This window comes from Saccoglossus kowalevskii, chromosome 12 (genome assembly GCF_978046115.1).
Source record: "Saccoglossus kowalevskii chromosome 12, keSacKowa6.1, whole genome shotgun sequence".
Taxonomy (NCBI): domain Eukaryota; kingdom Metazoa; phylum Hemichordata; class Enteropneusta; family Harrimaniidae; genus Saccoglossus; species Saccoglossus kowalevskii.
In genome coordinates, this window is record NC_140652.1 from 35,649,472 (window position 1) to 35,937,829 (window position 288,358).

At 36.4% G+C, this 288,358-nt stretch overlaps 6 protein-coding genes across 21 annotated transcripts in view; 2 read left to right on the top strand and 4 right to left on the bottom strand.

The window, feature by feature from the left end:
• Positions 1-33,274: 33,274 nt before the first annotated feature.
• Positions 33,275-38,960, bottom strand: LOC100369984 (uncharacterized). The gene is made up of 5 exons (XM_002739673.4): positions 38,902-38,960; positions 36,564-36,647; positions 36,144-36,286; positions 33,686-33,773; positions 33,275-33,575 (listed from the first exon to the last, which is right to left on the bottom strand). Exons 2-5 carry the CDS (start codon positions 36,592-36,594, stop codon positions 33,445-33,447), a joined length of 393 nt encoding a protein of 130 aa, XP_002739719.2. The 5' UTR covers positions 36,595-36,647; positions 38,902-38,960; the 3' UTR covers positions 33,275-33,444.
• Positions 38,961-64,327: 25,367 nt separating this feature from the next.
• On the top strand, positions 64,328-175,744 carry LOC100370432 (acetyl-CoA carboxylase-like). 4 transcript variants are annotated; one of them, XM_085506621.1, is made up of 53 exons: positions 64,328-64,610; positions 67,598-67,854; positions 84,505-84,576; positions 86,966-87,107; positions 88,307-88,445; positions 89,280-89,471; positions 90,123-90,331; positions 90,981-91,144; positions 91,837-91,993; positions 92,997-93,167; positions 96,166-96,257; positions 97,783-97,852; positions 98,454-98,617; positions 98,994-99,144; positions 99,361-99,464; positions 99,812-99,973; positions 100,580-100,654; positions 101,150-101,344; positions 101,614-101,704; positions 102,196-102,345; positions 103,555-103,743; positions 104,538-104,638; positions 105,138-105,351; positions 105,958-106,071; positions 106,939-107,142; positions 107,490-107,608; positions 113,436-113,459; positions 115,524-115,664; positions 115,964-116,063; positions 116,353-116,466; positions 117,158-117,256; positions 122,672-122,809; positions 123,540-123,707; positions 125,198-125,358; positions 128,404-128,515; positions 142,130-142,285; positions 142,817-142,882; positions 149,734-149,940; positions 150,292-150,429; positions 150,773-150,893; positions 151,439-151,536; positions 152,220-152,330; positions 154,601-154,744; positions 155,797-155,917; positions 156,305-156,398; positions 156,712-156,944; positions 165,839-166,016; positions 166,774-166,919; positions 168,103-168,224; positions 168,402-168,502; positions 173,119-173,188; positions 174,078-174,217; positions 174,716-175,744. In XM_085506621.1, exons 2-53 carry the CDS (start codon positions 67,619-67,621, stop codon positions 174,840-174,842), a joined length of 7,107 nt encoding a protein of 2,368 aa, XP_085362747.1. In that variant the 5' UTR covers positions 64,328-64,610; positions 67,598-67,618; the 3' UTR covers positions 174,843-175,744. The 4 variants fall into 4 exon arrangements, with proteins under 4 accessions (XP_085362747.1, XP_085362744.1, XP_085362746.1 ...); XM_085506618.1 differs by lacking the exons at positions 165,839-166,016; positions 166,774-166,919; positions 168,103-168,224; ... (2 more) ...; positions 174,078-174,217; positions 174,716-175,744 and adding exons at positions 119,458-119,523; positions 157,187-157,314; XM_085506620.1 differs by lacking the exons at positions 165,839-166,016; positions 166,774-166,919; positions 168,103-168,224; ... (2 more) ...; positions 174,078-174,217; positions 174,716-175,744 and adding an exon at positions 157,187-157,314.
• An 11,056-nt stretch (positions 175,745-186,800) lies between these two features.
• On the bottom strand, positions 186,801-195,962 carry LOC100372421 (SIN3-HDAC complex-associated factor-like). Its single transcript, XM_002734512.3, has 6 exons — positions 195,876-195,962; positions 191,579-191,688; positions 189,380-189,522; positions 188,372-188,519; positions 188,031-188,244; positions 186,801-187,239 (listed from the first exon to the last, which is right to left on the bottom strand). Exons 2-6 carry the CDS (start codon positions 191,664-191,666, stop codon positions 186,918-186,920), a joined length of 915 nt encoding a protein of 304 aa, XP_002734558.1. The 5' UTR covers positions 191,667-191,688; positions 195,876-195,962; the 3' UTR covers positions 186,801-186,917.
• A 2,710-nt stretch (positions 195,963-198,672) lies between these two features.
• Positions 198,673-242,971, top strand: LOC100372571 (serine/threonine-protein phosphatase 6 regulatory subunit 3-like). Of its 13 annotated transcripts, none has more exons than XM_085506622.1 (23): positions 198,673-199,014; positions 206,754-206,829; positions 206,985-207,064; positions 208,931-209,090; positions 209,247-209,498; positions 211,919-212,097; positions 213,202-213,315; positions 213,920-214,067; positions 216,525-216,677; positions 217,317-217,445; positions 217,950-218,133; positions 218,398-218,486; positions 218,957-219,046; positions 227,175-227,272; positions 228,696-228,759; positions 229,707-229,831; positions 230,506-230,711; positions 230,998-231,154; positions 236,189-236,277; positions 236,483-236,591; positions 237,109-237,471; positions 238,265-238,432; positions 238,963-242,971. In XM_085506622.1, exons 2-23 carry the CDS (start codon positions 206,770-206,772, stop codon positions 239,024-239,026), a joined length of 3,081 nt encoding a protein of 1,026 aa, XP_085362748.1. In that variant the 5' UTR covers positions 198,673-199,014; positions 206,754-206,769; the 3' UTR covers positions 239,027-242,971. The 13 variants fall into 13 exon arrangements, with proteins under 13 accessions (XP_085362748.1, XP_085362750.1, XP_085362755.1 ...); XM_085506624.1 differs by having other exon boundaries at positions 238,280-238,432; XM_085506629.1 differs by having other exon boundaries at positions 230,998-231,106.
• Positions 242,972-245,112: 2,141 nt separating this feature from the next.
• Positions 245,113-279,205, bottom strand: LOC102802305 (EF-hand calcium-binding domain-containing protein 6-like). The gene is made up of 25 exons (XM_006816174.3): positions 279,058-279,205; positions 276,984-277,174; positions 268,705-268,817; positions 267,761-267,987; positions 265,825-266,147; positions 265,166-265,293; positions 263,813-263,961; positions 262,974-263,084; positions 262,728-262,848; positions 262,155-262,325; positions 261,641-261,876; positions 260,928-261,095; positions 260,325-260,496; positions 259,429-259,677; positions 257,397-257,632; positions 255,789-256,004; positions 255,081-255,473; positions 254,226-254,421; positions 253,560-253,751; positions 252,531-252,758; positions 251,330-251,503; positions 250,787-250,949; positions 250,220-250,304; positions 248,772-248,895; positions 245,113-248,332 (listed from the first exon to the last, which is right to left on the bottom strand). Exons 2-25 carry the CDS (start codon positions 277,147-277,149, stop codon positions 248,057-248,059), a joined length of 4,617 nt encoding a protein of 1,538 aa, XP_006816237.1. The 5' UTR covers positions 277,150-277,174; positions 279,058-279,205; the 3' UTR covers positions 245,113-248,056.
• A 2,012-nt stretch (positions 279,206-281,217) lies between these two features.
• LOC102802423 (sulfotransferase 4A1-like) overlaps positions 281,218-288,358 on the bottom strand; it is a 39,938-nt gene continuing 32,797 nt past the window's right edge. Inside the window, exon 6 of the mRNA XM_006816175.3 lies at positions 281,218-284,348. Within this exon, the coding sequence (XP_006816238.1) occupies positions 284,227-284,348 (122 nt within the window). The 3' untranslated portion in view covers positions 281,218-284,226. The remainder of the gene's footprint in view (positions 284,349-288,358) is intronic.

Here is a 288,358-nt window from a genome sequence, read left to right on the forward strand (position 1 = left end):
GAACTATATTCAAATTTATATTCTAGGATAATAACGTATATATGTGTGTGTAATTTTTGTTAAGTTACGACAAGGCTGTTTATACAGTGTACCAATTACACATGTCGTCTGTTTCTAGACTTCCTAGAAATAAATCTAGTTTATATTCATTAATTAATAAACCCAGACGTATCGCGAGGTTTTGACATATCACCAGAGAGACACGTGCTTACATTAAGAAGTCAGTTTATTCTATAGCACTAAGTATAAAGTCTTTATCAATTTCTTGGCGTAGCAGGCATCGATACACATTCACTGCTACTAGTACCACCTGTTGGTAGTTTGTATACACCACTGCCCTGGTCGTTTTTCAACACTCATTTCTCACCAAACCCCTTCGACTTACTTTTCAATGTTCATTGGCTCCAGTGTTTTTCTAATCTATGGTTTATGGTTGCTTGTCTTGTTGTTCACATGACTTTCTATTGCTGATTTTACCAGGCACTGTGATACAGACACCACTTCACGTCTGTGTGCCTCTATATCAATATATATTTCTCTCGCTGATTTAATTTTATATTGGTTTGTAATTGTTCTGACAATTATTGTCATTTGTGTTGTGTTTTTCGGGTAGTAAATTTCCTTATAACAATTTCGAATGCATGCCGTTTTGTCCATATATTTAGCCCTTATTGATTTCCCAATGTATTATAATTTATTGTTTGTCTGCATTAAATGTTTATATAATTTTATCTTCTCCTCATTGATTAAGGACTATAAATGCAATTGTCGAATTTACAAGATTTCAAGCCAAACATTTTTTTTATCCTGTCAGCGATTGGTCACTAATTTAATATATATTTAATATAAATATTTCAATTGAATATAATACGATTGCATATATAAATAATGACAATATTATTTTCAAATAATGCTGATACGTTGCATACATGAATTGTAAATTAATTGTATTTACAAATGATCATGTTCTTAAATCGTAGTAAAAATTATGACAACATCTTCCAATTTAAAAAAAAACCTAACATTCAGGGCACCTCAACCCAGCAGCAAATACACAGATAAACACATTAACAAATGTGAGAATTAAAACTGTCAGTCCTGCACAATCTGTCATTTTATGACAAGTTAATCGTTGCTCCTCGTCCGTAATGTCCAGCCTCGTTTTCAGAAACATGAGGGTGCCTTCAATAAGCTGAAGCACAATCGATATGGTGAGCAGAACGATCAAAGTAATGTATTGAGCCGAGTTCGGCTCCGCCCCGAACAAGACAAATCGTAGAACTACCACATTGGAAAGCATCAGAGACACGTCCAGGAAGCCTTGCGTTACAGTTTTCTTAGTCATGTACGTACTTACGCTAACTATCGTCTTGCGTTTCGGTACTTTGACTTTCATCTTATTTGTTGCTTCTGCTTCTATCTGTGAAGTGTTTTTTTCTTGGATTATCGGGACTTCAACGATTTCAGAAGAACTCTGGTCTTCTTTTATGGACGGATCCGCCAAAATATGTTCCTGTGATTGACAGAACATTTAAACTTAAAACAATCGATAAACGTAAAACCACCCAAAAGTACCATTCTCGACTATGATGATAGGTCAACATCAATAGATCCTTCTCATGACCCCTAACGGCACACAATCTTGTTGCTATGACAGTATCACAACATAGACATATTAAAGTGTCTTTTCGTTTTTAACAGAACAATTATCTAAGTAGCTAAAATATATAGCCACGCCCAGAAAATTGTGCTGAAATATCAACAAAATAAAATCAGTAAATACCGTATCTGCTTTCCCTGGTATTGTCATTTCTACCACTTCAGTGTCAGGGCCAGGGTTTGAAACTGATGGTGTCACTATCGGCTGTGGTGCTAGCTCCTCCGGTTCGGATACCAGGTGTTCCTTGTCCATTTCAACCTATTAAACAATCAAAGAAGAAAGAAATAGACATTGGGTTTGAATAAGACGAGATGTGAATTTAAATGTTACACTTTTGAAACTGAATATTTTGAAAGGATTGTTAATGTTCTATATATATCGTCAGTATTGCTGGTCGTCCTTCATTATTATACTACATTATTAATTAAAATCACAAAATCAAAATAAACGTGACATCGTTGAACTGACGTCAATATGAGTTACACATGTCAAAATCAAATCTCACTCACTTCACTTACCGTAGACTTCTTAGTGTCGGCCTATACACTATAGCGTTAAACTACCATATACACCTATTTTAACAAACAACTATACTGTATTATGAGTGCCACTTCTTTCTCGGTGAATATAAAACGTGATCTTTGTACCCTTACACGCAAATAGACTACGCAATTAACATGGTAGAGCTTGTTAATAGCATGTACGCGCAGAATAAATTACCCAAGATTCCAAGTGTTTATGGTGACATTGCAGAAATTAATTGTAAAAAGCAGTTTTCCAGCATTGAGTATACAACAAAAGAGATATGTTACCAAATATCTACACATTCTTCAGAATATATTCTGTACAACCAACACAGTTAACATACACCACTAACGGTTTGTTGTTTTTACGACTATTTCAAAAGATAGTGCGGTGCTCTATCACGGAAAATATTCAATATTTTTCTTCCATGAATAAAAATCGAGTTAAAAATCATGCAATAAAAGCTATATATTTAATGTTATAATAGTTTGCCTAAACTATTATCAAATGTTGTGAATCCAACATATTAGCGAAAGCTTAAATTTCGTTTATACATACAAATGTTTCTACATTGTATCGTAGATTCCCCACGTGTGGCGTCAGACTGTACAATAACAAAGACTAGTTTAAGCCGTACTGCAAACCATCTTCGAAAAAATATTGCTCATTTGCATAATAAAAAAATAACTTACATCTGTACACCGATGATTATTATGGTAACATTACCTGTATGGGCACTCCAAGGAATCCATCACTGGATCACGACTAATTTTTTTACGCATTCTTCGGGGTCACGTCACAATATTGCAAAATTGGACATGCAATCTGTAGAGTTGAATGACTGTTCTAAAACTCAATCTCTAACGGCATGTAATCTTGAAGCTTGGTTTCACAATTCCATGAGCTTGTGTGGTCAGGTTAACAACGTTATTTGCAAATGTGCTAATTTTCACATCAGAAATACATTTATTACAGGTCATTTAGGGAATATTTTACTAAAGACACAACTAAACAACCTATCCGTGCCCTTGTTACATCTAAAACAGCCTATCCGTGCCCTTGTTACATCTAAAACAGCCTATCCGTGCCCTTGTTACATCTAAAACAACCTATCCGTGCCCTTGTTACATCTAAAACAGCCTATCTGTGCCCTTGTTACATCTAAAACAGCCTACTCTATGGCATCATTAATATCAACATAAATAAACTGCAATTCGCATGGGATTATGTAAGATAATGACGTTGTCACACGCAACGTAATATTACCGTAATTGGTATAGTACAGGTGTGATGGTTCAAATACCAAAATGGCAACAGTAACATAAAGACTTCCCTGGCGGCGATGATAACATACGAACACGGAGCCAACAGATGAGGTTTCAACTGGTACTGGTATTATTATACTCTGCAAACATCAAGCACAATAACGCGGTAAAACTCCACTACTCCAATAACTAGATACTTAAACTCCAACACAATTCAACGAGATCTCCGATCTGAACTCAGTGCTGAACAACTCCCCTATATATACCCCCACTGTCTATAAATAGACCATTACATCAGCATACATAACGAGTCTGGAACTTACTACAAATTTCTTCTATTGCCTCCTACAGTGTTCTATTACCTATTCAACTATTTCCTAAAAAATATAGAATATTCCACCCAGACACAGTACGGTTCTAGAACATTCTCAGTGACACGGAAGTGGTAAATAAGTCGTATGCGACAGACGTTTGATTAACAATATTTGTTATGAATGAATGAATGAACGTAACACGTTCTATTCGGCCTACTAAATAACTAAAGTAAATATGGTCACGGCTAAAAGGTAGTATATTTTTCGAAATTTCACTTTTAGGTTAGTTATGCTTTAGGCCACGTAGAGGTCAATTTAGTAAACCCATGGAATGATATCTGATTGTTCAGCCAAAATAAATGTGATTATAATTTTCACACAAGAATAAATTTACAACATGTATCGGGTATTGAAACAAACATAACGTACTGACATATTCAAAATATACGGGTTCTCGAGCTTTTATTATTCATATTAGACGAGACAGATTCGATTTTATTAATGTTGTATAACTTATAAAATATAATAATATATAACTATAGCATAATGATCATAGTGAATTCAACAACGTCTTCAAAATTCAATGTGAAACGTTAAAAAAATCTAATTACCATAATTAAAATGAACATATAGATAATGACACACTGCTATTCATTGGTAGAGACGAACAAGTTATACTAACCAATAATCAAACATATTCAGTAATATAGCTGTACAACACCATGGAATGATTTGTTGTAAGAATTATAATCTAGACATTTTGATAGACTTGCTAAAACGGTTATGAAATTTCCACAAAACTTCTTATACAGGATCTTTTTTTTTTATTTCATTTGAAAAAAACAAACATATAAACAATCAGGTTAGACTGAGAATTGTCATTAGCAGGATAATATAACTGCGAGTTCAATCTAAAAAGATGCAAGCATCCTTTCAATACACAGTGCGCCCTCGCCGACGAAACTCTGGTTACTTATACATTGTATGATAAATTACGTTGAGTTGATCTTCGCTGTGTTTTGTGACTCGTAAGACGCCTTCTCTCGTGCAGGCTTACACATGAATTAGTATGACACATTTGATGGTGGTGAACAGAACTAGCAGACTTTGCTTCAGCTTGTTGCTCTGGTTACCATCGTTACATAAGTCATAATCACAACATATTGTACAAACTTCGTTCTCTAATGAGAATTTAATAAAGAAGATATTTAGAATAAGTAATCATTTGAAAACGCGTAAATCAAATCTTCATTCGTATGGCAGATTCGTTCCATGGGAATTCGGCAAATGGAAATCGAATTTCGATTTTCTTGACTACAAAATTGCAGAATTTAAGATCCGATGAAATACAATAAACTAATGCCTTCTATGTGCAGCTCTCGGTTGTCCTAAAAAATATCAGTATATATAGGCAGCATCATTGTTTTATAACCCACGGATATCTGGTCTTGGAAAATGTGACATCAAAAAAACAACAACAGATTAACTCAAATGTTTCAAGAATGAGAATATTTAACCCCTATGAACATACTTACCCCCGATTGTTATACATCCGCCCTCACAGGTGACTCTAGAGGTACATCCACGAAGAAATGATTCATAGCTACCATCAGTTCGTATCTCCTAAAATTTAAATATTAGAATTTGTCATGAATATTACTATGACAACAAACTACATCGGGCAGCAGGACAATGGCAGAAGTAGTAGTATACTTTGATATAATGGAAAAGTACATCGATGTATACATGGTGGCTTTGTCTAATCAGTATTTGCGCCTCTAAACGTGGCCCCAATCAATAACTATCGTTTGCAAATGACTTCCGGTTAACTGAAGAATTGTTAGTGTTCGTGTGCCTGGTCGTGCCTAATCACCACCGATTTATCTGACACTGGTTTTAGTAATCACCACCAACTTACCTAGCACCATGGTTGTAGTAATCACCACCAACTTACCTGACACCATGGTTGTAGTAATCACCACCAACTTACCTGGCACCATGGTTGTAGTAATCACCACCAACTTACCTAGCATCATGGTTGTAGTAATCACCACCAACTTACCTGACACCATGGTTGTAGTAATCACCACCAACTTACCTAGCATCATGGTTGTAATAATCACCACCAACTTACCTGGCACCATGGTTGTAGTAATCACCACCAACTAACCTGGCAACATGGTTATAGTAATCACCACCAACTAACCTGGCAACATGGTTGTAGTAACCACCACCGACTTACCTAGCACCATAGTTGTAGTAATCACCACCAACTTATCTGGCAACATGGTTGTAGTAATCACCACCGACTTACCTAGCAACATGGTTGTAGTAATCACCAACAACTTACCTGGCACCATGGTTGTAGTAATCACCACCGACTTACCTGACCCCATGGTTGTAGTAATCACCACCAACTAACCTGGCAACATGGTTGTATTAATCAGAACCGACTTACCTGGCACCATGGTTGTAGTAATCACCACCAACTAACCTGAAACCATGGTTGTAGTGATAACCACCGACTTACCTAGCACCATGGTTGTAGTAATCACCACCAACTTACCTGACACCATGGTTGTAGTAATCACCACCAACTTACCTGGCACCATGGTTATAGTTGTCACCACCGACTTACCTGCTGGCACCGTGGTTATAGTAATCATCACCAACTTACTTGGCAACATGGTTGTAGTAATCACCACCAACTTACCTGGCACCATGGTTGTAGTAATCACCAGCAACTTACCTGGCACCATGGTTGTAGTAATCACTACCAAATTACCTGGCAACATGGTTGTAGTAATCACCACCAACTTACCTGGTACCATGGTTGTAGTAATTACCACCAACTAACCTGGCAACATGGTTGTAGTAATCACTACCAGTTTACCTGACACCATAGTTGTAGTAATCACCACCAACTTACCTGGCACCATGGTTGTAGTAATCACCACCAACTTACCTGGCACCATGATTGTAGTAATCACCACCAACTTACCTGGCACCATGGTTGTAGTAATCACTACTAAATTACCTGGCAACATGGTTGTAGTAATCACCACCAACTTACCTGGTACCATGGTTGTAGTAATCACCACCAACTAACCTGGCAACATGGTTGTAGTAATCACTACCAGTTTACCTGACACCATAGTTGTAGTAATCACCACCGACTTACCTGGCACCATGGTTGTAGTAATCACCACCAACTTACCTGGCACCATGATTGTAGTAATCACCACCAACTCACCTGGCACCATGGTTGTAGTAATCACCACCAACTTACCTGGCACCATGGATGTAGTAATCACAACCAACTTACCTGGCACCATGGTTGTAGTAATCACCACCAACTTACCTGACACCATGGTTGTAGTGATAACCACCAACTTACGTGACACCATGGTTGTAGTGATAACCACCAACTTACGTGACACCATGGTTGTAGTAATCACCACCAACTTACCTGGCACCATGGTTCGTCGAGAAGAGCATTGCATGTTTCTGCTGTGTCATTATAGCTATCCCGGCATGCACCTGAACCAGTGTCACTGCAAGTGTAACAATCCAGTGCTTGCGTGAAACAGACAACTTGAAAACAAACCAGAGCTGTGAAAATATAATCACGATGACCATAGAGAGAACATAATGTTATTTTATAACCGTGTGATGAGGTCCCGTTGAAATCACACGGCGAGCTTGTGTAAGTTTTGCGCTAGTGTGAATTGAGCGAACAGGCATCTGCATCCCACACACGAGAACGCCACAAACGGCAACTTGACCACAGCTCAGTTGATGTCCATGCCACAAAGTTCTAAGGGTTTTTGTTTGTACTCGATTGAGGGAATTCGATGTGGACACACGGTGTCTTGGACACAACGTGACATATATGTAGTTGTGCTCAATTGAGGGAATTCGATGTGGACACACGGTGTCCTGGACACAACGTGGCATATATGTAGTTGTGCTCGATTGAGGGAATTCGATGTGGACACACGGTGTCCTGGACACAACGTGGCATATATGTAGTTGTGCTCGATTGAGGGAATTCGATGTGGACACACGGTGTCCTGGACACAACGTGGCATATATGTAGTTGTGCTCGATTGAGGGAATTCGATGTGGACACACGGTGTCCTGGACACAACGTGGCATATATGTAGTTGTGCTCGATTGAGGGAATTCGATGTGGACACACGGTGTCCTGGACACAACGTGGCATATATGTAGTTGTGCTCGATTGAGGGAATTCGATGTGGACACACGGTGTCCTGGACACAACGTGGCATATATGTAGTTGTGCTCGATTGAGGGAATTCGATGTGGACACACGGTGTCCTGGACACAACGTAGCATATATGTAGTTGTGCTCGATTGAGGGAATTCGATGTGGACACACGGTGTCCTGGACACAACGTGACATATATGTAGTTGTGCTCGATTGAGGGAATTCGATGTGGACACACGGTTTCCTGGACACAACGTGGCATATATGTAGTTGTGCTCAATTGAGGGAATTCGATGTGGACACACGGTGTCCTGGACACAACGTGGCATATATGTAGTTGTGCTCAATTGAGGGAATTCGATGTGGACACACAGTGTCCTGGACACAACGTGGCATATATGTAGTTGTGCTCGATTGAGGGAATTCGATGTGGACACACGGTGTCCTGGACACAACGTGGCATATATGTAGTTGTGCTCGATTGAGGGAATTCGATGTGGACACACGGTGTCCTGGACACAACGTGGCATATATGTAGTTGTGCTCGATTGAGGGAATTCGATGTGGACACACGGTGTCCTGGACACAACGTGGCATATATGTAGTTGTGCTCGATTGAGGGAATTCGATGTGGACACACGGTGTCCTGGACACAACGTAGCATATATGTAGTTGTGCTCGATTGAGGGAATTCGATGTGGACACACGGTGTCCTGGACACAACGTGACATATATGTAGTTGTGCTCGATTGAGGGAATTCGATGTGGACACACGGTTTCCTGGACACAACGTGGCATATATGTAGTTGTGCTCAATTGAGGGAATTCGATGTGGACACACGGTGTCCTGGACACAACGTGGCATATATGTAGTTGTGCTCAATTGAGGGAATTCGATGTGGACACACAGTGTCCTGGACACAACGTGGCATATATGTAGTTGTGCTCGATTGAGGGAATTCGATGTGGACACACGGTGTCCTGGACACAACGTGGCATATATGTAGTTGTGCTCGATTGAGGGAATTCGATGTGGACACACGGTGTCCTGGACACAACGTGGCATATATGTAGTTGTGCTCGATTGAGGGAATTCGATGTGGACACACGGTGTCCTGGACACAACGTGGCATATATGTAGTTGTGCTCGATTGAGGGAATTCGATGTGGACACACGGTGTCCTGGACACAACGTGGCATATATGTAGTTGTGCTCGATTGAGGGAATTCGATGTGGACACACGGTGTCTTGGACACAACGTAGCATATATGTAGTTGTGCTCGATTGAGGGAATTCGATGTGGACACACGGTGTCCTGGACACAACGTGACATATATGTAGTTGTGCTCGATTGAGGGAATTCGATGTGGACACACGGTTTCCTGGACACAACGTGGCATATATGTAGTTGTGCTCAATTGAGGGAATTCGATGTGGACACACGGTGTCCTGGACACAACGTGGCATATATGTAGTTGTGCTCAATTGAGGGAATTCGATGTGGACACACGGTGTCCTGGACACAACGTGACATATATGTAGTTGTGCTCGATTGAGGGAATTCGATGTGGACACACGGTTTCCTGGACACAACGTGGCATATATGTAGTTGTGCTCAATTGAGGGAATTCGATGTGGACACACGGTGTCCTGGACACAACGTGGCATATATGTAGTTGTGCTCAATTGAGGGAATTCGATGTGGACACACAGTGTCCTGGACACAACGTGGCATATATGTAGTTGTGCTCGATTGAGGGAATTCGATGTGGACACACGGTGTCCTGGACACAACGTGGCATATATGTAGTTGTGCTCGATTGAGGGAATTCGATGTGGACACACGGTGTCCTGGACACAACGTGGCATATATGTAGTTGTGCTCGATTGAGGGAATTCGATGTGGACACACGGTGTCCTGGACACAACGTGGCATATATGTAGTTGTGCTCGATTGAGGGAATTCGATGTGGACACACGGTGTCCTGGACACAACGTGGCATATATGTAGTTGTGCTCGATTGAGGGAATTCGATGTGGACACACGGTGTCTTGGACACAACGTAGCATATATGTAGTTGTGCTCGATTGAGGGAATTCGATGTGGACACACGGTGTCCTGGACACAACGTGACATATATGTAGTTGTGCTCGATTGAGGGAATTCGATGTGGACACACGGTTTCCTGGACACAACGTGGCATATATGTAGTTGTGCTCAATTGAGGGAATTCGATGTGGACACACGGTGTCCTGGACACAACGTGGCATATATGTAGTTGTGCTCAATTGAGGGAATTCGATGTGGACACACGGTGTCCTGGACACAACGTGGCATATATGTAGTTGTGCTCGATTGAGGGAATTCGATGTGGACACACGGTGTCCTGGACACAACGTGGCATATATGTAGTTGTGCTCGATTGAGGGAATTCGATGTGGACACACGGTGTCTTGGACACAACGTAGCATATATGTAGTTGTGCTCGATTGAGGGAATTCGATGTGGACACACGGTGTCCTGGACACAACGTGACATATATGTAGTTGTGCTCGATTGAGGGAATTCGATGTGGACACACGGTTTCCTGGACACAACGTGGCATATATGTAGTTGTGCTCAATTGAGGGAATTCGATGTGGACACACAGTGTCCTGGACACAACGTGGCATATATGTAAGCAAATAACACCGAATAAACGGCAAGGTAAAGACTATGTCTAATTATAGTAAATACGTACTGCGTGCGTGACTCGAACCGGCGCTCGCGTACGGCACCTAATCGCCTAGCTACACGCCACTACACGTCTTCCCCTCGGCCACCGGGCATCCCCAAAAAAGGATGCTTAATAACCGAGCTTATTACGTGCAGAGAACGTGAAACCCGTCCACGCGATACGCGCCACACAGCATGGCCAGAATGCGGCAAAGGCCTTCAGATCTGGCTGTAGTAGGATGGTGAAAGTAATGGTACAGCATTTTAACAGTGAATAAGTACTGAGAAATAATTTTTAAACTCATAGTTGCTGTACCATTACTTTCACCATCCTACTACAGCCAGATCTGAAGGCCTTTGCCGCATTCTGGCCATGCTGTGTGGCGCGTATCGCGTGGACGGGTTTCACGTTCTCTGCACGTAATAAGCTCGGTTATTAAGCATCCTTTTTTGGGGATGCCCGGTGGCCGAGGGGAAGACGTGTAGTGGCGTGTAGCTAGGCGATTAGGTGCCGTACGCGAGCGCCGGTTCGAGTCACGCACGCAGTACGTATTTACTATAATTAGACATAGTCTTTACCTTGCCGTTTATTCGGTGTTATTTGCTTACTTTACTTCCTATGTCGACAGCAACTATGAGTTTAAAAATTATTTCTCAGTACTTATTCACTGTTAAAATGCTGTACCATTACTTTCACCATCCTACTACAGCCAGATCTGAAGGCCTTTGCCGCATTCTGGCCATGCTGTGTGGCGCGTATCGCGTGGACGGGTTTCACGTTCTCTGCACGTAATAAGCTCGGTTATTAAGCATCCTTTTTTGGGGATGCCCGGTGGCCGAGGGGAAGACGTGTAGTGGCGTGTAGCTAGGCGATTAGGTGCCGTACGCGAGCGCCGGTTCGAGTCACGCACGCAGTACGTATTTACTATAATTAGACATAGTCTTTACCTTGCCGTTTATTCGGTGTTATTTGCTTACATATATGCCACGTTGTGTCCAGGACACTGTGTGTCCACATCGAATTCCCTCAATTGAGCACAACTACATATATGCCACGTTGTGTCCAGGACACCGTGTGTCCACATCGAATTCCCTCAATTGAGCACAACTACATATATGCCACGTTGTGTCCAGGAAACCGTGTGTCCACATCGAATTCCCTCAATCGAGCACAACTACATATATGTCACGTTGTGTCCAGGACACCGTGTGTCCACATCGAATTCCCTCAATCGAGCACAACTACATATATGCCACGTTGTGCTCGATTGAGGGAATTCGATGTGGACACACGGTGTCCTGGACACAACGTGGCATATATATAGTTGTGCTCAATTGAGGGAATTCGATGTGGACACACGGTGTCCTGGACACAACGTGGCATATATGTAGTTGTGCTCGATTGAGGGAATTCGATGTGGACACACGGTGTCCTGGACACAACGTGACATATATGTAGTTGAGCTCGATTGAGGGAATTCGATGTGGACACACGGTGTCCTGGACACAACGTGGCATATATGTAGTTGTGCTCGATTGAGGGAATTCGATGTGGACACACGGTGTCCTGGACACAACGTGGCATATATGTAGTTGTGCTCGATTGAGAGAATTCGATGTGGACACACGGTGTCCTGGACACAACGTGGCATATATGTAGTTGTGCTCGATTGAGGGAATTCGATGTGGACACACGGTTTCCTGGACACAACGTGGCATATATGTAGTTGTGCTCGATTGAGGGAATTTGATGTGGACACACGGTGTCCTGGACACAACGTGGCATATATGTAGTTGTGCTCGATTGAGGGAATTCGATGTGGACACACGGTGTCCTGGACACAACGTGGCATATATGTAGTTGTGCTCGATTGAGGGAATTCGATGTGGACACACGGTGTCCTGGACACAACGTGGCATATATGTAGTTGTGCTCGATTGAGGGAATTCGATGTGGACACACGGTGTCCTGGACACAACGTGGCATATATGTAGTTGTGCTCGATTGAGGGAATTCCATGTGGACACACGGTGTCCTGGACACAACGTGGCATATATGTAGTTGTGCTCGATTGAGGGAATTCGATGTGGACACACGGTGTCCTGGACACAACGTGGCATATATGTAGTTGTGCTCGATTGAGGGAATTCGATGTGGACACACGGTGTCCTGGACACAACGTGGCATATATGTAGTTGTGCTCGATTGAGGGAATTCCATGTGGACACACGGTGTCCTGGACACAACGTGGCATATATGTAGTTGTGCTCGATTGAGGGAATTCGATGTGGACACACGGTGTCCTGGACACAACGTGGCATATATGTAGTTGTGCTCGATTGAGGGAATTCGATGTGGACACACGGTGTCCTGGACACAACGTGGCATATATGTAGTTGTGCTCGATTGAGGGAATTTGATGTGGACACACGGTGTCCTGGACACAACGTGGCATATATGTAGTTGTGCTCGATTGAGGGAATTCGATGTGGACACACGGTGTCCTGGACACAACGTGGCATATATGTAGTTGTGCTCGATTGAGGGAATTCGATGTGGACACATGGTGTCCTGGACACAACGTGGCATACATGTAGTTGTGCTCGATTGAGGGAATTTGATGTGGACACACGGTGACCTGGACACAACGTGGCATATATGTAGTTGTGCTCGATTGAGGGAATTCGATGTGGACACACGGTGTCCTGGACACAACGTGGCATATATGTAGTTGTGCTCGATTGAGGGAATTCGATGTGGACACACGGTGTCCTGGACACAACGTGGCATATATGTAGTTGTGCTCGATTGAGGGAATTCGATGTGGCCACACGGTGTCCTGGACACAACGTGGCATATATGTAGTTGTGCTCGATTGAGGGAATTCGATGTGGACACACGGTGTCCTGGACACAACGTGGCATATATGTAGTTGTGCTCGATTGAGGGAATTCGATGTGGACACACGGTGTCCTGGACACAACGTGGCATATATGTAGTTGTGCTCGATTGAGGGAATTCGATGTGGACACACGGTGTCCTGGACACAACGTGGCATATATGTAGTTGTGCTCGATTGAGGGAATTCGATGTGGACACACGGTGTCCTGGACACAACGTGGCATATATGTAGTTGTGCTCGATTGAGGGAATTCGATGTGGACACACGGTGTCCTGGACACAACGTGGCATATATGTAGTTGTGCTCGATTGAGGGAATTCGATGTGGACACACGGTGTCCTGGACACAACGTGGCATATATGTAGTTGTGCTCGATTGAGGGAATTCGATGTGGACACACGGTGTCCTGGACACAACATGGCATATATGTAGTTGTGCTCGATTGAGGGAATTCCATGTGGACACACGGTGTCCTGGACACAACGTGGCATATATGTAGTTGTGCTCGATTGAGGGAATTCGATGTGGACACACGGTGTCCTGGACACAACGTGGCATATATGTAGTTGTGCTCGATTGAGGGAATTCGATGTGGACACACGGTGTCCTGGACACAACGTGGCATATATGTAGTTGTGCTCGATTGAGGGAATTCCATGTGGACACACGGTGTCCTGGACACAACGTGGCATATATGTAGTTGTGCTCGATTGAGGGAATTCGATGTGGACACACGGTGTCCTGGACACAACGTGGCATATATGTAGTTGTGCTCGATTGAGGGAATTCGATGTGGACACACGGTGTCCTGGACACAACGTGGCATATATGTAGTTGTGCTCGATTGAGGGAATTTGATGTGGACACACGGTGTCCTGGACACAACGTGGCATATATGTAGTTGTGCTCGATTGAGGGAATTCGATGTGGACACACGGTGTCCTGGACACAACGTGGCATATATGTAGTTGTGCTCGATTGAGGGAATTCGATGTGGACACATGGTGTCCTGGACACAACGTGGCATACATGTAGTTGTGCTCGATTGAGGGAATTTGATGTGGACACACGGTGACCTGGACACAACGTGGCATATATGTAGTTGTGCTCGATTGAGGGAATTCGATGTGGACACACGGTGTCCTGGACACAACGTGGCATATATGTAGTTGTGCTCGATTGAGGGAATTCGATGTGGACACACAGTGTCCTGGACACAACGTGGCATATATGTAGTTGTGCTCGATTGAGGGAATTCGATGTGGCCACACGGTGTCCTGGACACAACGTGGCATATATGTAGTTGTGCTCGATTGAGGGAATTCGATGTGGACACACGGTGTCCTGGACACAACGTGGCATATATGTAGTTGTGCTCGATTGAGGGAATTCGATGTGGACACACGGTGTCCTGGACACAACGTGGCATATATGTAGTTGTGCTCGATTGAGGGAATTCGATGTGGACACACGGTGTCCTGGACACAACGTGGCATATATGTAGTTGTGCTCGATTGAGGGAATTCGATGTGGACACACGGTGTCCTGGACACAACGTGGCATATATGTAGTTGTGCTCGATTGAGGGAATTCGATGTGGACACACGGTGTCCTGGACACAACGTGGCATATATGTAGTTGTGCTCGATTGAGGGAATTCGATGTGGACACACGGTGTCCTGGACACAACGTGGCATATATGTAGTTGTGCTCGATTGAGGGAATTCGATGTGGACACACGGTTTCCTGGACACAACGTGGCATATATGTAGTTGTGCTCGATTGAGGGAATTCGATGTGGACACACGGTGTCCTGGACACAACGTGGCATATATGTAGTTGTGCTCGATTGAGGGAATTCGATGTGGACACACGGTGTCCTGGACACAACGTGGCATATATGTAGTTGTGCTCGATTCAGGGAATTCGATGTGGACACACGGTGTCCTGAACACAACGTGGCATATATGTAGTGCTCGATTGAGGGAATTCGATGTGGACACACGGTGTCCTGGACACAACGTGGCATATATGTAGTTGTGCTCGATTGAGGGAATTCGATGTGGACACACGGTGTCCTGGACACAACGTGGCATATATGTAGTTGTGCTCGATTGAGGAAATTCGATGTGGACACACGGTGTCCTGGACACAACGTGGCATATATGTAGTTGTGTTCGATTGAGAGAATTCGATGTGGACACACGGTCTCCTGGACACAACGTGGCATATATGTAGTTGTGCTCGATTGAGGGAATTCGATGTGGACACACGGTGTCCTGGACACAACGTGGCATATATGTAGTTGTGCTCGATTGAGGGAATTCGATGTGGACACACGGTGTCCTGGACACAACGTGGCATATATGTAGTTGTGCTCGATTGAGGGAATTCGATGTGGACACACGGTGTCCTGGACACAACATGGCATATATGTAGTTGTGCTCAATTGAGGGAATTCGATGTGGACACACGGTGTCCTGGACACAACGTGGCATATATGTAGTTGTGCTCGATTGAGGGAATTCGATGTGGACACACGGTGTCCTGGACACAACGTGGCATATATGTAGTTGTGTTCGATTGAGGGAATTCGATGTGGACACATGGTGTCCTGGACACAACGTGGCATATATGTAGTTGTGCTCGATTGAGGGAATTCGATGTGGACACACGGTGTCCTGGACACAACGTGGCATATATGTAGTTGTGCTCGATTGAGGGAATTCGATGTGGACACACGGTGTCCTGGACACAACGTGACATATATGTAGTTGTGCTCGATTGAGGGAATTCGATGTGGACACACGGTGTCCTGGACACAACATAGCATATATGTAGTTGTGCTCGATTGAGGGAATTCGATGTGGACACACGGTGTCCTGGACACAACGTGACATATATGTAGTTGTGCTCGATTGAGGGAATTCCATGTGGACACACGGTGTCCTGGACACAACGTGGCATATATGTAGTTGTGCTCGATTGAGGGAATTCGATGTGGACACACGGTGTCCTGGACACAACGTGGCATATATGTAGTTGTGCTCGATTGAGGGAATTCGATGTGGACACACGGTGTCCTGGACACAACGTGGCATATATGTAGTTGTGCTCGATTGAGGGAATTCGATGTGGACACACGGTGTCCTGGACACAACGTGGCATATATGTAGTTGTGCTCGATTGAGGGAATTCGATGTGGACACACGGTGTCCTGGACACAACGTGGCATATATGTAGTTGTGCTCGATTGAGGGAATTCGATGTGGACACACGGTGTCCTGGACACAACGTGGCATATATGTAGTTGTGCTCGATTGAGGGAATTCCATGTGGACACACGGTGTCCTGGACACAACGTGGCATATATGTAGTTGTGCTCGATTGAGGGAATTCGATGTGGACACACGGTGTCCTGGACACAACATGGCATATATGTAGTTGTGCTCGATTGAGGGAATTCGATGTGGACACACGGTGTCCTGGACACAACGTGGCATATATGTAGTTGTGCTCGATTGAGGGAATTCGATGTGGACACACGGTGTCCTGGACACAACGTGGCATATATGTAGTTGTGCTCGATTGAGGGAATTCGATGTGGACACACGGTGTCCTGGACACAACGTGGCATATATGTAGTTGTGCTCGATTGAGGGAATTCGATGTGGACACACGGTGTCCTGGACACAACGTGGCATATATGTAGTTGTGCTCGATTGAGGGAATTTGATGTGGACACACGGTGTCCTGGACACAACGTGGCATATATGTAGTTGTGCTCGATTGAGGGAATTCGATGTGGACACACGGTGTTCTGGACACAACGTGGCATATATGTAGTTGTGCTCGATTGAGGGAATTCGATGTGGACACACGGTGTCCTGGACACAACGTGGCATATATGTAGTTGTGCTCGATTGAGGGAATTCGATGTGGACACACGGTGACCTGGACACAACGTGGCATATATGTAGTTGTGCTCGATTGAGGGAATTCGATGTGGACACACGGTGTCCTGGACACAACGTGGCATATATGTAGTTGTGCTCGATTGAGAGAATTCGATGTGGACACACGGTGTCCTGGACACAACGTGGCATATATGTAGTTGTGCTCGATTGAGGGAATTCGATGTGGACACACGGTGTCCTGGACACAACGTGGCATATATGTAGTTGTGCTCGATTGAGGGAATTCGATGTGGACACACGGTGTCCTGGACACTACGTGGCATATATGTAGTTGTGCTCAATTGAGGGAATTCGATGTGGACACACGGTGTCCTGGACACAACGTGGCATATATGTAGTTGTGCTCGATTGAGGGAATTCGATGTGGACACACGGTGTCCTGGACACAACGTGGCATATATGTAGTTGTGCTCGATTGAGGGAATTCGATGTGGACACACGGTGTCCTGGACACAACGTGGCATATATGTAGTTGTGCTCGATTGAGGGAATTCGATGTGGACACACGGTGTCCTGGACACAACGTGGCATATATGTAGTTGTGCTCGATTGAGGGAATTCGATGTGGACACACGGTGTCCTGGACACAACGTGGCATATATGTAGTTGTGCTCGATTGAGGGAATTCGATGTGGACACACGGTGTCCTGGACACAACGTGGCATATATGTAGTTGTGCTCGATTGAGGGAATTCGATGTGGACACACGGTGTCCTGGACACAACGTGGCATATATGTAGTTGTGCTCGATTGAGGGAATTCGATGTGGACACACGGTGTCCTGGACACAACGTGGCATATATGTAGTTGTGCTCGATTGAGGGAATTCGATGTGGACACACGGTGTCCTGGACACAACGTGGCATATATGTAGTTGTGCTCGATTGAGGGAATTCGATGTGGACACACGGTGTCCTGGACACAACGTGGCATATATGTAGTTGTGCTCGATTGAGGGAATTCGATGAGGACACACGGTGTCCTGGACACAACGTGGCATATATGTAGTTGTGCTCGATTGAGGGAATTCGATGTGGACACACGGTGTCCTGGACACAACGTGGCATATATGTAGTTGTGCTCGATTGAGGGAATTCGATGTGGACACACGGTGTCCTGGACACAACGTGGCATATATGTAGTTGTGCTCGATTGAGGGAATTCGATGTGGACACACGGTGTCCTGGACACAACGTGGCATATATGTAGTTGTGCTCGATTGAGGGAATTCGATGTGGACACACGGTGTCCTGGACACAACGTGGCATATATGTAGTTGTGCTCGATTGAGGGAATTCGATGTGGACACACGGTGTCCTGGACACAACGTGGCATATATGTAGTTGTGCTCGATTGAGGGAATTCGATGTGGACACACGGTGTCCTGGACACAACGTGGCATATATGTAGTTGTGCTCGATTGAGGGAATTCCATGTGGACACACGGTGTCCTGGACACAACGTGGCATATATGTAGTTGTGCTCGATTGAGGGAATTCGATGTGGACACACGGTGTGCTGGACACAACGTGGCATATATGTAGTTGTGCTCGATTGAGGGAATTCGATGTGGACACACGGTGTCCTGGACACAACGTGGCATATATGTAGTTGTGCTCGATTGAGGGAATTCGATGTGGACACACGGTGTCCTGGACACAACGTGGCATATATGTAGTTGTGCTCGATTGAGGGAATTCGATGTGGACACACGGTGTCCTGGACACAACGTGGCATATATGTAGTTGTGCTCGATTGAGGGAATTCGATGTGGACACACGGTGTCCTGGACACAACGTGGCATATATGTAGTTGTGCTCGATTGAGGGAATTCGATGTGGACACACGGTGTCCTGGACACAACGTGGCATATATGTAGTTGTGCTCGATTGAGGGAATTTGATGTGGACACACGGTGTCCTGGACACAACGTGGCATATATGTAGTTGTGCTCGATTGAGGGAATTCGATGTGGACACACGGTGTTCTGGACACAACGTGGCATATATGTAGTTGTGCTCGATTGAGGGAATTCGATGTGGACACATGGTGTCCTGGACACAACGTGGCATATATGTAGTTGTGCTCGATTGAGGGAATTTGATGTGGACACACGGTGACCTGGACACAACGTGGCATATATGTAGTTGTGCTCGATTGAGGGAATTCGATATGGACACACGGTGTCCTGGACACAACGTGGCATATATGTAGTTGTGCTCGATTAAGGGAATTCGATGTGGACACACGGTGTCCTGGACACAACGTGGCATATATGTAGTTGTGCTCGATTGAGGGAATTCGATGTGGACACACGGTGTCCTGGACACAACGTGGCATATATGTAGTTGTGCTCGATTGAGGGAATTCGATGTGGACACACGGTGTCCTGGACACAACGTGGCATATATGTAGTTGTGCTCGATTGAGGGAATTCGATGTGGACACACGGTGTGCTGGACACAACGTGGCATATATGTAGTTGTGCTCGATTGAGGGAATTCGATGTGGACACACGGTGTCCTGGACACAACGTGGCATATATGTAGTTGTGCTCGATTGAGGGAATTCGATGTGGACACACGGTGTCCTGGACACAACGTGGCATATATGTAGTTGTGCTCGATTGAGGGAATTCGATGTGGACACACGGTGTCCTGGACACAACGTGGCATATATGTAGTTGTGCTCGATTGAGGGAATTCGATGTGGACACACGGTGTCCTGGACACAACGTGGCATATATGTAGTTGTGCTCGATTGAGGGAATTCGATGTGGACACACGGTGTCCTGGACACAACGTGGCATATATGTAGTTGTGCTCGATTGAGGGAATTCGATGTGGACACACGGTGTCCTGGACACAACGTGGCATATATGTAGTTGTGCTCGATTCAGGGAATTCGATGTGGACACACGGTGTCCTGGACACAACGTGGCATATATGTAGTTGTGCTCGATTCAGGGAATTCGATGTGGACACACGGTGTCCTGGACACAACGTGGCATATATGTAGTTGTGCTCGATTGAGGGAATTCGATGTGGACACACGGTGTCCTGGACACAACGTGGCATATATGTAGTTGTGCTCGATTGAGGAAATTCGATGTGGACACACGGTGTCCTGGACACAACGTGGCATATATGTAGTTGTGTTCGATTGAGAGAATTCGATGTGGACACACGGTCTCCTGGACACAACGTGGCATATATGTAGTTGTGCTCGATTGAGGGAATTCGATGTGGACACACGGTGTCCTGGACACAACGTGGCATATATGTAGTTGTGCTCGATTGAGGGAATTCGATGTGGACATACGGTGTCCTGGACACAACGTGGCATATATGTAGTTGTGCTCGATTGAGGGAATTCGATGTGGACACACGGTGTCCTGGACACAACATGGCATATATGTAGTTGTGCTCGATTGAGGGAATTCGATGTGGACACACGGTGTCCTGGACACAACGTGGCATATATGTAGTTGTGCTAGATTGAGGGAATTCGATGTGGACACACGGTGTCCTGGACACAACGTGGCATATATGTAGTTGTGTTCGATTGAGGGAATTCGATGTGGACACATGGTGTCCTGGACACAACGTGGCATATATGTAGTTGTGCTCGATTGAGGGAATTCGATGTGGACACACGGTGTCCTGGACACAACGTGGCATATATGTAGTTGTGCTCGATTGAGGGAATTCGATGTGGACACACGGTGTCCTGGACACAACGTGACATATATGTAGTTGTGCTCGATTGAGGGAATTCGATGTGGACACACGGTGTCCTGGACACAACGTAGCATATATGTAGTTGTGCTCGATTGAGGGAATTCGATGTGGACACACGGTGTCCTGGACACAACGTGACATATATGTAGTTGTGCTCGATTGAGGGAATTCCATGTGGACACACGGTGTCCTGGACACAACGTGGCATATATGTAGTTGTGCTCGATTGAGGGAATTCGATGTGGACACACGGTGTCCTGGACACAACGTGGCATATATGTAGTTGTGCTCGATTGAGGGAATTCGATGTGGACACACGGTGTCCTGGACACAACGTGGCATATATGTAGTTGTGCTCGATTGAGGGAATTCGATGTGGACACACGGTGTCCTGGACACAACGTGGCATATATGTAGTTGTGCTCGATTGAGGAAATTCGATGTGGACACACGGTGTCCTGGACACAACGTGGCATATATGTAGTTGTGTTCGATTGAGGGAATTCGATGTGGACACACGGTGTCCTGGACACAACGTGGCATATATGTAGTTGTGCTCGATTGAGGGAATTCGATGTGGACACACGGTGTCCTGGACACAACGTGGCATATATGTAGTTGTGCTCGATTGAGGGAATTCGATGTGGACACACGGTGTCCTGGACACAACGTGGCATATATGTAGTTGTGCTCGATTGAGGGAATTCAATGTGGACACACGGTGTCCTGGACACAACGTGGCATATATGTAGTTGTGCTCGATTGAGGGAATTCGATGTGGACACACGGTGTCCTGGACACAACGTGGCATATATGTAGTTGTGCTCGATTGAGGGAATTCGATGTGGACACACGGTGTCCTGGACACAACGTGGCATATATGTAGTTGTGCTCGATTGAGGGAATTCGATGTGGACACACGGTGTCCTGGACACAACGTGACATATATGTAGTTGTGCTCGATTGAGGGAATTCGATGTGGACACACGGTGTCCTGGACACAACGTGGCATATATGTAGTTGTGCTCGATTGAGGGAATTCGATGTGGACACACGGTGTCCTGGACAACGTGGCATATATGTAGTTGTAATATGCTCTATTTATTGTGGAGGTTTCAATCGGTAGATACAGTATAATATGTTGACATAATTTGGTGACATAGATGTGGTTCAACAACAACAACTAACCAAGACGACCGACCGACGCCGAAGACAATATCTCCCGTCTTTTTCAAAAGGCAGGGTTTGTGAGTCACGTAGTAGTAGAGCTACTCGCAATCAATACCAAATAAAGCATCAATACACTTGAATGTTAGGTAACTTTTAGTAACCCTGTCAAAATAAACGAGAATGGCTGGGATTCAGGCCGTGGTCTGACACATAGAGGCTTTGTCAACTGACGATGAATCCATTGTGTTCAAATCCCCTAGTGGTTTGATATTATGTAACAATCAGATAATGGCTAATAGCATCACAGTGACAGCACTATTTGTTCATTGGTAACATGGAATAGTCTACTTGTGAAAGCTTGTATGAGCAAGGTGTACGATTACACTCAATATAGTCAATTATACGTACCCAGTGAAATAATAAGGACACGTGTTCCCATAGTTGGTGGCGACAATCTGAAAAATACGGAAATAATACTAATGTTCAACTGACGGAAATAATTAGACAGCATGGGTATATGTGAGCGCAAAAGTTGTATGTGTACTCAATTGTAGTAGCTATGTGTATAATTGATGTAAGGTAACTATGGTTACAGATTCATTCAGATGAGAGAATATTTGGTAGTCTAACTTGAATTCGTTGACCTGTTAATCGTTGGTCGTTATTGAACAGTCTAAATCTCAGATTGCCAACCAAGACTCGGTCGTGCGTCTCTAGCCCCATATAACCATAACCTATATATATTATGATTAAACCGTTGTTTGTAGTTTTGACCATGAACGTATTGCTTTGTTTTTTTATGATATATAGAAGATAATATTTGGTAATCGTAGTCCTAAATAACTATTAAAACTATTATAACGTACCGCCAACACTTCCTTCTATGCTATCGATAAAGAGCCATTGCTCGAAACGTCTAGCTATTTTTAATAGTTATTTAGGACTACAATTACCAAATATTATCTTCTATATATCATATTTATCAGTCCGAGCAGCGTTTATTTATTTATAAACTACTATTATGCTTTGTTTTTTAGACGTATAGCGTAGCGAAGTTGATGCCAATCCATATAAGTCACAAACATTGTTGAGGGAATCAAAAAACTTAATGGTGGTCGCGTACGTGTGATGTCATTATCACAGTACAATACAGAAACTGTATAAAGTTCATAAATGTGAATTGAGTGAAACCCAGCTGTTTTTTAAATGGAATATTAACACTTCGATACCAGTATTGTTGATTAGATCTCATTTTAAGAATAATCGCCGACCACGTTGTTATGCTGTGATCTGCATGTATATATTTTTGTTAATGTTTTTTGTTTGACGTAAGTGCAATAATTTAAATGAATTCATCCGATTAATAGGATGTGTATACTAAATTATATGACGTCATATGGCATTTACGTAACTCACATCGATCAGGTAAAATATTGCACTACCCCTTTCTCAGCCAACTCACGCCATCACATATCACTTTTAGGACAACACACGATCACAGCCCATTTGAAGTTATAGTGCGACAACACTGTATGTAATGTTAATACTACGAAATCACCACAAAATATATACGAATATAACACGAGTATCGAAAAACGCCAGCGTCTCTGAGTCAGTGTATACATACAATCAATTACATATTCCCGGGCCAAGGTGGTTCTCATTGCATAAAAGAATATAATACAGATATCCTTCATCTGAAGACATAGAGATAATATTGATATCAATCACACTCACCTTTCAGGTGGTGGCAAATTTTGTTCGTCTCTGTTTACAATATAACACTGCAACAAATCGTAAAATGTTGTCTACTCATGTGCGACTGGCAAGTGTGAGCTTGAACCTGGTCACATGACATACGACGTCAAGAATTACAGCAATGACTTACTGCTTTTCAAAACTAGGCACCAAATAAGTTTACGACGGAATCTTGACAGTTTGGTTTCAGTTTGAGTCACTGTAATCTCACTCACGAATCAAATAAATGAGAAGCCCTATTTAACCATACATGTAGAGCTATGACCTGCTCACAACACATTCCTGTATATCATTATCTTTACATATTGGTAAATTGTCAACAAATTACATAAATTTTATTTTGTATAACATCCCTGAATTGACTAACATCGCGGAACAAATCGTATAACATAGTCAATAATCGTATATTATTGTCGGTTGAATTTGTTGTTATGGCAACTGCACTGGCCATATACTGGATGTCTAAATAGTGGCGTGTTAACTCAGTATGCAAATCACGTTCGCACGCTTCACATACAGTCCTAATCTAATGAATAAATAAATAAATAAATAAATAGAAACCTTAACTTCCATAATATAATTCGTGAAACACGTCACTATATGTAGTCAAAGTGTTCAGTGTTTATCTCAGGTAAAAATACCAGTAGATAATCGTGATTAAAGCGGGGGAGTCGTTACCTGCGCATGCGTCAGATGGCCATAGCGTGTAATTGTTTACAAACTAGCGTTTTTGCGTTTTTAGCGTGTGTTGTTGTCGTCGCCTGGGACTCGATTCACGCGCGTGCGCAGGTGACGACCCTCCCGTTTTAATTATAACAACGTCTTAATACACGTAACACAAGGTACAGACTCTGTTAGTTCAAAGAGGCCCAAGAGACTTGCTTGCTTTGTTGTTCGTTCTAAGAAAAACGTTCGACAGCGTCTATCGTGAAGGGTTATTTCTATTTTTAAGCCTGGCATACTGGCAACGTGTATAAACTACTCAAAAACAAATGCCAGTGAATGGTGGGCTAACATTCTTAACAAACAAAGATGTTAAAAAAGGTTGTACCGTGCTCTTCATGTTATACCTGAATTATTTACCAAGAATATTTAACCCAAATCAATGTAGTTTACTCACTGTACAAGAAAGTAAAGTTAGCTGTCTACTATGTGAGGAAACACCGAGAGTCTAAATAGAAACGAACAAAAATGAAATCTGAACTTGAATATAATGCTTCCACTCTTCGAAAAATTAATTAATCCAGTAATATGGCTGCAATGTCTGGGATTACAAAACGCTATACAAATCTGAGGTGGACGAGATACAATTGTAAATATTATTATATAATAATTTCGACCAATAATACGAATATGAATCGCGAGAAAACATTACTTGCTTTCGTTTGAGCGATCACGTCATAAAAGTAGGGAGATGTACACGGCTCACAACACCAGTGGATAATAAATTGTGTGAGCACTGTAATACGAACGAGGTTGAAAATAATATCCATTTTTAGTAACATGTCCCTTCTATAAAGATCGAAGAAAACTATTATTGGAAAAATCAATTAATATCATTCCCAGTAGCAACATTTTCATCCCTATTCGAGCCAATAATAAAAACAGTACAGCATGCGCACTAGACAGCAACACTCTCAGTCAATTTGAAATTCCTCAAATACTTCCCACAGATATATTTTTGGTATCCTTAAATTGATTTATAACTAGTTTTCATTGTGTACCCTTTATTATTTCTTGTCTATTTTCTGTTGAATATGATTTTTTGTAGTATTTCGTTTTTTATTTTGCTATTTGTTATTTGACCAGTTCAATTCCTCCCTGAAATGTTATGTGTTTCAATAAAGTGATATCACAACCAGGCTGCTACAGCTCCAATTCCTATAATGGCCACTTTTACTGATCATTAATCCTCATGTCAAATAATTTATCGCTTCTAATTCTTCATTGGATATTCAACTAGTTGCTGTCACACGCAACGTAATATTGGCGTAATTGGTATAGTACAGGTGTGATGGTTCAAATACCAAAATGGCAACAAGTAACAAAAAGACTTCCCTGGCGGCAATGATAAAATACGAACACGGAGCCAACAGATGAGGTTTCAACTGGTACTGGTATTATTATACTCTGCAAACATCAAGTACAATAACGCGGTAAAACTCCACTACTCCAATAACTAGATACTTAAGGTAGCGAGACTATTATTTGTGTTGAAAATTACGATTTTCACATTTATTTATTAATTGATGAAATGCACTATACACTTTCATATGATAAAGTCAACATAACATAGAATGTCATGTAAGTTGGTTAAAATGTAGATTTTCTGAAGGAAAGCAAGGCAGCCTCAGTAGTGTTTTCCAAAATCAACAACACAGGTTTAATCTGTGTGCCTATAAGTTTCAAAGATAAACTCAAGACAAAGCAATGTTAGGATGTGTTATCAGTAGCTATCTGACACACAATGAGTGTTTCCAAACATTTGAGTGGTTTGTCTCCGCCCCTGTTTGTTTCACAGATTAGTCATTTGCATATGAATGTGTCAGACACAAGGTCACACAGCCACTGAAAAAAATCATTGATTTTGGTGTTTTCATATGCCGAATTTATCCAAATATAGCTATCCCATTCCTTTATTTTTTGGTTTCCAATAGCCTTACACATTTGGATGTCCCTACACATGTTAAAACAGACCTTGATAGGAAAACAAATTGATTGTGCCGATAAACAAGCTTGAAAATCTTTGCTGTGACTTCATGGACGTTTTCTAGGAGTTTATGTTTTTCAAAATACAAGGTCTTTAACAAAAAATAACGTATACTTATTGTCGTCGGATTAACACCAAATTTTCACCGCTTTAAGGTGACAATGAGAGGAACTTGAATGTGTCCAGACAAACTATTTCATCGATTATTTACCAACGAGTTGTGGTTTGAGTTGGGGGCAATGCGACTAAAACAGTAATTGAAATTCAGCACACTATTTTTTAAAACGCGTTGCTTGAATAAAACTGACCAGACACATTCAATTTACCAGACTATTGAACAACTAGGAAAAGTGAAAAAAATACTTCTTACCGCCAGCATAAATGCGTAATTATTTTTTTTACAGAAAAAGTAATTTTTCACCTTTGATTGAGTAACGCGTCGTAGAATGCAGATACGGGCATGCAAAATACACTTGTGAAAAGCTTGAAGTCTGGCGATTCTAAAAATATAAACTTTCCTGGGTCTATTTGTAGTCATTTAGGCACAATTAGAAGATGAAAACAAGTATGCAAATAATAGTCCCGCTACCTTAAACTTAAACTCCAATACAATTCAACGAGATCTCCGATCTGATCTCAGTGCTGAACAACTCCCCTACATATACCCACACTGTCTATAAATAGACCATTACATCAGCATACATAATGAGTCTGGAACTTACTACAAATTTCTAGAATGTTCCATTACCTTCTATTGCTTTCTACAGTGTCCTATTACCTATTCAATCAACTTCTAAAAATTCCACCCAGACACAGTACGGTTCTAGAACATTCTCAGTCACACGGAAGGGGTGAACAAGTCGTATGCGACAGTTGCATATAACGAAATCATGCCAAGTTATATCGTAATAAAACTATTATGTTTGGTAAAGACCTATATAAAATTTACATAACCAGCAGATGACTGTAATTATTTAGTTATTTAACCCATGATTGATCTCGAACAAACACCATCGCTTATTAATAAATTACAACTGACTAAATTAAATTATCAGGTGCTCGGTAATGTTCATTGGCATGGTAACTCGAACTGTGCGTGTTTGTTTAATCAAGTATAAATAACAAATTGATTAGTTTATATTGTGTATTTATGCTATGTGACCGCCATTGCTTTGAGCTGTTTAAAAAGTATAGACGTGTAAATATGTTATTAACAAATGTGACATTTTGAGAGGGCATAACATGGTGCCACATTAAGGTAGCAACAGGTGTAACACGTGTTGAATGTTGATTTGCGATTCAGACATACTCTGAAATGTACTAAACAATAATATGTGTTCGTAGCATACCTGTAGCTATTTGGTCGTAGCAAAACAAAGACAGAGACGCGATGGTCTAGCCTACATTGTGTACTTCACATGTCAATCACGTGAATTTAAGTGTTAAAAACAGTGCTTTCGAAGTTCACGGATATTTTTAACACGTTTTAAAAGTTTTCAATGCGCCATTTTAGTCATTCCAATACAAAAGCCAGATAATTGTCTTATTATTTATTGTTGTATTCACATTTCATTTTTCATTGATCGACACTAGCTCACGATCTGTTGTGACAACATTTCCCGTTGTTATTGTACTAACAGGAACACATTCATGTATGTTTAATAACAACGATGGAGATAATTAACACTATGACTTAGAACCTAAATAGTATAAGTAATTATAGCCCAAATCAAGGGGAATGGTTCAGTTTCATACTTAAACTAGGTCGATGATTACAATTATTGTTACGCTGTTTGACGACGTTTGAAACACAGTTTCGAAAGTAGATAATATTAATAAATAGGCATATACCGCCATACATCCATAAATTAATAAATGCCCAAAGGTGCTCAACAAAACACATAAATAGTTCTCAATAACAATAGGCCTGTTTAAAGAAAGATAAGAAAAATCTATAACTGCATGGTTGTAGCATAATAACAAGGATCTTTGCTGTCTTCCTCAAAACAAAAATGCTAATGTTCTGTACAATTATATACCATGATTATTATTACCAAACGCTTCAGCGTGGTATTAAGAGTTTGTTTTCAGGGGTGGGTGATACCAAGGTGGGAAATGGATGCACATATGGGGTTAATTCCTTGAATTGCAATATAGAGGGTTCAGGCTGAAATACAATATATAGTGTTTTCATGTTTCGTCTGATATTTCTGTGGTATTCTGCTGCTGTAAGTAATGCACGATTTGTTCCGAAATTCAGTATATTGTGTGTATTCCAGGGTTATTCGTTTTTTGCTGAAAACACCCCTATTTTTTAGTGGCAGAGTCAAATAGTCTCACTCCCACTGGGAAATCTGCATTGTTGCTTGAATGTGAGTTAATTAAACACATTTTCCAGACCGGCGAAAGAGTATGCAACAGCCAATTTTAACAGCCTGTCACGTGATTTTAGTCTGAATGTCAACATGAAGAGGCTAGTCCATTTTACGCAGGAGTAATTGGGAGTAGAATATGTGAGGGATAGTATCAACAGAGATGTGTATAGTGAAAAGTAATATCTATCCTTCATTTGCATCTCTGAGCATTTCTGTTTTAGTATATTGGTTTGAAAATGTTGAACTTGCATGATTTGCAATGTGTTTTTTTAATGGGACTCCCCTATTGATCGAATCCCGGGTTTGAACGAGAACGGCACACCACGTGATTCGTTTGAATACAATGCTGATGGCAAACATGCCGTGTTACTGCGGTACTCCTCTGACGGGATGACTTACTGCATGCTACAACTTCGCTTGTGATGTTGCTTGTTAGCCATGGATTACATGAATCTTGATTACCAGTCAAATGTTGTTCATTTGACGTTGGTAATCTTTATTTGGAACTGAGTAACTTCCTGGTACTTCGTACTATGATAAAAATCAGTCAACATACATCAAGTTCTCTCAATCGTAACATGCCAAAAATGTTGCTGAACGATTTGAACTGAATAAAAATAGCAGACGAAAATTTGTTACAAAATAAAAATACTTCGGTTGTCAATGAAAACCGGTAAAAAACAAGCAATATGTTTTCGGCTGTTATCATGGAAGGGACATGAACGTGAAGCTAACGTCTGTTTATAACTAAAACCGGGCACCTTATACGAGGTTTGCAAAATAACATGGCAGTCATTAGAAGTCACTTTATTTTATTGTTAGGACGTATTCAGCCGTTAAATGTATAATTTCCAATCGTTTTGCGATAGTATTTTCTAGATTGGAAGCAGCATTTACATTTTATTCAAAGTTCAAAGCTGCGTTTACCCCAGACCATTCGTCCCGGTAAGCTGCGTTGGGATTCCGTTGACAGTGGTAACAATGTCGGCGCCGGTGATCTCTTACCAGTGCGCAACGTAGCCACAATAAAAGGCATGATCATTTGGGCACTGCTATTACAAGACTTTGGCTGTTGCCATGGTAGCGGTGGGTCAGGATTGTTTTTCCAATTAGTGATGGTACGACCTGCCTGTCAAGTATGAACCGTGACAAAATCAGCCAAGCCAAAAAAAAATCACAGAAGAGTTTAAAAGCCATTCCTGCTCAACAGTTACTCTAACTTCGGGGTCAACTTTCTCATTAATGAAAAAAGATATCAAAAATTCAAATAGTAACTTTTTGCCCACACTCCAGCCGAGTACAATGAGCTATGTCTGAGGTGTTGTATCACAGGGAGTTGGACAAACTTGTGTATTTTAATAAATTATTGAATAATAAAATGTTATATAACTTTTCTTTTACCCCCCTCCCCTTCCTGGTATCTATTTCAAGTATTTTTGTCAGGTTCAAATCGTTCACCAGCATTTTTGGCATGTTAGATGTACATCACATAGAATACTAGGATTGGGAGAACTTAATGTTTGTTGACCACCTGGAATCTGAGTTTTATAAATCTTGAAGGGCTCTCGGAAGATCCACCCGCTGCCTGGACCCGCATTAAAATCTCCGATTAATATGGAGCCGCAACCATCAACATCGATATACCATGAGGTTTCTGCTGGCGACGTTGCGGCGTTACTCAGTTCCAAATAAAGATTATCAACGCCAAATTAGCAAAATTTAACCGGTAACCAAGACTCAGTCTATCCACGACAAGCAAGCAACATCACAAACGAGGTTGTAGTGTGCAGCTCACGAGTCAGCGACGACCGATTTCAACGAAAGTCATTCCGTCAGTGGAGTACCGCAGTTGCACGGCATGTTTGCCAATGTACAGATCTATGGAGGAACTTTTAACTTCAACATCAACCGTGTATCGTAGTCGCCCAGTTTAAGTTCTGGTTCTGTCGTGGTCCCAACTAAAGGGCGACAGTCGTCGTGTCGCGTCCTGTTCGATATGGGACTCACAGCGACGTATACAACGCGTGTAAAATACATTGTTTATTTACATGAAATTCGAACACGCGCTGTGCTACGACCACCGCGCTTAAACATCCACGAGTTATTTATTCGGTGGACGTCTGATTATTTTATTTTCACACGTACAGCGACACGCGTTCTACACTGACAAGCGTTGCTAGGTCGCAGCACTGTCTTGGAGCATATTAATGGGCAATTGGGTTCCCCGATCTAAATTTCTATCCCGGTTTGTTGCACGTTCTTTTTTTAATATGAAATAATCAAATATGGGACATGTGTATAATAACAGAACCCCACACCCTCCCCGTGGCTTCGCTCGTGAAAGTACGGCAGCAGGATACACCGCATCACTCGTGAAAATAACTTCCATACGCAATGAAAGCCACGGGGAGGGTATCTGTCATAATACTTCATTATCACTGAAAACATTTTCCCCCTGAAATAAATTCCAGTGAATATGCCATTTCCCTCATACTATATTGAGACACAGCGCAGTGAAAATTAGATTCACATGTAATGCTTGAAAACATGTCAGCAAAAATAAATTAAGTGAAATTCTACGTGACATCATATAATAGTTGGAAATGAACACATTACACCCGACCCTACCACTCCATATACAATGTAAACTACACCCCAAAACATCCTTTCACCCACAGTTACTACCGTGTTTCACCAGTGTATTCTATTTGACGTCAGGAGAAATTGAAATAAACAAATTAATTATAATTTCAGCCTCTAGTTGACCACTGATTAAATAAACTACCTCGTCTTTATGTCAACTTGCAGTTATTCGTTGCCTACATCAGTGACTTCAAAATATATGTTTCAATCCCAGGAATTTCACTCGCTGTTAATTGCATGGGAGTGGCAGTCTTTAATGAATTTCTATTGTCATGTCAATTTCTTGCGATTACTCGAACATTAAGCTGTAACCACATACCGCCTAGGTGCTGTAATTAAATCCTGGTGTAAGCACCATATGAACTATGAACTATGCATGTGAAGCCAGCTGTGGGGTATATTCAATCCTATAGATTTCTCATTGTTTGGTAACTATTTGCTGCAAATGCAACAAAAATCAATATAAAAAATATTACCCACACAGTATTCTACATGTTACTTGTTGTACCCAAGTGTTCCTTTCATATCACGACCATGGTAGTTTATTCAGTTGTTGCCATGGCAATTACAATTGTTATCATAGTATTACAAATCTGATAGAGGTCAACCCATGGACCACACATACTAAGTATAAAAGCAATTGATCTGGTAGTTTTCAAGAAAAAAGAGAAAATGTAGTTATTGACGGATGGACAACGACGGACAATCACCTATATGAACGATGACACGTTGTCCTAATACTGTTGTGGGCGCTGAGGGCAGACTACGGGCTGGTTTATGAAGTGTTACTAATATACCGGGGGGGCTGTGTCTTGAACGACAAGAATGTTTAAAGCGCGGTAGTCGTCGCGCAGCGCGTGTTCGAATTTCATGTAATTAAACAATGTACACGCGTTGTATACGTCGCTATGAGTCCCATATCGAACAAGACGCGACACGACGACCACCGCCCTTTAACAGTAACATTTTGAAATAAATACGTTGTTTTATATGCCAGTAGTGTAATTTATGTAGAATATCCGTTTTGTGTTCTGGGTTTGTTGAAGATTTTGTGTGTTGGCTTTTGTTAATTATAACACTGTGCACATTACTAGTACAAGTGATGGCAATGAATCTGAACATAAACACACTTTATTAGAATACTGAATAGAAGTCCTCAGATGCGAATGGACGCCGGGATCTCGATGAGAGCGAACGTTCCACGAGACTATCTGTTGGACATTATAAGTCACGTGGCTCGCTCGCTCAAGGCGGTCATTTACATATATTGTCAAGATGCAAGAATGTTAATGAAAGAATGTCACTGTTTATTCATATTACATGTAGATAGCGCCCGACAGTGGAGATGACTTCGGAAGTTTTTTTATAACACATTTTCTAGCGATACATGCAATTAAAAATACATATTGTTTACGTGCGGCATAGTCCAGGATTCAAGTCGTTTGTGCCAGTAGCTCTATTTCGCTGTTGTCGCAAAGGTATACAAAATGGCGGCGATCAGTAGTATGAAACTTTGTTGCAGTGTGTTTCCATAGTTTCCTGTGTTGCACAGGTCGGAGGAACAACATTCCAGACAAACTTCGTTGTCTGTGAAAAAAAAATTAGATATTAAATTGTCGAATGTAATTATGCTTCGAAAAATTAAAAATTAGCTCAAAACATATATAATGTAATAATAAGTGGGACTCATAACTCACCGCCTTCACTCGCGCATCCTTCGACACACAGAGCACTGGAGGTGCACCCACGCACAAACGATTTTGCCACACCATCAGTTCGCACTTCCTAAAATAAAAAAGATTTGGTGTCATACAATCGTAGAACTTAATATGTGGGAAATATGGATTGCAAAAATGTTTGGGATTTTGTTTAGGTTGTGTAGTCCATTCATCTAAAAACGCCGGGTGCCCACCATCATGGTTTTCAGGTGTAGTCCATTCATCTAAAAACGCCGGGTGCCCACCATCATGGTTTTCAGGTTGTGTAGTCCATTCATCTAAAAACGCCGGGTGCCCACCATCATGGTTTTCAGGTTGTGTAGTCCATTCATCTAAAAACGCCGGGTGCCCACCATCATGGTTTTCAGGTTGTGTAGTCCATTCATCTAAAAACGCCGGGTGCCCACCATCATGGTTTTCAGGTTGTGTAGTCCATTCATCTAAAAACGCCGGGTGCCCACCATCATGGTTTTCAGGTTGTGTAGTCCATTCATCTAAAAACGCCGGGTGCCCACCATCATGGTTTTCAGGTTGTGTAGTCCATTCATCTAAAAACGACGGGTGCCCACCATCATGGTTTTCAGGTTGTGTAGTCCATTCATCTAAAAACGACGGGTGCCCACCATCATGGTTTTCAGGTTGTGTAGTCCATTCATCTAAAAACGCCGGGTGCCCACCATCATGGTTTTCAGGTTGTGTAGTCCATTCATCTAAAAACGCCGGGTGCCCACCATCATGGTTTTCAGGTTGTGTAGTCCATTCATCTAAAAACGACGGGTGCCCACCATCATGGTTTTCAGGTTGTGTAGTCCATTCATCTAAAAACGCCGGGTGCCCACCATCATGGTTTTCAGGTTGTGTAGTCCATTCATCTAAAAACGCCGGGTGCCCACCATCATGGTTTTCAGGTTGTGTAGTCCATTCATCTAAAAACGACGGGTGCCCACCATCATGGTTTTCAGGTTGTGTAGTCCATTCATCTAAAAACGCCGGGTGCCCACCATCATGGTTTTCAGGTTGTGTAGTCCATTCATCTAAAAACGCCGGGTGCCCACCATCATGGTTTTCAGGTTGTGTAGTCCATTCATCTAAAAACGCCGGGTGCCCACCATCATGGTTTCAGGTTGTGTAGTCCATTCATCTAAAAACGCCGGGTGCCCACCATCATGGTTTTTAGGTTGTGTAGTCCATTCATCTAAAAACGCCGGGTGCCCACCATCATGGTTTTGAGGTTGTGTAGTCCATTCATCTAAAAACGCCGGGTGCCCACCATCATGGTTTTTAGGTTGTGTAGTCCATTCATCTAAAAACGACGGGTGCCCACCATCATGGTTTTCAGGTGTAGTCTTTTCTTCTTCTTTTTTTTTCTTTTCTTTTTTTTTTTCAATAAATACTTTTATTGAAATAAACCAGTATAAATTAAAGGACTGTCGGTAGTCTACAAATGCTAAATGGTAGTACATCGCAAGTTATGCTGTCAGAACCTGACTGATTTATTATTTATTTGGAATTCTGTTTCTTAGGTAGTACGAAATGTTCCATGTTCGCTTGGACACAATGGCAATGGATACTATGGAATCTCGTATAATACGTATACATTTAACAAGAAGGGACAACTTGTCAGTTTGATGGACATGTTAATGCTCGAGACTGCTGAATAATCGATCACCGCCGAATCTACCTGAATGTTCGGCGATGTTCGGCTATTTGCTATCTATTCCTAACCAAGATATCTTGGGAATACCGTGTTAGTTGCAAAATATATCCGATAATACACCCTTAAATTTTGGATTTTGTGGAGATGGCAGATGTTTGATTATTCGATTCGTAAAATGTAGCAAAGTAACAGCCTTTAAAATTTATAAATATTTAACCGTATATTGTTCTCTAAGAATGTACAAGACTTATGTCACTACGAAAAAGTAATGCCTATTTTGACAGGTGATTATATTACAAAAGTAACTGAATTAAATAGAAAATAAATTACTATTCGACAAACTATTTGGTTATGAACATTCAATGTAGAATGATACAGGTCTGTCAAAGGTCTGTTATTTAAGTTCCTCTCTGTCGCATCGCATGCGTACAAGTAAACCGGAAATATAGCGGAAACCGACCGCGAGCGCCCGCTTACGGTGAAAATGAAATAAACTTTCTTCTTGACAAAGAACATAGAATTCAATATGGTACAGTTTTAGATCATTCTAGAAAATTGAATACATGTACTTACACAAATTTGTAAATAGTTAAATCTAAGAGCATTTTTGCTAATTCGTCGAATGAATACTTCACTGTTTCTTGAAAAAACAATGTTTTTATTTTACAATAAATCACACTACGTTGTTTACCCATGATTCACAACGCCAATAAAAACAAATGAAAATAAATTGAATACAAGTTAAAACAAGGATTTAGTGTTTCCCTATTTAATAATTACCTGACAACGTGCATCAACATAAAACAATCCACAAGTTTCTACGCTAGCTGAAGTAGGGTCATCCCGACATGACGTAGAAGAGCCTGCGTCACTACAAGTATAGCAGTCCAACGCCTGTGCCGTATACAAAAAGCCAAGCACAACTAAACATAACAAAAACATACGTAAATAAGAGATTATTATTTTGATGATGATAATGATGATGATGACGATCATAGTTTTACAAATTATGTTGAAATATTTGGTCACTGAGGGCGTCAAACGTAAGTACTGTATCATATTGTCTCGCATGGCGACAAAGTTACACCATCAAAAAAGATGAAGATTGTGGGTGAAATATGAACATCAAAAATGGTTGTGTACAATTACATATATATATTGTACAAAATGACATCATTAGTGTAGGTTATGTACACGTACCAATACACATGGTGACGAGTAGCTTTCCCATAGTAGAGCTTAGTTTAGTCCTGTATTAACGGTGACCTGTAAAAAATATACACTCTGCAAAACAAAGCAGATTTTACTAATTATTAACTGAGCAACGTTAACTGTTAAAACATTGAGAAATCAATGTCTCTTACTGTTTATATAACAAACATAAATTGTGTATGTGAAATGAAAACACCATGAAAAAGCACAATACGTACGCGCGCCTCAGATTGACGTGTTTAAATAATCAACACAATTGTTATTCTGTTGTCTTTTTGAACAAAATATTTGTTTATTGTTTGTGATTATATATTACGATAGCGAACATGAAATGCTACATGAAATTACAATATATTGGAATTGGAGATTTGATATACATATATTTAATATTAAATCTTGCAATTACGCAATATTACGGTATATTACAATTTTATTTATCGTTTGCTGAATCTACTGTTTATGATGTATATTGTGAGTAAATTCAGTTTATTTTCGAAAACTTGAACCAAACATTCCACCGTCTACTCCCCTAACAGTCTGTCACTTTCTCACAGAATAGCAGTCGTCGTAGATCAGATACTTTTATATTTAGAAATTTATACATTTGACAATTTATTAATTGTTTATCGAATTACACTCCTGACAGATGTCAACAGCGAGACTTGGCTGGAAAAAAGCCACTAAGGCCACCGTTGCTACGCGCTATATACCAATGGAGGGTGCGATTTCAAGTTAGCGCTGTCCGGGCGTTCTATGTGGCGGCACATGGTATTACGTAAACTTTTGATATTTTCTCAAAAAAAAAGTCGATCAGAAACGTGAATCAATTGAATTTCTTTTCTGGGAACTTGAATTTATTATTTTTAATGTGCCTTTTATTTATTCCACGAGTAACACTTATGGAAACCAAGTGAAATACTGTGTATTTGCCATTCATGGCGAAAATCGATCTGTCAATATTTTTGAGATACGGTATATATCTCACACATGATGTTTTATGTTTATATGCGTGTTCTAATATCATAACAGATTTATAAGAAAAGATATCACTCTCTCAATTTCCATCATGTGACGGAACCAAAGTATATCATTGATAAGTCTGTTTTGGTGGTCCAAATTTTTATGTCAAAACTATAGCTATGCTATGGTAATATAAAATAGAAACTGTGGTATTATGTATAATGCATTTAAAGGGCGGTGGTCGTCGCGCCACGCATGCGCGAGACTGGGTCTCATATAAACAAAGATGGCGACTTTGACTGTTGCGCAACGAGTACAAGCTAAGAGGTTAGCAAGCTATAATTAGATATTTTGTTTGGTGTTTGGAAGGTATCGAAGTAGTCACCAGAGGTAATTAGTGCAAGTTTCGCCCAGGTCAAAACTCCTACTCGGGATTTCATTAAAAGAACGTATTGGATTTTGGGAAACGTCAACGTTTATCAACACAAATGTCGGATATGCGCGGTGCGACGACCACCGCCTTTAATCTTTAGTATTTCCAGCCGAATAGCATGGGGGAAAAATCTTGTATTACTGCCATCACCTGTAGGCGAATAGAATTTGTGTTTATTTGTTTCAAAGTGAACAACATTTGGACGGGAAGAATTATTCAATGACTACCTTAATTGAGAATGCTGCCATTCTATTCGAATAAAGTTGATATATGGTTGTGGGGGTCTATCCATAGAGCTTGGAGGTGTCCATTGTCTATTACAATACTATTAAGTACTGAATAGGAATCCTTTGATAGGCACACCCCAAGTGTGAGTTGTAAATCCATGACAACAAGCATAAGGCTGGGTAAACTGTAGTAAACAAACAAAAACAGAGGAATCTCTCGTTTTTGTTTTTATACTCAACAATTTGTGCCTCAAACAACTTCAAACTCTTCACGCTCTATATGATGAATAAAAGTTCCCGAGTTCAAATCATTGTTGGAAACACCAACTAGTTGAACTTGTACCGATATGCAATTGTGTTACAACTTCAATGGGAAGGCTAAATATACACAAAACATTGATTAACACTTGGTGTTGTACGGCTCTTCAAAGTTTGGTGTGATCTACAGGGTCTATATGATGCTGCTATAGCGAATAAAATGGTCTCACAACGGCAATGGCACGTAGCTCAAAACTTGCAATATAAACACAAGAACTATATGCGTAGTTTGTACTTGAAATCTTCACATATATCAGGCAAGAGAGACGCCCCATATAAAAATACACCGAAACTCATCTTGCCGTCGCGTGGGTTGAGGTATTGATTAGTAAATTCGATCAAGTTTCTCAATGTAACGACAAATAAGTCATTCGTTAGTTGAACTCACCTGTGTTCACTCAATGTGCGGCAACTATAATACTTTAGCTATAGAATTAGGAGGAAGTAAATTACTACGTCACTGTTAATAAAACCACGTCACGTGACACATTTAGTGTTTACATGCCAATGCGTTCCATAAAATTGATTTTGAGTTGGATAAACATAAGACTTTTAATTCGTATCCATGGCAACGACGACAATAACTGTATATGAATGCCACGTGAATGAAAGATAACTATGATTGGCGTCGATTTGTTTTACACACAGGGCTTGTAATACAAATACAATCTCAAAAGACTACATTGAAAACAGTTGAAGGCTGGTAAGACTTATACATATAGAGAGTCTGAAAAAATGGCACAGATAGGAAAACCATGTTTTGCTTTAGCTATTAAGAAATTATTAATTAAACACAATATGCATACTGTTTGGGAGAATAGGTTTATCTCCCAAATTATCGATGAAACAACGTTGTTAATTGGAAAGAAAGAGAGAGATTTTTATTTCAAAAGTTGAAAAGATGCTTTATTTGACGATGTTCGTAGATCCCCAAACAGTAGAAATAAGTTACGAACGTTTCGTCAATTTAAAACAAATATTTTTTATGAGAATTACTTGGATATCGTTCGTGTTCCCCTGTACAGACAAGCTTTAACTAAACTCCGGTGCTCTAATCATAAGTTACACATTGAGACCGGTAGATATTATGGAACTCCGGTGGAAAATAGAACCTGCCAAATATGTATAGATGCTGTTGAAGATAAAACTCATTTTCTGGTAGTATGTCCAGCATATAACCATATTCGAAAACCGCTTTTTGATCAAATTAACCGCATTGAACCACAATTCGAGTTCCTTTTGCCTATCCGTAAACTTACATATATTTTTTCTCAGGATAACCATGAAATCATCCAAAGTATTGCTAGATTTGTATACACAGCTTTTCAGATTAGATATAATTTGTTAGTGTGAGTTCTCCAAATAGATGAGTTGTATATGTGTGTGTATGTGTATATATATAACACTTTATTTTATTGAGGCGATTAAAGTCACGCCTGTAACTTTCGCATTGTAACATGTTCCCCCAGGTTAGTTGGGTATATTTCTTTAGAGAAATGGAAATAAAATAATAAATAAATAAATAAATAAATAAATAAATAAATAAATATAAACTACTACATGTACAAGGAAATGGTAGTCACAAGATCCAGCTGCGTAATCACTGTGGAACTGTTAGTCTGACATTCCAAAAGTCTGTTTCACCGACCGTCAAAAATCACATGTTTCGTTATTCTGGTATCGAAATGAATACAATATTTTGTGAGACCGGAATTGTTATAATGACTCGGCGTGTATCACCTTTTTAACACAAACACCATCCCATTGAATAAGCACATTTTTTGAAAGATATTTTAAAAGGTTAACCAGTCTAGTTCTCGAGTATGTTTGCTTAACTAGCTTTACAGCTAAACAGGTGCAGCCAACGAGCAATAAATTGAAATAGTCAATTCTCTGGGACAACATTTATTTCATGGGCCTTTTGTATGAAAGGAATATAAAGGAAAGAGGGGAAATTAAAAGCTGTTTATAAGCTACCCTCCACCTGAAAACAAAATTGTCTTCCCCTCCTGATGACCAATTCATCTTTCCCCTCTCCTCATTAAAAAAACATTTTTTTTATCTACATTAACCATTCAGCAGATCAGTGGGTGACTCATATTTTTAGTTATTGATAGCACACGGCTGCCCACATTTAGCAGATGTTATTTCCCCCAATGCGTATTTTTATTATACCCTGCCCTAAAGGCTGTTTTGCCCACCCTGCGATATTTGTTTATGTAAGTACCCTACCCACTAAGAAAAGATTCCCTGTCCTTGCATTTTTTTAAGAAATCTACCCTGCCCATTGGGGGTACTGATATTTCCCACCCCCTACAAAAAATAGAAAAAATGAACAGCTCTATAGGCTGCACCTTGCTGAAAAACCATGTCTTACTCGTAAATCGTCACATTACCTACATACCATAAAGTACTCAGTAGAGGTCAACTATGTACACGAATGCACGACGTGAGTGCTCGTATCTGACTTACACTACGTGTATTATATCTGCAGTTTGTACTGCGTTGAGTGGAAACCCCGGAAAACACTAAACCTGTCGAAAAACACTAAACCTGTCGAAAAACACTAAACCTGACAATAAAAACACTAAACCCGAGGTAAAGGGTGTATTATGGGTGTACCATAATCGTCCAGTGAATATTTGATTAAAAGAAAGCGAAAACATGAAACAGAACTCACGACGGTTTAGTCTTTTTCAACAGGTTTAGTCTTTTTCAATAGGTTTAGTGTTTTTCAACTGGTTTAGTGTTTTCCGGGGTTTCCACTCAACGGTTTGTACTGGCCAATGATATAAATGTGAACACGTGTTTCGGGCGTTGTTCCTATAACATTTACAATGTCACAGACGGAGGACGTACTCTGCATATTCAACTTATGAATATTTATAACCACGGTTCGAAAACCTTCTACTGTAATTGAATTCTGATAGATCAATAGACAAGATGCTCATCTTTGTGCTTGTAGTTGCGAGTTTGAAGCCAATCAGTGGCGTTGTATCTAGTACCATAGCTTAATAATGTCTATATTTGATTTCATAAATTTTTGAGATCTTTTTAACATGGTCCACATAAATAATGAAATATGAACTGGTATTCTGTACAAACAGGTCGATGCATTTACATTCTATGTTTCTGGTTTGATGTTGACTCATTTACAGCTCTCTTATTGGTGATATCAGGATTTTACTTCCTATAGCATGTGTGTGGGCTGTCATATGCAAACCAACAATGCTGTCTTTGCACATGGTCAATTAATTCACTCCGGTTATATGTCAGATGGTACATTGCCATTGCCATGCAATAAATTCATTAATTTTACGGGTTCCATCAGTCTGATGGAATTGATATCATTCATATAAGGCAGTGATATTCCTATGAAGTACAATTACATTTCATATAGTCTCTTTGCACCTATTTTATTTTCTATTCATTCTGAAAGGACACTTGGATGAACATAAAATAGCCTAAAAGTAAAGGGGTATATTTGTACGACACCCTGTAACTTTACATGATATGGGTCTATAATATTGTCTTGTACAATGTTGTAAACAGTTAACTACTGGTTGTGTACAATTTATTGTTGCTGCACATATAATTATTGAAAACAGCAAGGTATCGTATTTTTGGCAATATGACTACTACCAAATTGGTTGTCGGTGGTGTTTTTGCACCATGATTACTTCCTTGTTTATTAGAGATGTTTATTTTATTCACATTATTTTTACATGGTTTGTCTTCCAACTAGTCATGCTAGTGATGTATAATAGCAGCTGGCCTAATTACACTCGAGTGGTGGGTGGGTCACAGTCAAGTACAAATAAGCCATTCACTTCCAAAGAATAAATATAATTATTCTTTCCGATCAAGTACTTTAACCTCCCCCTCTTGATTCAAATGACATAACCAGAGACTTGAGACATCACCTACTTCCTATAACACACAACACCATATTCACATAATTGTTCATACATGTATACATTGTCACAGCAAAATCAATTCCAAATTTACCAATGGCTCAAGCAAATCATTTGCCCATATTAACTACTATTAACTACTTGTAATCCATCTAATACTTTTATCTTGTGTTTAAATTACATAACGTTAGTCAAAAAATGTCAGCTTCTATTATTTGAACACACTGGAAAAAACAATCCCATTATCAAGGTCACGTTTATATTGCGCTGGTCCCGCTAACTCTGGATAATTTGACAATCGATCAGAATGTCTTGCCACAACAAAAAGTTAGATCACCTGCAGCTTTATAATGACAAATCAACAATAATAGCATGAACTAATTGTTTATAATAAAAATGAGATGTACTGCAATTATATATACTTATAGGGATAGACAATATTCTGTCCTGAATATCCAGTCTTTCAAAGTCACAGGCTTGAAAAGACGAATATTGACAATGTCCAGAATGATAAAAGAAAATCGATATTTCGATGAGTGAGGATTAGTGATTAGCGATACTGGCAGAAAAGTAAGAACACGTGATATTACACCCAGTCTTAATCTATGAGGGGGTCTTTTAATGATCAATATTCAATTCACCATTCAATTTTCAGTAAACAATACATTGCAACTAACTCATTTCACCTTCAGTATTAATTGTATTGACAATTTACATGTCTAAAATTGTATCATTTATTAAAAAAATGACTAATGACCTAAAAATTACTAATAATTGTTAACTCGCGTTAACTCACTACTGTGACCAGATAGAATTACAGGTTATGTTTCTGTTCAGCATCAGAGTAATATCACAGGTCAGTAGCTTGTGTCTATTATCACTGGGTAGAAGAATTGGTGATTTTCCGAACAATTGCGAGATCTCGCGAGATGCATGAAAGACGCGCGTCGAACGTCTGCTGCAAAAATCGAACGATTTGATTTTGAACTAGAATTCTTTATTTCGCAGCTTACATTGACCGGCCGATCTTCGACAGAGGAATATTGCTTCCGAATACCCTCACTTAATCGAAATTGCCTATCATCAAATGTGGACAGCACATTATTAAGCATGGAAGTGTCCCCGAAATACTTTCGCGTTTGTCGAATCCCACGCGATGTTTGACGCGACTACGGCGCTATGACCTTTGTTTGTCCTGTTTTTAGTTCGATTTCACGCATAACGCGTGATTCTCGCAGTGTACGGAAAATGGTCAATTGGACTGTCAATACAGATGAATGTATTTTGCAGTATGATGAATGTATTTTGCAGTATGACTCGACTCTTAAAACAATAACATGAACATTTCAAATTATGCGTCACTAAACTAGTAAACTCACAGTGTTCAACGATAAATGTTTATGAGCATATTTCATAGCAAACATCATTTTTTGAAACTCTGAAAATTACATGTATAAAATAGCGAGCTCTATAGGTAACATGTGTATAGAAGAGTATGGAAGAAGTACCCTAAGATGCACCCTAAGAGTTTGAAAAACGTGCACTTCTGGTCAATGGGCGGCGCCATTTTGTTTGTTAAGCGAAGCGAGACAACTCATGATGAAGCATCTTCAATATTGTTCAATGATAAAGCAATCGTCTTCTGGCAACAGACTGGAAATAATGCAGCTTTGAATAGATCATTGAACTGGAATGTCATGCTTTTGTTATTTGTTGTTTGTTATTGTTACTATGTCTGTCACCATGGCTTCTTTGTTGTCATGTATGTGACTGGAGCAAACCCATGGCATTCATATCACTTCCTCTAGGACTGGAATTACATGCACAGAAGATTACATCATCACATCCTTACGTCATTGCTGTTCCTAGTTCAACTTTCACCAAACTTCTGCCAAGCTATAAGGCTTGGACACCAACATTAGGGGAGGGCTTGTACAAATGTGACTTTGATGGCATTTTTAGTCATGCTCTTGTACATGAGTTGGAAATACATACCCATATGTAGGAGAGAATGGAATATTTCTGTGAAGGTGTGGACAATTTATATTAGTGAAATTAAAAACATTCCTCTTGTCATCATCGTCGTACGCCACGGCCTCTTTTACGGCAAGCCTACACAGCGAGACCGTGGTAAAATACGCGTCTATTTCTGTATTTAAAAGCTCTGTGAAAGAACCAATCAGCGCCTTCCCTTTCATTTTTGATGAAAATGGAAGGAACCAATTAAATCAATCGTCTCAAAACGTGTTTCAACATGGCGGACGAACTTCTTGATGCAGAAATGAAACACATTGGTGAACTTTTTGGCATCGATGCGCTTTACGAACATCAAATAAAAGTGATCAAACACCTGTTAAAGGGCGAAGATGTGTTTCTTTCAACAAGAACAAGCAGTGGAAAGTCGCTATGCTACCAAGCAATGCCGACAATTTTACGAGAGCGGCAGCGTTGTACGGAACCCATTGTTCTGATCATTTCACCACTGATTTCAATCATGAGGGAGCAAGTGGAAATGTTACAGGCGCTTGGGTTCAGTGCCACGTTTATCGGCATGGATGTGTCTCAGAATCAAGATATATTGGAAGGAAAATATTCTTTTATCTACACTAACCCTGAATCAATACTGGGCAATGACAGATGGCGTGAAATGTTGAAGTCAAAGGTTTACAGTGACAACTTAAAACTGATCGTAGTTGATGAGGCTCACACTGTAATGCAGTGGTACGGTAACACTTTTAATTATTGTTAAAATGTATATAGTATGGTCCCTTCTTGAATTGTGTCCCTTCGTTTCGTGAACTGCATTAGAATTATGTTGTAGACACATCAAATGAATAATATTTTCTATGGTTTTCAGGGGCGTCTCAACTGGAGGACAGGAACCTTTTAGACAATGGTTTGGAAATCTTGGTGAAATAAGATCATTGGTGCCAGGAATACCACTTTTTGCATTAACTGCAACAGCTACGCCAAAGAATCGGCATAAAATAAAAGAGAAGCTGTGCATGTTGAAATGTGTTGAATTCTCAGAGTCCCCGGACCGAGATAACATATCTTTGTATGTGCGACAAATAATCAGCACTCAACTACTCTCGGAGGTGTTTGCTTGGTTGATTACTGAAGCTAAATCTCAGAGAAAAAAGTGTACGCGTACAATTATTTTCTGTAAGTCCATCATGGATACAGCCAAACTTTACAGTGTTTTTAAAAGTGAACTTTCAATGTATCATGCTTCAAATGGAGATCCTTTATTCAATATGTACCACTCCTGTACTGTTGAACGTGTTAAAGAAAAGATTCGATTGAACATGAATGACAGAAATGGAACATTACGGATTCTAATCTGTACAAATGCTGCTGGTATGGGCGTTGATTTCAAAGGTGTCAGTAGTGTTGTCAATTATGGACCACCTCAAGAACTGGATACTTTTATTCAACAGCTTGGCCGTGCTGGTAGAGATGGTTCACAGTCACTCCACATACTGATATATAGTAAACAACAACTACGAAATGTTGATCCTGACATGCTTGTCTATGTTCGTAACAGTGAAAAATGTCGGCGAACTGTTTTATGTGGATTTTATTCAGATGTACCTACTTTATACACTAAACCATTACACCTTTGTTGTGATGAGTGTATAGCACTGTGCGATTGTGAAGTTCCACAGTGCAAAACCTTTAAGCATCCAGCACGTTCTGTAAACACAGATTCTGATGATGAAAGCTTGGGTGATATAGTCAATAAACGGACAGTTAGTATCAGTCAGGTTACATCTTTGCACGCTGCATTAGAGCAATATAAAGAATCACTTGGTGATACTGAAAATATATTCATATTAGCTGAGCTCACTCATGGCTTTACTAAATCTTTGATTAATCAAATCATTGACAATTGTGACAAAATATTTACAACTGATGATTTGATGTCAATGTGTAATGTGTGGACCTTTCAGCAGGCAACCCATGTTATTGAAATATTTGACATAATATTTTCAGATTTATGTCATGATGATGATGAAATGTATATTGATCAAGATGACTGATATTTCTGCTATTGACACTGTGCAAAGGCTCACATTGTGCTTTGCACATGAAAGCCAAAAATATAAGGCCACGGGACCAATGATTTCTGTAAAAGGCAACACAGCAGGGGTGAATATTTTAGAGAAAAAGCCGATGAAAGAACAAAAACATACAAAATTTGATAGAGCAGCAAAGTGCAAAATCTATGCAATACCATATTTGCTCAATAACCAGTGTGCACTTGTGTAATGCTAAGTGTCAGGGTACCGTATTTGCTCTATTAGTAGCACATGTTATTATGGTCAAAATAAATGCATTTTTTGGTTTATATGCGTTTTAATAGAGTAAATACAGTATGAAAAAATAATACTTTAATAATTCATCACAATAAATGCTATATTTTTTGTTTATGTGCACTTCTATTGGAGGAAATAAGGCATTTCTCTGACCTAGTTCTCTCCCAGATGAAATAACACACATTTTTACAAAAATGAGAATAACGTACCTGGTATACACTTTATTTCTATACATATCCACAGTGTACATGTCTGTATCCAGAAAAGGTGTATTTTGAAGGAGCATATCATAATGCATACTTGGGTAAAAAGCTATGCTTAAAATTTTGGAATTAACAAATTACAGCGAGTTTGGGGAATTTTAAATCCTGTAAAAATAAGGAAGGTTTGTTTTCATGAACCTTTTTTTAAAGATACATTTCAAATATGGCAACGTACACAGAATACTAATAAAGCAAATACAATATGTTCACATGATTAAGCATATTTTTGTATGAAGATTGAAGTTGTGCACTAGACGCAATGATGTGCTATTCTTATTTTAAGCATTCCAGATAGAAAACCAAAAATGTATCTGTAACATTTTGAAGGACTGTATTTAGTAACTGCCATAACACACATGTAATAGTGTTGACTTCATTAATGCTGCAAGGTTTCAGTTTATGTGTGCAGATTATTACAGAACAATATCTTTGTTATCATTACTATTACTACTGCCACACGTAGCTTTCGGACACCAATGTAGCACGTTGACAAGCAAATTTGCTTGTCAGGTAGCAATGTAGCTTTCAAAACAGTATGCAAAGACGTGGCTGTTGTGAAAGCTACATTGTTTACTGAGAAGCTATTTTGCTTGTCAACACGTTACAATGGTGTCCGAAAGCTATGTGCGGCGGAAGTAACCCCCATCCTTCCCATGTGCACTGTGGTCTTCTTAAGATGCATCTCAAATGAGCAGTACATGGCAGTATTTGCTCTATTAATAACACATGTGCTTATGTAATTAGCAGACATGTGTCTACGGTTAAAACGAGTTGTATTTTATTAATCCGGTATATAATAAATGCAAATGTTGGTTTACATGCACTTCTATTGGAGATACACATATAATAGGATGAATACGGTAGTATGGTTCACTCCATGCTTCAAATGACATTCCTTCAGTGCAAGTTAACAAATTGCTTTAAAATTTTGTAGTGTGAAAATTTAGCAGCTTGCATTTCCATCAGCGAAAATAAGCGATGGCGATGAGAATGTTTTACATACATGCGAGGTGCATCACAGGAATACCACCATAAGAGTGAGGACTGTTGTTTAAAATAATTCTCCACACAATATAAATAATAGTATTTGCTATATTATGCAACTAAATGACAGGTGTTAGTCTATTCTAATTTGTTCCTATGCAAATTAGTTAATTACATTGTTGTACATCACCCCACCCCCTTTTATGAAACCTGTATGGATACTATGCAATATGACAGACAATAACAACCCTTTGAATACAACAGTTCAATCTTTCACCTTATATGATAAGTGCTTAGCAACATTGCATGTAGTATACAGTCTATGTACCCCGTTTTGTTGAGCTTTGTCTTCATTTGACTAGCTAACTTAGTAGACAAGCTCCTTCGCTGCCCTAATTTTTTGCTCACATACCCACTTATGATATTTCAAAAAGTCAATTTTATCAATGGGATCTTTGAAATTTGGGAAAGCATCAAGTTGTCTCCCCGGACAAAATGTGAACATCTTTGCATCTCTCAATTCAACTACCATTTTCATGATATCACTTTCTTTATTAGCATCAGGTCTTTTCCGCGATGATGTTTTTGCCTTAGACTGTTTAACAAAGTTAGCTCTGATACCATCTACAACTTGCACAGATTTAGCAGCAAGTTGAGCAGACTGAAAAGTCACATTAGCTCCTTGTGACCTAAGCAGTGACTTTATAGTATGGACTTGGATTTCCACAACATTGTCATTGGGAATATTTTTGCAAAGACCACCAGATAAATTACTAGATACATTCCATTTATACTCAAATGCTTGCCTCGGTGTTAAAATGGCATGCTCATATGCGAGCATTCTCCAAAGCCATAAATGATACTTAGTGTGACCAGTTACATCGTCCAATAAAATGTCAAACTTAGCGTTTCGAAAAACACTTTCACCATCACACATTTTGTAAGCATCATACGTGTCACGAACAAGTAAAGCACATTTCATAAAGGAACCTTTCATTAAATATCCCTCATCTTGCTCTGCAGCTTGATGTGAAACATTAGTTTGCATGAATAGCCAGCCATGACATGACTTTAAATGATTTCTAAATCGTCCAATTTGTTTGTAGACTTTGCCACATAGCTCTCTCCCAACAGTACATTTGTATCGGCCATCATTTAATTTCATGTTTGAAATTAGCTGCTCAAGCACATCTAAGTGTGAAACGGAGTTTCGGATATCACCCACTGTATTGTTGTCAAGTATCACATAACGTTTCAGTATCATGCCAGCATGCTCATTAATCCAGTCTACTTGTTGCTGTTTTGTCATTGTAGACACATCGTGTGGAGGAATGTTCTGCTTGGGTATGTCATCTAACACTGATAAACCAAAATGTTCCATTGTTGCAGCCAAGATGTGAGCATCAAGACTGTCCTCGATAAATGCATGATGTGACCTACAAAAGATATTATGCATTACAATTACATGTATAAAATTTATTATTTTTTCATTAGTCCCTGTTTGTACATAGGCCGAAAGCGAGGACTTTGTGCATCCATCTGAACGCACCTGGACATGCCTGAGCCGAAAAGATTCAAAATTTACACACACAATGACATCATATCATACGTATGCACATGCACATGCATTTGTTTCATGATCCAATTCATTCAAGATGGCCGAACAAGGGCCATTAGCACTAGTTTTTAGATGAACTGCAATACAAACCTGAATGCCTTGGTAACACCATCGGCTCCACTGACGTCTCTTCTATTGATTGAGCTTCTCAGCTGGTACAATGTACCCCTATCATTGGCACTCTTTTCTTTGTAAAATATTTGGTAAATCAGCTGGAGAAATAGAAAAAATACTTTTTTAAATTCATTGTAAAACACTATAGTTCCAATATTCTATGCTCACATCACTGTATTTGCTCTATTAGTAACATGCGCTAATGCAAATGACAAGTGAGCATCTATGGTCAAAATAAGTAATTTTTTAATCTGTTCTACATGTTAAATAAAATCTTTGGTTTATGCGCACTTCCATTGGTTATGCGCTTCTAACAGAGAAAATATGTTATGTTTTAAGACAAATTTCACAATGACATGGATTGCAATAACACGGGAAATACATCTTTTCAACACAATGATAGTCTAAGATTATGTATGCATGCCTGTATAATTTACAAAGGAACAAACTTTTACAGGCTTCCACCCCCAAATAAGAGCCATTGAATATCAATTTGTGTTATATTTGTGTTTCTCTGCTAAGAGTCAAAATATATTAATTTTATCCAAAATAAGTACCATCAAGGATTAAAAATGTGACAAAATGGTTCTTATTTGTGGGTTATAACAGAAACCAACTGCTAAAATAGTAATTACAAAAAATACGCTTTGTGTGAGAAATTAACAAAGTCTGTCATGTACAGTTGGGTACCGAATCAGCGATGCATTAATATGTATGGATTTCAACCCCAAACTAAGTACTCTATGAATAATCAAAGAGCTATCATATGTAACAAGTTTCATTGAAGTCCGATGAGTGGTTCTTTAGATATCAGTGGGAGGGTCAGACTGACAGGGTAGTTGCTTCACACATAGTCAACAAGTCAGAAGTAAAACACTATGGACATTGTTTAGTATTAAAACTGAATAAATGAAAAGAAAAAACAAAACATTCAAGGAATATTATTAAACAAGTGATTTACTAAATATATTTGCTTAGCTGTGTTAAGTCTAAACCTTTACTTTCTTAGCTGCATGCATAAAACTGAACTATAAAATTACTATGGGTACCCTAGTTGAGTTCATTATCCTGTGTAACCCCTCAGGTCGGTGAATAATCCCTCCAAGGCTCTCAAAATCAGTTTCACCATTTAACATGGCACTCTGTGCTTTGTAAGCTCTTTCATTAGTTAAAACATCTCCCCCAAACACCAACTTGCTGATGGTTTGGGGATTATTACCCTTGGTATGTGGTACATACTTATCATGTACTTGTTGCAATATATGTATTATCCCATCACTGTCATTTTCACTTTTATCAATTAAATCACAAATCAAAAAATCAGACTTCCTCGACGTTTCTCTCAGATACGGATGCGGAATACAGTTGGGTACAGAATCAGCTATGCATTTAAGAAAACCAGTATACTTCACCATTATTTTTACAATGTGATATACAAAACTTTGATGTAATCCATTAACTTCATCAATAGTTGGCAAGAAATAAGAGCATGGCACTTTCAATATATCATTTTTTGCCTTGTCATCACGAAGGTGGTTTCCCAAGACTCTCTTTTTGATTCCAACATTTAAGAACCAGTGTATGCTTTTACGTTGATTAATGGATGTCATATAAGTAGGATTAATTGTTAAATCAAGATTATCACCAATTATTTCAAAGGGTGTAATTTCATTTTGGGATGCATGCTCAACAAATTTAGAGAGATACTGTGATGTTTTATGATTATTTGCTGTTGCATAAAATGATTTGCAATCACTAACTGCATTGAACTGCTGTTCAAGAAAATATCCCTCATGTACAACTCCAACTGAACAACATGAATTATTGTTCAATATCTCAAAATGTTCATTAGTACTAACTGCAGTATAATCACTTGAAATTACAGTTGACGTACATGAATTATTATTATTGTTGGCAGTAGTGTACTGGTTAGGAGATTGATAATAATTAATAACACTCCCAACAACAGGCTGCACTATGTTGACATCAGGCTGTACCATATAGACATTATTAGAAGGAGCAGTGCACTGACTAACTGTTCCTACATCAGGTTGTACCATGTTGACATTAGAAGGAATAGTGGACTGACTAACTGTTCCTACATCAGGTTGTACCATGTTGACATTAGAAGGAATAGTGGACTGGCTAACTGGTCCTACCTCAGGTTGTACCATGTAGACATTAGAAGGAATAGTGGACTGGCTAACTGGTCCTACATCAGGTTGTACCATGTAGACATTAGAAGGACTAGTGGACTGGCTAACTGGTCCTACATCATGTTGTACCATGTTGACATTAGAAGGAATAGTGGACTGGCTAACTGGTCCTACATCAGGCTGTACTATGTAGACATTAGAAGGAAAAGTGGACTGGCTAACTGGTCCTACATCAGGCTGTACTATGCTGACATTATTGGAAGGAGCAGTGGACTGGCTAACTGGTCCTACATCAGGCTGTACCATGTTGCTATTACTGGCAATACAAAGAGAACAAATTTCACCAAATGGTCCTGCAGCAGCTGAAGGTTGAACTAACAAGGTGACATTACAAGGAGCATGCAGTTGAGCATTAGCATTAGGTCCTACAGCAGTGAGTGCATTCTTATAAGAACAAAGAACTAATTCGCTACCTTTCTTCTCTTCAACTTGAATAACTTGCTTTGAGAACATTTCCCCATGTATATCAGCATGTTTTAAAACAAGTTGTTTTTTCTTGTTGTGAATACTAGTGGTGGTTACACTGCAACCAATTTTGTGCATAATAGATATGGTCTGCAAGATAAAGGAAACAAGTCATTGTCAATGACACGTCCCCGTTCCGTTCATATTTGAGTGACATATACATTCAAAGCAGATCATGACCGAAATGCACCTGCATATGTACAACACATTGTGCTAAATCTGAACAAAATCCATCCATGCATGACTGAGATCCGGTTCTGGAATTGTGAAAATACGTGATTTTGATGCATTTTCGGCCTTAAAATGGCTATCATTTCGCTATTGTTAAGCAGATCATGAAACAAAGGCACATATCTATTTGTGACATGATGTACCATGTGTGTGTGAAGTTTGAACTTGATCAATCCAGACATGTCTTGGATACGGATCCAGAACTGAATTCTTTAACAAAATGGCCGCCAGTCGGCCATTTCGAACTTGATCCGAAAAAAAAAAGACGTGCATCAAGGTCCTATTATGTTTAATGTATGTACCAAATTTGAACAAAATCCATCCATGCATAACTGAGATACGGGTCCGGAATGGTGAAAATGTGCGATTTCAATGCATTTTCGGCCTTAAAGCGGCCGCCATTTGGCTATCGTTAATGAGATCATGATACAAATGCACATACATATTTGTGACATGATGTACCTTGTGTGTGTGAAGTTTGAACTCGATCAATCCAAGCATGTCTCGGATACGGATCCAGAACTGAATTCTTTAAAACAAAATGGCCGCCAGTCGGCTATTTCGAACTTGATCCGAAAAAAAAAATGACGTGCATCAAGGTCCTATTATGTTTAATGTATGTACCAAGTTTGAATGAAATCCGTCCATGCATAACTGAGATCCGGGTCCGGAATGGTGAAAATGTGCGATTTCAATGCAGTTTCGGCCTTAAAGCGGCCGCCATTTGGCTATCGTTAATGAGATCATGAAACAAATACACATACATATTTGTGACATGATGTACCTTGTGTGTGTGAAGTTTGAACTTGATCAATCCAGACATGTCTCGGATACGGATCCAGAACTGAATTCTTTAAAACAAAATGGCCGCCAGTCGGCTATTTCGAACTTGATCCGAAAAAAAAAATGACGTGCATCAAGGTCCTATTATGTTTAATGTATGTACCAAATTTGAATGAAATCCGTCCATGCATAACTGAGATCCGGGTCCGGAATGGTGAAAATGTGCGATTTCAATGCATTTTCGGCCTTAAAGCGGCCGCCATTTGGCTATCGTTAATGAGATCATGAAACAAATGCACATACATATTTGTGACATGATGTACCTTGTGTGTGTGAAGTTTGAACTCGATCAATCCAAGCATGTCTCAGATACGGATCCAGAACTGAATTCTTTAAAACAAAATGGCCGCCAGTCGGCCATTTCGAACCCGATCCAAAAAAAAAATGACGTGCATCAAGGTCCTATTATGTTTAATGTATGTACCAAATTTGAACAAAATCCGTCCATGCATAACTGAGATCCGGGTCCGGAATGGTGAAAATGTGCGATTTTGATGCATTTTCGGCCTTAAAATGGCCGCTATTCGGCTATCGTTAATCGGATCATGAAAAAAATGCATGTGCATATGTCCCATATAATGTGTGATGTATGAGTGAAGTTTGAACTCAATCGGTCCATGCATGTTCGAGATACAGGTGATCACGGACGCACGGACGCACGGAAGCACGGACGCACGGACGCACGGACGCACACAGGGCAAAACATAAGTCCCCGTTTTCGGACTGCGTCCGAACGGGGACTAACAAACTTACACATCCCCTGTACACACAATAACAACCTTGGAATACAAAATAATATCCCTGGATTACATAATATTTGCACACAAAAATATAATAATGTATCATTAGGAATTCATGTTGCTACTGTAAACCGTTTAATTTTTGCTACTAGACAATTTCTATAGATTATATGGTACAGCCTGATGTAGGACTTTATAATTTTATAGCATTCATCATGACAAAATTATGCGAAAGTCACTGACACTCCATGTCATAGCACATAGGAGAAATTGTCACAGATACAAAATTTCACTGACTGGTGAAAATGTGTCTCTCCTGAAATTAAAGTGGTTTACATTATATAATATACCATACAAGACAGTTTGGAACATGAACTGAATGTTCTATACATTCATATAAGAGTGGTGTTGACCTACATAGAAAGTTGACCACGGTATATTATATTACAATACTGTAAAATAACTAATTTTCACTGGGTTTAAATTTCGCTGATTTACCATTTCAGGCATATTTAGTGGGTTTTAAATTCACGGTTTTATCATTTAGATAATGTGTTCTGTACTAAATTTTACATATTCACTGGGTTTTAATTTAGCGCATTTTCCAGTCAGCGAAATAAGCAAAATTAAAACCCTTTACAGTACCTTGTTGGATAACATGTTTCAAATTTAGATTACAGTCACTTAATTCTCTGTAAATAGAGAATGCTATAAATGGACATCTGGCATATACCAATCTTGTCAACATAGCTTATTTCTGCTTTGGGATTGCGCTAAACTTGAAGAGTGCTGTAAAGAGGCTGTGGCTTACAGAAAGGACATGAACCCACCTCTAATTAATCCGGTGGTATCACATGTTGATTGAGAAGTTCCCTCAATCAGAGTGCAACAGACATACACAAGAAATAAAACACATTATTTGATACATCTTTGCAGTAATACTCTTCACTATAATATTTAAAACTTACTTCATTTTTTGTTCCACCATGATCCAACAGCATGCCTATTGCATAGTGTACTCGTGACATGTTTTGATTTCTTTCGTGGAGTAATCCAGCCCCATGAAACCCAATTACTGCATGGTGTACTTCAGGATCATATTTTGTTTGTGCATAGTCTTTTGCCGCAATTGCCTCCAGGACATCATACAATAAAGGAGTTCTACAGAAAAACATTTTAATGAAAAAAATTGGAAAATTGGTACTAGTGTATAATACATGTAGTGCGGAAAATTACATACAAGTTTAAGGATAATGTACATAGTACAGCAGTCTCACCACCACATACAGTGTAGGAGATTGTTGTGTTCAAATAAGCATTGCCCGAGCTATACTTATACCCTCCCAATCCAGTGTTTGCGTTGACTTTGCATTCGATTCTTGGATGTTCAAACAACAACTATATTTGATGGGGTGTTCAAATTTAAAATTAAATTGTAAAAACAATCTTCGCAGAGAAACATCGCCCACAAAATCAATCATTCACACAGGCATCATCTTGCATCGTGATTCAAAACAGGGATAGTCAACAGTTATAATTTTAATATAGATGACAGCGTCTAAGGAATATTCAGCCACATTTAGAAAAATAATTTGAATTTTCATGCTCAACCTAACATGTGGGTTTATTGGGTAAAATGAAGAAGTGTATACTGTATATGATTTTTAACCACCATGCACCCCTGGTGACAATGGTGTGTCACGGCTGTTAGGATTAAAAGTGCCAAAGTCAGATCAAACACAGCTAGGAATGTTTCAATAGATCTTGCAATATTTCAAGGGAAACTGATATAAGTTTTTGTCGTCAGTTTTATTTAGCACCCGCTGTGAGGTATAGTGTTTCTTTGATAATTTACCTTTGTTTCCATTCACTGATCAAATTCTTCCAATTTATATGTAATAAATCCTCTGGAGTTGTTTTTCTAAGCAATGACGGTGCTTTTTTACTACAGAGCTGCTGACACTGTGTTGCCAAGTCCTTAACAACAAGTTTCTGTAGTTTACATTTCATTGTAGTATTTTTATAGAGCTTCTTGACCACAGATTCCAGGTTACGGTTACCAACTACTGCCTTACACATACTTTGCATGTCTTCATTGCTGACAATCTTTGTTTTGATCTGACTGTCATACTTAACCACAATCTAAATAAGAAATATTAATAATGAATTAAAACCACCCAAATTGCTACATGTCTGTCTTTTAATATTTAACTATTAATCAATAATTAACTAATAGAAGTGAAATACTGTAACTACTACAAAATGAAATGTGCCAGTCTAAAACTAAATAAATAATAGTTATAGCAGTAGTCAAAATAGCCATAGGCTTAAAACAAAACCAGAAATAAAATAACATCTGAAATTCGTGAAACAATATTACAACGAGTCATTGTCAATGACACGTCCCCGTTCCGTTCATATTTAAGTGACATATACATTCAAAGCAGATCATGACCGAAATGCACCTGCATATGTACAACACATTGTACTAAATCTGAACTAAATCCATCCATGCATGACTGAGATCTGGTTCCGGAATTGTGAAAATATGTGATTTTGATGCATTTTCGGCCTTAAAATGGCCATCATTCAGATATTGTTAAGCGGATCATGAAACAAATGCACATATCTATTTGTGACATGATGTACCATGTGTGTGTGAAGTTTGAACTTGATCAATCCAGACATGTCTTGGATACGGATCCAGAACTGAATTTATTTAAACAAAATGGCCGCCAGTCGGCCATTTCAAACCCGATCCAAAAAAAAAATGACGTGCATCAAGGTCCTATTATGTTTCATGTATGTACCAAATTTGAACGAAATCCGTCCATGCATAACTGAGATCCGGGTCCGGACTGGTGAAAATGTGTGATTTTGATGCATTTTCGGCCTAAAAATGGCCGCTGTTCGGCTATCGTTAATCGGATAATGAAAAAAATGCACGTGCATATGTCCCATATAATGTGTGATGTATGAGTGAAGTTTGAACTTAATCGGTCCATGCATGTTCGAGATACAGGTGACCACGGACGGACGGACGCATGCACGCACGCACGCACGCACACAGGGCAAAACATAAGTCCCCGTTTTCGGACTACGTCCGAACGGGGACTAACAAATGCTCCATCAAGAACTACAGTGGGTGAATTTCCTTTGATAACAGATACATTGAATAACACTAAAAATGATAAAATACTACCGCTAAATAATGATACAAAACAGGTATTTTGGAACAGTCAGTACAGTATTATTACCAAACGCTTCAGCGTGGTATTAAGAGTTTGTTTTCAGGGGTGGGTGATACCAAGGTGGGAAATGGATGCACATATGGGGTTAATTCCTTGAATTGCAATATAGAGGGTTCAGGCCGAAATACAATATATAGTGTTTTCATGTTTCGTCTGATATTTCTGTGGTATTCTGCTGCTGTAAGTAATGCACGATTTGTTCCGAAATTCAGTATATTGTGTGTATTCCAGGGTTATTCGTTTTTTGCTGAAAACACCCCTATTTTTTAGTGGCAGAGTTTGAATAGTCTCACTCCCACTGGGAAATCTGCATTGTTGCTTGAATGTGAGTTAATTAAACACATTTTCCAGACCGGCGAAAGAGTATGCAACAGCCAATTTTAACAGCCTGTCACGTGATTTTAGTCTGAATGTCAACATGAAGAGGCTAGTCCATTTTACGCAGGAGTAATTGGGAGTAGAATATGTGAGGGATAGTATCAACAGAGATGTGTATAGTGAAAAGTAATATCTATCCTTCATTTACATCTCTGAGCATTTCTGTTTTAGTATATTGGTTTGAAAATGTTGAACTTGCATGATTTGCAATGTGTTTTTTTAATGGGACTCCCCTATTGATCGAATCCCGGGTTTGAACGAGAACGGCACACCACGTGATTCGTTTGAATACAATGCTGATGGCAAACATGCCGTGTTACTGCGGTACTCCACTGACGGGATGACTTACTGCATGCTACAACTTCGCTTGTGATGTTGCTTGTTAGCCATGGATTACATGAATCTTGATTACCAGTCAAATGTTGCTCATTTGACGTTGGTAATCTTTATTTGGAACTGAGTAACTTCCTGGTACTTCGTACTATGATAAAACTCAGTCAACATACATCAAGTTCTCTCAATCGTAGTATTCCATGTGATGTACACCTAATATGCCAAAAATGTTGCTGAACGATTTGAACTGAATAAAAATAGCAGACGAAAATTTGTTTACAAAATAAAAATACTTCGGTTGCCAATGAAAACCGGTAAAAAACAAGCAATATGATTTTGGCTGTTATCATAGAAGGGTCATGAACGTGAAGCTAACGTCTGTTTATAACTAAAACCGGGCACCTTATACGAGGTTTGCAAAATAACATGGCAGTCATTAGAAGTCACTTTATTTTATTGTTAGGACGTATTCAACCGTTAAATGTATAATTTCCAATCGTTTTGCGATAGTATTTTCTAGATTGGAAGCAGCATTTACATTTTATTCAAAGTTCAAAGCTGCGTTGGGATTCCGTTGACAGTGGTAACAATGTCGGCGCCGGTGATCTCTTACCAGTGCGCAATGTAGCCAAAATAAAAGGCATGATCATTTGGGCACTGCTATTACAAGACTTTGGCTGTTGCCATGGTAGCGGTGGGTCAGGATTGTTTTTCCAATTAGTGATGGTACGACCTGCCTGTCAAGTATGAACCGTGACAAAATCAGCCAAGCCAAAAAAAAAATCACAGGAGAGTTAAAAAGCCATTCCTGCTGAACAGTTACTCTAACTTCGGGGTCAACTTTCTCATTAATGAAAAAATATATCAAAAATTCAAATAGTAACTTTTTGCCCACACTCCAGCCGAGTACAATGAGCTATGTCTGAGGTGTTGTATCACAGGGAGTTGGACAAACTTGTGTATTTTAATAAATTATTGAATAATAAAATGTTATATAACTTTTCTTTTACCCCCCTCCCCTTCCAGGTATCTATTTCAAGTATTTTTGTCAGGTTCAAATCGTTCACCAGCATTTTTGGCATGTTAGATGTACATCACATAGAATACTAGGATTGGGAGAACTTAATGTTTGTTGACCACCTGGAATCTGAGTTTTATAAATCTTGAAGGGCTCTCGGAAGATCCACCCGCTGCCTGGACCCGCAGTAAAATCTCCGATTAATATGGAGCCGCAACCATCAACATCGATATACCATGAGGTTTCTGCTGGCGACGTTGCGGCGTTACTCAGTTCCAAATAAAGATTACCAACGCCAAATTAGCAAAATTTAATCGGTAACCAAGACTCAGTCTATCCACGACAAGCAAGCAACATCACAAACGAGGTTGTAGTGTGCAGCTCACGAGTCAGCGACGACCGATTTCAACGAAAGTCATTCCGTCAGTGGAGTACTGCAGTTGCACGGCATGTTTGCCAATGTACAGATCTGTGGAGGAACTTTTAACTTCAACATCAACCGTGTATCGTAGTCGCCCAGTTTAAGTTCTGGTTCTGTCGTGGTCCCAACTAAAGGGCGACAGTCGTCGTGTCGCGTCCTGTTCGATATGGGACTCACAGCGACGTATACAACGCGTGTAAAATACATTGTTTATTTACATGAAATTCGAACACGCGCTGTGCTACGACCACCGCGCTTAAACATCCACGAGTTATTTATTCGGACAATGACTTAAATTAGACGTCTGATTATTTTATTTTCACACGTACAGCGACACGCGTTCTACACTGACAAGCGTTGCTAGGTCGCAGCACTGTCTTGGAGCATATTAATGGGCAATTGGGTTCCCCGATCTAAATTTCTATCCCGGTTTGTTGCACGTTCTTTTTTTAATATGAAATAATCAAATATGGGACATGTGTATAATAACAGAACCCCACACCCTCCCCGTGGCTTCGCTCGTGAAAGTACGGCAGCAGGATACACCGCATCACTCGTGAAAATAACTTCCATACGCAATGAAAGCCACGGGGAGGGTATCTGTCATAATACTTCATTATCACTGAAAACATTTTCCCCTGAAATAAATTCCAGTGAATATGCCATTTCCCTCATATTATATTGAGACACAGCGCAGTGAAAATTAGATTCACATGTAATGCTTGAAAACATGTCAGCAAAAATAAATTAAGTGAAATTCTACGTGACTTCATAATAGTTGGAAATGAACACATTACACCCGACCCTACCACTCCATATACAATGTAAACTACACCCCAAAACATCCTTTCACCCACAGTTACTACCGTGTTTCAGTTGACCACTGATTAAATAAACTACCTCGTCTTTATGTCAACTTGCAGTTATTCGTTGCCTACATCAGTGACTTCTGGTGTAAGCATCATATGAACTATGAACAATGCATGTGAAGCCAGCTGTGGTGTATATTCAATCCTGTAGATTTCTCATTGTTTGGTAACTATTTGCTGCAAATGCAACAAAAATCAATATAAAAAATATTACCCACACAGTATTCTACAGGTTACTTGTTATATATAGAAGTGGGTATAGTTTCAGTGGTACTGGCTACAAATAATTAATACAAGGGAAGCCTAATGTGTCAACAGCAAATGAATGATCATAAACAACATACTCCAAAATACTAGTAGATAAAACCATATCATGGTAAAACGCTGTGATTTGGATGACATACCTTAACATGAAACTCCCTTTCACGGATTTTCGTGGTCTGCGTTGTTGCATTGCAATTCCTTTGGAAAAGTCTGCTCCTACCGCGGTGGTTGTGGTCGTTTCTCTCGCCGCGACGGGGCTATTATTCTCAAGAAACCGTTTTGACATTGGCGTACGGATTCTTGGAGTATGTGCCAGTTTCCTCTTATTTGCTTTCACTGGGGTGCTAGTTACGTTTGGTTTCGGAGCGAGATTTTGAAGTTCCAACAACAGACGGTCAGCCTCCTCTTGCATGGGCCTCATTTTAGATTTTGTTTTTCCTAAACGTCGTACTTTGTTGAGGCATTGATTACATACACGTTCCGAAAAACCATCATTTTCTGAATAATTGCCAACGACCAGTTCAATATATTCCCGATACTCGTGGATACTGTCATGAAATAGTGATCTATAGTTTTTATCCAACAGATTCGAGCAAATTCTACAACTCTTCCGCGAAGACATGATCATGACGGCCATGACTGAAACCGGAAGTGATAGGCTTGACGATCATTTTGTAAAACAATCGCTGATTGGACAAATGTTTTGATGACGATTTCTCATGAATAATTCATGATAGCATTCAAAATACGGAGTGTGTAGGCGTATTTTGCCAGAGTCTTATTTCCGTTGAGTCTCGAAGCGAAAATAAACTCTGGCGGCGAGAATGCTTGTCATGTAATCAGGTGGAAGTCGTGGGAGTTCTTCTTATAAGTCATTTGAAACTTCATGTAGGTCAACCATCCAGTCTGTCTCAGGGAAATTGCAAATGGGTTGCTGACACCGTAGATGACTTTCTCACAGATGTCTTTAGTGTCCTACACAGGAAGAATGCAAAATAGAACCGTCCATTGACATAAATGCTCCCTTGAGATGCCAAGAACTAACCAAGTTACATAGGATTATATACTGCGGTGAGGGATGATTTATAGAGATGACCGTACTTTTACAAGATTGAACACAATTTAGCTAATTTAAATTATCTTGTCTTGCTTATTCCATTTTCCATTATTTATCTAGTGTAAACCGTCGTCAGATTTTAGTACAGGCTAATATTCTTCTGTGTTTACATTGTGTTCATGTGATGTGAAAAGTTAATACTCCAAACTTATTGTGTTCTTATGTATACTGTAAAATATTATTGGAATTTTAAAAAGTCTTCCATCAACAGACTTTAAATTTCTATCCTCGGGGGCGGACATCCGGGCATTTTCTACCGCCTGGCAACCCTCGCGGTGAAAACAAAGACCAAAAACTCGCAGAAAACGGTACTTTGCGATGGTTGTTGAGACTCTCCTGAACAGTGTAACAATATTAGCCCTACGTGTGTAACATACATGAATTTGGTTGTTCAGGATTACTTCAAATTTGAGTTTGTGTTGTTTTCTCGAGTTTTCACCGGCTCCACCGGCGTTCCACAGCAGCGCGCACAAAGCCCCATAGAAATACGTGGTACAGTGGTGCGCGTCTTAGCAACGTAGAACGTCCGTGACGTAGCTCCGCCCCCGAGAATAATAATATCCTCAACATGTTTCTTGGGCCATCCATATACGTGAATACTAGCATGTTGTGTGCATTTGTTGATGTTGACAGTCACAATCCTTAGAACTATTAACTAAATGTAAAAAAACATGTTACATATCATGTGACAAATAATGACCCATAGTGCCTATGGCAGAATAAACAAATAATGACCCATAGTGCCTATGGCAGAATATACAAATAATGACCCATAGTTCCTATGGCAGAATATACAAATAATGACCCATAGTGCCTATGGCAGAATATACAAATAATGACCCATAGTACCTATGGCAGAATATACAAATAATGACCCGTAGTGCCTGAGGCAGAATATACAAATAATGACCCATAGTGCCTATGGCAGAATATACAAATAATGACCCATAGTGCCTATGGCAGAATATACAAATAATGACCCATAGTGCCTATGGCAGAAAATACAAATAATGACCCATAGTGCCTATGGCAGAATATACAAATAATGACCCATAGTGCCTATGGCAGAATATAAAATAATGACCCGTAGTGCCTATGGCAGAATATACAAATAATGACCCATAGTGCCTATGGCAGAATATACAAATATTGACCCATAGTGCTTATGGCAGAATATACTAATTATGTATTACAGACTTTAACTGAATAATTAGAGCACACAAACGTGTACAAATCCGCAAAATATTCAGACATAATGCCTTTAAATTTAGAATTATTAATAAATGTGCAAATGCTCAGGCATCTGTATTCTTAATTACACATTAGAAGGTGCTACTGGTTACCCAATAGCAATAACAAATACTCAATCTGATGTTTCCACGGTCTAAGCCAATTAACATTTCTTGAACAAGGGCGCACATAAATTTCATCGATGATAGAATCTTTCGTATATACGTACTCTCGTGGTACACACTGAGCTATGATTCAAACAAAAGTACAAGTTACGTTGGGCACAGATGGCGCTGTAAATGACAAACAAATTTCACTGAAATACTTGTTTTCACACAGAATTTCACCTGGATATTGGGGATATGATTATTTGTTGCTTGTTGTTGATTTGTTGGTATGTATGTTGGTTAGTTGTTTCTTTATAATGATTCGATGTTATAGTTTGCCACTATGTGTAAGATGGGTTGTTTTTTTTAAATTTCTTTTCGAAAATTTCGAAACATCAAATTTAACAATTTTAATCTTATTTAATTAACAGAATAATTCTCTGTCTGGAATTACTAACATACCATTGCACTACCTGATAAAGGCAATCCACCATTTGAATACGTTCGAATGTTATTCCATCGGCCAATAGAATCGCTCGTTTTAATTTGAATTGTAAGCTTGATTGTATGAGTTCGTTGGGTTGACAGTAACAGAATGATTAACATGTAGAACTGGTCAATAAATGGTGGTAGTTTGCTGTAATAATAGAACACACCATTCATTTATGTTTTCTCGACTTTGAATAATGAAAGTAAATATCTGACTGGGACCCCGTCTTAGCGCCACGTGATGTCAATTTACAGTGACGATTCACAGGACAATTAGAGAGATGAATTTGTCTGTGTTTTGAAATACAATATTAGTTTTTCACGTGAATATTATGCAAAGATACAAACTTAAGTTTTCTAGAAATCTCAGACCACTTTTAGTTGTCTGGGTAGAAATAAATGTACCACAACTGCCTCAGACGGGTTTCTTCGTTTCGCTTCAGAAATAGAGCAAAGCAAGGAAAGCGAAAGAAGGCAGCTGGGGTAAAATAAAGGTTTTTAAACGAGATAACTAACATAGAATTCTCTTTGACTGCACTCGCCGAGGCGAAAGAACTTCTCAGAATAATAGCGCCCTCAATAGAGTGCCACCTACGGTTACTAACCACCTTGCTAAGGGGTACGAAGGTTACGGGGTCAATGGATCAGGTGATGGAACGCCTGATATTGAATTATTCCGGCATTTTGGCATACTAGTCTTCTTTGAGTTATTTATTAATGGTGCAGGCACCCAACAATAGCGTGGTTGGCTCGTGTCGATAGTGAGGATCGATTCATAGTGTGCTGATGCTGTAACGACCGACCCACTCCGCTGTGCAGTTAATCGCGAGATCACCAACACAAGGTAACCTGGCCGCCGATTTGACATGATCTGAGCTTGTACCGATTTCTCGATTCTTCTGCCCCAGTATTGGTAAGTTTATGACTTTAAATAATCACATTTTGTAAACCTCTGTTTAATTGACTTCAGCTGTGTCAGATTGTTCTGATGCAACAATTAATTTAAAATTTTGACCCTACAATTCACACGCAATTCACTAAAATTCATTCATTCATTTTCATTAAAACATAGTCCCTGATATGAAACACATTAACCTAAAGTCAATACGCCACGAAACGACGCGTAGATAATTCACATTCGATTAGTCATAATTCACATTCGTCCCAATACACTTTCGTCCCATTACCTTTGTCCATCCTAACGATCTTGTGCAGGGATTTGTCAATTTCTATGTACAGTAGTGTGCTAGGCCTTGTGCTATTTTTTTTTTTTTATATTTATTTACAAACTAGAAGGAATAATGTCTGCATGTAACTGCCTTTATGTATTGGTAACAAGACAATCTAACTTGATGCATATAAAATACAATTGGAATCCTTTACAAGAATATTTACTGTATTTCTTGATATGCAGAAATAAACATCTTTTACCATGTTTACCAAAACTTTGATACATTAATTAATTATACTATAAACATGAAATATGAATGACTTTATTTGACCATGGAGCTATCATTATAGCTACACCATTTGACAATTGATGGATTAATGTATTTAAAGTGTGATAAAATAAACAACCCGGTTCATTCTTTGATTTTCTGACTTATGCAAGATGAGTATGTGACTATGATTTATGAAGTTTGCTGTTCAGATCTTGTGGTATCTTATGCATGCATTGTCAGTTTTTCTTGAACATACATTATATCAATACATATTAGAATACATGTTTTTGACGATTTGTTTCGCTATTGGATCAAAGATGGCTGACTGGCAGCCATCTTGTGTTTTGGAAATGTTGTATCATGGACATATATTGTCATTTTCAAATTTAAATTTTGCAGTTATACTATTATTTTTGTGTTCTATTGACAAACATTGTGTTAATTGTAGCAATGCCCCCTCCTGTAATTGTAAATAATGTGACTGCAGCTGTAGCCCATATGGCTTGTTGTTGGCACATACATACATGTGAATTGTTGAGAGAATAGCAATTTTAGCTTTCATTAAAAAATAACCCAAGTATCTAACCTTTTCCTGTCATTTTCCCTGGCCAATATTTGATTTAGATTTTGTCTTCAAAATGAAACTCACACCACGCAACTTGATCTTTTTCTTGTACATTGTAATTGTTTGTTAGTTATTTTCTTCAGTGAGTACATCGTTAGTAAATAGTGATCATATGTTAGTAATCACAAATTGGGATACTGACAGGGTTTTACACATTAAATATTGTACAGGGTCAAGTGATTGTCCAATGAGAAAATGTGCATTCACGTATTTGGTCATTGAGTGCCTCTAAATGTGGTACCAATGACTTGTAGTATCAGCTTTTAAAACGTTAGCTGTGTTCTTTAAAAGTCTATCAATCTTGTACATGTTTGCATGTTAACAGAATCAAGGTTTCAATCAAAGCATTGCCTCAAAGCAAATTCAATAATTTTTATTTCTGCTACACTTCTGTAGTTGCATTTATGCCATGGGTAAATATTTTGGTTGAATCATTACTTGACAAATGCATTGCACTGTTACCGGTAGTACTTACATGGTGGTACATGTGAGTGATCGTAATGCAACAAAAATAAATCAAACATTTAAATGTAGGACACTTTTTGTTTGTGTTCTATTTGATATTTATGTATCAAACAGAAACTAACTTTAAAATATGCCATTGTGAGCCCAGACACTGTCCCTCAATGTTGAGGGACGGTGGCCCAGATGACATGTGTGTGTGTGCAGACCCCTCCCCCGAAAAACTACCGGTACTTGTATTTTACTGCTTGAATGTAGCGATAGTCTTTGCATTCACAATAGTATATTCACCATATCATAGGGGGATTGTGACCAAATCTATCACATGTGTGTATTTACATTTTGATTGTTACATTCCATTGATATTCGTTGATATTTAAACACATTATGTCGATAGAATAGAATAGAATAGAATAGAAGTAGGCTTTTTTCTCTAATTTTATTTCATTTGAATTTTACGGGTAGTTTTTTTTTTTTAATTAAACTATAGTTAAAAAAAAGAAGCTCAAACCAGGATCTAATTTTAATCAGATTGGACCAAGTTACAGTTTAACACAGGTGGTTTAGATAGTTGGATGAGAATAATTTGCCAATCTCTTACTCATCTCATTTTCAAAGTCAAAAACATTATGAAAACATAGCTATTTACCACCAGGCTTTCTCGCCCAAATTTTTTGGCACTTTTGTCTATATTCTTCAATATTCTGGAAATGAATCCTAACAGACAAAATTTGAGTAAATTTACTCAAAAAATGTTGCTATTTTTGTCCCAATCTTCTGCAGAAAAGTGCAGACTTTATAAACAGGACTATTTTATGATGAAAAGAGAGAACTGATGGTGAAAAGGTTAAAAATAATTTATAGGACTACGTTAATACTCCCAGAAAATGCCAGTATGTAAAACACTACAAAATAAACAATCAAAACTGAAAATAGCAAACCTTGGTTGATGGTTAATGCCGTCTTGTGTTCAACAACAAAAATTACTGAACAACATTGTGTCTTCTTAAATCGCTTTTCCTAAAATGTATAATTATATACAAGAAAGAAAATCAAATCGGTCACTGGTAGCATAGCGGTTGTTGCATCATACTCAATAGAATAAATCCTACATAATTATGATTGGAAGATGATTTACTGCTCTATCACGCAATTCTGAACATTGAGTATGATTTCTGTGGCAAAAATGCGCCATATTTCAGCACTCTGATTTGTAATTTGCACATTAAAAAAAAATCGGGAAAGACAACAGTGATATTCAATGTCCGGAACTGTCGCCTGGCACAATAATCTCAAAAAAATTAAATTGGGATAAACAAATAAATAAAACTGAAAAATTAAAATTACTAATATTTTTTGTTTGTTCCACAGTTGTTCCTCGGCAACAAAAGAATGGCATCTGCTGACAAAGAGATGGAGAAAGGCACAACCGTTGATGATGATGTTTCCAAGACACCAGTAGAGAAGAAAGTGAAATTCACAGTATCACCACTTGTCTCTCCTTTGGTGTCACCATCCACATCCTTTGAAACTTTAAATATTAATGCAACTGAAGCAGTCAATGTAAAGATTCCAAGAACAGAAGATGCTACCATGGTAACCAGTAAACCATTCTCAGCCAAAATTCGGTGAGCTCAAGGATGTTTATTATTTAATACATTTAGTTTTATTTGAAAAAAAATAATAAGTTTCTGTTAATTACCGGTACACATATCAGTTGAAAAGCTGCCCATCCTAGTTTTTTTCAAATATTCAAACACAAAATCTAAATTTGTTTTATAAATCATATTATCATGTGTTATATAAGTAATATCACCATTATTAAGATAACACCCCAACCCAACCACTTTCCACCTCTCACCATCTTACCATGAGTTGGCTTTACTGGATTTACTTTAACTGAAAATGGCTGTCACACATATTGTGGTTTACTTGATATTACATATTTATTGTTTTACAAAATATTAAGCATTTATACCATGGTGCTTAGTTAGTGGCTAAGTACATGACCCTGAACTGTTTATCAGCCGTGTCCTTTGTCCTACAGTTTATACTACTAGTAGTACAGGTATGATAGTCCTCTATACAGACTGTCACACTCTGAAGTCATTTGTTTACATTTGTACAAAACACATGCAAATGTCACTCACTGATCAGTACTGGCTGACCATCTGTAGTGATAATGATGCTCACATATATTTAATAATAACATCTGCAGTGAACAATGCTGCAAATGATAACAAGTCACTAATGCAGTTGTGATAAGGTATAGATGCAGGTTCGTGGGCTCTCAGAGTGAATTTTTTTTTTTGCTTTTTCTTACCCAGACAGTCGTGGCTAGATAGTGTTATAATTTCAAAGCATTGTCAATGCTAAAACATACTCAAAAATCAATTTTAAAATATAGGGGACCGAGGCACGTGTATAAGATTAAAAATCCCAAAAGGTTGTTTACCTTGCTCTTTGATTGACAAATTACTGTGGATGTTATATGCAAAGTGTGACAACCTTTAGTACAAGCCGGTAGGCTGGTTGGCGATCCGCTCCGCTCAAAAACAAGCACCATGTTTTTGGCTGTTTCCATGGTGTGACATAAACGTGAAGCTAACGTCGGTTTATAACTAATACGAAGTTCGCAAACACCATTCAGTTTTTGGAAGTCACTTAGTTTATTACTAGGACCACAATCACTCTCCTAGTCCAGTGACTGTGCTAGGACGTATTCTGCTGTTACATTTATTATTTCCAACTGTTTTGCAATAGCATTTTCTAGAATGAAGCGTTTCCTGTAAATGCTGGAAAGCGAAATAATGAAATAACGAGATGGTAAATATTTACCTAAAGTACGGTGTGTTGACCTTCATAATAATATACTTCATAATGCAAAACATTAGTCACGGTGAGTTATTTAAATATACGACTCCTAATCGAAAAATATGACCACAGTCCAGAATTTCAGACGGATATTAAGAAACCTAAGAGCATATCAAAAGTATTTACTCTGAAATATAAAAAAGAACTGCAGTCAAAAGTCAAGAATGCCAGCAAATAAAGGACTCTGCCCCACAATCCTTTGTGCGCGTTATTACGGACACGCGCAAAAAACTGTACCACGCTTGTCAAATCTGGGTCAAATATACAGTATGCTACTATCTTGCCACAGTGGAGTGTTCGGTGACCATTGAATTAGCCCGTGATTCATATTTTATGTGTATTAATTTATTCATCAATTTTCGTGACTGACAGTACTGCCCAAATTTTAGTCAAAAAAACGCAACTGGTGAAACGGGGCTCTTTGGCGACGATCGCATAGAGGTCATAATACGCGTTAAATATGGCTCTTCCATTTCGCCCCCTCTGGAATGTTCTACTTTCATAGCCTAATCGCAGGTTTTTCGAAAAACGTCGAAAAAACACAAGAATTAGTAGAAATGTTCCTGTTTTGGGCGGATTATTGATGGAGAATAATGTCTTTATTACAAAAATGCTGAAAAACCGTGAGTTGTTGCCTTAGTTATTTTTTTATTGGCGAAAAACTGCGAACTCGGCAAATTTGGTTGCACAACTTCCCTTTATCATATACACCCAGCGACACCGATAAAACTGGTAGGAGGTAATACATTTGGGGCGAAAGTATTCAAAAATCAGTTTTTGGATGTTGCAATGGCAATGGTGGGCCAGGATTGTTTTCCAATTAGTGACGGCACGACCTACCTGTGAAGTATGAACAAAACCGGCGGAGCCGAAACAATCACAGAGGAGTTAAAAGCCGTTGCTGGTGAAAAGTTACCCCAACTTTAAAAATTGATTTTGCATGGAAACAGTAGAACAGAACAGATTTTCAAATTTGTTCACCTTTCTATAGTGTAGGCGTAACTTGCCTGCCAAGTATGAACAAAATCAGCCGAACCAAAAAAACACACAGAGGAGTTAAAAGCCGTTGCTGGTGAAAAGTTACCCCAACTTTGGGGGTCAAATTTCTCGGTAATGAAAAAAGATATCAAAAATTCAAATAGTAACTTTGTACCCACACTCAAGCTGAGTAGAATGAGCTATGTCTGAAGTGTTTTATCCCAAATTTGTAGGAGGAGATAAATTTGGTGTCAAAAGTCAAGAATGCCAGCAAATAAAAGACTCCGTCCCAAATCTTTTGTGCGCGTTATTACGGACACGCGCAAAAAACTGTACCACGCTTGTCAAATCTGGGTCAAATATACAGTACGCTACTATCTTGCCACAGATTGTTTAGTAGTGGAGTGTTCGGTGACCATTGAATTAGCCCGTGATTCATATTTTATGTGTATTCATTTATTCATCAATTTTCGTGACTGACAGTACTGCGATGGACGCGGGGCTCTTTGGCAACGACCGCATAAATACGCGTTCTATTTTTACGCGTTAAATTTGGCTCTTCCGTTTCGCCCCCTCCGGAATGTTCTACTTTCGCAGCCTAATTGCAGGTTTTTCGAAAAACGTGGAAAAAACACAAGAATTAGTAGAAATGTTCCTGTTTTGGGCGGACTATTGATAGAGAATAATGTCTTTATTACAAAAATGCTGAAAAACCGTGAGTTGTTGCCTTAGTTATTTTTTTATTGGCGAAAAACTGCGAACTCTGCAAATTTGGTTGCACAACTTCCCTTTATCATATACACCCAGCGACACCGATGCCAGCTGACTGTGTACAAAACTGGTAGGAGGTAATACATTTGGGCGAAAATATTCAAAAATCAGTTTTTGGATGTTGCAATGGCAGTGGTGGGCCAGGATTTTTTTCCAATTAGTGACGACACGACCTACCTGTGAAGTATGAACAAAACGAGCCGAGCCGTTGCTGGTGAAAAGTTACCCCAACTTTGGGGTCAAATTTCTCGGTAATGAAAACAGATATCAAAAATTCAAATGGTAACTTTGTGCCCACACTCAAGCTGAGTAGAATGAGCTATGTCTGAAGTGTTTTATCCCAAATTTGTAGGAGGAGATACATTTGGCGCGAAGCTATCCAAAAATCAGTTTTTTGGCTGTTGCTATGGCAACGGTGGGCCAAAATTTTTTTACAGATTTTTCCTTATAACTAGGGTGGAGGTGTGACCTACCTGCCAAGTTTGAAAGAAATCGGCCAAGCCAAAAAAATCACAGAAGAAATCATACGTGAAAACACTGGAAATGTACACACACAGACACACACACACACACACACACACACACACACACACACACACACACAAACCCACAAAAGTGATTATAAGGGCAATCCTAGCGAAGCGGATCGCCAATTATCATATCTATTGCTTGTAATGAATCTTACTCTTGGTTGGAATAAAATTAGTAATTCGTGTAATCTCATTGACATTAATTAATTATTAATTTATTTATTTCCAGATTCAAGCCATACACTGTATTCTTAGATTTCTATAATAATATACATTTGTTCTTTCTGTATCTAGTTTATGTTCATCTGTATTATCCGTTTTAGCAGTCTCCAAATGTGGATATTAATCCAGGAACATGTTAATGACCCCTTCTGCAATTGTTTAAAAAAGAACATTTGATAATATGTCATGGTAGTCATGACTACATACAATGATGATTTTTGTTGTTTTTCACTTTCAGAAAAAGACATTGTTGTTGTTCAAAGAGGTGTACATTTTCCTGGTATCATTTCAATTCTTATTATTTTCTATTCTATTTTTATTTTTTCCCTGTCTTTTCATTCCTTGTGTCATGTTTACCAATGCTTATGTTAATTAAATGTGAAGACGAATAACTGAATTACTGATTGGTTAACAAATTACGCAACCATTTACTACCGCTGCACGTATCGTTTGAACACCAATGCAGTGCATTAGAGAACCAATTGGTTAACAAATTACGCAACCAGTGACTACCGCTGCACATAACGTTAAAATACCAATGCAGTGCGTTAGGGAACCAATTAACTAGTCAGTTTGCAATGTTGCTTTCCGAGTGTGGAACCAACAATATTTTTGTCTGGTTGCAAATGCCAACAATAGACCAGTGAATCAATACCATATGTCCAATAAAAATAGTAAAAATATTGTGTATCTGGCCTCTTAAGTTGTTTTTCACACTGAAATTTATTTAAAATATTTAATTTGACATGTCCTGTATGTATAGGAAAAACAGTTTTTAGAAATTTCAAAATGAAATTGTAATAGCGAGAATAAAGACAGGAACTGTTTGTTTTTCTTATTGTATATGTATAAAAAAACACAGATATGACACTGTCCATAACAAACAATTTATAAAAGGCTGTAGTGATTCACATCTCAAAATAATGGTATCTTTCACAACACACCTGTCTATTTATAGGTAGAAACCACATAGAGCTGTTCCTAATTTAAAAGCAGACGCCAAACACTTGTCTAAAAGTAACATTGCTATAACTGAAGGGTAAACATACTGCATTGGTTTTTGAACAATACATGCAGAGGTAGTAAAAATTCTCATACAAAAATGTATTTTGTTATTTAAAAGCACTTGACAAATAAAATACTTTGTCATATACAATGCATGACAACATTTTATGTTATTATGTCAGTAAGCAGCAAGAATGGTAACACTTAGGCCAGGAAAAAATTCTCTGTTTCTCATTTCATGGAAATTTTAAAATGAGGCAGCAAGGCGATTTTTTTTTTTTTTCTGAATACTGAGCTAAAATAGGTGAAATTTGAGACAAGTGCGAATACAAGCGCATTTTGGAATGCTTTAGAAAGAAAAAAACGTTCAAGGCGCATACTGTGAAATACTTTATTTTCGCTGGAATTAATTTTGGCTGAAAAGGCTGTTTGGGCGCTTTGCTTGGAATTTATTTTCACTGATTTTTCATGAGTTTAATGTGAAATATAGGAAAAAAAGTATATTCGCTGGATTTTATTTTCACGGAATCATCCCTTCAGCGAAAATAGCGAAAATAAATTCCAAGCGAAAATAAAGTATTCTACAGTAGTTCAAAATGATGCGCACAGAAACGAGAAACTAGCTATTTGTGTTGTTGTCTTGTGTATAATAGACATATTTTCATATTCTGACATGTCCTTCATAAGTTACTGTTACTATTTTGAACACGTGTCATAAGGAACACCAAAATAAGCAATGTTAGACTTGACACATTGAAAAATTGCTTGGCATGTTTCTCTTTTTCACCACTAGAGGGTGTCCTGGTAGAGCAAGATAACCAACCTTCCAAGAAAAAGTACCTGTACCAATTAATTGTAATGATTAAATTTGTTAATTTCTCTAGAGTATAAGGGTTGTTTGGTATGTCCATCCCTGGTGCAGTTTTAAAAGCATGATTTTGTGAGATTGACGCATTTTTCACGAACGTACATTTTTACCTATATGTGTTTTCTGACTTTCCTGACCATGAAATTGTGAAAATTATTCTGTTGTGAAATTAAAGGGGTTTACTGATATTAATTGACATTGAGAGAATGATTAACTTCATGAAATATACAGTGGCCCCTCGCTAAGTCGCGCCTCGGTAAGTCGCGATTCGGCTAAGTCGCGGGTACTTGGATGGCTCCCAAAATTTCTATTGTGTTTTGACAGCAAAGTACAAAGACTAATGTTTCGTGGCATAGTGTTTTTAACTAACCATTAAAGAGACAACTTAACACCCACTGTCCGTCAATTGCTGAGATGCAATGGGTGACGGCGGCCTTACTCAAGGTGTCAACAGGGGTGTCGAGTAGTGACCGTACGTACTTCTTGGCCGGTCACATTTTGGTATACCTCTACAAAAACTCGCTACAATGAGTTGAATTCATAGAATTCTGATCTCTATTTCTCAATTCAGCAGCATGTCAAAGCAAAAGCTATACAGCCTGTTCTCAATCCAAGGCGAAGCTCGATCTGGGAACATTGACGCTGTCGGAACTTTTCCCGAAAAACTGAGAAAAATTATCTATGAAGGTGGTTATTTTGACGAACATGTTTATAATTGCGATGAAACTGGTTTATTTTGGAAGCTGTTACCGTCGAAGTCGCAAGCAACAGCAAGCGGCCCACATAATATCAGACACAAACAAAATAATCAACGCAATGTTTACAGCAAACATAATCATGATTTTATTCGAATACTGCCTGACACATGTGATGATACATCAATTAACTAAACCGAGGGTTTATATGTGCTTTTTATATGTTTTTCAATGCACGACCTCCCTCTTTCACGACGTCCCTCGGTAAGTCGCGGCCCTCGATAAGTCGCGGTTTTTGCTTGGATCCCAACACCCGCGACTTAGCGAGGGGCCACTGTATTTAGTCTATAGTTTACATTACTTGTCTGCGTATGCCATGTTGAAATGTGACGTTCATACACACATATATTAGACACAATGTAATATACCAGTACTAAGACAATGTATTGTTGTTTAAATACTGTAAAACATGTTGAAATGTGACGTTCATACACACATATATTAGACACAATGTAATATACCAGTACTAAGACAATGTATTGTTGTTTAAATACTGTAAAACATGTTGAAATGTGACGTTCATATACACATATATTAGACACAATGTAATATACCAGTACTAAGACAATGTATTGTTGTTTAAATACTGTAAAACATGTTGAAATGTGACGTTCATACACACATATATTAGACACAATGTAATATACCAGTACTAAGACAATGTATTGTTGTTTAAATACTGTAAAACATGTTGAAATGTGACGTTCATACACACATATATTAGACACAATGTAATATACCAGTACTAAGACAATGTATTGTTGTTTAAATACTGTAAAACATGTTGAAATGTGACGTTCATACACACATATATTAGACACAATGTAATATACCAGTACTAAGACAATGTATTGTTGTTTAAATACTGTAAAACATGTTGAAATGTGACGTTCATACACACGTATATTAGACACAATGTAATATACCAGTACTAAGACAATGTATTGTTGTTTAAATACTGTAAAACATGTTGAAATGTGACGTTCATACACACATATATTAGACACAATGTAATATACCAGTACTAAGACAATGTATTGTTGTTTAAATACTGTAAAACATGTTGAAATGTGACGTTCATACACACATATATTAGACACAATGTAATATACCAGTACTAAGACAATGTATTGTTGTTTAAATACTGTAAAACATGTTGAAATGTGACGTTCATACACACATATATTAGACACAATGTAATATACCAGTACTAAGACAATGTATTGTTGTTTAAATACTGTAAAACATGTTGAAATGTGACGTTCATACACACATATATTAGACACAATGTAATATACCAGTACTAAGACAATGTATTGTTGTTTAAATACTGTAAAACATGTTGAAATGTGACGTTCATACACACATATATAAGACACAATGTAATATACCAGTACTAAGACAATGTATTGTTGTTTAAATACTGTAAAACATGTTGAAATGTGACGTTCATACACACATATATTAGACACAATGTAATATACCAGTACTAAGACAATGTATTGTTGTTTAAATACTGTAAAACATGTTGAAATGTGACGTTCATACACACATATATTAGACACAATGTAATATACCAGTACTAAGACAATGTATTGTTGTTTAAATACTGTAAAACATGTTGAAATGTGACGTTCATACACACATATATTAGACACAATGTAATATACCAGTACTAAGACAATGTATTGTTGTTTAAATACTATAAAACATGTTGAAATGTGACGTTCATACACACATATATTAGACACAATGTAATATACCAGTACTAAGACAATGTATTGTTGTTTAAATACTGTAAAACATGTTGAAATGTGACGTTCATACACACATATATTAGACACAATGTAATATACCAGTACTAAGACAATGTATTGTTGTTTAAATACTGTAAAACATGTTGAAATGTGACGTTCATACACACATATATTAGACACAATGTAATATACCAGTACTAAAACAATGTATTGTTGTTTAAATACTGTATGCCATGTTGAAATGTGACGTTCATACACACATATATTAGACACAATGTAATATACCAGTACTAAGACAATGTATTGTTGTTTAAATACTGTAAAACATGTTGAAATGTGACGTTCATACACACATATATTAGACACAATGTAATATACCAGTACTAAGACAATGTATTGTTGTTTAAATACTGTAAAACATGTTGAAATGTGACGTTCATATACACATATATTAGACACAATGTAATATACCAGTACTAAGACAATGTATTGTTGTTTAAATACTGTAAAACATGTTGAAATGTGACGTTCATACACACATATATTAGACACAATGTAATATACCAGTACTAAGACAATGTATTGTTGTTTAAATACTGTAAAACATGTTGAAATGTGACGTTCATACACACATATATTAGACACAATGTAATATACCAGTACTAAGACAATGTATTGTTGTTTAAATACTGTATGCCATGTTGAAATGTGACGTTCATACACACATATATTAGACACAATGTAATATACCAGTACTAAGACAATGTATTGTTGTTTAAATACTGTAAAACATGTTGAAATGTGACGTTCATACACACATATATTAGACACAATGTAATATACCAGTACTAAGACAATGTATTGTTGTTTAAATACTGTAAAACATGTTGAAATGTGACGTTCATACACACATATATTAGACACAATGTAATATACCAGTACTAAGACAATGTATTGTTGTTTAAATACTGTAAAACATGTTGAAATGTGACGTTCATACACACATATATAAGACACAATGTAATATACCAGTACTAAGACAATGTATTGTTGTTTAAATACTGTAAAACATGTTGAAATGTGACGTTCATACACACATATATTAGACACAATGTAATATACCAGTACTAAGACAATGTATTGTTGTTTAAATACTGTAAAACATGTTGAAATGTGACGTTCATACACACATATATTAGACACAATGTAATATACCAGTACTAAGACAATGTATTGTTGTTTAAATACTGTAAAACATGTTGAAATGTGACGTTCATACACACATATATTAGACACAATGTAATATACCAGTACTAAGACAATGTATTGTTGTTTAAATACTATAAAACATGTTGAAATGTGACGTTCATACACACATATATTAGACACAATGTAATATACCAGTACTAAGACAATGTATTGTTGTTTAAATACTGTAAAACATGTTGAAATGTGACGTTCATACACACATATATTAGACACAATGTAATATACCAGTACTAAGACAATGTATTGTTGTTTAAATACTTTAAAACATGTTGAAATGTGACGTTCATACACACATATATTAGACACAATGTAATATACCAGTACTAAAACAATGTATTGTTGTTTAAATACTGTATGCCATGTTGAAATGTGACGTTCATACACACATATATTAGACACAATGTAATATACCAGTACTAAGACAATGTATTGTTGTTTAAATACTATAAAACATGTTGAAATGTGACGTTCATACACACATATATTAGACACAATGTAATATACCAGTACTAAGACAATGTATTGTTGTTTAAATACTGTAAAACATGTTGAAATGTGACGTTCATACACACATATATTAGACACAATGTAATATACCAGTACTAAGACAATGTATTGTTGTTTAAATACTGTAAAACATGTTGAAATGTGACGTTCATACACACATATATTAGACACAATGTAATATACCAGTACTAAAACAATGTATTGTTGTTTAAATACTGTATGCCATGTTGAAATGTGACGTTCATACACACATATATTAGACACAATGTAATATACCAGTACTAAGACAATGTATTGTTGTTTAAATACTGTAAAACATGTTGAAATGTGACGTTCATACACACATATATTAGACACAATGTAATATACCAGTACTAAGACAATGTATTGTTGTTTAAATACTGTAAAACATGTTGAAATGTGACGTTCATATACACATATATTAGACACAATGTAATATACCAGTACTAAGACAATGTATTGTTGTTTAAATACTGTAAAACATGTTGAAATGTGACGTTCATACACACATATATTAGACACAATGTAATATACCAGTACTAAGACAATGTATTGTTGTTTAAATACTGTAAAACATGTTGAAATGTGACGTTCATACACACATATATTAGACACAATGTAATATACCAGTACTAAGACAATGTATTGTTGTTTAAATACTGTATGCCATGTTGAAATGTGACGTTCATACACACATATATTAGACACAATGTAATATACCAGTACTAAGACAATGTATTGTTGTTTAAATACTGTAAAACATGTTGAAATGTGACGTTCATACACACATATATTAGACACAATGTAATATACCAGTACTAAGACAATGTATTGTTGTTTAAATACTGTAAAACATGTTGAAATGTGACGTTCATATACACATATATTAGACACAATGTAATATACCAGTACTAAGACAATGTATTGTTGTTTAAATACTGTAAAACATGTTGAAATGTGACGTTCATACACACATATATTAGACACAATGTAATATACCAGTACTAAGACAATGTATTGTTGTTTAAATACTGTAAAACATGTTGAAATGTGACGTTCATACACACATATATTAGACACAATGTAATATACCAGTACTAAGACAATGTATTGTTGTTTAAATACTGTATGCCATGTTGAAATGTGACGTTCATACACACATATATTAGACACAATGTAATATACCAGTACTAAGACAATGTATTGTTGTTTAAATACTGTAAAACATGTTGAAATGTGACGTTCATACACACATATATTAGACACAATGTAATATACCAGTACTAAGACAATGTATTGTTGTTTAAATACTGTATGCCATGTTGAAATATGACGTTCATACACACATATATTAGACACAATGTAATATACCAGTACTAAGACAATGTATTGTTGTTTAAATACTGTAAAACATGTTGAAAAAGCGAATTGTGGCAAAATGACGTAATAGCGTAATGTTGATTTAGCGAATCTCTGTTGTCTTTGTTGATTTCCTGTTTTCACAATACTTGTCTGTGGCATGCCAAAACATATGCACAGTTATCACCTCCATAAAAACAAAGAAAAACTGTCAAGTGTAATAAGGCCGAAGCGCTCCAGATTATTACGTTTTTTGTGTTGTTTACGAAGTGTGTGTGTGGAGAAAAAGACGTTGTTTGGCCACCATTTTGAATTTATAATGAAGTCATTAGCGACATCTTAAATTAGCGAATTAGTTCTCTTGCTAAATTCGCTAAAAAGACATGCTCGTGAAAAAGACATGTTTTATAGTAGACTCTGTGCAGTGACATCCTTTATTTAAATTCACTTGTCTGTATTCATACATTGGTTTTTACTGGTAGTTTAAATAATTTATATATGCAGTGACCTTTCTTAATTCCCAGCAAAACCATCCATGAGATTGCAGTCCTACTGATTAATGCGCGGACACGCATGGGACTGTCCGGGCAAGCTCAGGGGCGAACAAGGGGAAATACCTAACGCGCGGGGCAGCGGCAGCAATCTTTGTACTGTATAATATTTGTTTATGCTCAAAATTTGAAACAGAATGGCGAATTCTAGCAGCTATCCTCACTTTTTATGATCGACACCCGGGCACTTCGGCAAGTCAAGTCTGTCTTTACCTTGCCGTTTATTCGGTGTTATTTGCTTACTTTATGTTGTTTAGTAATGTTGGTTAGCTTTCTATTGAGATTGCTTCATATTTTTCATCCATATATGTTCATGAAGCCAGTATACCGGTATTTGCTCATTTATTTCCTCAAAACTATCAGCCAAAATATTATTATGAATGTATTTCATTGACAGTTACATTTACCTTAAATACTTTTCTCTGATTTAGTTTGACAAAATTTTGCTTAGTTGGTAATTGTTATGATGAACAAGATAAATGAGAGATACACTTTAAAAGAAGTAAATCTGTCAGATTTAAATATTTATTCCATGTGTTTCTATGACAACAATACATTATATAATTGACAATTGTAAATAGTAGCAGAGTTTATATGGGTATCTTTCAATGGCAAATATGTTTGTGCTTATTAGTCCCCGTTCGGACAAAGTCCGAAAACGGGGACTTATAATTCGGTCTCTGTCCGTCCGGAGTCGTATCTCAGAATCCTTTGGATCGATTCCGTTCATTCTTTGCATGTGCCTAGTACTTTATGTGGGACATATGCACATGAAGTGGTTTAGCGATTCGATTCAAAATGGCCAACTGGCAGCCATCTTGTTTTTTGAAAATGTTGTATTTTGGACATGCTTTGTCAGTTTTCATTCAAACTTAGTACATAGATTATACATGTTAGGATACATGTTCATGATGATTTATTTCACAATTGGATCAAAGATGGCTGACTGGCAGCCATCTTGTTTTTTGAAAATGTCGTATTTTGGACATGCTTTGTCAGTTTTCATTCAAATTTAGTACATAGATCATACATGTTAGGATACATGTCCCCGACCGTCTGTGAGTTCCTGAGTCTGTCCGTTCGACCGTCTGTGTGTCAGTCTATCCAACGTTATATTTCAGAATCCTGTGGACCGATTCTGTTCATTCTTTGCATGTGCCTAGTACCTTATGTGGGACATATGCACATGCAGTGGTTTAGCGATTCGATTCAAAATGGACGACTGCCAGCCATCTTGTTTTTTTAAAATGTTGTATTTTGGACATGCTTTGTCAGTTTTCATTCAAACTTAGTACATAGATTATTCATGTTAGGATACATGTCCATGATGATTTATTTCACAATTGGATCAAAGATGGCCGACTGGCAGCCATCTTGCTTTTTGAAAATGTCGTATTTTGGACATGCTTTGTCAGTTTTCATTCAAATTTAGTACATAGATCATACATGTTAGGATACATGTCCCCGACCGTCCGTGAGTTCCTGAGTCTGTTCGTCCGACCGTCCGTGTGTCCGTCTGTCCGTGCGTCAGTCTATCCAACGTCATATTTCAGAATCCTGTGGACCGATTCTGTTCATTCTTTGCATGTGCCTAGTACCTTATGTGGGACATATGCACATGCAGTGGTTTAGCGATTCGATTCAAAATGGCCAACTGGCAGCCGTCTTGTTTTTTGAAAATGTTGTATTTTGGACATGCTTTGTCAGTTGCATTCAAACTTGGTACATAGATTATACATGTTAGGATACATGTCCATGACGATTTATTTTGCAATTGGATCAAAGATGGTCGACTGGCAGGCATCTTGTTTTTGTTTTTTTATGCGGTATCTTGGACGTGCTCTGTCAGTTTTCATTCAAATTTGGCACATACATGTACTTTATACATGTTAGGATGCATGTCCATGACAATTTGTTTCAAAATCTGGTCAAGGATGGCTGATTGACAGCCATCTGACTTTTTGGTCTACTATATTTCCACAATTTATGTACCATTTGCATTCGTATTTGGCACATACATCATACATATCAGTGTGTTTCATAATCAGATCAAAGATGGCTGAATAACGGCTGTTTTTATTTTGGCCATATTACTATGACACGAAACATGTTTTGATGTAAATAAACAATCTGTTGTATACGCCACTTGGAACTCAATCAAGGACACACTTGCGACAACCCCTCCGCTTTAATATGACGAGCACAATAAGAACTTAACGGGGACTGTGTCGTTTTCAATGACTTGTTTTTATTATTTTTTTTTTCACTTCAATAAGAAAATCCTATACTTCAGTAAATTAATTATAATTTGGTGTTGGTATTAATTAACTTTCCTCACCATGCACACTGATTGTGCTTCATTGAATGCATTGTAGAAGCCTTCAGGACTCCATACACCCATGGAAATGGTTTATACACAGTCCCTCAATCTGATACACCTAATTAGTGATTATGTAATGTACTAGTAATCTTCCAAGGTTGAATTCAAGTAATCACAATAGATACCTCATGCAATGAAATGCATTGTGTGTGTGTGTGTCATTGTTTTACTATTGAAAAGTCTGCATTGCTGCTAACTACACATGTAGCTGATGCTACTATGCCTACATGTCAAGCTAACATACCGGTACATAGTGACAAGTGATTTTAATGTAAGACATGTATGTAATAGTCTTGAAATGCAAGCACAAGTAAAATTCAGTCTATTTATATAACAGGTATGGCTTTAATTTAGGTTATTTTATTTATGTTAGAATGTTAGTTTGCAACTAGAATGTTGATTGTTGACAAAATGACACGATAGCTGGTACTTTCAGTGTTTTTGGCACATACAGTGAATGTACAGTTAATTCATGCATTGAGTCATAATATAATGGCATCTACTGGGGTATTTATTTCAAGGTATTTATATTAGCTCCGCTGTCGTCTTCATTGAGTGAATAAGCTAACCATATTAATCATTGTCCATAGTCATTCACATTTTATGTTTTCAACTTCTTCTTGATAACCACAAGTCTGATTGCTTTGATACTTAGTGTATATGTACCTTGCGTAGACCTCTTAGATTTGTTCATTTTGTGGTGATATCTTTAATTCACTAATTTTAATGAATATTTTTGTGATTTTTGAAAAAAAGTTATATTTTTTAACTGCAAGTCCCATTTCTTTGATATTATACATACACATGTAGGTACTTCAGGTGAACCTTTCCCTGATCATTAATTCTCTAATGGAAATGTGCATTGCTAACAGCAAAGCTATCTCAGCTACACACAAAGGAATAAATCAATTAGGAACAAAATACATATCTGAAAGTACAAATAATTACAAAATGTTGGTCATTTTATTATTATCTGAAATATTTGAAGATATGCATTTTTATATTTAAAAACATTCAAATTTCAATGATTTTAAGTACGTTTTAATGTTGTTTATTTCAGCTTTTATTGTGTGTACTTGAATTTAATTTGCTCAGATTTTTCTTGCATTTAATTTGCACATACATGTATGTATGTATCGTCATAGTACCAATAAAGCTGTGGAAATTAACTCAGGTGCAACCAATCTAAGGGTTACAACCATTTATATTGTGGTGTAACACAAAAATCTCACTTTATAGAAGTCTTGTACCATGTGACTGATACACAGATTTCTCAATTTTCAATTTCTGCTTTAGTTAAGTAGTAGAATTTGTAAATCTCAAATTAGTGAATAAATGCTTTTATAATTTGTATCAAATATTAATAATGCCAACTTACATGTAGCCTGACGAGTCGTGCGAGTTGCGCCCTCCGCGATGCTCCAAACCCAACACAGGTCAGATGCCGTTTTGTCGACGAGGGCGCTACTATACCTACAAATTAGGCTAATATACATGGTGACAAGTTATATTTTCATAACCCCCCCTATACTGGTATGTCAAGCACCCTCTATAGTCCTGTATTAGTGATTTGTTTGCACCTGACTACATGTATGTACTTGTGGGAATACTGAAATACTGTAAAATACTTTATTTCAACTGGAATAAATTTTCGCTGAAAAACTTTTTGGGTGTTTTGTATGGAATTTATTTTCACTGATTTTTAACGAGTTGAATGTAAAATATAAGCAAAAAGGTATATAGCGAAATAGCAAAAATAAAGTATTTTACAGTAGTTCACTGAGTTAATATGTGATGAGGCATGGAGAGATAAGTCAATATTACCTACTAGCTTGAATTGTACCTAAACACTATGGTCACTTTCATTACATGTTGAAGGATCAATGTTTGTATTGTCTCCATGGTAATACAGGGTTTACATTGTATTATACATGTATATTAAGTCTGTAATATGTCTAAATGTTATCTGCATCCATAGTAACATGTTAAATGGGAAGCCAGTGATGTCATGGTGTTAGTTTTATAATTACAATGTATAATGGAACAGAAAATTATATCAAGATCACTACTGTCACTGAAACCCTTCAACTAGTGCCGTGATGTAGCTCACTTTATGTGACAAACTATTTTCACATAAACAAGATGCATCATGGGAGTACCACAATGCAGAACAAATATTTATAGTGACAATAGCCTGAGATGTAATGTTTACTTCCATTATATTTGGGGGTATATTTAAAGAGTGGTGGTCGTTGCGCAGCATGTGTTCGAATTTCATGTAAACAAACATTGTATTTTACACGCGTTGTATACGTCGCTACCCTATCGAACAGGACGCGGCACGACGACTGTCGCCCTTTAATACAGCATTGACTTTCATTGTAAATCAGTAATTGCTAAAGTAACGTAATATTTCTGTTTCATTTAACAGTGTCAATCCTATGGCAGCCTCATATCATCACCACCATCACCATACAAAGCAAAGTACTAAGAAAACCGAAAGGTTAATAAATGCACAAATACTGCTTATATTATTATCGTCAGCACTAATGTTGTCCATTGTTATGTTGGTGCATCTGGGTAAATGTTTGTCTATGTTCACATCTGTCCATGTGTCTATGTTTTCATGTTTCTACTTGTCCATGTTTCTATAAATCCATATTTCCATGTGTTCATATTTCCATGTGTCCATATTTCCATGTGTTCATATTTCTATGTTCATATTTCCATGTGTTCATATTTCTATGTTCATATTTCCATGTGTCCATATTTCCATGTGTTCATATATCTGTATCCATATTTCCATGTGTTCAGATTTCCATGTGTCCATATTTTCATGTGTTCATGTGTCCATATTTCCATGTTTTTATGTTGCTATATGTCCATGCTTTCATGTGTCCATGTTTTCATGTGTCCATGTATACATGTGTGTGTACATAATTCTAAGACAGGTAAGAGACATGCAGGGCTTCTATGCATCAAAACCAGAAGTATTAAATTCTGACATGACATTGTATTATTTTTATTCCATTTGTGAGTAAAAAAAAAAAAACATTGTAATGTTGTCAAATAGTGTCTGTTTATGATAGTAGCATGCAAATAACTGAAAAATAAATTGTTGATCAAAAAAATTACTTACTTACTTTGCTAACTGTCTAGGTTATGTTTACATCCTAACATTTACCATGTGTGTTTATTAGATATGACAAAGGTTAAATTGCCATAAATATAGTGCATGCCATAATTCCATATATTAATAATAATAATAATAATAATAATAGTTTATTACGCAACTGTAATCTGCTGTGGATACAGTAAGGTAAAAATAGTGCAAAATAAAGCAACTAAAAATACCGGTAACTACAAAAATAGTGTAAAATAAAGCAACTAAAAATAACTACAAATTTAAAAGTTCTATTAACTACAAAAAATCAGAAAGTAATAAAAATACAGTAAGTAAATCAAAGTAAAGGTTTATTGCATCCTTACTTTTTATGTATAGCAACAAAATATATATATGTATGTATGTAAAAAGTGAAAACTTCAAAACAAATCATACGAGATTTTAGCTGGACCGTGTAACAAATCAAATATTTATAATATTATGTCAACCTGACTACATTTTCAATGACATGTGTGTGAAGAATAGAAATGAGACAACAAGCACTGTCTTTTAATGATTTATTGGGGTTAAAGGTTAAAGTTGTCTTCCTGGAGAGATTACAGTGGATTTGTCAGTGTGTGTATCCCAGTACACTAGTATGTGAGGTATTTAATAATGTCAGTGTACTCACATTGCGTGGTTCAAGACCATTAATATTTTCACTCTAAATATAAACGATGAATCACTGATGATTTCGTTGCTGTTTAGACTGCAGAAGATAGCTTAGAGTATTATTAATGGTAAGATGATTTTTTGTCTCTGCAATATTTAAATGCACTGAACCATTATAAAGTGTAATTTTTTACAGTACGATACCTAGCAATATGTGAAATGATAACATATAATTATCTTGGAGTATGACTTGATGTGACTATTTGATAGCAAAGTTTACTAACTGGTTACATGCTAATTATCACTTTGTCAATCCAAACTATTTTGAAAATATTTTAATATCATAGTGTGTTCTATAGCACCATCTGATTTGATGCTTTCATAATGATACAATGTAACTAAATAAAACCCCATATTTCACACACATGGAGTTATATATTGAATATTACTAATTTATTCATTTCATCTTTTGAAATACAATTTATATTGGTTGACAACAATAAAATGTTATTAATAAAATACTAATTTCAAAGTAAAATTATTATTATAATTGTGAAATGTAAGACTTAATAACAGAAAGTGCAGATGTCTACTAGAATATTTTCTAAATGTGCTAAGAACACATGTAAAATCTCAGTATAGTGAATATGAAAGTGTGCGGTTTTGGAATGTTTTCATTCACATTGCATCATGGGAAAAGGGTGTCAAAGAGGTCATTTGCATGTAGAATAAACCATAACTAATAACCTTAAAGTGCGGTGGTCGTCGCGCAGCGCGTGTTCGAATTTCATGTAAATAAACAATGTATTTTACACGCGTTGTATACGTTGCTATAAGTCCCATATCGAACGGGACGTGGCTTGGCGACTGCCGCTCTTTAAAGCTAACTATCTCATTCATGCCATATTTCAGTGACTCTAAATAACAAGGCACAGATTGGCAGAAATAACTCTGCTATTAGATTATTTCCATGCACTTCAAAACCCCTAAAAACTTTGAATTCTGCAATTTTTAATGTTGCACTATCATTGTATTCAAGTTACTGGGAATTCAATTTTGTTCTCTTGTATGTTACAAAATAAATCTTGATGGTGTTGTTTTGTGCATGTTTACATAGACACTCGATGTCTGGCATGAGTCTTGTGCGAACTGATGGTTGTCCTAAACACCTTAAACGCAAAGATTCATTGAAAGATTTTATCATCGCTACACCTGAGGAATTTGTACGAAAGTTTGGTGGTGATACTGTCATCAACAAGGTATGTATCGTTTATCCAATATAAACACAAACATAGATGTGTATGCAATATTTTTTTTTAATGTATAACTTGTACATGGTTACAAAGTTAAGATATGCTATTGATATATGCTATATGCTATTGGTACATATATGTTTGTTTCATCTCTAAAGTCTCACCAAGTTAGCAAACTTACTCATTGACTATTTTACTTAGAAGATGACATCCCACACTTGATAATGTGATATTATATATAATCTTTGATGGGCTAGATTTAGTTGTCAAAAAGTATTTTGGCTAGATTTAGTGGTCAAACTAAATCTAGCCCATCAAAGATCGATTTGTAGCGTCAGAAGGAAGTTGCTTGTCTCAGAATGCAGCTAGCTATATACAATAGCTATATACAAAGACTTATGGGTGATAATCTTATGTAGCAGTTAGGTCAATTGTAAACCAAGTGAAATCAGCAATGTTACCCTAGGTCAATCCTGGAAAGCTTGCATCTCAGGCTGTCACATAGGAATCTCATAGTGTCAAATATTCCAACAACAAAATAGGGTTCAAAACAGGGATTCTGTCTTGATACTCCACATAAATGACTTGATAGTCAGAAATTTAAATTCAATATTTGAACTGACATCTCTCTGTTTGTGATACTCCTGTTGAAATACCTATAATTCATATGAATGTTGATATATAGGAATTTCAGCCAATTTTACAGGACATTTATGTGGAAAAATAGGAATCAATTTAGTATTTTCCATGGAAATCAAGGATATAAATACTTTCATAGTATAAAAGCATCGTCCTTGTTTCAAAGATTTTTTGCTTTAAAGAGTGGTGATAATTTGAGACTACCGGTATATATTTTATTATATGTTCTTTTAAATATATTTATGCGTTTCTATAGCTATTAACATTTGTTTGAGTCAATGTGTCTTCCAATGTGAGCAAGACTGGGACTATTTATAACTATGAAAATAGGTTGACCCCTATTGTCATACACAAAAATTCCTATATACATTGTATAAACATTTGTGTAAAAGTATTTCAATTGTAAGTCAATTGTACGCCAATCGTACATCAAACGTACCTGATCAACTGTACGCTGTCTCCCATTCGTGTTTTCGATGATTTATAAACTTGTATACTAACGAGGTACATGTATGAAATCTATTGTTTTGTTAAAAATAAAACTGAGATTCATTTCTATATTCTAGATTCTAATTGCTAATAATGGCATTGCTGCTGTCAAGTGTATGCGTTCAATTCGTAGATGGGCTTACGAAATATTCCGGAATGAGCGAGCAATCCAGTTTGTTGCCATGGTGACTCCTGAGGATCTCAACGCCAATGCAGGTAAATTATTACTATCTGGAGGGGGGGGGTAATAATGTTTTTGAGGAAACCACAAAGTGCACAGACAGGTCGATGTAACTGTTAAAGAATACAATATTTTTTTTTACAGTTGTAAATGGTCAGACGACATGAGCACTTTTTTAAGTACCGTCAATGTTTCATCAACATTAAGATTGCTTAGTTCTAATGTGATTATTTGTGTGATTTGTTTACGTGATTAAAATAAAATCAATATTTGAAATTTGGCTTTTCTCAAGATTGTTTGACCAAATTTTGAAATAAATTATGAAACCAATCTTTTGCCAATCTGTGTGCTATAATGCAGTCCACATAGCCACCTGGCACTGATTTCTCTTTCAAACACAGCTGTCTTGAGGGTTATGGTAGAATTCTCAAATTTTTGGATTTTGTTAATGACACTTTGCAATATTGGTACAGTTATAATATAAAGCACAGTTTTATTCAAAAGGATCTTCATACAAACGAAAAATGTACATGTACATTTTAAGGATTATAACATGCAGAATCCACTCTCACTTGTATCTTCACAACAGCGCCATCAACGATAAACTGCTGAAATTGTTTTGTTTTTTATTGTGACTCAAATATGCCGTAATATTTGGTCGAAATAGTCTTTCTATACATCCAAGTTTTATTTATTGCCATTAAGTGAAGTTGATAAGTTGGTGTAGTGTTTTACATGTCAGTCCTGTATACTAGTTTTCCATGTCATTGCTTTCACAGTATGACTAGTTTTCTCTTCATTAATTCAGTCTGTACAAAACCAAATCCAAAAAAAGACTTCTTGTAAAACTTTTTTTTCTTCTTCCACAGAATATATTCGAATGGCTGATCAGTATGTGCCTGTACCGGGTGGTACAAATAATAACAACTATGCTAACGTAGATCTGATTGTTGACGTTGCTAAGAGACTAAGTGTGGAGGCGGTCTGGGCAGGATGGGGACATGCATCCGAGTTCCCAAAATTACCAGAACTGTTACACAGAAATAATATTGTCTTTATTGGTAAAACTTAATTTTATTTACTCTATAGTTTACTTATTTTTTATTTTCTTTATACTTTGATACAAACAACTAAAAATAAAATGGCACAATATAATTATACTAATGTACATGAAAAACATATATAGAAAATAAAATAATTTAATTCAAGTCTTTGATATAATAGATGAACAGTGGCATATTATATACTATTATTATACATCTGTCACCGTAACGTCATAAGTGACAGTGTGCCGTACTTTTGCAGTATTTTACAGGGTATTTTCATCCTAACATGTAAGGAAATGCAAATTCCAAACATGGAATGATTACGCGCGTAAGCGTCCTCCAATAATAAAAACAAACATGGATGCCACCAGGATTTGACAGAACTCCACACAAGGAAGTTCGTTGATTCTGTTCTAAACTTTTTGGATTTTGACATTCCCATGATGTATCCTTGGAAAGAAAAGATGTATAATAATACCTCAAAGTATGCACTCAGATAATACACCATTGTCATCGTTCGATAATCTTTCTCTACTGTCTTCATACATACTTTGAGGTATCCTCGTAATAACCTCCTAGTATGACCATATATACATGGCATACTCATAATGTGTTTTATGATTATACCATACATAGAGAATAACGTAGTGTATTTTTAAAATAAAGGTCCACCAGAGAAGGCCATGTGGGCGCTAGGAGACAAGATAGCCTCATCCATAGTGGCACAGAGTGCGGGTATTCCAACGTTACCATGGAGTGGAAGTGATTTGAAAATTAAATGGGATGAAAACGACATTGAAAATAAAGAGATAGTGACAGTGCCAGATGATCTCTATAAAAAGGGGTGTGTTAACAGCATAGAAGAAGGACTTCAGGTATCTATGTGTACTATGTCAAAATATATTTTTTCATTCATTTATCGGTGTAATTATGGTAACCTCATGAATTTGCATAACAAATGAACCAAAAATTAAATAGGATTCATATTTATTTGTATATCAACATTGATTTGACAATCAATCATGTTCAAAAGTGGATTAGCAAATAATATTATACATCTAACAGGGAAAATGATACAATTCATTCTTCTTTTGTACAACAGTGTTATGAATGTGTTTAAATGGGATATGGACATCTTCCTTTTTGCAAATGTGCATCGTACATGAATTTACATTACTTTTGAACATTTTCCTTTGTTTTATATCGAACACAGCAAAAGTGTTCACGTGACAGAAATTGAATCCCATTCCTGAACACAAGCAATGGTTGCAAGCACAAATCTCATGAAATTAAATGTAACTTGTTAGGCAGCACTGGACTGCATTATGTGTCAGTTGATAAGATCACTGCACTGCCTTTATGTCTTAAACCAATAAAATTTGGAATAAGATACACATCATTTGCATAAATTTGCATATCATTATTTCTTTGAGATCTGTTAGATGCACGTCATTTTATAAATTTTTATATCATCATGCATATCATTCACACTTTGACTAATTTATATTGTTATGGTTTTTTCAGTCGGCTCAACAAATCGGTTTTCCGGTGATGATCAAAGCATCTGAGGGTGGTGGTGGTAAAGGAATACGTAAAGTGGAAAACCAAGAGGATTTCGCTAATGCTTTCAGACAAGTGCAATCAGAAATTCCAGGATCACCAATATTCATTATGAAATTAGCAAAAAGGTATAAAATGACTCAATTTTAACTTTCATGCATTATTAATACATAATTAAAAACTGATTTTGAAGAGTAATTTTCATATATAGCATCTGAGAGGTTGATAGGTATGTTTGTTGACAATGTTTAAGCAATATTTGCAATGTTAAACTCATTGAGAGGGAGGGGGGGGGGGTAACTGCCTGCTATTAGTGTACAAATAACTACCTACATTTCAAACTAACCCTGTTGCTTAAATTTAAATCATAACCTACACATACATGTGAATTGCTCACAACTTTTGAGTTGTATTATATGTAAGACACTATGTTTGTATTGGCAGAACAGATAAAACAGTTATTGAATGCAATTTCAGTTTGTGTATATAGCTTTCAAGCATCAAGCATCAACAATTGATTGTCCTTTGTGATTATAATTTACTTAGTTTTTATTGTACTTTTGCTTGGTTTCACTTTGTTTATGGGACAGAGGTCTTGTAATAAATGGAAATAGTGAACTATATAGTATCAGAAGTAAAATATTTTAGTTTTATTGTGTGTAATTTAGTGACCATGAATCCTCTTTGTGTTTACGCTTTTTGAATGTCTTGTTAACCAAACACATGTAAGAGCACTATGACGTAGACATTTAGAATCTCAATTTCCAAAACTTGTTTTCAGCTTGCACCATGCTTTAATTCAAGTTTTCTTATTTTTCAGTGCTCGTCATCTTGAGGTACAGGTATTAGCTGACAAATATGGCAATGCTGTTTCCTTATTTGGTCGTGATTGCTCAATACAAAGACGACATCAAAAAATTATGGAAGAAGCGCCAGTGACAGTGGCAGATGCTGAAATATTCCGAGAAATGGAACAGGTGAGTATTACAATAATAGAAACCTATTCTTAGGCTGCACTGACATGCAGTCTGATAAAATAAGCTTGTATCTGGTATTTTATGAGTCACACATGAGTGCTGTGTTCTTTCTTCCAAAATGATTGTCAGTTTGTTTTGTTTCCATGGTAATATTCTGCAACCAAACTCAAATCATACATTGATACATACTGTTTATCTTTAAAATTAATCTTTAATCAACCTTTATATAACCTATATATTGAGGCTATTACTCAGTAATTATTATAGTAACACACAAAAAATAAATTGGATTGTTATCAAAAGGAAAATGCACAATGTGATACGATATCCGCCATGTTTTTTCCATACACAATTTGACACAAAACAGTGTTCTTTGACCCTAATAGGTCAAGTTGCTAATTAACCAATCAGAATGTTGGATGGAGTTCAAATTATCATATCTCATTTGAATATGTTAGTGACAATTCAGCAACACTGAAAAAATTTACCAATGTTGTAGTATGATCTTTTGGCATTGATTTTGGTGGGAAAACTGTAGTAGTTTTCTAAAGATAAGCTGACAATTGGAGAAGAATTTAACATATTTTACAATGTTGATGGCTTATTGTCAAAATGAAGTTTACCTATTCACACTAGCCACAATAATAAATATTGTATTCTTGAATAGGCATCAGTGACTATGAAAAACCTGAATTAGACTCTAATTTAGGTGTCAGGAAATGATGCGAAAAATAGAGATTTTTTGTGATTGACCTTTATACTAATAGAATTTATTTGTATGTGGATTAATTTGTTAAAAGAAAAATTTGACAAAAAAGGCAGTTTATATTTAAATATTTAAAGATGAGAATAATATTAATATTCCTATCTTCAAATTTAATACTTAATGTGAATTACATTAAAATTGTGCAATGATGTATTATGGGTATATATAAAGATGGTCACTAATGTTTGGCTATATTTGTTTTGGGTAAGGTTACAATAGTTTGACTATGTTTTGTAGGCTGCAGTAAAACTGGCAAAGATGGTTGGATACATTAGTGCAGGAACGGTAGAATACCTGTACAGTGAAGCTGAAGGATTCTACTTTTTGGAACTCAACCCTCGTCTTCAAGTTGAACACCCCTGTACAGAAATGGTTGCGGATGTGAATTTGCCAGCATGTCAAGTACAGGTGAGAACATACTATAAGTACTGTAGGGGGGATAGGTCCCAAGTCAGTGCAGGGTATTAACTCAATAACTACATGCACCATGATAGTATTGTCACTGTACTATTTACATCCCGCAAATGGTACAGTACAGTTCTCGCGGAAGCTTTGGCTTTTGTGGCATCATTGTCGCCTACGCATGGCTTCATTGTCGCCTCAGCATCGCATCATTGTGGCATCAGCTTCGCGTCATTGAAAATTGAAGCTGTGTTCGCCTCGCTATTTTGTGGCATCATCGTGGCCTCAGCTTCGCAGTCTCATGGCATCAACATGGCATCAGCTTCAAAGTATTGTGACATGAGTATGACCTCATTATTTGCACGCAGAAGGGCAGTAGACAAAAACATGTACAGAAGTTCGATATGTAATCGATTTGAAATTCAAGGCGAATAAAATAATATGATCAAGAGTAAAATGACATTTTAAAAAGATATCTTGTTTAATTATTTTAGTGTTTCGAGTATTGGGCACCAAAAACTTTGCGAAGTACATTACAATCGGCAAGGTGACGAGTTTCATATTGACTGGAAGGAAAATCGTGATAAATTCAAATCACACGATGCAATCGTCGTTCTGATACAACACAATTTGCTGTATACGAAGTGAAACTGTTCTTGTTATAAAATTTACCTTTTTTCGCTCATTTTATTTGCTGCTAGAAGAGCAGATTCAGATTCCTCATTTCGGTGGTATTTTTCTGTGTTTCGTTTAGTTTTAGCCGAGTCCGACCCCATGCCCGGACTACTAAAACATGCAACACACACGTACGCCGCCGGGTGCGTCGGCGTCGTCGCCAGTCATCTTGATACAAAGTTCCAAAACAAGTGCGTACATTTCCAACATATGATTGGATGGTTGTGGTGGCGTCGGTCTGGTAAAATTTGACAACCAATTCTCAAAATTAAGTCACGATCAGTGATCTGAGCTCGATCTATACGTACTTTAAAATTATTCTCACAAACATATTTTCGAATGAAAACGAGCCATGCCCTGTAAAAAATCGAATAGCGCTTGACATGCAGGAATAATTTATTGGGCTTCAGAAAAAAAAAACGTGTCCATTTAGTGTGGCCGTAAATATTTGGTCACCAGCCGATGAACAATTTGAAAATCATGATTCAAACGGAAGTCTTTCGATACTGAAAATCATCGACCCCAGTCTGGTTTACCTTATTTCCCAACTTGCAAAACTGATTTGTATCTCAGCCCTGTTTGTTTTGTTTTTTCTTTTTTTTGAACTGAGGTAAAATCCCACCCGTTTGTCAAAATATACCGATGTTTTCCAGTGAATAATTGCAAAGCCTGTCACAGCACACAAAAAAACTTTGTGAATCGACGATGGAGATTGGATGGTACGACGACCCTTCAATTTGCGTTAAATATGTTTTGTTACAACATCATTGATTGGCTGAGAGTCACCTGATCGGAGCACGACCTGGGTCACAGAACCATATTAGTCCGTATTATCAACAGGACTTTGCGAGAAAACCACACCCACATTTTCAACCATTTTAGCGCGGAAGTTGCCAACAAATGTCAAAAACTCGTGAATTGTATAAATTCGAATAAAATAAAGCTAGCGATTCGTAAGACTGGTTAATAATATATCCCCCGATGCTCTTCGATTTTTTTATTTCAAGGTGAGAAATGGATACTAGTAGTTGAAGTTCCATCGATTTCAAGGCGACTATTTAACCGCGACAACTCTACGCTCTGTTGTAGTTTCGCGAGGTAAAACAAAAATACAATAAATAGTACTTGTTTAATTATTTGGTTTTACAGCCCGCAAATTACGGGACATGATCCCCATGAATTGCGATAAATAAATGCTGATTGTGTTGAATGACGGACGTCGGGACCGTTTGGGGAAACAAATTACGGTCGGTAGACATTTCAAACAAATGAAATTATTAACGAAAGACGAGATTATTCTAGGTATTTACGATCATTCAGTCATACCAAATATATACAAAATTGACAAATACACAAAGATGTGTAATAGTAGGCCATTTTTATTTTAGCCTTAGAAATATTTTCTTTCACTCAGTCCACGTCCATGCGTGGGAATTCTATTTAGCTTCATGGTCCTTCGGCTTGTCTTCTGCTTGGGGGGAAACAACAATAATTATACAAATCGTAAACTCAACACAATCAGGAAAAGAAACCCAGACAACCATGTTGTACTTCTGTTGAATACATTTTGTAGCAGTGAGTCACGTTGGAATATTGTCTAAAATAAAATATTCAATCCCATCCAAATCTAGGTCAAAAGGTCAGATTGCGTGCATATAATTATAGATAGTTAAAACAAAAAGTATTTGAACTTTTGACGGTTGTTCAACATCTATGCACGGTTACTAAACTAGTAACCGTGATCTATGAAAACCAGAAAATTTTTAGTAGTCCGAATTGTTGCACGGTCGAAAATGAAACGGAAATTGATCGGTCAAAAGCGGAAGCGGTCAAGAGGTTTGGGGGAAATGAGTACAGTACTTCTTTGTTTGATGAAGCGATGCTGATGCCACATTGTCGCCATAATGAGGCCACAATGAAGCGAAGCGATATTCGCCTAACTTTTTAATGTCGCGACATTGAAGCGATGCTGAAGCCATAACAATGCCATAATGATGCGATGCTGAAGCGAAGGTGAAGCTGAAGTGAAGCCAAAGCTTCCGCGAGAACTGTACTGTATGTGAAAGCTGTTTAAACTAAAATTCCTAATTATTAGGTGTCAAACATGCACAGGTCATGTGATTAGCGCAGGTCATGTGATTAGTACAGGTCATGTGATTAGCACAGGTCATGTGATTCGCTCAGGTCATGTGATTAGCTCAGGTCATGTGATTAGCTCAGGTCATGTGATCAGTTCAGTTCATGTGAACAGTTCAGGTCATGTGATCAGTTCATGACTTTTGATTCAGGTTCAATTCAGGTTTAACTGTAGTCAACTTTTGTTTTATAGATTGCGATGGGCATTCCATTACATCGTATAAAGGATATACGTATTCTGTATGGAGAACATTCTTATGAAGATTCACCCATTAATTTTAATGAGTAAGTAGAGTTTTTATAAGATTATATGTTATCTTGTCATACTTACATTATTATGGGTTCATGTCAGCAGGCTACCGAAAAATAAAAACAAAATGAGGTAGTTTCTAGATAATTTAAACTTGTTTTCACACTCAAAATATACTTGGTGATATGGGATGAATAAGTTATGTATTAATTATTATTATACACTCTCACAGTAATGCCATAAGTTACAGCGTGCCGTAATTTTGCGATATTGCACTAGGTATTTTCATCCTACCATATTAGGAAACATGAATTCCGAATATAGAATGATTACACGCACAAGTGTCCTCTAATAAAAAACAAACATGGCTGCCACAAGGGTTTTACTGGACTCCACACAAAGAAGTACGCTGATTCTGTTCTAAACTTTTTGGATTTCAACATTTCCATGCGATGTATCCATGAGAGGAAAAGATGTATAATAATAAGGTTATTACAAGGGTCCTTTGCAGTATCCTTGTAATAACCTCATATTATTGTTAAAACATAAAAAAAAAAATTGTGTTATCACCATTACATACCTTAGTGATGCATGTAGTGTTTTGTGATTGGTTTACATACCTTAGTGATGCATGTAGTGTTTTGTGATTGGTTTACATACCTTAGTGATGCATGTAGTGTTTTGTGATTGGTTTACATACCTTAGTGATGCATGTAGTGTTTTGTGATTGGTTTACATACCTTAGTGATGCATGTAGTGTTTTGTGATTGGTTTACATACCTTAGTGATGCATGTAGTGTTTTGTGATTGGTTTACATACCTTAGTGATGCATGTAGTGTTTTGTGATTGGTTTACATACCTTAGTGATGCATGTAGTGTTTTGTGATTGGTTTACATACCTTAGTGATGCATGTAGTGTTTTGTGATTGGTTTACATACCTTAGTGATGCATGTAGTGTTTTGTGATTGGTTTACATACCTTAGTGATGCATGTAGTGTTTTGTGATTGGTTTACATACCTTAGTGATGCATGTAGTGTTTTGTGATTGGTTTACATACCTTAGTGATGCATGTAGTGTTTTGTGATTGGTTTACATACCTTAGTGATGCATGTAGTGTTTTGTGATTGGTTTACATACCTTAGTGATGCATGTAGTGTTTTGTGATTGGTTTACATACCTTAGTGATGCATGTAGTGTTTTGTGATTGGTTTACATACCTTAGTGATGCATGTAGTGTTTTGTGATTGGTTTACATACCTTAGTGATGCATGTAGTGTTTTGTGATTGGTTTACATACCTTAGTGATGCATGTAGTGTTTTGTGATTGGTTTACATACCTTAGTGATGCATGTAGTGTTTTGTGATTGGTTTACATACCTTAGTGATGCATGTAGTGTTTTGTGATTGGTTTACATACCTTAGTGATGCATGTAGTGTTTTGTGATTGGTTTACATACCTTAGTGATGCATGTAGTGTTTTGTGATTGGTTTACATACCTTAGTGATGCATGTAGTGTTTCGTGATTGGTTTACATACCTAATCATTATTTCTTGCAGTCCAAATTTACAACCACAGCCACGAGGTCATGTTATAGCTTGTAGGATTACCAGTGAAAATCCTGATGAGGTAGGTTTCTTTTATTGATCATGTCTTCAGTTACAGCAACTGTAAAACTAAAGTGGTATGCTGCAAAGTTGCTGGGAATTATCTATCTGTATAAATATCTTGTGGTTGTGTTTCATGTGTACTGTATTATTACATGTTTCACAAAATTGGAGAGTATAATTAATGTTTAGTTACATTGTAATATTAACATTAACTTTTTTTTTCAAAACTTTTGCTCTGTTATCCTCCACTTACCAATAAGTATGTGTAGCATAATTATTTGCTAGAGTCCTCAACATTCTTTTTTTTTCATAAATAGTCAAGATCTGTTCTTCCCTGATCATCTCAACACTACTGCACAGCCACTAGCTATACAGTGATATTGATGAGAAATGAAAACAACAAATTTTCAAAATGTAATTTTGGTGGATATATACATGCATCTATAATAGGAACCTACTCCCTATATATGGTACCATAAATTATATCCTAAATTTTAGTGCATTGTGGGATAGTTAGTTCAGGTTGGATAAGTGGGGACATTTTGTGATTCAAAACTATCCCACAATTCCAACCAAAAACATGAAAATAGTAACTAACATACGTGTCTTTCTGCTTGCAGGGTTTCAAACCAAGTTCAGGCACTGTGCAGGAATTGAACTTCCGTAGTAGTCGCAATGTTTGGGGTTATTTTAGCGTAGCTGCCTCAGGTGGTTTGCATGAATATGCAGATTCACAGTTTGGACATTGTTTCTCTTGGGGTGAAGACAGAGAGGATGCTAGAGAGTAAGTTACCATGGAAACCTATCCATTTATTGAATTTGATTTCTGATCTGTCATTCTGATAGCTGCATCGGAGGAAAAATTGTCTTTATTGTTTGAAATAAAAACATTTATCATTGGTTCCTTTTGTGAAAAGGTCTTGTATCTCATAAAATGGTTTCTTACTAAATATTATGATGATTTATTTTTGTTATTTATATAGAATAATTCAATGCCTATACCTTTAAGTGTTTACATAAAACATGACTGTAGGCTTGTGTTGCTGCTGTATTAAAAATGCATTAATAATAATAGATCCATGTAATATATTATATTTTTGACACACCTGTCACTTTCAAACTATGCATCAATTACATGTATACCATCTGTATCCACACAGGAATATGGTGGTTGCTTTGAAAGAACTCTCAATTGTTGGCGATTTCAGAACAACTGTGGAGTACCTGATAAAGATATTAGAGACAGAGATATTTCAAAATAATGAAATCGACACAGGTTGGCTAGATCAGATGATTACTGAGAAAGTCCAGGTAAAATGAAAATAAATAATAAATAAATAAAAAAAAAAAATTATTATACAAATTAAACATTGTATCTTCATATTTTATAGCTGGCAAGACTTTTGCATTAATGCACAAACTATATGCATCTATAATGATATGATTATGCAGTAATTCAAAGATTACTCCAAGGCATACTGCTTCTACAGTCAGACTTCATACTATCTGACGTGTTTGTTATTACAGGCAGAAAGACCAGACCTTATACTTGGTGTGATATGTGGTTCCGTACACATTGCCGATAATACCATAACTAACAGCTATAATAATATATTTAATAGTCTGGAAAGGTGAGTGTCAGTCAGCAACCATTTAGTATTTATTTTTAAATTATGTTTTCAATAAAGTTTCAAAACCAAAATAAACACATGATCATCAAATTAAACTACAATTGCTGTTTGCATGAAAACAATTTCCACAAAAAAAATGTTAAATTGTGGATGGTCTCATCATTTTGTGGTTAACTTGATTCACAAATTATGTGTTTTAGAAAATTCTGAGAAATGCTTTTTATTTTCTTTTATGAAATTGTATGTTTTATTCCAAACTTATTCAATTTTGGTTAAAAAAACATTTAATAGATTGAATTTCTATGAACAACTGATCTTAATACTTATTTCTGTCTACAAACTTGCAGGGGTCAACCTATTTCACCTTCTGAATCAAAGACACTCCATAACACATGTGATGTTGAATTAATTTATGAGTCCACTAAATACTGTGTACAAGTCTCAAAGCAAGGACCAAATAGTTATTTTCTTGTATTAAATAATTCTTCTATGGAAGTTGACGTCTATAGGTAAGTATCTCATCATGTATAAACGTGGTGATTCTTAAACCTTGGTTACTGTCATTAGGTGTCTGAGCCTGCTTAATGATGATCAACATTGAAACTAACGTGTCAGTATTATGATAGGAAAATGCAGGGGCTGATCCGGACACCCAGCCTATTACGGCTGTGCAATATTCAGATTCACCAGAATTTGAATGGCATGACAAATATTTCAGTCTTCGACAGTACTCGGATTCAAAACCTGGATCTGCCACTGAGATGATCACGATGGTCACACAGCTGTGTTTTGTAGTTTCAAACTTGGAATAATAATGTTTTATTGCATCTTTAGAAATAACTTTTCTATCCGTGTACAGCAATAAAGTAATTTATAAAATAAAGTATATGATATTTTATATGAATATGATATCTGTGGCAAAATATATGCACTGTTTGCACTTGCATGTGACACATAAAATGAAAACTTCTGTGTATATTTGGACATACGATGACGTCATCATCATTTATTATTGTAATACAGAGATTTTTTAATGTTCTAAATATTTCACTTTAAGCATGTTTTCAATTCAGCTACCATTAACTGTTACGAATGTTTTCGTTCTCTTTTTCTAGACATAGAGATGGTAGTTTGTTGGTTTCCTGTGATGGTCATAGTTATACAACTTACATGAAAGAAGAAGTAGACAGGTACCTTTAGTTTTCTTCATCGTCTTAAAATTGTCACATTTATTGGAAGCCATTAAACTACATTCTTTTATGATTGCTAAAAAAATTAAAAATTACATGCAAGATTTTTTAAATGATAATCTGAAGATTACCCATCACATTATCAGAATTCAGCATAAATTTTTAGTTCCCATTAACGTAGGTCCTTTAATTTCCATTAATATAGGTCTGCTATGTACTCTTAGTTTGTTACTTGTACATGTGTAGATAAAATATTTAGATATATTATTGCATTGTTTCAAAACTTTTGTACTCACTCTTACCTTGCCAAGAAAAGATCTTTACTGTCTGCTTATTCATCCATCCATTTGTTATTTAATCTAGATTCTCATTAAATATGGTACCGGTAGTAATAGTTATACTATGTTTATTATCACATCATCTTCTGACGTTTTTTTTTATTCAATTTTGCATTCCATGAATACAGGTGATATGTTAACACAAATCTCATTTTAGGTATCGAGTTGTGATTGGAAATAAAACTTGCATCTTTGAAAAGGAGAACGATCCATCTATTTTACGTAGTCCATCAGCTGGTAAGCTTATCAAGTATTTAGTTGATGACGGTGATCATGTCTTCGCTGGTCAGTCCTACGCTGAGATAGAAGTTATGAAAATGTGCATGTCACTCACTATCAATGAAAATGGATGGTAAGTTCAAGTTCAAGGAGTTTAATTAATATAATAAAATAAAATAAAATAATTAATTATTTCCCTTTCTATGTAAATTACGTATGTATTTAAAAGCTTATAAGCCTAACAGAGAGGGTAATACTTGGAAATCAATTAAACTTTGGATTTCTGACACACATGGTCATTCATTGGAGATGCCTATTCTTGTGTTGTATATGTCTGAATGTGATGGTCTTTATTTACTGTTTATGCATTTTTAATACAAACTGTGTTTTTGTTTTTTTCAGTTTAATGTATGTGAAGCGTCCTGGTGCTGTATTTGAACAAGGCAGTATTATAGCTAATCTAAATTTAGATGATCCAACACGTGTCAACAAGGTTTGTATCATATGCAACTACCGTACCCTGTATGTGTACCCTTACATACCTCCATACTCAAAGCAAAGCACAAACTATAAACAATCAGTTAAATTGCACTCAGTTATATTCTCAATTATTTCACATAATTGTCCCAATAAAGCTAGAGGATATCTCTAAATGGAATTCAAGTCAAGAGACACACTCGTAAAAATTTGATTTGGCTTTGCATCTACAGCTAAAATACACTTTTTACAAAACAACACAATAAAAAATTGATACTACTTTGGTGAGATTACTTTTATCATTTGTTTAATCCCAACACTACATGTATTTTCAAATTCAACCATTATAGGTGCACCCCATCCAGTCTTGTCTTGGTGGGATTACAAACTGAATTGCTAAATGTTGTTTGCATTTCATTTTACATAAGAGTATGCACTTCTAATGGAACAAATATGGTCAATTTGTTTTTTTCATTTTTATTATTATATTCTTAATATCATTTTTAGGCACAGCCATATGCAGGGGTTTTCCCTGAACCCAAAGCAAAGCATCAAACACATGGAATCAAACTACATCAGATATTTACAAAAAGTAAGGAGTCTTTGGCAAATATTATGAATGGATACTGCTTACCAGATGAGTATTTCCTGGCAAAGGTAAGAAGTTACATGTTGGTTGTATCTTGTTTTCACTGGTATACACTAGTGTAAAAAGTGAAGGTAAGAAGTTACATGTTGGTTGTATCTTGTTTTCACTGGTATACACTAGTGTAAAAAGTGAAGGTAAGAAGTTACATGTTGGTTGTATCTTGTTTTCACTGGTATACACTAGTGTAAAAAGTGAAGGTAAGAAGTTACATGTTGGTTGTATCTTGTTTTCACTGGTATACACTAGTGTAAAAAGTGAAGGTAAGAAGTTACATGTTGGTTGTATCTTGTTTTCACTGGTATACACTAGTGTAAAAAGTGAAGGTAAGAAGTTACATGTTGGTTGTATCTTGTTTTCACTGGTATACACTAGTGTAAAAAGTGAAGGTAAGAAGTTACATGTTGGTTGTATCTTGTTTTCACTGGTATACACTAGTGTAAAAAGTGAAGGTAAGAAGTTACATGTTGGTTGTATCTTGTTTTCACTGGTATACACTAGTGTAAAAAGTGAAGGTAAGAAGTTACATGTTGGTTGTATCTTGTTTTCACTGGTATACACTAGTGTAAAAAGTGAAGAATAGTTGATAGTGGTAACATTTTTAGTGTTAAAGTTTAGTTGAAAATAGTAACACTAGTAAGTACTAGCATTGATGATTTAAATCTGGTTGATAGTGTAACACTAGTTAAGGTTAGTATTGAATGAAATATAGTTAATGGAGGTAACACTAGTTAAGGTTAGTATTGAATGAAATATAGTTAATGGAGGTAACACTGGAGGCACTTTACCTTGTTATTGTTTTATAACTGAAGAACTAACATATCCTGTGTAGATGAGTGAAATATTGTTGATATTGGCAACACTGATACAAACTTCTTTTGATAAGGTAAATCAAGCTGATTGGCAACACTGGTGAAAACTGGTATACACTATTGGTATTGGAATCTAATTTAATCAAGTAAAGTGTAATTGAAAAATGTAGTGCAAGTTAGTCAAATCTAGCTTTAGGTGTTAACACAAGAACAATGAATGCGAAATGTGAGAAAAAGTGAAAGAAAAAAAAATTAAAACTTTTATGGCAAGTTAAAGAGAAGTACAGTCAGCCATTACTTATCATAACTAGTATACGCTGGTTATTTGATGACATCATGAACGGTTTTCATTACAAATTACATTATTTGACTAGATTAACTATCTATAATAACATTTGTTCCTATTAGTGTCGTCAGACTGTAGAGACATTGATGAAGTGTTTACGAGATCCAGCATTGCCATTATTGGAAATGCAAGAAATGATATCCAGTATATCAGGAAGAATCCCTGTTCCTGTTGAGAAAGGGATTAAGAAATTACTTGCATCGTATAGTAGCAACATTACATCAGTGCTGTGTCAATTTCCAAGTCAACAGGTGAGAACCAGTCCAAACCAGTTTAATCTGGTTTTGAACAGGCTTACTGAGAGGCATCCAGTTTAGCATGGGAAAGGAGGTCAACAGTCAAGTGCCAGTCTGAACCATTTTTTCTGCTAATGTCATTAAGTTTAGTATTATATTTTATGTTTTCAATGTTTGCAATTATAATAAGTAAAAGGCTGGAACACATTGAAGTTAGGACCAATAAAGTAAGACAAACATGGGTGGGTTTGAAGTGTATGCACAGGAGTTGTGTGTAAAAGCATATTCTATTACTAATGTATTAGCGTATAGCAATCTTGTATTCACAAAGTATCAACAATTTCTAAAAATTTTTAGGGAACACGGTTTATCAATCTTGACCTGACCCAGTATACTATTATGCTAATACGAGAATATCGCAAAGTATGCACAAAAGTATACCTTGTGGTATTCATGTCACAGTGAGAACCTTATTATTATACATCTTTTGAAACTTGTTTGTGTTCTGTGATGGGGTTGTATTTCCATCACACACGTCTGCATCTGAACTGTAAAACGTGACATGAATTCAAACCTGTTCTTAAAACTTTCTACTGTTTCTAGTGTCAGATGTATAACAAAAGCACTACATATATGAACAAGCATCAGAAAGTTTTTGTTTTAGTCATTGTTATCACAACATAGAAGAATGCTTTATTGCTATTTTATTTTGCTGAAAACATTTCTGCAGCATTTGTGTATTGTTTAGCGCTGTGTTTGGAACATGTGATGTCATGGTTTGATAATTATGTTAATTATTTTGTTTGCAGATTGCTAATGTTATTGATAGATTGGCAGCAACTCTTAATAAACGAGCAGATAGGGAAGCCTTCTTCATGCACACACAGGGAATTGTACAGTTAGTACAAAGGTAAGCAACTCTCAATAAACGAGCAGATAGGGAAGCCTTCTTTATGCACACACAGGGAATTGTACAGTTAGTAAAAAAGTAAGCGACTCTGAATAAACAAGCAGATAGGGATGCTTTTTTCATGAACACACAAAATCGTACAGTTAGTACAAAGGTAAGCAAATCTCAATAAACGAGCAGATAGGGATGCTTTCTTCATGCACACACAGGGAATCGTACAGTTAGTACAAAGGTAAGCAAATCTCAATAAACGAGCAGATAGGGATGCTTTCTTCATGCACACACAGGGAATCGTACAGTTAGTACAAAAGTAAGCAACTCTCAATAAACGAGCAGATAGGGAAACATTGACTGATCATATAAATCATGTTGTACATATGCAAATGCATTTGTTTGACAGTCAGATTCAGTATGGCTAAATTGCCATTTTAACATTTTTTGCTCTTGATCATATTTGGCAAAATATCATGACTACATTAATGCCACTTTTTGATTGCAGATATCGTAATGGTATTCGTGGTCATATGCGTTCTGTAGTACAAGAATTACTTCGTATGTACATACAAGTGGAATCTCAGTTTCAACAGGTTCCCTACGATAAATGTATACTGGCATTGCGTGACAAGCATAAAGGTCGAATGTCAGAGGTTGTGACCTACATTTATTCACATTCCATGGTTGCTAAGAAGAATACGCTGATTATATTACTTATTGTGAGTATACTATATGAGGGCGCACTTATTTTCATTTTAGCTGGTGGGCAATAACTGGTTAGCAGTAACAACCAGTCATTTGCAGCTGCAGATAACATTGTCATTAATAATGTTGTTGTACATCTATGTGTCCTGGCTAATTAAACAACTTGTGTGCAATATTGTCACAGTAGATTATCCACTAGTAGGCATCATTTCATGTTTGACTTACCAATATATTTTGGCATAACTGTTATATAATAGTGTATTACATAATGTACATGTCACCATCCAAACAATATGTTTTGACATTATTCATATAGTAATAATACTTGGTCATTGACATTGACCTTACCATAACATTTTGAGTTATACAGATACACAAACAAATGCTGGCAAAAACATAACTTTCTTGGCAGAGATGAATAACAAATTCATTTAAAAGAAGAAATATATTAAATACATTGTATAATGTCTGGAAAAATGTTGGGAATTCAGAAGGTGCATGGAAAAGTGTTAAAATTTGGAAAAAATCTAGAGTAGCAACATACGTGTAGAGTAACATTCTGTGAATTTCTGTGAAATGGAGAGAACACTACTGTATGTACAGTTTTTATTTATTCATAGGACCATCTATGTGGAAAAGAGTCAGGACTGACAGATGATCTTAGTTCCATCCTCAATGAGCTGACTACACTGAATAAAGTAGAGAATGCTAAAGTAGCTCTTAGAGCTCGACAGGTCAGTGTTCTATTCGAAAGTAGCTCTCAGATCTAGACAGGTCAGTGTTCTATTCTAAAGTAGCACTCAGATCTAGATAAGTCAGTGTTCTATTCTATTCTAAAGTAGCGCGCAGATCTAGACAGGTCAGTGTTCTATTGTAAAGTAGCTCTCAGATCTAGACAGGTCAGTGTTCTATTGTAAAGTAGCTCTCAGATCTAGACAGGTCAGTGTTCTATTGTAAAGTAGCTCTCAGATCTAGACAGGTCTGTATTCTATTCTAAAGTAGCTCTCAGATCTAGACAGGTCAGTGTTCTATTCTAAAGTAGCTCTCAGATCTAGACAGGTCAGTGTTCTATTCTAAAGTAGCTATCAGAGCTAGGTAGGTCAGTGTTCTATTCTAAAGTAGCACCCAGATCTAGACAGGTCAGTGTTCTATTCTAAAGTAGCACCCAGATCTAGACAGGTCAGTGTTCTATTCTAAAGTAGCTCTCAGATCTAGACAGGTCAGTGTTCTATTCTAAAGTAGCTCTCAGATCTAGACAGGTCAGTGTTCTATTCTAAAGTAGCACTCAGATCTAGATAGGTCAGTGTTCTATTCTATTCTAAAGTAGCGCGCAGATCTAGACAGGTCAGTGTTCTATTATTGTAAAGTAGCTCTCAGATCTAGACAGGTCAGTGTTCTATTCTAAAGTAGCTCTCAGATCTAGACAGGTCAGTGTTCTATTCTAAAGTAGCTCTCAGATCTAGACAGGTCAGTGTTCTATTCTAAAGTAGCTCTCAGATCTAAACTGTCGCATATACAGTCTGGTCTGTGAAACTGTCAACTACAGTAGTTGTCAACATTATCTGTTGCATGCATATACACACATTCCAACTTTATTTCAGGTTCTTATCGCTGCTCATCAACCATCATATGAATTACGACGCAATCAAGTGGAGTCCATCTTTCTATCTGCCATTGACATGTATGGGCATCAGTTTTGTCCTGATAATCTTAAGAAGCTCATCATGTCAGAGACAGCCATCTTTGATGTTTTGCCAGATTTCTTTTTCCATAGTAACCTGGTTGTTAGGATGGCGGCCATTGAGGTGAGAATTTCTTACTTAGACAGAAATTATTACAAAAGTTTTTGTGATACTGTGAACTAAATATTTGTCTTTTCAGTAGTGCTTAATTGTGCTTCTTCAAATTAATTAATACACCTCAAAAACGAATTGTGATTTTTGATATTAATAGTATCAGATGTTAAATTCGTAGATCTGAAAATATGTTGTATCTTTCTGTATTTGTCAGGTCAGCATATATACTCCATTTCCATTTTTACTCAAGTGTGGCATTTTTGTTTTGTCCTTTTCTTTGATTTCTGTTCTCAAGTTTACCTGTGCTGCATTGAGTGTATATTGTTTGATTGAATTGTCTTGATTTCTGTTTTTAGGTTTATGTGCGCCGTGCATATATAGCATATGAGTTGAATTGTTTGCAGCATCACCAGTTGAAAAATGGTCTCTGTGTCGTGGAGTTTCAGTTTATGTTGCCAACATCACATCCAAACAGGTCAGTAGCTGAAACATAAGTTTATAGTAAACATGTCTTTGTGCAGAATATGTTGAATGAAATTAGGTCAGGAATCCCTAGGTCAGATGAGATTAATTATGCACTCCCTAGGTCAGATGAAATGAATTATGCACTCCCTAGGTCAGATGAAATGAATTATGTACCTCCTAGGTCAGATGAAATGAATTATGTACTTCCTAGGTCAGATGAAATGAATTATGTACTCCCTAGGTCAGATGAAATGAATTATGTACCTCCTAGGTCAGATGAAATGAATTATGTACTTCCTAGGTCAGATGAAATGAATTATGTACTCCCTAGGTCAGATGAAATGAATTATGTACCCCCTAGGTCAGATGAAGTGAGTTATGTACTCCCTAGGTCAGATGAAATGAATTATGTACTCCCTAGGTCAGATGAAATGAATTATGTACTTCCTAGGTCAGATGAAATGAATTATGTACTCCCTAGGTCAGATGAAATGAATTATGTACCTCCTAGGTCAGATGAAATGAATTATGTACCTCCTAGGTCAGATGAAATGAATTATGTACCCCTAGGTCAGATAAAATTAATTATGTACCTCCTAGGTCAGATGAAATGAATTATGTACCTCCTAGGTCAGATGAAATGAATTATGTACCTCCTAGGTCAGATGAAATGAATTATGTACTTCCTAGGTCAGATGAAATGAATTATGTACCTCCTAGGTCAGATGAAATGAATTATGTACCTCCTAGGTCAGATGAAATGAATTATGTACTTCCTAGGTCAGATGAAATGAATTATGTACCTCCTAGGTCAGATGAAATGAATTATGTACCTCCTAGGTCAGATGAAATGAATTATGTACTTCCTAGGTCAGATGAAATGAATTATGTACTTCCTAGGTCAGATGAAATGAATTATGTACCTCCTAGGTCAGATGAAATGAATTATGTACCCCTAGGTCAGATAAAATGAATTATGTACCTCCTAGGTCAGATGAAATGAATTATGTACCCCTAGGTCAGATAAAATTAATTATGTACCTCCTAGGTCAGATGAAATGAATTATGTACTTCCTAGGTCAGATGAAATGAATTATGTACCTCCTAGGTCAGATGAAATGAATTATGTACCTCCTAGGTCAGATGAAATGAATTATGTACTTCCTAGGTCAGATGAAATGAATTATGTACCTCCTAGGTCAGATGAAATGAATTATGTACCCCTAGGTCAGATAAAATGAATTATGTACCTCCTAGGTCAGATGAAATGAATTATGTACCCCTAGGTCAGATAAAATTAATTATGTACCTCCTAGGTCAGATGAAATGAATTATGTACCTCCTAGGTCAGATGAAATGAATTATGTACCCCTAGGTCAGATAAAATTAATTATGTACCTCCTAGGTCAGATAAAATGAATTATGTACCTCCTAGGTCAGATGAAATGAATTATGTACCCCTAGGTCAGATAAAATTAATTATGTACCTCCTAGGTCAGATGAAATGAATTATGTACCCCTAGGTCAGATAAAATTAATTATGTACCTCCTAGGTCAGATGAAATGAATTATGTACCTCCTAGGTCAGATGAAATGAATTATGTACCCCTAGGTCAGATAAAATTAATTATGTACCTCCTAGGTCAGATAAAATGAATTATGTACCTCCTAGGTCAGATGAAATGAATTATGTACCTCCTAGGTCAGATGAAATGAATTATGTACCTCCTAGGTCAGATAAAATGAATTATGTACCCCTAGGTCAGATAAAATTAATTATGTACCTCCTAGGTCAGATGAAATGAATTATGTACCTCCTAGGTCAGATGAAATGAATTATGTACCTCCTAGGTCAGATGAAATGAATTATGTACCTCCTAGGTCAGATAAAATGAATTATGTACCCCTAGGTCAGATAAAATTAATTATGTACCTCCTAGGTCAGATGAAATGAATTATGTACCTCCTAGGTCAGATGAAATGAATTATATACCCCTAGGTCAGATGAAATGAATTATGTACCTCCTAGGTCAGATGAAATGAATTATGTACCCCTAGGTCAGATGAAATGAATTATGTACCTCCTAGGTCAGATGAAATGAATTATGTACCCCTAGGTCAGATAAAATTAATTATGTACCCCCTAGATCAGGTGAAATGGATTGTGTACTCTCTAGGTCAGATGAAATGAATTATGTACCTCCTAGGTCAGATGAAATGAATTATGTACTTCCTAGGTCAGATGAAATGAATTATGTACCTCCTAGGTCAGATGAAATGAATTATGTACCCCTAGGTCAGATAAAATTAATTATGTACCCCCTAGATCAGGTGAAATGGATTGTGTACTCTCTAGGTCAGATGAAATGAATTATGTACCTCCTAGGTCAGATGAAATGAATTATGTACCCCTAGGTCAGATAAAATTAATTATGTACCCCCTAGATCAGGTGAAATGGATTGTGTACTCCCTAGGTCAGATAAAATGAATTATGTACTCCCTAGGTCTAATAAAATGAATTATGTACTTCCTAGGTCAGATGAAGTAAATTATATACTCCCTAGATCAGATGAAATGAATTATGTACTCCCTAGTTCAGATGAAATGAATTATGTACTCCCTAGGTCAGATGAAGTGAGTTATGTACTCCCTAGGTCAGATAAGATTAACAATATACTCTATATGTCATTTAATGATGTTCTCCCCAGGTCAAATAAGATAAACTTTGTACTCTGTAGGTCAGATAAAATGAATTATGTACTCCGTAGGTCAGATAAAATGAATTATGTACTCCCTAGGTCAGATGAAATGAATTATGTACTCCCTAGGTCAGATGAAATGAATTATGTACTCCCTAGGTCAGATGAAATGAATTATGTACTCCCTAGGTCAGATGAAATGAATTATGTACTCCCTAGGTCAGATGAAATGAATTATGTACTCCCTAGGTCAGATGAAGTAAATTGTGTACTCCCTATTATATTAATCATGTACTTCCTTGGTCAGATAAGATTGGCAGTATACTCTATATGTCATTTAATGATGTTCTGCCTGAGTGAAATAAGATAAACTTTGTACTTTGTAGGTTGATTGAGATTAACCCTGTACTCCCTATGACAGTTGAAATTAACACTGTATATCCTGTGTCAACTTGTATTCATTGATGCATCATTGGCTGATGAACCATTCATATCAATAATGTTGTATATATTTATATTTAATTATGTGCATTGCATTCACTATGATCATCCTCATTCACTTTAAGGGTTTGTTATCCCATAATTACTCAAAATTTGTATGACAGAAACCCAAAATTAACAAATCAAATTTAACCCCAAAAAATTCTAAGAAACAGTAGTATTTGTCTGTCACATGTGAGAGCGCTATATAATCAAACTTTGGTTTGAGGTTCATCTCATGAGAGCAGACTTTTCAATGGCAATAAACTGGAAGCATGGAAGTTATTATTGGAGGAGAGAGAATATTATTGCTCTGCCACCCACAATGATCACCGTTATTTAATTTTATATAATTTTTAGCTCCGCTGTCGACTTTGTCGAGCGGAGCTTATCATATGAGTGATTGTCCGTCGTCGCCGTCGTCCGTGTCAATGTTTTACTTTGTCGACTTCTTCTTGAAAACTACAAGCCTAAATGCTTTGATACTTGGTGTCTATGTACCTTGGGTAGACCTCTCTTAGGTTTGTTCATTTCATGTTGATATCTTTAATTCTCTAATTTTGGTGAATATGTTTGTCATTTTTGGTAAAAACTGATATTTTCGACTTCTTGTTAAAAACCGCAAGTGCAATTGCTTTGATATTACATCTATAGGTACTACATGTGGACCTCTCTCAGATTTGTTAATTTTGTAATGATATCTTTAATTCTTTAATTTTGGTGAATATTTTTGTCATTTTTGGTAAAAACTGATATTTTCGACTTCTTGTTAAAAACCGCAAGTCCAATTGCTTTGATACTACATATATAGGTACTACATGTGGACCTCTCTCAGATTTGTTCATTTCGTGATGATATCTTCAATTCTCTAATTTTGGTGAATAATTTTGTCATTTTTGGTAAAAACTGATATTTTCGACTTCTTGTTAAAAACCGCAAGTGCAATTGCTTTGATATTACATATATAGGTACTACATGTGGACCTCTCTCAGATTTGTTCATTTTGTAATGATATCTTTAATTCTCTAATTTTGGTGAATATTTTTGTCATTTTTGGTAAAAACTGATATTTTCGACTTCTTGTTAAAAACCAAAAGTCCAATTGCTTTGATATTACATATATAGGTACTACATGTGGACCTCTCTCAGATTTGTTCATTTTGTAATGATATCTTTAATTCTCTAATTTTGGTGAATATTTTTGTCATTTTTGGTAAAAACTGATATTTTCGACTTCTTGTTAAAAACCGCAAGTGCAAATGCTTTGATATTACATATATAGGTACTACATGTGGATCTCTCTCAGATTTGTCCATTTTGTAATGATATCTTTAATTCTCTAATTTTGGTGAATATTTTTGTCATTTTTTGGTGAAAAGTGATATTTTCGACTTCTTGTTAAAAACCGCAAGTCCAATTGCTTTGATACTTACATATATAGGTACTACATGTGGACCTCTCTCAGATTTGTTTATTTCGTGATGATATCTTCAATTCTCTAATTTTGGTGAATATTTTTGTCATTTTTGGTAAAAAGTGATATTTTTGACTTCTTGTTGAAAACTGTATTAAAGTCCGATTGCTTTGATATTACATATATAGGTACTACATGTGGACCTCTCTCAGATTTGTTCGTTTTGTGATGATATCTTCAATTCTCTAATTAATTTATTTTGGTGAATATTTTTGTAATTTTTGGTAAAAAGTGATATTTTCGACTTCTAAGTTCTTGTTAAAAACTGTAAGTCCGATTGCTTTGATACTATTTATATTGTTCATTTTCTAATGATGTCTTCAGTTCTTTAATTGAAATGTGCATTGCTAACAGCGGAGCTATCTTAGCCGATAGGCTGCTTGTTTATTATTTTTTTTAAATTTAAATAAAGGCTTACAACCAATAGAAAGTTATGTTCATTTGTACCAAAGTTATCAAAACAAAAGTGGTCAAAGTGAAAATCATGTTTATTTCACCAGCACACATCAGCACACATAAAAAGGATCAGAGTTTCCAGGACATGTTTTTCTAGATTTAGAAGTCGGGTTATTTTGAGTATGTCAGCAAAGCCATCAACCATCTTTTGTAGAATAGTTATTTCAACCATACTACAGATATATACTGTTTTTTTTTGCACAATTAGAATTATGTTTTATCACAGAAATTATGAGTTCACCATGTTTTGTTGAGTAAATAACACTGCTGATCTTTATCTCAAAAACAAAAATCAGGGCACTCATGTTGATAAGAAAATACTGCTTTAATCACAAATTTTGAGAGTTGTTGCTGTGAACATTTTGTTGCTGTCTTACAACATGAAGTGTCAATGGCTTTCAGGAAAATGTGTTATTACGAATGTCATAAAGTCTTTTTCCTTTCTAGCACCTAAAACAAGTGGTTTACAGTGGATTGAGTTTGAAACAATGCAATTAAATCAGATTAAAAGTCATCTTTCTCCTCTAAACCTTCCATGCTGGGAGTAAATATGTCAAAGAAATGAGTTATTTAACAATATGTGATGGTGTGAGATCCCAGGGATTACAGACAAGGCCTTTATATGATGTGAATGAGGAAGATGCATGTCACATATGTGTGACATTTAACATTTTGTATCATTTAACAAATTGTAATGTTATTCCATCTTGTTCTCTTTGCACTCAAGTCATGTGACATTTCCACGTCAAAGGTAATAGTATTATAATATTATCTATAACTTTGAACCTGGTTTGTTGGAAGAGTTATTATTCCTTTCACATCAATATATCTCTTCTCACAAGTCATAGTAAATGTGTGTGTATTTTGTGGCATGTGGATCTTCTCATTATATATTTCACCTTATTTAATATTATTAAGCCAAATTGTTTTTAGTATAAGTAAATTGTAGATTGAATTGAATTGCTGTCTATTGTTGATGTTACTGCTACCAGTAATACATGATTTAGTAATTTAATTATATATACAGTGAGTATATGTTGAGATTTCACAATATTTGCTGATTCGTGAAAATATTTTCTCATGAATTGAGGATTAATTTTGATTTTGTAGAAGCTTCTGAAGGAATAAACTTTAAAATATTGTAGTACCTGATTCTCTTTGTTTTTATACTTATTTATACTTATTTATACTTGTATACATTTTTTATATTTGTCGTCTGGAGAAATGAAATCCAGTTATTCATCACAACCCATAGAAACACAATCTAAATCATAATGAATGTGTTTAGAAATGTGAATACATCAAACTGTACAAACTAGGTATTTTATTTTTTTGAAGAACTTGTCATGGGTTGTGAACTTTGAAGACAAATCTGCACATAAATAAAAATCTATAGGGATTTCGATAGAGGAAAAAAACTAAATAAATCTCACAAATATTTGATGAAAGACAATTATAGGAAGACAAATGTAACTCATAACTGAATGAAAGGAAAACCTAGTCTAAAGTATGGTGCTAGTTTAGATGTGTAGTTATGTTGAAAGGTAGACATGATTAAATCATGCGAGATATGTTTTACAGAAAACCATTATTTAAATTATTATCACAATCACTAGATAAGATTTAAGTGTACTTTGAACTACTATCATCTGAATAGCAATTATTATTTGCAAACTATTGTTACTGATCTATGCACGATGTTTGTTTTGTAAGCATTGATTGATTGTTTATTTCAACGCATGAGATGCTATAACTCCAAACTTTATTTTCTAGTCAGTATAATTGCATGTTTTGTAATTTATTTATTTTTTAATTAGTTTTTAATAACTTTTTTCACTGTATGTGTGCAATAGAATTAATTGTATGAATAAAACACATTCTGATTGGTTTGGCCGTGTAATGATGTAAATGAACAGTTGTACTCTGTGATTGCATTCAGGTTTGATAAACTCAAAATAAAAACAGGAACATATTGTCACTTTGCATGGCACTGCAAATTAACATAGAACAATATCATTTGTTTGTTGTCTTAGATTTCTAATGAAAAATGGTACCTAATGAATACATGGGGGGGGGGGGGGGGCTAATGCTCTTAGCATGCAGAACTGCTGGAGATTAATTTTTGTTTTTATTATCATAAATATAGGCCATGTGACATTAACACGTGCTTTACAGGGCCACTACCAGTCACATTATTGATTCTTAACACACTAATTCCACTATTGCTTGCATAGCAGTTATACACTGTATATAACGACCATCAATGGGACTTCATTGAAATGGTCTTTATACACAGGTGGTCTTTATATAGAGGTTGAATTATGTTTTTATGCCAACTCATACACATGACATAATGAGATGATACTATTTGTACAAAACATTTATTTAAGTTTATCAAAATCAAATAAATTTGATTGATAAAATTTGAAATTGTTTCATAAACAGAGTGCTAATTATTATTTTTATCTCTGAGCAAAGGTGAATTTACAAAAATATTGCTGAAATGGTCACATCAGACAGGTTGTCTTTATACACAGATTACTTATGTTATGTATTGAGACTGCCTGAAAGTGGTCACTATGGCCAGGTGGTCACTATGGCCAGGTGGTCACTGTGGGCAGGTGGTCACTGTGGGCAGGTGGTCACTATGGCCAGGAGGTCACTGTGGCCAGGTGCTCACTGTGGGCAGGTCACTGTGGCCAGGTGCTCACTACGGACAGGTGTTCACTACGGACAGGTGCTCACTATTTGAATATTACAAATATTGTAAGTTTTTGTAAGAAAATATTTATTTCCTGAGTTGTTCTTTATTCAGGATGATTCAACAAAAACATATTGACAGTCCACCTCGTGTAGCCAGTCTAAGTGAAGATATGGTTGACTTGGATAATCAGCCACCCCCTTGTCAGAGAATGGGTGTGATGTGTGCCTTTGACAGTGAAGATGACTTTCAAAAGTAAGACATTATGAAGAATTACTTTATTATCAAACACAAATTTAAAGTTTACTTTATTATGAAATGTTTAAAATAAAATGCCGCTCATTTTTGTTGTCAACATATCATAGGTTAATCTTGAACATTGATAACATTGTAGTAGTTTTGCTCTGGTCACATGCATGGAATATCTGAGTTCAAGTCTTTACTAATTTGGTGAAATGCGATGTCTGTCAATCCTACAACACTGTTTACAAGAACAAACATTTTGACATCTAGTATAGATTACTTAATTTGAGTGACATTGTTGTGTTTTGCAGCCATTTTGATGGAATACTTGAGATGTTTTCACATAGTCCACCTGAGAGTCCAGGTTATATGGAAACATCTAGCACAGAAAAACTATACGACAGTGCTCAGGTAACTTGTACAATTCCAGTTCATTGTACTCTTTCAATACTCTTTTAATAAATACCATGTACCCACTACAGCACACCGAATCCACTTTGGCATACACCCTATACAGTCCATATGCAATATGCTTTCCAATTCAATTGGCCCCTCAATAATACTGAATGTTACATGCCCTCAATCCCAAAAGTGACTTTAGAATTTAAACTCAATTTAGCTGTTAATCAGTATGCAGTTCTTTGTTTCATAACTGCTAAACCGATTATCATCGTCATGGTTACTGTTTCCTCTCTAATAGACTGATGCAGACTCTATGGATGAACCAATTCACATTATCAATGTTGCCTTGAAGTCTGATAAAGTTGATGATAATGAACTATCAGAGACTTTTCTCAGATATGCTCAGAGCAAGGTGAGTTGTCATAGCAACAGGTTACAGGATGGAAATGTTATCATCATAGACATGTCTTAAAGTGATTTGACTAACATCTGAAATTAGTCGCTAATTACTCTGTTTGTTTGTTTTCCAAGAAGCCATTTATTGGTGTCAAACATTTTTTTATCTGTCATTTCTTCATCTTTACCACCATTGGATCGATGGCAGTATGACAATATTAACAGTCTATTTTATGACATTTATCCTGTGCAACTTAGAATGTATGCATTTATACTGAGGGACTTTTATTCTTTTTCAATAAACACTTGTGGTGTTTTCTCTCAGAATAAAAGTGCCAAAGTGAGTAGAAAATATATTTCCCTGGTATGACCTATGGCATGAAGATTAGTGTTTGAGTCTGTCTGTGAATCTGTCTGTCTGCATTGTTGTTGTTCTCATCTGTAGTGTACTTGAATAATCTTTCATTAGTGTACAATGTCTCTTTATTGTGTGCAATGAGGTACACTCATCCCAAAAATGTGTCATATCACATTTATCAATTCAACTGAAAAAACGATAAATCAGAATTAAAAAAATGCTTCAGAATTCTTCAGATGACAGTGTAATATTGACTTGTTTAAGTTGTACCCAGTTAACAACCCAATCACCAATTATGAAATCCAAACAACATTGTCAACAATATAGTTTGTTTCTTCTATTTTTACAGAAAGAACTTTTGTTCCAAAATGGAATAAGAAGACTTACCTTTTTAGTACTGCAGCCAAGAGAATTCCCAAAGTTCTTTACGTACAGAGCAAGGTTTGATGTAAGTTACTGATTGTCATTTTATTCATTTTACTATTATCGTTGACGTGTTTTGAGCAGTACACAATCGAAAAAACAAATCAAGTTTACAGTACGCTATCTAATCCTTTGTTGGCTGATACTATATTGTTTTTTTTAATTAGTTATCAACTTTTTTATTCGCTTAATAGGCAGAAGATTTATATTCTTGCCTTTAATCTGGGTAACCAACAAAAAACAAATAAACAACGAAATGTTATTCAAAATGGTATTTTCAGCAAAAATTACCATAGAGTGAAAAAAATAGCCACTTGTGATTCACCGATGGGTTTCACTGCACTTTCCTCAATGTGTGAACCCCCCCCATGGACTTCCACTGCAAAGTTGAAAAGTGTGATGTCAGTCCGTGATCGAAAATAGTACTTTAGTAATGTGATATATATTTCAGGTTTTTCTGTGTAATGAATCTTAGCCATTGATGACACAAATGACATTATTCCAATTGTCTTGCTTTAATGGTCATCAAGATCTTATTGAGAATGAAATAGCCATAAGATTTTTTCTATCCCCCACATAGTGTTACATTCTCCACTGTTATTACCTCCACTATTTCCCTGACCTCTGTAACCATGGTATTTGTTACCATGGTATTTACGACAGAGTCACAATGATGGTAGAGAATAAAACACTATTTGGGTGTGAAAACAAGTTGCATGGTTTTTTTCTCAACAAATCTCTGAGACAGTTCTGTGTACCCAACATGTTAGCATCATATTTTGAGGATTGATAGTTTAGTTCCCCCTCCACTATTTTACTATAAAATAAGAAATGGTCCAAAACATGACAGTTCATTTGAATGTTATTACGTGTTTTCCTGATATTTGCCAATTTTACCATTGTTTGTCCAATCATCCACTTATGCACACACATCTATTTTATGACATTTATCCTGTTCAACTTAGAATGTATGCATTTATACTGAGGGACTATTACTCTTTTTCAATAATCACTTGTGGTGTTTTCTCTCAGAATAAAAGTGCCAAAGTGAGTAGAAAATATATTTCCCTGGTATGACCTATGGCATGAAGATTTAGTGTTTGCGTCTGTCTGTGAATCTGTCTGTCTGCATTGTTGTTGTTCTCATCTGTAGTGTACTTGAATAATCTTTCATTAGTGTACAATGTCTCTTTATTGTGTGCAATGAGGTACACTCATCCCAAAAATGTGTCATATCACATTTATCAATTCAACTGAAAAAACGATAAAATCAGAATTAAGAAAATGCTTCAGAATTCTTCAGATGACAGTATAATATTGACTTGTTCAAGTTGTGCCCAGTTAACAACCCAATCACCAATTATGCAGTTCTGTCAATACAAGATAGAAGATCTCACACCAAGATGACTGCCACCAGATGATCCTTGTTAAGGATGGACATTTAAAATCTTGCTGGCTGATTGGAAATCACAAAGTTGCATATAACTCTGGGATATATAACATTACATGACAGCTTCACACATTGAAAGCAAACATAGTGTAGTCATATATAACATTACATGACAGCTTCACACATTGAAAGCAAACATAGTGTAGTCATATATATCATTACATGACAGCTTCACACATTGAAAGCAAACATAGTGTAGTCATATATATCATTACATGACAGCTTCACACATTGAAAGCAAACATAGTGTAGTCATATATAACATTACATGACAGCTTCACACATTGAAAGCAAACATAGTGTAGTCATATATATCATTACATGACAGCTTCATACATTGAAAGCAAACAGTATAGTCATATATAACATTACATGACAGCTTCACACATTGAAAGCAAACATAGTGTAGTCATATATATCATTACATGACAGCTTCACACATTGAAAGCAAACATAGTGTAGTCATATACAACATTACATGACAGCTTCACACAATGAAAGCAAACATAGTGTAGTCATATATAACATTACATGACAGCTTCACACATTGAAAGCAAACATAGTGTAGTCATATATAACATTACATGACAGCTTCACACAATGAAAGCAAACATAGTGTAGTCATATATAACATTACATGACAGCTTCACACATTGAAAGCAAACATAGTGTAGTCATATAGGTAGCCCTGATCCTCAAAATTATATTGACAGTTTAGACTTAGAATTTGTTTTAGTTGTTTATTTATTTGGTTATTTCTTTCATTTATTTTATAGACACCTGTCAAAGATTATTTTTATTTTTCTGATGCCGATGTAAAAGACTCCGACTCAGTGTTAGAGGTATCTCTAAACACCATTTACAAAAGACTGCATGAAAGCTGTATGCATGTTTTTTGCACATAAAATGGCACCCCTCTAATAATGTGCAGACAATTCCAACATTACCATCATTTCTCTAGGTCCTGGCTGATTAATAAAGTGAATGATTTATTACCCATAGTAAAAGAATTGTTTAGGCTTTACAGAGCAGCTAAAAATGTCCATGTGGTGATTAACAAGTTTGAGATGGAAAGCATAACTCAAATTTAGCATGTGCATGTTACCTAGCATGTGTGCAATGCATTGTTCAAGAGAACTTATTGAATATTTAATGAAAAGTTTAATAACCCACTAAAAACTGGCTAAATGTGTATCTATATTAGTCATATCAATAGAAATATATGACAATCATTTTCCATAATAGAGCAAAATTTTGAAATATTAAGGAACACTAAAAAGAAAACTAAAGTGCAAGGGTTGTTATCACTTGGTAGGATCCCTTAGTATGTCATCACTTGGTAGGATCCCTTAGTATGTCATCACTTGGTAGGATCCCTTAGTATGTCATCACTTGGTAGGATCCCTCAGTATGTCATCATTTGGTAGGATCCCTTAATGTGTCATCACTTGGTAGGATCCCTTAGTGTGTCATCACTTGGTAGGATCCCTTAGTGTGTCATCACTTGGTAGGATCCCTTAGTGTGTCATCACTTGGTAGGATCCCTTAGTGCGTCATCACTTGGTAGGATCCCTTAGTGTGTCATCACTTGGTAGGATCCCTTAGTGTGTCATCACTTGGTAGGATCCCTTAGTGTGTCATCACTTGGTAGGATCCCTTAGTGTGTCATCACTTGGTAGGATCCCTTAGTGTGTCATCACTTGGTAGGATCCCTTAGTGTGTCATCACTTGGTAGGATCCCTTAGTGTGTCATCACTTGGTAGGATCCCTTAGTGTGTCATCACTTGGTAGGATCCCTTAGTGTGTCATCACTTGGTAGGATCCCTTAGTGTGTCATCACTTGGTAGGATCCCTTAGTATGTCATCACTTGGTAGGATCCCTTAGTATGTCATCACTTGGTAGGATCCCTTGGTATGTCATTACTTGTTATGATCCCTTAGTGTGTCATCACTTAGTAGGACCCCTTAGTATGTCATCACTTGGTAGGATCCCTTAGTGTGTTATCGCTTGGTAGGATCCCTTAGTATGTCAATACTTAGTAGAGCCTTTTAGTGTGTCATCACCTGGTAGGACCCCTTAGTGTGTCATCACCTGGTAGGACCCCTTAGTGTGTCATCACTTGGTAGGATCCCTTAGTATGTCAACACTTAGTAGAGCCTTTTAGTGTGTCATCACCTGGTAGGACCCCTTAGTATGTCATCACCTGGTAGGACCTTTTAGTGTGTCATCACCTGGTAGGACCCCTTAGTGTATCATCACTTAGTAGGACCCCTTAGTGTATCATCACTTAGTAGGACCCCTTAGTATATCAACACTTGATAGGAGCCCTTAGTATGTCATCATTCAGCAGGATTCCTTAGACCTCTGGTGAGGAATTATCTCGATAGTGAAAGAATTAAAGGTGTTAATCATTCTTCGTACAAATAATTCTAAAACAGTGCAATAATTTAATTGGTCAATAACCTTGTATGTAACATAATAACTACTGGTGATAAATCTTTAACCTTTTTAACCATCCATGGCCTATCTTTTCATTTTAACTACATCACAACCGCCATTATTATGTTTGTATGAATACATCAACTAATAGTGCATGTTTGTTTTTCTGTAAAGTGTTATCCATACTAGTGCATTTAATTATTACTAACAGAACTAATGTTGATCAATGAAAAAAATCATAACCATCTGCTGTGTTTGTTTCATTTTACGACTATTTCAAATTCAGTAATATATTTATTAATTCATTATTTAATTTCAATATTTCATCATCTTTTCAGGCACTGTTTGACATATAGTTTTATTTTTTGTTTGTATGTTTAGTATTCAGTTTTGATCTAACAAATTTGATATAATGTTTTTTTTTCTGTTTATTCTTTTCTAATTGACTCAACCACCCTGATTTAGACTACCATTGTTTTATCGTCCCATATCCGACACTGCATGGGATCTTTCATGTTATCGCTTAACACAGATGTTATCACTCATTAGGGCCCCCTAGTATGTCATCATTCATTATAGCCCCCTAGTTTGTCATAATTATGTGGAGCTCTTGGTATGTCATCATTATGTTCTCACTGTTCACACAGATCTTATCACATGTTACATCACATCAGTGTAGAAGTCACAAACCCGTTTTCTCATCTACCCTTGGTAAGATCTCACTGTTCACACAGATTTTACCATCTGTTACATCACATCAGTGTAGAAGTCACAAACCCTATATATATTCTCATCAACCCTTGGTAAGATCTCACTGTTTACACAGATCCTATCACATGTTACATTACATCAGTTCAGAAGTCACAAGCCCTTTTCCTCATCTGCCCTTGGTAAGATCTCACTGTTCACACAGATCTTACCACCTGTTACATCACAACAGTGTAGAAGTCACAAACCCCTTTTTCTCATCTACCCTTGGTAAGATCTCACTAGCAGATCCTATGTGTTACATCACAACAGTGTAGAAGTCACAAACTCTTTTTCTCATCTACCCTTGGTAAGATCTCACTGTTCACACTGATCTTATCACTTGTTACATCACATCAGTGTAGAAGTCGCAAACCCTTTTTCTCATCTACCCTCGGTAAGATCTCATTAGCAGATCTTATGTGTTACATCATAACAGTGTAGAAGTCACAAACCCTTTTTCTCATCTACCCTTGGTAAGACCTCACTGTTTACACAGATCTTATCACATGTTACAGCACAACAGTGTAGAAGTCACAAACCCTTTTTCTCATCTACCCTTGGTAAGATCTCACTGTTTACACAAATCTTACCACTTGTTACATCACATCAGTGTAGAAGTCATAAATCCTTTTCCTCATGAACCCTTGGTAAGATTCCATTTTCCCTTTAAATCTTTCCACTTCTCATTATACTTTTTTGCATGTCTTCTTGTGTTGGGAGTTGTGTGCTGGTTTGTACATTTTTTTCTCTATTGTAATTTTTCTGATTTTTAGACAATCTCAATTTCATCTCTTTTGCAGTTTAAAGAGGACCGAATTTATCGCCACTTGGAACCAGCATTAGCCTTTCAACTTGAAATCAACAGAATGCGTAACTTTGACCTTCAAGCCATGTACACTGAGAATCACCGAATGCATCTGTATCTTGGATCAGCCAAAGTAAGTGGTTATTAAGTTGTAGTACCAGCCAAACAATTTATTTATTCTTGGGGAACCACCTAAAAAACCTAAACAACCTGAAAAGGTTTCACAGAGGTAAATCTGTGTTATTTAGCATACAAATAATGGAGATGTGATTCCATGGAAGTTTTGTACACTGTTACAGTAGTTCTAAATACAGCCTTAAAACCCACAAACTCTTTCCAACCAATAAGTCAGTTTCAGGTTCTAGTCAGCTGTCAGACGGTGAAAGTGTTGCTCTTGCAAGTATGGTACTTGCCTTACAATGTTTCTAACATGGTTGGGCCATTTTCACCAATCAGATTGAAGTATGCCCGTGTTAGAATCAATATAGCGATCTGACTGAATAAGTCATCAATTGGAGTAAACGTTGGCATGCATTGCAACTATGTTAGAAGCCAGTTATAGAATGACAAGCATGTCTCATCACCTCAAAACCCTGTCATCCTTTAAGCTACACTTACAAAATTGTTGTAAAATATGAGAAACTTATTTTGTATTTATACATGCTGATGGTGCAAGACAAATTGTGACATCTTGGTAACCACACAAAGAAACAAAGCAAATCTTGTAAAAAATCTACTGTAACAGTTTGTGAATATTTATGAAATCCTCACTGTGCTTACTTAGTAAAGTAACAAACTGTGAACTCGTCTTTTGTGGATCATTGTTCTTTTCTTCAACAATATACATGTTTATCTTTACACAGGTAGAACAAGGTCAGGAAGTGACGGATTATCGCTTCTTTGTACGAGCAATCATCCGCCACTCTGACTTGGTGACTAAGGAAGCATCATTTGAATATATGCAAAATGAAGGTGAAAGAAGATTGTTGGAAGCATTAGATGAAATGGAAGTAGCATCCTCTCATCCCTTGGTAAGTCACTTATCCTCTCATCCTCTGGTAAGTCACTTATCCTCTCATCCCTTGGTAAGTCACTTGTCCTCTCATCCTCTGGTAAGTCACTTATCCTCTCATCCCTTGGTAAGTCACTTATCCTCTCATCCTCTGGTAAGTCACTTATCCTCTCATCCTCTGGTAAGTCACTTATCCTCTCATCCTCTGGTAAGTCACTTATCCTCTCATCCTCTGGTAAGTCACTTATCCTCTCATCCTCTGGTAAGTCACACATCCTCCCATCCCTTGGTAAGTCACACATCCTCCCATCCCTTGGTAAGTCGCACATCCTTCCATCCTCTGGTAAGTCGCACATCCTTCCATCCTCTGGTAAGTCACACATCCTCCCATCCTCTGGTAAGTCACACATCCTCCCACCCTCTGGTAAGTCACACATCCTCCCATCCTCTGGTAAGTCACTCATCCTCCCATCCTCTGGTAAGTCACTCATCCTTCCACCCCATGGTAAGTCACATATGTTCCCATCCCATGGTAAGTCACATATGTTCCCATCCCATGGTAAGTCACATATGTTCCCATCCCATGGTAAGTCACTCATCCTCCCATCCTCTGGTAAGTCACACATCCTCCCATCCTCTGGTAAGTCGCACATCCTCCCATCCTCTGGTAAGTCACTCATCCTTCCACCCCATGGTAAGTCACACATCCTCCCATCCTCTGGTAAGTCACACATCCTCCCATCCTCTGGTAAGTCACACATCCTCCCATCCTCTGGTAAGTCACTCATCCTTCCACCCCATGGTAAGTCACATATGTTCCCATCCCATGGTAAGTCACACATCCTCCCATCCTCTGGTAAGTCACACATCCTCCCATCCTCTGGTAAGTCACATATGTTCCTATCCCATGGTAAGTCACATATGTTCCCATCCCATGGTAAGTAACTCATCCTCCCATTCTCTGGTAAGTCACTCATCCTCCCATCCTCTGGTAAGTCACTCATCCTCCCATCCTCTGGTAAGTCACTCATCCTCCCATCCTCTGGTAAGTCACACATCCTCCCATCCTCTGGTAAGTCACACATCCTCCCATCCTCTGGTAAGTCACTCATCCTTCCACCCCATGGTAAGTCACATATGTTCCCATCCCATGGTAAGCCACTCATCCTCCCATCCTCTGGTAAGTCATTCATCCTCCCATTCCCTGGTAAATTATTCTGTCATATCTTGTTTTAAACTTGATTATATTATCCTATTTGTACCATGCATTTTAGGTACCCTCAGTCTTACATGTTGTGTTATCTTCACAATCAATAATTTGGAACCACTTTACCATACAAGTCAACTTACATGAATATTATTGCATGTATATTGTTTTCTTTTCGAAATAATTTGTTTCAAATGACCATACAACTGTCCTATATTTGATGGGAGTTGCATGTCATGTCAGCCATTTCCATCCACTGTAATTTACTGAATCATGACAATAATACTTGTTGTTTATTTCAGGCCAAGCGTACTGATTGTAATCATGTTTTTCTGAACTTTGTACCAACTGTTATCATGGACCCTGGCAAGATAGAAGAGGACATTCGTTCTATGGTGTTACGATATGGTGCTAGGTTATGGAAACTGAGAGTGTTACAGGCAGAACTTAAGTTGACAGTCAGGTACATATATACTTGTACACTCTCTGATATTGGCTAAATTCAAAAAAATATTGAAATACGGTTACCCAAACTTGTTTTAATAGAAACAAAAACTTTATTTTTCCCATAATGCTATACTCTGTTCAGGCAGCCAACTGAGCTTTATAATTCTTAAACTAGTTTTGGTATACACAAGTGTTTTATTAGATTTACAAATACCCAGTGACAAGTAATAACTTGAAATAATTTGACAGGGAATAACTTAACAGGGAATAACTTGACAGGAATAACTTGACAGGGGATAACTTGACAGGGAATAACTTGACAGGGGATAACTTGACAGGGAATAACTTGACAGGGAATAACTTGACAGGGGATAACTTGACAGGGAATAACTTGACAGGGGATAACTTGACAGGGGATAACTTGACAGGGGATAACTTGACAGGGAATAACTTGACAGGGAATAACTTGACAGGGGATAACTTGACAGGGAATAACTTGACAGGGGATAACTTGACAGGGAATAACTTGACAGGGGATAACTTGACAGGGGATAACTTGACAGGGAATAACTTGACAGGGGATAACTTGACAGGGAATAACTTGACAGGGGATAACTTGACAGGGGATAACTTGACAGGGGATAACTTGACAGGGGATAACTTGACAGGGGATAACTTGACAGGGGATAACTTGACAGGGGATAACTTGACAGGGGATAACTTGACAGGGAATAACTTGACAGGGGATAACTTGACAGGGAATAACTTGACAGGGGATAACTTGACAGGGAATAACTTGACAGGGGATAACTTGACAGGGGATAACTTGACAGGGGATAACTTGACAGGGGATAACTTGACAGGGGATAACTTGACAGGGGATAACTTGACAGGGGATAACTTGACAGGGAATAACTTGACAGGGGATAACTTGACAGGGGATAACTTGACAGGGGATAACTTGACAGGGGATAACTTGACAGGGGATAACTTGACAGGGGATAACTTGACAGGGGATAACTTGACAGGGAATAACTTGACAGGGGATAACTTGACAGGGAATAACTTGACAGGGGATAACTTGACAGGGGATAACTTGACAGGGAATAACTTGACAGGGAATAACTTGACAGGGGATAACTTGACAGGGGATAACTTGACAGGGAATAACTTGACAGGGGATAACTTGACAGGGGATAACTTGACAGGGGATAACTTGACAGGGGATAACTTGACAGGGGATAACTTGACAGGGGATAACTTGACAGGGGATAACTTGACAGGGAATAACTTGACAGGGAATAACTTGACAGGGAATAACTTGACAGGGGATAACTTGACAGGGGATAACTTGACAGGGGATAACTTGACAGGGGATATCTTGACAGGGGATAACTTGACAGGGGATAACTTGACAGGGGATAACTTGACAGGGAATAACTTGACAGGGAATAACTTGACAGGGGATAACTTGACAGGGAATAACTTGACAGGGAATAACTTGACAGGGGATAACTTGACAGGGAATAACTTGACAGGGGATAACTTGACAGGGAATAACTTGACAGGGGATAACTTGACAGGGAATAACTTGACAGGGAATAACTTGACAGGGGATAACTTGACAGGGAATAACTTGACAGGGGATAACTTGACAGGGGATAACTTGACAGGGAATAACTTGACAGGGGATAACTTGACAGGGGATAACTTGACAGGGAATAACTTGACAGGGAATAACTTGACAGGGGATAACTTGACAGGGGATAACTTGACAGGGGATAACTTGACAGGGGATAACTTGACAGGGGATAACTTGACAGGGGATAACTTGACAGGGGATAACTTGACAGGGAATAACTTGACAGGGGATAACTTGACAGGGGATAACTTGACAGGGGATAACTTGACAGGGGATAACTTGACAGGGAATAACTTGACAGGGAATAACTTGACAGGGGATAACTTGACAGGGGATAACTTGACAGGGGATAACTTGACAGGGGATAACTTGACAGGGAATAACTTGACAGGGGATAACTTGACAGGGGATAACTTGACAGGGGATAACTTGACAGGGGATAACTTGACAGGGGATAACTTGACAGGGGATAACTTGACAGGGAATAACTTGACAGGGAATAACTTGACAGGGAATAACTTGACAGGGAATAACTTGACAGGGGATAACTTGACAGGGGATAACTTGACAGGGAATAACTTGACAGGGGATAACTTGACAGGGATAACTTGACAGGGAATAACTTGACAGGGAATAACTTGACAGGGAATAACTTGACAGGGAATAACTTGACAGGGGATAACTTGACAGGGAATAACTTGACAGGGAATAACTTGACAGGGAATAACTTGACAGGGAATAACTTGACAGGGGATAACTTGACAGGGAATAACTTGACAGGGAATAACTTGACAGGGAATAACTTGACAGGGAATAACTTGACAGGGAATAACTTGACAGAGGATAACTTGACAGGGAATAACTTGACAGGGAATAACTTGACAGGGAATAACTTGACAGGGGATAACTTGACAGGGGATAACTTGACAGGGGATAACTTGACAGGGGATAACTTGACAGGGGATAACTTGACAGGGGATAACTTGACAGGGGATAACTTGACAGGGAATAACTTGACAGGGGATAACTTGACAGGGGATAACTTGACAGGGAATAACTTGACAGGGGATAACTTGACAGGGGATAACTTGACAAGGAATAACTTGACAAGGAATAACTTGACAAGGAATAACTTTGCAGGGAATGTCTGCATCATCTGCATCCAGTGATAAGTTTGTGATGCATTCATCCCTAAATCATTTTCTACAAGTATAAAAATCACATGAATTTAATTCATTTGTCAGTAATAATACATAGTGTATAAATAAAATATAGGAAAGCTGTTTGAATAGACATAGCATGTTGTACAAAAACAAACTCAGTGATATTGTACACAAAATGTCTACAGATTTAGTATTTAAATCAGTAGTGACATGAATGATATGAAAATTTATACAAAGATATTTATTTTTATTTTAGACTGACTGCCTCTTCGCCACCCATTGCAATCCGTGTTTTCCTCACCAATGAGTCTGGATACTATCTGGATATCAGTCTGTATAAGGAGGTGACAGACCCTAATAGTGGACAGGTATGTACCATTGCAATCTGTGTATTCCTCACCAATGAGTCTGGATACTATCTGGATATCAGTCTGTATAAGGAGGTGACAGACCCTAGTAGTGGACAGGTATGTACCATTGCAATCTGTGTGTTCCTCACCAATGAGTCTGGATACTATCTGGATATCAGTCTGTATAAGGAGGTGACAGACCCTAATAGTGGACAGGTATGTACCATTGCAATCTGTGTATTCCTCACCAATGAGTCTGGATACTATCTGGATATCAGTCTGTATAGGGAGGTGACAGACCCTAATAGTGGACAGGTATGTACCATTGCAATCTGTGTATTCCTCACCAATGAGTCTGGATACTATCTGGATATCAGTCTGTATAAGGAGGTGACAGACCCTAGTAGTGGACAGGTATGTACCATTGCAATCTGTGTATTCCTCACCAATGAGTCTGGATACTATCTGGATATCAGTCTGTATAAGGAGGTGACAGACCCTAATAGTGGACAGGTATGTACCATTGCAATCTGTGTATTCCTCACCAATGAGTCTGGATACTATCTGGATATCAGTCTGTATAAGGAGGTGACAGACCCTAGTAGTGGACAGGTATGTACCTATGCAATCTGTGTATTCCTCACCAATGAGTCTGGATACTATCTGGATATCAGTCTGTATAAGGAGGTGACAGACCCTAGTAGTGGACAGGTATGTACCATTGCAATCTGTGTATTCCTCACCAATGAGTCTGGATACTATCTGGATATCAGTCTGTATAAGGAGGTGACAGACCCTAATAGTGGACAGGTATGTACCATTGCAATCTGTGTATTCCTCACCAATGAGTCTGGATACTATCTGGATATCAGTCTGTATAAGGAGGTGACAGACCCTAATAGTGGACAGGTATGTACCTATGCAATCTGTGTATTCCTCACCAATGAGTCTGGATACTATCTGGATATCAGTCTGTATAAGGAGGTGACAGACCCTAGTAGTGGACAGGTATGTACCATTGCAATCTGTGTATTCCTCACCAATGAGTCTGGATACTATCTGGATATCAGTCTGTATAAGGAGGTGACAGACCCTAATAGTGGACAGGTATGTACCATTGAAATCTGTGTGTTCCTCACCAATGAGTCTGGATACTATCTGGATATCAGTCTGTATAAGGAGGTGACAGACCCTAGTAGTGGACAGGTATGTACCATTGCAATCTGTGTATTCCTCACCAATGAGTCTGGATACTATCTGGATATCAGTCTGTATAAGGAGGTGACAGACCCTAGTAGTGGACAGGTATGTACCATTGCAATCTGTGTATTCCTCACCAATGAGTCTGGATACTATCTGGATATCAGTCTGTATAAGGAGGTGACAGACCCTAATAGTGGACAGGTATGTACCATTGAAATCTGTGTGTTCCTCACCAATGAGTCTGGATACTATCTGGATATCAGTCTGTATAAGGAGGTGACAGACCCTAGTAGTGGACAGGTATGTACCTATGCAATCTGTGTATTCCTCACCAATGAGTCTGGATACTATCTGGATATCAGTCTGTATAAGGAGGTGACAGACCCTAGTAGTGGACAGGTATGTACCATTGCAATCTGTGTATTCCTCACCAATGAGTCTGGATACTATCTGGATATCAGTCTGTATAAGGAGGTGACAGACCCTAGTAGTGGACAGGTATGTACCATTGCAATCTGTGTATTCCTCACCAATGAGTCTGGATACTATCTGGATATCAGTCTGTATAAGGAGGTGACAGACCCTAATAGTGGACAGGTATGTACCATTGAAATCTGTGTGTTCCTCACCAATGAGTCTGGATACTATCTGGATATCAGTCTGTATAAGGAGGTGACAGACCCTAGTAGTGGACAGGTATGTACCATTGCAATCTGTGTATTCCTCACCAATGAGTCTGGATACTATCTGGATATCAGTCTGTATAAGGAGGTGACAGACCCTAGTAGTGGACAGGTATGTACCATTGCAATCTGTGTATTCCTCACCAATGAGTCTGGATACTATCTGGATATCAGTCTGTATAAGGAGGTGACAGACCCTAATAGTGGACAGGTATGTACCATTGAAATCTGTGTGTTCCTCACCAATGAGTCTGGATACTATCTGGATATCAGTCTGTATAAGGAGGTGACAGACCCTAGTAGTGGACAGGTATGTACCTATGCAATCTGTGTATTCCTCACCAATGAGTCTGGATACTATCTGGATATCAGTCTGTATAAGGAGGTGACAGACCCTAGTAGTGGACAGGTATGTACCATTGCAATCTGTGTATTCCTCACCAATGAGTCTGGATACTATCTGGATATCAGTCTGTATAAGGAGGTGACAGACCCTAGTAGTGGACAGGTATGTACCTATGCAATCTGTGTGTTCCTCACCAATGAGTCTGGATACTATCTGGATATCAGTCTGTATAAGGAGGTGACAGACCCTAGTAGTGGACAGGTATGTACCATTGCAATCTGTGTATTCCTCACCAATGAGTCTGGATACTATCTGGATATCAGTCTGTATAGGGAGGTGACAGACCCTAATAGTGGACAGGTATGTACCATTGCAATCTGTGTATTCCTCACCAATGAGTCTGGATACTATCTGGATATCAGTCTGTATAAGGAGGTGACAGACCCTAATAGTGGACAGGTATGTACCATTGAAATCTGTGTGTTCCTCACCAATGAGTCTGGATACTATCTGGATATCAGTCTGTATAAGGAGGTGACAGACCCTAGTAGTGGACAGGTATGTACCATTGCAATCTGTGTATTCCTCACCAATGAGTCTGGATACTATCTGGATATCAGTCTGTATAGGGAGGTGACAGACCCTAATAGTGGACAGGTATGTACCATTGAAATCTGTGTGTTCCTCACCAATGAGTCTGGATACTATCTGGATATCAGTCTGTATAAGGAGGTGACAGACCCTAGTAGTGGACAGGTATGTACCATTGCAATCTGTGTATTCCTCACCAATGAGTCTGGATACTATCTGGATATCAGTCTGTATAGGGAGGTGACAGACCCTAATAGTGGACAGGTATGTACCATTGCAATCTGTGTATTCCTCACCAATGAGTCTGGATACTATCTGGATATCAGTCTGTATAGGGAGGTGACAGACCCTAATAGTGGACAGGTATGTACCATTGCAATCTGTGTATTCCTCACCAATGAGTCTGGATACTATCTGGATATCAGTCTGTATAAGGAGGTGACAGACCCTAATAGTGGACAGGTATGTACCATTGAAATCTGTGTGTTCCTCACCAATGAGTCTGGATACTATCTGGATATCAGTCTGTATAAGGAGGTGACAGACCCTAGTAGTGGACAGGTATGTACCATTGCAATCTGTGTATTCCTCACCAATGAGTCTGGATACTATCTGGATATCAGTCTGTATAGGGAGGTGACAGACCCTAATAGTGGACAGGTATGTACCATTGCAATCTGTGTATTCCTCACCAATGAGTCTGGATACTATCTGGATATCAGTCTGTATAAGGAGGTGACAGACCCTAGTAGTGGACAGGTATGTACCTATGCAATCTGTGTATTCCTCACCAATGAGTCTGGATACTATCTGGATATCAGTCTGTATAAGGAGGTGACAGACCCTAGTAGTGGACAGGTATGTACCATTGCAATCTGTGTATTCCTCACCAATGAGTCTGGATACTATCTGGATATCAGTCTGTATAAGGAGGTGACAGACCCTAATAGTGGACAGGTATGTACCATTGCAATCTGTGTATTCCTCACCAATGAGTCTGGATACTATCTGGATATCAGTCTGTATAAGGAGGTGACAGACCCTAATAGTGGACAGGTATGTACCTATGCAATCTGTGTATTCCTCACCAATGAGTCTGGATACTATCTGGATATCAGTCTGTATAAGGAGGTGACAGACCCTAGTAGTGGACAGGTATGTACCATTGCAATCTGTGTATTCCTCACCAATGAGTCTGGATACTATCTGGATATCAGTCTGTATAAGGAGGTGACAGACCCTAATAGTGGACAGGTATGTACCATTGAAATCTGTGTGTTCCTCACCAATGAGTCTGGATACTATCTGGATATCAGTCTGTATAAGGAGGTGACAGACCCTAGTAGTGGACAGGTATGTACCATTGCAATCTGTGTATTCCTCACCAATGAGTCTGGATACTATCTGGATATCAGTCTGTATAAGGAGGTGACAGACCCTAGTAGTGGACAGGTATGTACCATTGCAATCTGTGTATTCCTCACCAATGAGTCTGGATACTATCTGGATATCAGTCTGTATAAGGAGGTGACAGACCCTAATAGTGGACAGGTATGTACCATTGAAATCTGTGTGTTCCTCACCAATGAGTCTGGATACTATCTGGATATCAGTCTGTATAAGGAGGTGACAGACCCTAGTAGTGGACAGGTATGTACCTATGCAATCTGTGTATTCCTCACCAATGAGTCTGGATACTATCTGGATATCAGTCTGTATAAGGAGGTGACAGACCCTAGTAGTGGACAGGTATGTACCATTGCAATCTGTGTATTCCTCACCAATGAGTCTGGATACTATCTGGATATCAGTCTGTATAAGGAGGTGACAGACCCTAGTAGTGGACAGGTATGTACCTATGCAATCTGTGTGTTCCTCACCAATGAGTCTGGATACTATCTGGATATCAGTCTGTATAAGGAGGTGACAGACCCTAATAGTGGACAGGTATGTACCATTGCAATCTGTGTATTCCTCACCAATGAGTCTGGATACTATCTGGATATCAGTCTGTATAAGGAGGTGACAGACCCTAATAGTGGACAGGTATGTACCATTGCAATCTGTGTATTCCTCACCAATGAGTCTGGATACTATCTGGATATCAGTCTGTATAGGGAGGTGACAGACCCTAATAGTGGACAGGTATGTACCATTGCAATCTGTGTATTCCTCACCAATGAGTCTGGATACTATCTGGATATCAGTCTGTATAAGGAGGTGACAGACCCTAATAGTGGACAGGTATGTACCATTGAAATCTGTGTGTTCCTCACCAATGAGTCTGGATACTATCTGGATATCAGTCTGTATAAGGAGGTGACAGACCCTAGTAGTGGACAGGTATGTATCATTGCAATCTGTGTATTCCTCACCAACGAGTCTGGATACTATCTGGATATCAGTCTGTATAAGGAGGTGACAGACCCTAGTAGTGGACAGGTATGTACCATTGCAATCTGTGTGTTCCTCACCAATGAGTCTGGATACTATCTGGATATCAGTCTGTATAAGGAGGTGACAGACCCTAATAGTGGACAGGTATGTACCATTGCAATCTGTGTATTCCTCACCAATGAGTCTGGATACTATCTGGATATCAGTCTGTATAAGGAGGTGACAGACCCTAATAGTGGACAGGTATGTACCATTGCAATCTGTGTTTTCCTCACCAATGAGTCTGGATACTATCTGGATATCAGTCTGTATAAGGAGGTGACAGACCCTAATAGTGGACAGGTATGTACCATTGCAATCTGTGTATTCCTCACCAATGAGTCTGGATACTATCTGGATATCAGTCTGTATAAGGAGGTGACAGACCCTAATAGTGGACAGGTATGTACCATTGAAATCTGTGTTTTCCTCACCAATGAGTCTGGATACTATCTGGATATCAGTCTGTATAAGGAGGTGACAGACCCTAATAGTAGACAGGTATGTACCATTGAAATCTGTGTGTTCCTCACCAATGAGTCTGGATACTATCTGGATATCAGTCTGTATAAGGAGGTGACAGACCCTAATAGTGGACAGGTATGTACCATTGCAATCTGTGTATTCCTCACCAATGAGTCTGGATACTATCTGGATATCAGTCTGTATAAGGAGGTGACAGACCCTAATAGTGGACAGGTATGTACCATTGCAATCTGTGTGTTCCTCACCAATGAGTCTGGATACTATCTGGATATCAGTCTGTATAGGGAGGTGACAGACCCTAATAGTGGACAGGTATGTACCATTGCAATCTGTGTATTCCTCACCAATGAGTCTGGATACTATCTGGATATCAGTCTGTATAGGGAGGTGACAGACCCTAATAGTGGACAGGTATGTACCATTGCAATCTGTGTATTCCTCACCAATGAGTCTGGATACTATCTGGATATCAGTCTGTATAAGGAGGTGACAGACCCTAGTAGTGGACAGGTATGTACCATTGCAATCTGTGTATTCCTCACCAATGAGTCTGGATACTATCTGGATATCAGTCTGTATAAGGAGGTGACAGACCCTAATAGTGGACAGGTATGTACCATTGCAATCTGTGTATTCCTCACCAATGAGTCTGGATACTATCTGGATATCAGTCTGTATAAGGAGGTGACAGACCCTAGTAGTGGACAGGTATGTACCTATGCAATCTGTGTATTCCTCACCAATGAGTCTGGATACTATCTGGATATCAGTCTGTATAAGGAGGTGACAGACCCTAGTAGTGGACAGGTATGTACCATTGCAATCTGTGTATTCCTCACCAATGAGTCTGGATACTATCTGGATATCAGTCTGTATAAGGAGGTGACAGACCCTAATAGTGGACAGGTATGTACCATTGCAATCTGTGTATTCCTCACCAATGAGTCTGGATACTATCTGGATATCAGTCTGTATAAGGAGGTGACAGACCCTAATAGTGGACAGGTATGTACCTATGCAATCTGTGTATTCCTCACCAATGAGTCTGGATACTATCTGGATATCAGTCTGTATAAGGAGGTGACAGACCCTAGTAGTGGACAGGTATGTACCATTGCAATCTGTGTATTCCTCACCAATGAGTCTGGATACTATCTGGATATCAGTCTGTATAAGGAGGTGACAGACCCTAATAGTGGACAGGTATGTACCATTGAAATCTGTGTGTTCCTCACCAATGAGTCTGGATACTATCTGGATATCAGTCTGTATAAGGAGGTGACAGACCCTAGTAGTGGACAGGTATGTACCATTGCAATCTGTGTATTCCTCACCAATGAGTCTGGATACTATCTGGATATCAGTCTGTATAAGGAGGTGACAGACCCTAGTAGTGGACAGGTATGTACCATTGCAATCTGTGTATTCCTCACCAATGAGTCTGGATACTATCTGGATATCAGTCTGTATAAGGAGGTGACAGACCCTAATAGTGGACAGGTATGTACCATTGAAATCTGTGTGTTCCTCACCAATGAGTCTGGATACTATCTGGATATCAGTCTGTATAAGGAGGTGACAGACCCTAGTAGTGGACAGGTATGTACCTATGCAATCTGTGTATTCCTCACCAATGAGTCTGGATACTATCTGGATATCAGTCTGTATAAGGAGGTGACAGACCCTAGTAGTGGACAGGTATGTACCATTGCAATCTGTGTATTCCTCACCAATGAGTCTGGATACTATCTGGATATCAGTCTGTATAAGGAGGTGACAGACCCTAGTAGTGGACAGGTATGTACCTATGCAATCTGTGTGTTCCTCACCAATGAGTCTGGATACTATCTGGATATCAGTCTGTATAAGGAGGTGACAGACCCTAGTAGTGGACAGGTATGTACCATTGCAATCTGTGTATTCCTCACCAATGAGTCTGGATACTATCTGGATATCAGTCTGTATAGGGAGGTGACAGACCCTAATAGTGGACAGGTATGTACCATTGCAATCTGTGTATTCCTCACCAATGAGTCTGGATACTATCTGGATATCAGTCTGTATAAGGAGGTGACAGACCCTAATAGTGGACAGGTATGTACCATTGAAATCTGTGTGTTCCTCACCAATGAGTCTGGATACTATCTGGATATCAGTCTGTATAAGGAGGTGACAGACCCTAGTAGTGGACAGGTATGTACCATTGCAATCTGTGTATTCCTCACCAATGAGTCTGGATACTATCTGGATATCAGTCTGTATAGGGAGGTGACAGACCCTAATAGTGGACAGGTATGTACCATTGCAATCTGTGTATTCCTCACCAATGAGTCTGGATACTATCTGGATATCAGTCTGTATAAGGAGGTGACAGACCCTAATAGTGGACAGGTATGTACCATTGAAATCTGTGTGTTCCTCACCAATGAGTCTGGATACTATCTGGATATCAGTCTGTATAAGGAGGTGACAGACCCTAGTAGTGGACAGGTATGTACCATTGCAATCTGTGTATTCCTCACCAATGAGTCTGGATACTATCTGGATATCAGTCTGTATAAGGAGGTGACAGACCCTAATAGTGGACAGGTATGTACCATTGAAATCTGTGTGTTCCTCACCAATGAGTCTGGATACTATCTGGATATCAGTCTGTATAAGGAGGTGACAGACTCTAGTAGTGGACAGGTATGTACCTATGCAATCTGTGTATTCCTCACCAATGAGTCTGGATACTATCTGGATATCAGTCTGTATAAGGAGGTGACAGACCCTAGTAGTGGACAGGTATGTACCATTGCAATCTGTGTATTCCTCACCAATGAGTCTGGATACTATCTGGATATCAGTCTGTATAAGGAGGTGACAGACCCTAGTAGTGGACAGGTATGTACCTATGCAATCTGTGTGTTCCTCACCAATGAGTCTGGATACTATCTGGATATCAGTCTGTATAAGGAGGTGACAGACCCTAATAGTGGACAGGTATGTACCATTGCAATCTGTGTATTCCTCACCAATGAGTCTGGATACTATCTGGATATCAGTCTGTATAAGGAGGTGACAGACCCTAATAGTGGACAGGTATGTACCATTGCAATCTGTGTATTCCTCACCAATGAGTCTGGATACTATCTGGATATCAGTCTGTATAGGGAGGTGACAGACCCTAATAGTGGACAGGTATGTACCATTGCAATCTGTGTATTCCTCACCAATGAGTCTGGATACTATCTGGATATCAGTCTGTATAAGGAGGTGACAGACCCTAATAGTGGACAGGTATGTACCATTGAAATCTGTGTGTTCCTCACCAATGAGTCTGGATACTATCTGGATATCAGTCTGTATAAGGAGGTGACAGACCCTAGTAGTGGACAGGTATGTATCATTGCAATCTGTGTATTCCTCACCAACGAGTCTGGATACTATCTGGATATCAGTCTGTATAAGGAGGTGACAGACCCTAGTAGTGGACAGGTATGTACCATTGCAATCTGTGTGTTCCTCACCAATGAGTCTGGATACTATCTGGATATCAGTCTGTATAAGGAGGTGACAGACCCTAATAGTGGACAGGTATGTACCATTGCAATCTGTGTATTCCTCACCAATGAGTCTGGATACTATCTGGATATCAGTCTGTATAAGGAGGTGACAGACCCTAATAGTGGACAGGTATGTACCATTGCAATCTGTGTTTTCCTCACCAATGAGTCTGGATACTATCTGGATATCAGTCTGTATAAGGAGGTGACAGACCCTAATAGTGGACAGGTATGTACCATTGCAATCTGTGTATTCCTCACCAATGAGTCTGGATACTATCTGGATATCAGTCTGTATAAGGAGGTGACAGACCCTAATAGTGGACAGGTATGTACCATTGAAATCTGTGTTTTCCTCACCAATGAGTCTGGATACTATCTGGATATCAGTCTGTATAAGGAGGTGACAGACCCTAATAGTAGACAGGTATGTACCATTGAAATCTGTGTGTTCCTCACCAATGAGTCTGGATACTATCTGGATATCAGTCTGTATAAGGAGGTGACAGACCCTAATAGTGGACAGGTATGTACCATTGCAATCTGTGTATTCCTCACCAATGAGTCTGGATACTATCTGGATATCAGTCTGTATAAGGAGGTGACAGACCCTAATAGTGGACAGGTATGTACCATTGCAATCTGTGTGTTCCTCACCAATGAGTCTGGATACTATCTGGATATCAGTCTGTATAGGGAGGTGACAGACCCTAATAGTGGACAGGTATGTACCATTGCAATCTGTGTATTCCTCACCAATGAGTCTGGATACTATCTGGATATCAGTCTGTATAGGGAGGTGACAGACCCTAATAGTGGACAGGTATGTACCATTGCAATCTGTGTATTCCTCACCAATGAGTCTGGATACTATCTGGATATCAGTCTGTATAAGGAGGTGACAGACCCTAGTAGTGGACAGGTATGTACCATTGCAATCTGTGTATTCCTCACCAATGAGTCTGGATACTATCTGGATATCAGTCTGTATAAGGAGGTGACAGACCCTAATAGTGGACAGGTATGTACCATTGCAATCTGTGTATTCCTCACCAATGAGTCTGGATACTATCTGGATATCAGTCTGTATAAGGAGGTGACAGACCCTAGTAGTGGACAGGTATGTACCTATGCAATCTGTGTATTCCTCACCAATGAGTCTGGATACTATCTGGATATCAGTCTGTATAAGGAGGTGACAGACCCTAGTAGTGGACAGGTATGTACCATTGCAATCTGTGTATTCCTCACCAATGAGTCTGGATACTATCTGGATATCAGTCTGTATAAGGAGGTGACAGACCCTAATAGTGGACAGGTATGTACCATTGCAATCTGTGTATTCCTCACCAATGAGTCTGGATACTATCTGGATATCAGTCTGTATAAGGAGGTGACAGACCCTAATAGTGGACAGGTATGTACCTATGCAATCTGTGTATTCCTCACCAATGAGTCTGGATACTATCTGGATATCAGTCTGTATAAGGAGGTGACAGACCCTAGTAGTGGACAGGTATGTACCATTGCAATCTGTGTATTCCTCACCAATGAGTCTGGATACTATCTGGATATCAGTCTGTATAAGGAGGTGACAGACCCTAATAGTGGACAGGTATGTACCATTGAAATCTGTGTGTTCCTCACCAATGAGTCTGGATACTATCTGGATATCAGTCTGTATAAGGAGGTGACAGACCCTAGTAGTGGACAGGTATGTACCATTGCAATCTGTGTATTCCTCACCAATGAGTCTGGATACTATCTGGATATCAGTCTGTATAAGGAGGTGACAGACCCTAGTAGTGGACAGGTATGTACCATTGCAATCTGTGTATTCCTCACCAATGAGTCTGGATACTATCTGGATATCAGTCTGTATAAGGAGGTGACAGACCCTAATAGTGGACAGGTATGTACCATTGAAATCTGTGTGTTCCTCACCAATGAGTCTGGATACTATCTGGATATCAGTCTGTATAAGGAGGTGACAGACCCTAGTAGTGGACAGGTATGTACCTATGCAATCTGTGTATTCCTCACCAATGAGTCTGGATACTATCTGGATATCAGTCTGTATAAGGAGGTGACAGACCCTAGTAGTGGACAGGTATGTACCATTGCAATCTGTGTATTCCTCACCAATGAGTCTGGATACTATCTGGATATCAGTCTGTATAAGGAGGTGACAGACCCTAGTAGTGGACAGGTATGTACCTATGCAATCTGTGTGTTCCTCACCAATGAGTCTGGATACTATCTGGATATCAGTCTGTATAAGGAGGTGACAGACCCTAGTAGTGGACAGGTATGTACCATTGCAATCTGTGTATTCCTCACCAATGAGTCTGGATACTATCTGGATATCAGTCTGTATAGGGAGGTGACAGACCCTAATAGTGGACAGGTATGTACCATTGCAATCTGTGTATTCCTCACCAATGAGTCTGGATACTATCTGGATATCAGTCTGTATAAGGAGGTGACAGACCCTAATAGTGGACAGGTATGTACCATTGAAATCTGTGTGTTCCTCACCAATGAGTCTGGATACTATCTGGATATCAGTCTGTATAAGGAGGTGACAGACCCTAGTAGTGGACAGGTATGTACCATTGCAATCTGTGTATTCCTCACCAATGAGTCTGGATACTATCTGGATATCAGTCTGTATAGGGAGGTGACAGACCCTAATAGTGGACAGGTATGTACCATTGCAATCTGTGTATTCCTCACCAATGAGTCTGGATACTATCTGGATATCAGTCTGTATAAGGAGGTGACAGACCCTAATAGTGGACAGGTATGTACCATTGAAATCTGTGTGTTCCTCACCAATGAGTCTGGATACTATCTGGATATCAGTCTGTATAAGGAGGTGACAGACCCTAGTAGTGGACAGGTATGTATCATTGCAATCTGTGTATTCCTCACCAACGAGTCTGGATACTATCTGGATATCAGTCTGTATAAGGAGGTGACAGACCCTAGTAGTGGACAGGTATGTACCATTGCAATCTGTGTGTTCCTCACCAATGAGTCTGGATACTATCTGGATATCAGTCTGTATAAGGAGGTGACAGACCCTAATAGTGGACAGGTATGTACCATTGCAATCTGTGTATTCCTCACCAATGAGTCTGGATACTATCTGGATATCAGTCTGTATAAGGAGGTGACAGACCCTAATAGTGGACAGGTATGTACCATTGCAATCTGTGTTTTCCTCACCAATGAGTCTGGATACTATCTGGATATCAGTCTGTATAAGGAGGTGACAGACCCTAATAGTGGACAGGTATGTACCATTGCAATCTGTGTATTCCTCACCAATGAGTCTGGATACTATCTGGATATCAGTCTGTATAAGGAGGTGACAGACCCTAATAGTGGACAGGTATGTACCATTGAAATCTGTGTTTTCCTCACCAATGAGTCTGGATACTATCTGGATATCAGTCTGTATAAGGAGGTGACAGACCCTAATAGTAGACAGGTATGTACCATTGAAATCTGTGTGTTCCTCACCAATGAGTCTGGATACTATCTGGATATCAGTCTGTATAAGGAGGTGACAGACCCTAATAGTGGACAGGTATGTACCATTGCAATCTGTGTATTCCTCACCAATGAGTCTGGATACTATCTGGATATCAGTCTGTATAAGGAGGTGACAGACCCTAATAGTGGACAGGTATGTACCATTGCAATCTGTGTGTTCCTCACCAATGAGTCTGGATACTATCTGGATATCAGTCTGTATAGGGAGGTGACAGACCCTAATAGTGGACACGTATGTACCATTGCAATCTGTGTGTTTCTCACCAATGAGTCTGGATACTATCTGGATATCAGTCTGTATAAGGAGGTGACAGACCCTAATAGTGGACAGGTATGTACCATTGCAATCTGTGTGTTCCTCACCAATGAGTCTGGATACTATCTGGATATCAGTCTGTATAGGGAGGTGACAGACCCTAATAGTGGACACGTATGTACCATTGCAATCTGTGTGTTCCTCACCAATGAGTCTGGATACTATCTGGATATCAGTCTGTATAAGGAGGTGACAGACCCTAATAGTAGACAGGTATGTACCATTGAAATCTGTGTGTTCCTCACCAATGAGTCTGGATACTATCTGGATATCAGTCTGTATAAGGAGGTGACAGACCCTAATAGTGGACAGGTATGTACCATTGCAATCAATCCATGCATACTAATTATTTATTACACTGCTTGCAGAAATCCTTCATGAATAGCTGAAATGAATGAGAAAAAAGCTGTTAATCTTGCTCTCTGTAAATAGTGTTTATCATGCTACTGTTTCTATTTCTAGATTATGTTTGAAGCATATGGTGTGAAGCAAGGACCTTTACATGGACTACTAGTTAGTACACCATACATGACTAAGGACCATCTCCAGGCAAAACGGTTCCAAGCACAGAAGAATGGCACAACCTATGTGTATGATTTCCCTGAGATGTTCAGACAGGTACCACATTACAGCAAAAGTATTAAGTTAGCAAACTAACTCACAAATTGGTTGTCAGCACTTCAGACTTGATAGTGCCAGTTTATAACTATGCAGCCAACCTGCCTAGGATTCACTGTATTAAGGATGGTGTTAACACAATGGAACAAATCATATGAATTTGTTCTCACTAATTAAATTTGAAGAGTATATATAGACAAAATTGTATAAAAATGATTAAAACTATTAAAATTAGTTGTTTAATTAGTTGCCCCAGTAAATCTGAAACATTCTGTAGTTTGCTTTATTTAAAGAAAAAATGTGTTAAGACATTGGTGCTACAGAAATTACAACTGATTTTATCATACACTTCATATGGAACACTATGTTTTTCTAATTGTAGCCTAATCTATAAGTAATTCACCATTCGTGGATGGTATGAGGTTAGCAGAAGTCATTGTTGGTTTACCTCACCTGAGGTTTATTCAATTTTAAAATTATTGCTTTAATATTGATTTAATAATAATAAAAATTTAATTCTATTGATTACAGGCAGTAAATAACATCTGGTTGGAGTACAACACTGAACACAAAAAAGATACAATGCCTAGTGACTTGGTGAGACATTTAATTGAGATGGTGTCATGTGTATGTCTGTCTGTCTGTCTGTCTGTATGTATGTCTGTCTGTCTGTCTGTATGTATTTATATATTACTGTGTATTCAGTTTCATACTCATTATTAAAAAATAATTTTTTGAGTAAAAACCACAAATTTTGAAAGTTTATTACAGAGTATTGCATACTAACCCCTTTGGTTAATGAAATTTTAATTTCATAAACAAATGGGATAATTGCCAATTATCATATAATACTGGTTAAATAAAATCGAAATAACAGTGGATAGCTCCCGTAGGGGGCGTCCTTCCCCTGTCATCTGATTTGCATACTTCCATTTTTAACCACGAGATTGATTCACGGTTGAAATTTGGGCTTGCCAAAATATCATTGTTTTTGCGGTGGAAATACATTGTTACCACCCATCAACACAGCCACCGAACTATTAGTGTGTCAGGAAGCTCTTGTGGACATCAAGAACTTCGTACTTAGTCACCTTAAGTAAAAAATTGTAGTTTTAGTAACGAAACTCAAAAGCCCGCCTTCAGTTTCAAGATGGCGGAAAATATGGATACCGGAGAGTTGAACACCGTTCATCCCAGCACTTCGGATTCAAACACTTTCGGACGAAAGTGTGAAGAGTGCCATATATCGATGCTCACTTACGATGATCACCGTATTTGCATTCCATGTGGCAGAAAATGTAATGGGCACATCAACTGCGGTGTTTGCCTCGCCTGGCCGATAGAAACTTGGAACTGGGATTCCCGCCTACGCAAGTCAACGGGAAAATCAGGAAAGAAGAAATCCAAAAAACGTCATTTGGAGGAGTCTTCGGTTTCATCGGTACCTACCAACGCTGAGGACGAACTATTGGCAGACGAACCCAGCCAAAAACATCCAAAGGAGACTGACAATGAGCAAAGTGTTATAGCTCATTTACAGAACAAGGTGGATCTACTGACCAGAAAAATTAAAGTTTTGGAAAACCCAGTAGACGAAGAGGTACCACCAAAAGCATGGAGTGTCAGCGCTCTCCAGGCGGAAAAGAAAAAATCTTACACAACAGTGGTGCGAGAAAATGTTGAAGACGCACTGGCTGAGGCAGGCGTGATTTTTTCTACTGAAGATGCTACAAGCAACGCGGGGGAGGCCGGCTCGTCGAAAACCACAACAGCGAGTGGTACCGACAAGGAGGACCCCGAATTCAAAATCCGCTCCGATGCTATCACGAAAGGTGCGGTTATGGTCAAGAAAATCTTACCTCTACCGATTCCACCGATGGCGGACGCCCCACGTTTCTTGATCGGTTTGTCTACACTGCCGAAAAAGGACACTTTTACGACTTCAGCAATGCTACCATGGTCTCCCCGACTGACACAGGGCGCTGCTATAACACAACGCGTGATCGGAGGAGGCAAATGGGATCGTGAAGTTACCGAGAAAACCGCTACAGCCACCAAGGACGACTTCTTGGGGACTAACCGGGACGATTGGAGCAGACGCTACCAAAAAGTCATACCGCCCGCTGATGAGTGGAAAACACCGGTCGGTACCGACGCCAGCCTGCACGAACGACCTCTCGGCGTACAACCACCAGAACTGGAGCCATGCGTCCGGGAAATGGTCGCCGAAGGAAGTATAACGAAACATCCACTCGGCAAACCACAAGTTTACATCCCGTATTGCCTGTCCCAGTCAACGCTATGTAGATTGGAAAACAACGTTTGGGACACTTCTCTTGCATTAAGCCATAGAGAATTTTTCACTACTACTACACAAATTCAGTTAGCGAAATTCAAAACAGGCAACATCACCAAGGATGAACTGTTTAGCACATTAGAGCCGCTGTTGGTCGCGACTAACGTCGTCGACGCTGACATAATACAGAGTCACCTCCAGTTACGAGCGACTATTCAACACTCTCGCCGTGCAGCAGTTTGGTCCGCTATGCTAAAGACAGCCGCCAACGCTGAAATCAAGAACGAATTGGCGACGATCGATTTCAGAGGGACCAAAATTATTCGACGGAAAACTCAGCGCTGTGAATTCTAAGTTGAATGAGAAAGCAGCGGCAAAAGTTAACCGTGTGATGATCGAAGGCGCCTTTAAAGCCAAGCAAGCCGCTAATAACAAACAGAGCATCGCGACCAAGGCGAAGCCAGTTAACCAAGCTACTACGGGTCAGCCCAAGGGAAACGCAAAGGCAAACCCGAATCAGGCAAAAGGAAAAAGTGAAAACCAGCAGCGACAGAATAAACAATTCTCGAAACAGACTGGTAACACTAAAAAGTCTTCCTGACTATACGTCAGCAAATATGGTAATGTATCAAAACAAGGTGCGATTAAACATGTCAAATATTACTCAAGTCTCCGAGTATTTTTGTCAAACAAATCAAACCACAGATCCCCTTACACATATACCACTTGCATTAAACGATTCGGTTCAGTGCCCAGGTCGGCGGGAACCAAGTCGTGCAAAACATCGTGCATTAAGCGATTTTGTTCAGTGCCCAGGATGGCGGGAACTCAATCGTGCACAACAAAAACACGGTCGGCCGCACCTCAGGTCGGTGGGCGATCGTATAAACAAACAACCGGCCGAATGCGTGGACCTAGGGAGAATGACGCATCGACCGGTGAAAAAAACAGAAACCCGTAAGGCAGAGTCCCTACTCCCCTCCAGGTTGGAAAAAAAGGGGGGGAAGGACGTTAAACGGGGATATAACGCCGCATTCACTCCAGGGGGAAATGGAGAAATCGGCGATGTCAATGTATACCGCCACAAGCGACCGAGGGTTGGTGAGTCCCTCGACGCCGGTGGCACTGCGTCTGCAGAAATGTATTCCCCGGTGGAAAGAAACTATAAACGATCCGTATGTGATATCGATAATAACACACGGGTATCGAATACCGTTGATAAAAGAACCGAAATGCAAAAAAAGAACATGTATTTCGGGGAAACCGGGCTCTACTCAGTCAACAATACTGAAAGAAAGCGTGGAAATACTACTCGAAAAAAAGGTAATTCAGCGGGTACAAAACCCGAAAAATTCTTTCATCTCGAGGTTATTTCCCGTCAAGAAATCCAACGGTGGGTACAGGCTGGTGCTGGATTTAAAGGAGTTGAACAAATTTGTGAAGAAAGAAACGTTCAAAATGTTAACTCCGGCACTAGTGAGAGCGTCAATTCAAAAAGGGGACTGGATGACGTCCCTCGACTTGACCGACGCTTACCTGCACATACCAATACACACAGAAAGCAGGCGCTTGTTACGATTCGTGGTGAACGGTGTAACGTATCAGTACACCGTCCTACCTTTCGGCCTGACGTCAGCCCCACTTCTGTTTACAAAAGTTCTACGCACAGTGGTGGCGTTACTGCACAAGAACGCAGCAGACGTCAACCCCTACTTAGACGACTGGCTGATAAAAAGTCAAAATCGGAACCTGATTTGTCAATCAACCGAGCGGACTGTCAGTCTACTGTTAAAGCTAGGTTTTCTGATAAATATGGAAAAATCAGAATTAATACCGACGCAGAAAATAGTCTTTCTGGGCATGGAACTGGATGCGGAGAAAGGCATGATCCGACCAGCCCAGCACAGAATCGACAATGTACAAAAAATGATACAATCATTTCTAAAACAAAAACAAGCCACACTACGCCAGGTAATGCGACTAGTGGGGATGTTAACTTCGATGAGGGGCTTAGTACCGAGAGCGGCGCTACAGTCCAGACCGATCCAACGCCTAGTGCGACTATCAAAGGACGGGATAAAATACGAAAAACCGGTACTGTTCACACCGGCCTTTCTGGAATCACTTCCGTGGTGGGGCAACCTCAAGAACCTCACGGCGGGGATTCCCATGGACAAGGCGAAACCGACAGTAACGTTGGTGACGGACGCATCCATGACGGGCTGGGGAGGGCACTGCATGGACGGGATTGCACACGGTCAGTGGAACGAAAAACAAAGGAAATTTCACATAAACCGACTGGAAATGCTAGCGGTGCAGTTCTCCCTGCAATCCTTCAAAAAAGCGGTAAAAAACCGGGCCGTGTTAATAAGATCCGACAATCAGACTGTAGTAGCTTACCTCAACAAGGAAGGGGGAACGAAATCACAGTCGTTAAACGACCATGCTGTAGCAGTGCTAAAGTGGTGTGCACAAAACAAAGTCGAGCTGATGTGCAAACATATACCGAGAGTCCAAAACGGTGTAGCGGACTCGCTATCCCGGGGGAAACCCTACGACGACACAGAATGGGAGCTGTCACAGACGGCAGTAAACCTAGTGTTCGACATGTGGGGGGAACCCCAGGTAGATCTGTTTGCAACACCGGAAAACAAAAAACGTCCCGTTTTTGTGACGCGTTATCCGGACAAACAGTCACTGACGTGGGACGCACTTCAGATGGAGTGGGGCGGAATGTTCAGTTACGCATTCCCACCATTTCCATTGATCCACCGAACGTTACAAAAACTGGAACAATCGGAGAACTCGCACATGATTCTAGTGGCACCGAACTGGCCGTCTCAGACTTGGTTTCCGTTACTGCTGTCTCTGCTAACGGACCATCCGAGAAGCCTGCCACAAGAAATCACGTTGACACAACCCGGCGGTTATACACCAACCAACCCGGAGCTGTACCAACTTCACGTGTGGAAACTATCCAGCAATTTAGAATTGCGCAAGGGTTTTCAAGCCAAGTGTCGCAAACAACGACGGCCGGGCTTAGGGATTCCTCAAATGGATTGTATCAATACCACTGGGAAAAATTTCGTAATTGGTGTCTTGCAGGGGATATACATCCACTCTATCCCTCTTTGCCCCAAGTAGCGAAGTTTTTTTCTTATTTGATCAACGAAAAAAAGTTGAAACCGGGGACAGTAGAAAACTATAAATCGGCGATCAACTCTGTACTCAAACTAAGCCTAGACAAAAACATTTCGGATGACCCGACAATCTCCGATCTGTTCAAGGGCTTTATTACACAGGCGGGCCTCATTGAGAGGTACAAAGCACCTGCATGGAGCTTGTCAGTAGTCCTTGAAGCGCTACGACAATTCCCATACGAACCGAAGGAATTGGCGTCACTACAGGACTGGACGAAAAAGACTGTTTTTCTACTAGCACTCGCTTCAGGGAGGCGAGTTAGCGAAATACACGCTCTGTCATTTGAAGACAATTTTACGGTGTTTTATCCCGATAAAGCGATTTTAATGACATCAGTAAAATTCAGAGGAAAAAAATCAGAAACTGCACGAGACGGCGACTCCGATCGTTATCCCGGCACTGAGCAATATTTCCAATGAAAAACAAGACAGAATTCTTTGTCCGGTACGTGCGCTAGCTTATTATAAGAAACGTACTTCCGGGGTCAGAAGGGGTCAAAGGTCGATGTTCGTTTGTTACCAAAAAGGTAAACAAAGCTCAGCGGCGTCGAAATTCACGTTAGCGAGATGGGTAAAAGAGACGGTTTACCACGCTTATAGTGATAAGTATTTGAGCACAGAGGCAGGCAAAGTCACTGCCAAGATGCATGACTTAAGAGGCATAGGTAATACACTGGCATTTGCTAGCGGAGCTTCTTTAGCCCAGGTGCTAGCAGCCGGGTCCTGGAAAACTAGCAACACTTTTCTCTCTTATTACCTGAAAGACCTAGCGGCCGAGTCACAGGGCCTACACTCGTTAGGCTACCTAGTGACAGGCCAAGTTGTAACGAAACAATAGGGCATGCAACTTTCCGCAACTGCAAGAATTATTCAGTTAGCGGGAGTTATACAGTTGGGGGGATGGAATTTTTTTCAATTCCATAATCAGGTGGGGTAGTATTTATCTGCCAAGAGATATTCTCTGGTAATCTGTCCCATTTGTTTATGAAATTAAAATTTCATTAACCAAAGGGGTTAGTATGCAATACTCTGTAATAAACTTTTAAAACTAGCGCCGAAGGCGCATATTAGTTTTTATGTTTATATAAGAGATTGCATACTTACCTTCCCACCCAAAACCACCCCAGATAAATAGCTACGAATCAATATCGTGGTCAAAAAGATCTGGAAGTATGCAAATCAGATGACAGGGGAAGGACGCCCCCTACGGGAGCTATCCACTGTTATTTCGATTTTATTTAACCAGTATTATATGATAATTGGCAATTATCCCATTTGTTTATGAAATTAAAATTTCATTAACCAAAGGTAAGTATGCAATCTCTTATATAAACATAAAAACTAATATGCGCCTTCGGCGCTAGTTTTAAAAGTTAGCTCCAAAATTAGGGTTCATTTTTAGAAATATTAAAGAGTATAAGAGGAAAGTGCAGAAAAAATTGGACCAGAAAGTCTAGTGGTGAAAATGTTAAATGTATTAATTAATATTTCTATTATTTGTTATGTGTTTTAATATTTCACAATTAGGATGTACCAGTGTTAGTTGATAGTTTACCAATCCACAATTTGTGCTAGTCTACATGCAGTTTTTTGCTCTAAGTAGATTTCATGAATCATGTTCAACTGTCTGGCTCTCTTTCACCTAACACATCTTTGACTGGCCTCTACATAACATACATGTAACTATGTGTGAAACTAGAAAAAATTCTCAGGTGCAAAAAAACTGTGTACCCGAGACGTTCCGTGGTTTGTTCGTCTTTAGGTAAAAATGCACAATTACTACTAACTGTTATACTTACTTTGATTCGATTAAGTGTCAGTTTCTGGGTCATCACCAGTGGCTACCAGTTGAACATATTCCACAGTGAAATCGGCTCTTTTCAAAATTTCTGTTTTTTTCTGCCTTTCAGTCCAGTATTTAAAGTTATTAAATTTATTGATTTCCTTGAAAGGTGAGTTGTGCTGAGTTGATACTGGATAGTCATGGTGATTTAGTGACTATAAATCGTAACCATGGTGAGAACCAAACTGGTATGGTAGCTTGGAAGATGACAATAAAGACGCCAGAATATGTAGAGGGTAGAGATTTAATTGTCATAGCAAATGATATCACCTTTCTGATTGGCTCGTTTGGTCCTGAAGAAGATCTCTTATTTAAGGTATTTGTGACAAGCTTTAAAAAATGCATCATTAAAATTAAAATATATGTTAAAGGTGCATCATTACTATAAATGATGTTAAAGGTGATTTTAAATTTGTTTTTCCCATTCATGTTTGCTGTCTGTGAATGCTTTCGACAGGTTACTATGAAATGCTTTGCAACATTTGGTTAAATCATTTTAAGTTAAAAAAAAACAGGATATTGCCATCAATTTTGTATTATTTTATTTGATAAAGATGCATCTTTTCTATAAAATGTTTGTTAAATGTGCATTATTACTATAAAAAGTGTATTGTAACTATATTGTGAACAATCATAATAAGAAAACAAATGTGTTCTTTAATTACAGAGTGCATCTGAGATGGCCAGACAGCTTGGTATACCCCGTATTTACATTTCTGCTAATAGTGGTGCTCGGATAGGTCTTGCAGAAGAAGTCAAACATCTGTACAAGATTGCATGGGAGGACTCTAAACAGCCAGAAAAGGTAGACAAACAGACATTGATTAGAGATCCCACTTCAGTTGGACTTAGTCCTGCTGCATGATCCTGTGTCCTTTGTCATCCATACAATTTGTAATTGTTGTGTGAAATCAAAGTACATGTACTAAGAAATACTTAATTTGATTTATGTAAATAATTGTTAGAAATGTGAACATTTCTAATTCTAACTAATACAAAAATAGTCACTGATATACTGAACAATTTTGATGAAAGTTACAAACATTGATTTCCATCATAACTGTTGATTGTACTTGTATTGTAATATATGTCATGTGACCAGTGTATATGTCATGTGACCAGTTTATATGTCATTCTTTCACTTGTAGGGTTTTAAATATATCTACCTGACTCCTGCAGACTTCAAGAAGTTGAGTGCATCTAATTCATTGAGAGCTGTTTTAATAGAAGATGAAGGAGAATCCAGATATAAAATAACTGATGTTATCGGTAAGTCTATAATATATATAAAGTCTAAATGGTTAAAACAAATAAGACTGCTGTGGTCGCATCACACATGTTCAACAACTGATTGAATACCACAGTGGATGCTTCAGTTGTAGATTTATGTTACATCCACTGTTAATTAAAGTTTATTGGTTTTATTTGAATTTTTTACTCACGTGTACGAAGCACACAATGGGAGTCTTTGCAGTTAACTTGTCTGTATGTACGGTGTGTGTGTGTGTGTGTGTGTGTGTGTGTGTGTGTGTGTGTGTGTGTGTGTGTGTGTCTGTCCGTTCCACTGCTATCTCAATGACCGTTTGTTGATTTTTAATGAAACTTGGTGCATAGATGCTCTGGGCTAATGCGCAGAATTGATTAGGTTTTGGTTGAAACCATGCATATTAATTACCTAATTTGCATGTTAATTAGCTAATTTTTAGCTGTTCCATGACTGTTCCACTGATATCTAAAGAGCCATTCATTGGATTTTGATGAAACTTGTTACATAGATGCTCTAGTTTTCAGTTTTAATTTTGTTGTAATTGCAGGTAAAGAAGATGGCCTTGGAGTAGAGAATTTACGTGGTAGTGGAATGATTGCTGGTGAATCATCGCTTGCATATGATGAAATTGTTACTATTAGCTTGGTAAGTGACTGGTAGTGATACTAAGACATAAAATACATTAAAGTTGAATGCATGTCCAAATGGTGTTATTTCCTACAGCATGTGAGGTACTGAACAAGAAAAGCTGTTTTTTAATAATTCTCATAAAATTACAACGAATTGTGGGAAAATCATTCTTAATGACAATAAACAAATACCATAAAAATACACCACTTCAAATTACCTTGAAAAAATAATGTAAATTCATTAAATTTTCAGATAATGTTGTTTTCTGTGTGGTGTAAATTTTGGGTGTTTTTTATATAATACCACACTAAAAGAGGAATAGCTAATATTTTTGACAGGAATTTTCTGAAATGTTGCAAGTTGTTTTCTGTGATCGACTATTTGAAGACAAAACTTTGAGTAACAGTACTAGCTTTGAATTATGAACCTCTGTGTTTTGACCAATACCGGTACTATGGGGGTAGTGCCTTTGTACATGCTATTCTGTGTTTTGACCAATTCTGTGTTTTGACCAATACCGGTACTATGGGGGTAGTGCTTATACTTATAGCTGTGACTGACAGATGAGAATATTGAACACCATTGAGTTTTGTATATAAACCAGCACTGATACTAATCACATCCAACTAATAATGTGATTTATGTCATCTCTGTATACCATATTAAGTGAATATTACAACATAATTTCTTTTTACTAGGTCACATGTCGTGCAGTTGGAATTGGTTCATATCTAGTACGTTTGAGTCAGCGTATAGTACAAGTAGAGAATTCATCAATAATACTGACAGGTGCTTCAGCTCTCAATAAAGTAAGTTTGAGTCAACATGGGTCTGTATCTTGGCTGCTGCAAAGATCTGTCTTAAGAAAAAAATTAAATTCTATAGGTGACTTGAGACATAGACAAACATGTTGTGACACCTGATTTCCTTCCTTCTCATTCTTATTTTGTCTATATTATATGAATTTAATTTTATCAAATTACAAATTCTATAATTCTATAACTATAGATCACTAATATATAAGAATATTTGACTTTCTGATTTTCAGTTATGCAAATGAATTAGCACAACTAGTGTCTGAGACAAATCTTCATGTGTCACTGGTGCATTTATTATATCTACACTATTTTCTACATCATGCTATAAATATGAAGAGAATTACATATATTTTCAAATTTTGAGATTATATGCAACATTTCACTTCAGTGGTAGTGCAGTGACATGGACTGAAAATTTCATATACTCTTATTGATCTGAATCTCAAAAATTGTTATAAAAAAAGTTTCAAAATGTTAGTTTGAATAGAAATATCACTTCAATTTTATTAGGTCAAATTCACACCATTATACTTGCCTTCTCTTTTAATTCCTAGTTATAAGTACATTTGTACTTAGGCCACACTGATTTAATTGTATGGATGACATCCTCTGGAGACCCCAAAACTAATGCGAGAGGGCGAAAAAAAAAATCCTGCCAAAAAAAAAAAAATCCTGCTAAAACCACAGGACTACGGGGCTGGTATTACAAATTGAACCAAAGAACAGAGTGTATCAAAAAAAAACAACAAGAAGTCTTTATTTGTAGGAGGCACATGTTGATGTACACATCTCGTACTGTATTACTGTCAAAGGTATAACCATTTCAGACAAGCTCTAGTACATGTAGTCATGATGTAGTACCTTCAGTCAGAAACACTGCATTAATGGTACAGCATGAACACCATTTTCAGTTCAAGTCAAGGCCTAATGTACATATCCCTACTTTATGACAATAACTAACAAAACATTGCACTGTGAGTGCAAGCAAATTATTCGAATCAGAAAATGAAAAAAAAATAAGAACATTTTCTTCATCTCGAAAGCGAACTGCTTTCGTTGCAGTTTTGTCGACTTCAATGCGAACAAAGCAACCGAACTGACTTGTCACCTGACCAACTTTTAGGCCACCTACACCTCCACTTCTCTCCCATTTCTCTCATCGTTGCAGAAGAAACGCGGGACAGCCACTCTGGACAATATGTCCTTAAAGTTGTCTGGGTGAAACTCGCTTGCCGCTACCGATCTTTCGTATAGTTATGTAAACGTCACATCTCCCTGGCCGACGTCAATTGCGTACCAGTCTACAACAATCCCTCTGTTTTTCTTCTGTACTTTTATGCTCACGTATTTTGGTGGCATGATTGCCATGTTGGAATCATTTACGACAAAATTGGCACGCTTTGAGGTAGTCCAAAACGAGTTTTACGACAAGCCGCCGCTTTGTGACAATATGAGTCGGCAAGTTCGGGACAGAAAACCGATCTGTGGAGACTCGTCATGGGAGATTTTTTTTTTTTTTTGAGAACAGGCGAAAACTAATGCGCGTGCGGATGTCATCCATAAAATTAAGTTGGTGTGGCCTTATGTGCATTTCTTAATAGATCATTTTCTGTGCACTGCCAGATCCTGTGTTATGTGTGAAATGAAACATATGAACAAACAAAGATCATTGCATTGGCATTAAAACATAACATGAGATTCTACAGACGAAAGCATTTTGGGTATTTCCAGGCTTAAAGGGACACTTCCACAACAAATTTACTTTATGGATTAAAATTACCATGGATAACAAAACAGATTAACATTGTAAACAACATAAACAATAGTGTCCCATGATTCTTTGGTGCAACCCTTTGGCTTGGAAGGTTCCCCTTTAATAATGTGATTTACACATTTGATGATTTTCAGTGTTGTGATAAAGTAAGAATAGCTCACCAATACATCCTTCTTGAAAAATTGGCAGACATTCAATCTGTGCCTCTCGCGTATTACACAATATCTTGCAGTGAATTGTAGATCACCGACACTCTGTTATTACTGTAACATTCATGACAAGTATGCACAATATAAGGTGTGCAGTATTTAGTGGTCTTCATTGTCTTGTCCCCTGCATTGTTTCTATTTTATTGCAACATCAACTTTTATAATGGAATTATTTTTTTAATTTCAAGATTTCATGCTATAATAAAATGGTATAAAGTACAACTTAGGTCAAAGGTCATCTAGCACATGGTTTTATCAAAATTTCTTTTTTATAATAGGTTCTTGGTCGTCAAGTGTACACATCAAATAATCAGCTAGGAGGTATTCAAATTATGCATAACAATGGCGTAAGTCATGCTACATCACAAGATGACTTTGAAGGTGTTCTTACGATACTCAAGTGGCTGTCGTATATTCCTAAGGTAACAAACATTGTCTTTATTTTGTTGATAATCTTTAGATGAAAGTATTAAAGAATGGAATAATGCACTTAGCTGGGTTTAATATTTATTTATTTTGATAATAACTAAATAAAAACCTAGTAAATCATGTATATAATGTATTGTTTCCTCCACAATCGAGTGAATTTAAATCCATTCAAACTAAGTCCAGTGAACATTTCTTTTTTTACAGTAGTTTATATGGCAAAGAATACATGGCATGGTGTGATTTGTGTTGATCATTTACATTCACTCACTGAGAGCTCAGTAAAAGTTTTCTTTTGAGGGCAATGTATTGAAACATTATATCAATTGTATTGTGCATAGTATCATTCAATATAAATATTATTATTATACATCTATCATCGTAACGCCATAAGTTACAGTGTGCCGTAATTTTGTTGTATTTTACGGGTTATTTTCACCCTACCATATAAAGAAATGCGAATTCCAAATATAGAATGAATACGCGTGTAAGCGTCCTCTAATAATAAAAACAGACATGGCTGCTGCCAGGGTTTGACCGAACTTCACACAAAGAAGTTCGCTGATTCTGTTCTAAACTTTTTTTGGATTTCGGCATTCCCATGATGTATCCTTGAAAAAAAAAGATGTATAATAATAAGGTTATTACGAGGATACCTCAAAGTATGCACAAAGACAGTCCAGTGGGAGTATCGACCGATGCGCAGCAAAGGGTAATGCGACCGTGTACTGTCTGAGCATTAACCTCAAATTAAAATAAATTACTTTTTCCAATCATCTGGTATTCCGATATTACTTTGGATGCTGTTTTACAACAAGTCTCAGAAGTTTATTCGCCAAATACTTTGGTTTCAACTAAAGCATATGAGCTATAATTTGAATGTCACCCTTCTTTCTGTCACCGACGAGTCATTTCTGAAAACAATATTTTAAATATTAAGTTTATGAGGTTTTACGCGACTGAAGACTGAAAAATGAGACTTGATTTCTGTGATGCTTACATATATCACTGAAACATTCTGTGACTGACTGTATTTTTTTGTTTTCAGGCTCGAAATGAACAAATCCCAATCACACCATCTGTTGATCTGATTGATAGAGATATTGATTTCTTCCCAAGTAAAGACCCTTATGATCCAAGACATATGTTGAATGGAAGAGTTGATTCTGGTAAAAAGACAAACAAATAATTAAACACAATCAATCAAAATGATTAATTACAAAAAAGCCATTGTTTTCAAGAATACCATATGACTTCACCATGGAAATATAAAAAGACAAAAATGAAATTACCAAACCGTATGATAGTCTGCAAAATACAGAATAAACTGTGTATGAAAAACAGGTTATTATTTGAAAAAATTTGACCTTAGTATCTCAAAATAACATTTTACGTTACGGAATATCATTTCCATGGGAACCACGTCATAATAATATTGGCAAAATAGTCATTGTCTAAAATGATAACCAGTGTGACTCACGAATGTTCAAATTACATATATGCCAAGAATTTAAAACTGTTTTTTTTTTAAACAATTATACATGTTCTGAATTCAGATCAAGCTGAGTGGATAAGTGGATTCTTTGACAAAGATTCTTTTATGGAAATCATGAAGCCTTGGGCACAGACTGTAGTGTGTGGCAGAGCAAAGTAAGTACAAACAGCATTCACTATTTGTACGACTAAACATACTGTTCTTTTTATTTGAATTCAACACAATAACTACAATGCTGCCATTACCCACAATGCCATAGTGGTTGCGAAGTACAATTGAAAAACAATACAGTAGATTAACTTTATCATTAAAGTGAATAAATGATTTCAATGCCACTGAATGCCCAAATATGGAAAGTGATGTACATTATTATTTCTGATATTTCTCACTATTTGCTATATGATGTGAGCTTTGATGTCAAGTTCCTCTGTCTGTTGTTGTCATCTTCAACTTTGCTTTATTTATCAGGTTAGGGGGTATTCCTCTTGGTGTGATCGCTGTGGAAACCAGAACTGTTGATGTAGAGATTCCTGCTGACCCTGGTAACCCTGATTCTGAGGCTAAATTGATATCACAAGCTGGTCAAGTATGGTTTCCAGACTCTGCATATAAAACTGCACAAGCCATCAAAGATTTCAACCGAGAAGGTTTGCCACTGATGGTATTTGCTAACTGGAGAGGATTCTCAGGCGGAATGAAAGGTAATAAGGTTATTTGCCTTATCACGCTTGTTGTCAATGTTCACCACTCTATAAAAGTAGTTCCCTTCACACTTGAACAAGTATTGAAGTATGGGTTGTATATCGTGAATGGTTTCTCTGAATATAAACAACTTGTGTTGATCTATATACCCAGATATGTATGAACAAGGATTAAAGTATGGGTCGTATATCGTGAATGGTTTCTCTGAATATAAACAACTTGTGTTGATCTATATACCCAGATATGTATGAACAAGTATTAAAGTATGGGTTGTATATCGTGGATGGTTTCTCTGAATATAAACAACCTGTGTTGATCTATATACCCAGATATGTATGAACAAGTATTAAAGTATGGGTTGTATATTGTGGATGGTTTCTCTGAATATAAACAACTTGTGTTGATCTATATACCCAGATATGTATGAACAAGTATTAAAGTATGGGTCGTATATCGTGGATGGTTTCTCTGAATATAAACAACTTGTGTTGATCTATATACCCAGATATGTATGAACAAGTATTAAAGTATGGGTCGTATATCGTGGATGGTTTCTCTGAATATAAACAACTTGTGTTGATCTATATACCCAGATATGTATGAACAAGTATTAAAGTATGGGTCGTATATCGTGGATGGTTTCTCTGAATATAAACAACTTGTGTTGATCTATATACCCAGATATGTATGTATGAACAAGTATTAAAGTATGGGTCGTATATCGTGGATGGTTTCTCTGAATATAAACAACTTGTGTTGATCTATATACCCAGATATGTATGAACAAATATTAAAGTATGGGTCTTATATCATGGATGGTTCCTCTGAATATAAACAACCTGTGTTGATTTATATACCCAGATATGTATGAACAAGTATTAAAGTATGGGTCGTATATCGTGGATGGTTTCTCTGAATATAAACAACTTGTGTTGATCTATATACCCAGATATGTATGAACAAGTATTAAAGTATGGGTCGTATATCGTGGATGGTTTCTCTGAATATAAACAACCTGTGTTGATTTATATACCCAGATATGTATGAACAAGTATTAAAGTATGGGTCGTATATCGTGGATGGTTTCTCTGAATATAAACAACTTGTGTTGATTTATATACCCAGATATGTATGAACAAGTATTAAAGTAAGGGTTGTATATCGTGGATGGTTTCTCTGAATGTAAACAACTTGTGTTGATTTATATACCCAGATATGTATGAACAAGTATTAAAGTATGGGTCTTATATCATGGATGGTTTCTCTGAATATAAACAACCTGTGTTGATTTATATACCTAGATATGTATGAACAAGTATTAAAGTATGGGTCGTATATCGTGGATGGTTTCTCTGAATATAAACAACTTGTGTTGATCTATATACCCAGATATGTATGAACAAGTATTAAAGTAAGGGTCGTATATCGTGGATGGTTTCTCTGAATATAAACAACTTGTGTTGATCTATATACCCAGATATGTATGAACAAGTATTAAAGTATGGGTCGTATATCGTGGATGGTTTCTCTGAATATAAACAACCTGTGTTGATGTATATACCCAGATATGTATGAACAAGTATTAAAGTATGGGTCGTATATCATGCATGGTTTCTCTGAATATAAACAACTTGTGTTGATCTATATACCTAGATATGTATGAACAAGTATTAAAGTAAGGGTCGTATATCATGGATGGTTTCTCTGAATATAAACAACCTGTGTTGATCTATATACCCAGATATGTATGAACAAGTATTTAAGTAAGGGTCGTATATTGTGGATGGTTTCTCTGAATATAAACAACTTGTGTTGATTTATATACCCAGATATGTATGAACAAGTATTAAAGTAAGGGTTGTATATCGTGGATGGTTTCTCTGAATATAAACAACCTGTGTTGATCTATATACCTAGATATGTATGAACAAGTATTAAAGTAAGGGTCGTATATCGTGGATGGTTTCTCTGAATATAAACAACCTGTGTTGATTTATATACCTAGATATGTATGAACAAGTATTAAAGTAAGGGTCGTATATCGTGAATGGTTTCTCTGAATATAAACAACCTGTGTTGATTTATATACCCAGATATGTATGAACAAGTATTAAAGTAAGGGTCGTATATCGTGGATGGTTTCTCTGAATATAAACAACCTGTGTTGATCTATATACCTAGATATGTATGAACAAGTATTAAAGTATGGGTCGTATATCGTGGATGGTTTCTCTGAATATAAACAACCTGTGTTGATTTATATACCCAGATATGTATGAACAAGTATTAAAGTATGGGTCGTATATCGTGGATGGTTTCTCTGAATATAAACAACCTGTGTTGATTTATATACTCAGATATGTATGAACAAGTATTAAAGTATGGGTCATATATCGTGGATGGTTTCTCTGAATATAAACAACCTGTGTTGATTTATATACCTAGATATGTATGAACAAGTATTAAAGTAAGGGTCGTATATCGTGGATGGTTTCTCTGAATATAAACAACTTGTGTTGATGTATAAACCCAGATATGTATGAACAAGTATTAAAGTAAGGGTCGTATATCGTGGATGGTTTCTCTGAATATAAACAACCTGTGTTGATTTATATACCCAGATATGTATGAACAAGTATTAAAGTATGGGTCATATATCGTGGATGGTTTCTCTGAATATGAACAACCTGTGTTGATCTATATACCTAGATATGTATGAACAAGTATTAAAGTATGGGTCGTATATCGTGGATGGTTTCTCTGAATATAAACAACCTGTGTTGATTTATATACCTAGATATGTATGAACAAGTATTAAAGTAAGGGTCGTATATCGTGGATGGTTTCTCTGAATATAAACAACCTGTGTTGATTTATATACCTAGATCCATGTATGTATGAACAAGTATTAAAGTAAGGGTCGTATATCGTGGATGGTTTCTCTGAATATAAACAACCTGCGTTGATTTATATACCCAGATATGTATGAACAAGTATTAAAGTATGGGTCATATATCGTGGATGGTTTCTCTGAATATGAACAACCTGTGTTGATGTATATACCTAGATATGTATGAACAAGTATTAAAGTATGGGTCGTATATCGTGGATGGTTTCTCTGAATATAAACAACCTGTGTTGATTTATATACCTAGATATGTATGAACAAGTATTAAAGTAAGGGTCGTATATCGTGGATGGTTTCTCTGAATATAAACAACCTGTGTTGATTTATATACCTAGATCCATGTATGTATGAACAAGTATTAAAGTAAGGGTCGTATATCGTGGATGGTTTCTCTGAATATAAACAACCTGTGTTGATGTATATACCTAGATATGTATGAACAAATATTAAAGTAAGGGTCGTATATCGTGGATGGTTTCTCTGAATATAAACAACCTGTGTTGATGTATATACCTAGATATGTATGAACAAGTATTAAAGCATGGGTCGTATATCGTGGATGGTTTCTCTGAATATAAACAAGTTGTGTTGATCTATATACCCAGATATGTATGAACAAGTATTAAAGTATGCGTCATATATCGTGTATGGTTTCTCTGAATATAAACAACCTGTGTTGATGTATATACCTAGATATGTATGAACAAGTATTAAAGTATGGGTCGTATATCGTGGATGGTTTCTCTGAATATAAACAACCTGTGTTCATTTATATACCTAGATATGTATGAACAAGTATTAAAGTAAGGGTCGTATATCGTGGATGGTTTCTCTGAATATAAACAACCTGTGTTGATTTATATACCTAGATATGTATGAACAAGTATTAAAGTATGGGTCTTATATCATGGATGGTTTCTCTGAATATAAACAACCTGTGTTGATTTATATACCCAGATATGTATGAACAAGTATTAAAGTAAGGGTCGTATATCGTGGATGGTTTCTCTGAATATAAACAACCTGTGTTGATCTATATACCTAGATATGTATGAACAAGTATTAAAGTAAGGGTCGTATATCGTGGATGGTTTCTCTGAATATAAACAACCTGTGTTGATTTATATACTCAGATATGTATGAACAAGTATTAAAGTATGGGTCATATATCGTGGATGGTTTCTCTGAATATAAACAACCTGTGTTGATTTATATACCTAGATATGTATGAACAAGTATTAAAGTAAGGGTCGTATATCGTGGATGGTTTCTCTGAATATAAACAACTTGTGTTGATGTATAAACCCAGATATGTATGAACAAGTATTAAAGTAAGGGTCGTATATCGTGGATGGTTTCTCTGAATATAAACAACCTGTGTTGATTTATATACCCAGATATGTATGAACAAGTATTAAAGTATGGGTCATATATCGTGGATGGTTTCTCTGAATATGAACAACCTGTGTTGATCTATATACCTAGATATGTATGAACAAGTATTAAAGTATGGGTCGTATATCGTGGATGGTTTCTCTGAATATAAACAACCTGTGTTGATTTATATACCTAGATATGTATGAACAAGTATTAAAGTAAGGGTCGTATATCGTGGATGGTTTCTCTGAATATAAACAACCTGTGTTGATTTATATACCTAGATCCATGTATGTATGAACAAGTATTAAAGTAAGGGTCGTATATCGTGGATGGTTTCTCTGAATATAAACAACCTGCGTTGATTTATATACCCAGATATGTATGAACAAGTATTAAAGTATGGGTCATATATCGTGGATGGTTTCTCTGAATATGAACAACCTGTGTTGATGTATATACCTAGATATGTATGAACAAGTATTAAAGTATGGGTCGTATATCGTGGATGGTTTCTCTGAATATAAACAACCTGTGTTGATTTATATACCTAGATATGTATGAACAAGTATTAAAGTAAGGGTCGTATATCGTGGATGGTTTCTCTGAATATAAACAACCTGTGTTGATTTATATACCTAGATCCATGTATGTATGAACAAGTATTAAAGTAAGGGTCGTATATCGTGGATGGTTTCTCTGAATATAAACAACCTGTGTTGATGTATATACCTAGATATGTATGAACAAATATTAAAGTAAGGGTCGTATATCGTGGATGGTTTCTCTGAATATAAACAACCTGTGTTGATGTATATACCTAGATATGTATGAACAAGTATTAAAGCATGGGTCGTATATCGTGGATGGTTTCTCTGAATATAAACAAGTTGTGTTGATCTATATACCCAGATATGTATGAACAAGTATTAAAGTATGCGTCATATATCGTGTATGGTTTCTCTGAATATAAACAACCTGTGTTGATGTATATACCTAGATATGTATGAACAAGTATTAAAGTATGGGTCGTATATCGTGGATGGTTTCTCTGAATATAAACAACCTGTGTTCATTTATATACCTAGATATGTATGAACAAGTATTAAAGTAAGGGTCGTATATCGTGGATGGTTTCTCTGAATATAAACAACCTGTGTTGATTTATATACCTAGATATGTATGAACAAGTATTAAAGTATGGGTCTTATATCATGGATGGTTTCTCTGAATATAAACAACCTGTGTTGATTTATATACCCAGATATGTATGAACAAGTATTAAAGTAAGGGTCGTATATCGTGGATGGTTTCTCTGAATATAAACAACCTGTGTTGATCTATATACCTAGATATGTATGAACAAGTATTAAAGTAAGGGTCGTATATCGTGGATGGTTTCTCTGAATATAAACAACCTGTGTTGATTTATATACCCAGATATGTATGAACAAGTATTAAAGTAAGGGTCGTATATCGTGTATGGTTTCTCTGAATATAAACAACCTGTGTTGATTTATATACTTAGATATGTATGAACAAGTATTAAAGTAAGGGTCGTATATCGTGGATGGTTTCTCTGAATATAAACAACCTGTGTTGATCTATATACCCAGATATGTATGAACAAGTATTAAAGTATGGGTCGTATATCGTGAATGGTTTCTCTGAATATAAACAACCTGTGTTGATTTATATACCTAGATATGTATGAACAAGTATTAAAGTATGGGTCGTATATCGTGGATGGTTTCTCTGAATATAAACAACCTGTGTTGATCTATATACCCAGATATGTATGAACAAGTATTAAAGTAAGGGTCGTATATCGTGGATGGTTTCTCTGAATATAAACAACCTGTGTTGATTTATATACCCAGATATGTATGAACAAGTATTAAAGTACGGGTCGTATATCATGGATGGTTTCTCTGAATATAAACAACCTGTGTTGATGTATATACCCAGATATGTATGAACAAGTATTAAAGTAAGGGTCGTATATCGTGGATGGTTTCTCTGAATATAAACAACTTGTGTTGATCTATATACCTAGATATGTATGAACAAGTATTAAATTATGGGTTGTATATCGTGGATGGTTTCTCTGAATATAAACAACTTGTGTTGATCTATATACCCAGATATGTATGAACAAGTATTAAAGTAAGGGTCGTATATCGTGGATGGTTTCTCTGAATATAAACAACTTGTGTTGATGTATATACCTAGATATGTATGAACAAGTATTAAAGTATGGGTCGTATATCGTGGATGGTTTCTCTGAATATAAACAACTTGTGTTGATCTATATACCCAGATATGTATGAACAAGTATTAAAGTAAGGGTCGTATATCGTGGATGGTTTCTCTGAATATAAACAACCTGTGTTGATTTATATACCCAGATATGTATGAACAAGTATTAAAGTATGGGTCTTATATCATGGATGGTTTCTCTGAATATAAACAACCTGTGTTGATTTATATACCCAGATATGTATGAACAAGTATTAAAGTAAGGGTCGTATATCGTGGATGGTTTCTCTGAATATTAACAACCTGTGTTGATGTATATACCTAGATATGTATGAACAAATATTAAAGTATGGGTCTCATATCATGGATGGTTTCTCTGAATATAAACAACCTGTGTTGATCTATATACCCAGATATGTATGAACAAGTATTAAAGTAAGGGTCGTATATCGTGGATGGTTTCTCTGAATATAAACAACCTGTGTTGATTTATATACCCAGATATGTATGAACAAGTATTAAAGTAAGGGTCGTATATCGTGGATGGTTTCTCTGAATATAAACAACCTGTGTTGATTTATATACCTAGATATGTATGAACAAGTATTAAAGTAAGGGTCGTATATCGTGGATGGTTTCTCTGAATATAAACAACCTGTGTTGATTTATATACCTAGATATGTATGAACAAGTATTAAAGTATGGGTCTTATATCATGGATGGTTTCTCTGAATATAAACAACCTGTGTTGATTTATATACCCAGATATGTATGAACAAGTATTAAAGTAAGGGTCGTATATCGTGGATGGTTTCTCTGAATATAAACAACCTGTGTTGATCTATATACCTAGATATGTATGAACAAGTATTAAAGTAAGGGTCGTATATCGTGGATGGTTTCTCTGAATATAAACAACCTGTGTTGATTTATATACCCAGATATGTATGAACAAGTATTAAAGTAAGGGTCGTATATCGTGTATGGTTTCTCTGAATATAAACAACCTGTGTTGATTTATATACTTAGATATGTATGAACAAGTATTAAAGTAAGGGTCGTATATCGTGGATGGTTTCTCTGAATATAAACAATCTGTGTTGATCTATATACCCAGATATGTATGAACAAGTATTAAAGTATGGGTCGTATATCGTGAATGGTTTCTCTGAATATAAACAACCTGTGTTGATTTATATACCTAGATATGTATGAACAAGTATTAAAGTATGGGTCGTATATCGTGGATGGTTTCTCTGAATATAAACAACCTGTGTTGATCTATATACCCAGATATGTATGAACAAGTATTAAAGTAAGGGTCGTATATCGTGGATGGTTTCTCTGAATATAAACAACCTGTGTTGATTTATATACCCAGATATGTATGAACAAGTATTAAAGTACGGGTCGTATATCATGGATGGTTTCTCTGAATATAAACAACCTGTGTTGATGTATATACCCAGATATGTATGAACAAGTATTAAAGTAAGGGTCGTATATCGTGGATGGTTTCTCTGAATATAAACAACCTGTGTTGATCTATATACCTAGATATGTATGAACAAGTATTAAATTATGGGTTGTATATCGTGGATGGTTTCTCTGAATATAAACAACTTGTGTTGATCTATATACCCAGATATGTATGAACAAGTATTAAAGTAAGGGTTGTATATCGTGGATGGTTTCTCTGAATATAAACAACCTGTGTTGATTTATATACCTAGATATGTATGAACAAGTATTAAAGTAAGGGTCGTATATCGTGGATGGTTTCTCTGAATATAAACAACCTGTGTTGATTTATATACCTAGATATGTATGAACAAGTATTAAAGTATGGGTCGTATATCGTGGATGGTTTCTCTGAATATAAACAACCTGTGTTGATCTATATACCTAGATATGTATGAACAAGTATTAAAGTATGGGTCGTATATCGTGGATGGTTTCTCTGAATATAAACAACCTGTGTTGATCTATATACCTAGATATGTATGAACAAGTATTAAAGTATGGGTCGTATATCGTGGATGGTTTCTCTGAATATAAACAACTTGTGTTGATCTATATACCTAGATATGTATGAACAAGTATTAAAGTAAGGGTCGTATATTGTGGATGGTTTCTCTGAATATAAACAACCTGTGTTGATTTATATACCCAGATATGTATGAACAAGTATTAAAGTAAGGGTCGTATATCGTGGATGGTTTCTCTGAATATAAACAACCTGTGTTGATTTATATACCTAGATATGTATGAACAAGTATTAAAGTATGGGTCGTATATCGTGGATGGTTTCTCTGAATATAAACAACCTGTGTTGATTTATATACCTAGATATGTATGAACAAGTATTAAAGTATGGGTCGTATATCGTGGATGGTTTCTCTGAATATAAACAACCTGTGTTGATCTATATACCGCCAAATGCTGAGCTACGGGGAGGTTCCTGGGTCGTTATTGATCCCACAATTAACCCTATGAGAATGGAAATGTATGCAGATCAAGATTCCAGGTAATGTTGATATGAAGTACTACATGTATATATAATATGTTGTACTTCATTTATATTTACGGTAGTTTTCTTTTGAACAAAATTCAAAAACAGGGACTTATAATTTGTTCTTTGTCAGTCCATCCATCTGAAGTCATATTTCTGAACCCTCTGGTCTTAGTACTTTATGTGGGACATATGCACATGCAGTGGTTTAGTGATTCAACTCAAGATGGCCGACTGGCAGCCATTTTGTTTTTATTAAATGTATACAGTTTTGCTCAAATTTCAATAGATGGCTGTTTAGTCGAGCACCTGAAACAAATTTTCAAAATGACAATTTTCATTCAACATGTTCCAGTTTTGGGTTATATTACGTTTCTATCAGAATTCCTTGTGTAAAAAATTATTTGGGAAAACAGTCTTCATTGTCTTTACTGTCCAAGATTTTTAATCATACACAAACTCTTAATAAAATTTCCACCAAGTTTTGTTACAAGCTTTGACTGTCAAAACTTTCTCTCACCTGATGGATAATGTCTGTTACCAACCAATCATAATGATACTGTGTTGTACTGTATTTAACATCATTCACTGTTGAAAGTCATTGTCAAAGTGTAGTTTACGTTTACCTGTTTACCTGTTAGAATTTATCTATTCAGAATAAGTAAAATGATCAAAAGTTACATTAATTGACTTATAATTTGGGCTCAACTTAAACTTGGTGGGGGCTGCCGAGTCAAGCATGGGCATTAAGTTTGTGAATTGTCTTTGACAGGGGTGGGGTGTTAGAACCGGAGGGAACAGTGGAAATAAAATATAAAAGAAAAGACCTGGTAACCACGATGAGAAGATTGGATAATGTGACAATAAAATTGATAGAGGAGTTATCTCAGCCTGAATTGACACCAGAAAAGAAAACAGGTTGGTCGCAAGTCAAATCTGAATAATATTTTTAAATAATAAATATTTACTGACCACTGTGTACAGTATTTAAATGCTGCATTGTCTTTCATACAGTGACTGACTGAACTGGTTGTACAATTATTAATTATGCATATTAAGTTGGTTACTTTGCATATCATAGTCTGCAGTATTTAAATGCTGCATTATGACTTGTTTGTTTCATATAGTAACTGACTGAATAGGTTGTACAATTTGTATTTATGCATATTAAGTGGGTAATTTGCATATCATAGTGTGCAATATTTAAATGCTGCATGAGTTGCTTGTTTCATATAGTAACTGACTGAATAGTTTGTACAGTTTGTATTTATGCATATTAAGTGGCTAATTTGCATAGCATAGTGTGCAATATTTCAATGCTGCATTATGACTTGTTTGTTTCATATAGTAACTGACTGAATAGTTTGTACAATTAGTATTTATGCATATTAAATTGGTAATTTGCATAGCATAGTGTGCAATATTTAAATGCTGCATGAGTTGCTTGTTTCATATAGTAACTGACTGAATAGGTTGTACAATTATTATTTATGCATATTAAGTGGGTAATTTGCATATCATGGTGTGCAATATTTAAATTCTTCATTATGACTTGTTTGTTTCATATAGTAACTAACTGAATAGGTTGTACAATTTGTATTTATGCATATTAAGTGGGTAATTTGCATATCATAGTGTGCAATATTTAAATGCTGCATTATGACTTGTTTGTTTCATATAGTAACTGACTGAATAGCTTGTACAATTATTATTTATGCATATTAAGTGGGTAATTTGCATATCATGGTGTGCAATATTTAAATTCTTCATTATGACTTGTTTGTTTCATATAGTAACTAACTGAATAGGTTGTACAATTTGTATTTATGCATATTAAGTGGGTAATTTGCATATCATAGTGTGCAATATTTAAATGCTGCATGAGTTGCTTGTTTCATATAGTAACTGACTGAATAGTTTGTACAATTTGTATTTATGCATATTAAGTGGCTAATTTGCATATCATAGTGTGCAATATTTAAATGCTGCATTATGAGTTGTTTGTTTCATATAGTAACTGACTGAATAGGTTGTTCAATTAGTATTTATGCATAGTAAGTGGATAATTTGCATATCATATGTACGTATGCTTTCTCTGTAGAGATTGAAAAAAAACTGAAAAAACGAGAGGACCAGTTACTTCCTATCTACCATACAGTAGCTGTAATGTTTGCTGATTTACATGATACTGCTGTCAGAATGGTAGAGAAAGGAGTTATATCAGTAAGTTCTACTCTATTTTTTATTATGTAAATGTATGTGGGATGTTATTAAAAGTTAATTTCTTATTGTTTGACTTTCAAAAAGAAGTGCAATTTTCATATTTCAGTGAAGCATGATAGGAATTATGAAATTGTATTGTACAATACAATGTTGTTAATTTATTGATTTTTAATTTAGGATGTTTTGAAGTGGAAGTCATCTCGTAAATTTTTCTACTGGAGATTACGTCGACTTTTGTTGGAAGACAGTGTGAAATCAAGAATTACTGCTGCTAACAGGTGAATAATAATTACTGTATAATAAATGGTAACTATGCTGTAATGAATAGTAACTAGCATATTAAATGGTAACTGTATTGTAATAAATAGTAACTAGCGTATTAAATGGTAACTGTATTGTAATAAATAGTAACTAGCGTATTAAATGGTAACTGTATTGTAATAAATAGTAACTAGCATATTAAATGGTAACTGTATTGTAATAAATAGTAACTAGCATATTAAATGGTAACTGTATTGTAATAAATAATAACTGTAGTGTAATAACTTGTAACTGTAGTGCAATAAATTGTAACTGTAATGTAATAAATGGTAACTATGCCGTAATAAATAATAACTCATGTAATATATGGTAACTGAAATGTAATAAATTGTAACTGTAATGTAATGTAATAAATGGTAACTATGCCATAATAAATAGTAACTGAAATGTAATAAATTGTAACTGTAATGTAATGTAATAAATGGTAACTGTATTATAGTAATGTAATAAATAAGATTTGTGTACATGTTATTGAATGTTAAACAATATTGACTGACAGGTATCAGTATTCAGATGTCTATGTATTGAATGCATAACTTCCACACTGTACTATACAGTACATTGGTGCTGAATGCATAACTTCCACACTGTACTATACAGTACATTGGTGCTGAATGCATAACTTCCACACTGTACTATACAGTACATTGGTGCTGAATGCATAACTTCCACACTGTACTATACAGTACATTGGTGCTGAATGCATAACTTCCACACTGTACTATACAGTACATTAGTGCTGAATGCATAACTTCCACACTGTACTATACAGTACATTAGTGCTGAATGCATAACTTCCACACTGTACTATACAGTACATTGGTGCTGAATGCATAACTTCCACACTGTACTATACAGTACATTGGTGCTGAATGCATAACTTCCACACTGTACTATACAGTACATTGGTGCTGAATGCATAACTTCCACACTGTACTATACAGTACATTGGTGCTGAATGCATAACTTCCACACTGTACTATACAGTACATTGGTGCTGAATGCATAACTTCCACACTGTACTATACAGTACATTGGTGCTGAATGCATAACTTCCACACTGTACTATACAGTACATTGGTGCTGAATGCATAACTTCCACACTGTACTATACAGTACATTGGTGCTGAATGCATAACTTCCACACTGTACTATACAGTACATTGGTGCTGAATGCATAACTTCCACACTGTACTATACAGTACATTGGTGCTGAATGCATAACTTCCACACTGTACTATACAGTACATTAGTGCTGAATGCATAACTTCCACACTGTACTATACAGTACATTGGTGCTGAATGCATAACTTCCACACTGTACTATACAGTACATTGGTGCTGAATGCATAACTTCCACACTGTACTATACAGTACATTGGTGCTGAATGCATAACTTCCACACTGTACTATACAGTACATTGGTGCTGAATGCATAACTTCCACACTGTACTATACAGTACATTGGTGCTGAATGCATAACTTCCACACTGTACTATACAGTACATTAGTGCTGAATGCATAACTTCCACACTGTACTATACAGTACATTAGTGCTGAATGCATAACTTCCACACTGTACTATACAGTACATTAGTGCTGAATGCATAACTTCCACACTGTACTATACAGTACATTAGTGCTGAATGCATAACTTCCACACTGTACTATACAGTACATTGGTGCTGAATGCATAACTTCCACACTGTACTATACAGTACATTGGTGCTGAATGCATAACTTCCACACTGTACTATACATATACAGTACATTGGTGCTGAATGCATAACTTCCACACTGTACTATACAGTACATTGGTGCTGAATGCATAACTTCCACACTGTACTATACAGTACATTGGTGCTGAATGCATAATTTCCACACTGTACTATACAGTACATTAGTGCTGAATGCATAACTTCCACACTGTACTATACAGTACATTAGTGCTGAATGCATAACTTCCACACTGTACTATACAGTACATTGGTGCTGAATGCATAACTTCCACACTGTACTATACAGTACATTGGTGCTGAATGCATAACTTCCACACTGTACTATACAGTACATTGGTGCTGAATGCATAACTTCCACACTGTACTATACAGTACATTAGTGCTGAATGCATAACTTCCACACTGTACTATACAGTACATTAGTGCTGAATGCATAACTTCCACACTGTACTATACAGTACATTGGTGCTGAATGCATAACTTCCACACTGTACTATACAGTACATTGGTGCTGAATGCATAACTTCCACACTGTACTATACAGTACATTGGTGCTGAATGCATAACTTCCACACTGTACTATACAGTACATTGGTGCTGAATGCATAACTTCCACACTGTACTATACAGTACATTGGTGCTGAATGCATAACTTCCACACTGTACTATACAGTACATTGGTGCTGAATGCATAACTTCCACACTGTACTATACAGTACATTAGTGCTGAATGCATAACTTCCACACTGTACTATACAGTACATTGGTGCTGAATGCAAATAACTTCCACACTGTACTATACAGTACATTAGTGCTGAATGCATAACTTCCACACTGTACTATACAGTACATTGGTGCTGAATGCATAACTTCCACACTGTACTATACAGTACATTAGTGCTGAATGCATAACTTCCACACTGTACTATACAGTACATTGGTGCTGAATGCATAACTTCCACACTGTACTATACAGTACATTGGTGCTGAATGCATAACTTCCACACTGTACTATACAGTACATTAGTGCTGAATGCAAATAATTTCCACACTGTACTATACAGTACATTGGTGCTGAATGCATAACTTCCACACTGTACTATACAGTACATTGGTGCTGAATGCATAACTTCCACACTGTACTATACAGTACATTAGTGCTGAATGCATAACTTCCACACTGTACTATACAGTACATTGGTGCTGAATGCATAACTTCCACACTGTACTATACAGTACATTGGTGCTGAATGCATAACTTCCACACTGTACTATACAGTACATTAGTGCTGAATGCAAATAACTTCCACACTGTACTATACAGTACATTAGTGCTGAATGCAAATAACTTCCACACTGTACTATACAGTACATTGGTGCTGAATGCATAACTTCCACACTGTACTATACAGTACATTGGTGCTGAATGCATAACTTCCACACTGTACTATACAGTACATTAGTGCTGAATGCAAATAACTTCCACACTGTACTATACAGTACATTGGTGCTGAATGCATAACTTCCACACTGTACTATACAGTACATTGGTGCTGAATGCATAACTTCCACACTGTACTATACAGTACATTAGTGCTGAATGCATAACTTCCACACTGTACTATACAGTACATTGGTGCTGAATGCATAACTTCCACACTGTACTATACAGTACATTGGTGCTGAATGCATAACTTCCACACTGTACTATACAGTACATTGGTGCTGAATGCAAATAACTTCCACACTGTACTATACAGTACATTGGTGCTGAATGCATAACTTCCACACTGTACTATACAGTACATTAGTGCTGAATGCATAACTTCCACACTGTACTATACAGTACATTAGTGCTGAATGCAAATAATTTCCACACTGTACTATACAGTACATTGGTGCTGAATGCATAACTTCCACACTGTACTATACAGTACATTGGTGCTGAATGCATAACTTCCACACTGTACTATACAGTACATTGGTGCTGAATGCATAACTTCCACACTGTACTATACAGTACATTGGTGCTGAATGCATAACTTCCACACTGTACTATACAGTACATTGGTGCTGAATGCATAACTTCCACACTGTACTATACAGTACATTAGTGCTGAATGCATAACTTCCACACTGTACTATACAGTACATTAGTGCTGAATGCAAATAATTTCCACACTGTACTATACAGTACATTGGTGCTGAATGCATAACTTCCACACTGTACTATACAGTACATTGGTGCTGAATGCATAACTTCCACACTGTACTATACAGTACATTGGTGCTGAATGCATAACTTCCACACTGTACTATACAGTACATTGGTGCTGAATGCATAACTTCCACACTGTACTATACAGTACATTGGTGCTGAATGCATAACTTCCACACTGTACTATACAGTACATTGGTGCTGAATGCATAACTTCCACACTGTACTATACAGTACATTGGTGCTGAATGCATAACTTCCACACTGTACTATACAGTACATTGGTGCTGAATGCATAACTTCCACACTGTACTATACAGTACATTGGTGCTGAATGCATAACTTCCACACTGTACTATACAGTACATTGGTGCTGAATGCATAACTTCCACACTGTACTATACAGTACATTGGTGCTGAATGCATAACTTCCACACTGTACTATACAGTACATTAGTGCTGAATGCATAACTTCCACACTGTACTATACAGTACATTGGTACTGAATGCATAACTTCCACACTGTACTATACAGTACATTGGTGCTGAATGCAAATAATTTCCAACATCAAACTGTTGGAGATTTTTATTTATATTATTTTGATTCTACCATCAGTGAACTCAGTGAAGGTGCAATCAATTCAATGTTAAGAAGATGGTTTATTGAATCTCAAGGAACTGTCAAAGTAAGTAGAAGTCACCAAATTAATTTAAGAAAAATATTTGATTTTCAGAGCAAGTTCAGCTTAAATCATCCTAGGCATAATCAAGAAAAGCTGGTAAACTTGACATCTCAATCTTTATTCAATCACTGAACCAAATGATATTCAATAGGACTATGCATTCTAGGCTTTCCTGTATTTATCATGTTTTTATTAGCTTGTTGTAATTCTTCTCAAGTATTCAGTGTTATTTTATTTCTACAGGGATATCTATAGGGAAAACAATGAGCTTCTCAAGTTGTCAATGTATTTTGTTTTCTACAGGGATATCTATGGGAAAACAATGAGCTTCTCAAGTATTCAATGTTTTTTTGTTTTCTACAGGGATATCTATGGGAAAACAATGAGCTTCTCAATTATTGAATGTTTTTTGTTTTCTACAGGGATATCTATAGGGAAAACAATGAGCTTCTCAAGTTGTCAATGTATTTTGTTTTCTACAGGGATATCTATGGGAAAACAATGAGCTTCTCAAGTATTCAATGTATTTTGTTTTCTACAGGGATATCTATGGGAAAACAATGAGCTTCTCAATTATTGAATGTTTTTTGTTTTCTACAGGGATATCTATGGGAAAACAATGAGCTTCTCAAGTTGTCAATGTATTTTGTTTTCTACAGGGATATCTATGGGAAAACAATGAGCTTCTCAAGTATTGAATGTTGTTTTGTTTTCTACAGAGATATCTATGAGAAAACAATGAGCTTCTCAAGTATTCAATGTTTTTTGTTTTCTACAGGGATATCTATGAGAAAACAATGAGCTTCTCAAGTATTCAATGTATTTTGTTTTCTACAGGGATATCTTTTAGAAAACAATGAGCTTCTCAAGTATTGAATGTTTGTTTCTACAGGGATATCTATGGGAAAACAATGAAGCTGTAGTGCAGTGGTTGTTAGACCAAGAGAAAGAAGAACAAGAAACTGGAAGATCTATTAACTTAGATAATATGAAATGTGTGAAAAGAGATAGAGCTATACAACAGATACGAAGGTATGTACATTGAAATGCTCTGGAAACACCCTGTGGTCGAGTGTGGACACCCTGTGGTCGAGTGTGGGCACCCTGTGGTCGAGTGTGGGCACCCTGTGGTCGAGTGTGGGCACCCTGTGATCGAGTGTGGGCACCCTGTGGAATAATGGCAATACAGTGGCAAATATTAGTGAATACAAAGTGGGACAATTACTTTTGTTGGTTTTTCTCTTTGTAATCTTTGACAATGCATGTATAGTATTTATATAATTGAATCAACACATGTGTCATAACATTGACATGTGACTTATGTGTCTTTGTGTACATGAATAAACTAATGTCTTGAGTGTGTGATTTCTGCTGTCGTTAAATAAATTGGCTTTAGTCTTTACAAACCAGTGCTTGTATAATGAACACTGATTAAAATGTATGAAGTCTTGATAACAAACAGATAAAGAAAGTGGTGTTTTTTACGTGAGTTCAGTTTTTATGATCACATACGTTTTGTTTTGTATGTAGTTTGGTACAAGATAATCCAGAGGTTGCCATGGATTCCATTGTGCACATTACACAACACATGACACCAACGCAAAGAAGAGAAATAGCACATTTACTGGAAACTATGGATACAGATGCACAACAGTAGTAACCATAGATACAAAGATAAAGAACAATGCTAGTATGGGAATCATTGTACAATGGTAGCCTGGATACCACTACAATACAATATATTGATATGTAACAATAGAGTAGTATGGACACAAAATGGATGTATAAATAGATAACAATAGCAGTACTGATACAAAATGAATGTATAAATATAGTGTACAAATATATATTACATCATAAATAATTCCTCCTGTCAACATCAAAATGTCTAATGTTGTCAGCATGGTGTTTAGTGACTAATTAATTTGTTTTATACATTGTTCATTGAAATATACTGACAACAATGTACTTTTTACGTCATCAATTGTGCTGAGTAGAATGTGATTTGTTATATTTCAATAAAACTAATAAACATAATGGACCACAACTATCATTTTTTTTTTCATTTTTTTAATGACACAGTGCTTGTTATAAAAGTGTCTTTTGTGCTTGCGAATGTAATTTTTGTATAAAATTGAACTCAAAGACTGTAATAGTAGTCTTGTTTGGTTCAGGGTGCTGGTGTTAAAAACGTATTACAGAGGAATACAAGTTATGCTTACTAAAACCTACATAAATTCATTAACTTCAAACTTAATATTTGAAAAAAAGTGTTTGTGAACGCGAAATGTTGACAATTTGTAATAGCCATTTTCTCGTGTAAGTATTTGACTGTAAACATGGAACATAGTGCTCATTTGAATATCTTGTATCATCAAATTGTGCTTTTTTTAGTATGCCAAATAATGTAGTCAAATTTGCTACAAATCCTGAAATGCTTTTAAACTTAGTTCATTTCATGTTAATATGATTCTATATACTGCTTTTAGTAATTAAACTAATTTGTACTTGTATGTAATATATTATGGAATTTGTGCAATAAATAAAACTAGTAATCAATGTCTTGCAGCAGTTACTTCTGTTCCTAGTTACTAGAGTATGAACATATCCAGACTTCTGTTCCTGTTTACTAGAGTATGAACATATCCAGACTTCTGTCCATAGTTACTAGAGTATGAACATATCCAGACTTCTGTTCCTGTTTACTAGAGTATGAACATATCCAGACTTCTGTCCATAGTTACTAGAGTATGAACATATCCAGACTTCTGTTCCTAGTTACTAGAGTATGAACATATCCAGACTTCTGTCCATAGTTACCAGAGTATGAACATATTCAGACTTCTGTTCCTAGTTACTAGAGTATGAACATATCCAGACTTCTGTCCATAGTTACTAGAGTATGAACATATCCAGACTTCTATCCATAGTTACTAGAGTATGAACATATCCAGACTTCTGTTCATAGTTACTAGAGTATGAACATATTCAGACTTCTATCCATAGTTACTAGAGTATGAACATATCCAGACTTCTGTCCATAGTTACTAGAGTATGAACATATTCAGACTTCTGTTCCTAGTTACTAGAGTATGAACATATCCAGACTTCTGTCCATAGTTACTAGAGTATGAACATATTCAGACTTCTGTTCCTAGTTACTAGAGTATGAACATATCCAGACTTCTGTCCATAGTTACTAGAGTATGAACATATTCAGACTTCTGTTCCTAGTTACTAGAGTATGAACATATCCAGACTTCTGTCCATAGTTACTAGAGTATGAACATATTCAGACTTCTGTTCCTAGTTACTAGAGTATGAACATATCCAGACTTCTGTTCATAGTTACTAGAGTATGAACATATCCAGACTTCTGTTCCTGTTTACTAGAGTATGAACATATCCAGACTTCTGTTCATAGTTACTAGAGTATGAACATATCCAGACTTCTGTTCCTGTTTACTAGAGTATGAACATATCCAGACTTCTGTTCATAGTTACTAGAGTATGAACATATTCAGACTTCTGTCCATAGTTACTAGAGTATGAACATATTCAGACTTCTGTTCCTAGTTACTTGAGTATGAACATATCCAGACTTCTCTCCATAGTTACTAGAGTATGAACATATCCAGACTTCTGTCCATAGTTACTAGAGTATGAATATATCCAGACTTCTGTTCCTGTTTACTAGAGTATGAATATATCCAGACTTCTGTCCATAGTTACTAGAGTATGAACATATTCAGACTTCTGTTCCTAGTTACTAGAGTATGAATATATCCAGACTTCTGTCCATAGTTACTGGAGTATGAACATATCCAGACTTCTGTTCATAGTTACTAGAGTATGAATATATCCAGACTTCTGTCCATAGTTACTAGAGTATGAACATATCCAGACTTCTGTTCATAGTTACTAGAGTATGAACATATCCAGACTTCTGTCCATAGTTACTAGAGTATGAACATATCCAGACTTCTGTTCATAGTTACTGGAGTATGAATATATCCAGACTTCTGTCCATAATTACTAGAGTATGAATATATCCAGACTTCGGTTCATAGTTACTAGAGTATGAACATATTCAGACTTCTGTTCCTAGTTACTAGAGTATGAATATATCCAGACTTCTGTTCATAGTTACTGGAGTATGAACATATCCAGACTTCTGTCCATAGTTACTAGAGTATGAACATATCCAGACTTCTGTCCATAGTTACTAGAGTATGAACATATCCAGACTTCTTTCCTAGTTACTAGAGTATGAACATATCCAGACTTCTGTCCATAGTTACTAGAGTATGAACATATCCAGACTTCTATCCATAGTTACTAGAGTATGAACATATCCAGACTTCTGTCCATAGTTACTAGAGTATGAACATATCCAGACTTCTGTCCATAGTTACTAGAGTATGAACATATTCAGACTTCTGTCCATAGTTACTAGAGTATGAACATATTCAGACTTCTGTCCATAGTTACTAAAGTATGAACATATCCAGACTTCTGTTCATAGTTACTAGAGTATGAACATATTCAGACTTCTGTCCATAGTTACTAGAGTATGAACATATCCAGACTTCTGTTCATAGTTACTAGAGTATGAACACATTCAGACTTCTGTCCATAGTTACTAGAGTATGAACATATCCAGACTTCTGTCCATAGTTACTAGAGTATGAACATATCCAGACTTCTGTTCATAGTTACTAGAGTATGAACATATTCAGACTTCTGTCCATAGTTACTAGAGTATGAACATATCCAGACTTCTGTCCATAGTTACTAGAGTATGAACATATCCAGACTTCTGCCCATAGTTACTAGAGTATGAACATATTCAGACTTCTGTCCATAGTTACTAGAGTATGAACATATCCAGACTTCTGTCCATAGTTACTAGAGTATGAACATATCCAGACTTCTGTTCATAGTTACTAGAGTATGAACATATTTAGACTTCTGTCCATAGTTACTAGAGTATGAACATATCCAGACTTCTGTTCATAGTTACTAGAGTATGAACATATCCAGACTTCTGTTCCTAGTTACTAGAGTATGAACATATCCAGACTTCTGTCCATAGTTACTAGAGTATGAACATATCCAGACTTCTGTTCATAGTTACTGGAGTATGAACATATCCAGACTTCTGTTCCTAGTTACTAGAGTATGAACATATCCAGACTTCTGTCCATAGTTACTAGAGTATGAACATATCCAGACTTCTGTTCATAGTTACTAGAGTATGAACATATTCAGACTTCTGTCCATAGTTACTAGAGTATGAACATATCCAGACTTCTGTTCCTAGTTACTGGAGTATGAACATATCCAGACTTCTGTCCATAGTTACTAGAGTATGAACATATCCAGACTTCTGTTCATAGTTACTAGAGTATGAACATATCCAGACTTCTGTTCATAGTTACTAGAGTATGAACATATTCAGACTTCTGTCCATAGTTACTAGAGTATGAACACATTCAGACTTCTGTTCATAGTTACTAGAGTATGAACATATTCAGACTTCTGTCCATAGTTACTAGAGTATGAACATATCCAGACTTCTGTTCATAGTTACTAGAGTATGAACATATCCAGACTTCTGTTCCTAGTTACTAGAGTATGAACATATCCAGACTTCTGTCCATAGTTACTAGAGTATGAACATATCCAGACTTCTGTTCATAGTTACTGGAGTATGAACATATCCAGACTTCTGTTCCTAGTTACTAGAGTATGAACATATCCAGACTTCTGTCCATAGTTACTAGAGTATGAACATATCCAGACTTCTGTTCATAGTTACTAGAGTATGAACATATTCAGACTTCTGTCCATAGTTACTAGAGTATGAACATATCCAGACTTCTGTTCCTAGTTACTGGAGTATGAACATATCCAGACTTCTGTCCATAGTTACTAGAGTATGAACATATCCAGACTTCTGTTCATAGTTACTAGAGTATGAACATATCCAGACTTCTGTTCATAGTTACTAGAGTATGAACATATTCAGACTTCTGTCCATAGTTACTAGAGTATGAACATATCCAGACTTCTGTTCCTGTTTACTAGAGTATGAACATATCCAGACTTCTGTTCATAGTTACTAGAGTATGAACATATTCAGACTTCTGTCCATAGTTACTAGAGTATGAACATATCCAGACTTCTGTCCATAGTTACTAGAGTATGAACATATGCAGACTTCTGTCCATAGTTACTAGAGTATGAACATATCCAGACTTCTGTCCATAGTTACTAGAGTATGAACATATCCAGACTTCGGTTCATAGTTACTAGAGTATGAACATATCCAGACTTCTGTTCATAGTTACTGGAGTATGAACTTATCCAGACTTCTGTTCATAGTTACTGGAGTATGAACTTATCCAGACTTATGTGCATAGTTACTAGAGTATGAACATATCCAGACTTCTGTTCATAGTTACTGGAGTATGAACATATTCAGACTTCTGTCCATAGTTACTAGAGTATGAACTTATCCAGACTTCTGTTCATAGTTACTAGAGTATGAACATATTCAGACTTCTGTCCATAGTTACTAGAGTATGAACACATTCAGACTTCTCTTCATAGTTGCGAGCGTTGTGTGGTACATTTTTTATGTAGTCACAACTGCAGAAATATGATCGTGGGTATTGTGGTGAGGCTACCTGTAGCACAGGTACATATCAGTGAAGCGCAAAGACCTGTGAGAAGGAGGCAGAACTATTCTCAATGAGACTCGTGACTAATGAGCCATTGGGCGATTTTACTGCTCACTGCTTGTCAAATCCATTTATTGAATATTTATCGACAGGGGGCGCTGTTCTCCATGTTTAATACACGACCATTTGAACGAATGTGGGTGGCTTAAATATTTACAAGCAAGACGCTGTAGAAAAAATGCCTGCATGGTGTTGCAATAAACAAATTTAGCACATTAAAAAAAGACACCGCGAGAAAATAATTGCACTGGTCGCAACCATTTCTCATGATTTTGAAGGGATCCCTAATACGTGCATGGTGTGGAGACGCGACATTAAGATGTATCTCTTGTGAGATGACACACCAAGCTGCCATGGTAACTGGCTTAGGGGTAATACTGATTATGTATGAAATAGGTACATAATTTAAGGGAGAGGCAGAGAGGCTTCCGTGGAGCTATACACATGTACATTACTTCGCTGAAATCCTCCAAAGGCCGATTGTTATCACACATACGCCCCCTCGTTCGTCCCTGTCAGCCCAACTTTTCCACAAAAAACTCTGGTATGTTTCAGGTAACTGCCCTGTATGTTCGCGGGGAGACAGTTAAGTTTATAAAATATTGCCACAACGAAGAAACATAATTTTATCATGCTAATATAGGATAGAAGAAGCGGTTTCATGGCGTGTTTACGGTCATTCAATTTAGACGGTGAGATGAATATACAGTTAGATTTTCTACTCAGGATATTGCGCATTTTGAGCCAGGAATGGTTTTGATCGTCACTTTCTATTATAGGAGGGACTCTTCTAATTAGCATTCTTCTCTCATTTGTTTTGCTTCTTTGCGGCTTGTTTCATGATTGATGGATTTGTACCGTGATGCACTGGTCTCTTACATGAACGTTTTTGGATAGCATTTTGGCATTTCCTTCGGCTTCCTTGCAGTGTTACGTCACCGGGATGAAAACGCGAAAGTGTGCGATACTGATGTTGCTGTGACGTCATGATGTTTATCTGTTGTGCCGTAGGTATTAAAATGTCAATAAATGTGATTGTTGTTGTCAACATTTTATTAATTTTATCATATCAGATCTTTTCGTGCTCGGTCTGTGTTTTTCCAAATCATTCGATTTATTTATTTACTTACACATTTAATGATAACCCATTTACATCAAAGAAATGTTAATATTTACATAAAACTCTGAAAGAAGTCTACAGTGGGGATTGGATGGTGTATCTTATAAAGTTTACTTTGTTTCGTTTTCAAGTCTTGCATGTAATTTGTTTTCACCGTACTAGCTTATATGCTTCTACTTGTATATCAATAACTTCGTGACTAATCAATCCTAGACACAGACTGGTACCCGACATTGGTTGCAGTAAAGCTCCATAACCTCGTTCGTATAGTTTTTACAATACACCATTACATCATCATGAAATGAACAAATCCAAAAGAGGTCTGCCCAAGGTACATACCAAGTATCAAAGCAATAAGAATTGTAGTTTTCAAGAAGTTGAATAAATAAAAAGTTGTCACGAACGACGACGGACAATCACTCGTATAAGCTTCGCTTGACAAAGTCAACAGTAGAGCTAAACATTGTTTTACAAATGAAATGGTAATTAACTTTTTGATATCTGAACAGGCAAATCTGCAAAAAATGTTGCTGAGATGGAGGTTAAGACGAGTTGTCTTTATTCACAGGTTTGACTAACTGGCCAAGGCAGGTGTGGATGTAAAAATGTAAGTTGATTCTTTTTTTAGACTGGAATGTACAAAATTTTAGAATATATTTTACACATTGACAGTGGCTCACAAGCAGATTAATGAACCCAGATTAATGATTTCACACATTGACAGAGTGGCTCACAAGCAGATTAGTGAACCCAGATTAATGATTTCACACATTGACAGAGTGGCTCACCAGCAGATTAGTGAACCCAGATTAATGATTTCACACATTGACAGAGTGGCTCACCAGCAGATTAGTGAACCCAGATTAATGATTTTACACATTGACAGAGTGGCTCACCAGCAGATTAGTGAACCCAGATTAATGATTTTACACATTGACAGAGTGGCTCACCAGCAGATTAGTGAACCCAGATTAATGATTTTACACATTGACAGAGTGGCTCACCAGCAGATTAGTGAACCCAGATTAATGATTTTACACATTGACAGAGTGGCTCACCAGCAGATTAGTGAACCCAGATTAATGATTTTACACATTGACAGAGTGGCTCACCAGCAGATTAGTGAACCCAGATTAATGATTTCACACATTGACAGAGTGGCTCACCAGCAGATTAGTGAACCCAGATTAATGATTTCACACATTGACAGAGTGGTTCACCAGCAGATTAGTGAACCCAGATTAATGATTTTACACATTGACAGAGTGGCTCACCAGCAGATTAGTGAACCCAGATTAATGATTTTACACATTGACAGAGTGGCTCACCAGCAGATTAGTGAACCCAGATTAATGATTTCACACATTGACAGAGTGGTTCACCAGCAGATTAGTGAACCCAGATTAATGATTTTACACATTGACAGAGTGGCTCACCAGCAGATTAGTGAACCCAGATTAATGATTTCACACATTGACAGAGTGGCTCACCAGCAGATTAGTGAACCCAGATTAATGATTTTACACATTGACAGAGTGGCTCACCAGCAGATTAGTGAACCCAGATTAATGATTTTACACATTGACAGAGTGGCTCACCAGCAGATTAGTGAACCCAGATTAATGATTTTACACATTGACAGAGTGGCTCACCAGCAGATTAGTGAACCCAGATTAATGATTTCACACATTGACAGAGTGGCTCACCAGCAGATTAGTGAACTCAGATTCATGATGATTCGGTGTTCCAGTTTTTTTGAATTTAATCAGCTACCTGTTACATATACAACATTTTTATAATAAACAAGCAGCCTCTCGGCTGAGATAGCTCCGCTGTTAGCAATGCACATTTCAATTAAAGAACAGAAGATATCATTAGAAAATGAACAATATGTATAGTATCAACAATGGGACTTGCTGTTTTCAACAAGAATTCAAAAATATCACTTTTTACCAAAAATTACAAAAATATTCACCAAAATTAGAGAATTGAAGATATCAACATGAAATGAACAAACCTAAGAGAGGTCTACCCAAGGTACATATACACCAAAGCATTCAGGCGTGTAGTTTTCAAGAAGAAGTCAAAAAAGTAAAACATTGAGACGGACGACGACAGACAATCTCTCATATGATAAGCTCCGCTCGACAAAGTTGACAGCGGAGCTAAAAATGAGACAATAAAATACGCAGTTCTTTTCCTTTTAATTGTAAGAACACATGACATAAATATACATATCATAAATACTGCTTTAAATACCTATAAAGAAAAGAGGAAAAAGACCTTGCAAGAACTTTCACAAATATATAAAATAATCTTTACACAGAAACAAGAGTTGTGAATTAAAAAAGAATGGTTATATATAAAACAGTAAAAGCTGCACCAAGATATCTACATTTACTGTACACCCCAACTTGACTAACCCTTTGGCCCCTTTTTTCTTATTACATTATTCATTTGTAGAAATTAAAGTAGTGACCAATGTGCAGGTAAATATTTATTGTGCCAACTTTGTTTTACAAATTTAAAAAATATATAATCATGGCATTTACACTGTCTGATGTTTTGAAGTTTAAAGAACCAAAATCATTATCGATGTACAGTGTGTCGATAATTTGCAATGCTTATTGAATTTATCATTGCCATGCACCAACAACAGTAGCAATGCATACTTTCAGAAAATATATAGGACTTTAAACGCATTACTCTGTTACTAGTACACTGGTAGACAAGCTTTCAGTCATCAATACATTGGTCACATGATCACAATTATGCATGACCCTTCAACACAATTACAGTTGTTTTCAAACAGTTAATCTGTACACTCTAAGTCTCAATGTTGACATAAATGTACATTTCAAAACTTTCATTTCCTGTCACATTATTAAAAATACAAAATGTTACAACTTATCCATACCTTGCGCACATCTTCCTTACATAACATGCAGGAGTGCACAGTAAACTATACACTAATATAAGCTCACAATTACACTACGATACACAGAAGTAACAGTCACTTCTAACAGGCAACAATCTCCTTTTATTTGTAAATATTTCGTGATTTTCTTGTGTAAAGTTTGTGAACTTTATTATGAACCTCACATGATTCTGAAGTCCATTCACTTTGAAGCAGCAATTTGCCACATGTTAAAAATTAGAATTACAATGCATCATGGGAGATTTATGCAAATTACTTCCAGAAATGAAGCCTACAAGCAGCTTACATATCCTGAGAAGCTTAACAAAATATGTAACCTAACCGAAGGAGATTGTTAGCTGCATTACTGTGCTGTGTCTAATAGCAGGACGGTGACTGGTTGGCATTATACACTACATATATAGTATACATACAGTGATTTATAAATATTGGTTGGTTTTAAAATATATATTAGAAACACAGTTTATATGCTCTAAAGCACCCACAATAGACTAGAGTAATATGTATTAGTAGAAATACTTTGCTGTGTTAGTATATGTAATGTGATGTATCAGGCAAGCTATATATTAAATGTCTTGTATAATAAACAATAAACAAGCTGGTGTATTTGACAATACACTACTGTGTTGTATGAAATAATCATGCATCTAGTTACATATGACTGTTATGTATCATTAAAATACATAATACTACTACTGTGATGTATATGACAATGAATGCAATATAGTGCAGTGTATCTGATAATATAATATAGCATGGTACATCCTACATCCTACAGCCAATAGATACACTATTCTGTGGTATATTTTCAGCAGAGTATATTGATATATATCACAACGAAATACAGTACAGCTACCATTAGTATGAATACAACAAATAATTCAGTTTAAGAGGCAGCATGAGCAGTGGTGGTGGCACTGCTGCTGAATAACAGCTGCAGTTCTACCAAAGCAGCAACAATGCTGCAGCATAAAGCAAACTAACTAACAAGTATCAAACTTTGAATAAATAAATAAAGAAATAATAAATAGACTAAACAAGCCTTTTATAAAATAATGAAATGGAAAGATTGTTGTTTAAATTTATTTTCAATAGTATGTTAAATACTGGAGCTGAATTCAATTCAGTTGCACACAAATTTAACCGTTTCTATGGTAACATTTTCCTGAATAATTCTGGCATGACATTTACCATATTTTATGCATTTTTCAAATATTTCTTTGTTAATTTTGGATTTAATGAAATCGTTCAAAAAGTTATGGATGTTTATTTTGTGGAAAGCAACAAAAGACATTTAAACAATTAAAACCCACACGTTTTTGAATCAATTTCAAAATATAAAAGTAGGTTAGATAAAATTGCATAAGTTAAATGAATAACAAGATAATTTATAACATTTCTAAATATCACTGATAAAAAACAGCAATTTAGCTAATCAAATGGAATGTTTTGTATGTAGTATAAATACGCAAATAATTGCAGTGTGCATAATTAAAGTATTAAAGTAAAACAGTCTAAAACTGTGAATAACTGCTTCAAATACATTACACATTTACTCAGCAGATGACAACAAATCTTGACTTGATTAAAACAAGATTTTGAAAATGACTAAAATAGTCATCAATATTTTGTTTCCATGAAACTTTTTGCGCTATCGGAGTAAAAAAAAGCATTGAAGTTTTTATTATTTGTATAACCTCTTGAAAAAATATATATACTGCTTAAAATGATTTGATTTATTTTATAAAAGTGGGATGGATTATTTGTCATTGGAAACTATAAGGAAGGGGATTTATACACAAGACAAAACAACATACACAATACATTTGTTTTTAAGCAGTTAAGCTTGGGAAGACCAGGGTACAAAGTCCAAAAGTAAAAAAATAATGTTTTTATTATATATAAATAGCAGCGAAATAATCAATCTTCAGTGTTTTCTTGTTTTCTAAAAAAAAAATATTTCTTATCATATAAAATATAAAGATTAATCAGTAGTTTAATAAAAAAAAATCTCTAAAACGTAACACTGATAAATTTAGATTCAGTTTACTTAAGGACAACTTTTATCAACAAAATATAAAAACAAAATCTTTGTTCCACCTCTTGTTCACCTTGCAAGTTTTTAAAAAAAATGTTTGTTTAAATGATCCAATTTGCCTTGTTTTTATGTCCTGATTCTTTTGTTTTATTTTGTTTCTGAGGATATACTTGTTTTTTTTTTCGACTGGCAGAAAAGTGTAGCATTTGGCATTTTATTTTCTATTCCGGGTTTATGAGAAAAAAATCTGTAAATGGAAGCAGCGAAACTATTTGCATAGAATAAAGGCCCCTATGTTTGCATAGTTAAGAAACTATACTTGTTTGTCATTGTGTTTTATGAAATGACAACTATGGACAGCACAGACAATAAGGTATCCTATAGAATGAATGTCATGGACTGTGATGACATCTTCAGTTTATATACTACATTCATTTCTATAGATGCTGGTGATTAGTTTAAGTTCAATTGAATTTCTCAACAAAACGTATTAACAGTTGAAAATAAAATAATCTATGATCAACTTTTCAGCAAAATTGATTCCACGCTATCAGGAATTCAGGAATATCTTTACAACATCATTGCTCAGAGTAACAGAATTTATTGTCTTGCTAGATTTGTATTATAAATATTTTTTATGGTATTTTTGTTTTTAAATTATACAAAACTAAAAATATGGCAGTGAAATTGTGATTTCAAAAATTATATAAATACAAGTAATTTAAATCAGAATTCTTGCTAGCTAGCATGGAACCTATGCTGAAAGTTAAGCATATAAGTAGATTTTTATTGGCACAAGACAACGACCAATGTGTGGAGTCTAAAAACTAATTTTTAAAAGGGCACTTGGGTGGAAAAGTTCGTAATGGTAAAGGGGGACTTAATATCAGTTAGTATGCCACCAACTGTTGCTGCTGAAGAGAACAAACTGTACTTTTGACAAGAGAGTTTGACGGTTCATCTGTATTCATCTCATCTTTCATCACCATGGCAATATCATGCTGCTCAAAATCCATTTTTTCTGTAGGTTCTTTCGATGTCGGAGAACTGGCAGTACTGCTGGAACATTCACTCTCCTCCCCGGCAGAGTCAGTCTTGGCAAATGTTGGTTGGTTCTTTTGTCTACAGCCTTTACATGGTTTTAGTAGTTGTGGATCTACCAGCACTTCACCTCTTGGCCCCCGGAATATTACACCACAACATACTTCTTCTCTGTGTAAACAACAAAACACAACCACTGGTTAGAATTTAATCATAACATAGGTCTATATCTACTCAAACTCCAAATGGTCATAGGTCATTATTATATCTATATCTACTCAAACTCCAAATGGTCATAGGTCATTATTATATCTACTCAAGCTACAAATGATCATAGGTCATTATTATATCTACTCAAACTACAAATGATCATAGGTCATTATTATATCTACTCAAGCTACATATGATCATAGGTCATTATTATATCTACTCAAGCTACAAATGATCATAGGTCATTATTATATCGTACTCAAGCTACAAATGATCATAGGTCATTATTATATCTACTCAAGTTAAATATGATCATAGGTCATTATTATATCTACTCAAACTACAAATGATCATAGGTCATTATTATATCTACTCAAGCTACAAATGATCATAGGTCATTATTATATCTACTCAAGCTACAAATGATCATAGGTCATTATTATATCTACTCAAACTACAAATGATCATAGGTCATTATTATATCTACTCAAACTACAAATGATCATAGGTCATTATTATATCTACTCAAGCTACAAATGATCATAGGTCATTATTATATCTACTCAAACTACAAATGATCATAGGTCATTATTATATCTACTCAAGCTACAAATGATCATAGGTCATTATTATATCTACTCAAACTACAAATGATCACAGGTCATTATTATATCTATATCTACCCAAACTCCAAATGATCATAGGTAATTATTGTATCTATATAATCAAAAGTCTGAGAGATTGCAACTTACTTTTTCCAAAAAGACAAGTCAAGAAACGCCCTGACTGATGGTGGAAACGCAGCTGGTGCAAGGGAATCCTGGGTAAGCCTCTTTCTACGATTTGAGGTCAGAGAACCAAACAAGCCGTCATCTGAGCTACAGTCACTGGGTGTAGGACTCGGGATATTCCCGCTTGAATGACGATGACGGCGACGAGATGGCAAATAATGGTCATCATCATTACCTAAAAGAAAACAAAGTTTCTAAGTTTACCCCTATTTGATAATGGAACAATTGTAGTTGGAACAATTGAACAATTGTAGATGGGATAGTTTTATTTTCTTTAGAGGTAAAACAGATAGAAAACTTACCACATCCATCATCAGATTCCGAGTTGTCCCGTTTCTGCATTGCCAACAACCTCCTATGTCTCCTCTTCTTCAATGGTCGCTTGTTCAATTTTAATTTGTTTCTTTTGTTTATTGCTTTTGTGCCCGGCCCAGCTCTTGCATCTACCACCTGTAAGTATACAATATACATACTAAGACCAATCTTTTGCTTCTTTACTAATCAGAATGCTCCATTATAGAAATTTTACAAATACTAAATGTCCCATTTCAGAGTATGTCTTTTTTCCCTCAAATCCCATTTTTGTTATTCTTATGAACCTGACATCAAAAAGAAAACACTTTTACTGTACTATGATGTTCCAAGTTAGAGTATTAATAATTTGTTATGCAGATCTAGTGTATAGTGCTCATGTGTATCCATTTCAAAATGCAAATTTATGAGAACAATCAAGACTGCACATTGTCCAAATTCAATGCAAATGCATGTATGAGATATCAAGGACTTAGCATATTACATTAGAAAATATTGCACTGCAAATTTCATGCAGAGTTGTTGACAGGACTTACTAAATGCCTTCAAGTATAAGAATTTCCCCAAAATGTATATCTATGAAGTTTTGGAAGAAGGAGCACTCAAGTCCGATAGAGCACACGCTCCTACTTTTGCTAATACGTATCAGACTGTGACCTAATTTTATCTTCGGTCAGACTTTATATTCCAGAAAAGTCCTTGTATTGGGTTTATCAAATACATATACACTGTAGCAATAGTTCTAAAAAATTAAGACAGACATTTATCACCATATAAAAAGGATGAAACACTGATTGAAGATCAACAAGTTTCTTGAAAAAACTGTTACTAAAATCTCTGGTGTGTATGCGAGGCAAATGTTTTCTGACTGAAATGGTACAAAAATATTCAAACAAGAAATTCATTTTGAATTGTATTCCGAAACCTGCCACCAGAGGGCGCTTTTTGCTTAAATGCACTAAATTCTCACAATTTTCAATAGAAGATTCTAAACTTACGTGATGCCAGTTTCTGTCTGTTCCTTTGGGTAATTTCTTCCATCTTTTCACTAATAACACACATGCATTACAAATCTCACCAGTTCTTTTATCATTCTTCAGCTGAAAGCACCTCTCAAAGTCAGACTCGTACTTTTTACTGTCTGCAGAAGACGAGAAAAAAACATTAGTATTTTTATTTATTTATTTATTATTATTATTACATCAGTCTGTAGTGAGCAAACAATTCAATCAGAGCACAAGATTGAATACTAGTACTGACACGTAAACCTACATAACTTGATAAGCATGATTAATTATGCAAATGAGTTGCGTACCACATGCCAATAAAATGAAACTGCGGAGTATGTAATTTAAATGTCTTTCAAGAACTTTAAAAGTGGAATATTTATTATTTGCCAACAACTAATACTGTAATTATTTAGATACATTACTGAGTCAGACACAAAATTGCAATTACAGATGGACGTATTGTAAATTCCTTTAATTTACATGAATTTCGCGAGTCTGAAAATCATGTAATTTTGTTGCAGGCATTTGGTACCAACACGGCAATCTGTGGGAAAATCTGTATTTTTCAAAGGTCACCAAGCAGTGCTTGGAATTCAAGGCAATTGCTTTCAAAGCCTCTGTGAGGTCTTGGAATAATTTATATTATATGATGTGCAATATAATAATTTTAACTGCTGTATTTTTATATTTCATGTACATGTATTTTTGTTTGGTAAATAATGCATGTTTTTTGCAAAAAGCCTGTAAACAGGACATGATTCTGTAGAATACCCAAATAAACAAGTCATTGAAAATGACACAGTCCCCGTTAAATTAAGTTCTCTTTGTGCTCGTCATATTAAAGCGGAGAGGTTGTCGCGAGCGTGTCCTTGAAACTTGAGTTCCAAGTGGCGTATACAACAGATTGTTTATTTACATCAAAACATGTGTTCACTGTAGTAATATGGCCAAAAATAAAAACAGCCGTTATTCTGCCATCTTTGATCTGATTATGAAACACACTGATATGTATGATGTATGTGCCAAATATGAATGAAAATGGTACATAAATTGTGGAAATATAGTAAGGCCAAAAAGTCAGATGGCTGTCAATCGGCCATCCTTGACCAGATTTTAATACAAATTGTCATGGACATGCATCCTAACATGTATAAAGTACATGTATGTACTAAATTTGAATGAAAACTGACAGAGCACGTCCAAGATACTGCATAAAAAAACAAACAAGATGCCTGCCAGTCGACCATCTTTGATCCAATTGCGAAATAAATCGTCATAGACATGTATCCTGACATGTATAATCTATGTACCAAGTTTGAATGACAACTGACAAAGCATGTCCAAAATACAACATTTTCAAAAAACAAGATGGCTGCCAGTCGGCCATCTTTGATCCAATTGTGAAATAAATCATCATGGACATGTATCCTAACATGAATAATCTATGTACCAAGTTTGAATGACAACTGACAAAGCATGTCCAAAATACAACATTTTCAAAAAACAAGATGGCTGCCAGTCGGCCATTTTAAATCGAATCGCTAAACCCACTGCATGTGCATATGTCCTACATAAGGTACTAGGCACATGTAAAGAATGAACGGAATCTGTCCACAGGATTCTGAAATATGACTATGGACAGACTGACGCACGGACAGACTGACACACAGACGGATAGACTCAGGAACTCACAGACGGTCTGGGACATATATCTTAACATGTATGATCTATGTACTAAATTTGAGTGAAAACTGACAAAGCATGTCCAAAATACGACATTTTCAAAAAACAAGATGGCTGCCAGTCGGCCATCTTTGATCCAATTGTCAAATAAATCATCATGGACATGTATCCTAACATGAGTAGTCTATGTACCAAGTTTGAATGACAACTGACAAAGCATGTCCAAAATACAACATTTTCAAAAAACAAGATGGCTGCCAGTCGGCCATTTTAAATCGAATCGCTAAACCACTGCATGTGCATATGTCCCACATAAAGTACTAGGCACATGCAAAGAATGAACGGAATCTGTCCAAGGGATTCTGAGATATGACTCCGGACGGAAGCACGCACAGACCGAATTATAAGTCCCCGTTTTCGGACTTCGTCCAAACGGGGACTAATGAAAAAAAATTACAAACAAATGTACAAACAATACATAAATATATTTATATGACAATATACCTGTGAATCTTGAACTTGATGATTTAGCTTTACAAATACAACATCCATTGACACTGCGATATACTTTAGGTTTATGGAAGCTGAACATGATTCTCTAATTACATTACAAACTGGGAAGACAGAAACAATATGTATGTTAAAACCACGTTAACAGAATGATATCATTGCTATAGTTTACACCAGGCTTTATAGAAAAAGAAATCATAAGTAAAATATTAAATAACATTGAATATGAGGGTAGTGTCAGGTCAGAGGTCATTAGGGAGGTTAGAGATTACAATGATGAGATTACAAGATTCATGTTTTTATATGATGTTTTGAAAGCAGAAATCAATAAATTGTCTCAAATTTATAAAGGTGTAAAAAGATAGCAAAAAATAATATTTCATAAATAATATGCAATTATAGAACAATTAAAGAGAATGTTTTCAAAATACTAATATAGTTTATGACCTGCAGGAAAAAAAGGAAGGCAAGGACTGAGGACGCTAGATAACAAAAATGAACTTCACTTTGAATCCGCAGCAGTAAACTGAATGAACAAGTTTGTCAAGAGTGGTTTGATTTGTCATATGTTAGTCACAGGTCAATTACTAGGTACCTGGATTATTAATCCTGAGTCAAGACTAGATGATGGCATCATCAGAATACATTATTACCTTATATAGCATTACAGCATGAATGAATGACTCAATCTACATTCACTATATACAGTTCTTTTTTTATCTAACAGTTTGCATCAAATTGTTTTGCCAATTTCTCTTTATTTTTTTTTATTAATACCACATATACTTTATTAATATCTCCAACAGAGATTCATATGAAACAAATATTGCGTTTATTGTTTGCCGAGTCATTTAAAATAAGACTTATTTTGACGATAGACATTCTCACACACCCCAATTTTTTTTCCCTCATGTAAGAGCATATGCTCGGAAAATAGTAAAATATATATATTATTTCTGTCTGAATGAGCAAACAAGCAAAACTATTTTGCTGACAGATATTAATAATACCAACAAAAAAGTGATATAAATATAAAAATATAATATAAAAAATTATTTAAATTACATTGTATGCAGTTCTATCTCCAGCACTCGTAGAATATACAACATTAATGAAAGCATTTGATTTGGAAGCAGCATGCAATGCTCATTCCTTTTAAGTAAACAGTTAATGATACAGAGAACATGCTTGCATATTTAATGACCTATGACCTTTTATAGCTTGCATTTCACTTTTTTTTTTTTAAATATTCATTACTTTTATTTAATTGTAACGATCCAAATTAGCTGATCATTTTCGACAAAATAATTAGACATGCACACAAACATGTCAGTGTCATTTCAGACAAAAGATGGTTTATTATGCACTATGAAATCTTGAGTACCGGGCAATGCATGAAAAAGTGAAATGTATGCTGAAAAAATTGAACTTAAATTTCTTTCTTTATAGTTTAATGCCAAAAATAACAATCTTTCACAGAGAAAAACGGCATTTAAATATACTTCATCGAATTTTACCATTATCATGGATTTTATCATTATTAAGCATGGAAATACATAAAAAAAATAGTTTTGCATATTTTAAATATCACGCTATGTTTTAATATCCTGACTACGACCTTTGTCTTTTGTTGACAGATTTAATATGTAAATGAAGTATTATTATTATAATATATTTGTGCAAGTTTTTTTTTATAGGTGCTGGTCATCTTTGCCACCTTTATATTTTTTTTCATAGCGTAATAAATAAATAAAAATAAAACAACCAACATCTATAATATTTGTAATAGCGAAGACCAATCAAAATAACAAAGATTTGTTTTGTAATATTATTTTATTTTCAACACAATGTTTATTAAATTGTTTTTTAATGTTATTAATAAATATACAAAAAAGTGTAGTTGTATACTTAAGTTACCAAAAATAGACAGATCAAACAAACTACTGATTTTCAGGGTTTTCTACATTTTGATATTAAAGACATAAAATTTACCATTTTTATTATTGTTTGTTTACATACTTGTTTTTTCTCTTTAACTTTGCGTCCCCTTTCCCCTCAAGCCAAAAAAAGCAACTTTTTAATCAAAGCAATTCCTATTGGTGAGGTTGTCCCAGATTGGAGCAGTCGACCACCTGCCATTGTTGTTGACACTGGAGGTAATGTACAGGCACAAAGAGATATGCAAGCGTAGTGCATAGTGGTGGACAAAGATCTTTTGAATTTACTCTAAACTGGAACATTTATTGTATTATAATGTTCTTACTTTGCAAATAAACTATAAAAATAAATTAATATTACAATTTTCATAAATATTGTGATTAATTAAAACTCATTTAAAAATAATTTGAACAAAAACAAATGACACATTTGAAAAAATCGAATAACAATTTTAAAATTTCTGCATTATTGGTTTGCTGTTAATCACTTGACAATATAAAAAACAAATACCGTAGTTATTTTTATAAAACCACAAAACATGTTGTTCTGCAATTAGTAGACTAATTTAATTAATTAATTGGAAAAGATTACACAAATAATTAACTAATAATAACACTTCATTAAGTTGTCAAAATACTTGAATTTGTAGAATAGTGAGTTTTAAAATGCCTGACTAATAAAGGTTTTATGGTCAAATACTCATTTGAATTTTAAAGGCATGACTCACTGTTACATCATATAGTCACAACAACAAATGCAGCAATTTTCCTCAAAAAACACATTTTTTTTAAATATACAAATTTGAAGATAATTGATACAACTTTATAAATGTGTGAATTTGTTCCGAATGTGAGCTATTTTTCTGGGAAATGTGTGGAATTAAATGACACATGTTCAAGTAGGGAAAAATGTGGAATTTTCCACACGACTGTCAATGAAAAAGTCTTAGACGTAGCTGTACTTCCCATCGCCAGCCTAAAATTACATGATAAAACATACACACAACATTGAATAAAATCGTCTTGTGTAAAAATATGTATTCTTTAATTTTTTTACGAGATAATATCGGCAGATTTGCTTATTTGTGATTTATACACAGACCACATTGTGCAGCTGCAAAGGAGTGTTTCATGTATTTTTGGAAGAAGTGAAAGAGCATTCATGGGAGAAATTGTGTTTATGACAGTAGAAGTTTAAAAATAAAACAAGAACTTTGGAGTAACAAAATAACATTAATATTTAGTGATAATATCTCAGTTTTATTAATTACCCCTTACTCAAATTACACCCACATATGACACCTTTCAAAAACACTAAACAGCATCAAAATATGCAAAATAAATCACGAAGGCCACGCGACTGAACACAAAACACTTGAAACTTTCTTAAGAATGTCTCAATAGACGTTCCCCATCTCGGTCTTTTATTTGCTAGTAGGCAGCTGGCTCCACAATAATCGTATGAATAGAGTCCAAATAGGGCCTTTGTTAGTAAAATTTCGTTCGCGTGCCCGCTGCCAAACTTCACTGCATCTGCCTTTGTTTCTTTGTTAAGAACCGATGCCAGTCAACAAAAAATAAGCAATCTGCTTCATCACTGCTGAGTTCGAAAAAAAAACTATTTCCAAAAGAAATCATGACGCAAAAATAAGTATAATAAGTGATCATTTTGGTAAATGCACGGTTTTACTAATTATGTCAAATATTGGCATGGCAAACACAACACGGGGACATCGAGTGATGAAATGACAGTGGGATCGGCACATATCAAAATAAACTGCAAGACAAGCGATGAGTGGCGCGAAGATGACATTCGATAGATACGAGAAATCCGCCAGTAAACTATAGCTTGGTTAAATTGAATTATAGTAAAGTGATCTGCGAAAACACGTTTTTGTAGGACGACTGATGCGAATCGGAAACAGTATACTATGTGAGTCATCGTTATTTATTGCACGGTACATCCCCCCACAACGCGAAAATAATTTAAAATTTACGTTATAACACGTTATCGCCGTGGATCGTTTTCCATACATAAACCTTAAATATGTGCAGACCTTGATGCAATTGGCACCATCTATCAACTTTTAGAAGGACTACAAACACAAAGCTCATGCAAAAACAAGGACATGTGTCTCCCATACACACATGCACTGGCTAATCCAAAATGTCTCGATGGAAGCCAGACAATGAATATGAAAACTTTTCTCTGAAAACGCAAAATATTTACGGTGAAATGTTACCAAACTTTACAATGTGTTTCAAATTGTCTTCCTCCGTGTATATGTCGAATTTGATTTTAAGACACTCGCGAACTCAAGAAAAAATAGATGAAAATACAGGAGCTAACTTACCCGCACGCCGAGACAGAAATGCACAAAGAAGTTTGTTATTCATTCACTTTGCAGGTCACATGCATATTTATAGATACGCCCTCAAGGCATTTAAAAATTTAAACTTTCGTTTACAATTAAAACACGTCTTTTGAAATGGCGTGTTCTTTAACATATACTATATACTAGTAACCATAAAAATAATTTATAATTTTTTGAAATAAAGACAATAACTTGATACAAATACATGAATATAAATATTCAAGTGGAAGCATCTCAGAATAGATAGAAGTGAAAAATGTTGGTTCCTCTACACAAATCTGGTGATGACAAATCATATCCCAAACTACAGAGCTATGACTCACAAGTTCTCTTTTGAAATTATTCACTACAATTGTGAAGCAAAAATTAATTAATTACCTAGAAGAATCACCACCCTGAAGAATAAAGCTATGAAGGCTGTATAATAAAATGATTTCACCAAAACTGTGTTTAAAACTATTAGATCAATTAGTCTCACCAATTTTGCTATACAACATATATGGACAGATGAGAAAAATAGTTCAGAAGTTGACAATATCTTTTATCGCACCATCCTTGGGGTCAATAAGATGACTCTAACAATTGAAATGAAGGGAGAATTAGATAGAGGTCATATTAATATTTAATCTTTAGTTGCCCAAATAAAATCTTAACATTGTTTAAATAAACTGCCAAACAATAACACATTAAAATATGCACTAACAGAAGCAGTCAAAATGAATTCAAATTTGAATAAAAATGTTGAAAAAAATCAATACATGAACAAACAAACAAACAAACACTTTTGGGTCATGGGTCAATTGAATGACTGTAACAAAGGTAACAAAAACCAAGGAGATAAACTTAGAACTTATATACCTGTATTATATAAAGTCAGTTATATACCTGTATTATATAAAGTCAGTTATATACCTGTATTATATAAAGTCAGTTAGGGATTGGAAAATTATGTAGATACCATTCAAACCTGCAAATATAATTAGGTAGAACGAAGAAGTGTGGTAAACCCAAAATGGAACTTGAGAAAAGGCTGTGCAAAAATGCCAATCTAATACAATTCAAGATGAAAAACCTTTCATGTTAATTTGTGAATATGAATTAAAACAACTCCTTGGAAACTGGATGTTGAAGTTCTGTTTTAACCATACTCCTACGTGCTCTCTCATGGTACTATTTTTTTTTTTTTTTTTACTATATTTTTTTTATTAGATGCATAAAATCCTTAGGAAAGGATAAAAAGGGTCTTACAGAAAGAAATTAAAAAAAAAACTACAATCTAAAAAAGAAAACAAGAAATAAAAACTTTTCTAAAAAAAAAAAAAAAAAAAAACAAGTCAAAAACAAAAAAATACAATTTGCAGCCAATGGTGAATACAGAATATAGAATGAACACAAAATGTGGCCTAATACACTGATAGTTGTTGCTGTTTTGTTCCATAGCTGTTTTTTAAGAAGTCAGCTAAGGCTGGTGCTAGAGTATGGTTTGCCATAATCAAAATGAATTTATTCTGACTATTTTCTTTATCAAAATTTGGAATTTTATTTTGTGCAGTCAGGAATAATTTGTCCCTATGGTGACTGTAAGCTGGACATTTCATTACAAAATGTTGCTCATCCTCAACTATATTTTGGCTGCACATATCACATGTTCTTTTATCCAGCGGCACATTATTATGTCTGCCTTTCTCAATTTTAAGGTCATGGTTGCTTGTCCTGAATTTTGCAATTAACCTTCTAAGACCATGGTTCTGCATATTAATTAGGTAATTTTCAATTTTTAAATCTTGTTTGAAAAGTCTGTATGTTCTTAGTTTGTTTTTAGCCAAGGTTTGTTTTCTATTATCATTATGCATGTCTAAGATAAATTGGTTCTCAAATGATTTGTTTATTTTTTTATGAATAAAGTCTAAATTTTTCTTAATTATTTTTTCACTTGAGTTTACAATGGTGACAACATCTAAACATCTAAATGGTGACAACATCTAAATCTTGTTTCTACACTTGTAAACCATTTACTTTTTACATTCTTATTTACTAAGTAGGCTTCTCTTAGTAATGTGTTATCAGAGTTTGTTACCCGGTTGAAATATTTTTCTTGATAAAACAGTCAATGGGGTACCTTCCTAGCTCACCATAAACAGCCATTTTTGGTGTGAATTTTGAGAGACCAAGAATGAACCGACAAAATGAAAGATGAACATCCTCAATTGCAGACTTAGTTGTGCTTTCATCACCCCAAACATCACTACCATATACAATAACTGGTCTTATCAGTTTGTCAAATAAAGATAGTTGGAGGGGTATGCTTAGTGAGTTGTCATAACCGAGTTTGCATTTCAAAGCAAAGAGAGCTTTCATCCCTTTATTTTTTAAATTATTGATACCCTCTTTATGTTTGCCATTAGCACTTATAGTTATACCCAGGTAATTAATTTGCTTAACAATGGCAATTTCTTTTTCAGTGAAGAAGAATATATTATTGCTCAGGGCTCTGTTTGATTTATTGAATACAATAACCTTTGATTGTTGTGAAAAAAGTTATTATAAGAGCGATCTTTCAAAATACAAGCATCTCTAGTATTAGTGCCAGTCTAATTATTATTGTTTTAATCATTAAATGCGCATTTTATTGTTGTGTTTCTCTTATTTTACTGTAATTTACTTTCTATAAACACATAGTACGCAAGTACTAGTAAGCGCTCTATTAGGCGCTCAGTAGTGCGATTCCAGAAGTACATGACGTCATCGGACGGTTAGTCGTCACGTGATCTGATGAGTATTATGGGATGCTGAATGGTTCAGTTTTTACCGCTACGCCATCTTGGTTCAAAATTTCCTGTTTTGCCGCTGAAGTTTTAACATCCTGAACATCTGAAGCGTGTCCTGTGTCGCATCGACGGGTGTAAAATTTATGAACACACATTTTATTCAGCCACTAAGACCCGTTTGATTGCAATCACTTGCGTTTTTGTGGAGATACAGCCGGTTGTTTCGAACCTGTACATGTCGTTCAGATCGTGAATGTTGATGTTTCTTCCTGTATGATCCGACGTGACATCGAAATCATTTTCACGTGTTCGGAAGTCTTTCCGTTTGAAAAACTTCATACACCGTTGTGGTAAGTCCAAACTACTGATTTAATGAGATGCCATGTTCGTTTGGTGGATGTAACTGACACTTGTTCAGAGTGGCAGTTTAATTTTCTTCCAAATTTAAGTTTTTAGAACCACTGTATCGGCTGACGACATTCACTCAGTCTATTAACATAACAAGTCATACTTTATTTTCTGATTTCCTTGCTAGTAAGACATAATAGCGGCCCTTAATATTGACCAGTACATACTTAAATGTATTGATGGCTGTCAGTTAAACTGATCGCTCGGATTGGTTTCACAATTTTGCCGAGTGGGTGCTAAAACCGTACCGGGAAGTACCGGTAAATCGTCAAGTAAACACAGGCCACCGTCAACCGGACATACAGTAAGTCCGCCTATCCAACAGCTGAAATGAACGACGAAATTAACATACTTTTATGCCCGTGTTCTAGCTGAAAAAGTGGTAAACAGTTTAACAGTTAAGCTCCAGAGCAATGTATCAGTACCACAAAAACATATTATTATTCTAAATGGCTGAAAAGAGTACTAGAATTGCAAAGGGTTTCATGAAGGCATGTTGACCTCTGTCAGTGTCATACAGACTAAGCACAATATAATGGCAATTGGTGTACGTGCTACGTTGGCCAAGTGACGTCATTCAGATGAGTCTATATAATATGACAAGATCTGTTGTCTTTTCTTGTGATATTTATCTAAACAGAATTGTTGAAATTCTTGTGTTTTTGAATCATGTTTTGTTGAGAGGATTAAAGTTGTCTCCCATTGACAAACCACACCTACAGTTATAATTTGTTTGACCTACATTATTTAAAGTAGGTATGTCAGTCATTGTTTGAATAATCCAAAGTTCATGATTGTTGCCCACATAAATCCATGGTCACTACAGAGACTGCTATATTTATAGATAGTATTTGTACCACATGATTATATTTATAGTACTGTACAGTTACTGTAGTGATGATTTGAGTGACATCATCAGTTCATGAATAATTTAAATTAGACAAACAATTATGTAAACAAAAAGTCATGAGATGTAATTTTAGAAATGATTTTTCAGGAGATTCACAAGTCCGAAATGAACTGACAGGGATGAACTTGTTTTTATTGTCTGCACTCAGTGTCCATGGTGTTTACTTTCACTCCCTTCAAGCAACTTTCTATGGTCTTTCCAGTTTTATATTTAGAGAAATCTATCCAGCAATGAGCATGCTATGATTTATTTTTTGCATTTTCTACACTGCTAAATGTATATTTAGGCACAGGAAATGATCGTTGTATTTTCTGTTTCAAATATGGATGTGAGATATCAATTAGTTTCATCTGACACAAAAATGTCAGCAGTACTACTGGAATGACAAGATTTGTACAGGTACTGGGTAACGTGAAATTTCTCTGGGAAAGTGCTTATCAATGTTCCAATAACCCCATCAACCCCCCCCCCCCCCACCAGATGGTTGAAGCAAAATGATACAGATAATTACAACTTACAAATGTGTAGTTATTGCAATATGAAAATAGACAACAACTTAGCCATAGTATTTACTTAGACAAAAATTAATTAGTCCAAAATCAAGCTGCACCAGTGGAAGTGAGATTGTCACAAATGTAGCAAATTGTTTTCATAACATTAGATCATTACAACACTCAAAGTTGAATTTTTTTAGTTGCCATTGGCAACCAACTTAAAATTGTTGGTGGCAACTGAAAAATTTAGTTGCTAAGTACAAAATTGTTGGTCACCAGAATTTATTGTTTTACGATAATAATTTGCGTAATAAACTACAGAAATTTGTGTTTTTTCAGATACTTATTTAGGCATACATGATATAACTGGTGTACAGACAGTAATCATGCGACATGCTAATTTTATTATGCACTCTCATTTTTGTTGGAATGAACAAAAAGTAAGGTTTTCGTATTTTACCCTGAAAGACACATCTTTGACCAATGCAATTTAAATTTTCTCCCACTTGGACTGCTATCTTGGTCAACACTCCATGACTGCCTTGACTCTGTAACAAACTAGAATATTTTGTCTCACTTCCCATCATTTTCAACTGTAGATCTGATGTACCCTGTAACATTGCAGTGTTCTCCACAATCCAAAATAGCTGGTGGGCGGCCTAATTAGCATAAATTTGCATATTAATTTGCATGTCATTTACATACATCTTTCTAGCATTTATGTCATAAAATGCAATACACACTAAGTTATTTACTATTCTCTTTTTAATTTAATTGAAACATGTTACAATTTTTTGAAATACAAACAGATTGGTCACTATTAATATTTACGAAATGCAAAAAGTTTGAAATCGGTGATTTATACGTTCGCAAAATATTCTGCTTTCAAGAAATGCAATTCGAGTAACCAAGAGCAAGTACGAGTTATAATGTAGAAAATATACGAGGTGATTTGTTCCCGACGCTAAAACGGACGATTTGTCAAAATAAAACTCATAACATTTTTTATTTGTGGCATCAGTACTCACCCGTGTCGACGGACGGTAAGATGCATTTACGCATGTACGGTCACGATACGTTGCGTTTTCACACGTTGTTTTGGGATTCAAGAAAAATGCTAGCAATTGGCAAAATAAAAGAATCTGCTATGTTCTCGAAAGATTAGACATAAAAAATGGATAAATGAAAAAAAGTACGTGGAAAAGATAACTAAAATATTATTCAATTACAAATACTCGCGGTAAACTAATCCGGCAGCCATGTTTGATGTTTATTACCGCTTTCCGAATTCAGTACACGAACACCCAGAATGCGCTGCTCCCCTATGCAACTTGGATACTAAATCGTTACAGCGCCAACACCGGTGGGTGGCCGACGGTCGATGAATGGGGTAGGCCAAAAGGTCACTAGTTTGCCTTCTTCATGCTGTTTTCACGATGAAAATCGAGCGAACGTTGTAAATACGGCTAGAATTTTAATTTTTGTTCGAGTTTACATGCAATATGCTAATATATTTGTTTATTTTCTGTGCATATACATTTCGTTCGTATTTAATTCTTTCTCTCGTGATTGGAAGACGATTATTAAAAATACAGCTGTAAATTGAAACCACTGTAGTTGCGTATCGTGAGCAATAAGTGGCAACAATGTCGGGCGACGATTAATTCAGGCGATTGACACATTGCCATGAATACACTTGATAACTGCTTGCAGACTTCCAGTGGTCATTGTTTATGTTTGGACTCTTGAAACAATAGCAAAATAAAGGGTTGGGCAACTACTCTTTTGTTTAGGCTTGGGAAGAACAATGCAAGCTTTTTACAAATAATTTCAGCTGGATGTACGTTGGTGGGCGGGTGTTGAGAGTTACTAGGCGGCCGTAAAACTTGATGGGCGGGCCGCCACCTAAAACCCCTTGTGGAGAACACTGCATTGTCCGCCACTAAGTCACTAACAAAATAAATTTTGCTTTTAATTGCATTATTCTGCTGTAAACTTGTATATTAAATTTAATCACCATGGCGACCAAAATCGTCGCAACCTAGAGGGCTGCTCTAGATCAAGTCCCTCGATATATCAAAATGTTCATAGGTTTGCCATCTCCCTGAATGAATCTTTTTTGTGCTTGCTGTAACTCGATAAACTCGCGTTCTCACTGAAACTGTTGCACAGTTTCAAACTCTCAAGGTGACTGTTTTCAGACTGCAAATCACAGTCCATGACAATACATCTGGTCGAAGTGCTGCTTGAATTGTTTTATTTAGATCATCAGAATTCATGAAATACTGTAATATTCTGTCACATACAATCATAATTACTTGTAGATTATAATTTCAACAATAGTTTAAATGTCATTCCCGTCTAAAAGTTGATGTTTTAATCAGACCTGCATATTGCAATATGTAAGATGTTAGTACATCTGGGAATATATGTAACCTTAAACAATGTGCAGGTCATTCAAATTACAGAGCAGTGGCTTAAGCACATTATTGTTTCAGAAAAAGGCTGTGTGGTCAAGAATTTATGACAGTTGCTTGGTGATTGGGTCATTTCCAGGTTATTGTTACAGACGTGTACATTTCCAGATTATTTATTGAGATCAGATATAACCAGAGATTATTGTGCCATTGAGGTGTCATCATCCTTTGCACTGTGGTTCAACAACCCTAGCTAATTCACTGCTGTTTTCTATTATTACTGCAATGTATTCAAAAGGCATGGGATGAAATGATAGGTCTGTAACATTGCCCACCATAAAAGATCAATCATAGGCGTTGTTTCAGCTCCTGAGTGATCCTTTAGTGCCATAAAAACAATTACATGAAAACTAAATCTAAAAATGAAAGTTTTTTCAAGAGCTTGTTTGGAGAGAATTAATTTATGTACACAACAGTGTTGTTCTGATAAATCTTGTATACATTATTCATTAGGTTATAATCTAGTATACCTTTGGTGGACGATAACATTAGTTCTCTAATTTGTTTTAATATTTTTGTCATTTTTTGGTAAATATTGCTATTTCTGTCTGACAACACCTGCAGTTCTCTAATGTGGGTCAATGTTTAAAAAAAAATAGGGAATTGACGGCTTCAGAGACCTGCAGTATGAAAATACCATATGAAAATATTCCTTCGATGGATTTGCTTACTGTCATACGATGGGACATCCAAATGGAGTTCTGTAGTACGAGGTCGAGGGGACATCCAAATGGAGTTCTGTTGTACGAAGGGACATCCAATGGTGTTCTGTAGTACGGTGGGACATCGAAATGGGTTCTGTAGTACGATTGGACATCTAAGTGGGTTCTATAGTACGATTGGACATCTAAATAGGTTCCGTCATACGACAGGACATCTAAATGGGTTCTGTAGTATGATTGGACATCTAAATGGGTTCTGTAATACAACGAGACATCTAAATGGGTTCTGTCATACGACGGGACATGTAAGTGGGTTCTGTAGTACGATTGGACATCTAAATGGGTTCTGTAGTACCGTGGGACATCCAATGGCGTTCTGTAGTACGATGGGACATCTAAATGGGTTCTGTAGTATGATTTCTAAATAGGTTCTGTCATACGACGGGACATCTAAATGGGTTCTGTAGTACGACGGGACATCTAAATGGGTTCTGTAATATAAGACATCTAAATGGGTTCTGTCATACGACACATCTAAATGGGTTCTGTCATACGACAGGACATCTAAGTGGGTTCTGTAGTACGATTGGACATCTAAATGGGTTCTGTAGTACCGTGGGACATCCAATGGCGTTCTGTAGTACGGTGGGACATCTAAATGGGTTCTGTAGTACGATTGGACATCTAAATAGGTTCTGTCATACGACAGGACATCTAAATGGGTTCTGTAGTACGATTGGACATCTAAATGGGTTCTGTAGTACGATTGGACATCTAAATGGGGTTCTGTAGTACAGTGGGACATCTAAATGGGTTCTGTAGTACGATTGGACATCTAAATGGGTTCTGTAGTACGATTGGACATCTAAATGGGTTCTGTAGTATGGTGGGACATCCAATGGCGTTCTGTAGTACGGTGGGACATCTAAATGGGTTCTGTAGTACAATTGGACATCTAAATGGGTTCTGTAGTACGGTGGGACATCCAATGGCCTTCTGTAGTACGGTGGGACATCTAAATGGGTTCTGTAGTACGATTGGACATCTAAATGGGTTCTGTAGTACGGTGGAACATCTAAATGGGTTCTGTCATACGACAGGACATCTAAATGGGTTCTGTAGTACGACTGGACATCTAAATGGGTTCTGTAGTACGATTGGACATCTAAATGGGTTTTGTAGTATGATTGGACATCTAAATGGGTTCTGTCATACGACGGGACATCTAAATGGGTTCTGTAGTACGATAGGACATCTAAATGGGTTCTGTAGTACGATTGGACATCTAAATGGGGTTCTGTAATACGTTGGGACATCTAAATGGGGTTCTGTAATACGATGGGACATCTAAATGGGTTCTGTAGTACAATTGGACATCTAAATGGGGTTCTGTAGTACGGTGGGACATCTAAATGGGGTTCTGTAGTACGATGGGACATCTAAATGGGTTCTGTACTACGGTGGGACATCTAAATGGGTTCTGTGGTATGGTGGGACATCTAAATGGGTTCTGTAGTACGACGGGACATCTAAATGGGTTCTGTAGTACGGTGGGACATCCAATGGCGTTGTGTAGTATGGTGGGACATCTAAATGGCATTCTGTAGTATGATGGGACATCTAGATAGTTTTCTGTATAATTTTTGATTTTGATGATTTTTGTCATATTCACTTTTTCGATTCTTTCCAAACATGTAAATAAATTGCATCAATTTTCACCATCACTGTCGTCAAATTTGAAATCAATACCAAAATTAGATATTTAAATGAAACTCGCATCACTTCTAAATATAGATAAATACGTTTTTAAATTGTTTACAAAACATGATATCTTTGCTATTACATTCCTATATTAGCCAATTTATGCTCCACCTCCTATCATAAGGTAGTTCAATACCATTAAAACATGAAAAAAAATGATCACTGTAAATGATTCAAAAATTGTTGTATGATGATTCAATTACATGCATGTCATTCATATTTAATGTTTCACGGGGAAAAAAGCATGAGTTTTTAAGAAAACATATGCAAAATAATCTAAAATATGTCCGTTTTGGGACATTTTCCATAGGATTCCATGTAAACGCATTATTTCGTGGATAACTAATATACTAATACTCAAAATTCTTCCATTTTTTGTGACAGTCATATGTAGCCTTCTAGTACAAAATTTGTAGATATGCTGGAATGTTTCTGCCATAGGAACCAATTGTAAACTACTGTAAAACATGTTGAAAAAGCAGCATGCAATTTTAGCGAATTGTGGTAAAATGAAGTGATAGCGAAATGTTGATTTAGCGAATCTCTCTTTTCAATGTTGATTTCTTTGTTTGGCGGCCATTTTGAATTTATAATAAAGTCATTAGCGACATCTTGAATTAGCGAATCAGTTCTCTCGCTAAATTCGCGAAAAAGACATGTTTTACAGTATTCAATTTTTGGGGGTGTTTAGTGGAAAACTTAGTTTGAAGACCATATATTTTAAATCAAAATTTTGAACATGACAGTCCCCCATAACCCTATTGCCGTGATTTTGAGGATTTCTGAGTATTGTTTTTAAGGTAGTAAACTAATCTAATTCAGAATTAGAGAAATGCCAAAGAAAATGACAAATAAAACATTTGTGTTTCTTTTGGTTTACATACGTGTCACTCTAGAAATTAATAAATTGTGAATTTTCAAATAGGTTACCAGAAAAGTATTCCAATTGATTAAGCATTGAGGCATTCAAAATATGAAAGTGAAAATAAAACTCGGCTAAATTAAGCCCTATACAGAAATTGGTTATAAAAGTAGAATAATGTAAAATGACTAATTTTCACTGGGTTTAAATTTTGCTGATTTACCATTTCAGGCATATTCAGTGGGTTTTAATTTTACAGTTTCATCATTGAGATAATGTGTTCTATGCTAAATTTTACATATTCACTGGGTTTTAATTTGGCGCATTTCCCAGTCAGCGAAATAGGCAAAATTAAAACCCAGTAAATAATTAATCCTTTTACAGTAGTCGTGCAGTATCAAACTAAGTTGAATATTCAAATTATGTGTGTGACTTTAATCAAATCATAGTGTATTGCTAAGATTTATATGACTGAATGTGCTCAGATTTATGTTTTTTCTATGTTTGTTTGACAGATTGTTGCTAGCCATCATGTTTTGGAAGTTTGATCTCCACACTACGTCACATGTTGATACACTACTAGACAAAGAGGTATGTTCCATATTGTATTCATAATTTGTTAATCTTGAGTTGTCTGCTTGATTTTTATCTTGAATGTAAATAGATCGACACAGGTACAACATAACTTGTCTTACAATTTGCATTCAACTATTGTCGTTTAATCTATGATGCTCCTTGTCCAACAGGATGTAACTTTAAGCGAGTTATTGGATGAAGATGACATTCTACAGGAATGTAAAGCACAAAATAGAAAGCTCATTGATTTGTAAGTTATTAATGATATCATATAGAATTGAATTATATGGGATAAAAAATCAATATTACACTATTTGAAGCAGTCTGGAAAGCACAATATCGGGTTAATACAATTTTGAATTTAATGTGTGTTGTATATGGGATTAAAATATATGGTATTATTGTACATCTGTCACTGTAACGCTATAAGTTACGATGTGCCATAATTTTGCTGTATTTGACGGAGTATTTTTACCCTTTCCTTCCAAATAAGGAATGATTACGCACGTAAGCGTCCTCTAATAATAAAAAACAAACATGACAGCCCTCAGAGTTTGAACAGACCCCATACAAAGAAGTTCGCTCAATCTGTTCTAAACCTTTTGTATTTCGGCATTCCCATGATGTATTTTTGGAAGAAAAAGATATATAATAATACCGTACTCGACCACGTTAGCACCCAGGGGGCCTCAACTCAGAAAATCATGATTATTTAGGGGTGGGCGCTGAAAATGAAAATTTTGATTCATCAAGTGACAGATTACGTCTTTGAGGGAAAATCAATGAAGAAACAGAAATGATTACAAAAATATGCATATTTTATTACAATATTAATTAATTACGTACCACCAGAATTTACGAAATTAAAAACATTTGAGTCTGTTGGAACACAGTTGAAGTCAAAATTGTCGTATTATCTCCACTGACGAAGGTGTTGGATCGTGTGCAAACTCTCGATGAAAATCACTTTCTGCCATGATGCATTTGCAGATTTGACCTGCAGCAGCGTCCTTTGACCTAATGGGTCAAGTTGGTTATTAACCAATCAGAATGTTGTGTTGTACTGACGCAATTCTTTGGAAATTCCCGAAGACTTTCCGGTAACGCAATGCGCAAGTGAATTATCAATGTTGAAGTACGATCTGTTGGAATTGATTTCAGCGAATAAACGACATGGTTTTTCCGAAAAACTAGTAATTAGCCACCCTGGGCGTTTAACCGAGGATGTCCCCAACATGTAACTTTTGTGAAAACAGGGCGGTGGGCGCTTGCCCAAAGAGGGGCGCGTGCCCAGGGTAATACGGTAGCTTGCATCTACAGTCATGAAGATATATGAGGTCTGAAAATTCAAATAATTAGATTAATACAACTTATTATTTTATATACATTATTTTTTCATTACTAAACTACACTGACAAAACAATTGTGAAATATCAATTCATAGTGTTAGGGAATTACTAGTATTTGCACACATAACGATAATCTAGATTCTCATGAATTTATGCTCCCGGTTCCAACCATTTTAAGGGTTTAATTGAAACATGGCTGGCCTGATTAGATTTTGGTACAAATTTGTACATGTTAATTAGGTACATACTGTTTGTAGCTTGTTTATTTACTTCTTTAGTCTGGTTTGATTTACTCTGTATAAAAGAATGTGTTGAATTATGTTACAATCATGTACATATCATTTATCATTGGTTTATAATAGTCTCTGTTTATTTTAATTAGCTAATTCATTTATTTTAATTTAATTTTAGTACATTACATAGTGTACATAGCTTACTAATTACTGTTTTCTGTTTCTTCACTCTGTATCATAATGTCTTTCTCAGTTGGTTGAAATGTGTTACCTGCTCACTGTATTTAGTTGAATGTCCAATCCTAGTTTTTAATTAATTTGTCCTTATTAATTATTTAATTTGCATACTTATTAACTTTCAGTATGTTTTGTTTATATTTTAACTTTTCTGCAATTATTTGCAACTTGGTACACATGTGATGTCTGTGCAGTCTTGTGAGTTTGCATAATTGATTAAAAAAAGTCTTTCCAATCCAGGTATGCATGATTTGACCGATGCTCTTTTAAAATTTTTTTTACTATTTTTATTTACAGTCTGGTTCAACCAGAAATCATGGAAGAAATGGTGAATTTAGTAATCCAAGAACCACCAGAAAACATAGATGAAGCACTAAAATATAAACACAGTAACTCAGCTTGTGAACTATTGACTGCAGATGTAGCGGCTATTAATGATAAACTAGGTGAAACTGAGGTAAAATAACTTCATTCACGCTTTCATTGTAACCTCTCTTGTATTCTCTATATTTGTTTCAAGTCAATACAGTTTCTGAATTGGAAAAAAATAGAGAGTTGCTCACTATCTACTAACTATTCTGTAAAACTCTAAATTTGATTTTTTCTATTTTAGGTATTACTGAACAAATTATGGGGATTTTTAGATTCAGAGCCTCCACTGAATCCTCTTCTGGCAAGTTTTTTTAGTAAATGTATGGCAATGCTGTTAACAAGAAAGACAGAGTGTATTATAGAATTTATTAAAACCAAAGACGACCCTATTGGAGTATTAGTGAATCACATCGGAACCTCTGCCATCATGGATCTCATTTTGAGACTTGCTTCCTGTGCTGAAACAGCTCAACTTAGACAAGATATTTCCTATGTAAGTTTGATTTTAAATATTGTCTTAACAAATGCCGTAAAAACAATAAATCATAAAATTCCTAGCAGTGAAACTTAAGTTTTGACAGTTTGTATATGACTAGAACATAATAATAATGAAGAGTATTTATATTGCGCTTAACCTAAATTAGCTCTAAGCACATAACAAAAAAGTAAATTTCAATTCAATTCAAATCAAATAGGTGAGTTTTCAACCTATTACAAAAAGTGTCATGAGAACTTGAGCGGCGGACATCATATGGTAGATTGTTCCAGGTTGCGGGGCCAATATAAGCAAATGTGCGTTCACCATATGTTTTTGTTGAAACGCACGGTTTCAAGAAAAGGAAGAACGAAGTTGTCTGGCAGGAGTATATAGTTGAAGTAGTTGTGATATGTATGATGGACCGATGGCAGCTATGGAATTGTAACAAATACAGTCAAACCTGTGTTAACGACCACCTGTGCAGAGCGGCCACCTGCTCATAGCGACCACCTCAGTACAGTCCCTTCGCAATTTACACGTTAAAGACACTGGATATAGCGACCACCTGTCCAACGCGACCAGCGACCACCCTATTGTATACCTATTCACACTTTAACCTTTGTATAACGACCACCAACATGTCCATCAGACGGCCTCAGCAAAAAGACAATAGCTACTTGTGAATCGCTAACAGGAAAGTGGCCATATGTTACGTTCAGATTACCGAGTACGCAATCTGTAGACAGGGGTGACAATCGCAACTTGGATTGTGAAGTTGCGAAAAAGTAAAAAAAAAAAAAGTTGAATATCATCTGAATGTAACGTCTGGAGACTGGAAAGATTTTAACAACAAATTAAAGCAGTTTCATTCAAAGTTGGAAATGAAAAACTAGCTTGTTTCCGATCGGTACTACCCCGGTATACTATCGATCCCCAGCCGGCCAGTGGCACTTCTGTGGACAAGAAAAATGAACCAGTTTAATTAAATGAGAGATGTTTTATTTACCCTGTCGACATGAAATACCCGAACAAAATAATAAAACATTCGATTATTTCGTTCTCATCGCGGGATTGCAAAATCCGACCTATTTTGGCCGCCATGTTGTTTGTTGTTGATCGTTATAAATTATGCTAATGAAGCTAGCGCATGGGCAAAACTGAGGGGTCATCTCGGGGTTATTCTCAAGGAAAATGATTTCTATTTTGATCCTCTTTTTTTATAAACGGTAATATCAATAATTCGAGAAAAATTCATTTCGTTTGGGCAGTTTTGATGCGTCGATGCTTGCAACAAATAACTGTAAAATTGCGTGTACGATCATCGTGTTTCATTTCCGGTTCGTTTGACTTTCTGATTCAACGCCGAGAGTTGGAGCAATCGTTACGAGTTTGGTAAATTTTGTTTATTACCAATGCTTCTTCATTTTTAATGCTTGTTTGTTTGTTTTTTCAAACACGGCAACTTTGCCTGTGCATTTTGTCACAGTGTACAATCGACAATACTAACGATGGGACTGATTACCGCCTGTGATGGGCTGGGGAATAAGACGAGAGCTTGGCGAGAGTGTGAAAGTCCGAGCTGAAACGCCAATGCGGCCGATCGTTGACAATCGTTCTTATGCATTAAATACACCAATGAATCCATGGGCAGAATCACTTGGCTTCAGTGAATTTACATGATATAATTTGTAGTAAAAAAGTAAAACTGTGTAATTATCCAGATGAAAATGAGTGACTTATTAAAAAGACCAATTCATTGTAGGTTTGTTTTGCTTATGATCTCCCTTAAAATTCCCACCCTAATTAATATTCATGATTAAATGAATAAATTAGGCCACCTCCATATAAAGACCACCTGTCTATAAAGGACAGTTTGGCTCAGTCCACTGACTGTCCTTTATAGACAGGTTTGACTGTAGTTCTGATTTTATAATGTATACGATATGTAATTGGTACCCAGTGCAGTGATTTTAGAAGTGGACTGACATGATCCGATTTCTTTGATTTACAAATTAACCGGGCAGCTGCGTTTTGAACACGTTGCAGTTTGTTTGTGATAGTGAGAGGACAGCCGGCCAGTAGACTATTACAATAATCTAGATGAGAGAGTACAAATGCACCGATTAGAGTCTTGGTAGCATCAGGGGTCAAATAATGGCGAATCAAACTTATCTGTCTTAGCTGAATGTATGCCGCCTTATATACATTTCCGACATGTTGTGAAATCAGCCAGGTCAGACAGGAGCACCTGCAACAAAAGATTTCCAAAGCTTCTGTTGATGTACATATAGTTTATGAACATTTATTTGACCTGTCCTATATAAAGTCATTGAACAAAGTAGGATAACAACAAATATATTTCAAGATAAAATTTGTCACATTTATTTAAAACTGTCAATTGTTAAAATATATAATGTATCATCTTTTTTGTCCAGTGGTTGAATGATCAGAGGCTTATACAACGTTTAGTTGGCTCAATAGACCCTACACACGATGAAGAAAAGCACAGTAATGCTTCGCTTACATTATGTGAGCTAATACGACTTGGTAGGGAACACATGTCTCAACTACAGGAAAGTGCAGATGATGATCCGTTACTTACCACCATGGAACAGTAAGCTTTACTAAAATTACTTATATATTGTGCTTCAGTGTTTGCAATGGTTGCTATGCCCTAGGATTTACGGTAACCTTTCAGGAACTTGACCTTTGTGAATGTTCTTCCTAAAATGAACAAATTATAAACATGTATTTATGGAGCCATTGTAAGACAAATGGACTTATTGTGGATATACATGCATGCATGTCCTGCTGAATGCTGACAAATAATGTTAGCAATAATGATGATTAGCCAAAGTTACATGCTTGGTTTTGTGAAAGAGACTTAAAGAAAAGTAAACCTAGCCACATTCATGATTGTGTAGTTACCATGAATTAGTATGAATACTTCAGAGGATTTTTATTTTTCTTGCACCCGTGTGAATGAGAAAGCCTCCTGGAAAAACATGTGGGGAGTTTTCGTGGAGATGAGAATCACCTTACAAACACGCAAAAAACACAAGCACCATAGGTTTTGAGTGACGTTAATTCCCATGATTGTTATGAACGAGTTCAGTCTTGGGCTATTCAACAATTGGGAACAGTGTATGTAGTTCCAGTGAAGCACATCAAAATTAATATCCAGGAACTGTGACTCAAGCCGCCATACAGCAAGGTTTGAAGCTACAAGTATTTTATTCTGTGTGTTTCTCTGGGAAAGTTGATTCTAAACACTGTTCAAAATATTGCTACATATCGGATCAATTGAACTGTGACTGTGAACTGTATTACTGCGACATTATGTGGGGCGTAGTGGCCAGAAAAAATGACAGAGAAACTGAACTTTGTAAACAACCAACACAAAGTCTGATAAAATGTAACAGTGTCATGATTGCAGCCTTTAGTTATTGGTTTAGCCCCGAAGTTTGAGCTTGATTACATATTTACATGTATACATCTATGAAGGGCTTATTTGTCAACAAAATTATTTATACGTATGTGAAAATGGTGGACAGAAGCTCTGAGAAAATATAATTTGCAAAACTCTTGCGAAAGTGAAAGTACACAATGTTTTTTATTCAGTTTTTAGAGGTCATGTAAACATTCAAGTCTGGAGACTAGATAGTTTTTGCCAGGTTACTAGTTTTCACTATAAATACTATGATGTTTTACTCTGCAGGCAGGAAACTGTGTCTGAACTGATGAATCATATGTTACATGAAGAGAAGTCTGAATCTGCTTTAGCTAATGGAATTGCTGTGTTACTGGCACTCACAGAGTTCAAGAAGAATGGGTAAGCTTACAGAAATGAGCGTAATGCTACAACAACTGACTGTCTCTCTCTTTTGCTTGAAATGGCTTTTTTCTTAGAGTGCTATTCCTAATATTCTTTGGGGAAACACTTCAGTTGTAACATGTGAATAGCATGTGAATTTTCTTGAAAATATTGATATCGAACACAATGAATTTGTTGTACCATCTTTAGTTGCAGTACAGCCAGGTGTAACATCACTTCTATGTTTGCTATCAGCTTACTATGCCATTTTAGCTCCGCTGTCATCAGGCAGAACTGATGTCCCATCCCTAGTTACTTTGCCCAATGTTCATATCTTTAAAAACTTAACTGGTCACAATATTATTGTTGTCCTGTCCCTAATTGAGATGTCCAATGTTTTGCTGATCACAATATTATTGTTGTTCTGTCCATAGTTGCGATGTCCATTGTTCATATCTTTAAAAGCTTAGCTGGTCACAATATTATTGTTGTTCTGTCCATAGTTAATTTGTCCAATGTTTATATCTTTAAAAACTTAGCTGGTCACAATATTATTGTTGTCCTGTCCTTAGTTGCAATGTTCACATCTTTAAAAGTTCAGCTGTTTTATCTCAATGTGTAGGTGGATGTCCTTCCTTTTTAGACTTGATGGTCAAGAACAGTTAACAGCCCTGGATGCTGAACGGCTGGCTAAAGGTGTTAGTAGCGCTCTACAAGGTGTAACTCCTAAATTGAGAGATTTGCATCAGCTTCTCACAGACCCCCCAAAGGTAAGCTAACCTCAGGCACATTTGTCACTAAGTTGTTCACAATTGTTGGGTTCCTACCGTTAAAGTCCTATTATAAACCGCGGTTTATATTACAATGTATCAATTTAAAAATTGGGATCAAAAGCTCAAGTTCGGGGTGCAGTTTCTATTACGTACATATTGCAATCACTAAATGGGCGTGGTCATTTGTTGTCCACAACACATGCACAAAACAAACAATACACCGTACAATCTCTTGAATAGGCGTCTGGGAAGAGTGAAAGGCCTTATTTTGGTTCTAAAATAGGCGTTAACGAAATGTTGAAAAATTACAGTCAATCAAAAAAAAAAATTCCACATGATACAAAAAATACTCAGTATTTTTAATGTAATATGCATTTATTTTTTTAATTTTCTTGGTAACGAAAAGTATATTCTAACAGAAGTTTCAAATAAAAACACGAATGCACTGCTTAGTAGCAAATGATCACATAACGGTAGCTCGATCCGGCCATGCTGCGGGTCACAAGTGAATAACTTACTTGTTTTCGAAGTGTTGATATTGGTGATTATTATTTAGTAGTGATTACAATAACGCACGAAAAATAAATTCGTTGAATTGTTATAAAATGCAAGTAAAATTCAACTTAGTTTCCCCGTAAGCAAATGATTTCAGTCACATGTAAACAGCCGATACGATATCTGCCATGTTTTTGAATGCTCGCGTGACGTATATTTGACCGGATAGGTCAAGTCGCTAATTAACCAATCAAAATGCTGGATGGTGCCCACGTGTCTAAATTACATAGCTCATTTAAATATGTTAATGACAGTTCAGCGACCTCATGGTGAACGCAACACGGAAGAGATTTACCGATAATGTAGTGCGATCTTTTGCCTTTGATTTCCATGGGAAAACTGCATGATTTTTTTTTTAAATCAAGAAATTATTTGTTTTCGAAAGATAAATTATTCTTCAATGCTCAGTTTAACACTTTTACGGTGATAAAAGCTCATTGTCTAAAACTTACAAAACACAGACGTATTCAGAAAAAGTATTGACGAGGTCGCCGCCAGAACAAAAGCAGTTTCATTGCCTGTCTGACATCTTATCACCGCTGAACAATAAATAGGTGTGAATATTTTTAGGCATGTTGTCGAAACAAATGAATAGGATTAGGAACAATGCCGTTTTGGAACAGCTGGTTGAAACAATGAAGTCAGTCACGGTCTAGTTGAATTGGGGGTGCGGTTAGTAGTAGGTACTTTTCAAGTTTTTAATTTTTGTTAAGAACTCTTTAACCCCGAAGCCGGAATTGGGGGTGCGGTTACTATTACGTATGCGGTTTATATTAGGACTTTAACGGTACTTGGGGGGAAAAACCATGGTGGCTAGTTCTATAATCTACAGTGTTTTCCCTAAGGTAGAATGCTACTTGTAAGTTTTTGACATGGGCACCTGTAACAGTGACAATATATGTCAAATTCTGTCTACATATATTTGTTTTAGTATTAGTCAGCAGTATGTTGAAAATGATAGAATAATATGCATAAGAAAAAAAAAGATTTCATTATAAAAAGTCATGCTGAAATACTGCTACATTTGTAATAAACATTATTTTTTATAAGCTCTGCTGTCGACTTTGTCGAGCAGAGCTTATCATATGAGTGATTGTCCGTGTCAATGTTTTACTTTTTCGACTTCTTCTTGAAAACTACAAGCCTGAATGCTTTGATACTTGGTGTATTTGTACCTTGGGTAGACCTCTCTCAGATTTGTTCATTTCATGATTATATCTTCAATTCTTTAATTTTGGTGAATATTTTTGTCATTTTTGGTAAAAAGGGATATTTTTGACTTCTTGTTGAAAACCGCAAGTCCACTTGCTTATATATAACATATATATAGGTACTACATGTGAACCTCTCTCAGATTCGTTCATTTCATAATGATATCTTTAATTCTCTAATTTTGGTGAATATTTTTGTAATTTTTGGTAAAAAGTGATATTTTCAACTTCTTGTTGAAGTCAAGTTCTAATGAAAGGGTTTTTGGTAGCCCGCAATTGATTTCTTTGACAAAAGGGGTGTGCACAAATGTTTGACAATTTTCTCAAATTCAAAATACCTTTTGGCAAGGAATGTTTCACTAAATATATCACACTATCCTAGCCTAAGTAGTGTGACAACCAATCATCAGTACTTAGCTGGGTCAACTTTTCCAGTATTGATTTGGCTTTATTTTTTTGACTTTTAATCATTGTAATGATACTGTTTACAGTATGATTTTAGAAAAGTCCTACTCTCACATTTTACATCATTGTCTTTATTGAGTCTGATTGTGTTTAAACCAAATACCTTAGCTTTATAGTGTGTGACTGTGATGCCATATCTTGCATTTTATTTCAATAAACCAACTTTGTGATATGAATTATATACTTATTATGTGAATTTGTGACAATTGGCTTTGTTTTTCAGCACCGTGCAATGCCTACAACGATAGGAATGTTAGAACCCCCTCTTGGGAACACGCGGTTACAAGTAGCTCGACTGATAGCAGCATTATTATTAACAAATACTCATACAGTTAATAAAGAACTTTGCCAATTATCAACACTTAAAACATTATTGGTGAGTACATTTTTTTTCAGGGCATGAATATGATTTCCTGGACATCTTGTGCACTGTTTTCTAGCACTAGGTATTCTATTGTCTGTGCAAAGTTCTGGCACTCAGGATTTGTGAGACTGTATACATAATTTGTGTTAACATTAGGACTCTGTGTTGTTTATCAGGATTTGTTCTTCCAGTATACATGAAACAATATAAGGTTATTACGAAGTTACCTCAAAGTATGCACGAAGACAGTACAACGGCAGTATCGACCGACGCGCAGCGGAGGTCAATGCGACAGCATACTGTCTGAGTGCATACTTTGAGGTATCTTAATGATAACCTTATTATTATACATTTTTTCCTTCCACGAATACATCATGGGAATGCCGAAATTCAAAAAGTTCAGAACAGAATCAGGGAACTTCTTTGTATGGAGTCCGGTCAAACCCTGGTGGCAGCCATGTTTGTTTTTTATTATTAGAGGGTGCTTACGCGCATAATCATTCCATATTTGGAATTCACATTTCCTAATATGGTAGGATGAAAATACTCTGTAAAATACCGCAAAATTATGGCACGCTGTAACTTATGGCGTTATGGTGACAATGTATAATAATTTGTGTTAACATTATGTCTCTCTCTGTTGTTTATCAGGATTTGTTCTTCCAGTATACATGGAATAATTTTCTTCATACTCAAGTAGAACAGTGTATAAATACAGTTATTAGCAATACAGCCACAGAGTCTGAAGACGGTAAACAAGAACATCCAATGTTAGCTTATGTAAGTATTTCATGTACATGCATTTTGGGCGTATGTGGGAGGAGTGTTGAATTCTCGGGGCAGGCATTTTTACAGCATGGCAACCATCACAGTGAAAATTCTCAGAAAACGGTACTTTGGGATGGTTGTTGAGACTCCCCTGAACAGTGTAACAAGATTACCTTTGTGTGTGTAATGCATATAAATGTGATTGTTCATGATTACTTCAAAGTTAAGTTCCTGTTGTTTTTCGAATTTTCATTGGCTTTTCGCTCGGTGTTCCATGTTCCTCAGCAGTGCGCGCTGAGCCCATAACGTGGAACGTTAACATATGTGACATAGCTCCGCTACAAGGATAGAAACAAAGACAGAAAATAAGCTATGTTGGCTTATGTAAGTATTTCATATAGTTAGAGTCTTAGAGTATCTCCACACTAAAATATTCTGTAATTATGAATTACAAGTTTTGGTATCATGCTCATTGATATTCAAATGTAATCTTGACAAATGCATCTTTTTTCACAGTTATTTTCTGATTGTAAATTAATTGAGAGAATATTAGATTGCTGGGAAGAAAATGACCAGCTAGAAGCCAAGAATACTGGCAAGAGAAAGGGTTACATGGGTCACCTCACACGCATATGTAACGACATAGTTCATGCAATGGACAAAGGATGTAATAGTCAACTTATTAAAACTCATTTTAAAGGTATGTCATTTATTTTTCAGATCTTTCGTTATTGTATTCATTTTCATCACTATATTTTATAACCTAGGTCATTCTGTTGTTGATTTGTGGGACACGCTTTATTCCATTTATAATAAAGAGGCACATAATAAATTGTCTATTTCTTATTAAGACTCACTATACACAAGTGCTAACACAATTTCTACCAGAATTATCTAAGGTGATATTAACATCATTCCGTAATTAACATTTAATGAACCCATGGTGGTTTCTTTCTCCTTACAGAACACATTTCACAAGAGGACCGCGAAAGGTGGGATGTATTTGTGTCAGGGTCTTTAGCAGAAACAAATAAGAAAAACTCAACAGATTTGGTGAGTATTGATTAAATCCTACTTGGGGTTGAACATAAAAACTTACTTAACTCCTTCCATGGGCCACAGTCTCAAGAGAAAAACAGTATTGGTTATACAGAAACCAGTGACTGTTGCGTAAAGTCAAGTTAATCTGCCATCTTGATTTGAGGTTGAACTATTTAAAAAATTAATATGAAGACAAATATTATTTGTCAATATCAAATAATTCATTTGGTTTATTTGTGTCCATGAGATGGTGGCCATTAATATCATGAAGCCTCTTCAAAATAAAATGACATGTAACGCAGAGGCATGGGTGTATTAGACATTGTTGGTTTCCAAGATGAAGGCTCGCACAGGTTTTATTGATTTCAGGCTTTTTCTGAAGCACTAAAAACGAACTAGCATATGTTTAGTTGCTGTCATGTCGTTATGACCAATCTGACCAGTGATATTTGTCAAGTAATAATTGTACATTCTTGTACTAGGTCGGTGGTCATCCATTACATTCATCAAGTGAAGACGATGATGCTGATTTCCGAGACATTCCTTTTCCACAAGACGCTGCCATGCAGCAGGTGAGCACCGCTTCAGTTCTTCTCACTCCAACTCTAACCTAATGACTTTAGTTTTGCTAACCGTGATCCCTATCTGACCTTTTTAGTACTCCACACTGCTACCCCTATCTGATCTCTTCAGTACTCCACACTGCTACCCCTATCTGACTTTTTTAGTACTCCACACTGGTACCCCTATCTGACCTCTTCAGTACTCCACACTGGTACCCCTATCTGATCTCTTCAGTACTCCACTCTGGTACCCCTATCTGATCACTTCTGTACTCCACACTGGTACCCCTATCTGATCTCTTCTGTACTCCACACTGGTACCCCTATCTGATCACTTCTGTACTCCACACTGGTACCCCTATCTGTCCTCGTCTGTACTCCACACTGGTACCCCTATCTGTCCTCTTCTGTACTCCACACTGGTACCCCTATCTGTCCTCGTCTGTACTCCACACTGGTACCCCTATCTGATCTCTTCAGTACTCCACACTGGTACCCCTATCTGACTTCATCAGTACTCCAAACTGGTATCCCTATCTGATCTCTTCTGTACTCCACACTGGTACCCCTATCTGATCTCTTCAGTATTCCACACTGGTACCCCAATCTGACCTCTTCAGAACTCCACACTGGTACCCCTATCTGACCTCTTCAGTACTCCACACTGGTACCCCTATCTGATCTCTTCAGTACTCCACACTGGTACCCCTATCTGATCTCTTCAGTACTCCACACTGGTACCCCTATCTGTCCTCTTCAGTACTCCACACTGGTACCCCTATCTGATCTCTTCAGTACTCCACACTGGTACCCCTATCTGATCTCTTCAGTACTCCACACTGGTACCCCTATCTGATCTCTTCAGTACTCCACACTGGTACCCCTATCTGATCTCTTCTGTACTCCACTCTGGTACCCCTATCTGATCACTTCTGTACTCCACACTGGTACCCCTATCCTGGGCTCTCTCTGGAATTTGCTAGGTAATAGTAAATTTACTAATCAAGAAAAAAAAGTATTAGTAAATTTTGTCTGGAAACTGGGGAGCATTTTCCCGTGACAGAACACAACGAGGAAGAGAGAAGGAGAGGTAGGTGTCCCCTCTGTCGTCCGCCAAAAACAAGAACAGCATGCTGAAAATGGTACTTGCTGGTGCAACCTGAGCTCTAATTTTGTGTGTAATTTCATGGCATCAAATTAGGCAGTCTGCTTCACAAAATGTACCATTATGATGGTACAACAAAACATCACAACAAAATATGCAATGTAGACAGAAGAACCTTTATTTGAATAACTCAGTATTAATTAAACATATTCATGATAAGCTCACATTGTTAACAGTTGGGAAAAATAGTCATCATTCAAAAGTTCACTAAGTTCACTGCCAAGAACACAAGTCATCCTGTGAATAAATTTTCACGGGAAATTTCTCAGAAAAAAACTCTATGCCAATCAAAAAGCTGTATATTATTATGAAGTAATCTCCCGTGTTCATCATGAAAAACCCGCATGTTGACGTTTATGACGACACAAAATGACTATTTATTTTCATCGAAATTTCTGAATTAAAGTGAAAAAGTAACTAAAGTAACTTTCGGTCTCGTAACTCGATCTCAATGCTAAGAATGCCCGGTAAGAATGTTACACAAATTATAGTATTTTTCGATCGATTCGCTAACATTGTCTCACCTTCCATTAGCTGTGGAATCATAGCCCTTTGTTGCCGATCGCATTATTTACGTGATAGACACTGACCGGCCCATGTTCGACATACAACAACAAAAATAAAAACAAGACGTCCGAGTGAAATTGTTAGGGCAAAATTAGATTGTATGTCGCACCAAAGAGCTACGGAACCGCAGCTAACCTTCCATTATTTCTGAAATCGTGCTGCAGTACGATCAACTTTCTGTTTCTTGGTGATGTCAGGGTTAGGACACCCATGGGTTTCTGGTTCTGAACACGATTTAGCGGTTTCTCCATCTCGTCGTGAAAAATACTCGTCGAGCAGTTGTCTACTCCTTTTTGACGTAGTCTCCATTTTTAATAAATTAACAAATCACGTGTTTGATAAGGGCGACACGAAACCGTCCCATACTGAGAGTAATGTCGCGGGGTATCTTGAAACGCATGTCGATTAAACTACGCATGTGCTATGACACCAAAATAACTTTAGAGTGGAAAAATACATTCAGTGGCAGTTCCGTGTTGATCGAGATCACCATGTAACAATTGTTGCAATCTTAGAAGTACCGTTAAAGTCCTAATATAAACCGCATACGTAATAGTAACCGCACCCCCAATTCCGGCTTCGGGGTTAAAGAGTTCTTAACAAAAATTGAAAACTTGAAAAGTACCTATTACTAACCGCACCCCCAATTCAACAAGACCGTGACTGACTTCATTGTTTCAACCAGCTGTTCCAAAACGGCATTGTTCCTAATCCTATTCATTTGTTTCGACAACATGCCTAAAAATATTCACACCTATTTATTGTTCAGCGGTGATAAGATGTCAGACAGGCAATGAAACTGCTTTTGTTCTGGCGGCGACCTCTGTCAATACTCTTTCTGAATACGTCTGTGTTTTGTAAGTTTTAGACAATGAGCTTTTATCACCGTAAAAGTGTTAAACTGAGCATTGAAGAATAATTTATCTTTCGAAAACAAATAATTTCTTGATTTAAAAAAAAAATCATGCCGCTTTCCTATGGAAATCAAAGGCAAAAGATCGCACTACATTCTCGGTAAATCTCTTCCGTGTTGCGTTCACCATGAGGTCGCTGAACTGTCATTAACATATTTAAATGAGCTATGTAATTTAGACACGTGGGCACCATCCAGCATTTTGATTGGTTAATTAGCGACTTGACCTATCCGGTCAATAATACGTCACGTGAGCATTCAAAAGCATGGCGGATATCGTATCGGCTGTTTACATGTGACTGAAATCATTCGCTTACGGGGAAACTAAGTTGAATTTTACTTGCATTTTATAACAATTCAACGAATTTATTTTTCGTGCGTTATTGTAATCACTACTAAATAATAATCACCAATATCAACACTTCGAAAAGAAGTAAGTTATTCACTTGTGACCAGCAGCATGGCCGGATCGAGCTACTGTTATGTGATCATTTGCTACTAAGCAGTGCATTCGTGTTTTTATTTGAAACTTCTGTTTGAATATACTTTTCGTTACCAAGAAAATTAAAAAAAATAAATGCATATTACATTAAAAATACTGAGTATTTTTTGTATCATGTAGAATTTTTTTTGATTGACTGTAATTTTTCAACATTTCGTAACGCCTATTTTAGAACCAAAATAAGGCCTTTCACTCTTCCCCGACGCCTATTCAAGAGATTGTACGGTATATTGTTTGTTTTGTGCATGTGTTGTGAACAAAAAATGACCACGCCCATTTAGTGATTGCAATATGTACGTAATAGAAACCGCACCCCGAACTTGAGCTTTTGATCCCAATTTTTAAATTGATACATTGTAATATAAACCGCGGTTTATAATAGGACTTTAACGATAACGGGACATTGTTTAACTTTAAAATGGCAATCACTCGAACCGTAACACGCGTGATGATCACAGTCGAGTCTTGACAATTAAATGAGGGCGATTTGCGAGGGTATTTTGTACAAAATGTGTTCGTAAATCTTACTAATAGATATTTATTTTGTTCGTAAATCTTGTCCAAATTTCGTAATTTACGACATTTGCGAGCGACAGCGAGAGCACAGCTATCTGATCTCTTCTGTACTCCACACTGGTACCCCTATCTGATCTCTTCTGTACTCCACTCTGGTACCCCTATCTGATCACTTCTGTACTCCACACTGGTACCCCTATCTGATCTCTTCTGTACTCCACACTGGTACCCCTATCTGATCACTTCTGTACTCCACACTGGTACCCCTATCTGTCCTCGTCTGTACTCCACACTGGTACCCCTATCTGACCTCTTCAGTACTCCACACTGCTATTCCTATCTGATCTCTTCAGTACTCCACACTGGTACCCCTATCTGACTTCATCAGTACTCCACACTGGTATCCCTATCTGACTTCATCAGTACTCCAAACTGGTACGCCAATCTGACCTCTTCAGAACTCCACACTGGTACCCCTATCTGACATCTTCAGTACTCCACACTGGTACCCCTATATGTCTCAAAACTACTTCAAAACTACCCCAATTTGGCCTCTTTACTACTCTGCACCAATACACCAAGTCAATTGCTGTAAGAACTCTATCCTCTTAGCTGCCTGTTCACTTTGCACAATGTTTTTGCTAATAATCAGAGAGTAGTTATAATTGCAGATGATTTCAATATTTGTAAGTTTTAGTAAATCTTGTGATTGATGACAAGATAAATCCTAATACATTTAAAATAGTATAAGTTGTACACTTGTTGACAAAATGCTTTCAAATAACGTCAAATATTTGCACATCATTAACTTCAGACATTGTTTCTAACATTCTCCCTAATTTTTGGTGTTGGTTGTTTGCTTTGCTAGTTCGTAGTGTTGATTAATTCTAATTATAAACAATCACATGTTTTCCCCATGATATACCACTATATCGATTTGATTGATACCCTGATCCTTTCTTTCTGGCTTTGCAATAAATTACAAAACCAAAATATTGGTGATTTCAAAAACATTCCTAGCAGGAGATTTCTGATTTGGAATTCTATTGGAGCAATGTTGAGTATCTCAATAAAACAATCATTTTTTCTCTGAATTTGTTGTCAATCCTGTAATTCACTTTTCTTTTTCTGATGTTTTGTGTTTTCTTGTCTGATTCTGCTGTAGTTCACCCTGGGCCATTAAACAGCAATTTGTTTTTGTTTTTTAAATGGGACTAAGAAAAATGCCCAACGCATTTTTTCGGCAGTTTTTTGAGGTGTTTTATTTTTAAATATTTTGGCATCATTTTGCGTATCTTTCAACCTTTCCTGACGCCTAATATAGTCAAATTTAAGTTTTGTCGTAGTCATAGCACCTATTCCAGAGTATGTTTATTGTGACTCACTTGAATGAGAATTCTTTGTTTCGACAATGAGCTGTTATCACTGAGGACAATGTTAAATTATTCTTCAAAAGCTCAGTTCATCCTTTGAAAACAACTAATTTTTTGATTTAAAAAAAAAATCATGTCGTTTATCCCTTCAAAATCCAAGTCAAAAGATCGTACTACAACATCTGCAAACCTCTTACGTGTTGCGTTCAATATATTAACATATTTAAATTAGCTATGCTAATTTGAGCATGTTGGCATCAGCCATCATTTTGATTGTTTATTTAGCGGTTTGACCTATCAGGTCAAAGAACACCGTTCTTGAGTGTTTAATATGCGACCTGAATCATTCGCTTACAATGAAACTAAGTTGAAATTTCATAACATAACATTTCATAACAATTCAACAAATTTATTTTTTGTACGTTATTATAATCACTAGTAAGTAATAATCAACAATTGTGAAACGCAGCATGACCAGATTGCGCTACCATGATTAATTGCTACTGAGCAATGCAGTGTTCATTTTTATTTGAAACTTCTTTTAGAATTTACTTACGTTACTGATAAAATTTAATAAAATAATGATTGTATTTGGCATACCAGGTTAGTTTATAATGTGATTTTCTGGAGAAACATGACACTGGGTATAATTGTAATGAAATTTAGGCGGTTTACTTTTTAATTTGGCCAAAAAAATGTATCAAATTGTAAATTAGTTTTTGCAATAGTTTCTTTCGTCTTGGGTGACTCAACTGCCGGCGTTGAAAGTCGGCAAAGGTGGATTTTTCAATGAAAATAGAAGCCCCAAAATGTTTTGTTTTTTTTTGAAATTTTTCAACTCCAAATACTATCGCCCAGGGAGATTTTTTGAATAGGCTAATTTACGGCAGAATCCAGTAATATTCAATCGATACAGTGGTTATCAGCCTTGTTTCTATGGATGTAGGGAGAGGGAGTTGACAGCAATACACCTTTCTGGTTTGAAATACAACAATCCCCCTTGTGTGTTCATTTCTAGATATGAAAATATCAAATTTGGAATGTATAAATGTTTGAAATTTATTGAAACCTTGCTGCTGCTGTCATGTTAATCTTTTGATATCACAACTGTGATGTTGCAGGTTCTTTTTTACATCTAATTGGTCATACTTCAGTAAGGTCAAATTAAATTATGGTTAACATATGCAATAGTAAGTTTTGAAAAGTGTATACAAAATAATTATTGTAAATCGCTTCAATTTTGGAGTAAAGGTTACTAAGTTTTTTTAGTGTCTCACAAGTGACATGTGAGTGTCACTTGCAATCTTTTGATACAACTGTCCTGACAAAAATAGTACAGTCAAACCTGTGTTAACGACCACCTGTGCAGAGCGGCCACCTGCTCATAGCGACCACCTCAGTACAGTCCCTTCACAATTTACACGTTAAAGACACTGGATATAGCGACCACCTGTCCAACGCGACCAGCGACCACCCTATTGTAGACCTATTCACACTTTAACCTTTGTATAACGACCACCAACATGTCCATCAGACGGTCTCAGCAAAAAGACAATAGCTACTTGCGAATCGCTAACAGGAAAGTGGCCATATGTTACGTTCAGATTACCGAGTACGCAATCTGTAGACAGGGGTGACAATCGCAACTTGGATTGTGAAGTTGCGAAAAAGTAAAAAAAAACAAAAAACAGTTGAATATCATCTGAATGTAACGTCTGGAGACTGGAAAGATTTTAACAACAAATTAAAACAGTTTCATTCAAAGTTGGAAATGAAAAACTAGCTTGTTTCCGATCGGTACTACCCCGGTATACTATCGATCCCCAGCCGGCCAGCGGCACTTCTGTGGACTGTCTCGCACATGAAGAGCACATTCCTCCCGTCCCGAAAACAAGAAAAATGAACCAGTTTAATTAAATGAGAGATGTTTTATTTACCCTGTCGACATGAAATACCCGAACAAAATAATAAAACATTCGCTATTTCGTTCTCATCGCGGGATTGCAAAATCCGACCTATTTTGGCCGCCATGTTGTTTGTTGTTGATCGTTATAAATTATGCTAATGAAGCTAGCGCATGGGCAAAACTGAGGGGTCATCTCGGGGTTATTCTCAACGAAAAATGATTTCTATTTTGATCCTCTTTTTTTATAAACGGTAATATCGATAATTCGAGAAAAAATCATTTCGTTTGGGCAGTTTTGATGCGTCGATGCTTGCAACAAATAACTGTAAAATTGCGTGTACGATCATCGTGTTTCATTTCCGGTTCGTTTGACTTTCTGATTCAACGCCGAGAGTTGGAGCAATCGTTACGAGTTTGGTAAATTTTGTTTATTACCAATGCTTCTTCATTTTTAATGCTTGTTTGTTTGTCTTTTCAAACACGGCAACTTTGCCTGTGCATTTTGTCACAGTGTACAATCGACAATACTAACGATGGGACTGATTACCGCCTGTGATGGGCTGGGGAATAAGACTGCATGGCGAGAGTGTGAAAGTCCGAGCTGAAACACCAATGCGGCCGATCGTTGACAATCGTTCTTATGCATTAAATACACCAATGAATCCATGGGCAGAATCACTTGGTTTCAGTGAATTTACATGATATAATTTGTAGTAAAAAAGTAAAGCTGTGTAATTATCCAGATGAAAATGAGTGACTTATTAAAAAGACCAATTCATTGTAGGTTTGTTTTGCTGATGATCTCCCTTAAAATTCCCACCCTAATTAATATTCATGATTACATGAATAAATTAGGCCACCTCCATATAAAGACCACCTGTATATAAAGGACAGTTTGGCTCAGTCCACTGACTGTCCTTTATAGACAGGTTTGACTGTATAATTATAATCTGGCAAACTTTTTGGGCAGTAAAGTTCAATAAAATCTTTCAATGAATAAACATCTTTTCAATCGGATTACAAAGCTAACATGTGCATGACAATTTGTATTATTGATGAATGTACAGTCACAAGTGGGATTTAAAAAGTTGTAAAAACCAGAATTGTGTGCATATATATATATAGTATAGTGCATGTGTGCAGTAGCATAATAGTCAGTCAATGTACGTTTTTTTGGTCTGATGCCTATTGTCAGGCCTTCTCTGATTATCAGATGCAACAAATGACGTCCAATTTTATTGACCAGTTTGGATTTAACGATGAAGACTTTGGTGACCAGGAGGATAATGTCAAGTAAGTTACCATAGTTACTCAAGTACATTATACATTATTGCAACCAATGTGTGAAAACCTAAAATAAATATAGAGGGCATGCTATCAAATTGTCAAGTATAAAGAAATTTCCTGATTGTTTTGGGTGTCTATGCTGAAATTAAGTTAACTGTTCTAACAATAAAGTGAATTTTTGTCATGTTTCGCAAAATATTTATATCCGTTTAATTTTATCCTTATATTTGTTAGGCATTTGGATCATGTCCTTTAAACAATAGTTTTATGTAAAAATGAAGAAGTTGTAGAAAAACATATAAAAATAGACAAAATGTGGCAGAATAAAAATGCCGTTCAAAGAGATATGTTAAAGTTACTCTGATCTTAAATGTAGAATATTGTGATATTTTTAGCTCCGCTGTCGACTTTGTCGAGCGGAGCTTATCATATAAGTGAGCGTCCGTGTCAATGTTTTACTTTTTCGACTTCTTCTTGAAAACTACAAGCCTGAATGATTTGATACTTGGTGTATATGTACCTTGGGTAGACCTCTCTTAGGTTTGTTCATTTCATGTTGATATCTTCAATTCTTTAATTTTGGTGAATATTTTTGTCATTTTTGGTAATAAGTGATATTTACGACTTCTTGTTAAAAAACAAAAATTCAATTGCTTTGATATTACATATATAGATACTCCATGTAGACCTTTCTCAGATTTGTTCATTTTGTGTTGATATCTTCAATTCTTTAATTTTGGTGAATATTTTTGTCATTTTTGGTAAAAAGTGATATTTTCGACTTCTTGTTAAAAACTGTAAGTCCAATTGTTTTTATATTACATATATAGGTACTACATGTGGACCTCTCTCAGATTTGTTCATTTTGTGATGATATCTTCAATTCTCTAATTTTGGTGAATATTTTTGTAATTTTTGGTAAAAAGTGATATTTTCGACTTCTTGTTAAAAAACAAAAATTCAATTGCTTTGATATTACATATATAGATACTACATGTAGACCTTTCTCAGATTTGTTTATTTCGTGATGATATCTTCAATTCTCTAATTTTGGTGAATATTTTTGTCATTTTTGGTAGAAAGTGATATTTTCGACTTCTTGTTAAAAACTGTAAGTCCGATTGCTTTGATACTATACATATTGTTCATTTTCTAATCATGTCTTTAGTTCTTTAATTGAAATGTGCATCGCTAACAGCGGAGCTATCTCAGCCGATAGGCTGCTTGTTTTATAAAAACAGTACTTCTGGATTACCTAATTAGCAATATTACAACTTATCTTGAAAATGTATAATAATGGCACTGTGTTTTGGTCATTCGTTTATTTTATAAACACTGTTATCCTTTTATTTTATCTTTGAAAACACCCTTTAATCTATATTCATACAGTTGTTCTTCATAACAAATGTTTGATGTCATTTTTTTTCAGTGCTCCTTTCGATCGTATCTCAGATATCAACTTTTCAATATCAGCCAATGAGGACAATGTAAGTGTAAGTCAACAAGTCAAAACAGACCCCTTAGCATAGTCTTTAAAATGAAACCCCTGATATGAATTATTGTATTTCTCTCAAGGGTTCCACTTTAGGACTTTGTTAGGGGGATCTTTCAGTATTTCTTAGAATATCTCAATTGTTTTCCAAAATCGCCTCATTGACAAATGCAGGTACGATAAGATTGATTGGGCCGGATAAATTTGTGCTGTTGGACAAGATTTTGTATCTCTTGCTGTCATATAAAACATCCTCTACATTTTAATTCTTGCGACGAGGTTTATAACTTGCAATCTAAATTTATGGCATTTTGCTGTGATGGCAAAGATCAAGTATATAAATCACCTGACATTTGACCTAATATCCTTACTACAGTCTGTATAAATCGTTATTTATATGTAAAGTGTAAAAACCTTTCTTGGAATCTTCTCATCTATCAAATAGAAAATGAATGCATCAAATAACCTGCATGTGATGACAAAGTAACCTTGCAAGTTTGATAATTTTGGGTATTGTTCTCTCAGTGGGTGCTAGCTAGACAATTGTAATAAAGCCTTGGACACAACTCTAAGTTTATTTATTAATAACTCTTAGTCTTCTGTTCAAATGATTATGTTGACTTAAATAGTGATACACTTCTGGCATTTATTGTCAACTCTGAGAACATACATAATAATTTTATTCAACTAAAAAACAAAACAATAATCATATTAAAAACGAAGTTTTTGGTAAGTGTGAATTTCATTTCATTCTGCTGTGAAGTGAATTCTCAAATGTATCGATATAAACGTCAACAAAGTCATTTTTTAAAAGTTCTAAAACGATACTAAGCATAATGCATGGATGACTAACACTTTGTTAATGTACTTTGCAATGATTAGTGAGTAGACAGGTCATTGGTATGTGTTTGTTGAGTTAGCTATAAGTAGTATTCTGTTGTATTACAGCCTAACTCAGCCTTGTTTGAAGCATGTTGTAATGAAAGAATACAACAGTTCAATGACAGTGGCAGTGATGAGGAGGATATCTGGGAAGAAAAAGAGCTGACGTTTTCAACGGCCACTAGAAAAAGGTGGGTCTTGATATCTTTATTGGATGAGTGTTAATAAATAAAACCTTAGTACTAGGATGCCGCCCAAATTTATGCATTTGTGTGCAAACAAAGTAATTTGTAAATTTGTCTAATGGCACAAATGACTGTATTTAGTTTGTATTATATTATTACATGCCTTAAAGTAGAACGCTACATGATAGTAAAAATATTTATTTTTACATATTTTATACTTCGTGTTAAATGGATGAAGAAAATTAAAGTGCGGTGGTCGTCGCAAATAAACAATGTATTTTACATGCATTGTATACGTCGCTATGAGTCTCATATCGAACAGGACGCGGTGTGACGACTGCCGTTCTTTAAATAAAAATATGGGGTCAAAAAAGTCCATACTGTTGACTAATGCTAAAAAGATTATTTGTAGACTTATTTTGACATGAGATATTGTCGCTGCTATATAAGCTAAAATATGTATGCTTGTAAAACAAAACCATGAGTTGCATTGTACTGTAACTGTCAATACATGGTTTAGAACATTCAGGATACTTTACAGAGTAGTGACCATTATATTGATTGTTGACATTTCATCACTGCAAACAAGAAAGTTCAGCTGAAGTATGTGATTGTTTTATAGAATGAACTCCAGTTAATGTAATTCTTGATGTACTCTTCTTTGTCAATCACAGTTGTAGATTTATTATATCTTCTAGTCAAATTTCCCCGGATGCACCTCCTGGTGAGGATGCAGGTAGTAACCATAGTGACAACAGTACTGATAGTGATGAAGAAGAAAATGGTGCCTTTGGAGATGACTCATCCTTGCCAGCAGTAACTGCAGCAACAGTAACCTCAACAACAGCACAAGATGAAATGAAGATGGATGTAGATTCTTCAGAAGGTTTGTTATTGTATATTGCACTCACATGAGATATTGCAGCATGTTCTATTGTATTGTAAAGTGGGCCATATCAAACATATGGGTGCATAAATAATGGCCAATTTACCTCATTTACAATTAAAGTAAACTTTTGTTTGTGTTTACATTTTTTTCCAATTTTCCTCTCAAAACAAATTTTGATCGGGCCGTTTTTGAACATGGTATTTTGATTCTATATACTAATGTTGACATCACCTTTGACATTATCTTTGACATCTGGTAATCTTTTACTTCATTCCTTTTTCAGGATGGGCAAATTTTGATGATGCCCCAATGGAAACTGTTGCCATGGATACGACTCCATCAGGGTGGGATTCAAGTACTTCTAGTAGTAATAATGGAGCTGATGATACTGGGTGGGCTAAATTTGATGATTTTAATAATGCCTTTAAAAATGACAGCAGGTAACTCAAACTGTGTGTAGTTCAATTCCAGTACGACTGTATGTCTGTTCTGCGCTGTGTTTTCTCCTGAGCATTGCAGGAGTGATCATTTTGGATTCAGCAATAAATAACACTTTTTATTTTGGTTTACTGTTATCTTGTGATGTTAATTCCTCAAGTTATCAGCTCTATATAATCTCAACTCAATATCTTCTCAAATTAGATTTAAAAAAATTAATAGTTCAATTAAAATACAATATTGAATATGATGGACTCTTGTTTTCTCAGGGAGAAATTGTTTATTTCAATCAACATTACAGTTTGAAGTGTTTTTGTCTGCTTGAAGTTCTGAAGGGTTTCTTCTGTCACATTGTTTTTGTGCACCATGGATTTACACCTATCACGTAGTCCAGTATAACTCACCAATTGTAAATTGACATCAGTGTATACTCAGTATGAATTCCATGACATCAGTGTATACTCAGTATGAATTCCATGACATCAGTGTACACACAGTATGAATTCCATGACATCAGTGTACACACAGTATGAATTCCATGACATCAGTGTACACACAGTATGAATTCCATGACATCAGTGTACACACAGTATGAATTCCATGACATCAGTGTATACACATGATATATTGAAGATAATATTTGGTAATCGTAGTCCTAAATAACTATTAAAAATACCAAATATTATCTTCAATATATCATACTTATCAGTCCGAGCAGCGTTTATTTATTTAGTGTATACACAGTATGAATTCCATGACATCAGTGTACACACAGTATGAATTCCATGACATCAGTGTACACACAGTATGAATTCCATGACATCAGTGTACACACAGTATGAATTCCATGACATCAGTGTACACACAGTATGAATTCCATGACATCAGTGTATACACATGATATATTGAAGATAATATTTGGTAATCGTAGTCCTAAATAACTATTAAAAATACCAAATATTATCTTCAATATATCATACTTATCAGTCCGAGCAGCGTTTATTTATTTAGTGTATACACAGTATGAATTCCATGACATCAGTGTACACACAGTATGAATTCCATGACATCAGTGTACACACAGTATGAATTCCATGACATCAGTGTACACACAGTATGAATTCCATGACATCAGTGTACACACAGTATGAATTCCATAACATCAGTGTACACACAGTATGAATTCCATGACATAAGTGTACACACAGTATGAATTCCATGACATCAGTGTACACACAGTATGAATTCCATGACATCAGTGTACACACAGTATGAATTCCATGACATCAGTGTACACACAGTATGAATTCCATGACATCAGTGTACACACAGTATGAATTCCATGACATCAGTGTACACACAGTATGAATTCCATGACATCAGTGTACACACAGTATGAATTCCATGACATCAGTGTACACACAGTATGAATTCCATGACATCAGTGTACACACAGTATGAATTCCATGACATCAGTGTACACACAGTATGAATTCCATGACATCAGTGTACACACAGTATGAATTCCATGACATCAGTGTACACACAGTATGAATTCCATGACATCAGTGTACACACAGTATGAATTCCATGACATCAGTGTACACACAGTATGAATTCCATGACATCAGTGTACACACAGTATGAATTCCATGACATCAGTGGACACACAGTATGAATTCCATGACATCAGTGGACACACAGTATGAATTCCATGACATCAGTGTACACACAGTATGAATTCCATGACATCAGTGTACACACAGTATGAATTCCATGACATCAGTGTACACACAGTATGAATTCCATGACATCAGTGTACACACAGTATGAATTCCATGACATCAGTGTACACACAGTATGAATTCCATGACATCAGTGTACACACAGTATGAATTCCATGACATCAGTGTACACACAGTATGAATTCCATGACATCAGTGTACACACAGTATGAATTCCATGACATCAGTGTACACACAGTATGAATTCCATGACATCAGTGTACACACAGTATGAATTCCATGACATCAGTGTACACACAGTATGAATTCCATGACATCAGTGTACACACAGTATGAATTCCATGACATCAGTGTACACACAGTATGAATTCCATGACATCAGTGTACACACAGTATGAATTCCATGACATCAGTGTACACACAGTATGAATTCCATGACATCAGTGTACACACAGTATGAATTCCATGACATCAGTGTACACACAGTATGAATTCCATGACATCAGTGTACACACAGTATGAATTCCATGACATCAGTGTACACACAGTATGAATTCCATGACATCAGTGTACACACAGTATGAATTCCATGACATCAGTGTACACTCAGTATGAATTCCATGACATCAGTGTACACACAGTATGAATTCCATGACATCAGTGGACACACAGTATGAATTCCATGACATCAGTGTACACACAGTATGAATTCCATGACATCAGTGTACACACAGTATGAATTCCATGACATCAGTGTACACACAGTATGAATTCCATGACATCAGTGTACACACAGTATGAATTCCATGACATCAGTGTACACACAGTATGAATTCCATGACATCAGTGTACACACAGTATGAATTCCATGACATCAGTGGACACACAGTATGAATTCCATGACATCAGTGTACACACAGTATGAATTCCATGTATCGGTATGTACGAGGTTAACATATGTATGATTGTGGGTAAAGTCAACATGTGGTAGTCATTGCGCCACGCATGCGTGAGATATATGGGTCTCATATAAACAAAGATGGCATTATAGGCTATTGCGCAGATCAATGAGTACAAACTGAGGCGTTACCAAGCTTTAATAAGGTATTTTTAGGTTATTAGAAGGTATCGAAGGATTCACCGGCGGTAATTAGTGCAAGTCCCGCCCATGTCAAACCTAATACTTGTGATTTCCATTAGAAGAGTGCATTGGATTGTGGGAAAGTCGATGTTTATCAACGCAAATGTCGCACATGCGCGGCGCGACGACTGTCACCCTTCAGCTTAGTTAAAATCATCCCAAAATGTCTTGTCTTGTCAGTCCTTGTTTAAAATGTTGAATTTCTTGCTGGCGCACTGCGGGCATGTTTTCTGATGTATAGTACCAAAAATACTTGTAATTTTCCAAAAACCAGGCTGCTGTTAAGTAATTTTATTGTAGTGACACAATAGCCTCTTAATTAATTCAAAATTATTCTGGAAAGTTTATCATATACTTATTTCATGTTGTTTATGTATCGGCGTATGAGACAAATTTTGTTTTAAAGCATCAATATTACAATCATTAATCAAAAAGCCATGTTTTGGAAATTATATTCATTTAAGGATGGTGAAATTAAATGACTTTATTGGTAAGTTGTTTGGAAACGTCTGTAAATATAAGTACAACAATAATCATCAAAATCTGACTTAATTTTTATCTTAATGAATAACTAGCTTTTATCATGTGGTGACCATTGCTGACTCATTTTCGCATTGATGAAATGTATCTGCAGTGAATGCGACATATATCAGTGCAGGAGAGTTTGCATGCATGCAGACAAATAAATACATACATACAACATATGTATGAAATATATATGTGAACTTGTATGAGCCCAACACTTGTATGATCACAACATATTTATGAACACAATAAATATATTTGAACTTGAGGTCTACACATATTTGACATGTATGAACCATACATGTTTCACATCACTGAGTAAACACATATTTGACATCCACATATATGAGTTCCACACATTTGATATCCACATACGAGTTCCACACATTTGACATCCACATACGAGTTCCACACATTTGACATCCACATACGAGTTCCACACATTTGACATCCACATACGAGTTCCACACATTTGACATCCACATATGAGTTCCACACATTTGACATCCACGTATATGAGTCCACACAGCCCAACACTTGTATGATCACAACATATTTATGAACACAATAAATATATTTGAACTTGAGATCTACACATATTTGACATGTATGAACCCTACATGTTTCACATCACTGTGTAAACACATATTTGACATCCACATATATGAGTTCCACACATTTGACATCCACATACGAGTTCCACACATTTGACATCCACGTATAAGAGTTCCACACATTTGACATCCACATACGAGTTCCACACATTTGACATCCACGTATTTGAGTCCACACAGCCCAACGCTTGTATGATCACAACATATTTATGAACACAATAAATATATTTGAACTTGAGATCTACACATATTTGACATGTATGAACCCTACATGTTTCACATCACTGTGTAAACACACATTTGACATCCACATACGAGTTCCACACATTTGACATCCACGTACGAGTTCCACACATTTGACATCCACGTATACGAGTTCCACACATTTGACATCCACATGTATGAATTACACATTTGACATCCACATGTATGAATTACACATATTTGACATGTGTATGAACTCGCATGAATTCCACACATTTGACATCCGTGTATATGAATTCCACATATTTGACATCACGTATGAATTCTGCATTTTGACATCCACATATATGAACTCCACATATGATTTGACATTCACATATATGACATGCTATTTTTGTTTTGTGTTTATTCATATTCATTGTTCAGTTAATAATAGATATGCATCATTTGTCATCTTATTAACATTTCTGTAAGATTAGTTTATGTATATGGCTCTGATAGTAATGTTAAAAGGGCGGTGGCTGCCATATCTTGTCCTTTTCGGTATAAGACGAGTGTAAACTACAATAGGTTTTTATATGAAATTTGAACATGTGCAACAACCACCACCTTTTAAATTACTATCTCAAGTATACATGGTTCATTTTTTGGCAATTTGCAATGAACTACTGAGTACTCAATTGTTCCATACAACTATGTATGTCAAAGGCCTGTAATACAATAAAGTAGACAATACAGCTTTAAATACTTGCCATAATAGAATCATCAAATTATGACTAAACTGAAATTCATTACTTGTCCTGGCAGTAATACGTCATTAGAACTTCGTAGCAGTTCACCTATTGAAATGGAAAGTGAACCGTCAGATGTAAACACAACAGAAGCTGCTAAATACTGTGAGTAATAAATTTATAAGTAGAGATGCAATGTCTTAGTAACTTAATATGTGAATTAGTATGTATGTTTTTAAAAAAAAAGTGGTTTGCTCATATTCTTCTGAACAATTCAGTGTTCCATGATAAGTAACAAAGGCTGGTGGTGGATAGGTTTAAAAAACAATTGGGTGAGATTTTGACACTTTGCTTCACTGTTGAATTGTAGTGGTGAGAAGTCCCTCTCCAAATCTCATATCAAGTGAAACAATAGAAATTGGTGCTGAACAACAACAACAACCGCCACCGCCACCAACTACAAATACCATTGAAGAAAGGTGAGTGTTACCCTTGCAACAAATTTACAGTTAATGTCACTCTATGTAGTGGCAGTTGTTTCAGAGGGTAGTCATAATTGTAGAGGGTCGTACTGAACCATGAGTGTATGGCTTATTAGTCTCTTTCCACCAAATTAAGATTTGGGTTTCGTTGTAATAATTTCTTGGGAATGCCTGGGCTGATTTTGTAAACCAGAAAATTGTTTAAAGGGCGACAGTCGTCGCGCCGCGTCCTGTTCGATATGGGACTCATAGCGACGTATACAATGCATGTAAAATACATTGTTTATTTACATGAAATTCGAACACGCGCTGCGCGACGACCACCGTGCTTTAAAGATTAAATAACCGATTTTATAGCCCCTTCTCTGTACAGTTATTCTGTTCAGTTTGATACTTTTAACCATCTTATTTACAAGGATTTCTCGGATCACAATCTGTTTAGATTTTTATATTTGTAAGTTGATTTTTTTCTTCTGATCTGTTAAATAAATAAATTTCTGAATGTATTTTGCAGCACAAAGATGGAGGATGATAGCCAGAGTTCAGAATCACAACATATATCTTCCACAGATGACAGGATTATAGCACCACCTGAGACAGACAAGCCACAAAGCAGTGACAACATTAGAGTCTCTAGTGAAGTTATTTCAAGTATGACTGTTCAGGAGAAATCATTTCATAACAAGAACATTGTCATTAGTAATAGTGAAATCAGACAACCAAGCCATAAAACAGAATTATCAATCAAAATAGAAGAAGCAAAAACACAAATTACCATTACAGATGCAGGTTCCCAGGACAGCAGAACAGAAACTGTGGTGGTGGCAGCAGCAGCAGCAGCAGAAGAAGAGGATGATGATCTTAGTGATAATTTTAAGTAAGTAAATGTAACAAGAAGCTAGAAATTACTTTGCTACATCGGATTAGATTTTATATATAGCTTGACAGAAATGGACTGTATGTACATTCGGATTTTGGAGAATTTCACATTTTGTTTAATACTAAGCCAGAATCAATATATTGACTTTAGTCTGAAGAAGGCTTCCTCCATTGCATAATGCTGTTTTGCCATGGCTTTCTTCCAATAAACATTGTGCACTTACCGGGTAATTTTGAATAGGTATCGTATGTATCACATTTTACAACTACACAAATGTACACATGCCATTAACAAAATTACAAAATGTGTTATTTATCATGAGATATGCAATGCATTGGATAATTTATATATAGATTGTGTTTTGTATTATTGTATGTAAGTATGGAAATCACAATAATATCTGGATCGCGTTTATTTATCAATTAGCAGTGTCATTTGACTAAATTTATTAGATAACCTTTTTCCCAATAATCCCCATTAATTTTCGAGTGAATTTTGACAATTGTTTTTTTTTTCTTTTCTTTTTTTCCTGTTGTCTGTTTATTTGTTCTTATTATTGTTTTCACACTATAACTTACCTACTCTGTCACTTCTATTTCTATTTATATGTACATGTATTGTACACTATTTGTTATTTCACTGCATCCGTGTTTATTATTAATCCATTCATTCACAATGCATGCTATAACACCACTACGCACTATGGATGCTTAATGGGTTGGCTGCTTTGTTTCTCATTTCCTTACCTCCATGTGTATGTTGTGATGGCTGTGGTGTTCTGATCTATTAGTTTCCTCTCATCCAGTGGCTTAATGAAATCCAGTTCTAATTCTCCTAAATCGCCCAATGGACCAGCAATGCAGGAGACTACTCAAAAAACACCTCCACCCACAAGTACGCAAGATGAACCAGTCGATGGATTGACTGCAGCAGAAAAAGCCAAGTTAGAACAAGTTAGGTAGGTTATGCTGCTCAGATCTACCACTGATCATCGTTACAATAGCAGTCAATTGCAAGTGAGAGACAATATATGCATATATGGAACACTCTGATGGTAGATTTGGAAAAAATAGTGGGGAGGGCACCAACAAGATAAGGATTAGTGAAGTGGGAATAGATGGAGAAGATGTGAATTGGGAGAGCATGATTCAAGACCTGCTATTAATATATTTTTGCTGTCCTTTAAGAATGATATGTTTTATCTGTTACTCCTGTGTGAGTGGATAGAGCTGAGGATACAAAGTGTGAGATGAATGAGAGGGAGGGGTGGAGATTGCCCTAAAGGATAGAAGACAGGACATGGACAAGTTGGGGTTGCCTCCAAGAACAGGAAACAGGAGAGGGCAAGGTGGGGGTTGCCCCAAGGATGGGAAACAGGAGAGGGAGGAGTGGGGTTGCACCAAAGATGGGAGACATGAGAGAATGGGATTGATTTCATTAAATACGAGTCTGATTCAAGCAAAATTGTTTTCTTTTATTAATTTACAGAGCTCAAGCTAGAGAGGCCTTGCAGCAATGGGACCTTCAAACTCAACAAAACGGTCCAGTTTGAACCAGAACTATTACTAGTTCATTCTCATTTTATCCAGCCTGAATCAGAATATGATACTTGTGTTTATAGCTATAGCAAGGACTTTGAGTTACCTAATCAAGCAAGCTCCTGCAATTTAATAAGTTTTACAGTATTGACATGGTGCCAGGCATGTCTGGAGGGAATTCAATTTATAATTTTAACAATTCAGAGGGGATTTTTTTTGGAACTTTTTTAGTTTTATTTGCAATTTTTTCTTGACTGTATAATATATGAATGGGACATTATTAAATCCAACCCTTGCAACTGATGTGAATTCTATGAACAAAATACTAATTTTATTATTAGCACAAAAGGAATAAATTGATGTGTGTATATAAAGAGTTTACTGCAGCAATTCATGTTCTACCCGGCATGAAATCTTCAACTTAAGGGTATTTTTTTCACATAATTGTTGTCTTGCTAGCTTACTACATTTGTCCAAACATTGCGCTAACTGTTAAATATTGTCCCCCAACAGACTACATTTTGGTTTTGCATTTCAAATTTGATCATTTTTAGTTCAAAATGGCTGCCCTATGGTTTCTATGGATACAAGTATGAGTTGAGATTATGGGATATTATCAAGGTTGCAATATGCATCATGCAGACAGATGATTTGCTTTAAAACAAGTTTGATCGTTGCAACTCCTTTAAATGAGGAAAGGTGGTACTTCCTCCTGTTGCTGTAACCCCCTAATTGTTTACTCTGGTGGTGTTATATTAGTATTCAACGCCATTCATACAGACTCTTCTCACACTGTGTTCAATTTTTGTTTGAACTTGACCAGCATTTATTGAAATTGAGTGACTACAAATTACTTGAATACATTATGCAGCTTGTGTACATTGAGGGCGCTTCACTGCATAATATTAGAGTTTAGGGATACAAAATGGACATTAAATGTAATCTACTGTTAAACTTGTACTGTTTTATTCAATTGTGTTTCTCATCGACAGATGTTCTGTTTATAAACAAGTATGCAAGGCTATGGTGGTGTTCCTGTCTGTAGCTCTACGGCCATAACATAACTTGTAGTCATGGCTTTATAGTATTTTTTTTAACCTAATAAAACAGAGTTAATTCCTCTCAGGAAATTTGAAACAAAAACAAAATTTGCTCATCCTAATTAAAACCATATTAAACTAAATCAATTTTGACACATTGATGTTCACCAATGCATTGTGAATTCTTGCTTGGTTTTCAATATCTGTATGTGTAATTTTGACCTGTGACAATCATTGGGTAATTGCAGGATATAAACCTTGGCTGCCATGTACCCTATTAGTCAAGATTTGCGGGCATCAAGAAAGTGTGTCCTTTTGATCCAAAATGAAATATAGAAAAAATGTGCCATTCAAAAGATAAACACGGTGCCTCTATAGACGGGTCTCAAAATGTTCAAATTTGCATTGAAACTGCACACTGCTTTTACACACTATTGTTAATTAATGCTGCACAGAACATGCAACTATGTACAATAAAGCAAACATTTTTTTAAATAGAAATTTATGTATATGGAATAAGCTTCTTGAATTTTTCCTGACCCAAGCATTGTACGAGATTCATACCCCAAATAATTGTCAATCGAGACATTTGAACTTTATGGCGTGTCTTTTATCATACCATTTGGGATTCATAGCATCTACTTCGCAATTGTAAATGTTTTGTACATTCGTTCTTTTACTCACATAATCACTTGATTTACAACCCAGGGTAAAAGTCAAGAAAACATTTCCTTACAATAATATTTCATGGGAGCATAAAAATATGCTTCTGATGAAAGCAGAGAAATTTAGCTGATGCATGTGCTCCTAGATAGTAGAATAGTTTACTACCTGAGTGTATATCTGATATTCAAGTTAACAGTTTTTTATTCAATAAGTGTTTTAGTCATCAGTGTGATAACCCATACCTGTGAAGGTTTGTCAAACCTAAGCAGGATACAAGTGCCTAAATTATACGTTGTTTACTGTGTGTAGTTATTGGATATGTCATTTACATATTTATCCTTCCCTACCTATGCCATTATGTCCCTCTTGAGTCAATGTTTTTATCTTCTTTTAGACATTCCATTTGACAGCTTTATCCCCTCCACCCCATCAAATAGGATTGTTTGCACACTTGTGTAGATGTGGCTGTATTAATGTCTGGTAGTGCTGTCTTCTAAACTGTTTCAGATGGCTATGATAAATCAACATGTGAAGACAAATTTATGCATTTTAAAGAACAGAATAATTTACAAGATAGCTTAGCTTGTCTTGCATTTCCCATTGTAAGTTAATCCCATGATTGCTTATCGTAATTCTTAGCTTTACAACAGTAAGTAACCATGAACAAGTCCATATTTTGAAAAATTTACAACTTTTCTGTTAAAAATACTATAATTGGTTTTTTTTATATAATGCCTGTGTTTGAGATTAGTCACTTGTTTGCAACCAATCCAAGCATGTACAGATATACATATTCAAATCAGGGAGTGTTCAACACAATTGGGATACAGTATTGTTTCATTATTTTTGCTCTCTGAAAAATACATTTTCCTATAAAAAAAAAATGATCTTAAATAAAATATAAATAATAGTACTCTTGTTGCAGTGCATTATGGGAGATTTCCTGAAACAAATTTACACATTGATTCAAAGTTACTATTATAATCAGATTGTTTATTATTGCATTTATATTCACAGTTTACTCAATTTTTTTTGGGGGGGGGGGGAAGGACATGAATATGTGAGAGGTTTTAACCGCTTCAAGCAATCTGGGTTGGTTTTAACTGCCTTTTTCACTTACTTTCACATTTACTTTGGAATCAATCAAGAGAGTTTTTAATCTGACAGTATTGCCTGATTATTGGTTGAATGGGGTCACATGACAGTGTGTCAAGTCTGACCTTTAGATAGCAGCTGTTCAAACTTGTATTTAAAACTAATGACAAATGTATCAAGTATTGGTGCTTTTATGTGTGATCTCCAACTAATTCTGACAAACTTAGTTTTAAAACAGCTTTTTTGTGTGCATGTAATTTGTCCAATGTCGGGGAGGGGGTATCGTATATGAAAGACTTACTGTGTTTCAAAATATGCAGATTAGTTCAAGACTGATTTTTAACTTGAACCAGTGGTGCTTTGCTGAACCTGTAAAAATGAACCAAAACAAAAATAAATAAAACTGAGGGACTGAACAGAAAGAAGTAAAAAACTAGTTCTTGCCACATTATTGCGCTTAGATTTCTGCACTTATTTTTAAAACTTTTAATTATTTTGTTGGTATTTACCTCAAATTGTATATATAAATCATGTTTATTTTATTCTTGTGGTTTTGGGTGACAGGTCTTATTCAGGATTATGATGCATATTTGTAACTGACAGGAAAAGGTTTATTGGAAATTGACTTTTGACTTGTCAATTTGGTTTCACCAGTTTAACTGCTTATGCCATATTCGTCCGTTTGCTTATGACTACTTCAAACTGTCACATGTTTACCATTAAGTTTTTGATTGGCTGCTTGCCAGTCACATGTTCAACTTTGCTACTAAATATCCTAACAAGTAATTTTTTTATGTGTTTGCAAACTCAATTTTGATTAATAATGTGATTCAGTGTTGACAACTTGCATCAGGGTAAAGTTATTTTTAGGAAGAGATTTCAATTATCTTTGAATGACCTGTAATGTGTATTTTTAACAATACAACCGACTCTTTATATCACTATTGTAAGCTAAGTTCAGATTTAGTCAAGCTTATTTTCTTAACCCTCTCTTCTTCCCTCCTATGTCCAACTATCTCCTGAAATACTGCTATTTTATTTCATTTTGTACAATGTTTGAAATTGGAAGAGTTTGTAGCAAGAGTGAGTTAGTGATGAGAGCTGTTTTCGTCACTACACTTGTCATTATCTGTGTTTTAATAAATTGCAGTATCGTCACATGTGTCGTTATTATTGTTAACTTTGAAGTATTTAAGTAGTACACAGATTGCTTTACAGACATTTGTAAAATGTCTCCTGAATCATTGTCTGAACTGCCAGTTCCATGTACACGCAAACTCCACACTGCCAGTTCTGAGTGCACACAAACTCCACACTGCCAGTTCCGTGTACACAAAAACTCCACATTGCCAGTTCCGTGTACACACAAACTCCACATTGCCAGTTCCGTGTACACACAAACTCCACACTGCCAGTTCAGTGTACACGCAAACTCCACACTGCCAGTTCTGAGTACACGCAAACTCCACACTGCCAGTTTCGAGTATACACAAACTCCACACTGCCAGTTCCGTGTACACGCAAACTCCACACTGCCAGTTCTGAGTGCACACAAACTCCACACTGCCAGTTCCGTGTACACAAAAACTCCACATTGCCAGTTCCGTGTACACACAAACTCCACATTGCCAGTTCCGTGTACACACAAACTCCACACTGCCAGTTCAGTGTACACGCAAACTCCACACTGCCAGTTCTGAGTACACGCAAACTCCACACTGCCAGTTTCGAGTATACACAAACTCCACACTGCCAGTTCCGAGTACACGCAAACTCCACACTGCCAGTTCCGTGTACACACAAACTCCACACTGCCAGTTCCGTGTACACACAAACTCCACACTACCAGTTCCGTGTACACACAAACTCCACACTGCCAGTTCCGTGTACACACAAACTCCACACTGCCAGTTTCGAGTATACACAAACTCCACACTGCCAGTTTCGAGTATACACAAACTCCACACTGCCAGTTTCGAGTATACACAAACTCCACACTGCCAGTTTCGAGTATACACAAACTCCACACTGCCAGTTCTGAGTACAGGCAGGCGAAATTGTGTACAAGGTTTGAGAGCTGTGATTTGCATATTCATAAGGTAAACATGGAAGAACATTACCAATCTGCATTTGTTTTAGAATGGAGGCACTGATTGGTTGGTTAGGTTAGGTTAGGTTTGGTTTGGTTTACTACAGCCTTCTTGAGGTAACTACCAAGTGACTGGTTTTAGAATGGAGGCACTGATTGGTTGGTTAGGTTAGGTTAGGTTAGGTTAGGTTTACTACAGCCTTCTTGAGGTAACTACCAAGTGACTGGTTTTAGAATGGAGGCACTGATTGGTAGGTTAGGTTAGGTTAGGTTTACTACAGCCTTCTTGAGGTAACTACCAAGTGACTGGTTTTAGAATGGAGGCACTGATTGGTAGGTTACTGTGTAAGTGCATTTTACTACAGCCTTCTTGACGTAACTACCAAGTGACTGGTTTTAGAATGGAGGCACTGATTGGTAGGTTAGGTTTACTACAGCCTTCTTGACGTAACTACCAAGTGACTGGTTTTAGAATGGAGGCACTGATTGGTAGGTTAGGTTTACTACAGCCTTCTTGACGTAACTACCAAGTGACTGGTTTTAGAATGGAGGCACTGATTGGTAGGTTAGGTTTACTACAGCCTTCTTGACGTAACTACCAAGTGACTGGTTTTAGAATGGAGGCACTGATTGGTAGGTTAGGTTAGGTTTACTACAGCCTTCTTGACGTAACTACCAAGTGACTGGTTTTAGAATGGAGGCACTGATTGGTAGGTTAGGTTTACTACAGCCTTCTTGACGTAACTACCAAGTGACTGGTTTTAGAATGGAGGCACTGATTGGTAGGTTAGGTTTACTACAGCCTTCTTGACGTAACTACCAAGTGACTGGTTTTAGAATGGAGGCACTGATTGGTAGGTTAGGTTTACTACAGCCTTCTTGACGTAACTACCAAGTGACTGGTTTTACAACAATGTAACACCATCATAGTGTCATCACCCAAAGATTCTCTGGACCAGTGGAAACGAAATAAAAGGACAAATGTTTGTCAAGTCAACTAGACTGCTAATCCAACATTGTGCACATGAAAAACCAGTCTGCACAATTGGCGCCGTATTTAAGAAACTATGTCCAGTTGGGCAATCTTTAACAAGATGAGTAAATGGGTTACCGGTATTGCTGATGCTCAGTGTCATCTTTGCCATCCATTCATTTTGGGTACGAGTTAACAGCCACTTCCAATCAAATTATTACACTGAAATACACTTGGTAGAATCAAAAATGGATATTTTATTTAAAATATCAGGCATAATATATACATACAAAACTGCACACTTTCTTGTGAATAAGTAACAACAGATTATTGAATTTTCCCAGCATACAATTTTAATCATGTGCATAACGGAAATATACTAATTATTATGCATAAATGTATGAATACTATTGCATAGGTTATTCCAAATATACCCCTCTGTGGTAATAGTGGAACAATCTATAATTTACAAATCAGACCTTTCTTTGCTATGTAATATTTGTACTACCAGCTACCAGGTGACTAATCTATATTAAACTCCTAGCTCACCATTAGATACTCTAACAATTGTGGGTAAACAATTGAGAATTGTTCTCCTGGGAGAAAAATTACAAAAACAAAAAACATGTATATGTAACAAAAAAAGGCACTCTTTTGATTCCATAGTTTCTAATGGTAAATCCCTAAGATTGCATATGACAAATTTACAGAGCAGTGGTGAATCAATTTATGTTTGTTAACCCACACAGTGTGAAGTCTATTCTGCAAATTCAAATGTACATCTCATTATATACAATTTCAAAGCAATTTAACAGAACAGAAATAATATGTTGCAGTTTAATGCTGATATTGGACGGATAAAAGTAGTGCCCCCCCCCCCATGCTTAATCAAAGAAAGCTTAGAAAGAACTCCCGTGTGCTGAGAGTATTGAAGACACATTAAAAATTAATTCAAAATTACTAGTACATGAGATATTGATGGAAAAGCTGAAAACTAATTATGTAAATCAGGTAACTAATATGAACAGAACAACAAAATTATGAATTATTATGCTAATTAGAGAATTAATATGAACAAATTTTAACCCAAAATTAATCAGGCCTGTCTATTGTCCTAGAGCATTTATGTACCAAATTTTATTCAAATGTGATGATCAGTGTTAATTATGTTAATTAGGTGATTAATAAGCATAAATATTTACCAAAAACTAATTGGGTTTCTGCATAGTTCTCTTTAAAAGTTTCATTAAAATCCAATTTGTGTTTTTTATATATCAGTGGAACATTATGCAAATTAGGTAATTAATATCCAATTAAAACTAATCAGGTGTCTGCATAATCCTAGATCTATGTAGCAAGTCTCATTGAAATATGATGATTACTACTTGATATATCAAAAGCTGAACATTAACTAATAATGCAAATTAGGTAATTAATATGTACTGATATTACCCTAAAAACTATCAGGTCTGTGCAGTGTCCTATGACATCTATGTACCAAGTGTCATTGAAATGTGATGATTACTACTTGAAATATCAAAAGCTGAAAATTAATTAATTATGCAAATTAGCTAATTAATATATACTGATATTACCCTAAAAACTATCAGGTTTGTGCAGTGTCCTATGACATCTATGTACCAAGTTTTATTGAAATGTGATATCAGTGGAAAAGCCGAAAATTGATTAATCATTATGCAAATTAGGTAATTAATATTGCACAGATTTTTACCCAAAACTAATCAAATCTGCGCATTAGTTTGGAGCATCCGTGTGCCAAGATTCATCAAAATCTAATGAGTGGTTCTTTAGCTATCAGTGGAACAGCGAATTATTATGCAAATTAGGTAATTAATATGCATGGATTTTTACCAAAACCTAATCAAATCTGCGCATTGACCCAGAGCATATATGCACCAAGTTTCATCAAAAATCAATGTATGGTTCTTGAGATATCAGTGGAACAGATGGACACACATACACACACACACACACACACACACACACACACACACACACACACACACACACTAACTGCAAAGACTCCCTTTTTGTGCTTCACACATGGGAGTCAAAAAACAGGTGAATACAACTAGCAGCTGCATGAGGCCAACACATAATATATTACAAGAAATATACACACATTAGGAGATTAAAAACCAAAAAGAAAAACGTACAACAACATTTTTGGATTCTCACTAATTAAGGTTTTACAGAGAAAAACTACGGTAACATAAATGTTGCATAATAATGTTCTCACTTTTGTGTCATTCTCAAAGGTCATATTTGTGTTACTAGGAAACAATAAAAAACAAAAAAAATATGACATTAATTTAAGCGATGCAACCTGTGTGACTATTTATATTGTTAGATTATAAATTCAAGTGAATATCTAACCCTACGCTGAAATTGTACAAGTCTCAGTCTTCAGAGAAAATGTTGTTAATAGAACAAATATAGTAACTTGTGTTATAATTATCACACTAGTACTTAGCAGATAAGGGTTTGGTCTGAAATCCTGAAGAAGATACTGATGTAATCAGAATATCATGCAAATAATCGCCTCTGTCTTTTTTGCTGGAATTTAATACTTACTGTTGGACATGGACGGAATCTTGTCAGCAAATTGTGCATCAAATACGTATAAGGGACAACATCAAAAGTTCAATGTCGGATAAAAAACTTAATTCCATTAGTTTTTTCCCCAACCCCCTAGCCCCCACTGAAACTTAATTGATAAATATATACATTCACCATTAAATACAAATTGACACTCAGACAGTAGTATGGCATAGCAGTTGGTTCTAGGTGCATGCCCTGAAATTGACCTCATTGGATGCACATATTTACACTCGGACAAAACCATTTTCTCGTCTTGGATGTGTTTTTTTTCATTTCCTGTTATTTTTTTCCATGATTGGATAGAAAAAAAATGAACTACAAATACTCCATGATTTTTTTGACTTCATTAAAAAATAAAATCGTTTTTGTAGGATGGAAACTTTTTAAAGTCAAAACCCCCCACCCCCAAACTAAAGCAAATAAGTTTTTTATCCGACATCGATCTTTTGACGTTCTCCCTAAGGTAGTATCAGAGTAAATCTTGTTTTGATTAACAGTGCATAGCGCCCTCATACACTCAAATGAGGAAAACACTACAGCAACAAATTATAAACGGTCACTATGGTTTTAAGTAAGCTCTGAGAAAGTCATTATAGGAGACTCTGCCTGACATTTCCTTATCGTAGTAAGTCATTAAATGGAAAAATTCATCTTCTGATAAGTTGATATTGAACTGACGAAGCACGCTACGGAATTCCAATGGGGAGACTGTCCCTATGGCAGTAGTGTCAATTGCTCGGAATGTACGTCTCATCTGTTTCCAATTTTGTACAACGCACTCGCGTACTCTCAACATTGCCTCCATTAAGTTGTCACTCACCACACCTACTTTCATCTAAAAAAAATGGGATTGGAAAATTAGATTTGAGGGGTCACCAACAATTTTTTTATTTTTAAACCTGACTTAATTGTTTAAGATTACTAGATAAAGCACCCGAAGTAAGCCATATTTTCTCTATTAGTAACACATGCATTTACATAAATTATAGCAGTGTTTCTATGGTAAAAATTCAGTGGAATTGATTCAGTAAAAATGCTTCTATTAGATATAAGGTTCTAACAGAACAAACACAACACAGGTATTTTACAAAGTGTACAGGAAAAAATTATATCATGTAAATTAATACTTGATTGACCAATCAAAATGTTCATACTAGTGGCTTTGTGCATTAAGTCCAGGAACAAGCCAATAATTCATTATCTGCCATAGAGGGCGCTATCAATGAAATGAGCCAAGGTATCAAGTCCATACATTTACTACAAATTTAACTCACCGGCACCCTGGTTGGATGGATCTGTTTTCTCTGTAACAATCTATCTGTATTATCTGTTGACTCTTCTTCTGTGATTGGTTTTAATCGTAGAACAAAATTACGCAGGAAGGAATTATAATTAAATCTAAAATAGAAAACAACACTACAGTTATAGGCATGCTTCTGAGGACGTCACTGTAAGTATTTTTGTTTATAATTGAAATAACTCGCGGAAAATGAATGAAGTTTATTTCACTATAAAACATATATACAGATAATATACAAATGAAGTTGATATATAAACAAATGAGTAAATAAAAAATAAGTGTATAATTTGAATTTTAAATATATATAAATGATGTCACATCAAATCACAAACTAGTGCTGATCAATTTGGCTCATTAATGCCAAATTACACAAATCACACCACAGTGTGGCACCCTATAGTAATACTGTCAGGACATCTGGGACAATTTAGACAGCGGAGTCAGCGATTTCCTTAAATTTGACTTCCATCAAATCGTGAAAAATTTTTGCAGCGAAAACAACATGAGAACATCAATAAGTGGTGGACATATCCCATCATACATTTCATCTAAGTTTATGGTGGACATATCCCATCATACATTTCATCTAAGTTTATGATGGACATATCCTATCATACATTTCATCTAAGTTTATGGTTGACATATCCCATCATACATTTCATCTAAGTTTATGATGGACATATCCTATCATACATTTCATCTAAGTTTATGATGGACATATCCTATCATACATTTCATCTAAGTTTATGGTTGACATATCCCATCATACATTTCATCTAAGTTTATGATGGACATATCCTATCATACATTTCATCTAAGTTTATGATGGACATATCCCATCATACATTTCATCTAAGTTTATGGTGGACATATCCCATCATACATTTCATCTAAGTTTATGGTGGACATATCCCATCATACATTTCATCTAAATTTATGATGGACATATCCCATCATACATTTCATCTAAGTTTATGATGGACATATCCCATCATACATTTCATCTAAGTTTATGATGGACATATCCTATCATACATTTCATCTAAGTTTATGGTTGACATATCCCATCATACATTTCATCTAAATTTATGATGGACATATCCCATCATACATTTTATCCAAGTTTATGATGGACATATCCCATCATACATTTCATCTAAGTTTATGGTGGACATATTCCATCATACATTTCATCTAAGTTTATGGTGGACGGACATATCCCATCATACATTTCACCTAAGTTTATGGTGGACATATCCCATCATACATTTCATCTAAGTTTATGGTGGACATATCCCATCATACATTTCATCTAAGTTTATGATGGACATATCCCATCATACATTTCATGGTTGACATATCCCATCATACATTTCATCTAAGTCTGTGATGGATCATTAAGCCACACATTAATCAACTTACTTTCCATTTTCTTGTAAATCATATTTCTGCATGAGTTGTTGGAATTCATCCGCTGGCAGATAAAGCTGAAACTGTTCCATAATATCTGATGATAAAACAGAGTTAAGTAAATTACATAAATTGGAAAGCACTCTCATAACAAAATTAAAAAAACATGTACATGTACTTGGTAATGTAGAATACTGAATGCTGAAACCAAATCTGTACATGGTCACCAAGTGGCTATGCATTCTTGCATTCTCTGTGGCAGCGAGCCATGAACGTTCTACATTGCTATGACGCACATTATACCATGTATTGCTATGCACTGACCGATGAAAACCGCTAAAGTCCAGTCACAGCACAAACTATGAGAACAACTAAATTTATACATGTTGCACATGTACTGTTTTTTGTGAGTTTTCGACCATTGTTTCCACTGGTTGTGGTTGCAAGGCAGTGAAAATCCTGAGAATATCTCCATGGGCCAGCACATGGCAATGTTAAAATATTTAAAAATAAGTGTGTAGACACTCATACATGTGTTGTCTATTGTTTTTATAATTTTAATTATTTTAACAAACTCACCTCTGAAATCATAAATGTCAATTTCACCGCTGTCATTGTCATCTTTCAGTCGACACATTTTCTGGATGTCTTGCCAATATTTGTAGATTTTATCTTTTAGTTTTCTCTCAATGTTCTCAGCATTTACCATTGGTGTTGTCGTACGGCGACCATACAAATCGGACTGTGGAGAGACGATAATAGTAAGAATCAAGACATCATTTCAAGGGCTTCGTCAGAAACCAATTTAGGACCACAAATATGATTGAATCATAATCTGACCAAGTGATGTCATAAAGGAGAAAATTTGTTTTCATTCCCCTGATTTTTGCATGATTCAAAACTTTACAGTAGTACTACTTATAGCAATACAATGTATGTTACCTTAGAAGTGAGATGTTACCATAGCAACACAATGTTTATAACCATTATTTCACAAGAGACAAATTGAAATTGCAATTCATAAAACATTATCGAGGTAAAAATGAAACTGGATTGCTTTATGCATGTTGTTATTATTCAGAATATCCTATCAGCAGGAATCTAAAGTTTTCCATTACTTACCATGCGGCTCATTCTACTACCGCTGCGCATTGTTGCCGAAGTTGATGGTCTGGACATCGCAGTACCAGGTGGATCATAACCATTCGGTAATGTGGTAGAAAACTTGTTCAGGAATTTACGATATTCCAAGTTTCCAAATTTGTTGATATCAAGTGTAGACCAGAGTTTTTCAAACTATATAAGATAATAAGGCAATAAACAAACATGAATACAAGGCATTGTAAATGACATAGTTCCTGTTAATAATTCAGGTGCCTTCAACATTTTAGAATCAAATCACCAGGATTAAGCTAAAAAGAATTTGAGATACACATTCATAATAATAATAATAATAATAATAATAATAATAATAATAATAATAATATTAATAATAATGTTTATTCAACCTTTGTATCGGCAGCATGAAAACAGTAATACATATATTTAAATTGTGTATTATTTAAATTGTGTATTTAAATTGTGTATTATTCATGTATTAGGACTATTTTACATCCAAAATATGGTTGGCAGTCAGCCATATTTGATTAAAAACAAAATTAACATGTATGTATGATATCATAAATTGTCTTTGTAGCAAGTTTGAAAGAAATAAATTAATGTACACGAGCAGATAGACAAACACACAACATGACAAACACACAACATGACAAACACACAACATGACAAACACACAACATGACAAACACACAACATGACAAACACACAACATGACAAACACACAACATGACAAACACACAACATGACAAACACACAACATGACAAACACACAACATGACAAACACACAACATGGCAAACACACAACATGACAAACACACAACATGACAAACACACAACATGACAAACACACAACATGACAAACACACAACATGACAAACACACAACATGACAAACACACAACATGACAAACACACAACATGACAAACATACAACATGACAAACACATGGATTCCAAATAATTTATTAATTGAAACAGTGTTATTCTCACTTCTCATTTTTTGGGTGAAATTATAAAATCTATGAATCCAGAAAAAATACTGTAAAAAGCTTAATTTTGTACAAAATTTTCAAGAAAATCGCAAAATTCTATCGCAGTAAAAACTTACTATGTGATTTAGTAACTCCAACTATTATGGGAAATATGATAACTTTGTTGTCATTTGAGTGGAAACTTTTACTGGGCAGTCAGTGAGATCAATTTACCTGTGAGTCTGTAAGCCGAAAAGCACTATCTTGTATTACATCTCTGAAGTCGTCTTTAGCGATCACTCCAATCTTTGCATAATCAATCTCAGAAAACCTTTCTGCAAACTGGTAAAACCGAGCGCTAATAATCTCTTGCAACCTCATCTGGATTTCATCAACTCCCATTGGTCGAGGTGATGCATCTTTGGCTACTTTCTGAACAGATTCCAACCAATTCTGTGCAACCTGCGCAATTCAATAATAACAACTTTTACATTGTTATCTATTGACAACCTCAAAAATCATTTTCTCACATTGCTTCCAAAAATGCGAACATCGTTTTGAATAATTAAAAGTCACATGTTTATCATATATAGAAATATGAAAACCATCAGAGATGGTAAATCCCCAGCAAACTGGCGTGACTATGTGAAGTGATTGTGTTGGGTGTGTAAATAGCACACAGGTATGCATTCAAGCTTTAGACATACGAGTCCACTTAGGAAGTACTTAATATTAATTATTTATACACTACTATAATTATTCCTTGGGAATAAAATATGCAAATGTAACTAATTACCCTAATATTATAAATATGTATTGTATTTAAAGCTAATGAGACCTGTGAACTCACAGTGTACAATGTGAAAGGTGGTTTTTGAGATGCAGCTGAAAGTACAATTCCCAATTTAGAAAGTAATTAAATTAGTTTGTATGTTTGAAACTTGTACCTAGAGATTTCAACACAGACATTTTTCAAAATAATGAAGTGACTGAAAAATTACATTTATTGATGAAGTTTAAATAAAGCACTGGTTGAATATATCTATCTGCAATAGTGCTTTAGATATGATATTTATGTATTTTTTAATGACCATATATGGTCATGACATATTGATCAGATCTAGTATGCAATTTCTTCAATATAACACTGTGTGAATGTTTTTATTTGCAATAGCGCTCCTGATGTGGTTCCATACAGATGAACAGATGTGAACCACTATATCTCATGCCAGAAATCTGCTGAAGGAAAATAAATGTACTTACTGTTCTATCATCACAACTAAAGTCATCTAGGAACTGCAACCAATCAATGGAGAGATCAGAATGAACTTTGACCTTAGTCATCAGCAATTTGAACTGCTTGTCTGTCAGCTTGAAGCAGAAATGATCCAAAATACGGCGGAATTCTCCTGCACTAAGACGACCTTGGTGATCACGATCAAATGAGTTGAATGCCTGAGAATTGAAAACAATAAATCAATGAAACAACATACATTCAAAAGTCAGTGGCTGGTCCCTCCATCAACTACTATGGTTGACTATCAAATGCAAGAGTCAAACTAGACCCTGGTCATCAATGGACAGCAAACCAGACCATAGTTGATTATGGTTGGATATTCCTTGATCATTTGCAGGCATGCTATAGGATGACTCAATCAGCATTTATTAACAGTGATCTACAACCTGTGTCGTTCTGGAATTGCTCAGCCCTTGTCAATCATAGTAGAGCCTTGTGTTTGACTCAGTACACTAGTATGTATCAACAAATTGGAGAATATTGACAAAAATGCACCATATGGCCTAACTTTTCTTGAGATGAAATTTTAATGTAATTGATTGAAAAATAGTTATTTTAAAAGTTATTTTTAAGACTAATGCACTGTTCCTAAAATGTCATACAAACAAATACACAAATATTTGACTACTCACAGCTCTTAGTACATCTCTATCACTGTAAACTATACGCTTCAACTTCTTCAATGCTTTCTCAGGTTGTAATGTAGAGAAACTTTCTACAGTCACTTCCGGTTTGTTCTTTTTCTTATACCTTGGTTCTTGTGCCTCGTCAAATGCAGACAGGAACTGTTCATATGACAACCTTGTCTTATTTGTTGGCATGCCAATCCTAAGGATGCAATACACATCCATAATACAGTCAGACCTCCCAAAAAAACCCATGCATTTACATGGTCTTTATAGTGAGATTGGATTTTATTTATGCAGTAAATAATGAAACAGTACTGTTGCAACAAAAATGTTTATTTGAGCTGATGAAAATCTGATAAGTTTGCAGAAATTAAAAATTGTTTTAGAAATAGAATGCTAATTATTACTTTGGTCTCTAAACAAAAGAAAATCTACAAAAAAATATTGCTGTATCGATGGTTACACTATAAGACAGGTGGTCTTTATACACAGAGTTTCTCATACTGTATGTTATGTCTTAGGTCTGCCTAAAAATGATCATTACAGGCATGAGGTCTTTATATAGAGGTACTGGTAGTCACTAACACAGGTTTGACTGTATCAACAATCTTGGTGCAGCATTTGTTAAATTTGGATTTATTACTATATAAATAATATTACTAAATAATCATTATTATATTATAGTAGTATTATTTTATATTATATTTTAGAATTTTATATTATATTTTACCCATATCAAATATGATATATTGTGACAACCACCGCCATTTATTTACTAGAATTTCTGAAAATGACTTGTGCTCTGTCTAATCTTTTCCCAATTCTAAAAAAAACGGTTGTTTATTAAAGAATACTTACTTGTCAAGGAATTCAAAGAAGGTCTCGTCATCGACTAGGTAATTAAGATCAACAAGAATTTTCTGAAGTTCAGATATTGATATCTTGCCATCTTTAATCTTATCAGATTTTTGGAAAGCATCCTGGAATGTCGAGTAGTGGTCCCGGAATCTGTCTTTCAGCCTTTGGATCAGCTGATCAGATGTCAAAGACTGTGACGAACGGGCTTGGTTCAGTGTTATTGCACGATGTTTCTGTACTTGGTTCTCATGGTGTGCGTCTAACGCTTGATAACTGTCTTCAATGATACGACGACTGGTTCCTTCATCATCACCAGGTGCAAATGCCATACCAAGTCCCATCATAGCAAGGAAATGACGATGATCAATGTGATTCTTATACTCAGGGTCATATCTGAAATGTTAGCATGAAGAAGGATTAACAAAACATGAAAATGTGATCGTATTCTAGACAGCAGAAATTATGGTAGTTTGTCACCCCCATAGATTTATTGGTATATCCCATGGCATGGATTAGTTCATTTCAAGTAAGGGGTGATGCATAATTATACTGTCATATTTAGTTAAACTTATATTTGTTAGCAAATTAAAATCCATTTCCTGAAGGGATACTGATTTTAATAACTTGGGAAAACTATAGTCACCATTTTAACATTAATATTAATAATATTATTACATGGAGTCCACTATACATAGGAATGCTTCCTACCTGATCCACAGCTTATCAAATTCTTTCTTTGTCATGGGAAGCATAAATGTATAAAGTAATTCTCTCAATTCCCGTTTCTTGATGACACCATTGCCACGTTTATCGATACTACGGAATGCCTTTGCTAAGTCTGCATAGTTCCTCTTTGCCTTGGACAGAAGAATCTCATGAACTTGGTCTGCTGCCAACTCTGTAGGGTCTTTTATATGGTTGTACCTGTAATGTATCAAGAAATTTTATTGGTCAATAGAAAGGGGGGAAAGCTTCTCAAGCCAATCAAGATGCATGTCTCAATGGTTATAATTGATACATTTTATTTGACAATACTAGTACCCTTGTCAGCTACCGTACTGTAGCAAGCACACTTGGCAATATGATTAAAACAACACACAAACTTTTGCTATCATTTTCAGAGTGAATCAATCAATCAAAAAACTTGCTTTGCTGTTTGAAACAAGCATTCTGAGTCAAATTTTTGGATGAAGCATACTTTCTATGATCTATGTGGGGCTTTTATAATATCAAAACAAAATGACAAAAACAGTAGTAAAAAGAAAAAAATCATACTTAAAGCATGGCAGTCGTCACACTGCGCATGTGCGACATTTGTATTGATAAACATTGATTTTCCCACAATCCAATGTGCTCTTTTAATGACAAGCCATGCATGGCACAGTCCCCGTTAGTTATCAAATTCAGGATATATAGTTTTGTTTATAGTAATATAGCTGGAATATAAACATGTCAGGAATATGATTATGAACGAAATCCATCCATAAATGCTTGATATTTGATGATTTTTTAGCACAAAAATGGCCACCATTTGGCCATTTTGAATAGGATCGTCAAACCAATATATCTGTCTATCTATGACATGATGTATAATGAATATTTAAAATTTGAACATAATCAGTGAAAGCAAGTCAGAGATATGGCACGAGAACCACATTCATTAAAACAAAATAGCTGCCAGTCGGCCATTTTGAATCTTATCTAAAAAACAAAATTATTTGCATCAAGGTCCTATAATGTCTAATGTATATATCAAGTTTGAACAAAATCCAACTGTAAACAGCCGAGAAATGCTTGATTTTGATGATTTTTTAGCACAAAAATGGCCGCCATTCGACCATCTTGAATCAGATCGTAAAACAAAATGATGTGCATCAAGGTCCTATAATGTCTAATGTATATACCAAGTTTGAACAAAATCCATCTGTTTATAGCTGAGAAATGCTTGTTTTTGATGATTTTTAGCACAAAAATGGCCACCATTCGGCCATCTTGAATCAGATCGTGAAACAAATTGACGTGCATATGTATACTATCATGTATGATGTATGTGTGAAGTTTGATTGTGATTGGTCCAGGCATTTCTAAGATACAGGTTTGGACGCACGCACAGACGCACACACACACGCACGCACGCACGGACACACGAAGGTCAAAACATAAGTCTCCATTTTCGAACTGCATCCGAACGGGGACTAAAAATCACAAGTATGAGGTTTTTCCTGGGCGCGACTTGCACTAATTACCACCGGTGACTCCTTCGATACCTTCTAACCACCAACAGACAAAACGGTTAAACAGTTATTAAATTGTTACCTGTGAGTGGAATTCAACCATGGATGCCCCTCTGCATTGTCAGTCAGCTGAAACTTTGCCAAGAAGTCTTTATAGCTGAGTTTGGTTCGTTTACCGATTCCTAAACTACCCATCAATTTATTAAATTCTTCATCTGTCATGTGGAACATGAATGAGTCAAGGAGATGACGAAAATCTTCCCTTCTCACAAGGCCATTATGATCGTCATCAAGTTTGTAAAATGCCTGGCGTAGATCCTGGAAAGAAAAGAATTAAAGGTTCTGATTATTCAAATACCCTTAGATGATGTGACATATTTAATGAATATGTATGAATACATGGATATATCTGAGGATCGATAGGTTCCAGAATCGATAGTGTTTAAAATTGCAGTATCCACACAATACATTGATACAAAAGCATTAGTAAACAGAAAATCGAATGGAAAACAATCGCCAGCTTTCAGACACTGTCAATCTGATTAAAATCTGATGTAGTGTACGGGCTTTAATTATTTTGGCTATAAACTTAATTTAATTTTATTTTTTATTACTTTTGTTATTAATGCCTTTTTATTTTATTAATATTTTACTTTGATTTTGATTTCGTGGTTTTTTTTAATTCCGCCCTACATACATCTGACCCAATGCCTATGTAACGAGATTTCAACGAGACCCACTATCAACGATTTTAGTCAACGAATCACAGACCTCCTTCTATAGCGCACATGATGACGTCACCGGGCAGAATCAGGTGGCAAACACACTCAAATAAAATGGCGGATTATACCGACGTTAGCGACCGAGAAAAACATGGCTTTTCAGTAAGTTTATCATTGTCAAATGCAACGAAAGTCATTTTTATGTTACATCGTCTACGGTATTGAAGCTGTAAATATTCATCAAATTGTATCAACATTTTGTACATTATACAATAACTCTTTATTAAAGTAATTGAGCTGATTTGGACTGGAATAAAATATTTTGTATTTGGAACACATCGCAATTGATCAGGAAATATTTTGTTGCTCCAATTTTCTGCGTCGATGCCGTGGGCCGGTGACCGTTATACAATTTAAAATCAGTTTGCATTGTTTACTATAGCTGTTTACAGTGTTCTAATCATTACGATTTACTTATTTTTTTGCTTCCATTCTAGATAATTATGCTCAGTGTTTGATGTAAAATTGAAGCAATGACTGAATGAACGAACCTTGGCTGGCGAAGATGTATCTGGAAGTGTACACATTTGTTGAAAGTGAAAAAAATATTCAATGTAATGACAAAAATTGTAAAATGCTGTGGAATTTCTTTTGTAAATAAAAATATACTAGCAATTTTCTATTAATGGGTTATTTAAGTGGGCAAAATATAATGTACAAAAAGATTGCCCGTATACAACTGACAGCCTGTATAAAAGGGGGGCTGTGATTGGTTGTTACTTAGGCGAGATTTGAAGGGGACTTACATAGGCGTCGGATCAGATGTAGATAGGGCGGAATTAAAAAAAATCACAAAATAAAAATCAAAGTAAAACAAAAAGGCATTAATAAAAAATAAAATTAAAATAAGTTTATAGCCAAAATAATTAAAGTCTGTACACTATCAGATTTTAATCAGATTGAGACACTGTAAAGATCACTGAAATTATTACTTTTAGGGCATACAATGTATTTACCACAATTCATGTTTATTCAGACTAATAATAAGTCACATGACATAAATAGTCTTAAAACTAAAATGTCAGAGGGTAACGTAGATCACTAGTCATGATTGGTTATAAGTGAATAAGTGCAAAACTACAGCGAAAAACTGACTCTTCATTGCAGTTTGGCTGGACGTGATTTTATTCTCACAGAATATGGTATTGGTAGTTCAATGATGCAAAAATAAAAACATTCTCACTGAACTATGAAAGACTATCTCAGTAGTCTTGCATTGCATTTCATGAAAAGTCATACTGCCCTACTCTGTACCGGTACCAGTACTCACAGTTCTTCTAGTTTCCATCTCCCCTCTCCTCTCTATAATCACAGTTCTACTAGCATACTTACTGAAAACCCCTCTCGTAGTTTGTCTCGTAACTGTGCCTCTACTTCCAACGCACTCATCAGTTGCATATCAAGTTTATTGTACCGATGATTTGGAGTCCGTTGAATCTCTTCACCAGGTCCCGCTCGGCGAGGATCTTCAAAATTTAGGACAAAATCAGAATAGCTGAGCTGACCTTTGTTAAATCCCAGCCGAAGGACAAGGTCATTGAAATGTTCATCCACCATGTACATTCCAAAACTTTCCAAGACCTGCAAACAAATTACAGAAATACTGTATTTGCTTTATACATGTACTTAACATACGTTAGGCTGAGAGAGAAAAATCACCTCACCGCCTCATTTTAAAATTTCCATGAAACGAGAAACAGAGATTTTTTTACCTGGCCTTAAAGGGGCACTTCCAATTAAGCCTAATCTCACAACAAATTTACTTTCTGGATTAAAATTACAATGGATAACAAAAGATAGATTAACTTTGTAAACAACATAAACAATAGTGTCCCATGATTCTTTGGTGCAATCCATGGGATTGAGTGGTTCACTATAAACTGTTCAGTCTACACTACAAATCAACCTATAATTTTGTAAGGAACTAACAGAACAAATATGATTGGTTGGTTGTGATATTACATACCAGTTTACATTTTGATAAAACTATCTTGTTATTTATGTTTATGGCTTTATTCAGAATATGACATTATGACAATGTACTGTACCATAAGACTGGAAATTTTGAGGTGTTTTTTAAAGATTTGTTTTCTACAGTAAATGGCAACTTCAGTAATATTTTTTTCAGACATAAGTGAACAGAGTTGTTTGCTATCATGGCATAACATACATGTACACTATCTGTCACGTTTCTACAATGGCAACAGTGTAAAAATGTCACCTCTTACCTTTCTGAATTCTTTTTTAGTCAATGTTGTTTTACCATTAGAACAGTATTTCAGAAATGTATCTCTTATTGCAGAGTCATGTTGTGACATTCGGTCTTTCAATCTCACAATCACTTCGTCTGCTTTCATCTGAGTTGTCCTTTCTAATGCATTCTTACGTACGTTGTGTAATCTAGAAATCAGGCAAATTCATTAAATGTGGGTGTAAAGTATGGTGTAAGTCTGTAACATTCAGAATTGAAGGTGATAAAAACAATCTGAATTGTTTAAAAAATCAAGCACACACCACAGCAAAATAATTATTTCCATGGAGACATCATCAGATTATTTTTAGAGTCACATTTAGTAGGTATTGCCTATACAAACACAAGTGTTGGATTTATATGCAAACATTGGTTAATAATTGCTGCCTTAAAAAGACTTTTTACTAGTTTGAATATAAATTATAAAACCAATGTGCAGAATAAAACTTAATTAAATATAAGTATTTCTGCTGTTACTATTGGATTTTTCTCATAATTACAACCTTGTATGTGAAAAGTGTAGAATAATTATTTATATATAACTTTTAAACTGAAGCAATATTATTGTTTACTATCTTACCTATTGTCAATATCAGCTCTGCGAGTGACTTCCGCTAGTTCACTATTGACATGTATCTGTGTACTCGTTCCGTACAGATCACCTGGTGAAATATCAACGCCAAGACGATCTAAGAACTCTGCAAACATAATTTTACCATCTTCACTTTCATCACATAAACTACACATTCTGTAAAAATAGAAAAAAATTAAATGAGAAGATTATGTAAATGCTGTTATTCAGATGATACTAACAGTCAGTTCAGTCGTTTATTGAGAATATTTGTAAGTAGCACCCATTATTGTAAATGTAACAACTGAAGACAGCTACAATGTATTTACAATTATGAGCATATATATTTGTCAGATTGGCTGACCATTATTTAGAAATTCTTGTAATAATTAAAAACTAGGAACTACTGTGGTTTCTATCTATCTAGATTTACATATAATAATTTATCCAAATCTATCAAACTTTATAAAGACCAATTTTTTAAACATAAACTGGATGATGTGACACAGCATGTCCAACATTCAACTACAATAATAATAATAATAATAATAGTTTTTATTTACAATGTTTAATATAATGAAGATTTTAATACAGTTTATAATATTGCAGATATACACTGTAAATTTGTATGAATATTAGGCATTTTTATGACTCTACTTGAGCTGAATTCATCAAAATGTCAAACTTTTTTTAAAAGTACTTTGTAATTTTTTGTCACTAACTTTTCAAAATGGTCATCTGAAACTGGTAACACATGATTTTCCAAGATCCTTTTAAGGTGGCGTTTACTTATTCGTCCTGTCTTTTCTGGATCAACAACAACAAATGCAGCACTGACAGATTTCCAGTATTCCGCTATTTTCTTCCTTAGTATCTCTTCCACTGTTTCCCATGCTAAGATGGCTGGTTTGGCCTGGTCATTGTAGCGGTGCTCAGAAATCAGCCACTTATGGCCTTCCTAGAAAACAATGTACAAATGGGATTGTAGTACTTGGACATATGTACTGTGGTGAACTGATTATAATAAGATGATGTACCACACTGTCAGAAAATATCTACTTTACTTTATTTAAACAAAACAATCAATTAGAAGGTCCAAATTAAGATAAGTTGCAGACACTGCACTGATAATAGGAACAGCACACGAGACAGTCAAGTTTATTTTCCTTCCATATTCCTAATACTTGGGCAGTATGTACTGGATCAATTAATAATTTCCATGGCAACAGTACTTACATCTGTCTCCCTAACTTCAAACAAATCCAAGAATTGATGATAATCAATAAAATTATCATGATACGGATCTAATAGAAGTAAGAGTTCTTTGAATTGAGAATCAGTCAGTCGTATCGTGAATGTTTCTATTATTTTACGTAGCTCACTTTTGGTAATTCTGCCATCACGATTCTGGAACAAAGACAAAGAAAACACAATCTGTTATTCTGAAGATATATTGGTATCTAAGCTTTTATTTTCCAGTACAAAAAGTATTAATGATATTTTTGAATTTTACATAATTTTTTTAAATGCAAATGCCAATCAATTTGGTCTAAAGGTTGATAAATTACAACTTTCCTTTGCCTATATTATTATATAAGGTATTTTTTTCAAGCAGTTCAATCTATTTAGGAACTCTCGCTCTCATTCAGTGCTTTTGATTTAATTCCAACGTCAAATTTAGCAATGAAATGAGTCAAAAATGTACCAGTTATATTAAAAAGGATGGTGAATTTTTCATGCCTCATTTCTCCCATCCACTTTCCTATCACTTCCATCCCCATGGCCGTGAGATGAAGACATTGTACTTACATCGTCAAACGATAAAAATGCTTGTTTCAGCGATGGATACATATTGATCACATGCCTGTGAAGAAGTTTCAGAATTTCATTTGGTTGGATCTTTTTGTCACTTTCACGAATTGGATTCACTCTAAAAATAAAAAAATAAATTAAAAACATAATAAGAAACAGAGAGAGAGGAAATATATTGCATTCTTTAACAATCTGCTCCCTGCCAAATGAAATTGGTAGTGAGATAGTTTGGTGTTTACATACTTGTGATTCCATTTAATTGGAATGGTTTGTCCATTGCCTTCAATTCTGGGATCTTGAAACTTTTCCAGAAAGTGTTCCCATGGTATTTTGTGAGATGCTTTGAAACCAAATCTGAAATAACAACAACAAATAAAGTTATACATGTTACAAATCCTGAAAAATTAAATTACTAATTTAAAATAACAGTAAACGACCATTCCTGCAATATTTCAAGTGACTGTGAACATAATTGGATAGTGAAAACACTCCTTATAGTTGTACTGAGATTGTTGCTGTATTGATTTAATTAATTTGAGAATATTACTTGACAGTATGAATATACGCTGCAGGAATATTTAAAACATTTGCAAATTACTGTAATAAAGTAGGAATAAATCTTTGTTATTGATCCAGGCATGGAGAAACACTACTCAAACTTACTAGTGTATGAACAATATTTGAACATGTAGTACATAATTAATGTGAATAACTTCAGACAATCAAATATTTCAAATAATAGTTTTGTGACCTCATGCAGTGAATGATGTCAGAGTGAACTTAAACACTTAATTACAACATTACACATACATTTACAAACATTATGCGTACTAATCCCAAGATTGAAAATCTGAACCATAAGTAAAAGCTAGTAAGTAATTGTACCTAGTTTAAAATCCCATCCAAGCATTCCTGAGGAAGAGAGCAAACAAACAAACAGATGGATGGATGGACAGACGGTCAGACAGACAAACCCACAGATGGACACACACATATAAAAAAAAAGGACACCAATCCACCATGTAAATATTATGTTTTTTTATGATACATCAATACTGCAAGTAACACTGTTGAATTCTTACCTGTCCATAAGCTGTGAAAACAACTGATCTGACATCGGCAGAGTAAAATTAATTAAAATAGTCTTCAAATCATCAATTGAAATATAACCATCTCTTTTGTAGTCAAACGCCATAAATGCTTTCTTTAGATTCACATAGTTGTCTTTTAACTGCAAAAAGAGATAACAAAAGAATAATGTAAAACAGATTAATACCTGAGTGTAGCCTCTATAAGGGAAGTGACCGAAATCAAACTGGTCGGTTTCCTGTAGGGCCCCGCCAATGCCCCAACCGGCACGACATGGCCCTGCAATACCGTAGTTTCCCCGGAACGGGGCTTTTCCAGGAGTAGTGATTCACACATGAATGTCCATACATGTGGTCGGCGGTACGAACGACAACAATTCAGGAGAACGAAATATTCACAACAAACACAATGGTACAATTACATAGTACGCCGTGAGTTGGGAGTACAATATTGGTGTGATATAGAATGAGTAATTTTATTTATTTTTTCAATCGTGAAACTTAAATTCAGCATTTCGAAGTTTAGCAGAGCATTGCCCAGTACCAATCTTGCCTAGACTAGAGGTCAGACATGGGTCAAATTGCATGAATATATTAAAATATGAAGATGCGCTAGTCGTTGAAAACATCGCAGCGAATGTAGCGAATACATCACCCGTTGTTAAAAGTGGTACCAGTACTCCTTTTCAGGGACTTGTAAAAAGTCAGTCGTTTTTCGAAAGGTGAGAACATGTGAACAATATGATTATAATCACAAACAATGAGCGCCGGTTTACCCCGGTTAACCCCAGGTAAATGCATGTGTTGGTGACCTTCATGCAGCCAAGGAGCTTATCCTGACTTCCCAGGTGCTGGTGGAGCCCCGCGAGACACTGATCAGTTTACCCCAGGTAAGTGCCTGTGTTGGCGACCTTCATGCAGCCAAGGAGCTTATCCTGAATTCCCAGGTGCTGGTGGAGCCCCGCGGGACACTGATCAGTTTACCCCAGGTAAGTGCCTGTGTTGGTGACCTTCATGCAGCCAAGGAGCTTATCCTGACTTCCCGGGTGCTGGTGGAGCCCTGCGGGACACTGATCAGTTTGGTTTTGGTCACTTCCCTAAAGCTTCTGTACCTAAAATGTTGCTGCTTATTTTTTTTTTTCCATGAACATATTTTGGCCTCTCATTACTGCTATTAGGATATGTTAACCTAATGGAAATTGACTTGCTTTGCACAGACCCTTGTCCAATGGCTTCAGTGACACATGTCACCCACACCTAATGGGTTTACAGACTCATGTCATCCAAGTCTAATGGTCTGTTCACACAGACCCATGTCTGAAGGCTTATTTGAATACAAGTACCAACCCTTTTTCTAAGTTCATGTTCAATTTGTGAAAAGGTCATGCCTTTGACAACATCATCCGTTCTGTTCATGGTAGCTGCCTTCTCAACTTGTTTGTTTTTATCTTCATATACTTGCCGCCAGGTCATCGCTAACAGAGAAAAGATAGACATCAAATGAATAGATATTGGCAGACACAATTATCAGTTTGTATCAAGGTTTGGAATGCAGAACATCCACCCACCCCTATGCACAATTGTTTTATTTTTTTGTGATAAAGTGTATTATTAAAAATAAAAGAAAATTAAATTTTATTTTGAGCTGAACCAATCGCTGTGTTTTATTTCTAAATGTGAAAGGGTCTAAATTAAAACCCAGTGAGTAAGCAAAGTTAATCAGTAAATGTACTGTTTACAAAACTATGATGCAGCATGATATACTGTAGAATACTTTATTTTAGCTGGAAATCATTTTCGCTGAAAAGAGATTTTGGGTGTTTTGTATGGAATTTATTTTTACTGATTTTAAAAAGTTGAATGTAAAATATAGAAAAAAAGGTATATTCACTGAATTTTATTTTCACTGAATCATTTCTTCAGCGAAAATAGCGAAAATTAATTTCAAAGCAAAAATAAAGTATTTTACAGTACACATATAAAACCTAATGATTATTTGACATTACCTAGTTTAGTTGTGTCTGGTTGAGATTTCTCATTTTTTTGAACATTAATGCCAAGTCTTCTTAGAAAGTCATTGTAATTGACGATACCAGTGTGGTTGAAGTCATATCGACCCCAAAGCCGTTCAAACTGATTATCCGACAAACGAAAGCAGTAATTTTCAATGACTTTTCTCATCTCATGGCGTTGTATACGACCATCTCGGTTATAATCAAACAGACGAAACGCTTTGATGACGTTCTTGAGATTAGTACCGATGCGTTCTTTTAACAGACGTTCGATGTGATCAACTCCCATCTCTTGTGGTGATCTAGTATATTGGTATCTGAATAATAATATACAATATTCATAATATGCAACCAGGCTGAATGATCTTACCGTGAATAAAAATGTTGTGCATAATTCACTACTATGACAATCTTTAAATTTTCTGTTTTTGTAGGCCAATCAAACCCTAAAAAAAATGATGGCCGCTGCATTGGAGAAATTGAATGTAATAAATGAATTCACTTAAGGTAGAGATGCAGGTTCGTGGGCACTTGGGAGTGAAATTTTTTTTTTTTGCTTTTTATTATTTAAACAGTCTTGGCTATAGACTGTTAAAATTTTTTACAATTGTGAATAGTGGAACAACGATTTAAAAAAACGATTTTAAAATATAGATAACAGGTGAAAACAGTGTTACAACAATCGTACAGACAACTAGCCTGGGTGGTAATTTATGCATAAACTTGAAGTAGTGAAATTTGAGCTGCCGCCCTGCAAAATTGACAACTGGTAGACAGTTTTCAAGACTTTTTCTTCATAGTAAACAGATGTACCCATAAACTAATTTTGACAGGAAACAGTAGCATGGTTTAGAAGCTAATGTTTTTAAATCACTTTTGACCAAAAAAGCACATTTTTGTGCATATTTCAAACTACAGTGTCCATAAAAAAAAAAATACTAACAAAATTTTAAAATTCATACAATAAGTTTTCCAAAAATATAAGTTTTGTGGACAAGGGAGGTCATCTTGGTTTCTTAATTAACTAATTAAAATACCTGTCAGGTAAACTGCATCTCTACCTTAAATTAATTTGTATTTATTTATTTATTTTCTGTATTTTACAGCCTTACAACACACAGAAGGCAGAGGTAACTTACCATCATAAACTAGTTAATACATAAATGTTACATGTAATTATTTATAAATTCATACAGTACAAGGTACATAAATCACCACTTCAATGCTAAACGAACACAGGTATATTACACATTTTAATCTTAAAGTGTAAAAACAATTACATATATTTTATAGCCTACTATTATTATTATTATGTTTAGAGTAATGAATTTCAGTGTGATGGTCAATGCAGCATGGTTGTCATGGTAACCTGTGCAAATCAGAGCGTGTACAGTGATCAAAAGTAATCCGTTTTGTAGACGGCAGTTTGATGAGAAGACCGACAGGATGTTGTGATGTTGAGTGAATTGAAAATTCTATTACTGCAGTTTCTAATGTTTCATTATCTTTTTACAAATGAGGATATAAGAAGGCAGCATAAACTAGTTTTATTTAAAACTCATCACACAACACACAGTGTATAGGCATACTCCTCTAGATAGAAAACTTGGTACACTATAATTTACATTATGAGAATGGTTACATGCATTAGTAATCCAAACATTCACCAACACAAATATGGAAAACAATCCAATTTACTTTTTTTTTTTTCTACTTTTATTTGCTTGTTAGTTTTTATTTTCCTGTGTGTATTTTTATTCTCACTTTAATTGTTTGTTTGTCTTTATTCACATCTGTATTGCATTTTAGTCAGAATCCTAATAGGGATACAAACGCAATAAAGATAGTTATTAATATCAGTCAAGATTTTCACTTATAATTGCACATACTCCCTACCCTGTTATCATGTATTCTACATGGACATATTTACCTGTGTCCAGAACTCATCCATTTAGTCTCCTTAGAACCAGATGACCCTTGTCCGTATCGGTCAAGAAACATGCAGTAACTGACAGTTCCATTGGGATTGGTTGGAACTTTAGCCATAACTGCTTCAAACTGGTCTGCTGTGAATGGCATTACAAACATTTCTAGAACTCTGCGTAGTTCACCCTTGGTGATGGTCAGGCTTTGATCTATGTCATAATTCTGGAATGCCTAGTTAAAAAAATAAATAAATAAATATGCAATGAATAGACGACTTTCCATTGAACTGTGAGAACTTATGTATTGCGTGAAAGGTGTGGACGTCTGACGCAAAAAACGAATGACTTGATTTTGAACTTGAATTGTTTTTTTTTTTATATCTCAAAGTCAAAAGGCCGATTTTTGTCAGGGAAATATTGCATTTATATACCTTTACTTCATCAAAATAGATCATCATCGAATGTGTACAGCACATTATTGAGAACGAAAATACCCTAAAAATACTTTCTCGGTTGCCGAATCTCTAGTGATGTTTGACGTCACAATGTTTCAATGTTATTTTGATTTATTTCTCATACTTTCTCAGACTTTGTGAAAATGACAACAGTTGTGATAGGGTTATAAAAAACATGTTGTTAAACATATCACATTTCCTGCCATGGTGACAGTGAACAGTAAATAAAAGAAGACACAGTGATTATAAAATTGATTGGCTACTTTATAATGAAAAGTACACTCACTTTAACAAAAAATATACCTTCAATTTTATAACATTTCTAATCTTCAAAATTACTTACTGTGACCTATTGCAATAAAGAATTTGTGGTTGTGTTTTGGTTTTCTCCATTCTTACAATAGCATTGTAATCACAAATTACAATTTGCAAAAAAATAAACAAGAAGATTACATTTCAATCAAGGTATGTTTGTTTGTATAATAATTACTCACCTGTTTAAGGTCATAATAGTTGGACTGTATTTTATCTCTTAACATTTGTTCCAGTTCAATGATGCTTAGACTAGCATTGGCAGTGTAGGTACTTAGTGAGGATGGCAAAGAAGCTGAAAGTAAAATACATTTATTGACAAATAACTGAACAAGTTGTAATCCATATTATACATGAACTTTATAATTACACCAGATCTTGAGACTGTAGCTACAATTTAAACATTGGTTATTGTCCATTTATAGAATTTTAAATATTCAAACCAAAAAGATTGCCTAGATGTTCTACCAGTTTGTATCTTTGTGCCCTATAATAATATAGATATTCCAGAAATTTTATCAAATTTGGTCTTGATTTTCTCTGAGCTTGAACCTAAACCCGTAATACATACATCAAGTGAGTGGTGGACTACTTGACATACTTAAATAAACAAATTAATTAAATTTATGCCACTATAATATTCCCATTACAATCCATGTCAGAGTGATTTATAGCCTCACAATGGATTGGTGCATACATTATAAAGTTATATTTAAATTTCATGAAATTATATCAATATGCTTCTTTGCAGTTTCAATACTTTTTGGAAAAATTTATTTTTAATTTATTGTAATACTTTACAATTAAATGTAGTGGATCAACCTGACTGGTAGCAATGAGTAGACATCCTAATTAGTGCTTAAAACATTTACAGCATTGATAACAATATATACACACTTAGAACCCAAGGTTTTCAATAGTTTGAACTATAAAAAGTACATTTTATCTCTCAATATCAACATAACAGAGTCCAGAAAGAACATTCATGGTTGAATTGTTAATATTGCTGTTAACTCTTCTAAATTACAAAAACATTTATTTTTTTCATCATGAATTCCATTGAACACAATTTAGAAATAAGTAGACTACTACATTTAAAGACTACTTGACATTTAGACATTTAATATGACTGACGGATGGACAGACATTTGATATGACTGACGGATGGACAGACATTTAATATGACTGACGGATGGACAGACATTTAATATGACTGACGGATGGACAGACATTTAATATGACTGACGGATGGACAGACATTTAATATGACTGACGGATGGACAGACATTTGATATGACTGACGGATGGACAGACATTTAATATGACTGACGGATGGACAGACATTTAATATGACTGACGGATGGACAGACATTTAATATGACTGACGGATGGACAGACATTTAATATGACTGACGGATGGACAGACATGACGGATGGACAGACATTTAATATGACTGACGGATGGACAGACATTTAATATGACTGACGGATGGACAGACATTTAATATGACTGACGGATGGACAGACATTTAATATGACTGACGGATGGACAGACATTTAATATGACTGACGGATGGACAGACATTTAATATGACTGACGGATGGACAGACATTTAATATGACTGACGGATGGACAGACATTTGATATGACTGACTGATGGACAGACATTTAATATGACTGACGGATGGACAGACATTTAATATGACTGACTGATGGACAGACATTTAATATGACTGACGGATGGACAGACATTTAATATGACTGACGGATGGACAGACATTTAATATGACTGACGGATGGACAGACATTTAATATGACTGACGGATGGACAGACATTTAATATGACTGACGGATGGACAGACATTTAATATGACTGACGGATGGACAGACATTTAATATGACTGACGGATGGACAGACATTTAATATGACTGACGGATGGACAGACATTTAATATGACTGACTGATGGACAGACATTTAATATGACTGACGGATGGACAGACATTTAATATGACTGACGGATGGACAGACATTTGATATGACTGACGGATGGACAGACATTTAATATGACTGACTGATGGACAGACATTTAATATGACTGACGGATGGACAGACATTTAATATGACTGACGGATGGACAGACATTTAATATGACTGACGGATGGACAGACATTTAATATGACTGACGGATGGACAGACATTTAATATGACTGACGGATGGACAGACATTTAATATGACTGACGGATGGACAGACATTTAATATGACTGACGGATGGACAGACATTTAATATGACTGACGGATGGACAGACATTTAATATGACTGACGGATGGACAGACATTTAATATGACTGACGGATGGACAGACATTTAATATGACTGACGGATGGACAGACATTTAATATGACTGACGGATGGACAGACATTTAATATGACTGACGGATGGACAGACATTTAATATGACTGACGGATGGACAGACATTTAATATGACTGACGGATGGACAGACATTTAATATGACTGACGGATGGACAGACATTTGAACAGACAAGCTGGTAGGCTGATTGGTGATTGTTTTTGGGTGTTGCCATGGTAATGGTACGACAGAAAGAAAAACAAAATAGTAACTTCAGGCACACACTCAAGCAAATTAGAATGAGAAATGTCAAAGATTTTAGGACAAAACTATTTTTCTAGAGTGCAGGTGTGACCTAGTGGTAAAGTTAGACCAATATTGGCCCACCCCTCCAAAAAAATCACAGAAAAGTTAAAAAGCCTTTCCTAACGGAAAGTTACCCAAACTTTAAAGAGAAATGAAAAAAGATATCAAAAAATAGTAACTTTGGGCCCAAACTCAAGTTGACTTGAATGAAATACGTCTGAGGTTTTTATTCCAAGATTTGTAGGAGGAGATACATTCAGTGCGAAGATATTAAAAAAATGTTTTTTTTTGGATGTTGCCAGATTTCACCACCCAACAAGAGTGAAGGTGTGACTTGCCTGCCCAACCCAAAAAATCACAGATGAGTTAATACGTAAAGAAGTGACAGACACACACACACAAACAAAAATGATTCTAAGGGCAATCCTAGCAGAGTAGATCAACAACCGACTTAAAGACAAACAAAATCATAGAGAAACAGATAAGGAGATCACAAGGGAATACAGTTACATTGTATGCAAGGAAGAATATAGAATTGGAATTCATAACCCAGTGTCCCCCAAAACATTACACATTTCAAAAACTGCATTAAAGAAAAATCAGAATTCCTGTTAATACAGAAACAAAAATAGGAAATCAACAGGTGGTTGTTATGGCAGCCATAATAATCTGAACCCATTTTTAATATTTTAACCTAATCATAAGTAGCCAGATAAAATTAGAATGCATATATTGAACTTATTTGTAAGTCCATGAATTTGATTGAATGCATACAAAGCTGTGTGTTTAATAATAGTACAGTCACTAGTAGTTAAGCCAGTATAACAACATACAGGTACACTTCAATGAGTCTTGTCGGTTTCTATAACCCATCGTTGATAGCGTGACCTGTCATGACCTTTGACAAGGGTACCTGCAAAATTCTATTGTCCCTAACCATACAAACACACAACATCTAACGCAAAATGGGACAACAAAAGAACTTTAATCGTGTTGTGATCTATGCTTCACTAAAAAGCATTATAGTGTATTATTATTAGACTTATTACCTGTTGGAAACGAATGGGACACAAAACACAACAGTTGACTAAAAGGGAAAACATTAAAGTTACTAGTACTAGTATGTTTAATAAATGGGAATTGTAGCTTTGAAAGGAGAGTGATGGTATGAGTGGTTACCAAGGAAGGAATTTTTACATACAAGTACACACACAGGGGAATATCTTTGACCTTGTCTACGTACATGATGTATCACAAAACAACCACTCTGATCTATTTACCTTTCTTAGTATAATTCGTAAGTAAAGTTGTCAAAGTAAAGTACAACATAAATTATAATAATGTGTGAGTCATCAAAATAGTTTGTAAGAACATTTCGTTTTTTCTAATGATGTATAATTTCCAAGTTAGCAAATAACCATCCAAAAAAAGTCAATTTTATCATATATTTCACATTGGCACTATGGAAAAGACATTTCTACATTTATACAAATTGACATCTTCTTAACACCAGTTTGCTTTATTATATGTTTTGTGTGAATGGACTTTAGTTTTAGGTTAAATAAGTTAGAGACTTAAATGTCTATTTCTAATGGAGCAAATAATGTATGTGCAGTCTTAAATTAATTAAATTAATATTAAATTAATATTTTTGATAAGCTATGTGTGAAAACTGAGCTTAAAATAGTAAATACTTGCATTGTTATTTAAATTTTTTAACAGTACACTGTTGAATATTAAATTTATTCCATTTTTATCCTCACCATGGCAATCCATTTTAAGAGAAACAAATAAAAATTGAAAGAAGTTTAAATAACATAAAACAACCGTTCAATGACGACAGACTTACATATTAACAATCTGCCTGTTGACACATGACCTTTTGTTACAATAATTGGATTATTAATTTACACCAAGCAGCTTACCAACACCACTTTATTACCAGTCATTTGTCATTTTAAAAAAAAGTCTTATTAATCATGGTTGCATGTTTCCAAGCTTTACTTGAGTACTTAGTGTAGCAACAGTTTCAATTGACTTACAGTAGAAATGTTATTACAATCGTATTCGTTATTAGGTAGGGCATCAGAGACAGTGATGATTTGCTATTTTTGTGGGCTGACAAAACTAAAGAAATGAATTAATTCTGGAGATATTTTATTTGTTTTCAACTCAATAGTGGTACTTCTTTACAACCACATGATGTATGAAAGCATTTTGTCATCACCGTGGTACACACACACTGTAACGTGTTCACTGCTTAAATTACTGTGTATGCTTTGCACTAATTGTCAGATCACGTACTTCACACCCGTGATAGGGAGGGTAAAATAAACATAGCATTCCAATTGTACGAAGTGAAGTACAATAGATTCTGACAATAAACACACAGTGTTGCAAACTATGACAATGTCCAATAGACAAATGGTTTCTAAGGCAGATTATAACATGTGAGAACACATATAATGAATTACAGTACAAATCAAAGAAATAAATACAGGTTTGATGGGCTCTGTATATGATGTGTCTATCACACTACTATTTGATTTGAAATCCTGAAAAATTAAGTTGTTTCTTTCAGATACCATTTTTTTATAGGCACGGAAAGCAATTCATCAAATTTTAGTCAAAGAAACAAACATGGATATCATACTTTTATTAGTTTGATTTCAAAATTAAAATGTTTACCAAAAAAAAAAAAATACTGGTACTGATGGTTAAGATTGTTATCGAATGTTCCACTTTTAAGTTTTATTTTGTAAAAGGTTCTAAAAAAGGTTAACTTTGACAGTCAAAGGTTAAATACATCACCTGCTTATGTTATTTTTTTTCTATATATTTTGCTCATTGGAGGCTTTCAGCTGGTAATGTACTCAACTCTGTACAATTATCTATGCCTCTGTGAGTGTGTAACATTCACTATCAGGAGGCCATGGCTGTTTAAAGCATACTTATTGAGAAGAACAAAGACAATGTCAAGGTGTGTTGTTTTATCCAAAGGGACACAACATGTGATGTTGTCTAGGAATTTTGTGTGTGTGGAAGGGGAGAGGGATCAGCAAGCCACAATCCCCCCCCAACATAAAACAAGATTCAACATTATACTGACTCTGTTTGAAAAAATACATTGAATTAATCTTGCATGCTTTATATTTTTCATTCCTTGAAATGTAGGAAAAAACACAAACTGCACTTTGTATGCTAACACAGTACACAACATGTGTATTTTTATTTTTATTAAAAAAAAATGGAAAATAAATAATTTATTTTCTTTTCTAATTAAACATATATAAAATTATTTGTCAACACATTTCAATCACTCCCATAACTTGTCTCAGTGCTTTTAGTAGAGCTATTTTCACTCTCCAGCCTTTCATGCAAGGTCTGATACACCAAGCTTTGACATGTGCTATTTACACTCTCCAGCCTTTCATGCAAGGTCTGATACACCAAGCTTTGACATGTGCTATTTACACTCTCCAGCCTTTCATGCAAGGCCTGATACACCAAGCTTTGACATGTGCTTTTTTCACTCTCCAGCCTTTCATGCAAGGCCTGATACACCAAGCTTTGACATGTGCTATTTTCACTCTCCAGCCTTTCATGCAAGGTCTGATACACCAAGCTTTGACATGTGCTATTTACACTCTCCAGCCTTTCATGCAAGGTCTGATACACCAAGCTTTGACATGTGCTATTTACACTCTCCAGTCTTTCATGCAAGGTCTGATACACCAAGCTTTGACATGTGCTATTTTCACTCTCCAGCCTTTCATGCAAGGTCTGATACACCAAGCTTTGACATGTGCTATTTACACTCTCCAGCCTTTCATGCAAGGTCTGATACACCAAGCTTTGACATGTGCTATTTTCACTCTCCAGGCTTTCATGCAAGGTCTGATACACCAAGCTTTGACATGTGCTATTTACACTCTCCAGCCTTTCATGCAAGGTCTGATACACCAAGCTTTGACATGTGCTATTTACACTCTCCAGCCTTTCATGCAAGGCCTGATACACCAAGCTTTGACATGTGCTATTTACACTCTCCAGCCTTTCATGCAAGGTCTGATACACCAAGCTTTGACATGTGCTATTTTCACTCTCCAGTCTTTCATGCAAGGTCTGATACACCAAGCTTTGACATGTGCTATTTACACTCTCCAGCCTTTCATGCAAGGTCTGATACACCAAGCTTTGACATGTGCTATTTTCACTCTCCAGCCTTTCATGCAAGGCCTGATACACCAAGCTTTGACATGAGCTATTTTCACTCTCCAGTCTTTCATGTAAGGTCTGATACACCAAGCTTTGACATGTGCTATTTTCACTCTCCAGCCTTTCATGCAAGGCCTGATACACCAAGCTTTGACATGTGCTATTTACACTCTCCAGCCTTTCATGCAAGGTCTGATACACCAAGCTTTGACATGTGCTATTTTTACTCTCCAGCCTTTCATGCAAGGCCTGATACACCAAGCTTTGACATGTGCTATTTTCACTCTCCAGCCTTTCATGCAAGGTCTGATACACCAAGCTTTGACATGTGCTATTTACACTCTTCAGCCTTTCATGCAAGGCCTGATACACCAAGCTTTGACATGTGCTATTTACACTCTCCAGCCTTTCATGCAAGGTCTGATACACCAAGCTTTGACATGTGCTATTTTTCACTCTCCAGCCTTTCATGCAAGGTCTGATACACCAAGCTTTGACATGTGTTATTTACACTCTCCAGCCTTTCATGCAAGGTCTGATACACCAAGCTTTGACATGTGCTATTTTCACTCTCCAGTCTTTCATGCAAGGTCTGATACACCAAGCTTTGACATGTGCTATTTTCACTCTCCAGTCTTTCATGCAAGGTCTGATACACCAAGCTTTGACATGTGCTATTTTTCACTCTCCAGCCTTTCATGCAAGGTCTGATACACCAAGCTTTGACATGTGCTATTTTCACTCTCCAGTCTTTCATGCAAGGTCTGATACACCAAGCTTTGACATGTGCTATTTTCACTCTCCAGTCTTTCATGCAAGGTCTGATACACCAAGCTTTGATATGTGCTATTTACACTCTCCAGCCTTTCATGCAAGGCCTGATACACCAAGCTTTGACATGTGCTATTTTCACTCTCCAGCCTTTCATGCAAGGCCTGATACACCAAGCTTTGACATGTGCTATTTTCACTCTCCAGCCTTTCATGCAAGGTCTGATACACCAAGCTTTGACATGTGCTATTTTTACTCTCCAGCCTTTCATGCAAGGCCTGATACACCAAGCTTTGACATGTGCTATATAAAAGTAGAATGCATAAATTATGAATGGGAAAAACATACAACACATGTTCTATTGTAATCACATGTACTTGTTAAATTAAATAGGAAATGAACATCTCTGGTGTTACAAAGTTGATGGTACCGGTATTATATGTATGTGTAAACTTCAGGAGATATTTGAGAGAAGCAGTAAATCATAAAATACCTGGAATCTTTATATTAAAATCCATATATATTAAATTCATGGTTTTACCATTTAGATAATGTGTTCTATGCTAAATTTTATATATTCACTGGGTTTTAATTTAGCGCATTTTCCAGTCAGCGAAATAAGCAAAATTAAAACCTAGTGAATAATTAATCCCTTTACAGTATATCACATGAATATAAACCACCAACAAACATACCATCCCAGAATGCACTCTTAAAGTCTCATCAAAACAACCATTTTGGTCATTTATTCACTCCTATTATTGCACAAGAAGAAATTCTTTATTAATCTTTTGACTAACAGTTATTCTTACCTCTAGTAATTGGTGTTTTACGTCCATGTTCCTTTGTTCTTCCAGCTGTTGAAGGTCTCACATTAGGGCCAGTGGTTTTCAAGATTTGTTTAGGTGTAAACACCACCCCTGATGTATTGGGCCTCAGTGCTAAGGGTTCCTGATTAAATTTCATCACTTGAGCCATTGTAATTCAAGATATGGAGATACAGCTGAAAAAAGAAAAGAACAACTGTTTGAATGCAGTGGCATGTCTCTGGCCTAAAGCATTATTTACATCACAGTCATTGAATATTCATAATATAACATATGGAATATACATGGTACAACTTAACTGTAAAAGCAAAGACATCTACTTATTAATAACCTGTGATAGAGCCGACTACATGCCTTCACACATTGATTACAGTATAATTTATAGTTTTGCGTACAATGGATTTGCAGTTCAGTTGCATGTAGAAGAACAATAAATTTTTGAGAGCTCACAGTGAGAGTATTTAGTTCCATTCATTAATAATGTTATACTAATAAGTGCTTCTCACTTAGGCCTAAAATTTAGATCACCTTTTTCACCTGTCTTATAGATGTCTGATACAGTTTCACAAAAGTTTGGTACACTTGTCTAATCTATTACTAATAATTATAAATCAGGGTTCATTACCTGGGGGGGGGGGTAACTTAAAGTGCGGTAGTTGTCGCATCACATGTTCAAATTTCATGTAAATAAACAATGTATTTTACATGCATTGTATACGTTGCTATGAGTCCCATATCGAACAGGACGCGGCGCGGCGACTGCTGCCCTTTAACTTTAGAGAAAAACACATGAGTGTACCAGTTATATGCAGTTGATACACAGGCTAAATGTGGAACCATAGACCTTTTGAGGATCTACGGTGGAAAAAATAAAACCACATTGAAATATCAAACCACAGTCAAAATATTTTGGAGATATAGTTTCTCGTATGAGCCGATATTCGAACTAGCAAGGATTATGAATCTTACTGTGCACAGATCACAAATGTGAAACAGTATTGAATGTCCTAAATGTCATTTTTTTTATGTAAAGCACATTTTCCGATCAAAATCTTATGGGAGAATTTATAAACAGCGATTTTTTAGTAAAAGCCAAACACCAACATGTACATCCACATTTGTACTCCTAAAATTTTTTTAGCTATATACTGATAGAAATATGTTTATTTACTAGTATTAGTTGATGTAATACTGCTGTCACATGTGTAATATTCTATTGGTATAAGATGAAATTTTGGACACTATGGAAATCACTAACGACTGTATCTAGTAATTTATACAGCAAGCATTCAACTATGGTACACGACATTTGTGAATAATTTTTTCTGTAAATAAACACTCAACATTTAAATCTAACATATTTGGTTTGTTTACAGTTCTGAGTCTCCTCCAAACTTCTCAGAAGAGAGGAGGTAGTTGCTAAAACCTCAAAACTTAGATATTTTAGAACATACATCATACAAATTAGATCTTGAAACCAAAATCTGATAACATTGACTTGACTTGAAATTGCGACAATTGATACTAAATTAATAATAGTTATTTATAATTTAGAATATTGTCATTTTAGCAGATTTCTGTAATCTAACACTGAATGTTATCACAACACTCACGGAATTAATAAATTACGTGAACGCCACCACAAACGACGCAACTGCTTAATTTATGAATGGATGCCTAATTACTAGATCAATCGAGTATTTATCACATATTGCCCACATGTAAACACATAATTGACAAGAGAACAAATAACACAAATATCGCAACGTCGGCGGCCATTATCATGTATGCTTCCTGAACTCACTCAGTCATGACCAAATTTATTATAAACATCGCGCCAAAATTACCTTACAATGTCTCGGCACTTTTACAGTCTAGACGATCTGAACGATTAAATGATGTACAATTTAGATTAGGGACCAACAGATTTAAATTAATTACATTGAAAATGTCAAAGTCCACTGGTAACTCCAAACGACACACACTACACAGGTTACGACCACACTGGCACTTGTCGTGTACTTCCCCTGGCACATCGACTCGACAGTATCAAACCTACCTCAGTGCACCGCTAACAAAACACTACACGGCAGCTACGTCGAAAAAAGGTATATTCACGCTCAGTCGAGAATTATTAATGTCACTTGGTAGATTTCTGTCATCAGCGATTACAACATAACCCGTGTGACTCGGCAGCCATTACCACCTGCTCTGTGTGTTGCTATGAACGCAGTTCGACTTGTTGCCAATTTCGCGAGTCACGTGATCGGTTCAACCTGCATAACTAATGTGGAGGGCCGTCGGTTGCTATTTACTCTATTTGCATATTCGATTGGTACGTTAGCACACAGTCCCTCTATGTGGTTAGCAGTAATCCCCAGTTGCCAGTCAACGTGTTTACTTATCACGCCTGTTATAAAAGTAATTAATTTGCATATCAAAACGCGGATAAGAAGTGAGATTGACAGCAGGTGCCTCAGTTACTCAGTGCACCGTCCCTCAACACTCAACGTGTTGAGGGACGGTGCTCAGTGGAATACCGGGATAGGAAAAAACAATTATCTCAAGTTTGCCAATTCTGAATAAAATGACACTGAATTCTCAGGAATATAGTAGCACAGCCAGTGAACTAAGCACCCCAGTATGTCAAATAATCCATTCCCATTGAAAAAAAAATGAAACGATTTGAAATGATAAAACTACAAGAATTTAATTTTGCAGCTTCATACAAATTTCATTTACTTATATAAAAAATATGTTTTATTCATCTACCTCTTTAAGAAGTTCAATATTTTTTTTCATTTCGTCCCGATGACAATCCATGAAGAAATGTAATTCATCTTCAGTTTTATTATGAGGACAGTTTATGTAAGTTCTAATATCATTTGCAGTTATGGGTTGAGTATGTCTACCCGTTTCAGGCTATAGTTACTGGTTTTAAATTTACATAAAGTGACTCTTTTGTTATTACAAGCATGGGTTTCTTATTTCACTATGAAAGACTTATATACAGATCAATCCAACCAAATTATGGCAAAACATATACACCGTATTCAGTCTATTAGTATCACGTACATTTACATAAATTACAGAGCTGTTTTATGGTCAAAATAAGTAATATTTTAAGTTTGGAGTAAAGGTTTTTGCAGTAAAATTCACACTAATTATATCAAACTATATATTTTCTGAAAGCTCATAATTCACACTAATTAAAAATTAATGTTATGTTAAATGCAAAATAAATCCTTTATGGAAGATTCAAATGAGTACAGTGAAGAAATTGAAAGGGATACCTCAATTCTTTATTAAAAAAGTGATTTTGCTGTGAATTTTTGGCGTTTTGTAATAACTTTTTTGTCTTTTTAATTGTCCATTTTAGGATTTTCACCAGAAAATTGTGTTCGTTTTAGCATTACTCTGTGAAACCTTTAAAATGAGTAGTATTTATTGGAATTTTTAAATTGATATCAGACCTGAGAGACATATACACATGTGGTAACCAAGTGTTCGGCTAACCACACAGGAAAATGGCAATATACACACAAAACTACAACTTGGCAAGCATTGCCTCCATTACAAACTCAAACCAGGTCATGTGACCACTAACAGAAGAACATCTAGCATACTAAATATAGATACTAAGTTATCACAACACACTAATTTGCATATCATTAGAATAATAGTGGAGTTGCATTGATTATTTAAATGGTCTTGAAATCGTCTATTACCAATGTTTTGACATCCAGTAAAATGTCGATGAGGGCGCTATTGGGAAAGTTTAAAATGAGGCTAGAATAGAATACTTTTTGTTGGTAACTCATTTGTATGTGGAAGTCTTCTGCTGTATGTTCAATGAATGACAAGCATGGTACATCACTTTTCATGTAATAACTTGTTTAAAAAACGCAGTGTCATTTTCCTCATTCAGACAAATTTCAGAGTACCATTGTTCCCTAAATGGAGTATCGCCAAGTTGTTTGCTTTGGAGCTTCATAGCTTTATTGGAGACATATAAACTGAAACTATCATGCAAGTTATTTGATATATAAACTGAAACTATCATGCAAGTTATTTGATATACTGAATATACTCAAATTTTGAGAATTGTTCAAGGATTCAAAACTGCCTGCAGTTACTTAGAAAAGATGATCTGTATGAATAGATGCACACTGAAACACCATACAGTGTTGGTTTCTCTGAAATACGACAAAAACACAGATTTTTATCATTTGTATATTTACTTTTTTCTCCGTTCTGTTTCTTTACAACAAAAACTACACCTTGTTTATTTGATGACCTATCAAGTTCTGGTTTTTAAACATCCTTTGCGTCAACTAATGACATGATAAAAAGCTGTCTTTCTATTGGTTCATATCACAATAAGTACCAGGATGTAAGACTTATTCAAGATCAACAAATGACAACAAAACAAGTAAGTTTACTATAAACAAAATAAAATAAAATAAATGCTATGTTAATATATGACAAATTATACGACACAAATTTATAACATGGTATTGCATCATTTACATATAAATAGCATCTCATTTACATATCGATAAACATCTGCCACTCAGCATATAATTTAAATATTGATCAATATCTGCTAATTAGCATATTATTAACATATTAATATTTGCATACTTATTAGCAAACAATATAGAAACCATGGTATACTGTAGAATACTTTATTTTCGCTTAGAATTTATTTTTGCTATTTTTGCTGAAGGGATGATTCTGTGAAACTAAAATCCAGCGAATATACTTTTTTTCCTATATTTCACATTAAACTCATCAAACATAAGTGAAAATAAATTCCATATAAAACGCCCAAAAAGCCATTTCAGCGAAAATTAATTCCAGCGAAAATAAAGTATTTCACAGTACTTCAAATATCATTTTAAAATCATTTACAAATTTTGCCCCATTTTGACAACACATATTTTTCCCATGAGCAAAAGGAGTAAACTCCTGTGAATGATCATAAATATTATATTAATTTCTCACATTTGACTAAGGGTAATACGATCTCCAATACTGACTATTATGCAAATTACTTAATTTTCTATTCATGTGAAAAGAAACTTAATCTTTGATCATTCCATCAACATAATGGCAATGTGATGATATATGATGTTCATATAAAGTTTGAACATGATTAGTCTTGACATGTCAGAGTGAGTGCTGGAAAAGTATTCATTAAAACAAAAAGGCCGTCAGTCGGCCATTTTGAATCTGACATGGAAAATAAAATGGTGCATCATGAACTCATTACTGATATACCAAGTTTGAATAAAATATGTCCATGCACGACTGAGATCTGGTTTCAAAATTACAGAAATGCTTGATTTTGATGAATTTTTAGCATTAAAATGGTCGCCATTTGGCCATTTTGAATTGGATCATGACGCATTTGCATATGTATGATATGTGACATGTGTCCGAAATTTGAATGTAATCGGCTCAGATGGACAGATAGAAGTTCAAACTACATTTAAACAAGGAATAATAAGAAATTCAAAAAAGCATATGTGACATATGAAGGTGCAATGATATTGGAAGTTTGGTTAATTTATTTGTCATTAATACTGTTCTAAGGACAATAAAGTAAAGATTACAAAATATATATAAAAAAAAATTTAAAAGTATACTAAAATTAATTTTGTTGATTGCTTAAAATTAAAAAGAAAGTTTAAAACAGACATAGAAGCTATTGCAATAATAACACAACCATCAACTTGAAGCCCAGAAAATTGCTTGAAAATAGTCTAACTCATTAGGTTTGTAAGGCTGTCACCAACATTGTCAGGTACTTTTAGTCAAATCATAATGTTAATCTGTTCATGTCTGTACAATTCATGAACTCCATTATATATATATATTGTAAAATTGTAACAATTGTTAAGGGTATATATGCAAATTAGTCACATGATACATAACTATATTTTCAATCTTAAGTACAATACTTGATATAATTTATTAAGCCTGGAGAACCTTAATACATATAATTTTCAATATACTTTATACATAGGCATATATTTTTGGTGTATCTAAGCATTGAATATACATATAACAGGAAAGACTCATATAATTGACTAAGTATGTTTGATAAACAAAATTTTCAACTCAAATTTGAGGTGACACTTTTTTGTGAGATATGTGATGGCATGAAGATGTGCAACTTTTTTAAAAGGCAAATTTCAATTATTTCAATTGCATTGCTTTTCAAATTTCATTTGCTAACACATTTGGATTGGGTCTGAATTGCTGCAAGCCACAGTAATTTGAAACAGGTGTCAAACTTCAACTCTAACATGTACTGTGTGCAGTGTACTTATACTATCAAATACCATGCATAATAATACAACATAAATAACAGCACTATTTTTAAACTGTTGCTTAAAATCACAACTCACTTATTGCAAACATATTTTACATTTTTATATCAGTGCTTCTTTTTCACTGTAATTTACATAAAGCCATTAAAGAAAAAAACATACAGGTCACATTCAAACATGTCTTATTGATTAAGTGATAACAATTTCTATTCATATTTTTCTAAATCACTCTACCACATAATTGATTTCAACACAGATATATCTATATACATGTATATGGTTTTACTTGCTATTAACAGAAATTCAAAATGGTCCCCATGACCTTTAAACTTTGACCTCACAAAAATAATTCAGCATATTTGGTCCAAATGTGTAGATTGCAGATTAACACCAAGAAATATTTGATTTGGGCCAACATCTAGGTTTGTATGTCCATGCATATACTGAATACAAAATCTCTGCTGTCTTCTCGTAACTAAGGTGATGACTGTTTTTCATCATTTTTCAAAATAGTTTTCAATTAAAATGTAACTGCTACATGAGAGAATGATTGTCATATATGGAAATGAATCTACTCAGTATCAATGAATCATACCTGTGTCGTCATGTCACAGATTTATATCACAAAAGCGCATTCCTTGTATATGTAGTCAAGAATGTTGTAATGTAAGAGATTTTATGCGAAAAAATATTCCCAATCTTTTCATATTTTGAGTTTGCTTACAGGCGAAACAAAACTTAGATTATGTTTCTGAAATATTCTGCCGTGAATGAGATATTCATCACATGATAGATATGTAACAATTGCTGATATTTGTGTGAAAACTAAACAATATCTGTAAGGTCAGCAGGGAATAATTCAACATACAAATCTAGAGGTTTAGCACCAGTTAATAACATTCACCAAAGTCGAAGTGTAAACCAACATCTTTCATTTTCACTGGTTGAACTCGTTCAAACTTCTCATTCATTGCAACTGTGAACATATTCTTCCAGTACCCAACCCTGTCCTCTGTAGAAAAAAGAAAACTCTTTGAAACATTTTCGGTTTTTGTTCTAATGTTTCCATCAGATCACCACCCTGATTGCAACATCAGATCATATTTTTCAAATTTAGTATTCAACAATAAAACTGGATTACTTTTTGAGCAATATGTATTTAGAAATTCTTCCCCGGCAAGTGTTGATTTGCTATCTGTTAAAATGCAAGTGTACGACCGTCACTGACAGCAAGGTTTTTTCAAGCACCCAAGACTGGGACATCTTGTACAGGTTGTGAGGTTCATTGGGACACCCTGTACTGACAGCCATATTCAGTAGGGCACCCTCTATTGGCATTGAAGGTCATTGGGGCACCTTCTACAGACAGTGAAATTCATTGGGGCACCTTGTACAGGTTGTGAGGTTCATTGGGACACCCTGTACTGACAGTGATATTCATTGGGACACCCTCTATTGGTAGTGAAGTTGATTGGGGCGCCCTCTACAGACAGTGAAATTCATTGGGGTGTATTCTACAGGTTGTGAGGTTCATTGGGACACCCTGTACTGACAGCCATATTCAGTAGGGCACCCTCTATTGGCAGTGAAAGTCATTGGGGCACCTTCTACAGACAGTGAAATTCATTGGGGTGTCTTCTACAGGTTGTGAGGTTCATTGGGACACCCTGACTGACAGCCATAATCAGTAGGGCACCCTCTATTGGCAGTGAAGGTCATTGGGGCGCCCTCTACAGACAGTGAAATTCATTGGGGTGTCTTCTACAGGTTGTGAGGTTCATTGGGACACCCTGACTGACAGTGATATTCATTGGGACACCCTCTATTGGTAGTGCAGTTGATTGGGGCGCCCTCTACAGACAGTGAAATTCATTGGGGTGTCTTCTACAGGTTGTGAGGTTCATTGGGACACCCTGACTGACAGTGATATTCATTGGGACACCCTCTATTGGTAGTGCAGTTGATTGGGGCGCCCTCTACAGACAGTGAAATTCATTGGGGTGTATTCTACAGGTTGTGAGGTTCATTGGGACACCCTGTACTGACAGCCATATTCAGTAGGGCACCCTCTATTGGCAGTGAAAGTCATTGGGGCACCTTCTACAGACAGTGAAATTCATTGGGGTGTCTTCTACAGGTTGTGAGGTTCATTGGGACACCCTGACTGACAGCCATAATCAGTAGGGCACCCTCTATTGGCAGTGAAGGTCATTGGGGCGCCCTCTACAGACAGTGAAATTCATTGGGGTGTCTTCTACAGGTTGTGAGGTTCATTGGGACACCCTGACTGACAGTGATATTCATTGGGACACCCTCTATTGGTAGTGCAGTTGATTGGGGCGCCCTCTACAGACAGTGAAATTCATTGGGGTGTCTTCTACAGGTTGTGAGGTTCATTGGGACACCCTGACTGACAGTGATATTCATTGGGACACCCTCTATTGGTAGTGCAGTTGATTGGGGCGCCCTCTACAGACAGTGAAATTCATTGGGGTGTCTTCTACAGGTTGTGAGGTTCATTGGGACACCCTGTACTGACAGTGATATTCATTGGGACACCCTCTATTGGCAGTGAAGTTGATTGGGGTGCCCTCTACAGACAGTGAAATTCATTGGGGTGTCTTCTACAGGTTGTGAGGTTCATTGGGACACCCTGTACTGACAGCCATAATCAGTAGGGCACCCTCTATTGGCAGTGAAGGTCATTGGGGCACCCTCTACAGACAGTGAAATTCATTGGGGTGTCTTCTATAGGTTGTGAGGTTCATTGGGACACCCTGTACTGACAGTGATATTCAGTAGGGCACCCTCTATTGGCAGTGAAGTTGATTGGGGCGCCCTCTACAGACAGTGAAATTCATTGGGGTGTCTTCTATAGGTTGTGAGGTTCATTGGAACACCCTGTACTGACAGTGATATTCATTGGGACACCCTCTATTGGCAGTGAAGGTCATTGGGGCGCCTTCTACAGACAGTGAAATTCATTGGGGTGTCTTCTATAGGTTGTGAGGTTCATTGGAACACCCTGTACTGACAGTGATATTCATTGGGACACCCTCTATTGGCAGTGAAGGTCATTGGGGCGCCTTCTACAGACAGTGAAATTCATTGGGGTGTCTTCTACAGGTTGTGAGGTTCATTGGGACACCCTGTACTGACAGCCATAATCAGTAGGGCACCCTCTATTGGCAGTGAAGGTCATTGGGGCACCCTCTACAGACAGTGAAATTCATTGGGGTGTCTTCTATAGGTTGTGAGGTTCATTGGGACACCCTGTACTGACAGTGATATTCAGTAGGGCACCCTCTATTGGCAGTGAAGATCATTGGGGCACCCTCTACAGACAGTGAAATTCATTGGGGTGTCTTCTACAGGTTGTGAGGTTCATTGGGACACCCTCTATTGGTAGTGCAGTTGATTGGGGCGCCCTCTACAGACAGTGAAATTCATTGAGGTGTCTTCTATAGGTTGTGAGGTTCATTGGGACACCCTGTACTGACAGTGATATTCATTGGGACACTCTCTATTGGCAGTGAAGTTCATTGGGGCGCCCTTTACAGACAGTGAATGTCATTAGGGTGTCTTCTATAGGTTGTGAGGTTCATTGGGACACCCTGACTGACAGTGATATTCATTGGGACACCCTCTATTGGCAGTGAAGTTGATTGGGGCGCCCTCTACAGACAGTGAAATTCATTGGGGTGTTTCTACAGGTTGTGAGGTTCATTGGGACACCCTGTACTGACAGCCATAATCAGTAGGGCACCCTCTATTGGCAGTGAAGGTCATTGGGGCACCCTCTACAGACAGTGAAATTCATTGGCGTGTCTTCTACAGGTTGTGAGGTTCAATGGGACACCCTGACTGACAGTGATATTCATTGGGACACCCTCTATTGGTAGTGCAGTTGATTGGGGCGCCCTCTACAGACAGTGAAATTCATTGGGGTGTCTTCTACAGGTTGTGAGGTTCATTGGGACACCCTGACTGACAGTGATATTCATTGGGACACCCTCTATTGGTAGTGCAGTTGATTAGGGCGCCCTCTACAGACAGTGAAATTCATTGGGGTGTCTTCTATAGGTTGTGAGGTTCATTGGGACACCCTGTACTGACAGTGATATTCAGTAGGGCACCCTCTATTGGCAGTGAAGGTCATTGGGGCACCCTCTACAGACAGTGAAATTCATTGGGGTGTCTGCTACAGGTTATGAGGTTCATTGGGACACCCTGTACTGACAGTGATATTCATTGGGACACCCTCTATTGGCAGTGAAGGTCATTGGGGCGCCCTCTACAGACAGTGAAATTCATTGGGGTGTCTTCTACAGGTTGTGAGGTTCATTGGGACACCCTGTACTGACAGCCATAATCAGTAGGGCACCCTCTATTGGCAGTGAAGGTCATTGGGGCACCCTCTACAGACAGTGAAATTCATTGGGGTGTCTGCTACAGGTTATGAGGTTCATTGGGACACCCTGTACTGACAGTGATATTCATTGGGACACCCTCTATTGGCAGTGAAGGTCATTGGGGCACCCTCTACAGACAGTGAAATTCATTGGGGTGTCTTCTACAGGTTGTGAGGTTCATTGGGACACCCTGACTGACAGTGATATTCATTGGGACACCCTCTATTGGTAGTGCAGTTGATTGGGGCGCCCTCTACAGACAGTGAAATTCATTGGGGTGTCTTCTACAGGTTGTGAGGTTCATTGGGACACCCTGACTGACAGTGATATTCATTGGGACACCCTCTATTGGTAGTGCAGTTGATTGGGGCGCCCTCTACAGACAGTGAAATTCATTGGGGTGTCTTCTACAGGTTGTGAGGTTCATTGGGACACCCTGTACTGACAGTGATATTCAGTAGGGCACCCTCTATTGGCAGTGAAGTTCATTGGGGCGCCCTCTACTCGAAGTGAGATTCAGTGGGATACCCTCTATTGGTAGTGGGACTCAAAGGGGTACCCATCAGTAGAGCACCCTCTACTGGAAGTGAGATTCAGTGGGATACCTTCT

Coding starts and splice junctions, on each gene's coding strand:
- LOC100369984 (XM_002739673.4), bottom strand. CDS start 36,594: ATGGGAAAGCTACTCGTCACCATGTGTATTG. Junction 33,774..36,143: donor ATGTTGATGCACGTTGTCAG/GTAATTATTAAA, acceptor TTTTTATTTTAG/GAAGTGCGAACTGATGGTGT. Junction 33,576..33,685: donor AGGATGCGCGAGTGAAGGCG/GTGAGTTATGAG, acceptor TTTTTTTCACAG/ACAACGAAGTTTGTCTGGAA.
- LOC100370432 (XM_085506621.1), top strand. CDS start 67,619: ATGGCATCTGCTGACAAAGAGATGGAGAAAGGCACAACCGTTGATGAT. Junction 99,465..99,811: donor ATATTTAATAGTCTGGAAAG/GTGAGTGTCAGT, acceptor ACAAACTTGCAG/GGGTCAACCTATTTCACCTT. Junction 116,064..116,352: donor AACTATACGACAGTGCTCAG/GTAACTTGTACA, acceptor CCTCTCTAATAG/ACTGATGCAGACTCTATGGA.
- LOC100372421 (XM_002734512.3), bottom strand. CDS start 191,666: ATGTTCAGCTTCCATAAACCTAAAGTATATCGCAGTGTCAATGGATGT. Junction 188,520..189,379: donor CAGACAGAAACTGGCATCAC/GTAAGTTTAGAA, acceptor GTATACTTACAG/GTGGTAGATGCAAGAGCTGG. Junction 187,240..188,030: donor GACTTGTCTTTTTGGAAAAA/GTAAGTTGCAAT, acceptor TTGTTTACACAG/AGAAGAAGTATGTTGTGGTG.
- LOC100372571 (XM_085506622.1), top strand. CDS start 206,770: ATGTTTTGGAAGTTTGATCTCCACACTACGTCACATGTTGATACACTA. Junction 230,712..230,997: donor GGATGTAGATTCTTCAGAAG/GTTTGTTATTGT, acceptor TTCCTTTTTCAG/GATGGGCAAATTTTGATGAT. Junction 237,472..238,264: donor GATCTTAGTGATAATTTTAA/GTAAGTAAATGT, acceptor CTGATCTATTAG/TTTCCTCTCATCCAGTGGCT.
- LOC102802305 (XM_006816174.3), bottom strand. CDS start 277,149: ATGGCTCAAGTGATGAAATTTAATCAGGAACCCTTAGCACTGAGGCCC. Junction 266,148..267,760: donor TGGATGAGTTCTGGACACAG/GTAAATATGTCC, acceptor ATTATTATTCAG/ATACCAATATACTAGATCAC. Junction 260,497..260,927: donor AGAGCTGATATTGACAATAG/GTAAGATAGTAA, acceptor CCTGATTTCTAG/ATTACACAACGTACGTAAGA.